A 288,358-nucleotide genomic window follows, 5' to 3' on the forward strand; every position below is an offset into this window, starting at 1 on the left:
GAAATTTGTCCTTCCCGATAGCGAGGTGACAGCCGCCCGTAAAATTGAGGAGGCATGCAGAACGAGTCTGCATGCGCGAACCTGTTTCGATAAAAGCGTCGTCGATGCAATCAGTTGGTGTCATAAGAAACGGTTTAATGATGAGAATCGAGCAGATCGACTGGTTCACGTCGCTAATCTGGGATATCCAGACATCACTCGTACTCGGCGATGAATCCATTACTGATAAGCATATGTATCAAGATCAAGCTTGTACATAGTTCAGATGTAATAAGCTAAATGTAATAAGCTGTGCTAAAAGCTTGGGAAAAAGATGTTATTGATAAAAATGTTACTAACTGATTTTGCATTTTTCGCAGATAGCTTTTCTTCAGTAAACCCTTCGATTAAGACCCTTCTGATAACATCGATGACTGAACTATCTTTTATTGAAATTTACTTCTATCGAAATCTATATGCATGCATAAGGAGTACCAGACACCCGCGGATGTCGTGCAATTATCGTCGAATGCTTATGTAAAACGTTGTGAGGGCGCGTTTGTTTCCTATGGAAGCACGCACGTGCTGCACCACGCAGGTGGACAGAGCAGCAGTTCGCTCGTAACATTTCGCAGTGCGTTGTGCAACCGGCATAAAGATTCGATTCTCCACGTGTCCAAGTTACATACCGTGCCACGTGACCGTACATCACTTTAACCACTTCCTGGCTCGGTACAATTCCGCTGGCTCACGCAGCCGCGAAGGACGGTGGCCATCTTCCGAGAAATCGGCGCGAACGTGCTCTACACGATACTGCGACGTGTTGGTGATAGTTTAAGAGGAAAGGATATACTCATGAGTCTCAAACTATTTTAAGAACGATATCTTAAAGATGTTATTACGACTTTACAACGATGAGCAATGCTAAAAAAGGTTTAGCTATACTAAGAAATATTATGCAGTTTTCCTTTTTGTTGTAATAACAAGAAAATTTTTAAAGGAAGATATTTGGGATTATTAGGGGCAATAAAAGACCATTTGGATTTGTTTCGGATTTAATTTACGCAATTATAAATTTACAGTTTATAATTATAATTATAAATGACAGTTTATAATTATAAATTGTTGAGTGATAAATTCTTCTTTTCTCTTTGGTGCTTCTTCAGTTAATTAGAAGAGTCGTCGGTGGGAAAAATCCTAAGAACGTAGTTACTCGCATGATTCGATGTCGGGAAGTTCGCGGTGTGAGCCTCCAATAGATGAGCACGAAGTTCCTTGGAAAAATTCGTGCAGAACGGATCCGCGGATTTCTTGTCGCAGAAATCACATTCGTAAATTGTCTTGCCCGAATGCAAACTCGTGGACAATATGTGCTTCCGTAGGTTCTCCTGCAAACATAGAAACATAGAAACTACTCGTGATCCAAGTCTAAATGGAATTACTGATTTTATTGGACACCAATCAAAATTAACAATTAACGGTATTATTAGAATCTCTAATAGAGCGGTGCTGACATCGACGCGATGTTTTCGACGGTCACGCAATTAACGAGCAATCAGTAATCGATATTCCCATATCCTGACGGGTTCTATTAGACTATTAGAATCAAGCGCGTTTTACGAGCGTACATTCGACCGCTTTACGTGGCTGTTCAATTCCCATTGAGTACCCCGAACGAGTCTACCTGCCGTTCGGGCGTCGCTATTAAAATTTCATTTGAGCTAAAAGCATGTACAAAGGAACCTTTCACCCGCGATCAGGCAGAAAGAACGGAGTCGCCCCGTTGCGTCTCGAGTCGAGTCGAGTTGAGTCGAATCGAATCTCGGAATCGAGTCGCGGCACTTCATGTACATTCGTTCGGCAGCGGATGCCGGTGGATGGTGACCAAGGAATCGGTTCGCCGCAGAACCGGACGCTCGCGTTCATTGGCTACGCCGTTGGCGCATTTAAAGGCGCTTTACCCTCTTGGGCTAAGTAGTCAGCCGTAGTCGTAAACATCTTCCTACCAGGCGGGTTTATACGAGCCGTTGATGGCAACGGCAACATCAAATTTAATTTCCCATAAGTAAATCTTTTCGCGAGCAGCGCTCCGTGACGCACAGATTAAGCCTCGTTCACACCGCCATGGGCGGTCTCCGCGACACGGGAGGAATGAGCGCTGTCACGCGAGAGATCTGGTGCGAGCAGATTTTATTAGGCCGATCGATTTGTATTTCCATGCGAGCATAACTTCTTTGGACAAAAAGTATAGTACTATAAAACAGTACCGTAAGTTAGCCAAAGCGGAGAAGCGCATGGCTTTATGGGTGTCAGGGAGCAATGGTGATTTTACGAACCTAATATATACTGAAGATTTGCAGTATCGTAATGTAGCAAAGATGTGTTTGAAGAAATGCGCCTTCTTGAGATTACTTGGCGAATTAAAAATTTCAACAACGGATCCAAATAAAATCACTCTTTGAAGCCCATTGATCATCTGATTATCTGAAGCCACATTTTTGCCATATATGCTATACATGTATATGTTGAAATTTCAATAAAAAATTTATTTCATCGTTTCTCAAAGACAAATGGCATACGCAACAAATAATTCCCCACGTTTATGCGAGAGTAAATTGTATAATATAATTTTGTGCGTCTGTAAAAGGAGTTATCTGAAATGTTTCTTACAGATCCGCTCTTGAAGATCATTGCTTCTAAGAAGCCACGCCGTACAAATACTTTACCTCTCTCGCATCTCTTAAGCAACCGCTGATATTAATTTTGCGCAGCGAAGAAGAGAGATGCGGCCGATTGCAATTACATACGAACGTCCTAACAGATGTGTAAAAATCGTCGAGTACGGCGGTCAAGTCCATTGCACCCTTGGCTCCGAATGGATCGTAAAATTATGGAGAGAGATGGGAGAGAAGACCTTAACCCAGATCAACGCTTTATCGGTGGTCCACTCACTCTGTCCTCGCCCCCCATCCCCCTGCCCTCTGGGAAGTTTTATAAATAAGCAAAATTTTACCGAGTAAAATATCTCGTATAATTTTTACGTGGATCAATAAAACGGTAATGTCGAGCTGTGATTCCCCATCGAAACCAGCTACAAGATTTGTCGATCGCGGAATGCGTAGCTCTCGCGAAAAAAATGAAAGAGCAAAACCTGCGGCGATAAGCGAGGAATGCACGAGGAGTGATGCGAGGCATTAGCAATAAAAGCCCTAATTATTTTACATGCGTCGCGGATAATTATAATTAAGCGACTTTGAAGCGAAGGAATTAATTAGCGAAATAATCACGGGAAATGTTGCGCCGTTTAAACGATTAGAATACGTTGTGGACAGCCCGGTCCACGAAGCAGGAATTGAACTAAACGTGTCACGAGTAGTTAATAACCATTTCCGTTTGTATCTCGCCACAGGTTTAAAAATAATTAATTAATTAATTAATACTTTATCTCGTGACTTTTATATGATCGCCATGTTGTCATCTCGAAATTGTGCATTTATCGCGATTCGCGGTCTATTGGAACGCAGCGAGCGACCGCATTCCGATGACTTTCGGCGATCGGTGCCGGAAACAGGACACAAGTTCCGGATTCAGCGTTAATCGGTGTCAGCTTGAGGAGTTACTACCCTCGACGAAAGTTTTCCAAGTGTCGGTGTTGGCGAGGTTGCCGGGAGTCGGAGGGTGCAGAAGGTAGAAAGTGAGAGAAAGAGAGAGAAAGAGAGAGAAAGGACGGTTCGAAGTGTGGGCGGAAGTGTTGGTTGGCAAAAAGTGTCGGTCGAGTAACCATCCGAGGTAAATCATAACGTGGAGGGAAGAAGGAAGGAAGGAAGGAAAGTGGCGCGCGTAATCTCGTCGACGCAAGGCGAGCCGTCTGCTCTACGTGGAAGAGAATCCCCTCGTTAAATCGTCCCGTGCCGCTCGCTGCTCTCGCACGTTCCTTCCTTATTAAAGTACCGTGCAAACAGCCATCGTCGGGGCCCCCGATATTCCTCGCAGTCACGATGCACCCCCCACGGATAAATTATTTTTTTCCCTCCATCTCCAGTCGCACGAATGCCACGAACGATTTATCGACGTTTCGAGATCAGACGATGCCGATCCCGCGGATTTGAGGGCGGCAATCGGTGCGATGTGTCATCTAGGATGTACCTGTGATTATATTCTATATAATAAAACCTTCATTTTTTTATTATGCACATCGTATCGCTCGCCTTTATAATGGTTCGTTTTGCGACTCAAGTCGATGCATGTCCTCAAGATTGAGAAAGATTGAACTTTTGGTGAAGACTGTCCTGCCGTAAAAAGCAATTGTGCCTATTCCTCAATTTCAATTTGGAGTGTACAGAGTAATGAGATTTAAAAATGAAAAAAAAATAATTTCAAGCAGACATCTCGTGTCCGGACAGTGAGAAACACCTGATCGACACAGCGGCGATTGAGAACCACTGGAATGAGTTTATGTCGCTATCAAAGAGACACGGAGACCTTGTATGCGAGTCGCATCCCAACTCAAGCTTCAAAGGGCATTAGCATACCGGCCGCTCGGTACGACTGGACTGTGCGTGTGTGGGCATCCAGTGAGCACAATTAACTCGTTATCTTATCGCGCCTCGGCGGCGGCAGAGTCGGCGGCGCGGTCCAAACGTTAAGGTGTACTTTGCTTAATTTACGCCGCGGAGTCACCGCCGGGACAAAAATTGGACTACGTCGGTGGATTGCAGGCGCGAGTCAACCTGCGAGAGCCGCCACTGCGACGTTAAGGGGAGCGAACTTTGAGTACCGATCGCGCTCGTGAGTGCGCGCACTCGCAGGAACGCGTGTACGTGCGGTAGGTCTCGGGGGGGATGCACGTACGAGCGTACGTGTGTTGCGTGCATACGTGTACGCAAAACGCATAACGCTACTGGTTTTAACCGTCGAGAATAACGTGAAGATTACGCGGTCTTCAATGTCGCCGGTACCGCCAGATGAAGTTTCTTCTCGAATTACGTAGGGAAATTTACGGTACACGTTTCAATCCCCCCTTTTTCTATGCTATTCTTGATGTTAGCAGAATCAACAAGGAATTCGGATGCGATAAATGACGCGGAAAAATGTTCTATAGGGCGACAATTGGTAATTGAGTTTCGAAAAATTTTTTGTTCGCTGTGCCGACAATGTATATGGACATGTATATAGAAAAGTGTAGAGAAATCCGTGAAATTTGACTTACCAAATTGCTGCTCGCGTAGGAACAATGCCGGCACTTGTACGGTTTCGATCCCGTGTGCGAGCGCAAGTGTCTCCGCAAGTGGGAACTGATGCTCGTCTTGAAGTCGCAGCCCGCGTAGCTGCAACGGTGGGTCCGAATCTTCTCAGCGTTTATGGGATCCTCGTGCCTCAACCTGTGCCTGTGGAATTAACACAATCAGTTTAAATTAGAATAATACCGACGATAATCGGTAACCATAAAAACCTTCTTGCAAATTCGCGCGATTTTATGGGAGCGATCGTTACGCGTTCCTTCCGTTAATTAGACTCTCGGTGTTGGACCACTGACGCAGGCAATTAAAGCATAATGATAAGGATTTACGTATTCGATATGCACGATTATTGCCATTAAATGAAAATTCCCATTGGGATCGAAGCGGACGCGAAATTTATCGGAGCCAATCGAAGCATTTTATGAAAGTCTGATTAACGTCCAAGCGGTAATACCGGTCAACGCGGCTATTAACGCCAGATAAACTTTCTACGCCGAGGTGAAGTCGATACTCGGCTATCTAATCTCGGAAATATATCTGTTGGGGCATCACATACCGGTGTTGCACATAAAGTAACGATCGCCGCGATAGTCGCGTAGAGAGAGAAGCGGGCATGAATTTGTCATCAACCGGGGAAGCCAAGCCGAGCAACAAGGACATGAAGCGATGTCTTCTGGAATATTTCCAGTAGCCGGAGCATTATCGACATCGCGCACGGTTAACCGACTTGGCGAAGCTACTTGCTGCCTGCCTGAAAGTCTACGATTACGATTGAGTCCGAGCTTGCAATAACGGTGCGATCGATTTTTCAATCCCGGTAGAATTTTCCGTTCGCAACGTGAAAAAAGAAGACCGGTGCAATGTTACGTAAAGTTTAGATATGAATTCTCGTACATCGACTATTAAAGTTGCGCAATATCGGGCAACAGATCTTGATTATGGAAATACCTGATTCCCTATTTAATCGAATTAATCTAAAACATTAGGTTCTACTACGATCAAGATCATTAAATGCGCGTAGCAACGTATTCATTACTGCTGGTTCGATCGCTGAATCTCCAACGATGCTTATTGGGGCGAATCGCGGTGGCGTGCGCAGTCAGCATCCGCGGATCGAGGATATCTCTATACGAGCAGGACGCGACAGCGGGGTCCGACGTACACATATATACTTTTTCACCGCAAGAGACACGAGATCGCATCAGCGAGGTGTGTCCTCCTCACTGGCATCCTTCTCTTCTCTTCCACCACCTGCTCTCCTCTTTCTTCTTCGTACTGTGCGAAGTTCATCGTCGCGGGCCGGTGATTATGAACGATGCGATATGCGTGCGCGATATTATGAGGGAGCCGTTGGCCGCGGCTACGTGTATATCAGGTTCGAGATGCGTGACACGTTTAATTAAAATCCCGCGTGATTTACTTCGCCGGGGGCTCGCGGTAGGCGGAGGGAGATCGCCGCGCGGTGGCGGCGGCGGGGGGGAGGGGGAGAAGGGCAGGGGGAGAACGGAGGGAGCGAGAGCACACGGGGCGAGAAAGGGAAAGAAAGAAATAACGAGGGGGAGGCTGGACAAATGTGGACACACGCGGAAGAGGAACGCGTCGGTGGTGTGTGACAGAGAGAGAACGCGCGCACACGCGCGACACACTCTGCAGCCGCGTTGAGTTCGGCTCACGTAGTAAGTACTCAATTCGCGATGAAATATCGCGGCGACCATCGCCATGCGCGAGCGATCATAACGGGTTGCCCGCACTTAGCCGGCTGCTGCACGCAACTTCCGCTTTCGCGGTCCTCCACCTCGATCTCTCTCTTTCTTTCATTCCCTCTGTCTCTTTGTCTTTCTTTGTCTTTCTCGCTCTTTCTCCCCGTTTACTTTCGTAGACGAGCCGTTTTCTCTCGTTCGTTCTCACCTTCCTCCCTCTCTTCCACCTTCCCTTACGCGTCATTCGTATTTGTTTTCTCTTCCTCGAGATCCATCGTGGAGCGAGAAAAAAGTGCGACATCAAACGAGACGAAATTTAGTGGAGGCGCCTCTCACCACAATGACCTTAATAAGATTTAATTTAAATCGGATCTCTCGCTTTCGCACGGGCGACATGATCGGGTAGGATCGTTACAACGTCGAGTATCCATCGAGAACGATTTAAAAATAATTGATCCGCTCTGAAAGATGTAATCATATTTTCCTCTGTATCTCGAATAAATGAATAAAAAGATGCAATGTATGCGAATATAAACTCAGTTGTGCATTTTAGTTCTCGACAATCGAACGCTGTCGATTACGTCGTGTTAATTCTGAAGCTCAAGATGAGTGATGGAAAATGAACGTGAAGACGCTTTCCTCTCGTGTTTCGCGCTTTGAAAAAATTGCAAATTAAAAATTTCGTTCTCAGATGTGGCAATCGAGACTGCCTCACCGTCTGAATGAATCATCGAGCCGTGAATGAATTTAGATACGGACAGCCTCGTCGCGCGAGCGCATCTTGCAATAAGCGGAGAACAAACGTGGAGGATGCATTATAAAAGGCGGATGCGAAAATTGCCGAGTGCCGAGGCCGCGCGGCGATCGGAGATGCAATCGGATTTTCGATAAATTACACTCGAAATTATATCCTCCCCATTGTCTCTATCAATAATCCGGCAAGATTGATTCTTTCGCTGTCCTCGCCGATTACGTATGCGTGGCGGCGCGTGACGCGACGCGAGTACTTGTGCGTCCTCGCAATTAATTCTCCGCTTCCTCGAAGGCATCGATCATACATACGCGAGCCGTGAGCCGCGCGCGATTAATGGCGCAGGAATGCGTCGCTCCCCGGCGGGGATCTCGATTAAAATTAATGTCAATAATATCGGCAGTCCGAGAAGTCGTGCCGCGGCCCCTGCGAGATGGAGCTGTGGATCGCACGCGGACTGAATTGTTAAAAGGATCCTCGCAGCGAGGCGAGGCTTCACTTTACTCCGCTCCACGATCACTAATCGAGTCCGAGTATCGAGCGTCCGTACCATCCGGATGCGATGATCATCCCGTATTCGCACTCGACTTCCGCCGGTTTGACGAGTTGCGACGACATTGTTTACGGACGTGCACGCGCTAAGAATTTCTGATTAAGATTGATTATGTATGATTTGCAACGTTGAAGATTTTATCGTTTCTGAGACTGACAATTCATCCTTCGAGATGTATCTTTAGTTTTTATTGTTTTGTTTTTGTTCTTCAGATTGAGATGTTCCTTGAAAGTTGTTTTATATCTCTGTTTATTTCAGAAATGCTTAAGAGGTCATAATTTAACTAGATTGTAATGTCTCGCTTACCTGTCTAACTGCAACTTTGTTTTACCAGCATACGAGCAATCGGGACACGAATATTTCTTTTCGATGTTGTCGTGAACCAACATTCGATGCCTCTTGAGCTCGGACTCGGTGCGCAGAACCGTTGGACATCCCGGAAATCCGCACTTGTGTGCCTTGCCGGAGTGCCGCAACATGTGCTGTCGAAGGGCATGCCTGCAAAAAATATCACCATAAGATAAAGTCTATTTTACTTTCCAAGTTACCTAACTTTGCCCAAAATTTTCATCAAGGTTCCATTTTGATATCTTTAACCCTAATATATTTTTATCTCTCTCCTCCTATCACAAGAGGTGCGCTTCAAATAATTGTAATAACTTTATCAACAGCTCTTTAAGATGCGGATATCGCAAGATTCGCGGGATTTTCGAAAAATCATGGCCAGCTGGTCGCAATTAACGGTCTCGCGGTGGAAGAGCGCGATGTTCACGGTTTCGTTAAAAATCCAGCTTGTAATAGGACAGCACAATGGCAGCGCGTATGCTCGGTACGCGTGTGACCATCGGCCCGTTCGCACGCCGCAGGATTCGATCGCAGCTGTTGCATCTTACATCAAGCCGCTAAGGAAACGCACCACAGGCACCACACTTTAAATAGTTGCCGTCACGAGGTGACGATCTATACGGTTAGTGAACTTGCTACGGTGTTGGCCACGCTAAGTGAGTCAACAAGACGTATTGAGGCCCGGGATCTAGTTCCGCGCGCGCGCGTTGCCGCGTGCTTCGCCCGCCGCGCGGAATTCCCATCCTTTAAGCACAAGTAAAATACGAGTGCAATACGAGTGCCGCTTTATAATTAGATGGAAACGAACATTCCGCGCTTCGCATCCTTCGAGAACAGCCTGAATTAGCGGAAGCCGGCCCGGCGAACTCGTAAATGCGATAAACACGTGGCGGTACTTTTAATTAACAACCAACTCGCGCCGGGTGCGTTTGCGAGGATAAACGCGCGTCAATCCGGCAGGTTGACCGCTCGGCACTGCCTTAAATCTAACGCGCGCCGTTAATGCAAATTACCGCTATCGTATCTCACACTGCGCGGAAAACACAAAGAAGAGGAATTCACTCTGTTCTCTTATATAAAAAAAGAAAAAAATATCAAAAACGCTTTACAATCAAATAATATTATTATTTCAATCGGTAGAAGCATCGTTCAATTTGATTATTAATTTACAGTAATTCAGATGCATATCTTAACGAGGCTCACCGTGACACTACGCGCATTTCACGAAAGACCGAGTAAAGAGAGAGAGAGAAAAAGAGAAGAGAGGCAAGAAAGCCAACTCGAGCGCGTCCGTCGATGTTATCGAAATCGGCAGCGAATTTCCAAACGTGGCGGCGGCCGCGATCTCGCCGGTACGTATCTACGGTAAACCTCCAGCATGATATTCCCGGCGAATCTCGGGAACCGGACGGCGGCCGGAAGAAAACGCTCGCGGTAGCAGGACGAAGGACGCGGATTTTTCGCGATGGCAGTTCGACGATATCGCCGAGAGAAGAACTCAGGGACAGGAAGGGCTCCGTGGTGCGGGAGGAGGTATAAGGGGGATACTGGACGAGAGGACGACGAGCCAGCGGTTGCAGAGGAGAGGAGGAAGAAGAAGAAGAAGAAGAAGAACCCGCGAAGATCTGGGCCGTCCTAGAGGCGGCCGGCCTACCCAATTGGCTACGCAAGTGTAACATCGAGTTTTACAATGTCAGAGTTATACACGCCCTCGCACGAGCCCTCGCGAGCGAGGTCGAAGGCGAGGTCCGCAGGCGCTTGCACCTGCGAGTGACCAGGTAGTCGCGCGAGCTGCGCGTCCGCCGGCTCGCGGACCCGGATACCTGTCCGGAGACCGACCTGCCGGATACCTGCGGTGCCCCCGCGTGGTAACAGGTACCCCGCACCGCGCGTGCGTGCACTCGCATGCTCGCATGAGCGAGCGTTTCACTTTGCGTGCATGCGAACAGTAGGGACGACAGGCGGATAAAGATAAGGGTCAGAGACGTGTGATCTTACTTCGTCATATCGGATTTCGGGCCTCCTTAGGCTCGGAGATATCTCGCGATTGGCTAATCCGGGAATGTATCGCGGCTCCTGTATCGTCGTGTTGCGGCGGTTCATCGTTTCTCTCCGCAACGTCTGCGCCGTCGTCCGTTCTTGTCGCGGTTTTTCACGGCGGGGAGTAGCCGAAGTGGGCCAACTCGTCACAACGATGACGCAGAACCTTGTATGAAAGAAATGATGAAGTCGCGCGGCTGACGTGCTCGACACCCGGCTGGGACAACATTCTTTGTCGACTCGGAAATTCGAGAAAAAAATTGCATAGAAATGATCGGCAGAGATCTGAAAGATTGAGAACGTTCTTTCTTGAACGTTCGCGACGCATGAACTGCGCTGATTCAGTATGTAAATCACTTTAACTATGTTCCAGCTATGACAGTAATGCTTCCTTAATGTTGCGCAAGAATGTAGTCGCTCTCTCGATGAGCTATTTCTCACGATATGTGAATAGTCCAGCAACGTTTTTCTGTTTCATCATTATACTTTCTAATATGCTTTTTGCAACAAAGGAATACCGAGCGCAATAACGTTGAATATTTATGGGATCAGCAGTGACCCAATGATACCCGGCGCGACGACAAAAATCCGATAATGGGAGGGTTAACGAATGGCCGTTAACGAAGTGTACACGCACTTGTAATGCATACGTGTGCAATGCAGAGATCAACAAATTTGCGGTAAAGATGTGGGTGGATAAAATCTCACGTTTCGTTGCCCGGTGAAGGTTCTTCGAAATAATTCCTTGAAATCTCTGTGGAGATGTTAAACCCTTCCCAACGCTAAGCTGTTTGGTACCGTAAGGTCTGCGGGTTTATGTGCGATGGATTAAGCGTTTTCGACTTCTTTCACTGCACGGGTATCTTGATTCCCCACTTTTTGTCATACGTGATCTTCGTGTATCTCGATGCTTTCGCTGAGTGCATTTTGTATCAAAACCCTTTGATCGGCAGTTCACAAAGAACACTTGTAGGAACAATTTGATGAACAAATATGAAGCTTGTATTCATGTACAAGATAATTTCTCGTCAAAAATATGAGAACGCAATATCAAACTTTTCTCGCGCGCATCAAACACGTTTCTCATTAGATGTAAATTCGAACTCGCGCTTAATCGCCAATTAGCACGTTTGTGTGGCGCCGAGACGTTCAAGCGGGAGGGTAAATGTTGATGCGCGTGTTCATTTCAGGTGGTATGCGCTTGTGTGAAGCTCGCGAGGAAGATGCATAATCTAGTTAGCTATGAAAGCGGCCGTTTCTTGTTCACGACGCATCATACGTACCACGGAAATAATAAAATCCTCGTTACAATCAAATCACGAGAGATTACACGGGACTCGCGGGCCGTTTTCTTGATGGAAATTAATGGACAGGCATGACTGTATCGGGGTTCCTCTATGCGGATGGCCGCAGTGAATCGGTTCAAGGCTCGCTTCATGAATGCCGTAATTGCGCTGAATTATGACAGCCGAGGTATCTGAAGACAAGACCTTTCCGGCGGATTGAAATCGCCGATAAAAGTGACAGCGGCGTGTTATGCGTGCATAGTCGTGCTTTCTCACATCAAGCCGTAACACGCCTTGGGGGATACTCCTCTCGCAATAATTCGCATTCTCGCGAGGGGAAACGCCAAGTACACGTGGAATCGCACTTGGCATGCGAGCACGGTACACGGGAAAACTCGCCGTAAATCGAACTTTCAACGACCCTTCTCTTCCCTCAAATCGTAAACTCGTAGCTTCCGTAAAAATATATTTCAATATTTGAGAAGACGCACGTCTCTGTAATTTGTAATCGCACTTTACTGTAAAATGTTCGATTTGAGTATCTTGCAAAATCAGAAATTCGTGCAACGACACAACTGTTCGAGAAGGATGCGACTTTCGCAAGCATTTACAGGAACAGCCGCGATAATTGCTTTAATTGGCCGCGAGCGCAAGATACTTATTCCGGGCGAAAATACAGATCTACCTAAAAGTGTCCCGCGTCCGCTATCCATATCGATCGATATCGTACACTGGGTACACCCGGCGTTTGAATTATGACGTTGAGAAATCCCGCGCGTGACGCCGGACGGGGATGCGACCCCGTTGGAATTCCGATGGAACAATATTAATATCGGCGTCGGGCAAGAGCGCGCGCTGCGAGACGCATTGACGCCGCGGGGGGGTGAGGGACACTGAAGGGAGGATGGGGAATGCCAACGAGGAGGTGAAAGAGATCCTCCCAGGTCCTCCGTCCGTCCGTTCGTCCATCCGATGGAGTTTTTTGGCGGAACGTCGCAGGCGTGACAAGGGGTCGTTAAGGGAAGTCTCGGTCGCTCGATTGGGCAAGCGGATGCGGTCACCGGCGGATGATTTAGCGCGACGGCCGCCGTCATTTCGTGAAATACCAGCGCCGGCTCAGACCGCCATTTAAAAGTCTAATTCGTGTCGCCGCGTGATCGTCGTTGAATCCACGCCGATAAATGAACACGCAGGAGCGTTCCGCCCGCGCGCAAAGGAAGAAACGAGAGAAACTCGTCTTGCGGGAGACGACCGCGATTTCCGGACGGCCTCGCGATCCGCCGCCGCCTCTTCAGGGTCACGCGATCCCTCCGGAGGATCGAGCGCATGGCGCTGCGGCCGTTAACGGCCTGACGACTTTATAGCGCTCCGCGCGAGTTTTTAACGCTTTTTATTCCGCCGGGCCGTCCCGTGGCAGTAAAAGCGATGACGGGCGAAGCTAAGGTTTCACTTTACTTCACGCGCTCGTTGATCGGCATTTGTGACCGCGCGTAGCGAGGCGATACAACGTACGGATACGGATCGTCTTCGTCCTCGCGTCCTCCTCTTCAAGTGCGGGCTTAACAGCTCTGACGGATTTATGGACTAGACTTCTCATCTCGAATGGTTGAACAATATCTCGGAGCTAGTTGAACCTTCCTCGCCAAGTAAAATTTTTTGGTCGTTCTCCGGTTCGCGTATTTGTCTTGTAGTATATCGAGGTAAAGTTGCAGATGCTTCGCACGCATGCGAAGAATTAAAATTACATGGTTGCTAATTGATGAAACCGCTTCGGACTTCACCGTCCATTAAACACATCGCGTTACGAATTGCGAAATTGATATTGGTCATTAATTAACGACGTACCGGTACGCAGCTTTTTCTCATCGAGCTGACATACCCGCCTTATTTGTCAAAATCCGATTTCCCGCGTAAGGCTCGCGCATCATCGGCGAAGAATTCAACGAGCGGATGAGTTCGCTCTTCCTAATTACGCCGAGTCGTGTAACCGGTTTATCATCTCATATCAGAAATTAGCTCGAACAAATCTAATATATATGTTCGTTGCAACCGCGCGCCGAAGGCACGTAAGTAACTATGATTCTCCGTAAAAAAGAAAAAAAAGCAGCAGAGAACGAGTAACATTTACGGTTTCGAATAAACGGCAATAATTTTACAATCTTCGCTCCGTCTACGTCGGTAATTCAGCTTTATGACCGCGGAACCTCATAAGACGATTAAGATCTTTGCTCGTCGGCATCCGCACGGTACCAATACAAGGTCTACGCACAGGGCCGAGTGGTGACTTTTCGGAACCTAGAGCCATTAATTTTTAAAGACGTTGTTTACATTGTTGACAAAAATTAAATATAGTTAACAATTCGAAGCAACCAATCAAAAGATAATCGTTAAAAAAATTTCTTTTTACTTTACTTAAATTATTTCGCAATAATCTTTGACAAAGACTCGAATCTTATACCAGCCTCAATATTTGCGCTGCAATTATTGTAACCATTTTGCCATATTTTTGTTCAATATAATCCTGAAGCTATGCGAGGGAAGAATATACTTTTTCGCGAAAATTTCTTCAGTAACGCGAAAACTTCTTCAGTAAGCTTTCATATAAATTCACTCCAATCCTTCTGCAATTTCCACATGTGAAACCGCATCGTACAATGGACCAAGCTGGGACACCTTACTCAAAGTAACGACAGTATTTTCGTATCACACTCAGTCCCTGCAGAAAGTTGCGAGATACGCCGACCGCGCGTTGCGGCCGGTAACGTCGCCGATCTGGAAACATGTAATTAAACAGGAAAGCGTTAATCACCGCGCGCGAAAGCGTTTAACGGTCTCATCCTCGTGAGTCGGCGTTGCCGGCGCGGATCCCGTGCAGGGAAAAGAATCGCAACATTCCTTTATCCGGCTCGATAGCGAGATTGCGTGTTGCGCGCTGCCCGTCTCTCTAACATCCGCGACTAATAAATATAAATCTCATCGATAGAGGCTGAAAGCTGCTGATAGGCTGATAGGTGCTGAAAGCAGCAGCGAGTGCGGATGAAAGGAAGAAGCGGGTGAGAGGAAGGACGTAAAGCGCAGGGGAGGCAGGAGGGAAAGAAATGCCGCGCAGCTCGTAACGTTCAAGCGAAAATTCGTGTAATTAAAATCAAGTAGCTAAGTATAGTATAGGCTCGCTAGATTGGCTCGCCTTCGGCCGGGACCGTTCGCTCGCCGGGTTATAGCGATCGCGAAGCATATACACCGCGCGAGGAACAAGAGGGAGAGAGAAAGAGAGAGATCAGGCGGGATATAGTGACGTATAGGTTAATATAGCTCTCTCCGATCGTTCTCTCCGGGATGGGAATGGCAGAGAGCCGCGGCGATCCGAAGCGATCGTGTACTACGCGAGGAGGAGGGAAGCGGATGGGAGCGAGCGAGCGAGCGCGCGGGCATTAATTAAAAAGGTTGCGCATTAAAATGATTTGTTTTAATTGGCTGAACGCGCTGAGGTATTTATGGCCTCGCGGTCCTTCGCTCGGTCTGTCGGTCTGCGGCCTCTACAACAACCGTCGACTTCTTCTTCTTCCCTCCTCCGTCGACTTCTCTTCCCCGGCTCCCCCGGCCCCCTTTTTCCTCACCCGCCCCTTTTGCGGCCCTCCACACTCCCCCGCCCTCGTCCCTCTTCATCTCAGGCCGCTAAGTCCGCGCCCTAGTCCCCTCCGCCCCTGACCTCTTCGATTATCTCGAAATCGGACAATCGTTCATCCAGACCGACGCGCGAGCTAAAAGGTGATTCTCTTCTGGGCGCGCGAAGGACCGAGGGCGATTCATAAATATCCAGCCACGACAAGTGGATCTTTATTACCGCGGATGATTTATGCATGACTGTGCCGTATTCTTCGACTGCGACTCGTGTGTCACTGACGTATCTTCGCGCTTAGAACGACTCGCTTTTTCGTGCTTATGCTTATGCTTCTCGCTTTCGTCTGCAATTTCGGCCGGTCGGACGACCGGCGAAACTCGAATGACGGGATATAAAAATCGCAGATGCCTCTCGCGAGGCCGACGATGCTGATTAGTGCCCCGGAATCCTTGGGACGCGCGTTTTTGACAGAGCACATATTCGTGAAATATAACTTGTGCGCCATTGTACGTCTAATCCCTTAACTTTCTGTGAAACACCTGTGACCGTATAACTTAGAGGGATGACAATTTTGCATCTCTTCACTGTGCCACATTTTGACTTTAATGGACGTTAGTACTGACGTCTATCTCTCTCTCTGTCTCTCTGCAAATAAAAAAGAAATATGCCCATTCCCGTTCCGGGAGATCGAGAGATGATCCAAAAGTATACGTAGTAATAAGGAAAACAGGAGGACGCTACAAAGTATAAACGACTGTCGGCTATAATCAAACAACAAAGCATTTAATTCAACGATCAGAGAGAGAGAGAGGAGAGAGAGAGAGAGAGGAGAGAGAGAGAGAGAGAGTCCATCTCGGGGACCGTAGACAAAAAACGAGAGGATGACAAAAACGCGATGGAAGTCCACACGCGGTTGCGTCCGCTCGCGCACAGCGTATTATAATCATTCCACCCACCCTCCTTTCCTGCCTCCCTCTCGCCCGTCCGTAACGAGAAATTGGAAAAAAAGGAGCACCGATGGAATCTAATGAGCGAGAAGGCAGATCCCGATGGCTCCACGTCGAGCTCGTACTTCGCCATGATCAAGATCAAGCCCTCGACGAGAAGCGAGATACAAGGGCGATCGGTGGCGAGGGGAGGGGGAGGGAGGGGGCGGCGGAGATGAAGAGAGACAAATGCAGGTGCAACCTGCACCGGTGCGGGACGGACGTACGGACGTACGAGCGGACGAAGGTGGGATTGAGTTATGACAGCGTTTGCTCCAGGGGGCCGGCTCTGGACCCGGCGAAGCGGATATTCTTCTTATTCTTTATTTCTTCGTCTGCGGCCCCGCTGTAGGAACCGTCGGCCATGCATCACCTTCGGTTCACTCCGGTCCGGCCTCCTCTTCGGCATCGTTGCGCGGCCACACCGCCATCACGGCCCATCACGATCCCACCTCAGCCATCGTCCTGGCTGGAATCGTCGATTCCACCCACCTTACCAGGTCGAGAGTGCCCGGCCAAGTATTTACGTTTCGTGCACCGTCCATCTCGCCTCCACCTTCTCCTCCTCCTCTTCCTCTTCCATCTTCTTTTTCTTGCGTCGTCGTCGTCGTCGTTGTCGTCGTCGTCTTCTTCTTTTCTCTTCGCTTCGCTGTTGTCGTTCTTTATTGCCGAGTGAAACGATCCGGACGACTCTCTTCGTTAATTGCATCTCGAGTGACGGTCCGCGAGGCCTTGACCTTCGGCATTTCTCTCTTTCGTGGCTCAGCGACAGTACCGTGACAATGTTCCCGTACAATGTTTTAAGACTTGACGTAAAACGGGCTGTAAGTGGCAAATATAAAGTCCCAGGAAAAATTACTTTCCTCCGTGATTTCCGTGTGCTCAACAAACCAGAAAGGAAAGATGAGTACAGAAAAAGTATTCTGCAGCGTAAACGTTCTCGTAAATGTCACTGCGTGATCCTAACGCGTGTAATGTAAACGATTTTAAGCACTTACAGCTTTCCCTCTACTCCCTTGCCATTTACGTTCGGTCTTTATTTCTTCCCTGATTTAGATTTATCCGCAAACTCGTTCGTGAAACGCGAGAGATATTCCTGTTTATCTCAATACTTTTCTTATACGTCGTTTGTACGGTCAGATCGCTATCAGTTTGCTCAGACTCTCAAACTGATTGCCAACATCGAAGTATTTCGATTTAAACTTATTTTTTGTCAGGAGTTATCCAGCGCACTGACTTTCGTCACCTGCGCTGGCATCGCGCCGCGAAACCGGTTTAATCAATGATTTACGGGCATTGCTGAAACTGTGTATATGCTCGTTTCACGGTGGAATAAAAGTGGAAAAAATAGATCACGCAATCGATTATTGATTTCTGAAATCCGCATAAATAAAGCGATAAATCAACGATTATATCGGCCTATTTCTCAAAAGTTGATTAAACCTTCGCATTCGATAATCGATAAATCTCGAATTGAGTGCGGTCTCGATTAAAATTAGTGTTTATGCGGAGCGAACGTAAAAGAAGATATCGAAAATATATTTATTCGAGTCAGCAGAGATGAGTGCTCGTGCTCGCCGGTAAACGAAACGTGTTTTCATCCCGCCAGAAATGTGCCGGCCACGTAATCATAATCGCGAAAGTGTTTATAAAAATCCCCGTGTCTCAGAATATACGGTAACGATCCCATAATCGGGCGTGATCACAAATCACGGTAAAGTCGTGTGCCATCCCTCCGCGCGCGCGCGCGCGCGCCCTAGCTGCTCACCCCCGCGGAAAGTGGGGTTTCATTAGCGCACACGTGACCGCGCGTTGGAATAACTCGGAATTAACGCGAGTCTCCCAATCAAAGACGGCCCCGCCGGAACAAACAAAACGGAACTTCGTTCTCCCGGCGATCCCCCGGGGGAGCGGTTGGTTAGCGACCCCGGCATTGGCGCGCTGATGCTGAAAGTCGAGGCGAGAGCGTCTCTCCGGCGTTCTCGCCGCGTCAGGAAGATTAGGGGGTTGGCGCGGGGGATCGTAGCGTGGCGGACGTGGAGATCGTAGGCGGGAGGGTTGCGGAGAGAGCTGTGGGGGGGAGGACAGGAGGACGGTGGAGGAGAGGCAACGAAACGGAGGGGTGGTTAACGCTTCGCAGTCGGGGCTCAGAATAAACAACAATATTATAACGCGAGCTTAATTGCGCCAGAGGGCTCGGTAACGGGCGCATAAATCGGGGCAGTGAGCGCGCTCGCGCGCGCAAGAGCGCCCTCGAAACTACCCTCGTGTCGTCTCCCTCCGTCTCTCTTCCTCGTACTACCCCGGCTCAGCTTCTTCTCCCTCGGCCGCGCCACCGCCTGCACCCCGCCGCCGTGTCTCCGGGACACGTAGCAGTTCTCCACGAGCCGCCTCCGGAGTAGGATTCATTTACAATAAACATGTCCCCCGCTAATTTCGTCGGCGGAAAAGGAGGAATCTCCGGAACAGAGGAGCGTCTTAAGTACGATATACGTTGACGTTTCCCTCCCCGCCGTCCTGCACTGAAAGGACGATCGCCTTCGCGAGAGCTGGTCCCCGATTCAGCTCGCGATCCTCGTCCTTGGAACCATCGATGACGGCTCTGCCGATTTAATATATGCTCACGGTTAATCCTTTGTCGTTTTTTATTGCCGATTCGGACATCGGGCAAGGTCCTGCGCTTCTATTTGTCCGTTACGTCTGTTTCGATATTCCGCCTTTCCCCAAATGACCCCATGACGATGAGAGGAACGAATAGACTAGCTCGGCGATCAGCGAAACATAGTTTCAGATTCTTTCATACAGATTTCGTTTTTTCGGAAACTACTTCCAATATTTATATATATTTAAATAACTATAATTATATGTACAACTGCACAGTTATATGGACGCTACTGTGCATTTGTAAAGCGCGTAAAATAATTTTTCTCTCTATACATAGATTATTTTTATTTATATAAATATAAATATAAAATATATATTTTTATATTTATATAAATTAATAAATATATAAATATATAAATATATATATTTTTTAAATGTAATCTATATATAGCATTCCTAATAAAGAATGTTTCAACAGTAAGCTATAGTTTTAAGCACCCTCGTGCGTCTCGCAAGTGCGGATTCCACGACGAAATGTCGCAGCGGTGGCCAAAAAATTCGGACGCGCGAGGAAAGCCGGCGTTACGATGTTTGTGGCTTGGCGGCGTTTCAACCGACCGCGGATAAATGTACGAACACGTACGAGGAGAGGAGGTTGAAGTGGGAAAGATGAAAAAAAGGAGAAGCAGGGAACGTTCGGAGGGCTGAAATGATATGGAGTGCACACAAGCAGGCTCGAATTACTGTTTCCCGGAGTCACGGCTATACGTGTAATTGCACATTCGTAACACTAGTTCTCTAATCAAGCGCGTAAAAGCACACGTACACAATGTCTGCCTGACAATCAAACATGCGAGATGCGAAATTTGAAATAGAACAAAAATTTGTTTACAGAAGAATTTGTAAACTCTCGAAAAATAATTTTAAAGATCCTGGTACCAATAACATATTTACACGTAGACTCATGTCAACGCGGCCACCAATCATTTTCTCTGTTACGCGAAAGAGCGAGTTCCTCAATTAACGTTAGTCAGCTAGAGAGAACGTCGACCGGCGCGGACGTGGCGGTGGTCCGAATTTACGCGCCGCCGCTATTTTATCCCGCCGTACCCGAAATATTTTCGATTACGCGCTCTTTTTACGATTCCCCAGGAACCTCCGTACCCATTGTGCCCAATGGATAATCCAGCGACGGAAAGAAAGATAAAGAGCCGGGCGCAGCCATGCAGTCGGAGCGCCCTGGGTAAAGGAAGGGCGAGCGAACGGGGAAAACGAGAAGGAGAAAGAGAGGGCGAAAGGGCGAGGGGGGATATGTACGCGGGATACGTCGAGCAGGGAGAAGGGCCGCGCTAGAAGGAACAGAACGAGATGGCGAAAGGGTAGAGAGGGCGAAAAGAGCATAGGAACACGCAGGACGAGGGGGGGGGGGCGGAGGATAGGGAGGAGGGTAGAGGACGAGGGAAGGATAGGGGGTGAGGGTTAGGACGGTTAGCGGCCGGCGGCTATATGTGCGCATCCTCGACCGCAGGCCTGTTTTATTTTATGAATCGCAATATTTTACGCGACAACTGGACTCGCGGGGCGGCCACCACTAAACTGTCTGCATATGGGGGCCCGGTGTGCTTACCGCGTGCCACACCATACCGTACTACGACGCACCACCGTACCGCACCACACACCATCGAGTCGCGTTGCGTGGTGTCGCATCGCGCCACGGCCACCACCGCCGCTAGTAGACCGCGTTGCTAGCGTGTAGGGTGGCACAATATTGCGCAGCAATATTGTCTTTCTGAGCACAACATAAAAAGAGACATCTGAGCAAAAATTCGGAAAAATTTGAACGTCGTTTTGGAGTGCAGTTGGAGCTTAAATAGCGTATGCGTATTGATGATAATTTTTCACAAAAATGTTTCTATATAGCAAGTTCTATGATATTTCAGTAGCTGTAGATTGGTATTCGGTGCTGGTACTTTTTAATGTTCCAAGTAGCTACTCTCTTCTCAAGCTGCTACTCTCGATCACTAGAATTAGTACCGGAGAATGCTTGCGTAAGTAGTATGCGTCGCGATGTGCAAACGCGCGGACGGGAGATGCCCCGCCGATGCATCCGAATGCGACGAATGCGGCGCAACAACGTCTCATTGTTTCGGCGCGGGAAAAGAACGCGCGGAGATCTCTTCCCGCGCCTTTCTCTCCCTTTCTACTCGAGTAAGCTTCCCCTCGTCAGAACGGTCGCGCACGAGCGGCCCTGTGGGATGCATTCAATGTATCTACGGGGTGACCGTAAAGACCACGCGGTGCCTCAGTAACTCGCGAAAAGAAAAATTAACAAGCTCGATATTGAGTATTATTTTAGCTATTCAGTAGGTTAATCAAAATTAAAGAAAATATAATTATTTATCATCAATTTAGCGAATGCAATGGCATCACTTGCAGCAGTGACAATGCAATCAATAAAGATATTAAACTTGAAGATATTGAACTTGAGAAAATTCTACAAAATTCTAATTACTCATAAGATTGCACAAGTGCGAGAACTCATAGAAAAGAAAACGCGACGAACGTATAGCAGGAACACCATGTATGTACTCGTGAACCTGCGCTCGTAATGTTCGAAATCTGCTACCGTCGAACAGTAAGAGCGGCAGGCAGGAAGGGCGGAAGGGAGGGAGAGAGAACGTCGCACCCTAACGTCATGTTTCTCCTCGATATCGGGGTACCGTCGCCCGACAGGATGTCAACGGACGCCGAAGTTACGCCAATCTCGCCCAGTATGCCTATCTACGCGGCATTTACCTGGCCAGGTACGGAGTCCAAAGAGAGAGAAAGAGAGAAGGAGGGAGAGAGAAAGAGAGTGGACGCGCGCCATTACTGCTACGAGAGATAAAAGATACGCGCGCACCTCGCCGCGGTCCATATATGTAAATACCTCTGGGGATCTCTCGCGTACACGTCGTGAGTCCGTTGGAAGAGAGGGTTGCCGGAGGAGGTTGGACGGGGCCGCGCGCGCGGCGATGGAGGAATCATGGGGGAGGAGGGGGGAAGGGAGCTGAAGGGGGCGAGGGAAGAGAGGGTGGCAGAGAGGTCCGGCGGGGCCCACACCGGGGAGCGCGGGCGCGGGGCAAGGGTGGGCGAAACGAGGAAGGAGCGAAACGTACGGTCAGTAGCTTCGCGTATGTAACATACTATCTTGAATATGCGCATACATCGCGGGCTCGCCACGTATTCTGAGAATCGGTTAGGGCGATCGAGTGCGCGGGAGCTGCCCGTCTCCACCACCGCGTAATTACCTGCTTTCTTTCTTTCTTTCTGGATACCCCTGGTCTCGCCCGCCACCCGGAGCGGCGCCGTCGTGCTCCTTTTCTGCCCCCGCGAATGGACGATGGAACGAGGGGCAGAAGGGGAGAGGGGTAGAAGGGCTCTTGCGCGGAAGCGGCAGGGGGAGGGGGCGGAGGGTACCACCATCGTCACGTTCGCCCTCGGCTCTTCTCTCCCTTTTATTCCCGCGCTGTTCCTGTCGCCCTCGCCGTGCGGCAGCTACGCGAGCACGCGTCTTGTTCTACAGGTAACGAACGAACGAACGGACGAACGAACGAACCGACCGACCGACCGACCTGACCGACGAAGAAGGGAATATCGCGCTATCGTCGCCGCGGGAACGCCGAACGATCGATCGTGGGGCACCGGACGTTTCGTTGCGAGTTAATTAGATTAATCGGTGTTGTCGGATCGCACAAGGCGCCGCGGAGACACGTATGGACAATGGTACTGCGATCGAAGCGTTTGCGTGCATTGAGCCGATCGTGCTGTTGAAATATAAAGACCGAGCAAAACGACGAGGCTGCTTAGCTGATCGAAATTCGTTGGCGTTGGACGAGAATGAAGGCGATATTAGCGAATCAAGAATCTCACACATTTTCTTGTCGCTAATGTAGCTGAAATGCCTCAGGAAACATGTATTTATATTATACGCAGCTCTTAATTGGATTCTTGTTATCGTTGTTCAACATTATTCTTTTGCCATATTTTCTGATAAATGAAATGTTCTCCCTCAGTCACAGTCAGTGTTCTTTTGCCGTAGTTTTAGTCGGATTATTATTTCAGCAAGGGCTCAGGAACGATATGGAATTATCTTGGAAGTGTACGTGCATTCCTTCTGGATTTCCTTGTTGCTCCTTTGCAATTTGTTGCTCCGTGAGGGAATAAATCGTGCAGTTAGTTGCTCGCACGTATGACATACTATCTTGAATATGCGCATACATCGCAAGACGCACGCGCGTATTCTGGGAATCGCTTTTAATGCGCGATCCGTCGCTGCGCAAACTCGTCTTCTCATAATTGGTTTCTTCCTTTATTTTCCTGCCTCTCTAAACCGCCACTCGATTCATTACGATCTCCTCTTCTTCGTCCCTCGCATACCGCTGACCTGACCGATATGACTCTCGAACTAATGCACACGCTCTCGCTTAACGCCCCTAAAAATCCCTCTGCGAGCAATAAATCTGACGGCGCGCTTTCAATCATTCAAGCTCTCGAGGATTCTTTAATAGAAAAAGCATAAAAATAGAAATAACAAGGTACTATAACTTTCATGCAGTAAATACAATTTCCAGTCGCAAAATCATCGATACATGTATCGAAGAGGTTCGATCAAAATACTTTTGTGTGTCTTCTTGTTTCTTTCTTCTCTTTTTTTAATAACACAAAATGCCAAGACACATTTTAAAATGCGCAAAATTGCCACAGCCAGCTGCGCAGAGGTGAAAACGAGAATGCAGAAGAGACGTTACTAAAGTTCTTCACGAGAGACTCGCACGCGTAGACGAGAATTAAGGAACGCCTTGGCGGTAAGGGTCGAGGCGCGAGACTTCCTAGTTGTCCCTGTACAAGGTTTTTTTCTCGCCATCATCGCGTTTCTCGTGGTCCCCCCTGTGTTTTGCGCGTTACTCTTCCACGAACATACCTCGTCTTGGAGCTAACGAACGAGCTTGCCAACTGGGCTCTCGTAGGAGATGACGCATACACTCCCTCCTCGCCTTCCCTTTTCTCTTACAAGTGAAGGCGACAAGAAGAGGTGGTGAGGGTTCTAATCAAGGTGACTCTCCGGCTGGGAACTTCTAACTCCTTTCGCTCGGAACAGGATGTCGGGTTCCAGGTACGTCGATCTGCAGCGTTCCGAGCTGCGGGAAACTAAGCCCTAAGGAAGATTATAGGGTGTCTGCATAGAGATGGTCCGAGTTTGCAGGGAGCGTCGTTGGGACCGCGGGCCAAGAGTGATTTTTCGGGATAAGCCAAGCGGCATCGTAAAATTTGTCGATTAAATAATTTCGAGACTCCTGGAAAACTTTACAAAACTAGTTTCAGCTCTCCGAGGTGAAACTAGTATTCATGCCGCCGTGTAATCGCATGGTCCTCACCGTAAAATACTCACTGACATAAGCGCCTCTCGGTTTACGAAAACCGATACGAAAATGCCTTGACGAAATACGTTTCTCGTATCTCTCGCGTAGCGACCATTTTCCAACGATTGATCTCCTTTACTTCACATCCTTTTTCAGAATTTTAAGATAATATCACGTGAATTCACGCGATTGTCCTTGACATAAGAATTTCGCCAATTCTTTCCTCTCCGCTTCGTATTCCCAAAAAGAGACAAACGATGAGTCGAACCATAATCAACAGTAATTATCAAATTAATTAAAAAATATCAAAATTAATCAAAGTTACATTCGATGAACAATCCACAATGTTACTCCAAGATACAACAGAACGGGGGAAGATTCGGTAATTTTCGTAAGCGAGATCAAAAAGGGGCGAAGCGAGAAGACCTTATCGGAAGACGAATCAGTTTCCGCGTTTCGGGCAAGAGGAAAAAGAGGTATCAGCACGTCGGGGCGCATACTAAAGGATACTCGGACGACGCCGGTCAAACGTAATCCCTAGAAACGGCCGGGATCGTGGCATTAAGCGAAACCCTCGTGGTTCCGGCTGCAGGTCGGGACTCCTGGCCGGTCGTTCGGCTTCGAAGTCGCCGGGTGTGAGAATAGGTCGGCGGCCGGGTGTTGAATAGCTGCTGTTACAGAAGGTAATGCGTGTACGGGTGGAGACCCTGAGGAGCCGGCGACGTTGGCGAAGATGAGAGGGGGACACGGAGGAGACCGTGGCGGTGCAGCCAAGGTGTTAACGTTTGCTTTATAGCGAGAGCGCTCCACACGGCCGGGCAATGGTTTAATACTTATGTTGGCGCGCACGCTGAGCGGCATACAAACACCATGGGAGCGAGCCCGTGACGGCGCCCACCTGCACCACATTGATATTAACGGGACACGGGGTGTATATTCGCCGTAATGCGAACGCGTTAAATGCTCGAATGATCCATGCTGGCAGTCATGTACGTGCGTTCTTGGCGGCGACATTCCCTGATGCTGCCGAAACGACTCTCTCTCTCTCTCTCTCTCTCTCTGTCTCTGTCTCTTTCTTTCTCTCATTTTGCGCGTTATCAAATTATCGAGGTGTCCTGTTCTCTGTCGAGTCTGTCGATTTGCAAAAATCAATATATATTCTTTTATCCTGCTCTTCTATTTTTTTAACTTATATAGTTTATGTAACAACACATCATGAGGCATGAGGTCGCAAGGTGAATGAAAAAAGGATGAGAATATCATTAATATGCACCTTGAGGTCTACAAACATGCAAGAAATCTCTCTTTCCTATGAGATCAAATGAGCGAGAGAAACGAGAGCGGAGGAGAATTATCGATCCGGTGTCTGTGGATGTATTTTAATTTTACGATACCTCGCGTGTTAATGCGCGCACGGACGTCGCGCTCCCATATGTCGGCGTCGCGGAAATATACGCGTGCTGGCGCGGGCTATGCATATAATGGGCGCCCGTTAAATGGCGAAATGACCGGCAGGTTTATATACATTGCTATGAGATGTTAATACGACACCCGTTGTCGGTTCAACGCGTGCGTCTCTTCCTTCTCACCCTCGTTCGAGCCCGTTTCTCTCTTCCTCCTCCTCGCTTCTTTCTCGCGTTTTCGAGATCCGCTCTGCCCGGTCTTCTCTCCATCGTGCCACGCTCCTTTATTTTATAGTTATGCAGCGAGGACGCTTTTACTACGGCCACGCGAGCGTTTCGCGGTTCCAACTCGCGGCCTGCGAGCGGTTTTACTGCCACGAAGCTTTCCTTTATTTATTGACGCGAAGCAGTCACGCAGAAGGAACAGCGCATCGAATAGCGCGACAAATCGGGACGAACAATGCTCCAGCAAATGAATGCTCTTTCGGCGAATGATTGAAGCTAGTCTGCATTGAAAACGGTGGAAAATCTTGACCGCCATAAAGTGATCGTTATTTCACATTAAATGCGACTCTCGCACGCGTTCGCCGTTTCCGATCTAATGTAAGATTGGCAAGACATGATTGCGCCCGATTACAAATGCAGATATAAATGTGCTCTCTCCGTGCGCGGTGCGTGATATTTCTTACGCTAGGATCATTATTGTCGCAGCGCAATCTGCGCGATTTTCCGCGGTAGATAGTGAAAGGTTCTTTACACGAAACGCGTGTCTCGCCTGTTACCCCCTATGTAGCGTGTTCCGCAATTATTACGGATCCTTAAGCACCGCGATATTTCTCGAAATATTGCTGCTACTTTGGCATACTTCGCCATCGGCAACAACGTTAATAAATAAACGTTAAAGAACAGTCGGCTTCCGTCGAAAAAAAAAAGTGTAATTGCACGAATTTATCGAATTAAATTAGCGATTTTATGTTCCGTGTATTTGCAACTACAGAATTGCACAAGACTTCTCTCTTTCGAATTTTGTGAGGATTTGTAATCGTTGTATCTAGTATCACAAGATAAATGTAAGATTCGGGCTTTTAAACTAAAGCGATGCATTAACGATAACGTAAGAATTGATCAGTGAAAATAATTCCAAACGCGTGCAAGAGAATTGATGATGTCATCAATTAACATTAGATTGATATGTAATAAATTGTTACTTACTTCGTATAGAAGCTTTTCTTACACTCCAAACAGACGAAGCATCGGTGACGACCAGTTTCGTCTGACGGCAGGGAAGCGCTGCATATTCTCTCATGAGCGTTGAGTTGCGATCTTCTCGAGAACGAGATTGAGCACTTTGCGCAAGGGAAAGGTTTCTCTCCGGTGTGCTGTCTGATGTGATTCCGTAATGAAGTTTTCGTGAAGACCTTCGTGCAAATCGGGCAATGATACTTCGGCAGCAACTTGCTCGAAGCGGACTCCTCCTCGTTAGCTTCGATCATGCCGGCGTGGAGAGCCTCGTGGAAGATGAGTTCAGATTGTGAGTCCGTCGAGAAGACGCATTCCTTGCATTTCCATTCTTTCTTCACGCCTACCACTTGCGCCGCGTCCGATGTGTCACTCTTTCTACAGCTACCGTGTCGCGTGTGTTTGGTAACGTCTTGAGATAAGGCGAATAGCGTCCCGCATCGAGGGCACCTGTCACGAAAAAAAATATCATTAGCTGCGGCGTCACACGTATGTGTAACGCTCGATATTTGATAATGCAGTAGATTTACAAATCGGTATCCTTGAAAATATAATACAAGAAATTAAAGTTAAAGGAATTTAGCGATAAGGAGAAATTTCATCTCAGGAATAGATCAATTTTATAAGAATGAGTAAGAAAAAATAAAATGTTTTAGAATGTATGTAAGATAAATATGTAAATAAATTGTATCTAAAAATGGCACCGTGCATTTATCAAGTATAGCGAAATAGCTAAGAAAAGCTACCTGTGGCAGAGCTCCGGATGATGCTGAAGAAGATGACTCTTGTGAGTCGCGAGATTAAGCTGTTTCTCCTTGCAGTGCGGACACTCCCGCTCCACGACAGTCGACGTGGACGATTCTTCCCGATTCTTGTGGGCTTTTACGATCTCCTTGTGACTGGAGGTTCTCCGATGCACAACTGCTTCTTGGGCGGTGGCGAAATTCATCGAGCAGAACGAGCAATAATATGGCGCCGCGGGTCGCGCGGCCACCACCGGCGCATCTTCGCTTTTCTCTCCTGAATTGTTCGCGACGTGGTAGTTGAGTTGGTGGCGTTGAAGCGAGACCAGGGACCGGACGATTTGGGGGCACTGATCGCATCTGATAAATTGCTGATACTCGTCAGACGCGGTGTAGCTCGCGTCGTGACCGGTCTCCTTGGCGTGCAAACGCAGCTGGAAGTTGTATCGAAATTGCCGATCGCAACTGCCGCAGGCTAACGCCCGTTGACGACTAATTACCACCGGCACGGAGCCGTTCATCATCGATACCACGTCACGATGACTCGTACTCAGGAGGTGAGACTCCATTGTCCCGCTGTCCGCGCACCAGTATTCACACGGGTTGCATCTGCAACTGCCTCCGATCTGAGAAGAAAGGAAGAAAGAAAACTCGCTTGGAAAATCTCTCTATGGATCTACAGACATGTATAGGACATGTATAGTGCAGGTTGTCCAGTTGATTCAGCAATTTAGTCTCTCAGCTATCATTCATATAATGTTCACTCGAGCAATGACTCATCGACAGGTGCAGGAACCATGTGCATGATCGCGCGATGCCTCCAGCGGAAAGGCAAATACGGATGTATCGGATCTGATCTTGACAAGTCTTTCATGTCCAAGAAATCCGGCCGCGATTAACGATCGACAACTCACCCGTTCCAGGGTCTTGGCGTGGAGATCGGAACGCCAATGAAGCAGGAACGTCTCTTCGGTGTTGCAGTAGAAATGACACGAGGCGCATTGGAAAGGACACTGCCGCACGACATTCGCCATGTTCTCCAACAGGAAGCGGCGCGCGTTTGGACTCCAAGGACCTGCTCCTGCCACGCGACAATGGTAATGGGAAAGCAAATGTTTGCCCATCTGAGGCCTCCTTACGCGCGCGTGGCACATCTCGCACGAGAGTATCTCCTTCTCCCTCCGACGCAGAACTTTCTTCGTTTCCTTTTGCTCGGGTTCTCTTTTTGTTTTCTGAAAATACTTCACCATTTAATCGGCCAGTTTGCACAAGCCAAGTGACACTCGCGATGGTGTGACAGAGACATGACCGTTTGCAACGATCCCTCTTTCTGGGGATCCGTGCAAAATACAGATTTCTTAGTTGTCTAGACAGACGTTATGTCTCATGCAAGTAGGAAAAAAAAGAAAGATATAGCATATTCTATCATACTGTCGCGTAAGGTAGAGTAGGAAAATTGTTCAACGAGAAAAAAGCTTCTCTTGAACATTACAAGAGAGAAAGAGAGAAAAAATTGTTCTTTTATGGAGTAGAAGAAAATGAAAAAGAAATATAATTGCGATGAGCATAATTACAACAAAGATTGAAAAAAATGAAAGGTGCCTAATGAAAATCATTACCATCGCGAGCGAAGTCTGCCTGCGAGCAGACACTCTACGGTTAGCGTGCGGGTTCACGCCGCGCGATAGATGCAGGCTGCCGTCGAGCTCTCTAATGCTCCTTCTGGCGTGCAAATCAGAGAGCAGATGCCTGTTGTAGACCAATCGTGAGGCGAGCTTCCTGCCGCAAGGATTGCACCAATATCCCGATTCGATATCCGCTCGTGCACCCGGTACCCATTTCCCCCGTGTGTATCCTGGCGGCGGCTGTCCGGATGTGTCCTTGCTCTCGTATTCCTCGACCTTCTGTAATAGTCGGCGTCTCTTTGTCCAATAAATCATCATCGGGCGCGTGAAGTCTCGCGCGCGCGCTCATAGAATCATATTACGTGTCGAATTCATGCTGACGCGGAATCGGACGTGCAGCATGATTTCCCATTAACCGACAAACAGAAAATTGATGACTCGAATTGATATTATTTTCAAAACTCACGCTTCTTTTATTCGAATCTAGTTTGTTGGTAGCACTCTACTGACTCTACTTGACCTACCTTTGATTCGCTCTTCAGATTCCGAAACCATAATACTTGTGATTTACGACAGTGAGCTATTTCTTCTAATCTTAAAGTAAATCTTGTCCTTCTTACTTGCGTGGGTCTCCATTTGCCACCGGTGTACGTTGGCGGGGGATGTTCCTGATGATCGTCCTCCGGATCCACATCCTCCTCATGCATATGTGGCATGTCCTGCGGCGAATCGCCGAGTCCGGGCTTCCACTTGCCGCCGATGTGACCCCGCGGGGGACGCGCCCGGTTCTCGGTGTCGTCAGAATCCGAATAGGAGTCATCCTCCCCGAGATCGTCGTCCAGCATGTCGTCCTCGGTGTCGTCGTCCTGCTGGTACTCGAACTCGTATCTCGCCAGCTCCTTGTTCTCGTTATTCTCGAGCGCGAGGTCGGCGAGAATGGTGTCCTCCAGCCAGCTCTGCTGATCGGACTCCATCCGCTGGGGATTCTCCTGCCGCTTACGGTCGATCTGCTTCGAATCGGTCATCAGACTCTCCAGCGACGTCTCCGACTCGTGCTTCGTCGGGAAAACCGAGCCTTCCATGCTCGGACCTGCCTGCGTCATTGACTGCGTCAATTTGCTCTGCGTGACGGTCGACGAAGTTTTACCAGTCGGGGAGCCGACGATATCGGGGAACACGAGAGACTGGATGCACAAGTGATCCGTAGGATCGTCTAGGTCGCTCACGGTGGGTAACATGCTGTGAAGTTTATCCTTCGCGCCGGTCTCGTCAGCATCCACCTGACTCTTCTGGCCCTTTTTCCGCCTGTCCTCCTTCTTGAACTTTCTACTATTCTCCAGCAAGGTCGGCGCGCGTCGCAGATTCGACTTTGCGCTGCTCTGCAATTCCAACGAGCTGAAGAACGCGTCCGCATTTAGGATCTCGGGGTAGGACACCGTCGTCGGCGTCGAGGGTGACTCGTGGACGTTCTTGTCGTCGGGAGGTCGACAACCTGACCGACGATGACGCACATAATTGTCAAGACCGTGTACTGTCAAATTGCACTTGATGCAGAAGTGGGTGTCATCGTCGTCTTCGTAGCTTTCCATTGATTGAGTTTAGATTCCAGTAAAACTGCAGCGAAATAAACGGAAAATAATTATGTTATTTTATTTTCAAGTATGATTTTCCAAAGTTCCAAATCTGTTGCAACATTATTAAAAGCACGAACGTTTACTACCTATGTCAATTTAATGCAGTGAAAAATATACTTTTTTGAATAACTAAATAGAATAATCTTTAAAATTTTAGCACCCACAATTAAAACATTGACGGTTTGGAAAAACATATGTATAATTTTTAAAAATTAATTAAAATATATTGTAGAGTGATTTAAAATAATAATATGTATATATAATTATTACAAGTATAAGATATATATTTCGGGTATTTTTTGATATAATGGTTCTACAATCACGCGTTTTTCTTGCCGCGGACTCGCGCTCGTCTTGCTCTCATCACTTTGTGCTTTTCAACTGATGTCTCTCTTATTCGTTATTTTCGATTCTCGTCTCTTTCGAAAACAATATATCCTTGTCAGAGTCCTTGTATTTACTATGTGTATTGTGACAAAGAAATACATATATCTAGCATCAATTAAATTCGAAATCGTCATTTTCTACAATATTTTAAAAATTGTTATTTAATAAAGAATCAAATTTGTGTGTGTGTTTTATACTGTTCACTTCTTGTCTCAACGAAATTGTAAGAAAGCAACGTGTATAAAAAGACCGCTTCTCAGCCGCTGCTTCATTTCGACGTCGGGAATTCATTTGTCCGCGGTTGCGAGTATCCCCGCGAAGTGAATTTCGAGGACCGTTTAGCCGTCATACCCCGATCACGCGTCACGCAACAACCGCGTCATGGACAGCTCGCTGAGGACAATCGCGTTAGCGAACCGCAGTGGGCAAATTGAAGGTCCGATATTCGCGCAGCAGAGAAGGGAAACAAGTTGACGCTTCGTGCGGGCCGGGGGCAGGAAGATCGGTCGATGCCGCTTGGCCGTTATTCGGACGACGACACTTCGCCTCCCAGTCCTGGCCGCCCCCTTCCCCCCGCTCCACCAACCCTCTGCAGCCCCCGCCGCCCTCCACTTACCACCACGTCCCCCCTTACTACCGGAGGCAGCCCGTGCGGCGTCCTCCACGTCACCCTCCTCCCCCATCGTTGTTGCGCCCTTTCTGTGTTTCCCCTTTCCGAAGTCTACGAACCGGCAGCGACCTCGTGGCTCCGTCTCTCGTCTTATTAAGCGGAGAAAACTAGCGAATGAAATTTCCATCCACCTCCAAAACACACTCATCGGTGTCATCCCCCAACCCCCTTTCCTCACCGGGCCGCTCTATCTGTCCGCCAGCGTCCTGTCGAATGGCTAATATCCCCGGGTCTCCCGGTTTCGTCGTCGTTCGTAGTTTACCTTTGACGTGACTGAAATTCGATTTGCGCCGGGAACTTGCAAAAATGTTTCCGCTTACCGGGCGTAACCGACTTAGCGCCCTTGATCGGATGTCGCGTATCACGCGCGGCTGCATAACGGAAGGGACCGCGAGCGAGCCACCCCACCGGTGGATTACTCCCCCGTTGCCGATCTACCAGCGATGAGTAAACTTCGTATAAAATTTTCCGGGGAGTTTTTTGTAATTTGTTCTCTTGCGGTAACAGGGGATGTAACGGTGATCGTGTGCGTGTGGGGAGACACATGTACACGTACGCACATGCACAACACCGTGATCTTGCTATGCGCAACCGTGGTATTCAATAATGCATCCTGCTGCAGATCCAAGATATCTTCACATTCTACGCGATGCTGATGCGATGTACAATGTACATGGTGTTCTGCATTATCGTTGAGCGAACCAATCAATAAAACTCATCGACAAATTTAACTTAAGCAGATTTTGTTTGAGCAAGATTGTAATAAAAGATAATAATAAAAGATAAAAGATAATCTTTAGCAAAATTTAGACAAGGAATATCTGAACTTTGGATATCTGGCTTTTTGTCAAACTTTGTAGAACTTTATTATATAGAACTAAATCTAAATTCATCCCTCATTCATATCCTTATTAGGAATGTGGACTATACACATCCTGTACATTCGCGTTAATCGTGCAGCCAATCATGGATTGAGCGATTCTAATAACGACTGCAAACAGAACGTTGACAAATCGAAATAAACGGATTCACGAAAAACGTGATCAGCTCGACGTATTGGATCCTAAACTCGAACGATTCTGTATAAATCTGCCGTATCACGTATGTAACACGTGTACGACATTAATAAGGAGATGTCTGCGAGTATCGCGGAGGGTGAACGGAGGTTCGCCAAGATTTACGAGTATTTGCCGAAAAAACAAGAATGATCGTTAATTGGGCGACGTCGTTGAGACATCGATACGTCAATATTAATATCCATGGTTGACGCATCGCGCGGCACTTCTGGCTAACTGCTCATCGTTGCCGGTGATCGAGGATTGCCGATGACTAATCCCTAATTACAGATCGCAGTGCGGAAAAAGGATGCGCACCTGCTGCCAATGGGATTCGCGTGAACACGAGATTACTCCTCGCAATGTCCTCACGATTCAATCGACGACGGAAAAGACGAGAAAAGGCGAGAGGTAAGTACTCGTTGAATGCCACGAATAGATTTCCTGTAATTTGTCACTGTACGCACGTACTGTGTACACCGCGACTGTAACGCAGAGACTCCCTTGTCGTAAAAAATTATTTTCTTATTAACAGACATATTAAATGTAAAATCAAGATATAAAATTGCACTATATTACAACAAATTAATTATTACAGAGTAAGGTCTATACGTTTTATAGAGCCTGTACATAGTTTCTTAAATTATCGGAGAGGTCAATGCGATCTTCATGGGGAGCGCAACGCAGCCTCCACCATGGCTTCGATCACCATTACTAATCTGACCGGAATGATCGAGGGTTCTGCACTCTCCCTCGCTTGATGCCCGCTATAATTAACAATAATCAGCGCGATCCCTTGGACAAGAATGCGCCGGCCTCTCGCACGACCCCGTCACCGAAATCGAAGCCCGAGCGAGTCGAAGTCAAGGAGGAAGAAGAAGAGAAGCGAGACGACGGAGAGAAGGATCCTTACGGGACTCGTCGAACGAAATTAGACGATCTCGATCCGAAGCCGTAAGCGACCACGACTCTATTCCCGCAGACTCTCTTAACCTCCTTTTCATCGCTCCTCTCTTCGGTGCAGGAACGATGAGATCTACCGAGTGATCGTATGAAATCGACCGAATCTCCCTAACGTAATTCCGTGCTCGACTTATTTGTATTTGCAAGAAGAACGGCGGCGTTCGTTCTCTCTATCTCCCCAATTACTACTTCCAGTGAGCCGTTTATTGTCCCGCGTTGGCCTTTTGTCGTTAAGAACGGAATTTGATTAAAGTAACACGTGGAGGAACGGATCTCTTTAAGTTCCCTTTGGTTTGTCTCGTGCATCGTTCTGCAATTTTTCTTTATTTATCTTGTAAACGTGTGTTCACCCGAAAATATTAATTCTAGGATTTTGCGTAGCAAATGTTCGAAATTTATTGTAGTTTATTTCTGTGATATGTATAGATGCAATGTTATCTAAATATTTCATATAGATTTAGCAAACACATAGAGACTCAAGGAAAGATGCACTTTGTGCCGGAGTCTCTACAAAATGTGTGAGCAATTTAAGTAAATGCCAGACGTATCAGTGGATCTGAGTTCTCTGCTTCGTTTTCAGTTTTCCATGCTGAAAAATAAGCGATCTCAGGACAAAAGCCCGCATTATCGGGTGCACGGGCAACGTTCGAAAGCTGGTTACGTCGCTACCATTCAACGTGTCGCGCGTTCGCTAAGAAGCGGCGAGTACACCCTTTCGACTTCAGCCATTCGAGGCATACCAACTAGGTAACCCTTCGTAGGGTCAACGAAGGACCCGGAAACCATAGCAAGGTGAGCTCGCCGCATGCGAGCGTCCGGCAGGGCGAGAGGGAAGGCGGGAGGCGGTTTGCCCGAGAAGGGAGATGGACCGGAGGTAGACGCAGGGGATGCAAGGTCCGGGGAATATTGAGCCGCTCCGTTAATGTTTATAACGACGTTAGACGTTGGTGTCCCCGAAGGCGCGTGTGTAGGTGCTACGAGATAGGTAGAGAGGTGGCTTCGGCCACCCTTCGCCGTAGTCCTCCACTGTCTCTTTTTCTCTCCGGGCCCACCGCTCTCACCCATCGTCTCTCCTTCGTCTCTTTCTCACTCGCTCTCTCACTCTTTCTCATTTACTCTCTCTCTCCCTCTTCCTCTTTCTCTCTATCTCTCTCCTCCTCGCAACGGTGGCGGCAGTGGCAGCGCCGGCAGCAGGACAGAAACTGACATAAGCGCGCGAGTGTGTATGTAGAGCACGTACTCGGGGGCTCTCCAGTTCGACGGAGTAGGTGGAGGTGGGTGGTCGTGGGGACCCCTGTGTGTAGGGGGGAAGGAGGCAGAGGGAGTCGGATGGCGGGTGGATGGGTGGCTGAAGGTGGCGGAAGAGGAGGAGGCGGTGGGTTGCATTCTAGCAATGGGATGAGGGAGCCTCTGTCTAATCGATGCCGCGGCGGTGCGCGCTCGCCCCGCTGGCTATTACGCACCTTAATGTCCTTTTCCCTCGGCCCCCGCCCGCCCTCCCTCCGCCACCCCCGTCCGGCCAGCCACCCACTCGACGGCTCCCGCGTCGTCCTCCTCCACCTTCGACGCCGCGCCGTGCGCCACCCGACGCTGTGCCGCCGCCGCCGCCACTACCGCCGTCGTTGCTCCTTCTCGCTCCCTCACCCTTATTCCGCGGCTTCTCACGACGGCCGGCGTCCTTTTCCTTCGCCCGCGTTCCTTTCCTTCTCTCCGGCACCGAGAGAGGCGGCCATGACACGTGTCAATCTACCGCAGACGCCCGATCGATACCGACGGACCTCGGCTTCTCTCTCGGCGCTCCTCCGCTTCTTCCTTCGCCCTACTGCCGACAACTGCCACCCTCCTCATCCCATACTCACCCTCCCCCGCCTCTTCGCCCCTACGTCCGCGGTAGCCGTCGCCGCACACCCTACAACGAACCTTCTACGAATGTTGGCGCTCTGTGCTAGGCTAGCACTCAACGTCTGACCTGCTGTCTTCATCGGGAGTGCGGATCCCGTACAAGATGCTCGGATTCGGTCTGAATATTTTCGGGAGTTTGACCAATCGAGACGAGATCATCGCACGTCCAGATCCATAGCGCACGAGAAGACTGTACGGGGCACACTGCGTTTTGTAGCTAGGTAAGAAAGAGCCTCTCCTTATGCGGGGAAACATTTGCCCCTTTAAGGATATCACTTAATCCGGATTTCGGGAACGCGCACTCGACAGACTGGACACCGGACCAGGACTGTGACTCTACTTCGAAGACGAACTCAATATGCTTGTCTGGATAGCGAATTTTAAGTTAAAAGGAGATGTCAGGCGATCGGTAACTTTGCGGAGGAAACTTTTTGCGTGACCGAAAGTTTCTCGTAAAGTGCGCAACTACTCATAAGAGGAAAGCAAAGCATAGAGTCGTATGAATCAGGTATCCTGAAATGCGTGTATTTCTATAAAATATGTATATATATTTATAATGTACCAATTTTGTACATCATAAATAATTAATATCAAAAAATTTCGATATAAATATACCGCATTACAAAATGCTCATCTAAAATGTAAAAATTATTATAAATTAAATGTTTTATTAATAATAGTAAGACACAATTTTGTTTGCAAACTATAAAGTAAAATAAATATTCATGCAGTTTCTTATACATGAAACTTATTCTTTTTACGCATAATGATTTGTCAATGTTTAATGAAGAACCTACTGACTGCAATCAATATGTCATAAGATACTGTGGCTAGAATTCTTTGTCCAGAAACCTCATGGAAAAGAATAAAGCAACGCAATCCCACGGTTCAGGAACAACCCTTCGATCAAGTCGTAAAACTCTTATTCCGCTCGACGAGTGTATAATGCTTATTTGTAATGACATGGAGACAAAGAGAAAGTGTACTAGCAAGTAGCTTAACTATTTGAAGAATCTTTGCTTTGTGTCTTGTCGTAATGACTTGCAATTATCAAGATGGACTCGATACTAAGTAACTGCGAGATCATATTAATTACAATGATTATTTATCATTTGAGTAATTAAAACCCAACGTTTGCAAACAAGCAGATGGGCTTGCAAATCAGAAATATATAGAAATATCAGAAATGTAAAGATAATTGTAAATATACAAAAATATAAAGTTTAACATAAAATATTAAATTGTTAAAAAAATAGTTTAAGAGTTTTAAATTTTAAAAAAGATTATGTAACAAAACAGAAGAATCAAGAAATAAATTTTAAAAGCTTGTCCATAAGTATATAAATTAACACTTGTGCGTCTTGTTTAAGTCAGCTTCAATATTATAATTAAACGGAGTAAAATAATTTTGCTCCAATATTGAAGAGTGTTCTTTATTTAAGTAGCAGAATTAATAACGTTAAGAGAATGTCGACGTACGTGAACGAATTGCAGCGCGATAACGTTCCTTACAAAAGTGTAGAGATAAATTAATGTCTTCCATCCACACCAGAGCAGTCCGCTTGCATTTCTGGTACTTTACACTTGCAAGTTCACAATATTATCGCACGTATCACTATGAAAAATTGCGCTACGTCGTACGCCAACCCAACTAAAATTCGTTGCAACTGGCTTTTAACGCGGCCGAAAATATGCTGGTGTCTAAATCGAAACGTAAAAAGGAAGCACACGAATTAGATGACGCAATAATAAAGTGCATTGACACTTCCGAGTTCTCACATGTTCTCATTCGCGTAATCACAAGTGTTTTATTAATGTTTAATTATAGTTTATGCCCATCTCGACTAATGTATCGACCTTCAGATGCCTCGTAGACGTCGTTAAGAGTCACGCGATAGACGTTAGTTCTATCGAAGATCTAAAAAAAGACGATTCGTAACAAACGTACCGTGGGGGGTTCGTCTGCGACTTCTCCACGTCGAAACATCGCGGCAATTATTTTCAAACAGGCCGCCTCCGGTCGGTCAATCTTCTCATCCAGTACCCGAAGGTATTCTAATCGTCGGCTCGATCGGGCCGCACGAGCTATTTTCGAGACTACGCGAAGGTTACTTTGTTGGAAATGCGACCTCCTTGTCCCATCCCGCGCCGAACCCCTCTCCATCGAACCCGACGAACCTTTCTATTCTCTTCGCCCTTCTCGCTTACCGACTTTCTTTTCGTCTCTCGAAAAACGAGTGCGGGATAATTCATGGAGGTCTCGGGGAAAAGGAGGAATTCGGAAGGGGCAGCGGGGGGAGAAAGGGAATAAGGGAAGACGAGGGACCGTTGCGACGTTTTCTTCGCGCGGTACACCGCGCGTACGGAAAAAAAACCCCTCATCACCCCCTCGGTCCAATTGGCGCGCGTTATCGCGCATCCGAAAATTGCTTCACGGTGAGTGGTGAGATTCTAACGAATTCCGTTATCATTCGCATCGTAGGAATGTTTTCTCGGCGCACTTCGAGACAAGCCATGGGTAGTCACACTCTTCAGCTAGTGAAGTTCTTTTCACAAGTTTGAGGAAAATAGAAGAAGATAGGAAAGAGGAGCAGGAACGAAGGCACATGATGAAAAAATAAATGCAAACGTCTTAATAATTCGCGCCCTAGCAGAAAGACAGCGAGGGGTGCAATTGAATTCGGCGCGAACGCAGAATATTTAACCGGCAACAATCGGCGTCTGTAAACTATTTCGTATACGCAATTTTTTCGGCCGAATTTATGATTGCGAGAAACGAAATGTGTCGATAGTAGATCTATTTTCAAGCGTGCCCACGTGTGTGCGTCCAGCGTATATACGCACTCGCGTACAAGCGTGATCGCCCACGCAAAACGTCAATTCGCTATTCCCTGGACGATTCTTATTGCGCCGCTGCGTTAGGATTTTTCCAACAAATCAGCGCGAGATTCGTCAGAGTCGAATACAAAACTTTCATGGCAGAATTCTCTGGCGTTGATATAAATACCGCAATGCGGGACGCAGAATTTAATCCGCGCGTGAATATGCGATTTTATTCTGCGGTTGCTAATGCCATGGTTGGTAGAACACTTGGCAAGATTACGTAACAATAAACAAGCTAATAAACTTAAACCGATTGTCGTTTGAAACATGGCACTACGACTAGAAAACATTCCTACATTTCTACTTCCACAATAAATTTTTATCGTACATTATATCAAATATTTCTGTCGCTCGTCGCTTCTCCGCCCGTATCTCTGAAGATGCACCTAGAACACATAGGCGACAAGAAAACTACCATTGCACGCGAATCTTTCCAGCGAAGAATTACAAAAGTGCAAAGGTTGAAGCGGTTGGCAGACTAAGTCTCGTCAACACGTAATAAAACCGAATGTTACTTCATCCAGGTATCAGCAGCGTTACATCGGGATTATCGATATCCCTGGTCGCTATCTGACAGACTGACAGTTCGGACTGACAGGTACACACGCTCGCACGCCCACGCGGATTTCAACGCGGTCAAGCGCGCGCGTGTACGGGCAAGCGAGCGAACTTTGAGATCTAGGAGGATTGTCGTGGCACTGCAAGATCAGGACTGCCGCCGCGATAGCAGATAACTCTGCAAAGGGACGTACAGTGCTTTATTTTACGAGGTACACTTATTTCGACTCCCGCAGGGGGCTGGCTGCACGTGGCACGCGCGCGCACATCCACACACAGACGCGCGAGCACATAAACCCATACACGGAGGACTTATGCGTTGACCTACATTGTCGTTGCATAATGGGATGTCTTTTTCGAAATTTTGGGAAGTTTAGTGGACGCCAAAAAAAGGTCGTAAAAGGAACCCTCACCGAGCGGAGACAACACGTCTAAACCATGCTGCACATGTTCGCACAACTACTCCATTTTTCAATCATTAGTCATCATGACATAAGTACATAAAGAGACATAACTTTCTGTCGACCATAAGGTAAAACTGTTGTATTACTGGAAGTCGAAATACCTGAGAAAAGTGCGTGAAATTGTATTTCTTGGAGAGAGAAAAGGTAGCTTCAGGTTTTTAACAGGTAGCTTTATTTATTCACTATTATTCGTTCAGTTAATTTTAATACTCTTAAAAACTGGTATTTTTATCCTTTAATTTATCTATTCTTAGAAACTCTAATGAGGTGATATTTGACGACAAGCGGAATGCATAATCGGGGCGTTACTCGCTTTCTTTGAGGAGAACGCGATTGCACAATTTTTTGACCTATACTGACTGTGTACAATGCTCTAAGTTACACTGGTTGGATAAAGTTTGCCGTTCGCAAGACGTCGAGAAGAAATATTAGCCTGGACGGAACCTTCCGCACAGAGGAAAGTTATCGCAAAGTTATGAGAACCGTCAAACATACAAGTTAATGATTTATTGAGGAATTTATTTCATGAATCTAAGGTGACTGCGAGATACGTGCTTTCTTCGCCAAGCGGACGTTGTTGTCGACACACTCGGCTGGCCTTTCACCTATTTGAGCCAAATGCGAATACCGTATCGTGAATGAATTTCACATCGCAACAGTCACGTAACAATGAAAAATTACGTGTTTTCTCAATAATTGATGTCGGAGAAGCTGAGTGCTCCTGTATTAAAACTTAAATCGAAATTACGTGAAAAATATTAAATATCGGTAGAATAATAAAAAAATAAAATAAAATCATTAATAATAACAAGTAAAAATCATTTATATAAATTAAGCACGTGAAAAACTAATTTAAGATTTTGACATTATGATTGACGATTTATAAACAAAGCTAGAGAAAGATATCCTTTACATAAATATGCTCAATCTCGATGAGATACAAATCACGCAAGAATACACTCTGCGATATTCCACTCACGCTTTTGCAGCGATTTGCTGGAATCATTTATCAATCTGCCGATTGCGTTGATCCGACGCTAGAAAATTCTCGCGAATGGACAAGCAAAAGTTTTTACATTCGGCCGATTTATGGCTCCCTATTTATTGTCTCTGGCTACTGCTTTGTTTGTCTCGCAAACTTTGCCGATATTTGGTCAAGTTTCGCGATCAAATACGGCATGGATCTCAGTCGGGATACGGTCGGTCTTCAGGAAGAGCCAACGGATTCAGTCTGCAGCCAAGTCGCTCGATGAGAACGTCACCTAATAAACGATCTCGTAAACGTCGCGCCGCGAACGTTGCCGGCGTCGAATTGGCTTGATGCGCGCGGGAGCGGCACGACCTCTTCGACCCCACTGCGGAAACGACGCGACTGTCGCCGAAATAAAGTGCTCTTTGTAATATCCCATTTGTTGAGGGTTTCAGGTGATTGTGAAATGCAAATCATGATGCAAATCTTTGCGGACATACACACGAACGAATATAAAGCTCAAAAAGGCTGAAGAGCCGAGAAATAAGATTAACATAAATCGCAAAATTTTGTAAAAGTGTAATCTATAATTCTGTAAAGGCACTGAAGTAGGAGTTTTGTTTAGGAAACACCTCTGTGGTCAAATAATTTTTAATCCCGTCCACCACAATACGAACATTTTTAAAAATATTTTAACGTATGATAATTCTTCATTTATATAAATTAACTAATTCCGATTTAAGCCAACGAGATTATGAGGATTGTAATTCATATATAATACTTACTCGGCAGTTTTGATAACGAGCTATATATATAATCATAATCATCACAATAAAATTAAAATCATAAATGTACAGTGGATAATTTATAGAGCATCGTATAAATGTCCGTGCAAGCAGTACATTCGCATCACGCTTCCATTGACGTATTCACCAATTCACGCTCCGAAAGAACAATGTTACGAGAGGAAGTTGCCTTCCATCGGGTTGTGGTCCTCGCGAAAATGAGAAAGTCAGCGGCATAATCGTAAACCAAGGTACATTTGCATGCGCGCTAACGAAAACCCCATAAGTATGACTATGCCCTTCTACGCAAGAATTCAGCAGGATGTGCGCCAGAGAACAAGAGGGAATGAAAAAAGTAAAACAAAAAAAGAACGAAAACCCCGTGGTTAGCCTCGTTAATATCCGATCCGCGAGGCGAGCTTGCTGGAACGACAGACGACCCCGCTGGTAAATTGGGCGTCGGTGCACTTTTAATTGACAGGAATGTTTAGCGGTAATGAACGCTTGCCGAGTGGAAGGAGCGGAGGATAAGCCGGGAGCGTATGCCGACGGTAGCAGTAGCGGCGTCGACGACGACAACAACGACAACAGGAAAGAAACAACGCAGCGCCAGGGCCACGACTAGATAGAGACGCGGCAGCAGGAGCATAAACATCCTCGGCCCCCGGTGTTGGCCGCGACGGCGGTGGCGGTGGCGGGGGTGCAGCGCGCACGTTCCGCACTGTGGGCGTCGCCGTTCTGTTCCTACCACGGCGGTAGGGGTGCTCTATGACGCTATAGATCATGCAGGCTCCGCCCATTGGGCGGAGACTGCTCGCCAGTTGGTACGGCTCAACCCGCAGCGCCAGTGTTGCCAGCACTTCCACCGGTGCCCGCCAAAACGAGCTTTGCTGAGCCGGGAGAGCACGGACTACCGTGCTTCCTGGAAATTTCCGAAGAAATTTTTCGAAGCCGAAGTTTAGAGAAAGTTCGAAAGAGAAACAAATCGCTAAAAAAGGAAACACTAACGGAAAGAAGAATGTTACTTCTAAAATTTAGGAATCAGAAATATATATAAATCAGGAATAGTTTCCCAAAAAATCATCTGGCAAAAAGTATTGTTCACAAAAAGAATGATAGCGTTCTAATATCGTTTATACTATTTAGTTGTATGAGTTCTGTTATGTGATGTGTTTTGTAATAATATTAATAATGTAGCACATGTTATGCGTAATGTAATATCTAAATTGTTTGTTATATACTATTCGTAAATGTATCAAAGTTACGTAGCAAAGTTAGATATAAACTGTATAAATTACATAATATTATTTCTGGATATTTCAAAATTTGTTAAAATAAATAGTACTAAAATTTAAGTAAGGCAGTGCAATTATTATACGTGCCCAAAAATAACATCCTAGTATCAAATATTATTTTTACTGAATAACTTGTTAAATAAATTTTTTCAGGAAAAACAGTTGTATAATTATTGAATATTTAATTAATCTCAACAATCTACTAACTTCCATACAGATCAATATGTTCTTTTATATTAGAAAAATATTTAAGAGACGCAATATATTATAAAATATAAACGGATGTAATTTAATAAAAGAGAATTGATTAATAAAATTTTGAAGCTGTTATATGTAACAGCTTTTGTATACAATACTAATTTTGTTTTTGTTCAGGAACTAATTTTACACTTTGTACAACTTTCTACTGTACGTGAGTGCCTCTTAGCACTCTATTGACTGTCAACATTTTACCTTTCCAAGAATACTGAAAATATGTTTAACAAGTACGATATATTGTGAAATATACGTTAGGATAATCTAGCACAGGAAAAACATTCAGCGAATCCTTTAATATAAACAATGTAATGATTTTCTACAGTTACTGTGCATGTTTGAGGTTAGGTTACAAAATACTCAGAAAACGCTCGATAGCATCATCTTTCAGATTATTCACAAATCACAGCTCTACTTCTCTAACAAACAATGCTAATCAACTACTTACCTTGACTTGAAGTCGCCTCGAACACTGTTTTTTATGCAAAATTCTTGAGAAACTCCTAGGTGTGGCTTCGCGTCGCCGTAGTACCGTAGGTCGTTGTGCAACAGCGCCTCTCGCGGCGGCAATCAGAATCATTACACCAGGCAACGTTTCCCTGTGCGCCTCCCTCGCGGGCCGACATAGTTGAGGACCCCGCCTCCTTTTCCGACCTCCCCCAGTGCGCGCGAGCGCGCTTACTGTTCTATAGGTCTGCGATGGGCCCTCTCGCTACGATTTCTTTTTCGTTCAGTATGTCGCATAGTTCTATTCGAAAATTTCGTTGCTCGCGAGTGACCTCGCGCAAAAAAAGCGGGAACGAGAAAAATCGTGAAATTTGCCGCGAGTGGAGGACGCGTGGGTGCCACGTCGCGGCCACGTTGCAGCGAGCAGCGCATCCGCCAGCATCTGGTGCATCCGCAGACGAGAGTGGCTGGCTTTTGCGCCGTCGCCGGCGCGGCGAACCCCTCGCATCGCGTCGCATCAGTCGCGTCGCGACGTCGTGCGCGTGTATGGGTAAACCGAGAACGACGGCGGACAAGGCGCACAGTTTCTCCTCCTCCTCCTCTCCCACGACCTCGCTCATTCACTCGGTACACTTCGCCCGGTGGATGTCCCTCCGTCGATCCTTTGCCGCGTCCCCTTCTCCACTTCCTCGCGGCCCCCGCGACCTCATCGGTCGCCTCGTTCGCGGGCCGCGGACGCGATCGCGACCGCGGAGGAGAGAAAGAACGAGGGCGACGGGAAGGAGAGGTTGAGTGAGTGCGAGTGAGGCCAGCAAGGAAGAGCGGGCGAGCGAGGAAACGAGAACGGTTGGAGGAGGTGACGGAGGAGGAGGGAAAGAGGACTACTACTACTCCTGGGATCCCCCCCACCACACGGCCTGCCGCCGCGACGCCAGTCCGTAGTCAGTCAGCGCTGGACCGCCGCCCGCTCGATTTCGCGATCCACGAACGACGGTAGCCTTCACCTCCACCTCCTCCCCGCTTCTTTTCCGTCTGCCGCGCTCAGGATCTTTCTCTCTTTCTCTTTCCTTCTTCCTCTGTCTTTCTCTATACCGCTAGTCTCTTTCTTTCTCTTTTGTTCTTTTGTCTGTTCTTTGCCACCGAGTTTTCTCGCTTTCTATCTATCACGTGTGTTCTCTTGTGTTTGTTTCATCATTATCCATCTGGTTACCTCTTTTCTCTCTCTTTTATTTTCTACATTTTTTCTGTCTTTTATCTTTCAGTACTTCTGCGTATGAATCGCCGCAGATCACACGTCGTGGAAAAGTTATCGCGCGTCTATCCGAAATCCCTGAATCCATCCATGAGATAACTCTTGACGCGATCCCGATCACGGTCGTCCGAGAGCGAGCATCGCGTACCGGTGTAAATGACGACCGTCCGGGAAAGTGACGAGTGAGACTGATTGATGATTACTTGCAGAGAGAAAAGTGGTGAATCAGGGGTTGGTGCACGATTCGGATGGTTCACGTTTCAGAGTAGATCGGTCTAGCACCGCGAGGCCGAGAATTACTCACAGTCCAGTGTGATAATCCTAGCTGGAGTAGTGACAGTAGTCCAGAAGTATCAATATTTTTCCCGCCATGTATACGTCAACGTAACTCTACGGGGTCTTCGACATCGGTTGCTTGGCAATGGCGACGCGTGTACGGATGAGTTCGCATGAGTGACAGAAAGATCCTGAAACTCCGCGTCTCCGCTCAGAGATTCGACAAGTGTGTTGTCGCTTCGCCTCGCGACCTTCTGGTTCCGCGTGAACGTATCGCAGGGTGCACAAGTGTGCGAGATCCGGAATAGGATGACGACAATCGCGATGACCGTGTCACTGACGACGGGCAGGTCGTCGGTGATCACAATGAGGTAGTGGTCATCGGGACGCGTGCCGTTTGGGTGACCGCAAGTGTGTAACGTAAAAGAAGAAAGGCAGGAAGACTATCCCAGGTGGTCGCATTCCGGGGGAAGACATATTTGAAAAGTATTCTCGGTGTTCTCGACAGCCTGATTTTTGGGGACCAACCGATCGCAGCCAAGGCGAAGAGAACTGGAGGCCGCACGGATAATCGAGTACCCCCGAAGGACGCAGATGCCCCGAAGGAAACAGCACGCACCGCAACGCATGAAATGTGAGTCGACAGATTCGATGCAGAATTTACCAGTGACGGTGGAACGCGAGGGGAACATGCGCGTGCCGATATCAGAGAAACAGAGGACTCAATAGGCAAAAACCTTTTCCAAATTTATCCTCGAAGAAGGGACGAAGTAATTTATTTATAATTGTGATACGAGTAAATCTCTACAAAACTATCATGGAAATGAGAAATTTACTAGTCATGCGAATTTTTCTCTAGACTCGGCTCTCGCATTTTCCATGTCAAGATAAACGGAGCAGTCCACGAGTGACGAAGTTCAGAGAAGAACGAAAAGTTCCACCGTCGCTGATTCGTCGACGAGCTCGCGGAGCCACGTGGAATACCACGTGGAATGCGGCGTGATTTCGGAAGTAATCGCGGGAAATTCCGCGCGCGGAATTGCCTCGTTACTTTCCGCCGACGTGATCAGCGCGGTGCCCCACGAGCACGGCGCCAATAGTTGACGCGTGCAAAAATCCGGTCGCCATGATCGATGCGACGAGCTCAATTGGACTGTTACTTGATGATCGTCGTGAGCAACGGCAGGCCGTCACGCCGGGACGAAATTCTCGAGGTGCAGCGCTGCGATTTACTGCATTTCTGCAGCGCGTGTTTATGGATTAATTAAAACGGAGAAAAATGTCCGGGTGATCGTAAGGGAGCTTCCATAAAGTCGTAGAATGTCTTTTACTACCAGTTTAGCATTCACGCGTTCCTCGCTGCCGGAGTTCCTAAGTTACACCACTGTCATGCACGGTGGATATTATCGCGCGAGAAACTTTTAATGCGGGGATTAAAGAAATAGGAAATGCCTTTTTCGCGATGAACCGGAGCGAACTTGCGTCTTGCACCGATGCGCGTTCAATGCGCGGAAAGTTCGAACAATTCGGCGGCGCGAATCTGGTTTACTCTCTTCAAGTATTTACCCGATAAAATATCCCCTGAAGTTCTCGACAAAAAAATACGTTGACTGTTGTCAGCGGTAAATTAAGAGTTGAATGGAGTGTTATTTCGTTCAGGCGCCGCTTGTGCGGCATCGATAGCGTGAGTAATTTTAGGATACATGTGAGTTGAGAGAGAGAGAAATGTGTCGCATAAAACGTGTGAGTTAAGTGAGGTCAGATTTTTTAGAATACTTTATAATAGAAATTATCGACAAATCAGGAATCAATTTTCCCTTTTCTCGCCAACTTTTATAATGCGAGTTTCATGCACGATGTGTATAATGTATGAGATGTGTATAATTTCTGTGAAATAAATGACCTAATGCAAATTGTTTTCCGTCAAGCCTCGCTCATAAATACCTAAAGACTGTATTTAAAAACAAAATTCTGAAACAACTTCTAATTCCTATTCACTCTTTAAGAAATAATACATTTCATAACGTTTTAAGTTAAATTGTTTGCTAGTTTATTCAGAGATTAGATAAACACATTTCTCTCGGATTTTATTTTTATATACTTAAAAATTAATACTGAGTTTTCGACTAATGCTTATTTAAGCAATAAAGTTTAAATTACATGAAAAATGCAAATGAAAAGTAAAAACCATATAAATATAAAATATATACTACCAATATTTACAAATATATATTTTTCTTTCTGCAGATTAGTATATTAAGCAATTTATAACACAATTTACATTTTTAATCTTTCTCTCTAGTTATTTTAAGGAATCTAATAACGAAAATTATTGAAATAATGAATGAAATATAGAAAATTAGAATATATATGTGCTAAAATAGCTTCCAATATCCTTTATCTTTACATTATCTTTCCACATACAATCTTTGCTATCTTTTCTTTTATTGAAACATTTTATTAACTTTCCTCAAAAATTACATCAACTCTTTACGATCAATACACGTAAGTTACATTCTTGTACTTAACACACACACACACACACACACACACGCGCGCGCGCGCGCGCACACACACACACACACACACAAAATTCTATTTCAAAATTTATCTAAAGTGAGACGAAGAATCATGTAAGGCTTCTCGCACGAGGGTCAAAACCTTCCTGCTCACAAAACTCACAGCAAGCACGCTCTGTTGGCTAAAAGACCAAAAGATCTACGTGTCCTCACCTTTTCTCGTTGAGTAAGGTTGAGGACGGGGCGAAGGTGAGCACGCCATTACGCTGCCGATCTCTCGGCAGATGGGTAGAGCGGAACGGTGCAGTCGCGTCAGGCCAAGGCGATACGTGCGTTCGGGGCCGTGACGCGCGCCATGCTGTCTTTCCCACGTGGGGAGTCATGAGGCGTAAACAAACTCGCCCCCGGTGGCGGTAGATGGGACGCCATCTTGGTGAAGTTCTGCCGGAAACATTTACAATTCACTCAACTTGCCTTACCGAAACTCGGCCAAGCGCCGATAAATCTCATGCCCGCTCGCGCACGCGGGCGCGCCGTCGCGACGCGCCGCGTTGCGGCGCACGCACGTACCGCACCACGCGATGCCGGCCGCAAATATAAATTCGCGGCTAGTCCGCGGAACTTCACTGCCAAGTCTCATGCTTTTTTGTCGGTACCCTGGACGACACCCTTAGTTGCACCCTCGACGGTCAAGGCGATTTCCGATCCCAGCTGATTTTCCTCGCCGAGATTCGAGCGTTCCGAGTGGTCACGTAGACGTTGCACAAATTGGTTCCCGCGAGAAAACCTGCTCATCGCGCGCGCGCATTCAGCGTGCATCGCGGCTCTTGCGTATAAATATAGTTCTCGGAAATTGAACAAATTAGCTGATGATTATCTGATAACTGCAGCCTGGTTATCTGGGTTATCTGAGTTATCTAGTTGGTACATTGTAATAATCCACGTGACAGCAGCGAAGGGGATGCATTTCGGTGAGTATTTTTCGAAAATGCGAGTTGCTAATCAGCGGCTTATCTGAACCGGAAACGAGTGCGAAAGTCTCCAGCCATGCGAGACGATGAAGCCATCAGCGAAAGTAGACGTGTGCGAGTTTAAACGAAATGATAAAATATATAGTCAGCAGGGCCGCGGCGAGCTATGGCGCGGCTAATTTCTCCGTTTAATTTACGATATTCCGGTGAAAGGATCCGTAAGGCACGCTGATTCCTGCGAATCGATCTGCCGGCTATCGATCGCGCGATCGAGCTGCGCTCCCGATAGACCCGGAGATCTAATTAGCAGTATATTATGGAGGAACGATCACGTCCGCTCGGCCATATTCTCGTCATCGGAGATCGGATACGTTCTATCTGGTACGAGCATTCGCCTTGCATCGAGGGTCAGTGAGATAAAAAGCTGAGGCTTCCAACTACTCCAATTGAAGATAGGAAATAGTATATCATGGTCGCCATCGCGGTTAGTGCACTCCACGATATCGAAAACGTGCAGTTTGGATGAAGATATTTTTCAATCGATAATTTTCTGATGAGTAACAGCTATTTCAAGCGAATTGTTGTGAATAAAGATATACTCTGCACATACCTCTCTCTCTCTCCCTCTTTACATTAAAATTTTTTAAATTAATTAAAATTAACTCTATAAAAATGTGCACACACAAGTACACATCATTACTTTATCTCTTACAATCGCGCATTTGTGCGTACCGTGATATTATTTTCAGTACGTGCAAACGTTAATTTACGTTTGTTTGTTTGCATTTGCATTTGTATAATCGCAACTTTTTCGCGAGAGAATTAATGCGGTTGACGCGGTGTTGTATCGTGCTTCAGCACTCGTATCGATTTTTAAATACAATTTTCCGAACTACTTGCCGGTTCCTCGCGCGGAGGAGATATACAACATTTACTAACATTCGCACGCTCGATGCAACAGGTGCAGCCTCGATGCATCCTTCGGGCCTCCATGCCCGAAATTTGCATCGTGGTACTTTGTTGAGTTTTCATTGCGTCGCACTCTCGTCGCGTGGGAAAGATCACACTACCACCGCCGAAAATAACTGCCGCCAGCGGAAAGAAAGCGGCGTTCGTTAAGACTTTATTCTGGACGCGGTGTCGCAACGCGCGATGTTCACTTCCTCGATTTCGGCAACGCCTGAAATCGCCGGAAATAAAATCGCAGCGCTTCATTCATAAGGAAGACAACGCGCTATGGTTGCATGAGTTGCCATCGAGTATTTTTGGCGGTCACGGAATTACGAAGTCAAGGAGGGAGAGAGAGAGAGAGAGAAGAACAACTATAGGTTTTTAGGCGACAAGAACTATCACGACGAAACCGGGATAACCAAATGGGGATGATTGATTCGCCGACAAACGCGCTTCATTTATTCAATATTGAAGTCTTCGGACTCCAATTATATTTAGAGCGTCTCGTCGCTGTTATGATTCTCCTTCTTTCTCTCTTTCCTGCGCGCACGGTTGAGAAATCGATTTTCGACCGTTCCTGAAAAAGCAACGCTGCATCGGATTTAAAAGACCTACGAGACATATCGATCTGTGCCACGTATGTGGCCGCGGACAAGCCAAGTCTGTAATCTTGTCGGTGGTGCAGACTTAAAGTTCACGTCTCTTCCTTTGCAATTTTAATGAGACACATTCCTACTCCTGACTCACACCATGCGAATAAACTAGGCATTTCCGGATTAATGCTTCACTCATCGCGTCCTTGATTGGACACCGGTTGACATCCTTTCGTCACCAGCGTGTTAACGTCTAGAAATATGTGCTATGTAAGCCACAAGAGACGCGATGAGATGTCTCAGCTTAAACGTATGTTACACATGAAATGCTCGAAAATATTTAATCTATCTTCATCCATTTGACATTAAAAATTATCTATTTTAATTCTAAGATGCAGCAAATACATTTGTGTTTTTTATATTTGCATATTTTAATTTTAACGTAATTTAATTTAATTTTAATTTAGTTTAATTTTAATTTAATTTTATAACGTAAATATCAGTTTCATAAAATACTTATGAAAAATTTGTACACGTGCTGCAAAGTGACTTAGATTTCTGGCTGGATACATAACAAAACATTTTCGCGAATCTAAATATGACATTCTCATTTTTCTGAAGTTGATGAAGTGAAAAAAGAGTCTAAAACAGAATTGTCATTCCACGACCAAATGATCTACATATGTTAACCAAATGATCGCGCTCGGCGCGTGTTTACGCACAAAGAACGATAAAAATAAACGTCTCCGATACGACGCAATGTTCTCGAAAATTGCCGCCAGGAAATTATGGATGCGGAGAGCTCTTTGATGGAAAAGTTCTTGACGGAGTCAAGTTTTTCCAGTTGATTCGCAGGAGCTGCGTTGCTTCCCATTTACGTTTACCTGAAGCAAAACCTGTGAAACGTGCTGTTAGAAGTTTCACGATGAAGCCCGGCCATGGAAACACGCATATATATGCGCATATACCTGTGGGCATCTGACGTGATCTAAAAATCTCCAGTGACCTGAGACGAGACTGAGTGGCATCTATTGCGGAAAACTTTCACCTCAAACAATGACGAGATTTTTGGGATCTGCAGGTCACCCTTACCTGTCGTCATAAATTCTTCTCTTTGATAAAAAAAAGCGATACGTCTCTGGCTTGGTTATGAGGATTTTGTGTCACCAGAAAAATTGATTATTCAGCGAAATGGAAGGAAGTCTCCGTTGAAAATTTATGGTTTCGTCTACGATGTTGAAACGTTTGCATAGATCGAGCGATCTGATAGGAATGGTTATTATTAGCATCTCGATAAAGTTGAAAACGATCATGACATATTATTGAAAGACGCAGAATCTCTCTCTTGCGATTTGCATTAATTCTACCGGTTGCTATCCTTAATTATATTGCATTTTATAAATAATGCGACGACAAGCAGAAAAGGCTTATAAATATTCATCTTCTCTAGCTCTTGTATTTTATTTCTATAACTTTCAGAATTCCACGATAATTATTCGGTAATGTAATTTTCGGAATCCTGAAAACGCGGTTCTGTTTTCTTCATGATATCTTACTTTATATCATATAGCCACATTCTCGTGTATTATAATTCTGACGGCTGATTTTATAACTTTGAATTCGAACGAGAATTCAATATGTAGGAAATCTCACAACTGCACACGGGAACGTAATCTTTAGCAAAATGACATTTCTGCAATTTATGGTAATTAAATATTCATTGAATAGATCTATAATAATCCGCGCGATAGTCTCATGCGCTCGCATGATTTCTTCTTACATCGTGCATTTGGTGCTCGTTCGAGTGGGCGTTTTGCGATGTCAGATACGAACATTTACAAAAATGCTCTATGCGTAGAAAGCTGTTTGTCGTTGAAGTAAGTTAATATACGTTTTAGCAAGGGAGTTAGGTGTAATTAAGGTTAACGTGTATTTATTCACTACGTAGCGGATGAAAGTTAAGCAGACAGCTCTATGTTCGAGATATGATCAATTTTATCGTACTTTCCGTAATTGAACATTGGCATTAATTGTTTGAAAGTCGACGGACATGTCCAGAAACGCTCTTCATAAAGCGACACGTGTGATTTAATTATGGCTACGGTGTTTTACGCGCTCGTTAACCTTTTCCACAGGATTTTAATCAAACAGGTAGATTAATCAAAAATTAATAATTCCTTTGAGAATTGTACGCATTTTGAAAATTTGATTAGGTTTTTCAAGCACTAGTGTTTGGACAGTTCCCGGAAGAGAAATCAGACATACTCATGAATTAAATAGAATCAAACTTAATTACATACGTTGAACTGCATGGAATACAAAATATGAATATTACTATGCGAATGCGGATTAAACGGTTGCCAAAAAATCATTGTCAATCTCTGCTCCGAGTTTTCTTCTTCAGTGGTCAAACTGAAATCTGATGAATTGACGAATCTGTGTGTGAGACAGACTTCATGAGAAAAAGCAGCTCAGGTCAGATCGATGAGAATGAATCGACGTAACTTTTTCGTCCCGTAACGAGTCTAGATGTCTAATAGCGCGAGTAGATGCGGCAATATGGATCGAGAAGCGAAATAATTTTTTGCGGGCAGAGAGACGAGTGCCGTTAGACGCGCTCGATTACCGGCGCAATCATGCACTTTTGTGCGCGCCGGCAGAAGCTGGTTCTCGGGATTTTTGCGCGGACGGCCACGGCGAGAAACGATGACGAATGGAAGAGCTATCTTCGGCAGATATTAAAGACGTATCCGCGTGTGAAACGGTTCGACGCTTAGATTTCCGCGTTATGCCCATAGATCAAGCGCGGAGTCAGCTTTCTAATCGGCTCCCATTATTTCCGGTGATCATGATTTACACGCAATGCCGCATCGACGGGCAAATACACCGAATGCAGTATATCTCGAGATAAATGAGACTTCGCTCACGGGAGCCCGATGCTTCTTTCGTTCTCTCTCTCTGCCTCTCTCTCTTCCCGCCACCCCTCCTCTCTCTCTTTCTCTCTCTCTCTCTCTCTCTCTCTCTCTCTCTCTTTCTTTCTTTCACTTCGCCGTCTTCAGTCGCGACGATATCTCGCAACATTTGAATTCGCTCGTATGCAAATGGTAAGCATGATCGATGACGACCACTCAAGAATTCATATGGCAGAAACAGACATTTTACAATTTTCATTGCGCAGTCGGGTCATCTGGTACACGTGTACTTAAACCGGCATGTGTCGCTTACCGTGTTTTATTGATAGAATCTCCAAGGAGCAATTGACAGCCTGATACGTCCCAAATCGTATTTGCGCCATATGCAGATTTCTAGCGCACCAGACGGACCGCACTGCACCGGCGGGGGGTAGACGAAAGGGCGGACATTCTCATTTCGAAAGAACATGGGAATTACGCGGTTTCAACATCGCGGCATTTAACACGCTGCACGACAGTTTCTTATAACGAGCGTTTGAGATTGGCGCCGTATAACGCGTCGGGACTCGTTCCGCTTAATTGTGTTCATCCTAATTTCGCGTTACGATCCGGCCGGTGAATCGTAAGGGCGTTTGCTTATGACTAATCGATTTGCCCGCGGAAACAATACGTTCGCCTTTGAAATTGTCGAGAAGATTGTCAGTCGTGTCAAACACGCGTTCTCCATCAAAGATGATCAACATGTTATCAAGACTTGCTAATCACGCGATCATCGCAGACGATTCATTGAAAAACAAGAAATATCCTTGTTTATTAAAGCGGACTTGTTGTCGAACAAGTCAAGGTTGCGCAATGAGAAAAGACATCACACATCCTCATCAGTCAGTCTTCGTCGATTTCGGATAATGTGAATTATAATTAAGAATCATGAACAAAATATCGTGTGGTATGTACTTTTGGTACGTGGTATGAACATCCGCATATACTTTTCATCAGTGCTGATGAGTGAGAAACAAAGAAGATAGGTCGATTAGACTCGTGAGAGAAGTGAGAGACACTTTGTGCCGTTTTATTGTATAAGAAATGAATTGTTACAATTGAGAAATAATAGTAGATAAGTACATCACATGCTAAGTTTTTATTTTCATCATTTTGCATAGACAAAAAAATAGAATTATGTTATAACAAGAATGTAGAACGAAGTTCCGCTTGATACAGTTTGTACATCTGACAAAGCATTCGCAAACAAATTTGTTCTGTCAGTCTAATGTAACTTCCGAGGAAAATTATTTGCATAATTATCAGAAATAAGGAAACAGTAAGAATATTTAAAAGTATAAACTTCCTAACATCATTCAAAAATCCGAAAATGCAAAAATACAACATTTTAATGATAAATTTTAAATCCATAGAATAAAACTTTACATGTTACATTCATCCTAAGCCGTCAAATCGATTAAAAATGCCGCAGTTTCGCGCAATCCATGTAAGATTAGAATTTCCGGTTCCAAGCTCTTCTTTCTCGCTCGCAGGCTAAAAGTATCGGTCCTTTACAAACGACACGACACAACGTCACATAACATTATAATCATCAGCATTGAGCGGCATGCCGACGTCTTCGGGGACGCTCTTTTCGCCGTCAATATCCTCGTTCGAGACGAGTCATTTAACGGCGCGACGCCGCTCATCGTCTTGCGAACGCTCGCGGACGCCTCTCGCACCCTATTTTCGAGACTCGTAAAATCCGCCGTTTCTCGTATCCGACCGATCCGTCTCCCGATTTACACCCGACGACGCCGCCGTTGACGCCGACGCCGATTCCTCCATGTCGCTCGCTCTCTCCCTCACCGGATCCCTCCCCGCCGAGTTCGTCCCGCTCTCTAAGCGGTACTAATAAATTAGCCGTAGAAAAAGACGGCCGCATGACAGATGCCCGATGGCTGCCATAAAGGAGCTGCCATGTGACGCTCGCGGGTGGTGGGCGAGAGCACATCAAAGCGCATCCTCCGCGCGGCCTCACGCCGATCCGTACCGGACTCTGTAGTTTTATGTTTACCGAGTGATTTGTTGCTCCTCGCCGTTCGAGTCACCGACGACGAGTGCATTGCGAGAAACCGGCTAGTCGTCGACAGAACACGCTGAAATAAATGCGCTATTCTTACGGCGGGAGAAATCCGTCCGGATGGCAAACGTCGCGCGCCTTCGGATTTCCCGCGATGACAAGATCAGGCGGGATACGTAATACGCAAGGCAATTGCGAGTTCAATCCACGGTTCTGCTATATTCAGCAAAAAATTAACAATGAAAAAAGTTATTGACACTTGGAATTTATCGATAAGTTCACGCTGCTTAATTAGTTGCACTTTCAAAAGGATGAACGTTGATTTCAATTGATCGAAAGATGCAGAGAAAAGAGAGTATCGCACAAATTCTGATCTGGGTGTTGTCAGTATCGCGGGCTTTTCCGACCTTTTTAATCGAAATAAGGAACCGAAATGGGAGATCGCGAGAGCACGTTGGAATCCGTGCCAGCTCGACGCTGGTGGTGTCGAAGCGGTGGTGACGGGTGTTGGGGATACGTTGAAACGTCAGGTTGCTATTATCACGCATTACGCATTGTTAGGATGTATTAATAATGTATCAGGATCACCAATCGTGCTGCACGTCGCAGCGAACGCGTTTCTCAATGCAGACGGGAGCTTCAACGCGATTAGCGAGCGTGACGTGTCAAATTGCTGCATTAAATGTAGGCAGTAATAATACGTCGAAATTACAACGCGAAATTAAATATTCTCAGTAACTCGAAACGTGCGACACTTAACATTCATTATGTGGAGTGATTTATTCCTGCGGGATGCATCGATACGCGAAAATGCTCCTCTTTGATGCCAATCCCTCGCAGAGAAATTCTTTTGGAAATCGATATCTGATACAGAGAAGCGAATCATCTTTTTTTTAATATCAAGTCACGCGCGTCGGAAGCGTTACCTCCGCAGACGCTCGAGAGGTCCAGCATGCCAGAACGTTATCAGTGGGCCATTCCTCCGAGCTGCGGGTCGCGACTGCGTTGATCACCGGACGAGAATGCACCGGTGCTCTCTCTCGCGTAAGAGTTGACAGGCCGTGCCACTCCAAAACGAACCACCGTTCGAGGCGCGCCGGCAGGCACGCTTAAGTGACTTTCGGTGTTTGGCCTTTGCACGCGGCGAGAGCCTTTTGCCTTCGCGACAAGTCCCGCGGCGCAGCCGGCCGCGGAAGAAGTAGATGGAAGGCGATGGTGGTGCGTTGACTCGGTCTTTCCCTCTTTCTCTCTTTCTTCTTTCTTTTTCGCTCTACCTCCTCTCTCTTTCTCCCTTGCACGAGCGCTCCCTTCCTTGCGTGCCACCCTCCGCGCGCGGTGCGTGCACCGTAATTCAACGCTACCAGCAGATAGCTAAATCACAACGACAAACCGCCGGTAAATGCGCGAAACGAGAGACCCGCTGCCCACAAGATACGCCATGGACTAGAAAGCGACCGGTCATGGTGTGCGCTCCATGGCATGCTCATGTCTCGCGTTTGTCATTCTCTCCTTGGGTCTGGCCCGGGAGACTGAGGGAAGTTGGATTTAAAATCGTACCGCGCAGACGGACGGAACAGATACATATGCGCGAAAATATGTAGAGTCATTTACATGAGCGAATAGTCCGATTGGGGATAAAACATTCTATCCAACCGAAGAGTTTTATGATACTATTTGTATTTTAAAAAATTAATTATTTACCAAATGAAGCAGTTTGTCATCCTTATACGATTACAATCTGCAGGAGTGTATTTCAAACAATTCAAAACAATTATTTAATACAACGGTTTTTGGGTTTTTGGGTAACCCGGATCAGTTATACGATTGCAATCTGCAGAAATGTATTTCAAACAATTCCAAACAATTATTTAATACAATGACAATAGAATAAAAAGGACACAATAGTTTAATAGTTGCAAAGAGATTACAATTAAAAACGCGCAAAACGAGGCTCGTGGCTCGCAACGCTCGAACGGGGTGGCTCAGGGGTGGCGACCGAGAGTACGACGAGAAACATGACGGTAGAGGGAAAAGGAGCGGAGGAGCTGGTCACGCTTGTCGGTTGCGGAGGGCAGCCGAGGGTGGGAGCGAAGGGTGCAAGCCACCGTACCTTGGTGGCTTCCACGACATGAACTTCACAGACGAGCAGACGCACGGTCAGTACACGCACGCACGCACGCACGCACAAACGCCGTTAACGATAAGTCACCGACAAAGCGGATCCTAGGATCCTCCATCTCGGTGAGCAGCTTCTGAGGGTGATCGCATTTGACATTCGCCCCGGGACCTCGCGCGTCCAGGGATTCGCGTTGTATCGGATGCGCGTGATACCGGCTCGACGAAACACCGGTTCCTCCAGCGAATTCTTCTTTGACGCAGCGTGTTAAGGCAGACGCGAGTAATCGAAGCGTGTGCAGCAATTGGTGTACGATTTGTATTGCTCTCTGACTAGTGAGGAAAGCTTGTCTTCGAATTGCATTAGAAACTAAGGAGGCGATATGATTATTCAATTTTCTTGCAAATTCTATTGAGCATAATGAATTGCAATGTAAACTGAAAGGTTAAGTAAAAGGAAAAAAGATTGTGAACGTGATGTGTCACGAGAGAATCCGCAACAAGTTTCTGGCCTGAAAATAACGAGTTTATTTTAAACTTGTTAAATCTAGATCTTAGAAATCGAAGATTATTTAGATACTATTTTTTTTCTACAGATTCTACAGATTCTTTAGTTATTTTGAGCCCTGTCTTAGAAATATAATATAACATATCTCGCGAGAATCTAGTAACAATATTCATTAATACACACCGATTCTTTCTAAAATTATTAAACGATTAAGAGTCGATAAGAGAGCGTCTTAGAAATGTTCGAAAACCTTCACCGTTGCCTTCTCACCGAAGAAAGATCCATCCACCCCTACACTGGTAGAGCGACATTCACTGAGAGAAAGAGAGAGAGAAAGAGAGCGAGAGAACACGCAGCCAAAACCCGTAAACGCAAACCCCTACAGGGAGTCCGAAGGGTGAAACGCCTCGCGCGTAAAGTACTACTCACACACGCACACACATAGACACGCTGCCACATACAAGGTGCACTTGAGAATTTTCAGAATTAAATTGAAGAAAAAATCTAATCCGAATTTTTTGTTTGTCCAAATTATATTGAGTGAAATTATAATAATAAAATTTAAGATTGGATATATATTGATGTTAATTACGAAATGTAAGTCGAGGAATGTCGCGCGAGATTTTACATAATTTTGAGAAAACACATCATCGTGATACAAAATTGTAAACGATAAATAAAATTTAAATAAAATTTAAACCTATTTATTGGATAAATCTTGGATTTACATGAAGAAATTCAAAGCACATTTTCAAGTATTCCGAACAGTCTTTAGTATCGAAGGAATTCGTGACCTAACTTTCCAGTTTGCCTTATCATTTATCCAGTTGATTCCGCACTGCAAAAACGCGCGTAGCAAAAATATAAATCGGTGATGTTCTTATTTATTAATACCATGAAATTCGCAAAATTTCGTATGATCGAGTGACCGATCGGCGGATCCATCAGGCTCATCCATATCCTGTCGCATCCGAGTAGCTCGGCGCAACTTTTCCGACACCTTGTACACGCGCGCGTGCACGACACGCGTGTCGCGGCACATCGACGGCCACGAACGCTGTATTCGTACACGTACAATCTAGATACTGTTTCGTGGCGAGGAGGCCCCGAAGGGGAAGTAAGCAGTATCTCTCGCACGCCCCTGCAACCCACCCCCTCCGGCTCGCTCCTCCAGAAGCCGCTAGGCGAAAGAGGGGCACCGCGGGGCGGACAGGGTGGCGGGAGGGGGCTTTCTCCGTCCGTCCGTCTCGTCTCGACTCGTCTCGCGTGACGGCCTCGTCAGCCGTCAGCCAAGCTCCGTCCGGATCGATACGCCTGCCACCCTTACGACCCCAACTTCCTCCACCTTCTACTGCGAAAAGCAATGCACCTACCGCCTCCGCTCCCGCGCGTCCACCCCCCGCGTCCGTCCGTCCGTCCGTCCGTCCGTCCGTCCGTCGTTCAACCCTCCTTGCCGCGCAACCCCCTCATCTCGGCGCTCTCACCTCCTCCGTGGCGAGCCTTCTCTCCCTCGCCGCTTCCTCCTCTCGCTCCGGCTGCTGCCTCCTGCCAGCGCGCGCTGAGTCTAGTTGAGTCGAGTTGAGCCACCGGCCGGGTCAGAAGACGTCTGCTGCCCGGGCGAGCGACAGCTGCCCCCCCTGTCCCCCCCGGGGACCCCTCCTTGCCGTCCTAACCTGCTCCTCCTCCTCCCCTTGCTTTTCCCTCTTGCTCGACCCCCCTTCCCCCGGGTTTGGCCACCCAAACACCCCCATTTTACCACCCACTCCTCGTCCACCTTCGACCAACCAAGCACCCCCCGTCTTCGCCCCGCAACTTCTCCCGGCCGCCCTCCACGACTCCATTCTACCGCGACGTGCCGCGAGATGGACAGCTTCGCCTCCACGTCGAATCCGCACTACACACATACCCTCATAGACACACACACACATATACATACGTATATATCCACACGCACACACATATACGTACGTGTATCGCGGGCTCCGTCTCGTATTCCGGCTCGGTGTTGGTGAACCGCCACCGACCTTCTCTACGACCACCCTCCCCTGCCCGTTCACCCCCTTCTCGTTTCCCTTCCTACGAACGCGCGTATCTCGAGTCCGCACTTTTCGCGGGTACTCTCTCGGTATCGAACGGGCTCTTTCTCTCTCTCTCTGTGTCGCCCTCTCCGTCTCGCCGGCATACAACGCTGCCGGAAACCATCGCCGCGTCATCGGTGCCGCGGCCCGGATGGACAATGGGTTCAACGGACGGTCGTCTACTTTTCGTGGACCGAGACGTCGTTGACGCTCCCCATTTCTCCGCGGCGTTGCCTTTTTAGGGCTCGCGTAAATGCACGCCCGAGGAATTGCCATGCTCTCCGCGAGCGCATGGAAGCGAACGATTCGAGCATTCGGTTTACTTGTTTCCCGCATCGTCTCATCTCGCTTCTGTATCTGCACGAAGCAAGTGGATATTGGGTATATCCGCGTGTCGCCGCATAATGAAAAGCATGCACACTGATATATGATTATGTTAAACATGTAATTATTTAAATCTAGATTTCACTGAATTTATAAAGCTCACGGTTAATTTCAGTACGCGATTAACTTAATTTTAATTAAGTTAATTTTAATTAAAAGAATGTTGATGCGCTATGTAAAATTTTATTTATCATAGTTGAATTCTGGATTAAAGGTTGCTCTAATTTTTAAATATAGTGTATATGTATATATTTTTTTAATTTTGTCGAAAGATAAAGAAGAAAAAGAGAAAAAGGAGAAGAGAAAAGAGATCCAATACAACTAATATAATATGACAAGTACAATTCTCAATCTGTACATCTCAGAATAGGATTCTGAGGGAGCCCTTTTACAAGCTGAATCAAACAATATTATATTATCTCGTCCATTATATAACTACGTAAATTATACTACACTGGTCACGCATTGAAACCGTATCTCAATTAAAATCTTTGCTTTCGATCAGTATCTAATAAGGTAAGACTCAACGATCGCGCGAGCTTTCTGCGCTTCCCTTCTCTCCTTTAATATCTCCTTTAATATCGGCCGCATGAAGATTTCATAAAGTGTAGTTAGTAACGGCAGGATTAAATTCACATTTGCAACTGACTCTTTACTTTTGATGCGTCGGGATATTATAATTCCTCATTAAGCGTATGCTTCCGTGTTTTTATCGCGCGGCACCGTTTATGCTCGATAAACCGATTATTATTTCCAGATACGATCTATTTCCATACCTCTACTTACGCTAATGTTAAGTAACTCGTAGCGTGCTCGGCAAGACTCAACGATGATTGAGACACAAGTGAAAAACGGGCGTAGCAGTGCCGCGAGTCAATTCTTCTTCCTCATTTCAAGCGATCGCTGAGCCAAGTGTGAAAAAGCGACCAATGGATCAGAGGAGCATGGAACGTAACTAAAATCGAGAACACTCTATTTCATACGAAAGATATAACCGTTATTCCGATCAGTAAGTTGTACTTAAAGTGTAATATCCCTTCAGCGACACACAAACCTGATTTAGAATAAAATTGTGGATGTAATGAATGTGGCAGGTCAACGTCATCGCATAGCATTGTTAAATTTCGATACACAAATTAATAAATTAAATTCAGTTGAATAAAATTTAAAATTTATGTATAACGCGCGAATATGAAAAGTCTTATGCTCAATTTATACACATTAACCGAACGCATGACGCATATTCTGTTTAAATATATATAATAATTTAGATACACAGAAAACAAAAAGGCTGTGTGTGACAGAGAAATTATCCGACGTGGCGAGTGCGTAAAGAAAAGGCCAGATAAAATGTTAACAAAGTTTGTCTCAATACCCGATGCCAGAGCGAGACTCGGAAGATTGCAGGATAGAAAATATTTATGGAACTATGTAAAAAAGTGAGCGAGTAGACTCTCTTTCGTGCATCGTGCAAACGCGATTACGCGCAGAGGTGAGTTTTATAATCGGCCGCATTTCTCGAGACAATGTATGCGACGCGACACGAGCCTCCCTCCCTATCTCCGCCCTCTCGTTCGATCCCTCGCTCTCCCTTCCGCCAGAAGTAATTAAAATTATTCCAAGTTTTTTCTTGCTCTCGTAATATTGAAACCGCATCGTTAAGAGGCACGATTTCCTATCTTCGATTTCTTTCCTGTCGAGCACCTCCTCTGTGCAAAGACAAAGATCCCCGATAATGAATCATTAGTAGTCGAGAGTCAATCGAAGATTAATTAATCGTTCGGATTCGAGAGCCAATTAAAGTTTCCTCGACAACAAACCCAGCCGGTCGCAGCTACCGGACGGTATAATGCGCTCTCCCCCGTATAGATTCCCCCGCTTGTGTTTCTCACTTCATTCCTTCGTTTCCGGTTCGCGTTCGCGCGAATTCATAATGACGCCGGGCTTAATACCGGCAATTAAGATCCTCCGATCTCGAACTCCAAACATCTTTCGCGAGGATTTGCGTTTATGTTCGGTGCATCAACGCAAAGTGCCTTTTATTATTCATTTAATCCTAGAGTACCGAGATTCATTAGAACCAGTCAATTACCAGTCGGGGCTAGCGCAAATGAACTAGCATCAATCATTGCGCAACGACACATATGAAGCGCGCCTTCATTAACATTTTTTCTTCTTGTTTCTCTTTCCTTTGCTTTATCGCCCGTCGACGGCGGTTAACGCTGATTATCGCTGATAATCGTTCATTATGAAACGCGATCAAGTCGGCTGGAACACACGGAGTGTGTGACGCGCACTTACCGCACTCGCGCTTCGTTCTCACGGAAGCGAGTAACTGCGGCTTGCAGGCTACTCTCGCGAGATACCGAACTCATAGCGAGATACGCCGCTGGTGATGAAAAAATAAAAACGACGAATTGGTGAGTTTTAGCCGCGAAACTCGGAGGCGCGCGAAGCCGGACGGACGCGCGAAAAGAGAGAGGCGGCGTGAAGAGTGGACCATATTTGGCACGCTGACAGTTCGGCGCACTTGTCTCTCTTCCTGCCGGCAGAGAGGAAACGGGCGCGCGCGGATGGGGTGGCTCGCGAGGACACAGAAGAGAGGGTGAGGAGGGCCACGGGGCGCGTTCGTGGGGTGGCGGCCACGAGCGGCGATTGACAGTGACGCGGGGCGACGTTGCGCGCTTAGCCAGCGCACGTGTAAGCGTGTCTGAGGCGTGTAACGATGACGGTCGCACAGACACCGCCAATCAATCAGCTCATTACACCGATTCAATCGACGTCGCCTGACGACCCTGACGTCGTCCGGCCGCTCGATAATCGTCGCGACGTGCGCGTCGCGCTCTCGTCTCTCTCCTCGGAGTTCTCCTCGCGCGCCGCTTTCCGTCGCGAATTTATCGGCGATCGTTACGCTCGACGTCCGCTCTTGATGATCATCTTGCGAATTAGCTGTCCCGCAGTGACTCGTGGTCGTGCGGAATTTTTATGTTGACATCAAAATGCGTCATCGATTTTATTATACTTAAATTTCTTCGATGTTTAGAGAGTGCAGTTCTCGCGTATTAACCAAGCAGTTTTGTTTCATGTCTTGATGTAAACGCTTTCACCAGAGGTGGCGCGGAGACGTCAGCACCATCGAGACGCGAAAGAGAGAAAGAGACACGCGCGACACGTGGCGCGTGCATGTGATTTTGCCGGTAAATTGTGGTACGATCGGTGGTACCTTTCATTCTCTAGCTGATATTCGAAAAGTTGAGGGACGAAGTATACGTAATCAGAGATTAATAGTGTGCCCGGTCGTGAGGTATGACCAATCGATCTACGTTCTATGTGCGCGAGCGCGCGCACACGTCTTAAGTCTAATATTGTTTAAAAGTACCGGCTACGACCCGCGACGTGACGATAAATATCTATCGCCCGCGTTCAGTAATTAATAACCCCGCGCGCGCATTCAAAAGCCGCTACCGAGTACCGTGCCGGTCGAAATACAGGGATCGGAGCGAGGGAGAGGGAGGTCAAGCGGAACGCCCGTGCGAGATGCTCCGTAGCTGGTATCCACTTCCTTTTTCCCCCTTTTTTTTCCCCCGCCGTGACATACGCTGAAAATTATTGCCGTCGTCCGCGCTGTCCCTTCTACCCCTGGCCTCGCCAATCGACCCCCTCGCTCCCCCCCCCGACCTTCTTGCGCCCCGCGTGAACGAGTCGGAGGCGATCCCGACCTCCCGCGATACGGCACTGACGCCATCGTAGAGATGGGTGCCAGAGCTATCTAAGGGGTGATTTCTAATTTATGAGACTGGGGCGATGTGATGAACAGACGTCATAAAGCATGTCGCGCTCCGCGTCTGCAGCCTGCCATGCGGCACTCTCCTCCCTTCGCCCCTACCGGCCTGCCGGTAACGGTGCTCGTCCTCGCCCTCGGTCACCCCTGTTATCGCTGCGCCTCCTCCAAGCTCGCATCCTCTCCTCCGCTGGCACTACATCCCCTTCGCCCGAGCCCTTTCGCGAACCTCTTCCACCTTCGAGCGAACTCTCCTTCCGACACCCCCGGCCCGTGATTTGTGGCCTCTCGAATTCTCCTCGCAAGCTCCTCTCCTTCGAAACTTGGATTCTATCCTTCTCTACGTTTCTCGCCTCCTCGTCAACGTTTATGGTCGGACGTCCATCGGGAACTCGCGCGAACTTCCTTCCCAGTGACCGGGTGAATTCTTTTGTTTCTTCTCGCAATCTTCTCTCTTTCTTTCTCTCTCTCAGTTCGTAGCGATGATGACGATTTCACTCAATCATCGTGTAATGTGGCAATGAGATTTCGAGAATATTAAAGTAAAATTACGCATGTACGTAACTGTAAGTACAAATTGCACTTAACCCTTGAACAGAACATAACGTAACACGAGAGTTCTGTAATACCTTAATTGAGATTTGATTGCTCATGAAACTTGTGTTTAAATCTCATGAAAAGCAATCCGAACAACACGATCGGGTATTTGATCCAGATCGCCGACATCCGTGACAGCGGCTAAAAAGAGCATCCTGTGCCAGATATTTTTTCACGTCTGCTTGATATGAAGCGTCTATTTTTTAAAAACGCTACCTTTTCGGTAAGCGTCAGACGTCGCGCCAATTTTTACCTTAATTTCCTACTGATCTGCGAAGCGAGATATATTTGCTGGATGACCTTAATACGCTCGTCTGGATATACCGATGTATCATTGCGACTGTCTATCATAATTGACCCGCAATATCAAGAGCTGCTGTATTTTATACATTAATAATCAGAGACAGATCGCGCACGAGCGTTTCTCTCCGTTTGTCGCCAGCGCGCGGTGTAACTATTTTTCTCCGTTTACAAGTTTCAACCGGATACAAGTATATTAAATCGTCTGCACATGAGATTACGGATTAAAGAAGCACCAGCGCCGGGCGAACTTTTCCAAACTAAAAATACTACGGTCTGATACACTTGACAGAAAATACTTCATGACGCTTCCATGGTAACACGAATCAGAATCTGTACATAAAATATAAAAATGTTAAAAAAATTACGTACCCTTGCACAGCACAATATACGTATATGATATATATATGTTACATGATATTATGTATTATGCAATGTTTCCTAATTAAAACATACACGGTGTTTCTTTCGGTGATCTATAGCATCCTTTTCGCAGATTTCAAAATTGCATTACAAGTGACACGATATATTTATAGTTAGTATAGCTAAATCCACCGCGCGCAGACCGGATCACACAGTGTCCTATTATCGTGAAAGGTTGTATGAATTATTTCATGAACGATCATTGCTGACTGCCATCTAGACGGACCGCCAATAATACTCGTTCTCAATTAACAACTAATGCGATGCCAATTTAGGAAAAATCGAAGCCAGACGCGGCAACAAGATATAATACCTAAGCGATAAATCGCCATAGTTTCAGATCGAGCTGAAGACAAAGTCTCATACGACATTATCCCATCGCCTGCAGCGCAGACACACACACACACACACACACACACATAAAATGTAATTAACAAATGCAATAATAAATAAGTAATTACATTATGTATATGTAATTACTTTGCAAAATTGTCTCACCAGAAATAAAATAATCTATTCAACCACAATTTTTACATCATTGATTCACTTCAATTCGAGCGTCCTGCTCGCAATTTTGAAGAATATATAAATCGTGATGATGGCATAACTGACGAGGAGGCAATTTCTTACGAAGAAATAAAATTAGATCCACGCTCAACATGCGTATTCGTGTCGTTTGCACTTTATCGTAACGTAACGCACATATACTAAAGTAAAGCGTCAGAACAGCTTATTTATATTTGCTATTAATTGAACGCGGCGATGTAAGCGTCGAGTTTGATGTTGAATGTTCGCGTTGTTCGCGTCATCGACGCCAAACACACACATACACACTCTCACACACCCACACATACACACGTGCATTCCGTGCACGTACTCGAGACTCATTTCGCGTTCAATCTTCGCGCGCGTGGGGAACGCGAATCGATGGATCGGCGGCGCCGACAAGTCGAAGAAACGGAAACGACGTGAAGCGCGCGCGCGGCGCGCGTGCCCCCGCATGCCCCCACGTGCCCTTGTCGGGGGGGCGCCGCACCTGGAGCGACTTTATGCCCGCGAAAATCTGTCGAGTAATCGACTCTAACATGGCCGGAACATCGTGCAAATTGTCGTGCCGTAGTACCCTCCGTGCCCCTCTATGCTGCCTGAGACTGGTTGATGAAACGATCACGATCGGATCGGGGCCAGGTATCATCGGCAAAGGAGAAGGGGAGGAGGGGGCAGGTAGCCGTCGGCGTGGCGATAGGGAAACGATCAGCGACCGCGGAGCGGGTTCCGGGGAAGACGCTTCCAGGATGACGGGGACGGGGACGGGTGAGATGAGGAAAGTAGGAAGAGGGGAACGGTTTGAAACGTGCGGCGCGGCCCACGGAACCTTTGTGAAAAATCGTGTTATAACCCTAATTTAATTTTATGGCCGGCATTACGGCGGATTGTGTTGTATATCGGGGCCCGGGCATAATGGCCGTATATGGCCGTGTATAATAATGGTGAAAGAGAGCGAGCGAGACTGCACTGCAGGGTAGGGGAACGGGGGATCCGCGCGAACGAACGTAGAGAGAGAAAGAGAAAAACAAAGAAAGAGAGAGAAAGAACGAGAGAGAGTCGACAAGAGATGCGGGAGATGCGGAAGAGCGGGCGGGGGCAGGAAAGGGGGCTAATAATCAGTTGTAACGCGAACCGTCGTAAACCGCAAAACAACGAGAATCGAAGGAGGGTGTAGAAAGAGATAGAGATGAGAGAGAAAAAAAGAGAGTAGAAAAAGGGAACGTAACTGTGAGGATCGACAGCGAAGGGCGAGGGGGTTCTATGTTTATATTTAGGGGGTTGGTAAGGTGGAGTAGGCTGAATAGAGGGCGAGGAGAGGAGAGTATCATTATCTCGAAGATGAAGGAAGGACGCGCGATTCCCTTTCGTCGGCTTCTTGTCCTGGACCGTCTCCCCCCGCGGTCCTCCCTTGGTCAACTCGTTTTGAGTCGCGGTCCCCTCGATAATCGTCAAACGCTTGACCACTTGGCGCCAGCAATCGTAAAGCTCTCCCGCCAATCAGGCGGCGCGATTCGTGTTCTCTGAGACGTCGGCGAAAAGTGCAGATCTCTCACAAGCTACGTATAAATTATAATTACGCAGCTTGGGTGCGTGGTTTAAACAACGTAAGTGAATGCGCTCAACGAGCGCCCTTTTCTGTCAGTCTCTCTTTTTCTTTCTACCTTTCTCTCTCTCTCCTGTTCTGGCGCGCGTAATAAACTACTCCCTCTTTTGTCTCCCTCTATTTTTTGCCATTTCCATGCTCTTCGCATAATAATAATTTTATCGTCACTTTAATTTGTGTAAAATATCTTTTCGCACAAGTATCTGTATTTTATATCGCGAGCTGTTATTGAAAGTCCTTGCAAACTCCTGATTTCCAGCGTATCGATCGCGGTGACCATGAAAACGACCAGCGAAAACTTTCACGTATCGCGATTTTTATTTTATGAATTTTAGTTACTCCTTAGTACCTCAGTTGTAAGATATAGACTTTTCTAAACACCTCTATTTTTGTATTTGTGCCTTGATCGTTTTCACAATTGTGCTCGAGATGCGACAACGATTAATTGTATCCTTATCTTTCAAATTTATGCTACACTACCAAAATTCAAGTTGCGCTCCGATCGATACAAAGTAATTGCAAATTTACACATTTATTTATAATACAAGGTATAATACAATCGCGCGCGTTCGATTTCCTACCCCCGCGATTATCCGGCATCTCGCGGTAAATGGGTTCAGCGCGAACGACAGAAAAAGATGTCGACGGTTGGCAACGTCTTCCCCGGTGACCTTCCAGCAGCGGTCCAAGAGCATTATCGCGCGCCGAGGGAAGGAAGCCGTGCCACGAAATTACTATAATACGTCGCTCGTATCGGCGTCGAGACAAGAGAGAAGAGCCGCGTACATTCCGTTATTATTATTGATCGGCTCGGACCGATATTAAAGTGGCCAGGGGGGCCAGTCTCTATGTTTACGCCGGTTCGTCCGAAAAACCATGAAATTACTGATAATCGGCGTAAGCGGCCGCCACGCGGCCGCGCGACGCGCCCTTAACAATAACCCCTAGCGCTATAATCGCTTCCTCTCCTCCCTCACCCTCGGCGTATTCCCATGCTTGCGCGAATTCATTTCCTGTCTTTGCTCATTCTTTCAATCTCGGGCTAATGAATTTTTCTTCAAACAATTTTCGACCGATGCTCTCGACTTTTAGACTGCTTGAAAAACACAAGTTTAAAAAATTCTAGTCTCTTTTTAAGGTAAAAAGATACCATCCAAACCTTGCCGCGCTACAAACTCGTAATTTACAACTGCCGGCGTTGTGTGTGCATGTATATGTGCGTGTGTGGATGGCAGACGCACCTCTCGGCGAGACCCTTACGAGAGACGGAGAGAGAAGGGTGCACAGAGGGACCGGTCGCTTTTTCGTCGATCACGAGGGAGCGACACCGGGAAAATGAAGGGAAGAGGCGCGAACGACACGGCAGGGGAACGGACGAAATAAAACGTCGTGCGTGTACACGCGCGTTCCTCCGCGCGTATTCCCGCGAGCGAGCAAGGCGGCGGCAGGGTCAGGCCGGGTGTAGGCAGGAGTTCGACTTCGGCTGCCGGCCGCCGTAAAAATGTCAATTAAAGTGTTTTATTTGATCCTTCGTTAGAACGTTGAAATGGAATTTTGATTTATGGCTGCACCGCTCCCGCTCTATCCATCTCTCTCTCTCTCTTTCTCTCTTTCTCTCTCCCCCTCGCTCGCTCTCGTCCCCTCTGCATGGTGCGGGTATACACCGGGAACGGCGTGAGTGTGCGCTCGCGCGTGCAACACGCGTAAATAAAATAAATAGGAGGCTATAATTAGTCGGCGGGTACCGGCCGGCCACTCCGGCCGCGATATCGGTATACACGACCGGTTTTCTGGGCTCTTGGTTAAGTTCGACAAACAAATTCCACACAACTCGTTTTACGCCGATCCTCAGAAAATTCGGACCGAGAAGCACGAGAACAGTACCTGGACCCGGTGTCCGATTCACGAAGTTGAGTCGAATCCGGAGCTCTCGTCGAGAGTATCCCCTGATTTATCGGGCCGCCATCACGCTCGTATAGCTGCGGAGGAGTTGCAGAAATAACGGAATCTCTATAAATTTTCTCGTCAAGTAGTAGCTGCACGTCATTCGGATTATTGCGAATTCATTTCAAGATGTTAATTATGGAAAGCGGCGTGTTAATTGGAAATATTATATTTTACTTATCGATGAAAAGTAGCACGTGAGACTTGGATTCTAAGATATCCCGCGGCACCAGTGACTATTTCTACATGTAGACTCTCTCGCAGACATAATAGATGAAGATTTCAATATCTCTTCGAACACGTAGAAACTTTATCTAATTTTCTAGCGAATATTACACGAGATTAAGCGAAAAGTAAAATTTAACCATCGATTTCAGCCCCAGACAGCGTTTTATTTTCAAACCCCATTTGCCAATACTCTTCGATCTTTGATATTAGATGTCAATCGCAACATCGACAGCAGCAAATCCGAGTTCACGCGGAATTCCCGATTAAATCTGCGATGTTTAACGTACGTAAATACGTTAAATACACGAAAGTTCGCACTACACACACATACCGACTTTACCGACTGCCGCATGATGAACTTTAACGCTCGAAAAAGTTCTCGGCGCGGCGGTGAGAGTATCGGCAGGAATCAATCATGGCGAATAGGAACACGCGCGGTGAATTCCGCGGCGCGGTCCCGCGCGGAATTCTCGCGCGCGCGTCGCTCGTTGTCGCTCGCCGATCGATTTATTATCGCACGAAGCGCATCCAATCCAGAAGGTCCGAGGGGCGAAATAACACGCGCGGCCGGTACGAGCGAGTGACCGAGTTAAGTGAAGGAGAGTCGCAGCAGCCGTCCCGCCAGCCGGCCGTCCAAATGTTATTGTTTATTGTGGCCGAACGACAGCTTGATTTATCATGTGAGCCGGCCATATCCACGTGTGAAGTAGTGGCATAATCCCGTTGATTTGTGGCGACCATTGTCCGGTGCACCCCGCCGAAGGTACTCTCTCTTTCTCTCTTTTTTCCTGTCCTTTTTTATCTTTTTCCCCTTTATTTCGGATTATTGTCTCTTCCGCGTCGTTCCGGCGATTTCCGGTTTTCGCTGCATGTCTCCGCGAGACGCGCGTTTAAAGGTTAGTTTCAATCGAAGCAAAATTTCAATAAATAAGAGATAAGAAATATCTCTTTCGCAAGAGATATTTATTATCTTTATGTAAATAATGAATTATTGGAATCACTTTGCGTATCGATGATTACAGCATTTATATTAAATCATCGTTAAATAATATCCTCATCTTAGACTTCACTGGGGCTCGAAATGTCAGTGCCGCCATAAAGAACTCGATGATTTTTTGATGTTTGGCATGTCCGATCGAAACTTTCCTAGAAATTATGAAAAAGACGGCCCGAGCAGAATTGTTTTCATAATTCCACAATTCGCATACAATTTTTGCGGGTTGTGTCAGGTTCGTTTTACCATTTTACAGTGAAATATCGTCGGTTCTATAAATAAAAAAGATTCAACGTGTTGCATAACAAGATACATTTGAAAGTTTTATTTCTCAAAACAACAGTATTAAAGAACTCGCAATTAGGATTTAGGTAATTCGACAGAAAATAGCCGGCATTTTTAAATAACGTTTCATTCTGCCGGTGCGGCAAGATCGCAGGATCCGCGGTTATTCCGTTTAAATCGCGTTTAGACGCCGAATAGGATGGTCCAATCGATCTGAGCGCGTCAGACTGACGGCGGCGCTGAGAATTTCAGCAGCGCGAGCTACGAAATAAGAGGATCGTGCGTGGGGCCTGATTCCGTCGTTTTACGAGGTGCTAAACGTGAGAATGTTTCCCCGCCGACAGCCGCTTCCGCTGTTTTCGCCTCGGAAATTTTCCTTCGATATTTCTTTTTCAACGGGCGTCTCGCGTCAGCCGCGGCCACGGTGGCGCTGTTTAATTCCCCAATTAGCATTCACGCGCCGATAAATTGCCGAGATAACGCGATAATGACAGTGCGACGTCGAATGAAAAGGAAGTACGCCGTAATTTCTCGATGATAGATGCTGGACGTTATCGTCGCGGGATCTCAGCCGCTGGGGCGGCTTGATAACGCGCGAACGCGCACGCGAAAAATGCGTTCGCCAAGTGTTTATGATGCGTATCGAAATTGACGCGCTCGATTAAAAAAGCTCGCGCGCGATTTTACCGCGACGATTTTCTCCGCGCGACTTCTCTCTCTCTCGTCTTGCACACGCGGGGAATGCGACTGGCACGCGGAAAATAACATGCGAGAGAGATCCGTCCCGCGATTAACGCTTTCACGGCCGAGGAAGTTGGGGGAGTTTTATAAAGATAACGTGTCCGGTTTCACGATGACGCGAGGGGGAGTCAATAAACGCAGCGAATGTAGGCGTAGCATCAAACAATTTATTGCACGAAAGATATATAATCATTGCATATTTATCACTGCGTGCTCGAATGCCCGGCGCGCTCGGTTCTTTTTACGAGACCGAAAACTGTGAAATCTCGAGCGGATAAACACGCGTGAGGATTTCGTGTTCAATAATATTTTTCAACCACGCGCGCGCCTCCAAAAGTCGTCCGAGTGAATGCCGTGAATTCGAAAATATGCACGGCGAGCTAAGTCAAGTTCCACATCTCAAATCGCTCTTGAAGCGTAATTAAAAAAAAAGAGAAGGACACCCCCCCCCATATATACCCCGAACGCATAAATTGGAGAAGCGAGACGATTATCACCTCCAAGTACAACAAAAAAAAACCGATATTCTCATTTATAATGGACGTCGCTCCCCAAAACTCGTCGAGCGGACCAAAGAGGGTAGCCCGACGTTGGCGGGCGCCCTCCCGAGTCTCTCCCCCGGTAAATATCTTGTTCTCCCGTAGGTAAGTAGCCGCATGGTCATCAATAAGCCGACCTACTATGCCTCTTACGCGGACGAGTATTATGGCGCGAAACGGCGGGCGGTCCCTTCCGTTTGACGAGAGCCATTCATCCTCATCCACCTACGTTGATACCCACACATCCGGACGCGGCGGTAACACGCGCGCGCGCGCGCGTGTGTTCTTCCATTGTGCATCCATCCATCACGTGTCAAAAGTAACGCGGCTTAGGTGGGTCGATCGGGGCCGAAGGTAGAGGCCCTGTATATGTAAGTACACCCCCGTGGCTCTCGAAGTCGCGCCGGCAAACTCGTCGATCAGACCTGTCGCTAAATGCGCGGGGAAACACTGACGAGTAAGCAAATGCGGGTAAACAACCGGCTGAATTTATGACAGCTGCCGAAGCGATCTCGCGATTAGATTGGTTCTTTGACGGCTCTTATGAAATCGCAAGTGCTATTATTTTTATTGATTAGAATGCTCGAGTTTCAGGATTAAAAAAATCTAATTTCGCGATCGCACAATTATCTCAGTAATAAATTTAATCAGTTGTGCAAGTATTATTATTAGAGAGAATGGCGTTATTTATAAGTTATTTCTAATTTATAAGTTATAATTATTATTTATAAGTTAAAGTATAATTGACGGATTGCTGACCGAATACAAGCTCATAACAAAATACTGTTTTCACTAAAATTTCCCAAAATGCGATTGAAGAGAGACATCATAAAATAAAGCGACCTTAAAAGCGACGTAAATCTGATAATATTTCATCAAGATTTCGCGGGATATTAGTTATAATTTTCATCCGCGTTCACGTCTAGTGGCTGTCTATGCGAGCTTAGCAAAACGTGGCGTAGCATTTCGCTGCGTTAACGGGATCGCATATTCGACCTTAGCTCTCGGCGTTGTCCCTGACGCGGAAGGGCCTCTCTGGTGGCAGGAAACTCCGGGCCCTTTGGCGATGACCTGCCAACGGCTCGCGCATTAGCTCGACAGATAGCGGTGCCTAATCGGGTCTCATAAATTACCAAATTAATATCCCGCGTTGCCGACGCCAGGCTATCCGTCAGGTGTCAGCCACGGTGCAGATAGCAGCCGCCTCCACCTACTGCTCTCCGTCTCGCCCTGTACCATACCCTAACGTCATCTTCCGCGCTTGTTACTGACGGACGGACATTCTCTTAACGAACGCTCGCGTGGAGAGCGACATGACATTGCCATGCAAAGTCGCGACTGCATTCTTCGCCGACAGTCGAGCTAACCGATAGTCGAGATCAGAATTAAATATAGAGTGTATGTCTTGATTGTGCTCACACAGCCTTATTACGCTCGAGTAATCAGGAGACGAGACGTTTGAAATATCAATCAGTATCGGTATCGCTGCGATCTCGCATTAGAGATTGTTCAATTTCGATTTTATTCCATCTGAATTACATGTATCGAAAAGATTGCAATTTTTAATGACATTTCTTATTGGTTAATGTTATCGTCTTTATGTATCCATCGCTTTGACAATTCTTGCAAGTCGATAGTTTTTCTCTGAATTCTTCTCCCAGAATAAGCATAGCTGATTCAAGATCGCTTAGCAAAGTCCCACGAATTTTGCGAAACATTATTCGACGAAAATGGGCGATCGGCGCAGGCGGTAAGCTCTACGCACGTCGCCTCGAAATTAACGGCGGCAGCGGCTCCAAGCTGGACCGCGAGGGCTTAAAGGTTTCTATCAATCTTAAGTTGCCGACGACAGGCCATCCGTCCGGAGCCAGCAACATGCTGAAGTAGCCATCTCCACCTATCCCGCCTCCTGTACCGCGCGCTAACGTCATCTTCCGCCTCTGCCGGTGACGTTGGAGATTCCCTCGAGCTCTAGAGCGCTCCGCTACACGCATATCGTGGCACCGAGCGCCTCCGTCGAAGTTTCCAGGTGAAAAATTACCGGGCGCTCGTCGCTCTCGACGCACCACGTCCTGACACGCGAAAGATGACGGACAAATTGCTCTCCCATTAATGACTCGCCTAATACTCGATACGAATGGCGAGCGGCATTAACAAAAGGTGCTTAAAGGCGCCCGTCAATCTCGAGCCGCGAATACTCGGGCATCCATCAGCCTTCAGACGCAGAAGCGGTTTCAACGCCAGCGTCTACCTCCGCTGTAAACGTGCTTTCACATTTTCCACCGCCGAGTCGGTATACCCATACACTGCGCAACGACAACGTAGTCGGTCGGACCCTTTAAACATTTTCGAATTACTTAATTTTTTTATCTGATTATGAATCGATTCATTGACAGTTCACTCAACATTGCGTTTATTGGCTTCATGTTCTGAGAATGTAAATTATTTTCGGGCAGACTGGGTGTAGCATGTGAGTATTTATACAAATTTAATAGATAAGGATGTCAAATTGTTTATGAATGATATTTTTTGGTATCATCAAACTTAAAGTTCCTATTCTGTGAAAGTAAGTAATTTCTCAACTTTCGCGGCTCGACTCGACTTCTCACTGAAATGATGCTTTTCAGCCCCATGCGTACGCAGTTAACAATATCCAAATATCTAGATCTCATCTTGTATCTGGAAAGCTTACAAAATGATACGAGTTTATCGCTCAGTGTCCCGGTGAAGTCTTCCCGAGTCGCGTTTTCTCGCGCATCCACCCCCATGCAGCGAACAAAAGGTGCTCAAAGGCACCCCGCGTCAGCCTTGAGTCACGACTGATAGAAAAAGCATCTCGGTCGACCAGGAAAGACACTCGCGCATATATATACTTATACGTATACGTGAACGGACACGAGGGGACCACCCAGTGTGTCCGGTGTCCCACACAGACTAACGGCGCTCGTAGGTATGCGAGGGAGAATACATCCCGTCCCTCATACATCTCTCCCTTTGGTCGTCATCCGTTGGCGTCGCCCACGCACGAACGCATAGAAAGAAGCGCGATGGAAAGGTGTCCCGGTAGTGTGCGTGTAGTAGATTATTACGTCGCTACGATTGTTTCAGGATATTTAGGACGATACGTGTAGGTGTACGTAAATCGTGGACAATGAGACGGCTCGAGATGCGCGGCAATAATGTATCCGATCCGACGATGCACTTTGCATAATTTTCTATAGAGTTCTTACTTAAACCATTTTTTTTACCGTGCGAATTTTTCCGAGTCCATCGCAAACAACGACAAGGCTCGGTTATTGTTCTTCTTTTTTTTTCTTTCTTTTCAGTGGTCATTTTTATGCTACAAATGGAATTTTAAATATGACGCATGTTTGAGTATCAGCGTCAGTAGGGGTGTTTCGCATTGTGTGTGCTGCAACAACACCTGCCCCTGCGTATTATGAACGCATTAATCATTGAAAGCCGGTACTTACGATAATGGCGGCGTAAATTGGTGATGATACATTCTGTATATCCCAATAATAAGAAGGACACACGCTCACCTCGAATCGAATCGTTTTCGCAACGTTTTCCGATTATTCAAATTCCTATATGAGGCTCGTTATGGATCGTTAATTGCAGGTGATTTAACAAGCCGATCGCCGTCTAATTTCGGCTGGCCTATTTTGTAATAGCGACTACATGAGTCACTTATATTATGATCGAGTCATGTATTCGATAGCGCGACTGATTTCATGGCGCGACTGCGTGTGTCATACTTCGACGGTGTGACTATCTTTTTGATGATTTACGGGACTACGTGTATCTGTGAGTCAGCGTCGCGATCAGAAGACGCTGCACATTCCGCGACTTCTGCTGCGCGAATTTGAATTACACACATTCTTAATTAATTAATTTTAATGGCCGTTCCATGATACCGTGCATCTGGCATCGATACTCTTCAACGGTATTTGTCGCCGCGTCGACGCTAACGATATTTAAATGAAGCGCGCGCTCGCACGTCGGTGTAATTTTTGCTCTTTTTCCGAAAGATCCACACTTAATTTCGATTTCTCACATGAGATGCAATCGAGAGGACGATGGAAGTGGCCGGGACGGCGCGGGACGAGGAGGCAGCGGGAGAGGGTGAAGAGGCAAACTTGTGCCGGTAGTCGAACGGAGAGGAAGAAAGAGGAGGAGAGCGAGAGTCACGGAGGACGGGGGCGAAGGAGACGCATCGCGAAAGAAGGGGCAAGAACCGCTTACGAATTACGCGACGAGCAGCCCGGCTACACAAACCGGCTCCGGGCTACCTCTATGCGACACGGCTGCCAATTAGCGGGCTGACATCGACCTGACTGACCACCGTGCACTGCCGACCACTCGTTTCTTCGGCTCCTTTTTCGAGTTTCGTGTCCTACCATCGCCACTATCACTACCACCATCTCCCCTCCTCCTCTTTCCTCCTTCTCGCGTTCCGTCATCGGCGCCTGATGCATTCTTCCTTTTTATTGCTCCGCTTTCGAGATTCTCTCGATTTTTCTGTCTTTATGCATCTCTCGCCCTCGTCACCATACGCTGACACGTGTACATGTATGTGTGTGATGTGGTCGAGGTGTCGCGGCACCTCTCGGTCGAGGCTTTTTGTACGCATGCCACAGACGCGAGCTGCTTCGAAACGCGGGGCCCTACGCAGGGCCCGACGCGCAGGCCCGCAAGTGTCGTCACAGTCGGCGTGACCGTACAATGGACGCGCGCGCGTCCTGAATAGATCTAAACGATCGGTTGATACCACCTTCGACAGCTCGTTATGAGTCAACGATAGTGCCGATTGAGAGTTCGAACGTTTCAGGGCAACCGAACGACCGTTTTAATTCGCTTCTTGTTATAACATCGCGGAATTTGCGACGCCCTACTCCGATTTACCCTCGACTTCCACGCGCATGTTCGTTCGCCGCATTCTCGAAAAATATATGCGCGTTAAACTCGCCAATTAATGCAACCTAAGTTGCAGCCGCAACGTAAATGCCGCCTGTATCTTAGAACTTTAGGGGACGAAGTTAACCCTGTTAAATATATATTCTGCCGAATGTACACAAAATGCAAATCCCGGGTCGCTCGCTTGAATAAATTACAGACGCGCGAGCCTCCGAGGTGAATGCCTGTGTACGAGAAGAATTCAATTAAAAGTCACCCTTCAGTCCACACCCGAATCAACACCCGCAAGAAAGAAAGAACGAGAGAGAGGGAGAGGGAGAGAGGTCCGATCGGCGCGGATCGAATAATGAGTGCTGCGCGTAATTATCCGCCGCGCGTTCGGCGCGCCGTTGCGACGCACGAAGGCGCAGTAAAAAGTGATCGCGCGTCTAATAAATTGTTTCCGCAATGCGCGACGCTAAATTCCCAACTAAAATCCGCGATATCGGCAGGAGACGATCGAACGATAGGGGGAGGACGGCAGGGAGAACGGGGGGAGGAGGAAGCCCGGATCGACGAGTTTCTTGGCGAAAGCGCAACCTCCCGACCGATAAAAATGGTAATGAAGAAGATACAATCGACGGGTGCCGATTGTGCGCTCGTCCAATCGATACCGGGGAGGAGGGAGGGGGCGAGGGAATGCCCCTTCTGAGTCCAGAAGTCACTTTATGAATATTAACGACCCCCGGTTTTGCAAAGGTCTGCGATGCTACACCCGGCGATAATTGTTTCCTCGCTCATTACGCTCGCGCGTGAGGTATTTACGCGATTTCGTGCCCCGCGCCTGGCCGCGACGGGGTGTCGCGGGGAGAAAAGGAGAGGAAGGACTGGGGCGCACAATGGGCATAAATAATCTTGATTCGCGCGGGAGTCGCGTTCGCACCTATCGCGACTCCCGCGCCTCTGAGGCAAAGGGCAGCCCTTCTTTCCGGGGGTACCTACATCGCATGGTGCGGTTAAAGTAATTGACCGTTACGCGTGTAATTTACAATGCGCGTACTGAGGCGCGGGATATATACGACTTTCGGCGCTTCGAGGAGTCGCGAAGGGATGCGGTGTCGACACCGGAATACACACACGCGCGCGCTTAAAACCGGCGGATCGATGGCGCTCTCGACGATCGAGCGGGGTACACGAGCGAGCGAGCGTGTCGCGCGATACAACGACACTCGCGACAATAATTATTACGTATGTCAGTCGGCATTATTCGCGGGCTTCCTAAAAAGGCCGATAAAAAATTTCGTACGCAGCGCAGTTGTATCTCTCGCAGTTATCCAGCTCTCTCTCCCCCGCAATCCCCTGCTCCCGTCTCTCTCTAGCGGCCCTCGTCGTCGACTGACTCTCCGCGCCGCGACTTTTTCTTCTTCTCTCCGTTTTTCTTTCCTTTTCTGCCTTTTTCCTCTCTTTTTTTTCGTTTTTTTGTCGATGCCGATGCAGCTGCACACTTTTCAGAGGACGACCCGCGTCACGTTGCATTACGGAATGATATTTGCTAATTGAGCACGAAGATAAAACGACAACAAGCGGCCGGCTAATAACCGACCCCGCTCCTTCCCCGCCCTCTACACCGCCCGCATCCTCTTTCCGGCTCTCGCAGACCGACTCCCGGGGGAGCGGATAATCATACGTTGGACCTAGCACTAACACGTCGCACGTAGCTGGCCGCGACACTTTGGGATGCGGCTTCCTGTCTACCGCTATCGCCGCGTTTTATCGTTCCGCTTCCTCTTGGCGTGTTGCTCGCGCGCGAGAGCACGCGGTTCGCGATCATCAGCTCGGAACGCGAGCCTTCCGCTCGAGAACGTATTCGGAGAGACGCAAGAATCACATTCGAGGAAAGCAAGAGTTTTACACTTTCGATGTCATAATTATGTTTCTCCTCAACGTCGATCTTTGCGGTGTCTCTGCGAAAAGGTACATTCGAGCCGGATGATCGTCTCCGGACTGATTAGTCGGCAAGACGCACGTATCGGAAAAGCAACGTTACTACGTCGAAGCCCGCGATAGATATCAGGATCGTAGGAATCTATAAATTTATTGACTGAAATGGGTCATGGATCGAACAAGACGCCAAGTGTCTACGCTACGAGCGAGCAAGATCGCTTACAATGTGAATGAAGCGGAAGTCAGCACGCGCATAGCTATCGCCACATCGTTCTCCGCCCCGCGAGCTCATCTACGCCGATTAATTATAATTCCTCGCGAGTGTCCGCGAAAACGTGGGCGTCGCGTGCGCGTCGAAAGACATTGCAACGCGAACGTCCGAAGCCGCAACAGAACAGACAATTATCTGTGCGTTGCACATAAAGATATCACATTATACGCAGACATGTACAGAATCTCTCGTCTTTGTACGAAAACCGCATCTTATTCGTGACAGCTAATTATGATAACGTTTTCTGAGATCGTATAATTGACGTGAATAACGTCCAATTCGGAAACGTTATTAATGAGAAGCCAGTTGCACTAAATTGAACTTTCGAACGCATCAGTCACGCGTGATGGTGACTCGATACCATTCTGCTCAAGTACGCGCAGCTACCATCCACGCTGAAAGCAGCAGACGCCGGGAGTCGGTACGGCCCTGGGGTGGTAATAAAAATGAGAGAAGCACGTTGCTCTCCCGATCTGACGGCTGATGGAGACGTCTTCGTTCCAGACAGACGCCTCGGACGCTCGCGACGTTTGATCGACAGTTTCTTTCCTCCTTTCGCATGCGTCGCGCCCGATCGGGTTCTCCGCTTCCACCTCTGCTTTCTCCTTCCCTCTTTCTCTCGTCCTACTTTCGTCCTCCTCATCTCGCCCCGGCCTCCTCCTTTCCTCCCGGCCGCTCCTCGCCCAGCATCTCTTGGTCTTCTCTGATCCCCAGTCTCTTCCGAAGTCCGAAGGAGCCACTTCGCGCCCCGCCATCGTTGTTCGCGTTTTTGTCGAGGCGTCTATAAATAGGTTCACCGCGCAGCCTCCTCAGACCAGCCGGGACCAGCTTCCTCGCGTCACACGGTCGTCACGCGATTCAAGGTCACGTCACGAATGGACGGACGGACCCGAGATCGCCCTTTGTCTCGTGGACCGCGCGAGGAGTTGGGATGGCCGCGAGATCTTATGAGGCAGTCCTCCGGCACTTTATGATCAATTGATGCATTAATCCGTGATGCCGTATGCGATGCGTGTGATACGCGGCGCGATCACTCGGCGATGCGAACTTTGACCTTTTTTTCAAGTTGCTACTCTTCGGATGTTTCCGATCTCAGCGATCTCAGCTGCGTGCGCACAGGAATGGCTCGCGGAATGAACTTTGCACAGTTCCGATTGGTATTTGGAAACTAGGGAAAATATACTCGAACTTTGCAGTTGGAAGAAATTGGCGAACACTGAGTGTGCGTTGCGGCGGCGGCGGCTACATTTCGAATTCGCAAGAAGCACACATACACGCGCGCGCGCGTGTGTATATGCGGGAATGCACGCTCGAAGATTTCCTTTTATTCGTAAAATAAGACGACGACGCGGGCATTTATAAAGCTTGACATTTCGCTGAAGCGACGTCCGCGAATCGGTTCTGCACGACCGCGCATCATATTATAATTTGCCGTCGTTAGCGCGAAGAATGTATATCCGTTTATTAAATGTAAGTTATTAATAATAATTATTTTTTCTTATTAATAATAATTATAATTGATTTGCGCTTTATTACAGTATTTCAGAGCGAGTCTCCCACGAATCCAGCCCGGGCTGATACATTACGACGCACTATCGGGAATGACTTCTCCTTACGCTCGCTTATTTGTTCTACTTAGTTGCTTACCCCACTGTTGTGGGCATTCGTTGCAAATCTTGCATAACGATAGGTTGCAACAGGCCTTAACACATTCCGTGCTCTTAACGCTGCAGCCGTACGCACGATCAGCCTTCCACTTTATTATCGTGTCGAAATACGCGCGGGCAAGATTTATTATTATTTTAATACACATCTAACCGATGTAATTTCTTATCACGCGTAACATAATTATGTCGTTAAACGTGGCGAAATACGTTTGAGAACTCGGAGGATAAGTGGGACGAATACGTGCGAGCGATTCGCGCGCGAGAACGTACCTTCCTGATGGGCATCATCGAGCGGGAGCAGGCGGGAAGAAATACGAAAAATATACTTGACGGGGACGAACGGTGGGTTTGCGCGGATCTCCGGCTTAAAGTCGGTTATTAAGAATTCACTTCCCTAAATTCTCGACGAAACGACGAAACGCTCCTATCCTGCGGCGCTATCTGCCTCAATGCTACGATGTCGTCTTTCAAGCTGTCGTGAAACGGGAACGTGATGCTGCCTCCTGTTTCATTCAAAATCCTTCTACGATGGAGAGGTGTCTTCCTTTCCTCCCTCGCTGTCCCTGAAAATCAGGAATGCTCGATGATCATCGGTAAATCACTCGGCTGGTGTGTGCGTGCGTCCACGCACACACGCACAAGATGCGGTCTTACCTGCGCGCGTATCCACCAACCGTGGGTCAATCTTTATGGCGGACATAACTCGCCTGATTTCACTGGAGATTATCTCGTTATTTATTGGAAAGGTGGACACGATGTCTGCGGCTGCCCGAAAAACCTCCTCTTCATCGTCGTCTTCTTTCACCTCCTCTTCATCGTCCCTCGCGGCTCGGCTCTCTTATTTATATCGAACGCGCACGTCCGGCGACAGGTAGAAGCCGATCACGGATGATTCAAGACGATACGAGATAAGTAAGTAAGTAAAGCCACCACGAGCGGCTTTCACGCTCGGCCGGCGGAGAAATTTTCCTACCGCGAGCACTCCGCTCCAGTTTGTTATAATTATCTCCACCACCTGCGCGGAGTCCGGTTATTACGCCTGAGGTGTGAAACTCGTAAGCGCATTAAGACACCCGGGGCACACTCGATGTTTGCACAAACGCGACACCGATCACCGACTGGATCTCTGGGACGTTCATTGATTTAACGTTAATCCCACTTAACATTATTATTAACATCTACCGGATCACGCCACGTGATTTTTTATGACGAGTGACAGTTTCGCTGAACAGCTGCAGCAAAGTGTTGCTCGCGGCGATTATATAATACGATGCTCGCGTGAAACGGCAATTTTACGAGGAATGATCGCGCGAGAAATCAGTCGATATCCGTCGTGCCGGGTGTACCTCGAGGAGCGGGTGTACCCGCGCGACGACAGCCTCTCGTCCTTACTTGGGTAAACACCGGGCATTAATTCTCATAACGGAAACTTCCTAAACACGAAGTTACGAATACAGCTCTACGGTCTCCGCGCAGGGGAAACGGCATGGGGATGAAGGAATCGAGCGCTGCATCGTGGGCATGAAGAAGGAGAAGGAGGAGGAGAAGAGGGTAGTTTCAGCGCGTTATGCACGCCTAAGGCTACGCCGGTGGTGGTACCACCACCAGGGTGGCAGTGGTCGGTGCCGAGAAGGTGGACGTGGGGAACGAGGAACGGGCCGTGGAACGGAGAACGCACAGGCTGCACAACTTGATAATAATAAACTGAAAAAGGAGCAAAGGGCGTTATTTTAAAAGGGAAATGCAGCGCCGCATTTTTATGTCTTCGCCAGAACTTTTCATCTCCCGTACTCGCGCTAAAAGGCATCGCGCAGCGGAGGGGAGGGGGAGGGGGACTGCGCCGGCGACTGCGAGGTTGGGTGCTGCGAGGGGTGAAGCAGGGGTGGCAGACAGAGAACGACGCGAGGCAACGGCCAGGCCGCCGACTCGCGAAAGACGAGATGAAGGGGAGGATGTAGGAGAGACAAGACGTGGGCGAGGGGACGGGAGGCCGTCAGGGGGAGGCTAAAACGCGGAATGAAACGGCAGACTGCCGCTGATGAAATTCATAATTTAGATCCAATGCGCTCTCTGTACCTCGTTTAGAATACACTGCTATTTATAGTCGAAATTTTCCTTCGGTACGATCCGCCCGGTCCGTATCTACCACCCTGCCCCGCACCCCGCGTCTTACCCCGCGAACAACTCAGCGGAGGAGCCGCAAAGCGGAGTCCCTCGTTTACCACCCTTCTACCCTTCGTCTCACCCGCGGATCCCGCCAGACAGATGACGATGTGCGCCACGTGGATCCAAAACCGCGCCACGAAGAAGACGGATGACGAAGAAGGACGCGATAGTGAAGGTGTGAATATCACGCGGGAAATATGTCCGAGGCAGAGTCTTTACTCGCGAGAAATCTGAGGGATGATAAATGGAGAATAATTGCATTTGGGATTGAGTCACGCGAAAATAACAAATTCTTTCACATTGTCAATCGGCGATACAAGTGATCTGTGATGCATATCATCCACGAAACTTTGCTCGATGTGGTTATCACCGCGCAAGAAAATAATAGAATGAAATTTACAACCGTTTTTTATACCTCTTTCTTACTCTCGCGATATTCTTTGAAAATTATATTCTTATTTTTCCAAAGACTCTTTCATTATCGCAGAATTAAATTCTACGCCATTAAATTTGATCAAAAACTTAAAGACAATATCTTCGATTTTCGAGTTTTATTGTTAGAAATCCTGATATTTTTGACTCAAATAACTCCCGACATTTCCAGCTTTACGTATCCATTAACAATCGAGCGGACGTAGGACGTAGGACGCACCTCCTGCGGCGTTCCTCGAAGGATGCCGGGTGGCGCCGAGAGGGCAGTAGAGAGGAAAGGGGTGCTTAATCGGTACGATCGCGAGGGCGATGGGGCGACTCGAGAGCAAAAGTAATTGGCTGAGGCGATGGGGCGCAAGTGAGGGGTAGCTGAGGCCGAGATGAGTACAATGCAGGTATCCGAACCGTAATGCACGCTAAATAGGCGGATGGCGGGGCCGTACGTTAGCCGTACGTGGAGCGGCGTCATATTATTCCACGTGTGACGGCTGGGTGGCACGCATCTTGAGGCACTGCCCCTTCCGTTTATCGTCCGCTGTCGCGTTTCGCCCGGCAGTTACTCCGCTCTCTAATAGGATGTAATATTATACGGAGAGTCACGTCCACTCGAATCCGCGGGCTTTAACGGTGACTGAGCACGAAACAGCCTATACGACGCCGACGACGCTGTGTATTCGCACTCGTACTCTTGCACTCGTTCCTGGGAGTCGCAACAGAGAGAAGGAGAGAGAAAAAGGAAAAAAAAGAGGTCTCTCATGCCACGTTCCCAGTCCTGCGAAAGGCTCTTCTTGAACCCCTCGATACCGTGACTGAAAGGAGTCAAGATGAAAATTACGAATCACCGCGACGTGTCGGCGCGACCGATGGAATTTTGCGGCTCGCGATGGCTGTGCGTGAATGATTGCGGGACCGCGTCGGAGATGAGATGGCAGGTGTCGCGTCCAGTTCTCCGATGGCTTTTGTCCGAACTGATCGCTCGAACGGACGACGCGCGCGTTTGCATCATCGCGAAGGAATTAATCTCGCGGAGAACGCCGAGATCACCGAACACGTCCTTCAACTCCGTCAAAAAGCTCTCAATTTTAAAGAAAAAAAGAGAGAAATTAAAATTATTTTTCCATTGGCATCTTAGAAAAAGAATAAAAAAGAGACATTTGATCTCGCAAACGGAACAAAGGATTGCGCAACTGCGCGATTGCACGCGTTTACGTGAAACAACGCGTTCTCTTTTGCGCGCCTAAAATCGTATATTCTCGTCGGTGCATTCAACTACAATCGAAGAGCTTTGGTTGCCACCAGTTAAAACGTTGATTCACGTCAGACGATTTCGGTAGCGAGCGCGTCGCCTAACGGGGCTGTGCATTGCGCTCCCCATGAAAAATCATAACGGCCGTGCGGTCGCATTGCGGGCGCAACGTGCACGCCCACGCCGCACTCGCGTGCCGGCGCGTTAATTGGTTGCGTTTGGAGTATCGGATGGAATCCCGAAGCAATCGATACGCGGCCCTATCCACCTACGGGCGATTACCGGGCCGGCCGGCGGACGGCACGGCCCCCCGAGGGGGGCATTGTAAATTGACCGTAATTGCGTTCAATGTTACGCGCGCGCACGAACGGATCAAAGTCAATTGCTGCGAGTGACGGTGTGCCGCAAGAAACGCAGCCAATTGGCAGCGCGCACTTGCGCGATCGTCGCGAGAGACCCGCGGATTCCTGCATGCAGCGAAACATATTTATAGAATTCTGATGCGCCAATTGCCAATTGTTAATTTAAGTTTTGCATGACCGTACTTCACTATATTTCGATATACATTTGGAAACTTTGTGTCACAGGTGCATATCATTTCCTGAATTTTTGAAGAAAGGGTATTAAAGTCTTTCGTAATTTTTATGTGGCTTAGGTAAACGCAGTTATTAATATTTACGGTAGTACGATGATAACGGTGCAAGAGTACGGTGCAGTTTCTTCAGCAACTTGTCGCTTCCACCATCATTGCAGTTATATAACGGCCGGCAACGCGAACTTTATTGAAAGTCAATATTCTCGCGTGATTAGCACGTTCAGTGTCAGTGAGGAAAGACTTGAACTTTCGCCTCTTATGAATCTGAAAGAGTACGAGGGAGCTTAATTGATTGATTGTGTCGACGAGGTATATTGACCGGCTGCAACTTCGTACGTTGATTAACCGATTCCATGCATCGGCTCACACCGTATTAATGTACGGCCGCAACTAGTTGCCGCAATATATTACTCATCGATTCTCGTCCCTCGTTCATCACTCAAACTCCAAATAAAAGTTTCTTCAAGGAACACGCGAGTCCTCGCGACTCGCTGGAAGAGCATAAAAAAATTCCATAATTGAATTGTTCCTGGAATCATTCCCCGACAATAATCCCGCAGCCATCGTTTCCAGACGATAGCCATCTCCTGTCGCGGAAGTGGTATGGCGCTCCTTAACACGAGTCGCTCGTGGACGTCGCGAGAGATAATCCGCGGAACGAGTCGAGCCGGCCAAGCACTACAGCCGAGAGACAAGTGCATACAATAAGCGCGGGATGTCGATTGGCGGATTGTTCCGCGTGGCCGCTGCGGAGCAGGGATGCTGCCGAGATGGACCGTCGTCTCGAGCGGTCGGAGCGACGACGCGTCGATCAGATGGGCAATCGGCATCGCGAGAGCCGGCTTTTTCACCGGTAGGCCGCTTATTCCGATCATTAGGAAGCCGGGTGTCAAAGTGTCCGGTCTGTCTTGCACGTCTAACTGATAGCGTCGCGCTTACGCTCAATGCTTGCGTCTGCAAAGTGAACGTGAGAACGCGGCGCGATGAGGAAGATGAGTCTGGTCGATGACACGCGTGTCGCAGTCCTCGCGGACTGAGCGAGGACTCGGAAACTGGTTTGTTTGAGTGAGGACACGGGAGAGGCCACGAAAGACACCGGGGACCGGTTAATTACCGGTGATACTGATGGTCAGAGACGTACACTCGCGCTAATGACGGCGCCGCGCGAGCGTGGAGGCTTCGATGGCTTTCGTAGATGGTACTCGGACGATACGGTGCGCGCCTCGTTGACGGGAATCAAAGCCGATTGTTACTAAATCGCGCCACTGTGCCGACCGTATCACATTTTATTTGGGAGCGTGGGGACGGCGGGCACGGTACTTTTGACAGTTCAAAATTGGTATCTGTCTGTGCGTGAAGCCTATTGGCCGCGGTTACTGACGACGAAACGCAACGCGCGTTTACGAATATCCGCAGAAATTAAAAACTGACAGTAGTGCACGGGTAGGAGGCGATTTTAATTGTCATCAGCAGCGCGCAAATTATTTCGGTATCCAAAGGTTAAAAGTGATTGCAATTTTTGATCACGTATTGGATGATCATTTGAAAAATAAAAGGCAATCACCGAGGTGACGTCGCTGTTTAACGCGTAAATCTGCGTTGCGGCGCGATTGCTTTTTAAGCGAAAAAGAGTCTAATACGGGAATAAACAAATTGCTTCTGTCAAAAGTATGTTATCCAGCGTTTTTACTTTTGATACCGTACGCGGGCCGTGTGTGCGTGTGGGTGCGCGCGCCGTTTGCGGGATCGTCCACGTAGATCATTCCCTTCGGAACGTCTTGGTTTACGGTGGAGCTAAATTGCGCCGAGGCGACCGCAGGTACCCAATACGTCGCACTTCAGAAATCAACGCGCCACCCACGCCCGGCTAAACCGTTTCCGGATAACGAGGCCACAACCGATACTTCCGCACGCCAGTCGATCGGTTTCCGCTCTCACGAGAACACCGTGCCGCGCGTAACGGTGCGGTCAGTGCGGGTAAATCCTTACGAGAAGGAGGAGAATAAGAGATGGAGAAATACGGAGAGAGAGAGAGAAGTAGAGGAAAAGAAAAATGCAGGAACGTAAAAGAAACTTAAACGAAGCAGTGAACACAGATATACACAGATACATGACACGCATATACACGCAGGCTGCGGATCGCGCGGAATAAATTAACATGCAAATTCGCCCGCAACACGCCTACCGCGAGCGCGTTCGCATAGGCGTGTGGTCAGACGCGATTGACCTTCTTCGTCGACGCGTTCGCGCTCGCGCTCGCGCTCGCGCGCACCGAGAATTACCCTTTCGTCGGACGAACTATCAATCTTGCGGCCGAGACACCGATAGGTCGCCATTACGATTAAAAGCCACTCGCCACGCCGCACCTTGCCTCGCCTCGCCTCGCCTCACCCCGCTAATCTCGGCGATTGACACAAAAAAATCATCTGGCACCTTGTACGAGTCGAGTCGAGTCGAGCGTGCTGCGATCACGCAGCGAGAGTGCCAGAACATTACTAACGAACCGGTAATCGGCGATCAACGGAGGCAGTGTGAGAGATCGTTGTAATCCGGGTTGGACATATTATAACTCAATTATTCATTCAACGATAATGAGCGGCTGACAGTGGCGGTAGTCGCGCGGCGCGCGCGTTCAATCTGTTAATCCGCGTGAGGCGGTTTTTATCTCACGGCTGCTTTCGCCGAGTGGGGGCGAAAACCGGGGGTAGCCCGGGGGAGGATGATTAAAGTGGCACCGATGCACGCCGCACCGCTGCGAACAATGCGGCCGGAACATTTTCGTACGAACCGGTGGACGGGAATATCGAACGTGATGTACGAGCGGATCCGCCGTAACGTACAACCGACGACGCGCCGCACAATCCGATGATATCAATTTTTGGCCGTTCCCGGAACGCGCGAAATTACGACGTGGATATTGAAATGTAAGGTGGCGCATCCGATGAAGCGTTCTTCGAAGCGTTTCCGAATGAAGACCTCGAAGCGTTCTCGCGATCGCGTGAGATTGCTGCGCCCGAGTTGCTGCTACGGATTGCGAATTTTTTGCGTAGATTTAGTCTCGTGTGTGTGTGTGTGTGTGTATGACGTGATGTAAGAAATTCCTGGCATCTTCTTACATAAAACTGGCGGTGCAAATGATAAAATGTAAGGTATTTCATAAACCTTTCCCAGCTTCGCGCCGGGAGGATAAAGACTTTAAGCGGTGTTGTGATCGCGCGGGATAATTGCAATCGCATGACTTCTACATAAATCTACTTGCACAATAAATCGCATAACGTGCATGCCACGTGTTAACACGCATTATGATTCCACTCTTTCTCCTTGATCGGATAGGCCTGATCAACCAATCAGTGGTTGATGTTAAAATCGTAGAACTCGATTCCGAATTCGATTAGAAATCTTCGATTTCTGATTTGGATTCAATGATGCGAGATATTCCTTCGTTACACTTTAATCTCACCCGAGATGTTCAAAGTTCGTATATTTCATGCTCTCATCGTGCGAAGATATATTCCTTCTGAAATCATTTTTAATCATTTTTAATTTTTATTTAACTTGAGATTAAACTATGATAATCACCCTTATAAAAAGATGCGTTAATATCGATATATTTCGAGATCTCAGCGAATATCGATATTGCGATATTCAAGCAAGCTGCAATCGTTCCGTCTTTCTTTTGCACGTCACGACAGTCAATCATCGCGACAAGTTGTTTTCCCAATACGGCCTGCTAATTACTGTTTTTCTCATCTTCGTCGGGGCTAGTCGGTCCGTTGCTTAGGCGACAGAAAAAACTCACTGGGTTTACCCACGATAAATCTCGCGGTCAGGTAGAGAGCAGGAGCGAGAGGACCCCGCCGTTGTGTTGAACGATAATATCCACCGCGGGCCTTCCGCCACTCTCGTTCCACCCTTTCGGCTTTGCTTTCGCGTACAGGGATCGCTTTCTTCGCTTTATCGCAACGCACTCGCCTCTCCCCGCTCCCTCATGCCTCCTTTCTCTCTTTCGCTCTCTTTCTTTCTCGCGGAGGAGAGAATCTTCGGACGAAAATGAGGAGGTAAAGACGCGCTCGCTCGTTCGCTTGCTTGCTCGCGCGCAGTAAAGTGCCTACGGAGAATCGGAGAAAAGAGAGCAGCTCGAAGGAGGCAGAAAGGGTTGCGGAGATTGGGCAGGCGATAACGCTCATAATGAAAGGCATTCATTCCACTGCGAGCCCGACGGTGAGCTTGAGTGACGTGGTTGCAGACAGCTGCCTAAACCTGATCGGTCCGTACGCACGTCCATCCGTTCGTCCGTCCGTCCGTGCGCCTCCTCTTCCTCTCTCACGCGATTCCTTTTATGATATCGTATAACCGTCCGGGCCAGACGCGCTCCCTCGCATCCGATTTTGGGTCCAGAGACAATCCTCGCGGCGCGCAGAATGCACCTTGCTCGCGCGTTTGCGAGCGTTCGCTGCCGCGCGAAGAGAACAATTAGCCCCGTAATATTACTCCGGGATCCGCGACCCGACAATTAATCCGCCAAATGAGCGTCGCATCGGCGACAGATCGCCGGATTCCTGTTTGTTTCCGCGCGGCCGGAAATCGACGTCGCGACTACGCGCGGTAATTTTTCGCGCGCGCACGCTGCGAGGCTCCCATTCCGACAGCTCCCATTCAGAACGGTATATACAGTGGCTCGAAATTAATTAATGGCCCGAATACTCGCGCGGTGATACACGCGGGAAATATTAAAAATAATATTTCACCAGCCGGGGGCGCGACTGGATACGCGAGATTTTCGACTGGCGATGACGTGCATACGTGCGCGGGATATATTTGCGCGGGGAGGAGTCGTCAACGTGTAATGTTCATTAATGTCCTTTAAAATCGCTAATGCGATTTTGCCGCGCTGGTGTTTCGCCGTGTTCCACTTGCGCTTGCAGTATCCGCTGGAACCTCTTTTTCCATATCGGAGCAGCAAGCAATTGAATCTCCGCGTAAAATTTTAAATTTACTCATCATAGTGTTCATTAAAAAATTCCGCTTGCCAAATACATGTAACGGTAAGCTCGGGGAGTTTGCTGAATTAGTCAGAGTGTACAAGAGCCGGCAGTACAACCATCACTCGATACCTGCCTCGAGTTCCTAGGTGCATCTATGTGCAGTTGTGAGCGGCACCAACACATGACGGCGACGGTCGCTCTCACTCTCGTTCGCTGTTTATGTCGGTTATAAAGCGTTTTACGATATTTTCATCGGGATATCCTTTTCCTCTCTCGACTTTACTTTCTCCGGCGTACATGTGGCGGCCTTTCCGCGCGACACCCGCTTAATAATGCACATGGATCTCGGAAACTCGAGAAACGTGGATTAGCGTAGATCATCGTGTGCGATGACACGATTCGTTGTTGTCCGACAAATTGCAAAAAGTTGTTACGGTCTGCTTGGCCGAGTTTTTATGGATAATAATGACGTGAACGAAAATTTACCACGACACATCGTTTGCTTTTAATTTAATTAGAAATATGGATATGATGTATTAACGGTATACTGTGCTGTTTAACATTTCGGAGTACTTTATCAGCGATAAATGTGAAGCAATCAAAACACTATCGTGTTTAATTAAATATCATATAATAAATAGCATATAATTGACGTGTTAATTTATAATAATACCGCCATAAAGTAATTATGCATGGACAATCGCTCTTTAGCTCAGCAGCTCAGCGCGCGATATCCTCCGCTCGCACGATTCCGCGACAAGACGAATGTCTAGTTCGCAGCAACTACAGTTATTTAACGCCGGTGCGCATTATTCCACCGAAGCGGCGCGGTTTTGAGGGACGGGTTTCTCCCACGATGACGATTCCGTCATCGCGACATTTAGTTAACCCACCCACGATGTGCAACTCGTTTCTCATACCTATAATAAGAGGCGGGCGATAAATCTCTTGGCTCTCCTCGGACCTCCTCGAAGTGCAGCTCGAAGCCACCGTATAGGATTTTTGTGGAAAGCGACGAGCGCGAGAGAGCCTCGCTACGGGGCCTCACCATGGAGGGAAAGAGTTTCTTATACTTCGATCCTCGGCGAATGTCGAGCGATCTAAACTGGACGATCGCGTGTCTCGAAGCGTGCAACGCGACTGTCGGAGCAGGAAGCTTCAGCATTTCGAAGGCCAGTGAGCTTGGGATAGTGCGTAACGTGCCTCGCCGGCCTCGTTCCACCTGTCCAACAGGCTTTTCCTGCCCCGCGAGTTAAAAGGGCCACGTGAACCCCATTCCGTGCCGCAAAAGGTGATACGTAGGTACCTATGTACCTTACCAGCGCGCGAGTACTCGTTTTCATCTGGTCGCCGCGTCGTTGATGCCTCGAGTCTGCAAGTAGACGGATGCGGGCAGGAGATCGGGGTGGTTTCGTTTAATAAATCGTAAATCCCTTGCGCCCGGTACGACAACAGCGTAAAAATGGGTTTGCATTAACTGCGGAAAAAAATACAGGATTTATTTACTCTTTAATTAAAGCGGTCACGTACTATATTATCTGCTCCGCGTTCAGTAATGATGCATGATGCAATCGCGAGTCGCGTTTCTTAACGAGATGTTCTTTTTTCTGGGGTAAATATTGTCTTGTAATACATATATTCGTTCCGTTTGTCTATTGGTTTTGGTAACGAATGTATATTACAACCCACATTATTAAAAACACTAAAGAAACGAGACAAATGTATATTACAATCTAATAAAGTAATGAAAATTTGTTACGATGAGCCTTGGACGTTTCTGCCCCGTAACATCTGCGAAATTCAAATTCAAAATCCGGCGGATGTACTCCCGCAACAAACGTGACACATTTCTACAGCATCTCTCGCAGTCTTAACGATCGCCAGATGGATCGGCAGCGCCGGTCCATTGACAATGCCGTCCGCATTGACAGCGGCTGCCATTCACACGTTAACTAATGCCAGCTCGCGCGCCATGTAATCCCGGCCGGCCATAAAGAAGATACTAAAGGACCGCCGGATCAAGAGAAAGAAAGAGAGAGAGAGAGAGTGTGTGTAAATTTGCGAGGTTAACACTACCGTGTTACCGCAATGGACAATAATCTTGACTGGTGATATCGGGGGTCGCCATTATGTCTTACCGCGAAGCGCCTTCTCATTCGCTAACGTCGGAGCGTTGCTGGAAATGTTCCAGTGAATTTTCTCTTTCTTTCTCTCTCACACACACACTCTCTCTCCCTCCTTCCCTCTCGTATTTTCACTCTTCTCCCGTCTTTTTCTCATTCAAACAACCTACCCCCTCAACGGGCCCCCTCCTCCCCCCTCCCGCATCCTCCTCGCCGAGTCTCTCGGAGCTAAGCGTGACGCTGACAGAATTACGCTCGGGCCCTGCTTCTGCTCTCCGCCGCGTAGCGAGTCGAACCCCTCGGCCGTCTATGGCTCGCCATAAATATCGACGGTGACGTTTAGGGAGAAAAAAGAAACTGGCGGCTGGGAACTGTAGATGACCTCCCGTCTATGAGACGGCAGTCGGCCATCGCGCTCCAACTACCGTTCGTTCCTTCCGAAGCCGAAACAGGTCTCGTCCATTACACGCGTCACGGCGCCGTGGCCGCCAGATGAATTTATTTATCCGCAACCGATATTGCTACTACCACCCTTTCGCGTTCTTTCTACTCTGCTTCCCTCCAGCCTCCCGTTCAGCAATCTTTCGGTGTACCGAAATTGCGCGTCCTTTTATGTCGCTATAACACATTCTAATTTCTTTCATTACGGAGTTGCCCTTTCCGGTGAGATCGCTTCCGGAGATCTTCCCCGGAGACCTTTACCAAATATTATCACATTTCTGTGTGTATCTCGTGGCGAAGCGATATCCGACAAGGTTCACTGAAAATCGTCGTGTTTTCTTCGCTATTTCGAATCGGCGAGAATTATACAACTAAAGACAAGAAGAAGCAAAAAGCAGTACAGACATCAGACAGATACGTTTGACGAAAAGTTTGATTTTCTCACGAGTAACACCACCTCGCGCTGGGAAGCGGACCATCGTCACGTCTCGCGACAATGCAAGAAGCATGCGTTCCCGAGCTCCGCGCTTTGTCCCGATTGAAGCGTAGCTTTGACAGGGCGCCAGAAGAACTCCGTCGCGCTCGTGACACTTTCGGTGAGAGAGGGTTGAAGCACTCGTAAGGTTAAACGTCGAGCCCGAGACGTTCCTTGCATTTGTCGGGCGCATCCACGGTGACGGGATGAACGATAAGCACCGCTGTCGCGAACTTTTGAGCGAGACGATGCTGTGATCGATAGCAGAAAGAGTTATACGCGTCGAGAACGACGACGATGTCGATGGCGAAGAGGGTTACACGGCCGAGGTCGTGTCTTAATGATTCGGAGAATCAGCATGACGAGGCTCAGTATTGCCGTCCGATGCATCGAGAGCGATGCCGATTCGATTTGGCGCTTCGCGAGTCTTTGCAGAAAAGCAGAGAAAACCCGCCTTTGCCAACCGGTTCGCTATCAGTCCGACTATCTGCCAAGGTTGCGACTACAATCGACACTCTCATGTACCAGCGATTCTGGTTCGAGCAGAGCCCCGCGAGGGCAGGAAAGGAGTAAAGGATATTTTTTTACTTGTCCCGTGAGACATTATTGCATAGATTTTTCTGTGTTGCTCGGAAAGCATGTCGCGCATGTGTAAGTTCTATGTGAGCAAGGTGTATGGGGATGTTCACGGAAGTCTCCTCGTGTACTACATTTTTATTACATCCTTACAGCTGCACCGCCAACAAATCCGCGGCACGGATGACAGACACTCGGCCAGTGTTCCCATGGATCGAGATTTTACATAACATTACCGTGATCGCGACAATGGAACGTTGTCGGCGCTTGATCTTGATACAGCTGTTCGTTGAACAATTACCAACGCGCGGCGTGTGTTTATGCCGTTAAACGCAGCAACGAATCCGTCATGTGAAGCGCGATGAATAAGTGCCGTCCTTGGATCACTTTCAATACGACGTAAATTCCATGCCGCATAAATCCTGCTGACTGCGACCGCTTGTTTTTATCGTCGCGTTTAAGATCGTAATTCACGTTGCCCTAATTAAGACTTTCCCTATGTCTGCGCGGAGAGACGGATTCCCTCCGCGTCGTGACTCGCATGATAAGGTCACATCATAAATTATTATGCAACGTGCCGATTATCACACGCATTGACGTTTCGACTATGTCGACGACCGCGCGCCGAGTAATCTCGCGCGGGCAGACGCGATTCTTTACGCCTTAACATTTATTCAACACATTTTTAAGTAGCTGACTCGGATATTACCATCGAGCCATTAGTATAAATAACGGCAAAATATTATTCGAATAATGCAAAAATCATGAACATTGTAGATAACGAATGATCGTTACGCGAATGAACGAACGTTCCTCACGTGAGGATAGCTGTTCCAGCAATTACGTCAATGGATAAACGATGGCATTAAATCATCCAACACATTTTACGCTTTTTATCTCTCTCTCCTCTCCGGGTTTCGCGTCCTCAGGGTGCAGCAATGCCTGGCGGCCTGCCGGTGACTCCTGCATCGGGTCGGTAGGCCTGTGCAGCGCACGACACATTGTCGCTTCAGGACCGTCGCTGAATAAGCGACAATTTGTATGACAATTCCTCGATGGTCTAGTGCATTGTGCCAGCATGTGAAAGTATGGACGTAGGCACGCTGTATCCCACCGCGGCGGTTTCTGCTCTCCTCCGATTGTGTGCTTCTCTCTCCATTATGGGGGACCGCGGGTGGCTAAGGAGAATCAGACGGGGTTTCAGAGAAAGACAGAGCGTGAGAGGGGGAGGCACCGGGCAGAGACTGGAGTAGAAACGAAGAGGTTCCTCGAGAGATCACGATCCGATGGAGCAAAAGCAAAGGTCGTGCCGTGCTGCACGCTGGTGCAGCACAACGACGACGAGGACGACGAAGACGACGATGATGGTAGAATAAACGTTTATTAGGAACGGAGGAAGCGCCTTTGTGACAAATGGTACGGTCTCATTGTTGCATCGGAACCGACTCAGGCCTGTTCGAGCGCCCGAGGGGGGGGAGGGCCTCTCGTGCAACGTCGTAAATCTGACCAACGTTGACGGACAGAAATCAGAACGGACGGCCGCGTGCATGCGCAAGTTTCACGACAGAAACGGGCGAAAGGAACAGCATCAGCTCGGCAGAGGTTGTGGCTGACATCGAGCGAACGGCAGCTAGAGTTACGCCGACACCGGGCAAATATTTACGAGCTGGGTGCTGCAATTGGGAAAGATCGGTATCCCCCGGCATCTGGATCCGGTGATGTAGCGTTGTAAAAATTTCATGACTCTTCGCATGTAAGGCGAGAGATCGGTGAGATGCACGAAAGAGTTCCGATAGCGTGAAATTAGCCGGCTGGGTCCCTAACAAACGCTTCGAGGAATGTGATTATTTCGAAGATAAATTTATGACAAACATCATAAAAATATCCTTAGTTTTGTATTCCTCTTGTCCTTAACGGAATTTCTCTAGACCATGGACCATACAAGCTTCTCGGACATGAAGTATTCAAAAACTTTTTCTTACCCTTGATGCGAGATTATATTGTCCAGGCTGCTATTGACAGCTCAAGTAATTTTGGAAACTTATCTCAAAGCTATTACACACAAAACTGAAGAGAAAGAAGCAGAAAGAGAAAAGTGAACTTGCAGAAAATTATTGTCGCATAACATTTTTCTATATACGTGATGAAAATGGAGAAAATAAAAAGAAGATAGCTTTTAAAGAATAAAAGAAATATCTTTTATAGTACTCTTACTCTCCTGTGCAAATTGTACCTGATCTGAAAAAATTTGGTGCAAGCGCTAGGAACATTCACAGAATTGTTGGTCCGGTATACCTGCTTTTCAAATCCGGATGTTCCAGTAACCCAGAAGGTACAAGAAACGCATACAGTCGAGCGGAGGCCAAAGTGGGGGTACATACGCCGAGCAAGGAATTAACTTCTACAAATCATTCCCCGATCCGTGCTTCCACCAAGCCGAAAGGTTAACATCAATTGCCAGCGGCCGCGCAAAAAAAGTCGAATATCAATTTCCTCCCGCTGCGAGGAGGACGATGACTGAACAGAAACCCGGCAGTAATCGAGAAGAGATAGAGGCACCGACGATAGAGGCGCAAGACGAGGAGAATGGAAGGTGTCTTATTGTTAGGGGAGAGGGAGGGAGAGGAAATAAGAAAATAAGAGGGGCAGAGGGGAAAGAAAAGGGACACCGGTAGTGTCGAGAGCGAGAAAGCGTGGCGGAAGAAAGGGGGAGTTCGTTAAGCGGCCGATCGACCACGGGTCTGTCAATCTGTTCGAGGGCCCGGAGAAACGAGGGGAGCCCAAGATGGCCGACCGGCAGCATGTACACGGGGCCCCTGCTTCGCCAGCATCAGCGACTTAGCATAAATCACTCCCGCTCCGCTTCGCTTCGCTCGCTCGCTCGCACGCTCGTCCGTTCGTTTGCTTTCCCGCTTGCTCGCGCGCGCTGCTGCACGCTCGTTCTCTCGCTAACAGCCTACAGAAATGCGACCGCACCGCAAATACGGGTTTGTCTTTGCGTCTACGTGGCTCGTTCCGCGCGACTATGATCGCATTTTGCGGCTTGCCGCGGTCGACGAGCGACGAGCCCGCCGACCGAACCGTCAGTGATCTCTTGCACTTCTTGCAATTGACTCCAGCGTTAATTGAATTTCATCGCTAAGTTGCTGCGGGATGGTCCGTTTCGATCGAACGCTCGGATTGATGATCGTTGTTACTACCATGCACAGATTGTTACACGAGGAGTCGTGGTGCGCGTCTTCTGGATTATTGTTGCACTCTGTTGGTCGGTATGATATCGATTTGTCGAAGAATTAGCTGAACATGCGCGTCACGATTTAATCACGCTGATGTCACCGTTGACAAGAAATTCTTTATGCAAAACTGACGGCTTCCTGCTCACGAGAAAATATTGATGCAGTAAAAACATTTGTATCAGCGAATGATTAAAAACAATGTAGGGTATTTTATTGCACTTTTTATTACCGATTGCAGTCCGCACGAGCGATTCGCGCATCAATAACGCGATAGCAGTAAACGCATATTATTTGCGCAATAGCCGGCAATCGTGATTGCGCAAGTATCGACGCCAGACTGAAAAGACAGAGACGGAGGAAGGGGGACATAAGAGAGCGAAGAGAAAAGGCAAGAAAGAGAGAGAAAAAGCGAGCGAACCAGTCGGTCAATCAATCACGGGAATTGATCTCGGTGGCAAGTGCAGTCACGATCAGCCAACCTGAAATATGTCGGACGTAAGAATTGATTTCGTAGAACGTGCACAGTCCGCCGTGACTCTCTATCCTCTCCCTGCTCCTCTATCGCCGTCCTTCTCGATGGCCCGTGCCCTCCTCCCGTGCATTCTACAATGCCGTTGACACGCACGATCACTCGAAGGAGTTGGACGAGATGGCAGAGGAAGAGAAGGAAGAGGAGGAGGGGAGGAGGAGAAGGGTCCATGATTTTTCCTCCTTCCGCGCTGGTGAAATACTTCCTTCGACGACTGGCTCGCTTCGCATGGCTCTGATGTTACGACTGCAGGAAATTCAGGGACGAGAGGAAAAAAGATAGAAAGAGAGAAGGAGAGGCGACTCGTCTCGCGTGAAGGAAAGAAGCACGAGGAAGAAGGCGCGAGGAGGGAAAGAGCGAGCGTGATCCGCGGTGAGAGGAGGGTCCGGGCGAACAGAGCAAACGGACAGGTCGCTTATTTATGGCAACCATACTTCAGATATATGAACTGGTTCCCGTCGAAAGTTCGGGACGCCGCGTCTTCCCAGTTCAAAATGTATAGAGAGGTGTCCCGCCGCTCGCCTTCAACCGGGAGATTTGCGAGGGGTCACCCCTCGCGCGCCATCACGCCAGCTTAATTCCGTCTTCGTGCGCGTCGCGCGAGGTGAACGCCGCCACCTCGCCGTAGTCGCCAGGCCACTACCGGTTTTATGGCGGAACCATGGGATGGCGAGAATATTTGATTACCGTAACCCCGTGCCACCCCGTCCCAGTCCGTTCAGCGGACGGAAGTGATCGCGGGGATTTACACGAGGCGCCTATTGTCGCATCGCGATTTCCCATTGCCGCGTAAGGGTTGCGTGACTTTGAATGCTCTTTGAGTGTGATATATGGCGAGTCATGTTTTTTAAACACCTTCGAGGGGATGCGTCTTGGCGGATTCGAAACTGGTCCGTCCTCGGCCGTGGCTTGACGAGAAGTTTCATCGCAAGCGTGTGTCGTTAATCAAAAATTCCCCGAACGAAAATAGGGATAAGAGTTAGGAAAATAGTCCCGTTGTATTGCTTTTGGCAGTATTTTTGGGTAAAGCTGTCAGTAGCATGTCACGTAATCGTTATATGTCGTCAATTTCCGAAAACAATGCTGTTATTAAACTTCATTTGTGAAAATGTGCCCCGTAATCGAGATTAATGGGGATACAATACTTGAGTCATCACTCTTATACAATACATACGTGTCAACAATCATGCGTATCCGCACGTACGACAAATCTCGCGCCACGTCGATCGCCTCGTCCCGTTAAGGATCAGCGAAGCCCCGCAGGATCAGTATACGGTCAGGAATCGACCCCTTTGTCCCTTTATCCCTCGTGTGTGCAGCACGACGTCGGTTAATTTATATTTATCCTCTTCTTTTCGGTATACGCAGGATCCTGCAGGTCGTTTCCGATATCCGAGCAGCTTGGAAGAGGAGCGTTTACGCGCCGGGGGAGGGAAGCGGCCGCGAAAAGGGGCGAGACGACGAAGCAGGGCGGCGAAGAGGAAGAGAAAGAAAGAGAGAGAGAGAAAGAGATAGATAGAAAGGAGCGATGGAGTAGATAAATAGATGGATGGGCAATATTATAACTCACCGGCTGTCATCCTGTACGGCCGAGTCAGGCTGCTAATCAGACCCCGGCGCGCTCTCGCCCCTCGACCGACCCTTCACGAAAAATGGATTTATTGCCGTTCGCCTCGACTTCGGCACGCTATCGAGCTCTCTGATCCATAGAATGTAACCATCGTCGTACTATTCGCGTCGGATCCTCCCTCCGACCGCTCCCTCTGCGAGATCGGGCCGAGTCTCTCTTCCCGGGCCCTCCTGCCATCTCGATCTTCCCTGCCGAAAGCCAAAAACCGCCTCTCGTGGTCCTTTCGGCTCCAATGTCGCGGAAAACGTAACGTCCGAAAAATCCGAGCTCCACATTTTTGCACGCAATTGCTGGAAGTGAACGCGAAGAATGCGGTGATACTGTCGATCATCCATTTGCTTCCATGATAATATAAAAGAAACTGCGATGCTTTCAATCAGATGTGCCTCTCGAAAAGGTGCAATGACGTTTCGAAATCAACAACTAAATAATAATTTTTTAAAAAACTTTTTCTCACACGATTATATACCTACAAGGCTAATACAACAGACAGTTTTCTCATCTTATAAACTTATAAACTTGATTGATGTCTTTTTAGAGACAGATTCTCATTGACTGCATCATTTGTTGTGTGCAGTCGCGTCATTTCGAATTAAAATTATCTCGCGAAATAATATTTTCTGGAAAATCTTTATTGTCCATTCGCCCGTGTGCATCGTGACACCCACAGGTGCAATCCCTTACGAACGCGTGTCTGTTCTCTCCTTTTCCGGCACCCTTCGAGGACCCTCTCATCTCGCATCCGACTTATGCGCACGTGGACGTACTCGGTCTCCGCGAGAACACGCTGCTTTCACCGCGGTCGATGACGACGAGAGGGTTGGATCCGCGGGGTAGTGCGGGAAGCGGGGCAGCCGCGGAACGACAGCAGGAAGAATGGCGTGGAACGGTGGTCGGCGGGACGAGGGGACGGGAGTAAGGGGTCAAGTGAGGACCAATGCATCAAGCAAACCGTGACACACGCCTCCGCATGGCGTGCATAGATCATGCCGACCTCGTCGGTGCGCGACGGGGATGGTGCGAGGCGGGGCGGCGATCTAAGCCGCGCGGAGGGAAAAAGAGAGAAAGAGAAAAAGAGAGAGCGAGAGAGAAAGGTCTCTTCCCCCGCCGCCTGTCTCTTCCCATCCCTTCGATCACTCTTTCGTCTTTCTCTTTCCCTTCTTCATCGCGACTGTGGCGGGAGAGCACAGATGTACCAGCCGAACGAGATAGACGCGAAGAAGAGAGCAGAAGTGCCTGAAAGACCGCCAGTACGCAAGCATACACACGTATACACATATACACGTCTCTGTGTGAGCGACTGTGTGCGGTTGCATACAAGTGTACGTGTGAGTGCGCGCGAGGGTTTTTTCAACGAGATTTATTACCGAACTCCTAATGCTCCGGGACAAGGGGGAAGGGTGCCGGAGAGAGAGTCCCTTCCCCTCTTCCATCTACTTCTACCGCCACCGCCACCGACGACGACGACGACACAACGACGACGACTACGACGACGACGACGTCGTCGTCGCCGTGTCGACAGCGCTCCGTACCTTCTCGCCGTCTGCCTCTGCTCGTCTCCGCGCGTCGCTTAATCCCCGACTGCCCTGCTATTACGAGTTGATTTACATTCTCGCGCTAACAAGGGTTGGGATCGAGCCCGGAGGATTTGGCGGCCTCCTCGATGGCTCGTCGATACGCCGACTGAACTGCCTTGAACAAGATGGCGATGGCACGTCGATCCGTTGGACTTTGGATTGTTTTCGGAAATTTCATGACTGAGATTGATCGCGATCGTCATCGATCCGTTAGGATTGGAAGGATTGTAATTGGATGCGAAGAGTGACACACACACATATGCACACGTACACGCTCCCGCGTGAAATCGCCGAGTGTCCGATTAGCAAAAATGGAGTGACGCGTAATTTAGAACCGTTAGATCTCGGAAATGGCAAGGAGCTCGTATATAGGCTCGGATTGCGCCGTAGTAATAAATGTCCCCGCTAGGAAATTTACGGCTACAAACGGCGTCATGAGCGCGAGATAAATCATTATTAAGTAAATCGTATTACTGTTTGTAAATTGTACACTTAACCGGCCTAACTTTAATGAGATCATTATAAAGGGATTATATAATCGCAACGCGGCGTATGTATAATACATACAGCAAGAATGTAAGTGCGCTTATTGCGCGAGGAGTTGCGCTCGCGCAGAGATCGAGATATTCGATCAATGTTCGATCGGAGATAAAATTTCGAGCGGAGAAACACGAGGCTGCACTTTGTGCGGTTAAATGTTATGGGAAGCGGGAAGTCGGTTAAGTAGAAGCCGCTGCATCACTGTCAGACAGGAGAACGTTCCTACTGAATCATTTTACATATCGGCGATCCAAGAGCATCGTACAATGAGCACAAAATATGTTTCTCGCGTATTAAATGATACAGCATGTTTCCTCTTCGGTGAATCTTATAGTTTTAATGATGAGATTTTTGTAATTTAAAATAATTACAAAAATACAGAATTTTAGTTCTTATCAAATTTTTATTGCTCTTTATTTTGCGTTTCAATTGAAGAATTATTTATAAATAGTATTGAAAAAATTCACAATAATAATCTGATATTTGGTTTTTGACAAACTTAAAATGTGCCTTGTTGTATACATGGGCATTGCAAGAAACTTTAATTAAAAAATTACCATTAAAAATATTAATGTTATCCCAAGTCAAATGTTGATTAAAATAAATCTTACTTCTCATATTTTTATCGCATCTCTACGTCATGTGAGTCATCTGTTGTCGTCAAGCACTTTTTCCAAGTCACACAAACTTTCTCAACTGATGACTAACATCATCCACAAATTTCACTGTACTTTGCGATCGGGATCCATGAGTACTCTCCTCCCCCCAGGTACCATCCCCCGTGAATATACAGGAAAGATCGGCGATATTAATCGGGCGGTACGTCACGCATTTCGTCTCGAGGAAATCGCGGACGGCCGGACGCGCAGCGCGATGAGAGGAGCGAAACGGAGAGAATGCGCGAAGAATCGAGGGGGAGGCAGGTACTCGGTTGGAGGAGGAAAAAAAATGGAATCGGCCGCGAGACACATCGCCACGGAAGACGAGAAGGGTGACTCGCGCGAGGAAGAAAGACTCTCGGGAACTTGGAAGAGTGGGATGGGGGCGTGGGTGGAATGGGCGCTGGTGGGGGCGAGAGAAGCACGGGCGCCCCGCTAGACTCGCCGATGGTGGGGACGGTTCAGGGCCGCGGAAAGGGGGGCTGCGAGTGCTGCTTGGCTCGGCGCGGCGGGGTCGGACGGGTAGGGGCAGACGACGTCGCGTTGGAGGGGGCAGAGGTGGGGAAGATGACCGCGGAGCCGTCAGTGCGCCACGTGCTGCCGTTGCGGGTGGGTCTTTGCTCTCGTTCCGTTCTGCCGGCGGGCACGTTACCGCGAAATCAACCTTTGTGCACGGCGACCTCGTTCTCGCGGATGTCGATGTCGGTCGCGGGGAGCGCGTTGACAGCCGGACGTCGCGATAACCCGTCAGCACACGGTGATGAATGAACGCCGGAGCGAACGTTCCGAGCGCAGAAGGTGATTCGGAGGACGTAGGGAGTTTAGTGAGTGGTGAGCGCCGTTGGTACCTTCCGCCGTTGTACCGCGCGGGGGTTTCCTCGTGGAGATGATGTGGTGATGTGGTGCCGAGGAAGGGAATCACGCGCGTCCCGACGCACACGTCGCACCGGCGCCGCGTTTATTCCTGGTGCGATCGCCGGGTGAAGATCAGTGTCTCGAGTGCTGCGCTGTCTGGCGTCTGGCGGTGACGGCGCACACGAGGTCGCGGTATCCTGCACGGTGGAACCACTACTTCGTGGTGAGTGTGCCGCGTGATTCATGCGCTTCCGGTTTCCTCGCGTGATCGGGCCATGAGCTCTGAAAAACTTGTAATACGCCAAGTGTCATGTTTGACCATTGAGTGCCTGTTGAGTCATGCATACCGACTCGTGTTAATTCCGGCGATAAAGTCATTCGTTCTGATCCATTCGATCGTTGGAGAAACAGTGAAAGGAATGACATCTGCTCCGTACTCCGAAACGTAGATAAAAAGGATCCTCAGAGTCTCGCACCGTTCTATGTAGTGTCCGCGTAACTGAATGTCACGCCTCGCGATATCACAAAAGCCAAAAAGAGAGAAAGTTTTGTGCGAGGAGTGAACAGTTTACTCCAAAGTGTCATCAAATAATTAATCCGAAAAATTGGTATCCAACAGTTACCCGAGTTGTTGCACTTACATCACGAATTACATCACAACTACACTCGCGTTCCACGGACAGACGGGCGATCCCCTTCCGGGCGTGATGAACCTCAGGGGCGACTTCCGCGTTCGCGAGAAAACAAACGCGCGCGAAAAGTCGCGCGGGAAACCGTGCCGGTGCAGCGAGTAGCGCGATCCTTCAAAAAAATCACCGCACGGATCCGCGCGAGCGCGTGGCCTGCATAAACAAAAGTGCAGTGCGCGCAGCAGGTGGCGGAATCGCGTGTAGCAATCCTCGGGGCGCACTCGCGGCGGGATCTCGCGTCGCTTTCTACCCCCGGAAAATTAACGTCGCGCCGCATTAACCTCGATCACACAGCCGTGCCGGGCCGCATGAAAATGGAGTCGCGGATTAAATCCGCGCCGCGTGATTCTATTTTCGCCCCGTGTCCTCGTGCCGCGGCTCGAATTTTCTCTGTCGCGCGCCCTACCCCTCTCGTCTTTGGCGTTCTCCCCTTCCCCTCTCGTCCGCGCCCCCTCCCCCTTGGTCGGTCGTGACTTCTCGTTGCTGTGTCGCTTGATCTTTGAATCTGGAATATCTTACGGGGAACGAAAACTCGCGCCGATTTTCCGAAGCGAAAATGTGACATGCGTTTAAGCTGATTATACCAATAAAACGTGATATTACATCGATATGATGTGCAATGCGCGAAATTATCGACATGTGCTCGACGAGGTAATGTGATTTGGGTCGAATTTTGATTGACAAAATGTCAGTATGCGAGCAGACGTCATATATAAATATAGTAATATTGCGCGGCGATTAGAATAAGAATAGCGAGAGCCACATTCGCAGTCGAAACTCGATACGTTACTAGGATGAACGGGATGGAAAGGCTAGGGAACACAGTTATGTGTGGTTTGATTACATTGAGAACACCGGTTCGTAGGTATTCGGTGTTTTATTGAAGTTTGTGTGCACATCACGATCGATAATTTTCTTGGAGATATTAGTTATTTAATACTATTTAATAATTTAGTATTTAATAATTTAATAAAAATAGATAGATTGGCGAAAATCATATACGTAATATCTGTGTGTGACAAGTTCGCAAAGCTTGTCAAAAATTCAGTCTCCGCAAATTTCTCAGTCTTATTAAGAGTCCAATTTGTCAATCAGAATTTTTGCTACAATTTTCGATGTTCCTCGTAATGACGTATTATCCATAATCGCACCGATTGCACGCGGGTGATGGAAGGATGCTCCGAATTGATTTGAAATTCGACATCAAGTGCGCTAAAATCTTCAGTAGTTCGCCCTAGCTTCCTTGCTTGCGTCATCCATGACGTGATGCACGCTGAGCGATGGGCATGCCCATGTACCCCCCGCATGTGGTTTACCCCGCATCCTCGCTAATTGTCAGTTTATCGATATCGCGCCTGAAAAATGCATTTTTGAGCGCATCCGCACGCGCGCGTGTATCCCGGACTGGCCTCCACCCTTTCGCTACTCGATGGAGATGCGGGGTGCGGGCAGCCGCTTCTTGACACGCTTTCCATCTTCGGCCTGATGGATGCGGTAAACGCTGGCGTTGACAGTGCGTTTTAATTGCGAAGTCCGCGTTACTGAAGCCAGCCGAAGTGGGTCCCGGCTCACACGGTGACAGGATTGAAAGCGCGTCATCGATGAGAGATTTTTTTCCCCCGGTGCCCGGTGCACTGCACATCGATCGCTTCGATCGTGATCCAGACATCCAGACCGCGATGTCAGACCACGGCCTTCGATTCCGAGCGAGCGAAGCGGCCTGATTTTTCCTCCGGTCCGCGTCTCGTTCTTTTTCTTGCGTCTTTTTCTCTCCTGGCGCTCGCGCGGAAGTACGAAAGAGACGTCGACGTGGCGTCTTTATCGTTAACCTTATTTCTTCGCAACCGAGAAGAGAGTCGGCGACGCAATTAACGGGATGCAACCAGTCGAATGAGGTGCGGGCAGCGCGCGATCCGAGAGAGAGAGAGAGGAAGAGAGAGAGAGAGAGCCGGCCTGTCAATCTTCTCGCTCCATCCTTGCAGAAGCGGTGCATTAACGCGCCGAGACATTCGTGCGTGCGCTACCACACGATGATTCGCAATTATTCCTGCCGATATCCGATGTTGATGCTTTTTCTTTCTGCCGATGATAATCTCAGCAGCGATTCGGATCGGACAGCCGAACGCATTAATTCTCTTCTCTTTTCCTTTTTTTCTTTAATGACGTGTCCACGACGATTGAACGGCGAGTGTACAAGGGAACGCGTCTCTCTCTCTTGTGATTAATGCAGCCTTGTATAACTGGCAAAAATTTGTCACGGTTTTCGTGTGATATCGCCTCACTTTTTGCTTGCGCCCTTCCCGCGATTTTATGGCGCTTCTCGACGTCCGGCTTGCACCGAGAGCTGAGGAAAGCACAAAAGGGAGACAACTTCCGCTTGCGCACGTGTTATTTTAACAACCGTGCTTACACTTGTACTTGACGTCCGAGTGTAAACGCTGACGCGAATTAGTTTATTATTTTAGTCCCGGACACCTCTCCGGCCGAGAGAAAGAACTCTTTAGGGCACCGCGTGGCCCGAGAGCGAAGTGTGTTCGCATATTGCGTCCGTATTAATACAGACGTTTATTGCATGCATAATGCGCATCCACGTGAAACGTGGCAGCCTGCGCTTACACAGATATTACATTTATCGATTCATAGAAATTGTTTCAGAAACCTGTCGTGACGAGACCCGTTGACAGGTGTTTACTAAACCTTCCACTCTTGACTTCGATTTATGATTAATCAAGATTTAAATGGACTGTTGCGGAATAGATATTTTTAAGTAATATTCGTCACGTATTTTTCATGATAATATTGCTAGCACACAAACAAATTGAATATACGAATGTAATGATTTTTTTACAACTCTATACAATTGAACGATTAGTCGATCCTATGGCAAATATAATAAATAAATTCAATAAGTAAATTCAATATCGTGATTTCTCTCTTTCAGCGATCAGAAAAGGAACAGTTGTGCACAATATACATATATGCATTAATAAAGATTGTCTTTTTCTATCGAATATGCAACTCAAAATTCATCGAATGAGAAAAAAAATAGATATGGCGTCAGCGCCAGCTAATTAAATCTGTCGTGTCATCGCAAAACGCTTCTATCATACATATGACGAATCATTATAAATTCACGCGAACCGAAGAACTCTTTCCATAAATTTTATTTATCGTACTCCGCGCTGGCTTTCCAATTAATTCATGAAACCAATAATTTATTATCATCCACATCATCTCTGAACATCGTGACTCTTTCGACGATCGCGACTTACTGCCTGAAAAGATAGACGTCTGCTTGAAAGTAGTATACATAATACAGATAGCAACTAGAAATCGAAAAATAAATAAGTACACAATGTAACGAGGACGAGCAATAAAGTAAATCTGCTAACGCAGAACCATGTGCACAATTACCGTAAAATTTATGAAAAGATACACTGTGGTTTAAAAGACACTTTAATTTGTATTATTTATATATATTAATTTGTGTATTAATTATTATTAACACATTCACCGATCACCAGTGGCCGTCACGACATAAACGGAGAGCCGGTTACCGATGATCGACACGTAACGAACACGTTAAGACACACGAATAATATTACAACACTCAATTACTTACATTTGCAAGATAATTACTATTGAATAATAATAGAACGACGTAACGAACAAAGCACATTCGTAAATAACTTGATACTTTTATGTATTAAAGTTAAATGGAAACGATTATATAGACGTGTCACGGTGAATTTCAATAATCCGGTCGACGTGAGCGGGAAGTCGGCTAAATTACGCATCGCTGGTGCACGTGTTAATATCATTTTTCGCGCTCTCATCTATTACTCCGATCGCACATGTCGATCGATTAGCCGCGCGGGCACCGTGAAGAATTTCGACAAATCGCCGTCTAATCGCGACACGGCGATCGGCGATCCGCGCGAGAATGTACAATGAAAATTTGTCGTCGCCGTAAATCCACGTCCCGCACTCGGTTCTTCCACGAAGTGCCGTGCGTTGCATCACGTTCGATCGTACGCGATGGAGAGTGCTGCGACTCCGTTGATTTATGAGTCAGTTTCGTAAGCGTAATGATGGGAGGATTAAGATTCCACTTTTATGTGTTGGCGGATGTAACGGCGGATCGAAGGTAATTATCGTGCATTTCTTTTTTCTCTTCCCCCTCTCCTCCCGCCACCTTTCCTTTTTTCCGTGAGACGGACTCCATCAAGATGCCATCATTGTAATTTAACACAAGAGCAACCGGTAATGATATCGCGGCTAGAGAAATATCTGTTCCTGTCATCGCTCCTATTTTGCTGCTCGCACGCTCGCACGCTCGTTCGCTCGCACTCGCATCGCGAGTAAAGGGGATAATTGAGATACTCGCGCTTCCGTGGATGAATAAGTTCCCTTTTCACGCTCACACTCGCAGATGTAGTTGGTTTTATCAATCCGCGGTTGTCGCAGGTTTTATTAACGATGTTTATATGTAATTTATCTGTTTTTCTATTATCTAAATTTTACAATACAAAAATTATTTTCTTATCTCGTCCTTTTTCACGGAGCTGATATATTGTGCAATATATCGAATTCCACTTGTGGAGATTTAACGTGAACTAATTATTCGGACTAAAATTACGTTTCCCTTTATTTGCGCGAGATGAAATAGTGATTGGTTAGATAAAAATGAGACATCGATCTTTTTCTCAGGCAAGGAATTTTGATCTACCTATGCAGAAATAAAATCTTATAAATTCTTGAACTCTTGACCTCATTAATGAAACATTGTAATTGCGAATGGTGATTCACAAGCGCGCGAATATTTTATACAACAATAATTGCATGATAATTAGTAATTTACGCTGACGCTGCCTCCATCAGATGTGACTTTTCAAGCAGGCAGCGAAACACGATCCAACTTGGACACACACGTACGTACACGTGGATCGATAATCGTGGCACGGTTGATTCGATCAATCTGGATTGACAGATCTGCCCAGGCAGGTCTGACGTAACGGATCTGATCTGTCACGAGACGAAAAAAGTACTCTTTGATTTTTAAGGACACGGCTTGCGTCAGTGGAAAGGAGTGAAATATAGATAGAATGAAGAATGTATGTATATAGGCGGATCAGAGCGCGCCTTTCCTCGTCCCCTTCTCTTGTAGCTATTTGCTTGTCAACTCGTCTATCCATCCATGGTGAAGACCTGTCAGGTTCCTTGTCGAGTTGTACCGAGCCTGCTCCCCTTATTCCCCGTGAACGGATTAATAATAAAATCGCTGTAAGCTCACCTGCCAATGTCGTTGGGATAAAAGGGTCTCTTTGAAGTCCGTCCGCAGGATTTCGAACGCAAATAAGAGAAACGCACCGCGTGCGCGTGGTCGGCAACAGCTTTATGAAACGTTAATGAGACATGCGTGTATGCAAATGAGCGGCTAATAGATATCATTAAAATTGTTTCACGCAACAGCGTGAAAAAAGTCTGCTTGTTTATGCTTAATGTACGAGTCGATTATCAGGTGCACTCGCTTGTAGTCATTAAAGTCGCGTCATAACGTCGTGAATAAAGTTATACGATGACTTGGCGAAACTTTGCTTTGAAAAATTTTGCACGAAGGAGACTAGTTTTTTTGTAAAATATATTGAGATACATTAGATCTGAAACACGTGAAATTGACAGTGTATTTAATTATTCGTATCTGTAAAAATTATAAAAAATAGAAATTTTTGGATATTTGTGCACAATACAGAAAGTTACATTGAAGCATGCAATATAAATATTTTATAAGTAATTGATTCCTTCTCTCTCTCTCTTTCTCATGTTGTGTCAACGAAAACCTCCGTTTCATAGTTAAAATAGTAACATAAAATAGTAACGAAGCCTCGGAATTCGAGCACTTTCGATGAAATACTCAGTACTCGCGCGCCAGCATCACAGGTAATGTAATTCTTTCCACGGGTGATATAGCGCTTCGCATGCTGCTGCTATTTAATTTCTGCGAGTCTTCGTGTCGTCGCGTCGTTAGCTCGGAACAGTTTCCAATCGCTCGTTTTTCCCTACCTCTCCTTACCGTATCGATGAACTCCGCATGCGGCATTCGTTGGTACAGGCGTGCAGTTCCTAGACAGCTAATGAGAGATGCAAAAGGGAGTAGTTTTGTCGCGTACGTGTAGTGTGCACCCCGGACACGTGTAGACACGCGTCTAACGAGGACGCGCGCGCGGGCGTGCATGCTCCGTAAACAGGCTTCATTCGCGTATCCCGTGTGTAGGTGTGTATGTGTGTGTGCGTGTGTGCGTGTGAAACACAGACTTCTGGATCCCGCGCGCGCGGGAAAAACACACACACCCTCACACGTACGCACGTACATGTCAATAGCACACCCCCGCGATCCAGCACCGCCTATTGAAGTCCGCGATGACGGGGCCCGTCTGTCAGCAGATCAAAGCTGAAGTAAGCTCTCTTTGTGATGCTTTGCCGGGTTGGTATTTAATTATGTATGAGATCGATATTCGGGCCTTCGGGGGCTCGCTGTCTCTCTCAGGCGTTCTCTTCAGTTCTCTCAGCTCGGCTCTCTCTTTCTCTCTCTCGTTCTCGCTCTTCGTCTCGATCTCTCCTTTCCGCTTTTCGTTCGTCCGTTTTTCTCATCTTCCTTCCTCAGCTACTCGTTGCTCGCGGCAGTGGCAAAGCTCGACCGAGCAAATCTATGCGTCACAATGTGAGTCTGTTACGGGATATTATCGCGGAGGGTGGCACTCGCCCTTTTTACGCGAGTGCGTAAGTAAGAACTTGTCAGCGCGACTGCGATCACCGTCGACGTATTGAGAGCTTGAGGGTGAGTTTGTGGAAGCTCGGGCAAGTGGAACGCGAACATTATTATTTATTCTGCACACTTGTACGCTCTTAGATTCTCTTATTGATATAAAAGCCCCGTTTGCCGTTGCGCCGATAAAGGGGAGTCTCGCAAGAAACTCGGATATCTAATTATGCCGCGAAAAATCTAGTTTCCCATGTCGTAATAACGTTCGAGTTCGTTTGTCATTGTACTTAAGCAGACTTTGCAAAGTTTATCGGGGATTGTGCGATTCCCTGAAATATGATAACGACGACAGATTTGCCTGGCGTCCTGCATCTCCCCATGTTTCATCTTTCTCTTTTAACAAAATGATGAAACAACGGCCAACAATAAGTAACTTTCGGGAAGTTATCCTTCAATTATCGCTATTTCAAAGGAAGCTGCTCCAAGTAGAGAGATACGAAAGGAAAATGGAAAGAGAAAGCTAGAAAGAAAGAAAGAGAGAAAAAGAAAGGGAGATCAGGTTTATCGATAAAGTTAATTAGTATTCGCATTCGTCGTGCAGTTTGCGTGTGCAGTTCAAAGAGCCGACACGGCGCGGGCATACTTTACGCGTACATTTGCGTCTCGTCCGATCGTAAAGATCTCGTAAGTGGCGGACGAATATCTGTCGAAAGGAGGCACGGAGGAGTCCTGGGAAGAAAGACGAGATTATTGCCGGGGTAAACGAACGAGACTGCTAGCTGTAAACCGGCGAGAAACTGCCGCGCTGCCGGCCTTGCGCGTAACGTTTCAATGAACACGAACGCGCTCACGCCCATGTGTACGTACCTTTAAGACGCGTCTTCGCCGGTATACGCTAATAAGCATAATGAAAGGTCAGGTCTCGGAGATGATATGGGTCTTCTTTGATGATCTCGTGCTCACCAGCGTTCGCCAACCGGCGTTTAATTAGAGAAGTGCAACAGGGCTGTTGTTCTCCAGCTGAACTTTCTCTAAGGCTGGATTTTTTTCAGCTGATGAAATAATACCCCCGAGAGAATTGACGCGCCTTGTTGCGGATCAACGTGTCTTTTTTTTTCTTTTTTCTCTTTTTTCCATTTTTCGGTTGCAGATTTTTCCCAATGGAACTTGTTAAAATGTTAAAACGCTCGTATCGCGCCTAATTAAAGCTCCCTCCGGCAAACGAGCGATCTGTTTCATGGCGATGCATACGTCATGGAGGAAATGAATTCGAAATGTACGCGCCGTCCTTCACGAACGCGAAAAAAATATTAGCCGACCGTGATGGCGCTAATTTGGCGCAACCGACGGCGCTTCGATAATCGTGCGTCTCTGTCGTGCACGCGCGCGCGCAAACGCCACCCCATTTCACCCCTTTTCACCCTCACTCTACTGCCTCCTTCCTCCCGCGCGCTTTTTCTGTACGAACGAATCCATTTCGCTCGATTTCCATTTTCACGCACCGATTGCGCGTGTGTGCAATTGCGCCGCACGACGAATGGCCGCGAAAGGTTATCGCTGCACTTCGAATTACGATCAATGTGTACCTTTCGATCTGACGACTCTGTTTTTCTCGTACACACTCCAACGCCGAATGAAAAGTGCAGTCGGCCCGAGCTGCGCGCCGCTTGTGATAATCCGAATAAAATGGGGAGTAGCTAATAAAACGCTCTTGATTTACACGCGGTTCTCACCCCCGCGTTCTCACTGCCGTACGATTTTTCACGATGTTACTGCCGCGCACGTCACTCTCGCATCTTCCATCCATCCCCGAGATATAATCGAGCGTATATTACCTGGAAATTTCTTGATTTGCTTTCTAGGCATTAATTCTTTTTTGCTTGAAAAAGGATTTATCCCGCGATTGATCTGAATTGTTTACAGAGACTTGTAATATTTGTTTACTTGTTCCATTTGCCGATTTAGCAGAAGCTGTTTGTTTCGGATTTCTCACACGATTGACAAGTTGATCAAAACGCCGCGATCACGAAACGTTTAACTATCCATTTCCAAATGCGCATTATTATCGCTCCGCTGCGAAGGCGCTCTTTTTCCGTAAATCACGATAAATATCGTTGCGACGTGTTGCCGTGGTTCCTCGCGTATAACGTCCTGTCTTCACCTGGCGAGGTATTGCCGGCTTATTTTCCATTTCACACGGTCCGTTAGAGCACCCTCGTCGGCAGCGCGCGCGGTTCAGAGAGAGGATCGCGCGCGCGAGTGCCCGATCTAAACGGAAAAGCAAACGCTAGAGGCATGCTGATGATGTAGGCACATGAACGGCGAGCGAGGCATAACGCGGTCAGGACAGGGTCAGAGTAGAGCAGCGGCAGTGGCGGCGGCGTTTTGATCATTCGCACAGAAAATTGTATTTTCGAAATCAATTAATATCCGTGCGAGTAATAATACACCGACTAATGATTGCGCAACAGTATACGCACGCCAGGCCGACCTCATCCCTCCCGACCCCCGTCGCCCTCCGGTGAGCACCGGGACCCCCGCGGTGACCCCCGGGCTACTTCCGGCAACTGGGCATCGCGCCGGCCGATGATACGCCGCGCATCGGCCAAAGTGCATTTGACAATTTTTAATTATCGATAACGAATCCGACCATACGACGATACACCCGCTGAAAAACAATGCGTCGACAACTAACTGAAAAGCACCCTCCTCCTCCTCTTCCCGCGTGCTTCCGGCCACGGGTGCCTGGCCGCCCCGCGTCCTCGATAATTCAATATTAATTCTATTACTTGCCGATGGGGCGCGCCGATTTTCCATGTAACTTGACTGAAATTTTTACCCGACCCTCCCCCTATCCACGATCAGGCGATCCGCCGCGCGTTTAATCCGCGACGCGTCACGGCGCTTTCGTCTCTCACGCGTGCGACGGGAACTCCGCGCGACACATGGCATTATTTTTCAGCGAATAATGACGCGGCGACCGAGTGCGGGGAAACGCACTCTCGGATTTTTTTAATAACGACGTAACCGTAACACGCGCGAGGATAGCTCCTCATAGAAGGGATTTTTTTTCATGTGCTAGCTAACAATTCGTGGTAACGCGTGTGCGTGTGCGTTAAGCAACTCCATAAATTCGGACCCGCGGAACATCTCTCGCTACGCTACGCACGTTCGCACGCATGAACGTGGCTCAAAATTGATGCACATTATGGAAAAAGGGGACATAAATTAATTCTCTGGAAAAAGCGGTCGTGCGCGCGGATTAATTATGATTATCCCGGTAATTGATATCGATAATGATAAATATCGGTGATAGGTATATACTTTTTTTGCGCCTCTTTGTGTGCTGTTGTGCTTTTAATTAACATAATTATGCCTGCTTTAATTATCTCTCTTTTATCGTGCAACTAAACGCAGAACTACGCGGTCGTGCAAATGAATTGAAGGGAATACGGGAGATATGCAAGTGTAGGCGTGACATAATGCGGGATAATATCAAAATCTCATTTGTTTCGCGTGTACACGTGCGTACGTACGCGCGGACTCAACTATTGTGTTATACATACACACATTTCAACTTCTCTCTTCGAGACAAGTCGATAAGCCGTGACTCATCTTTCTCAACGCACTAAAGCATTCGTCGTAGGCTCTCCGCGCTTGATAAGCTCCAGGTGCGGCGATATCCGAGAAATGATTCAACGGTATCGCTCTATTAAGTTATAATATCCGTCCGATAAATAATTTCCTGAGAAATTCCATGCTTCTGATTTCATCTGACCGGGTAATTCAATGGCAGGTCGTAGTTAATCTAGATACCTACCCTCGTATCTAGATCATAAATCGATATCTGTTACCTCAAATATTAGCGACTCGATAATGCCGAGTCCCGGCTCGTGGCTAGGTACATGAAAGAAACAAAAGACTGACGTATCCACCATTGTAATCTGATGGAGCTTTACCTGATATCATATTTTCTTCCACGCTCCGTCTCTGCACAGTGCTTCTGCGCGTACATACCATGGTTGCTCTAAATGCATCTGGATACTGGAACGATATTAAACATGACAGAAAATAAATGGGAAGTAATGAATGGAGATACGTGTTGTAAGCTCCGATCCGCAACATCGAGCTTTTATCAAAGACATTTTCTCCAAGCTTTAATCTTGCGATTAAACCATTAACTCTCCCAATGACCCATAATTGTTATCGATGAATTCTCCTGATACAACGTTCACAATTATCGCAAATGAATACCGACGTGGATCGTGCTTGCGTCGCCTAATATTCACGTAGTAAATGTTTCGTGAGATCTTGCGCAGAAAAAAGGTTTAGGGTAGACTACGTCTTGACAGTATGTCAAGTAAAAGAACTGTCAAGGTAAAGGGACGTCGTCATAATTTACGAACTTATACTTTCTCCATTATAGTTATTCAGAAAATAGTGTTATGACAAATCCTTCTATTATTCGCACAGTTTTTAATGATTTAACAATGTGTTTTCGATGAGCCATGACATTAAAGGTATGTCTATCTCTTCTTTGTCTTTTCGAAATTGCGAATTTTTTTTGACAAATTGCTTTTTGAGAAATTGTCTTTTTGACAAATTGCCTTAGTGACCTTCCTTTTATTTCTCATGCTTGTTTCATTCAATCTATCAGTTTAATCTAAATTATTGACCTGAAACTAATAATTCTTAGGTCTGAGTCATTCATGCATTCTTAGCAACTTTTTACGCAATTTTCCCGCCATTCGTTATAGCCGTCCAGATACATATTTAGGAGCGTGTCGACAAAGACTTTAGTTAATTATCAGTCGTATTGCAAACATAACGATAACTCGTGTACGTAACAGCTGCAAGAATGAAAATCCACTATGAAGTTCGCATAGATAAATGTAAGAAAACAAGCATTGTGCTGAAATGCAATAGTCTCATATTATACATAAATATATTTCCTGAAGAAATTATTTTATCTTTTTACATCAGCAATTACGAACATTATGATTTTTCTTCGATCGGCTCGCAAATGGAAGCTCGTCATCGACGATCGATCGTAATGACGACCCGTTGTATCGTCGCTCTTCTCGCTTATGCACGCTTGGCGCGCAGCATTTTCTCGCGCGCTCGACAGAACCGCTTTTCTCGTCAGCTTTCCTGAGCGAGTTGCGCGAAAGTTGCGCAAAAGAGTTAAACGCACGAAAACGGGATTAACGGTTTCGCATTACGTACTTTATTAATTATTTAATTAATTAACAGTGAGTGCCGCCAGCTGAGTGTGTGTCCACTTGTGCTGAATTTCAAAGCACGTACGCTCCTTTCTCGAATCGCACGGGGTGTGTGCACGGTGTCAATTTGCAGCGCACTGCGCGCGCTTTGCGCTCGACGCTCCACTCCGAAAATTAATTTCCACGTGCAATGAGAGAGAAAGAGCGTTGCGCTCGCAATTCGGAGACAATTTCGCGGATCAGAATCCCCTCCTCTCTCCCTCCCAACCCTGCCGCCACACTTCTGACACACTTCGCGAGCGTTCACAATGAACGATAAATCTCCGCGGTCGTCTCCGCGACGCAGGAAAAATTCCTACGTGAATCACTCACTAGATTACTCACATCACTGCCTTCCAGATTTCGCGTGACAGAAGTGTTTCGCTATGCGAGAAAGAGAAAGAATCGCGCGGTGCTCCTTCTCTTTCTCTTTCTCTCTCTCTCTTCACTCCGGTGACGCGTCCGTCATAAATCATTCGTGATCCGCGGAGCTCGTGTACTTTCCGCGGGAACCCGTAGTTTTCCTTAATTTCGCACGATGGCCGCCAGCATTCCGACAGCTCGCTCGCTAGAACCGCGTTCTGTTTCCCTCGGTCTCATCGAAACGAGCCAGCGAGGAGCGGTAACGAGCGAGCGGCAATGCGCGAGTTATCGTGCTCGCTCATAAGACGGCATGTCTGCGCGGATTAGAGAGCGGTAATAGCCGAGATGAATCACATGGCATCGGACGCGTGCACCGTTAAATTCCACAGTTGCGCGTTGCTGCGCCTTTGTGTCGTTGCCGACGAAGCGTGAGGGATTCCGCGATCGCTGCGAAAGAAGAAGAATCGTAACGTCCGGATGTGAGATAGACACTGCATTAGACACTGAGATTTCCATCTAGAGACCGAGATCTGCATCGATCAACGCGCAGTCCGTTAGATGATCGATCAAAGACCGATCTTCAAATCGCGATCTCAATGTTCACCGCGCGTTACATGTCGATTCGTGCGTTCGTGAAGTCGTCACCGCGTTCAGCGAGAGAGGAGCGCGCCGATCCGCGATCGGCCGAGGAAAGAGGTAGTATTCAGTAATTTACACGCGCACGTGAATGGGAAGCGGGAACGCGCGCTGACGGCGCGCTTTCGAGAGTCTCGAATGAATTACGGATCCGATCCGGTGATTCGACTCGGTATGCGTTCCTCTCGTTACACTGTTAAACTGCACTTAAAACGTCGCGATGCGCAGGTGAGACGCGAAGCGTCTCGCGCAGAACTCGCGTGCTCGACGCAACTGTGTTCGCATTCTGTGATGACTCAATCCTCGCGTTTATAGACAGATTATATCCACCTGTTTCTTTTGCGAAATGAGTGGATATGACACGGTCTATGAGCTCAGTGCGCGCAATGCGCGCTGCTTGCTTCCGCCAGTCATCGAGTGGAATGCTGGATTACGATAGCTCGTTCTCGGTTTGATCAGGAAATCGCTGTGCGTTTTTCGCGCGTTGTTACGTATCCCGCGTGATCTTTCGGGCGTACAGAAATACGTGCGGCACTCTCGAGAATTCCGGCGATCGTTCCGAGTTTCTTACAAGGATCCCGAGATTCCCAAGAATCGATATTAGATCCTCGAGGAAGGAACGGTTCGCAATCCTGCGGAACACGATCGCTGTTTACGAGTTTAATAATCATTCAATCGAGTTCCGTTTTAAAGCGTGAAATGGCGTTTCACACTCGTCGATCAGCGGGTTTATCGATCGGTTAACAATCGCTGAAAGATTAACCGGCTCTCGGCACGGTGCGTCGCACGCGTGATTATCCCGTGTAACGCCGATATGGTAATTCCGCTCGTAAAACGTCGCCGAGACGCCGCGGCGCGTATCCATGCAGACTTTTCCCCGCGGTGATCGTACGCGACAGCGCGTGCACGAGGACGAGCACTGATAACACCGGATAACAATTGCGCGCGTTATGTCATGTACGCGGTGCACACGGTGTCGGCAGTGCGGCCTATGGCGATCATAGATCATTCTCTTTCTCTCTCCCTTCCAGTCTCTGTCCTGTTCGTTCTGTGTTTCTGTTCCCTTTCATCTTACGTGACGGTCGGTATTCTGAGGAGAATCTAGGATCTCTTATAGCGATGTGGAAATTTCTCGAGCCGCTGTACAGTCCAACCAAAAGTGTCAAATAACTCGTGAGAAGAGGGAAATAAATATCAAATGATATCGCGAAGCGCACCAAGTCGACACGACAAGCGTATTCGCGAAAAGGGATTTGGAATTCATTCTTGTTTTCTTCTCTCAAATTGCTCCAAATTGATAAACGCTTGCACGGGGCGAGGGAAGAAGGGAAAGAAGAAATAAAATAGGAAATTATGACCCCCCGATAGGGATGTCGAGGGTAGGTTAGTGGTAAGAAGTTCTTACTAAGAACAGTCGCCCAGTAAGCGGAAAATCCGACTTCGGTTCCCGATCTAAATATCATCACTCCTTGATATTTTTCTTGCTCTAATTAAATACTGTTTACAAAGTCTAGTGTAACTTTGCGCAAGTTTCCTATGTATTATAGAAACGAAGCTACAGAAGTAAGATCGCCGATCCGAATAAGGAAATTAGAAATTGGAATTCTGTTCAATCTGCTGCAAGGTCTTCTGAATGAAAGAGAAACAAAAAGAGAGAGAAAGAGAAAGAGACTTCCCTCGAGATTCGGTCTTTCCCTATTTGTTGCTCGCACTTGTTCCTGGATCTCGTCGACTTTCGGTCGACACTGTAGCCAAGCGCATGCAAGTTGCAGCAGCAGCAGCAGCAACGTCTGCGATACTTGACGCTGATCCTGCCGGCACGGCTTCCAGCAGTGGAAAGCGCACACGTGTAGCCTGGCATGCCCACACACGTGTAACGGTACCGAAGTCGCGTGTAAACCGGTGAATCACTACACGACGACGCGACGTGCACGCGTGGGAAGTTTCCGAGCGGGAGGAGGCGGCGTAGCGGAGCATTGCCTTCCGAGGACGCGGGTCTCACCTGAGAGAAACAGAGAGAGAGAAAGAGGGAGAGAGAAAGAGAGAGTGAGGAACGTCGATGGCGACAACGAGGACGACGGCGACGACAACGTCGTCTGGGTGGAGTTGACGACCCCACGAAGCGGTTGCCCTTTCCGCAAGACAGGTTGTAATGGGCCCGTGGGTTTTAGGGAGACGCGCCAAGTACGCGCGAGCGTAGGTGCTCCGCTTCACCTCCACTCCTCCTCCTCCTCCTTCTCCTGTACCTCCTTATTCTCCTTCTCCTCCTCCGCGCGCGCGGCGTTGAGTTATGTCTTTCTTTGCGCTCGTCAATCGCGAGCTGATCGCGCGTGGTTCGTGGATCGAATGAGGCGGTGTGGTATTTGTATTGTGCGCCACGTCGAAAAGCACGCACACGCGCAAAATTGATGATGTAATTTCCGTTTCGGGATAGTGGAGGGTGTTGTGCAGGTGGGGGTGGATGGGAGAGAGGGAGGGAAGGAAGGGAACGCGCGCGCTGTGTGTGTCCGTACTCGAGAGCGCGAAGGTTTTTTTCGGAGTGTTGACGCCCCAGAGACACGGTCCGCGCTTTTAGACGGGCTTGCATTTTTTATAACTTGTTTTTATCAAATTGAGCGTTTTCAAGAATGCATGGGATGCAGGAGTATGAGATTCAATGCAGGTTTTTCATTGAATAGTTTGGCGTTCCAGGATTTATTGAGAGGCAATTTCGAGCAGTGAGCTTGAAGTGAAATTGAAATTATATCGGACTGCTTTCTCATAAACGAGACCTTTTTTATGTTTTTTACTTAGTAGTGAATACAGTTAATTATGCAGCGAAGGTTTATACGATCAATGTCCACAAGAGTCTTCCGCTATTCAAAACGTAATACGAAAATCTGTATTTTTAAAGACTCATTACGACGAAGAACGCAATGCCAGGTGGTGGCCTATAATTTTAATGATATCATGTATTGGCAGAAATAATATTTGTCGTCGTTGAAATGGAATAGATTAATATTCCAATCTAATAAAGAGATATCGCACCGCATTTCAGTAAATCAAATAGGAATAAATCGCGTGCGCGTAATATCGCGAGTAACCATATCACATCTGTGTCAGCGGCACGACGTGAACGCGACTGCAACAGGAAAGAAAAAAGGGAAACGATCCTGAAACGATTGATCGCGCGCACCTGATCTTATAGTCTCGAATCTCGTATGCACTGTATACCATCGCCAAGTGTATTAAATACGAAAGCGCCACCCTGTATATTTGTGACTCGTTCCATTACGTAGTCGGACGAAAACGCGTGACCGGTCTGGCTTGATTGATTGGTTACTTTGGTGTTTGCTCTGGTTCGCCGGCATCAGGCGAGCCGGCTTCGAATTGTCACGTCGATCGATTATTTTTGACACGGTTGATTGATAGACGGGCAGCATCGATCGATTGACGAACAGCGTGTAGCGCTCGGACCTCGTCTCCACGGCTATTGCGGCTATTGCGCCGGGCCGATAATAATTCCAGGTGATATTATTGTCGGCTCCGGCTCCAGCTTTTCTCGCATAAAACGACAAGCGCGGCCCCGCCGCGGGAATGTATCGTACAATAAAATTGCCAGAGTCCGATCGTTATCAAAGCGCACCAGCGGATAATCCGTCGCGCGTTTTAATTGAACGGGTTTACCCGCGCTTCCTTTGGAGCGTTAACGCACTTTCGACATCCGGAGCGAATATTTTTTTATATGTTTTCGCCGACACGAGTGGAGTCGTTTACCTTCGCATTTACCGCGGCAACTGTCGACAGTGACCGTAACGCGCTGGTATTCAGTCCGCAGAATGCACGTAAAGTATCTTCAGAGCCTGACACGTATCATAATTCGATACTCGATTTCTTTTGTGGCGACAGTGGAAACGAGTACCCCAATTAATGCGAGACCATTTGAGATCGTTTAAGGAGTGCAGCAACATTTTCTTGGCGCAACGTCACGACACATCACGTGCGAACGATGTGAAAAATATCACAACGTTTTCCCCAGTTAGAGTCTAATTTATCAAGAATTGACAGAGGGACAGAAAAACAAGCGTGAGCGACGTATTTCAACACGTAGCGAGACGTTGGGTCCCGTATAAATTAATCACCTACAATTAAGATCATCACCGCACTTGGCTCAAGCATTAAAAGAACTGACACGTGCAACGTCTATAAATCTTCATCGCGTTGCGGCACAACGACGCTTTTGTCTTCAATTTTTTCCAAATGACGAGTTTGCGGCAGACGACGAGGAGAAGGAGGAGGAGGAGGAGGATCAGTCGGCGTCTACGTCGGCGGCGACGGTCGATCGACTCATCGACCGTGTAACCCAATTCCTCGACGACCACGAGAGAGAAAGAAAGAGCGAGAAAGAGAGAAAGAGAGAGAGACCCCGCCGACGTCTTAAGGCCTCGTCACGAGGTGCCATTCGTCATAATTTTATCGATTACCAGCGGATAGCCGAGGCGACCGAGCGACCGGCTCTATGCGTCGGACCGGTATGATCGATTCCGCGTCGACTTGGCGAGAGTACGCGATTCCAATTAACCCGCTTCCACGCATCGGCGATCAGATACGATCCGGCGCGGATTTCATAATTTCGCGTGTATCCGACGCGCGACTATCAATAATTGTAATCGATCTCCCGCGCGCTCGCGCACATTCGGTTGTTTTGACGCATTCGGAGGCGGCGAGAAATTTCCACAACAATTTTCCTACGGGATCGTTATGTGCGGTGCGTAGGAGCAATCGGCGCGTCTCCGCCGCGTGCGCGATGCGACTCGACGAGCGCTTACAATCGCCGGAGCCATTACCTTGCAGTGGGCCTTACTTGCCATGCAGATTTGCAGTTGTCATCGGGTGTGAATGATTTATTATTTCATTATACACTCCGGCCCAGTGTAAATTACACGTATCGCGCAATTCATCATACGGTAAACCGTTAACGGCGTTTTCGCCGGTGGCTGCGTCGCAACCAGCGAGCGGAGGCATCCGGAATATTTTCCCTTTCCCAAGGGTAGCGACGCGCCCACACATCCACCCTCCCGCATCTGCATTAAACAATCGAATCCGCAAGAAAGCGCGAGCGGCGCGGCAATTCTCCGCGTTTTGTCGTAATTTAGACGGTCGTCGAGCGCACCTAAATCATTCCCGCTCGTCGACCCCGCCGGCAAGACCGTTAACTACACCGGTCGCCTCTAACGATCGACGATTGCTCGACATTGATATAACGGGTCGCAGTTTCGCCGAGTCGCTCCGCGACGCGCTGATAATAACGACAATAAAAGGCGGCTCGCGGTCGATCGGTCGGCAATCGACGATTGGTGGCCACGTAAGGGAAAGGGGGAGGGGGCAACGTATCTCCTCCCGGAGGCACATTTCTCATTAATATAAACGTCGTCGTATATTATGTGCCACCTATTCTTCAATCCTGTTCGAAAACTCGTTCGGTGCAACCGATTGCATCGTGGCGGTCGGGGTCGGTCGACTCCTCGTTCTTCGACTCGTCGTGATCGTCGCTCTCGCTCCCGCTCCCGTTTGCCCTCTCCCTGCCCCTCTGACTCCCCTCTGCAGTCAATCCGAGCCGCAGAATTCATTAATAACGCGATCACCGGACTGGACCGCCGCGTATATCGCGCACGGCCGGGGAAGCGCGTATTGCGTCGCTGCGCCGATGGCAGCTGATGAAGTGTGGCCGCGCAATAACCGTGCATCTGCGTGTAAGAGCCAGCGGATTGATCACGCCTGCGCGCGCGCGCGAGCACGATCGAAGGACGACGATTAGCGCGATCGTCGCGTCCAAGAGAGGACGGCCGTTCGCCGATCTCGCGGTAATTATTTTTGATTTAATGTCATGCACATGGGTAACGGGAGCCCGGATGCGTAACATGAGCGATGTTCGCCCGTTTCGTTCTCTTGAGCTTGAAAGAAATGAGACGGAGCATCGGTAATCAAGAAATTTTTATGATTCTGGAATTGAAGCGCGCAGCGGCGCCATTAGGATTGTCTCGAAGATTTAATTGCGACTGAAATTTCGTGTCTTCGAATCTGAGGAATTCTTGTATTGCTTGTGTGTTCTTGCGACAGTCGCGTCCGGATTGATAGGTCGCGTTAATATTCGCGCTCCATTAAAATTCATGCGACGTTTCGAGGTCGCGCTCGTGCGGCTCCCGAATTGCGCGATCAGACGCGCAACGTGATAATTCCGTAACGGGATAAATCCGCGGGACGCGCGTGTGCGCGTACGTACGTGCGTGCATGCACGGCGAGCAGTAAGATGCAGCATGCACGTCCGATGAGCGCGAACAACGGAATAAGGAGCGATCGCGCATCGAGTGGCTGTCGATACGCATTATGAAAGTTTCAAGAGCTAAGAGAGCAGCGAGCGCGCTCTTTCGCGGCGTTTAGCCGCGCGGAGGATATAAAAAGACCTCGCGCGCCGACGATGCATTACATAATGTGCGCACTCGTTCATAAGCATCACCGTTTAAGTATGAATGGAGAAGCCTATGCCCGTACACCCACTTTTGTGTGTGTGTGTGTGTACATATATATGTATTAATGTACATGTGTATCGATTGGACGCTATCGTCTGTACTCGAGCGCCGATCTTGACCTACCTCAATCACGTGAATCCTAATCCGTCGTATGTAGGTACGTGTATATCCGCACACATACATGCACGCATACACGTACGTATGCTGCTTGCGCGCGCGCGTTTTCAATAATTAAAATATTAATGAGTAACACCGACGCACCTGCCGCGCCTGGCCGCTATGCTAGTTAATTATTGATGGCCGATCCGCGTATTACTTCGCGTTAACAATTAACGGTGTACAACCGGGAAAACAATTTATTTGCGCGCGGACCTCATGAAAAATTCATCCGGCGCCAATAATCCCGCGTCCGTGATCAATCCCCCCGCGCGAGCTCAATTTTTGTCTGAAATCCAGGTCTGAATTTATTATCGCGCGTACTTACGCCGCATAAATGTTGCGCCGCGTCCGGCGCATTATTTATGTCGTCATTTTCGGTTTGATCACTTGAACGCGCGGCAACGGATCCGAAAATATTAAGTTTATGTCCTCCTTTGCATTGCGCTCTGTTACACATTGCTTATGCATGACAAATCAACTTTCGGACTGAAACTTTGTTCTCGAGTTTCATATTTCGCGCACACACTCACACACACGCACACATAAAAGATAATTTTCCGTCACCTGTAGAAACATTAAAATTCCTGTCAGAAATGGTGAACGAGCGTCGAATGCGAGATAAGTTGTCTGCTCGTACTTAAACGCTCGTCTCCGGTTAAAAAAAATTGCAACGTGAAATTCTGTCACGTTGATGCACTTCGTTCTTTCGTCGTGGCGGAGGTGGGTGACCTGTTTAACTTACGAAAAAATGCCTAAGAAGCTCAGGTGCGAGTATCCCGCAGTATGGCGTCCGGCTTGGGAGATCAAGTTGCCCGATGTCTTCTCAAATACCTAGAGTAACTTAAAACGGTTAAGCTGCCGACTTTTGCGGCCCTATACCCCGATGCTACTCTCCTTCCGACTCTCTTTCTCTCTCTCTTACTCTACCACTATTTCATTTTTTTCTCTATTTGCAGTTAATGACTTGTTTTTTCGCGGTGTCTTCGAGATCTCCTTTCCAATTGTGATTATCGATGATGTTTCCGTTTCCATGTGACACATCGCGCGAGAGTGATTTGATGCGATGTGCAAAAACGGCGAGCTCTCGGTTTTTCTCACGTTCCGTTCCTCCGTAAGGAGGACAGAGGTAAAAGAGAGAGAAAGAGAGAGAGAGATACATACGAAGGTTATTAGGTAATTAGCGCCTAACGAACTTTACGTTCACGGTCAAGTAATTCCATTGGCGATTGACGTATGTTACTGGTGTTTTATTTTTGCACCGCGGGAAGATCCTCGAAAGCAACTCACCGAAGAAGCGGAATTGAAGATACGATCGATCTTGCTGCGTGGATGAATCACTGGTGTGTGACTTAGCAATAAGATGACGAGAGATCTCATCTGCGGAAGGTCAAGAGCAATTTGGATTTTTCCTTCTTTGTTTTTCGCGCTAAATCCGCGAATTGCTCGATCGTTGCAATCGCAGAGTCCTCCAAACGCTTTCGATATATGCATATAAATACGAGGAATGATAAAATTATATTTTGACAATAAAATATCGTAACGAGAATTGAAGATCGCGAGATCAAAGCTACTCCGGTGATTAAAAGCGAATCGAAATCCACGATCTTGGTCTTGGACACGTGACGAATGCTATTCTACATGTATCTACATGTACAAAGTGAGGAAATGCGCTTAATGCAAATATGGGACCGCGCTATCTGCACGTTATAATAATGCCAGTCACGCAGTCGTTTCGGGAAAAGATAAGGCTTCCGGCATTGGCTATAAACCTGCCTATTCCGTAACAAGTTTTGTTTCTACAAACGATTTCTTCATAAGCGCATACCCTTCGCATTAGCGTACGCGCGCATTTAATAACGAGTGACTGGCGTATACGAGCTGCCGCAACCTTTCACCGTTAAATGTCCGGCAGAAAATTCATTACTCGTTAAACATGCGGCGCATCGTGAATTACTGTCGCGGCGTCGATTTCAGGACATAGCTTCTGCTTTTTGTCGCTGGTAAACGCCGCCGAACGCGAAAACCATCCATGAGTCAGGTATGCTCGAGCACGTCGAAGCGCTCGTAAGCGTTCCGAGCTCACTCAATGCGGCCTATCGACGGAAGCTGTCGAGCGAGCGGCCGGCTAAGTGTCGAAACGTAAAATGTCGCCTGAAAAAACCGCCCGAGGGCCTTTTGAACTGCCCACTCGTAAGAATCCGCTATTATACTTGAATAGGCGGTTGCACAACCGGCCGTGTGTACGCAAGGCAGACAGCTGTAAATGCGATTTAACGGTTAACGAGGGTTCCGCGAAGGCACTTGCGCATATAATTATAGGTGCATATACTCCTCTCGCGTTTATCGTGCTATATTTTATTCCCGATAGTAATGCGGACTATTATTGATACGAGTAAACTGAGATAACATCGGCGTCCAGCGGACGTGTACTGGATAAACAGCGAGAAGATGAACGTTTCAGCGAGGAATACCGGAGAACAGGTGACGAAATCAATTGTGCCGATTGTGCCGCTGCGGAAAATGAATCATCATGAGCGTTTCCGAAGAGAATTGTATCGCTCGGCAGATTACAAGGATGTCAAGTATTTATTTAATTCTCCGATTCGTTGCACGGATGTTGCTGCACTTCTTCGCGAATCGTCATCGCAAGGTTGCTGTTGTTGCATCCGCAAGGGCGCACCTGCAAATTACCAGCTGCGATCCCGAGCGCAGATAAATGAAGATTCGATCCGCCTCGAAGAAGATCGTCATCGCGACGTAACTCCGTTGTCTTTGACGGAGTAAAGTTTCTTGATTTATGAGCGTGATTTCCATCCGAGGAGTCTCGCCCTGACGGCTCAGTGACCAGCCAAGGTCTTGACGTCCCCGCGGTTCTACGGGATTGACAGCTGCAGAGAGTCATCCTCCACGTCGTCATCGTCATCGTGGATACGACGATGATTGGCCGAACGTGCATTTGTTCCGTGACGCAGCAGGGGCGATCGCAAGAGGTTCGCGCAGTCATATAGACGCCTGCGTGTGCGTGCCTGTGCTTGTGAAGGACCGATAGGGGCGGCACTCGCCATCAACCACCGTCTCCCTTTGTCGTAACTCGGAGTAAGGAACTATAAATAACTTTTTCTACGAAGTTGCTCCGAAAAATCAGGGATGCGTTCGAACGCGGCCCCTCAGCTTTTCATTTCTTTGCGAGCAAGGAATTTTTATTAAAGAACGTGGACGAGTTCGGACGAGTGTTTTTAACTCTGCATCAACGTGCGGGAGACATGAAAAAGTGTGGGTAACGATAAATGACAGCGCGATGTCTATCGCTAGCAACTTGCAAGAACTTCTTTGTACGTTAATTCGCAATAAAGCATACGGATTTAAGCTCTGCAGTCTTTCGTACAAATTGTCGAAACGAAAATAACTACCTTTTCGATCACTGTTATATGATTCATCGCGTTAAGCGATGTTCGATTCACGGAGATTCGCGTGCGTATGCAAACATCGAAAACTCCATTTTTCGGAATCATCCGTTCCATCGTGAGCAGCTCGCAAGGAATCTCCCCTGCGTCCGTCATTTCATGGGACGAAGTTTGCGCATGGAGCGCCGCATGTGTACCTTATACCTGAAACGTTGCTTCGTCACTGCCGGCCTTTGGGTCGTGCCGATGCGCACGGGGGAAAGAAAGAGAGCGCTCGAGGAGGAGTATCCGCAACGGCAAGAATAATAAATAATAAAGGTATAGGTATGGGAGATTGATGGCTGCACCATGACTGACGTTCCATCCATCACCCCTTCGCTCTCTTCACGAAGGATTGACCAGGCACCAACGTCGTTCTTCCTTCCTCTCATCTCCCCGCGCTTCTTTCTTCGCTGCTTGCCCTCCCTCCCCCGGTCCCCCCTGTCTTCTCGTCGAGACTTATCGTCGTCGTCCTGCCACGCTATTATCGCGCTCGTTCTTATTACCCGGAGCTGTCCCTGCCGGCTTGCTCCGAGAAAGACTACCTACAGCGATCTCGACTTTCCTCGGGTTTGAGCTACGATGACTGCGCCATTTCCGAATCCTCTTATTTGGCGTCCACCTATTAAGGATACGGAGGGGCGCCGTTATGGTTCCTAATTCTCGGGCGTTCCAGGAGGACTCGTTTTTATTATATCCCCCTTCTGCGCAGCCTCCTCCGTTCCCGCGATCCGACCGACATTTACCTGCCGGTAACACGAGTAGGGGGACTCGCGCACGGTATCTCGCACGATCGAGCGTCGCGAAAGGGATCGCCTCTGAATGAAGGACGTATGGATTTTAATAATTGTCGTTTCCGTTCGTTCCGTGCGCTCCACCTCAATCGGACTCAACCGATTCATCTGTATGGCGCCTGCAGCTTCTCTCGCGGCAGGGTATTTTCGATTCTCGATATTCGCGGCGCTCCACCCTTTTCCCTTCCCTCCTCCACGTGATCCCTCATTAAGTGGCCGTCTGTCCACTTTAGAGCACCCCGGACGTCATCGGCATGTTCCATCCCAGGAGGCTCGCGCAAGGTATCCCGGGGAAGATTCTGGCGCGATTCTCGGCGGGGCGGACCGGCCATCGCCGACCGGCCGGCCGACTAATCCATCCCCTTCGGCGTATGGTGAGTGGCCTGGACGGATCAATCGGAAGGCCGGTATAAGTTTCCGCCGTTGTGGTTCGGCGGTACCGAGGTTAGCTGTCGCGGTCAGTTTCGAATTGCGGCGATGTCAGTGACAGCTGTGCTCGAGGGCCACGTATTGAACTCACGTCCAGTCAACGCTCCTTTATACCTACTTACCTTGCTCTCTCTGTCCTCCACTGGTTCCCTCTCCCTCTCTCTCTCTCTCTCTTGCTCTTGCTCTTTCTCTCACCCCAATTGCCCCTCCTCACGGACTGCCCCTCTCCGGGCCTCCTCTCCCAGTTCCCCGTTCTCCGGTTCCTTCCAATCTCGATTTCTTCGCCTTGTCTGATCTCTCCGGTCCGGCGAGGCTCCGCCGCGACCGGCCGCAACCGGCCAGTCAAATAATCGTCCGCGTAATGGGACACGCGCACAGAATGGAGCCAACCGGTAATAATAAGGTCGAGGGCGGCCTATCCGGACCCATCCACGGCGATTAGGACGTACCACAAGACTCTGCAATCACCGGAACGCGCCGGGCGTCCCATCCTGCCATCTCGTCGATTGATCCTACGCGCGCGACGATTAGGTATCGTTCTGATCAGTGACCACGAGCCAGGAACCCACTCGCACGTGTTATTAGCAGCACTTTCGACCGATTCAACACTGGAATAATGACCGCGGGTTCGGAGATTATACTCGATGCCGCATACGTGATTTCGGGACTAATTGTTACGCAGGAAGCGCCGCCGAAATTTTACGCGAGGCATCCTGGCGCCTTCTGCGTAACGCAGCGTTCCCACTGATTCCTCTGAAGAACGCTGAAAATATAATACGATGAGAAGATACGAGGATCCACCGCACACAGGGCACGTGCACATCCTGTAGAATCGCCGTAGATGTGTAAAATCATGAGATAGAAATGTTGTTCGGGTTGCAGATGACTGTTCCTGAGATAAGAGCAGCGCCGAGACCAATCTGACATTTCCAATGAATAGCGTACATAGATGTTCACGTCTACAATATCGTGAAAGGTTCGACAAGACGCGTCTCTCTTACGCCCCCTTTCAGAAGTAATAATAAAACGACGGAGGAAAAGACGAAGGTTGCGCGATCGTTTCCGTTGCTTCTTCACTCGTGGTAAATAGAAATTCTGGCCCGGATTCATTCTATTCCGCGTCAGACGCGGAGGCGGCCACTCGCTCGTTACTCGCGACCCTCGCCGCTCTTGAGGAGCACTTGACTTTTGAGAGGAGGAGAAGGACGATAATGGTCTTAACCCTCGGAGCACTTACCCCCGCCGAGCTGGAAGCTCCTTGACCCAAGGAGATACGTACCTTACTCTCGAAATCGTGAAAGGATCTTCCAGGCACTCGATCCGCGCCACGGCGGGATCCTCGAAAAGGTGGGCTCGGCTTCTTTAATTAGCGCTCTTGTCCTCCCGGGATGATACCAAGAGAGAGAGAGAGGAATTCGCTCCCTCCCCCGAGGGCAAGTCGGAGCCGGGGAAACCCAGAAAGCCTCCTCGCTTCTAGGCTGCTACGTTCTTGGCCATTGCGAGAGATACGGAGAAAAGCATCGCGTCACGAAGGTGGGCGTAGGGGCGAAATGGGGGCGAGGGGGCCACCGCGAAGAAGGGGATTCGGTGCATGTCGGAGGGCTGTTTTACTTCCCAATTACTCGAAACACTCGGCTATCGGCGCGAATATTAAAGGAGCCTTCCCTCGCCGGCTTCTCCATCTCGTTCACGTGTTCTCCGCACGTTCTCCCTCTCCCTTCCACACTCCCACCTCTCCCATCTTATCTGCGTTTGCAAAGATCCACAGCGGTGTCTCGAAGATTCCTCGTCCAAGCTTCTCACGCGCGAGCGTAGTTTCGCTCGTAGCAGACGCCGAGAAGTCCGGGGGAGTAGAGGGAGGACGGGGGTGTAACGACGGCAGGAAGCGCGAGCGCGATATTACACGAGGGGGGTTGACTATGCTCCAGGGTTGGGACCGTACCGACGGTACGGTCGTTACGCGGGGGTGGAAGCGGTGGGACGCGGACGCACTAGAGAGCGTCGGGACGTTTCAGGACGGCCGCCCAGGGACGCTTCGGTGCAACGAGCGCCTTATCTTCGCTACACCTTCGTCGGCGAGACGCGGCGGACCCTATCCGACCCGGTTACTACGACTTTATCCTCTCTCTCTCCTCTCCATCACGATTTACCCTTCCGCAGTGGCTCCGAATATCCGCCAACCAAATAAACTACTCACGCGAATATAATTATCAGCTGGTGGACGCGCTCTCGTTTTCTTTCCTCTCCGAACGACAGTTTCGCTTCTTTCCTCACTTATAACGGGAGGAGGGAATAAGGCGGAATAAAATGGAATTTGGAATTTCGTTATGATTCATAAGATACCCGGATAATCGAACTAAAGTATTTAATTATAATTTTCTCTATATTTCGAAAAACAGTTTGAATTACTGCGAACATATGTTGCTGGTTTCCTTTTTTTATCTTTTTGCATCAATCATGAATATTTCTCTTTTATTAAAAATTGAGTTCCTTCCACGTAGAAAAGAATTGAAGTGCAGGTCATTAATCGCATGAAACTACCGTAACCTGCGTCGTGCGTGTCCCACCTGCCGAACATGCGACTTCCTCATTTCAATATTCGAATTTTATCCGATGCATTTTTTTACAAATTAAGATGTGTGATTACATCGGTTTCTCTTCCTCATCGTATCTCGTTCCAGAAAATATCTCTAAATATATCAGGACGAGAATGTGTGCATATGCAAAATGAGATTTACGATTCTCGTGCATCGTATCAAATTGCCATCAAATCGACATATCGGCTAATAATACGCAGATGTGTTCATTATTAACGTCAAATTAAAAAACAGACTAATTAAGATCGCTGGATTAGATAGGCAATCCGATGCCTCCGATTACTTGTGTAACTTGATTGATAATATACATTAAAACCAGATCGACACGGGTCGTCTCGCGTTATTAACTCACGTTATTAACTCGCGTTATTAACTTGTATTTTATAATTACACTAATATAACGGGAGCAATCAACTCCGCTTCGATCATTCTATTAACATTTTAACACAGCCGTTCTCTGTCCGGCGTAACGGAAATCGCGTCATAAACGTACTTCCGTACTCGCATCTGACTAGCAATTTCATTCTTAAGCACAAAGCTTTTATAAATCGTGCTAAAAACGTTGGAAAATCAGAGAAGAATGCGTACAAGTTATTTTACTTCATCACTTTCCCAAGTTTCCCTAGAAGTCTGTAAATCCGTTCCACGCGTTGACAAACCCGGCGAAAGATCTATAGATTACGGTCGATGCATCATCAAGCCAGTTCGTCACGTTACAATCATCTTGTTGTCACCAGCTCGCTCAACTCGTGACGGAAGCTGCGTTCATCACTATGGGTTCGTTTGGCTGTTAACATAGCTTGTCAGTGTATCGTCCGCGATGAATATTCGTCCCTTTGTCGACTCGGTCCAAGGCCATTCTCCATCATGCACTTGAGCGTCAACCCGACGTCAGTCTGAAACACGATCTGAGATGGTAGCGTTTGATACTTCGTTTTGCGCATCCGAGAGCTGCATCGTTGCGATGAACGACGACGAAGATGGCGAAGTGTCGTTCTTTGCGATGAAGTGAAGGAGGACAGCTGCAACGACGTCCGACGAGACGAGAGAAAAAGATGGAGGGAGAAAGAGAGAGAGAAAACTTGACGATTTATAATCGGTGACGAATGAGCGCGATCGCGGAGAGCCCTCGTCTCCTCTTCCCTGGCGTTTTATAAATGTCGCGCAGCAATAAAGACGCTCGATGGATTAGTCGCGGGTCTGGCGTGCCGAGGCAAGCGCGTTCTATTCTGGTGAATTGAAACCAGGCACGCGCGTCCAATGAATCAATCGGATGCCATCCGCCGCACCGGGTCCTCACCCTTTTCCCTGCATCTCGCGTCTTTGATCTGTCGGACGCCCTTAACGTCGACGACGGCAGCAGTGGCGGCTCTTCGAGTTCGCGACACTATTCTGGATCCGCGAGCTGTGCCGTCTTTTCTTTTTCATTATTTTCGAGAGCTCGCCCGCTCGTGAACGCGCCCGATAGCTTGAAGAGACGTCGCGCGTGTCAAACGTCCTGCTATTTCGGACACTTGCCCCGTTCTCTCTCTCTCGGGCTTTCATATTCGATCTTCCCGCGTCGGGGACGATTCGCGTCGCCGCGTGTTTTGTATTTCGTCGTGCGCAAGGCGCTCTCAAGCTTCGATAAAAATAACGGAGCCACGAGATCTCCAGCACGAGACCGACACGCGGATCTATATGGAAAACGATTCAGCATCTTTGCGCGTTGAGATTATCAATTATCCAAGATTCTTGGATCAACCCTTTGTCAATCTTGTTAATCGTCACGCCGAGCAAACGGCTGTTCGCCGTTTCTAGCGTATTTTGGTCTTGCACGCTTGCTTCAATAAATCCCAGACATTATCAGCTTGGGGCACCGAAAAAGCATCACCCGCTCCCGCGTTTGCGCGCCAAACGGGCGCAATAGAATTTTACGATTCGGACGATCGTGGAGGAGCTCGGAGGGAGGTTTCGATTAGCGACGACTGATTATCACTTTCCATTAGGGCACGCTCCCACTTTATTATCGTCGTTAGCCGCGAAACTTGGTACGTGCACGTTCAGTGCTCTCGCTGAGAATCCTCAGCGCCAGCCGGCCCTACGTAAGACCAGTTGTTCACGTCCCTCGTGGAGCGTCCATTGTTCTTTTTCTTCGGCGATAGTGTGACACGAGAACGGCGTATCCCCAATGTTCTCAGAATTCACGTACGCGTCATAAATAGTGCCCTACTCGCGCGCTCCGGCGTTTTCCGGTCTTTCTCCCGTACGGCTCTCCTTCGGCGCGGACCGACGTTTTCCAATATTCCGAACTGCACTGATTCCATCTGGGGTCCTTCCGAAGCTCCTCCGACGTCGCTGTTTTCCTTCCTCCGTTCCTCCACCCCTGTGCTTCTTCGTCGGAGTCGTCTCATGTATCGATCGACGCGTGTGAGTATGAGTTCTTTTTACGCCCCCGAGTCGCCCCACACCGCCGACGCGGCCGGCGAATATTACGCAGATGCAGCGATAGCGTGCGTAACGTGACGGTATTCCTCCCCGTAACGTCGCGAGACGCCGAGACTCCGATGCACCCCGATGTTCCCGATAGATCCCGGCCTCTTATTAAGGTATTCATGAGTCAGGCTTCGATTCGTCGTCAGCGGATTCGCGCCGTGGTGCGCTCTCGGTGGCACTGATGGCATTGATGCAGCCGTGACGTAATCGTGGATTACGCTCCCCAGCGACGGGGGTTATTATTATTCGGGTCTTTGCCAATTTCTGCCGCACCTCTCCGCAAACAGTTGCAACCTGATGTATCCGTACTGTTCGCGCGATTTGTCCGCTTGCGACGAACCGCGTCAGCTCGCCACTCGCAAACGTTTTGCAGAGCGTGCTCGCTGCGGCGCATTTGTCCGCGTGACATTTATTCCGTCGCGTCGCACGTAACACGGTGGTGCCGTCTGCTCAGCAGTTTCCGTGGAAAATCCACTCGAGACGGCCTTCCACCCTCCGTCATACGAATCCATCCCGTTGAATGGAATTGGCGCCAAGCATTTTACGAGCGTGCGCGCGCACGTCACCGTAGCCAGGCGGAGGAGCATGAGACCGTTGTGCGTCGACCTTTACCTAACAACCCTCCCGCATTGTAGCCACCTCGCTTCCTCTCGCTGCAACCACCGCGGCAGCCGCCCCCGTCGCCAACCCTGACCTGATTTATGAGATTCTGGAAGCGTCTACTCTACCGGCGCGAGTTTTCGGTCTCTCTCTCTCTGTGTTTCTCTTTCCCTCGCCTCCCTCGCCTCCCTCGCCGCCTTCTCACCCTCATCCCCCTCTTTGCCGCCGCGTAGACAGCTGGCTAGTGTTTCCACGTACACGAAGACGCCGCCGCACGTGGAGCACCGCGAGCAAGCGGAATTCTCGCTGCGTTTCGTTCATTTCCGCGCTTTTGTTCTGCGCGGCCGCGAAAGGCGAGAACTTATTTCGGTATCTCGCGTTGATGTATCGAGAGCGCCGTTCTAATTAGCCGAGTGACGGGCCCTCGATTGCGTGAGCCAGATACGGTTGGCCTGGCACGTTATCAATTCGCGTTAGTCAAAACGTCGTCTCTCAACCGAAACGACGGAGCGTTTTCCTTCTTTCTCGAGCTGTCCGAGATGCGCGTCGCGCCCTCGACTGTACGTATTTCGCATCGACGCGACGTCCCGATATGTCGAAACGTTGACGCTCGCAAAACGTTTTCGGAACGCCGCTGCAGTATTAATGCAACGCAATTTGCAAACTTTGGGGCGGCAAGCGCGCTGTCGCTCACGCTCGACGTTTAATCGTGCATCGGGTCTGTTTTGGCGGATGTTTCACTCGGTCTTCGGCGGCGCGAACTTCCGGCGAGCATTGCTTTCCTCGCACAATTAAAGCGACGCTCCGAATGAACTTTTCCGCAGCGAAACGCTTAAACTCGCCTCTTCGGCGCTGTCAGTCATCAGACGGCGGGACGGAAAAATTCCTCGCGGCCACGAAAAATCCAATTTTTCGAACAATTCATCGCGCGCGCACATTTAGCAGGAATCTCTTCGTCAACAAGTAAATTTTCTTTATCCCCGGAGAGGGAAAAAAAATTCAAGCGAGGGCTGGGTGTCACACAAAAGCCGAGTGATTTGTGACGTTCGCCATTCTTTTGACCGTGTGCGGCAAGGTTCGCCCTCTCCGCACCCCCTTCCCCCTACCCTCCCGCCCGCACCCTTCCCTTCTTTGCCGTCTTGCTCCTAGATATGGCCGAGTAATATACGAGCCCTGCATCTGGTTCCCCGAGTGACGCAACGTCCCGCCATAGATCACACCCAGGCTTTTAGAGAGTGAAGGCTGTTAAGGAGAGCGCGCGTGCGAGAGAGAAAGAGAGAGAGACAGAGAGGGAGAGAGAAGGAGAAAAGACGGCTCGGGGAAGGGAGATGGAGCGAGACGCTACGCGAGAAGAGAGCATGAGAGAGAAAGAGAAAGAGAGAGAGTGAGAGACTGAGGGAGGAAGAGGGAGAGAAAGAGTGACAGGGTGACGTACTGTTACTGTTAAACTCGCCTGCACGTAAAGAAGAGCATGAGCAGGAGTGCGGCTGCCTCTCCAGCGTGTCGTGGCGCGCGGGGCTGCGGGGAGGGTGGATGTGGTAGAAGTGGTTGCTGGTGGAAGACCATGGAAGGTGGACGGAGACGTCGGCGTCGTTGTAAAGAGAGACGTACAGACTTGGATCGTGGATCAGGCAGACGAGCGTGTACCTAAAAACATGCACTTAGTCGAGACTCATTAACGCGATCGTACTAGCGATTGTATTCGAATTGATCGCCCTGGAAAAAATGTTGGAACGTTTGACCGACTTTTCAGGGTTGCTTTAGGCTGCTGTAATATATGTATGACGTCTAAAATATGTGTATGAGAGACAGCTGAGATAGAACGTTCGGATTTTCGTTAGAACTGCTGCTGTTTTTAGTAAGTACTGGCAAGATTCGATAATGAAAGAAATGATTGTTTAAAACCGAAATTAATAAGTGTGTTTAATATTAATGTATTAATACTAAATATGTTAATATTAAATTCAAAAATACTTAAAAACGTCGAAAAGTTATTTCTATGCTGAGGTGCCAAAATTCAACATTTTTCAGATTGGAATCGCATTTTTTAGACATTTTTAGTTTTTTAGGAATTACAAAAAACGTGGCTCTAAACTGAAATATTATAATAATATCGGAAATTCTCAAATTTTGGAGTCTGAAAAGTATCTCACGGTAAATTGGTACATCGAATATGGGTTACGGAATTTCCTTGGCCCACGTGAAGGGTCAAACGTAGATGTGGAGGGTTTTCGGAGACGCGGAGGTAACGGTGCGATGGGCGTAGGAGAAGGAGAAAGGGATGACGGCGGTACGATACAGTACGCCCCTGGCGCACCGACGTAGAAACCATTGAGGCGAGATATACGAGCGAGAGTTTGTTTGCGCTTATGGCCTACGTCTGGAAAAGGGGTGGCAGCAAAGAAGGAGAGGGAGGGGTTGGCGTTTTATCGAGGCACCCTTATGCCTATTATGCCCTCGCACCCCGCGCCGTCACACTGCGCGGAACCCCCCGCGTCCACCCTCACCGCGCTTCTCGCTTCTCCACCCGGCTAGTCGGTTTGGCAATCCCCCGCCCGCCTCCCTGCCGGTCGGGTGACGCGGCGTGCGAATTAAAACGCCTCATAAATATCTGAAACAAAGGCGGCCGCTTTCGAGGGCGTACGCCGGAAAGATATACGACTGGTTACGATGGTCGCTACCGGGGCGGTTAAGGGATCAGAACACGGTGAACGGCGTGAGGGGAGGAGGAGGGGATGCTGCGAGTTGTGCGACGCGGGACGCGCGAGCCTAGGTTTGGCACCCTTCGTAAAAACCCCGACGTCGAGGAGGGTGGCTCTCCTCCGGGTAGAGGACCCACGAGAGCGCCGCTTCGAAATTCGAGAAATTCCCCGTGAAAAGAGAAAAGCGTGGATTTTCTTAGTAACGATCAGGCATTGTTCGCCGGACGGCAGTATATCAGCCGCGCATCTAATATGTGAAATCGTCTTAAAATTCGCTCTGCTTTAATCACGCTCCTCCTTTGTTCTCTTTCTCCTTCTTTTCTTCTCTTCTCTTTTTCTCTGCTTTTCCTCTATCCACTAGAATTCTAGAGAATCTAGAATTGACAGAAATGAGGCTCGCAGTATCCCACTGCGATATCAGATTTGATGAAAACTTTGCCCCAACATTTCACGTAACATATTTGATTCTCATACGTCTCGCCAATCGAGTTAATATAAGTAATAGAGCGTAGCTGGGCGATCGCGCACATGCGCTAAATCTGATATGTAACTCTTACTATGTTACTCCGGTATGTAATTAGAAAATTTTTGCCTCTCAACCGTGCGAGATTTAATCGTTTTTTCTTCTTCTGTTTTAGGTAAGTAGTGGTCTCCGAACGTTTGAAAAGCGAGCGGCTCGGAGCCGCCGCAACGGACGGGAGATATGCGCAGCAAGCAGCAACCGAGGCCTTCTTTCCGATGGCCGCAGCAGCGCGGTGATAACCTTACCGGTAAATATTCATATGTAACATCTCACGCACGCACGCACGCACGTACGTACGTATGCAACTTGTTCTTTATTTTGCATCGTGCGCTTCTCACGTCCCGACGAGAAACCGCTTCCTTGCGCGGCGCGTAGCGGTATCGCCGCTCGCGGGAAAGAAGCGAGATCGATCGGCGATTAACTGGCGATGATGCATCCGTAACCACGTGGAAATATTAATTTTCCGGCTGTTGTCAACGTGGCTTTCACCTATCGCTTGTGCTAGAATCTCGAAGTTATCTTAGACGCTTTTGTATAATTTTGTTTTCTTTTTTTGAATCCTTCAAGTAATTAGATAAAGCGTGTAAAAGAAACATGTGTGTGTATGTGTGTGTGTGGGTGCAATTTTCATTAAGTTCATTAGCGCATTTGCTTTTTATTATTTCGACACTTGCTGAATGTACATCGTTGTGATTGTGAACATTAGACTTTTACGCATTTGCGAGACGCAATAACGCGAGCAATAATGATTCCGATATTCTCTGATGATCTCGTGAATCCGTGTAATACCAGGGAACATGTACGTGTTGCGACTCATTAAGCGATTATCGCTTAACGGGGTCTGGTCTAACCGTAAATCGGATATTTACGACGGTTATGAACGAGTAACGTGGAGCAAAAGCGATCGGTAACGTGCTGTGGCGATCGATAGGCGCGTCCGAGTATTACAAACGACATTCTGGGCGAGCTGGTATCGCGACTGAGGTTTGCTCATGCGTCCTTCGGTTGGACTATCCTTCACGATTATGATGTTCCTAAGTAACGTTCGATCTCCGTCGCCTTGAAGGAACTCGGTAAATCATGATTTCTGTCTCTCATTTTCCTGCCAACACGCGGATCTACCTGACGCGGTGGTACCCGCTGTCGTTTCTCAGAAAGAAACGCGCAATATTTATTTTCGACGTGGCCGGCCGGCCGGTCGACAGGTGTATGATTAATTAAAGTCGATTAGATTAAATAAAAAATACCAAAAGATAGTGCAGTGCAGGTACCTGACGTTATGATACTTTGACATTTTTTACGTGACGTTTACATTGCATCTTGAGCAGCGATCGTCATAATAATGTTGTCCTTTTTATTTAATCATCGAGCGTCATCGAGTAAATTTTACTGCGCAGAATTCATGAATTTATTGAACAATACATCCGTGATTTATTCTCCAAAGCTCGATTCGTGGTAATTAGGAGATTACGATGGTTACCTCTGCGCTGTTGCCGGACGACGCGGGCACGCAATAATAAGTTTATAATCACGATTATCTTGTCATCTTGCATCACTTGCTAGTCTATATTATGCGATCTTGTAGCATCAGTGTCTCTGTATGCAGCTGCTCCACCCGATCGTATGATAGATATCTGCCAACGTATCCTGCCTCCTGCCTTCGTCTCAGACTGCTGTAAGTCTGCAGCAAGACGTTCTACTTACAATATTTTTCCTTTCCCGCGATACTTGGAAATATGTAACCGCAATTAAAAAGATAAGGCAGCTTGATAAAACTGCATGCTACAAAGAGCACGTTTTATCACAGACAGACAGACATAAAGCAAACGGGAATTATGCCGTGAATGCGCTTTATGCAGTATCAACGCGTATCTTCGACGAAAATATATCTTATGAGCAAAATATGGAGTTCTTTACAAATTATAACGAATCAATATATCAGCAAACATTTTATTTACAAGAGATTGGACTCGCATCGACTATTCAGACACGAACCCAAATATGAAAGTCTCCGGTTCGGAGACGCCGGAATCTCACGATGGGAAAGTGCAATTAGCGGCGCGGAATAAACTAATAAATCGAACGGTAAATCGAAAGCGGTATTGTGCAATTCGGCCGCTTAGAGACAAGGAAAATCCAAGCCGAACCGAGCAGCTCCGGTCGACTCGTCTCTCGCTTGCAAATCCAACGTGACGTCGTAGTTCATTACGCCAGGCCAAACGTCGCCTCGGAATGGAGCCGCAAAGCGATAACTTTTCCCGATCTATCCGCGCCGTGTGAAACGTGTGTAATCAGCTCTGATTTCTCAGATCGCGAGCCATGCCGGAAGTCCGCGAGTTGGCTTAAGACGATCGCTTGTGCAGCTAACGGGTCTGCGCGTTGGAATCGCCTGTATCGCGCGATTTTTCTCCGTCTTGGAGAACACGCCTCGACGCGCTGAAACGCTTTGAGAAGCCGCGCGATATAAAATAGTCGCGAAATACACGCGAAACTCACGCTTATTAAGATATTCGATCTCGTGTATCTCCCATACGGCGCGCGCCGTATTTTCGCGGTATTATCATCTGTAATGCCGGTAATAATGTTGTCCCGGGCGCATTACGTTCATGTGGTCGTTATCGTTTTCCAGCAATTTCAAGCAACCGTCGCGTCACACTCGCGAAACGCACGTACGTGTAGGTATGTACGTAACGAAGCATAATAGCGCGGAGGCCCCAGTTCACTCTAAATCAAATTACCGAGGCGGTCTCTGTCCTGTGTCAGTCTCCGGCATCGTCCGACTAATTACTTGTAACACGATATTACGCGGTAAATAAATGTCGTGCTCGTAATAAATTTGCTTTGGAAATTTCGGCGCGTTCCCCGGTAAGCGCGCGGCGTCGCTCAACGTCCCTCGCAGCGAGAAGATCGACGTTGAAAGTCCTAGTTGAAAGAACGCGTCTTTGGCGCCAGGCAGAAAAATATGATTCCGTCTTCGTTCGCGCATACGTCCGATGCAAATATCCACGAGAGAGAAAGAGAAAGAGAGGGAGAAAGAAAACGCGTATCCGCAATAAAGCACGCGACGGTGCATATTTTCCGCTTTACGATCCTACGTTATGTTGCTTCTGGTGTATTTTTGTCGCTGACTCTGCGCGAGTTCGACAAGACCTGCAAGGAGATCGCGTCGTCAGATCCGAAGGGATTTCGTTGCAGCAGTGCCCTCGAAAGTTGCCCGACTTCCTTTACCGGATATAATCTCGACTAATGTAGACCCCGTGGTCGAACTCTTTGTGAATGCGACCCACGAGGAAATTCCCTGCTGCGAGGGTGAACTTCGCAAAGGGATTCCGTTCGCAGTCCGCTTTTGAGGGAGACGCTCGTCGCGAACGAGCTTTACAAGAATATCGTTCGGCCCCTTCGCACGCGGAACGCGCGATCGCCATGGCGTGGACACGCGATCGGACGAGATATCTTCACGTCACCGGAAATTCGGGAGCAATTAAGGGTAAATCATGGTCTTGATGGGATCTTTGCCGATGGATCGCGTTAATTGAAATGCAAAAATTCGAGAAACGATCATAATCACGCGGCTTTGCGGCATCTGTATATCATTACGCAATGTGGCGTCTCGATCAGGTTCCCCCTTCCCCCTATGCTCCCCCTTGCGCATTATGGTCCCCAATAATTGATAAGAGGTACGCACTTTATCCGGTTCGCCGATAAAAAAGCAAATACCATCTGCGAAATTATTTTTGCGGGTATGTATCTCGTTTTAAGAGCGACGGCTTTTAACTTTCTCCGATCGAATTGCAAACCCGCGAAATTATTTCCGCAGCGGCGTGTTGTCCCTCTCCCGCCGTCCTCGTTACTCGTTCCCCTGCACTTGATATTAATTGCCTTCGTGGCGACGCTTTTAAGGAACGCGCCGAACGCACGCACGCGCGACGTATTTAGAATAATAATAACTATCGCGAAAAACGGCAATAAAACGAAATGCCGGGCGCCGGAGAATTTACGAGGCGTATCGGGTCCTCCTCGCCGGATCTCGCGGCGCCCCGGAGCGTACGCGTTTAATGGTTAATAATTTCGTGGAGGCCTCGTCGCCGTCGTAAAAACGGCGTCTTGCGCCAGAAAATTAACGTGCCTTAATCAGCGGAATACATCAAGTGGTGGTACTTGTGAAAAGGCCACTCGTGCCCGACCATGCGTTCCGCAATCGAGACAACCATCGTCGTCGTCCTTTTCGTCGGCGGCGGCAATAAATTTCGCACGAAGCGTGTCATCGTGGTCGCCCCGATAAAAGTTACAAGGACACGATCAGCCGGTTCGGAAACAGTGCCAGGTCTCTCGTTCCAGGTTTACGCCACGATTCGCGTATCCCTCGTCCGCGCGCGTTCTAGCGGTAACGATGCAGAGATGCACCTGCCTGCCGACGCCGAGTAGATGAGTGTGCGTATGTGCATCTGTGTGTTTGTGCGGGTACGCTCTGCGTACATGCATGCGACGACTCCGTGAAAATTAGCGACGCCGGCCGGGATTTATTGCCACGTGCTCACCCGCCTGCTCCGGTCGCCTGAAAAAAAGGGGAGAAAAAATATGGCAACCGCGTGTTCATCGCTCGATTATGGTACATTTACCGGAGCGCGGAAATTCCTCTTTGCTATCGCGCCGCGACCGATTGGGGATTATCATCCATCAGCTGGTACTGCAACACGAGCCTTTTCCCGTGGTTAACGCGGTTTTCGGCAGGGAAAACCTGCTGACTGTTACCCCGCGTCACCTCGAAAAGATCGTTTTACCTGTAATTTAATATTTTCCAGCGTGCGCACGCCGCGAATGCTCTCACCTGCAATCACGTGCGTTTTACGCGAGCAAAAGTCGTGCGAGACGTGATTATAATATATTTTGACGATTTTTCAGAAAATTCTTCCGACATGAAATTTTTTCGACGATTTATTTATGCCGATCGTTCTCAATATTACCGATAATTCGTGCAAAGCGAATAAATAAAACGTGCGTCTCGCCACAAGCCTACGACACACGTGTCATCATTTAATGTCACGTCCTCGTGATTGGCAGCGAGGAAAATTTTGCGAATTTACCTGCTTGTGTCGCGCCGGAATGAAGATAAATTAATGAAAGCACGGCGAAGGTTTCCTCGGGAAACCGCTGTCAATCTGGCGCGATAATTTATATTTCCGTTGATGTAAATCTTCGCGCTTGACAGCTGCGGGCCCAACATAAGCGCGCTCAAGTGGTGCAGTCGCGCTTTCACTTTACAGGAGGCCCATTAATTCTAATTTCGCGTCATTGATGGTGATTTTACTTCTCGCCATTTCGTATCTTTCTCGAGTGTCAGTCTCAGCCTGCCCACATTTTACTGCCGACTTAGGCGCGCTAACGGTTTATATCGAGATCGATAAATTTATTAAACGCCGATACGCGGCTTTTTCCATAAAAAGTCACAGTTCTCCCAATACCACGGGTATTCTAATATTCGAATTCGTATCTGCACGATACGGAACACCCAAATAAAACTCGTTCGAACACATTCCTCGTAATCTACCACACAAACATCGTTCGACAACACACATTCATTAATCATAAAGACCGCAGAAATAAATTATCTCTCCCATTTCACTTTTATATACCTGCGAAGGACATATCAGCCGCGACTGTTTGAAGGCATACGAATCAACGGTTACGGGAAAAATGGAGAATGTTGTCCGCGGGCTCGCGAAGAACGCGCGAGCGGAAGCGGAAGCGGGACTTCTCCTACCTTCGTACGGGTCGGCACGCGTGCGTGCGACGAACACGGCGGCATCGAAAGACAAGCAAGCTACCCTCCACCCTCGGGCTGGTGATCGTCTCGCTGGGCGATAACCCGTGGACGACGTGACAAGTGAAACTCTGTATCCAGCGGTCCGGTCGGCGGGGGATATCGGCGCACGTCTAAATGAACCGTTGTTACCTTCTGCTTTGATTTCAAAGAGGACCCCTAACAGCCGAGGAATATTCATTTAAATATCTGTCAATACTCTCGAGCCCGACGCAGCCCGCCGCCGCCTACCCTCGGGACGGACTTATGTGCTCCGATGCGGCTCTTCGTGTCCTCTTCGTGCGTATGTGTACCCCGTACATGTGTGGGCGTGCACTCTGTCTGATCTCTGTCGCGAGTATAGTCTCGATCCACTTTTACAAACCTGACCACTCGGGCACCCCTCGCGACTCGGCGTCTACGTCACTCGACTTTCCCGCCAAGTTTTTACATGTTCCGCTATAGGCGGCAGGCTTCCGATTAATCCGCAGGTCGAATACGCTGTCGATTAGTGATATCTCTAGATAAATAAGACACATATATACATAACATTTAATAAATGTAGAAAAGACATTTTGCACAGAAAAGAGTTTCTTGTTATTATTTCCAGAGGTACAACGTGAAGTGCCTCAATACCAATAATAAATTCATTAATGTTGGAGGATAGAAGGAGGGAAAGTTTAATATTAAAATAAATACCAGCGTAAATCAGATAAATTTAATTAGTTGTTGCGCAACCGTGTTATTATCATGGCGCTGTAATTAGTGATTGTATGGAGTCGTAAGTAGTTGATTGCCACGGTTGAATGGACACTGTCGCTTTTTTGCCGAGCGATCTTTTTATTCGCGGCGACATGTGATCATAATCATTACCAGATAGGTACAGGTATCATTTCATATGTGAACTACTATTATCTACCAACGAGTCGCCACTTTAGCAACGACATTCGATCAATGTCGCGCACATAGATTTCACACTCGCGCGTTTCACTCGACATTTTACAAAGCTGTTCACCCTGAAAACTAATCACGATCCAGGAATTAGAGAAATTCACTTTATTAGCTACGTGCATCAAGTAATTCACGGAGTAACAATTACATTAACCGAGGAGGAGCGCCGATGTGGTGATAAAATTCGCACACCGAGCTCGCCGTAAACGATACTCCAAGGGGGAAAGAAAGAGTCGGTTTAATCTGTACATGCAGACAGATGGATATTAAAGCCAGGAGAAGGAACAGGATGGCGCAGAACAGAAGGTAGCGAGAGAAGAGAGAAGAGAATAGCGAGCGAGACGGCTGCGAAGTGACTGGGTGAAAAGGTGATTTTGCACGACAGGAAGCAGCTTCTCGGCGGGTAGGTGGGTGGACCAGGATGGTTAGCATCCTGGCCAGAGGTAGATGGAGCAGCAGCACTTTGCGTGCGTCATTTAAGAGAAGCTTAATGCCGCCGTAAAACGCGCTAACGGCCGACTCTCGTCGCCCCGCCGTCGTTCTTCCGCTTCTGGTACCCCGAGCGATCGCCTCTTTATCGCGCTTTCGAACTGGTCGTCCTTACTCGCGGCCGAATGATGCACCGAGGGGTCTTTAAGGCGATACCGGTCGCGGTAACGTTACCTCACCGTCATTCTCGTTCATCCACGCGGATTTCCGCTATGCGATACCTTCGCCGAGCCAGGAGCGAACGTGTAATTTCGTGTAACGCACGAGTTGCGCAACGAACGACTAAAGACCGAGTGCGGAGAGCTGTTTTGCATCGTGCCATCGAGTTATTTTGCACGCCGCGTAGGGTCTTTTCAAGCGCGGCGACGAGTTTGAGCGTGCAGTTTCCGCAGCGGAGCATCATGATGGATCTATCATTGCCGGTATCTGCAATTGATCAAGAGCTCATTCATATCGGCAATCCCGGCGTAATAATATTTGCTAACCCTTTGTGGGATGCCTCGCTTTGAAAGCCTCACGAAACAAGCTTGTAAAGCGATTCGTGTGTCATGCAATTTGCGCATTTGTCCCATATACGCGTAACTGCTGATTCCGCTGCAATATCCGATGTACGGCCGGCTAGATTTCTCTGTCTCGCGATACTTAAAGTGTTATTTTACATAATCGCCGTAACGCGATTAACGACTGCGACCAGGTGAGATCGCTCGTCTTTCGCCGTAACGCCGCGATACCCGTTTTCCTTCGGTGTCGTTGTCATTCGCATCGGTTTCCCGTGTTTTACGGTGATCGTAAAGTGTCGCATGTGAGTTTTTATTATTATTACTGGACAAGAAATGGAGTCCTTTCGCACGGTAACGTCCACCGCCGTGACATCTTCGATTATGACATGAAAATTCGAATCTCATTAGCTGTTGCTCGTAATTTAGAATGACCATACGTCAAACGGATACACTGTCGTAATCTCATTTCGCGCTCAATTTAATCAGTTCGAGTCCGCGTTTCGATGTTACCGTGAAGTTACTTAATTTCAACCAAACAATCCAAGAAACACTTAGAATACTAAGAATATCATTTTTTTACGATCAACGAACGTAAACATAAAAATTATTCAAACGCATTCAAGGCGACTAAAAAAATACGTGAATTCAGGTTAAATTGGACGCTAGAAAAGTCTTTCGTGCTCCGCTTCCAGAACTGGAGCGCAAGTGCACGACGCAGGAGATGAAGCGGCACGATTTCGGGAGGAAAGCGGCAAGAAAGCAGCGGAACAGGCCCCTCGAGGGTGACATCCGCCGCATCTCCGCCCTCGTTACACAACCCCGGTAGCCCCGGTAGCGGCATTTTAATCCAACCGACCGACCGACCGACGTCACTTCGCCGCCCCGAATAATCAGCCCGAAATTCGTTGCAGCGCAGGCGGGCGGGCGAATTGCTGCGAAACGCAACAAAAGAACGAGATATTAGTCGGCCGCGGCTGTGGTTTGTTGGCCGGCGAAGTGGTTGCCAGCGGTGGTGTTCGGGGGTTGCTCGATGGGGTTGCAAGTAGTGACTCGGCCGCGCCACGCTCGATCCGATTCTCCTCTCGACTCATCTCGTGCAGCTCGGTTAGCTGCTCGAGCGGGTAAATTAGGCCGCGCGTCCGTCCGAGGAACTGGCTGTCCTCGTCCTTTAATACTGACGATCGCTTAGATCGGATCGCGATCTCTCGGCGACGGCTGCAGCGGCGACGGCAACCGTTGATTGATTAACAACGTCATCTCCCAGCGAGCGTGGCGGACGCACGGCTCGCCGCGACAGTGATATATCGTTCATTTATTCGAGCATAATGATCCCGCGCGTTTAATGCGCGATCGCACAATGTCCGTGAGCGACACGGAGCGCGCCGCTCTCGATACACGCGGAATTGGTCTTTGGCGGAAATTAATGTGCGAACGATTTGTAAGTAATTCCCGGGGCACGCCGGCGATCCATCGCCCCGTCGCGCTCGTCCGCTCGCGTGCGCTTATTTACACGCGCGCTCTCCGCTCCGAGATTGAAACTTTGAGAGCTATCGCAATTACGCGCGCGCGCGCGCCCGCGGTGGGTTGCCTTGTCGGTCTTAATGGAGACCGGGCACTCGCGCGAAGAGCCCACCATCGTAGAATTACGTAAGGCGGAATTACTCGGTTAGCAACGGAAAAACTGAATATCGGGACGATTAACCGCGGGGCGCGGCACCGCCACGCTCGGGCGAGCGCGCGATGGGAAAATCGCGATTTACCGAGCCGAGCGGAAAAATCGATCGCAACGCGCGCGGGCTCTTCACGCACGATCGATTTTCTCATCCCGCGGATTATGACGAAACGTCAAACGGCGCGCCGTGTCGCGCGTGAGTCCTTCCATCGAAAGTTCAGGATAATTATCGTGCGGCTTTATGGGTGAGCATTATTACCAGGAAGCGTTTGGTATCACGAGTCGCGGGGAATTCGCGCGATGACTCGGCCTGACGTTAATGAATTACTACGTTTTCCTTTCTAAATACGCGTATTTGCACGGAACACACGGCGACTAAGTTTGCAACTTCGTCGATTACACACGGGTAAGCCGAAAGTGACTGTCGGGAAAGTTTTATGACGCTCTGCCTTTCGTTATAAAAAAATCCCGAAAGACTGTTAAACCGAGAGATTATAGAGAAATTAAACTGAGATTTCGCGGACGCGCGATATACACACAATGCAAACGCGCAACGCGATCTCGTCACGTCGATTATCGAAAATGAAACTGTAAGAAGCACGAAAAAATTCGCGGCTAGACGAATTCGATGAGAACGGAGGACTCGATACGTAGCGCGATGCCGGACGCGATATCGAAGCGTACGTCATGATTTCACGATATCACGATCGATAGTATCCGGTGCACTTTTTACTCGCCGGTGGAGTAAGTATGCAGAGAGTCGTAAGTGCCGACAACTCATATGCATACGCATCGACAGAACATTCACTTATCATCGCTTCATCTGACACGATGCAGGCGCTCGAGCGAGCAGAATCGGTCGCTGCCACTCGAAAAGCCGATGCTGCCGTTCTGACGGACTGACAAGGCCACATTCGTGCGTCGCTCGCGCGCGCTGCAGATTGGGAAATTTATCGAGGACACTTTCATCACGTCGTTTTCTTCAACGCGAGAGAAAGCCAAGATTCTCTCGATGGAGGACTCGCGCGGCGGACGAGATGACGGTCCGCGCCACGTCATTCTTCCTTGCCTTTCCCGCGCGCGAATTCCACCGACAATAAATGGCCCGCCTTTAAAAATGCGAACCCCTTGAACGCTCGTTATTTGGCGGTTTCATGCTTGCATCTCGATTACGCGCCTCGCTCTCGCGCGTAACAAGAATTTCACGTGCCGTCATACGCGATCATCTCGCCGCCGCCGGGGGTAAGTCGGCGGCAGAAAAACGACGACTTCCGGGATAACTCCTGGACACGGTGATTCGCGAACTTCAATTTTAGCGTCCGCGGGAAACCGCGAATGCCAATCGCGCACGCTTGTTTCCATGGCTCGAACAGTTCCTAGAGATGCTTTCCGTATATCGCGATGTATCGTAAGCTCGGCAAGCTCCGAAGGTGAAGGCGCGATCAAAGCAACCCCGCTCGGAACGCGTGGAGCGTACGTGTAATATCTCTGGTCTTGTTGCGCCAGGCCAGGCCAGGAAGTGCGTGTACCCGTCTGCGTTCTGTATAGATAAAAACGAAGAACCAGAGAGAGAAAGAGAAAGAGAGAAAGATAGACAGAGGGAAAGAGAAAGAGAAGGCTCGTTCGCGGTGGACTCGGGAACGGCGGGATGCTTGTCGAGCACGACTGGCTGCGCGCATCTCGGTAGTGGACGCGTATATCAGCATCGCGTCTTCAACGTCACGACGTTCCAACTCGGCCTTGTCAGTCCATCCGCAGCATCCGACGGCTGCGCCTTGAGTGGCAGCGATTCATTCCGCTCTCTTATACCCTCGCTCGCTCCGCTCTTCGCGCGGCCTGACAGGCGATGTGAACGCACCGGGAGAGGATGCTGGTGCCGCTGCTGTTGATGCCTGCCGCTGTTGCTGCGCGTGCAATATGTGACTGGTATATCTGGTGTGCGCGTCACACGCGCGGGCCTCGACGTCGTCGATGAATTTCGGCGCATTTTACTGCGCGTTACCTTCCCGTGACAAAACGCGCCATCGTTCGGCTCTAAATTAGCGCGCGGGGGAAATGGTAAATACGCGGACCGATTTAAATTCCTCGGCGTGCGTCCAGGCCCCGGCGTTTTCGGCGGTGCGCGCTTTACGATGAATCAATGCCTCCTTCAGTGGCGTTGATGCATTCTGCTGCGCCGTCTCCCCGCGGTAGACTAAACAAATCAAGGAATAGTCTCGGCTGTCTCTCCGCGCCTTCCGCCGTCCTGTCAGTTAGTAATTTCGTGACGAAGCGTCGCTTAATTGGTCGCCGTTAAATTAGCGCGTCATACGCGCGACGTGACTTATATCCGCATTTCTACATACATACATATATTATAAATATACATTACACACGTGCACGTATTTTATCACGGAATTTATCGTTCTACATTCTGGACGAGGTAAAATTGAAGCACAACTAGATTTCTTTTTGGACACGTGGACTTTCTAAACTTCATGCGATCGATAAACCTAATTTCGCAGCCATTCGTTATCCAGTCGTAAGTGATCAACGTTTCGTTATCAATAGACGGGCGATTTGTTAACCACGGGACAGATAGGCAAGTAATATTTATTATTGCAACTCGGCTATCCCCGCGAATAAGCTGACGGTATTTCTGCCGGGGAGAAACAGATGATAGATCCTCAATATTATCAGCACACCCGCGGATTTTCCGTGTTTCGTGTCTCGGCGACCACGGATCAGAGATCACCGAACGAAAAAGCCACCTATTTGCTTTCCGGCTCGCGCGCTCTCTGTTTCGCGTGTCCCGCACACGTTGCTCGTATACCATACCTTCTCGCCGCTAGCTTAATTATAATACCGTGATATTTATTGCCAGGCGTATCGTTTATTTCTGTCGACGGTCGTAGGAGGACCGGGTGTACGTGGCGATGGCGTGAAAGCGACGGTGCGAGCTTCGCGGATCAGCCAATGAGCCACGTATCCTTGCGTTCGCGTTCGCGCGTTTTGCCTCCTTGCTAAAAGGTCGTCACTTGCATCGAAGCGTTATAAGTGCAGTCGAGTTTCATGTAAAGATCCAACAGACATCAGTTTTAGAATTTCAGAGAATTGTCCTGTTTTGTAAAAATGATTTTTACTTTGATAGTCTATGGTGTGGTGAAAAAAACGAATGAATGTGAAGGCAATCAAGTTTGATTACATTAATGTCAAGGATTTTGAAAAACTGCAAGTTTGAAAGCAACTACGTGCATTCTTAGCTCACAGTCGATAAAAGCAAACTCGAATAACCTGGGATGTTTATAAAAAAAGAAATAATGGTTTTCTTATATCGCTTGTATATCATGTTGATGTGCACTGCATTCGGCTGTAATTGTTTTTTCTCTGACACTTGCATTGTCTACGAGTTTAATTCCCGCTCGTCGTGTATATGCAATCGTCGACGACACTTGGCTTGTCAATCCGGTGAAAATAAAACTCGTTTTTCAGGCGCAGTCGCGGAATGAATATTATTTAAGATGATTCTCTCCTCGTGAGAGGATCGAAGCAGCTGAAGCGAGAGTCTCTTTTCGAGATCGTAGCAGGCAGCTAAGCGCAACGCTAATTAGGAGGATTAGAAAAACAGAATTATGTTCTTTGATGATAGGTTTATACGATATACATGTGGTAACGCTCCAGGCCGGGGATCTTAAATCGTACATGGTTGGCTCATTACATTAGCAATGTGATTTCCGCGTGTACTATGTGTTTATTACACGTGCTTTATTACACGTGTCGTGTATTTATTATACGCGCGCTACATCTATGCCATGCTCCGCGGAACACGTTTCCCCTAAAGTTTAAACAATTCTTTTTACCTGTCTCGCCGCGTCCAATTGGAATTCCTCACCTCGCCGCTGACGCTCCACCACTTGTTCTCATCATTTCTTCTTCACTCTCTTCCAACTTGCATATTTATTTATTCCCATTATAATTGCTGGGGGAGATAGCCTGTCGCGCAATAACGGGGCCAAGAGTTATTATCTGACAAACTTCTCTCACTGATATCATCGTCTCCGGTACTCTCTTTATCTAGATGAATCAAAGATGTTTCTCAGGAAATGTTATCCCCACTCGCGTACTCGTCGTTGACACCCTGTTGCCCATTACCTGGCAAACGTGGCCGCGAATGGTAGCGGCCACCACTCTCGTTCTCAAAGAAACCCGACGACCGCTCTTATAAACTCGTTACCGGGGATCGCTATATTATCTCGATAGGAGGAGGGAGTATTTAGAGAGCAGGCGATCGGCGACGAGTCGTCGGGGAAGACGCGGGGGCGGCTCGAGCGGTTGAGCGATGCCGGGTCGTTCCGGCGGGCGCCCGGGTTAATAACGGGCCACTCTCTCCTCCCGGACGGGGGAAAAATTCATCGGTGTTCAGCAGGGCTGTGCATAGCGTGGAGCCTTTCGAGAAAATGGGTGGCGTGGGTCAGGGACGGCTAGCAGTCCTTCAAAGTGTCGCGCCATTGTCGCGGTTATCGCCATCGAAGAATTGATTAACGAGTCTCTCTTTAACTGAGAAATGGCAACTATTTTTAAACGATATTGTCGTTGCACCTCTGCGCTTGTATCTCATTATTTCTCGTACGAATTGTCCGCTCCTGGAGATACCAGCCCGGCGAGATTGAGGAAGACGCAACCCTCGTGGCGCGCACCACTCGTTGGGCACTCCACGGCACTCGCGTGTCTTCCGGCTGGATTTATGCGCGACCGCATGATAAGGACGAGCCGGATAATACGGTCCTCCTCCACCTGCCAGCGGGCGTTCCACCCTCATTTTTAATTCCCCGCGGGACAGCCGATTTCGTTAGATCTTATCGCCACCGCCGGTGATTCCAGGTGAGCTCACTGAAAAGAAGGCACAATGGGGCCCCCGCATTTGCCACCGCCGAAAGTGGTTCCTTCGTGCAGGTGGTTCCTTCACGCTCGAGACTCGCTGCGTTTGTCCGTGTAATCGAATCCACGCTAATGTCGCAGGATGACGCGAGTCGCTCATTTCTCTCCCCCTTCTTTTGCAGCGTCGCTGTTGTACGTTGGCGTACGTCGATACGTTGCGCGGCACGCGGGTCATCGTACTCCCCATGTGATTTCGATTCTATAAATAATATAAGCTTGATCAAATCGCAGAGCTGCGCGTTAATATTACAAACGAGAGACTTACACGGTGTACGTCAGATCCGACGTGTCTGTCCGCGAAAGCAGAAGGGAGATCCTTCACGTCGATCATTATTACACGGAGTATTAAGCTCGCGACGGTTTACTGAGCGATACTGCGGGGGATCGAATAATTCGTACGTACATACGTACATACGTGCGGATACAGATATTTCCCCGACGTTACCTCTCGACGCGATCCCCGAAGAATTACCGTCGGCGATGAATCATCCCGCGCATATAATAACGCGAATTAATTGCGCCCTCGCCACGCGATGCGTCGCGGTTACGTTTCTTTGGGCCGCGCGGTAATTAGGAAAATTGCAACGGTTTTCTCGCGCGCGCGCGCGATATGTGTAAATTATCGCGATTGCACTCAGCCCGGTTACATCCGATGGAATCAATCGGCGAATCGAATCCCCTTCCCGGGGGGAGGAACAACGGAGGGAGCGAGAAGAAGCCGTTGAAGAGGCGGTCCCACTTTCGCTATACGTGTCGCGATGCAATTAACATCCTCCTGGCGACGACCTCAATCCGTCCCGATGCACCTGGCTTTCGTCTCGCAATGAAGCAGCAGACGATGACTCGAGGTGACGAGGCTGGAATTAATATTCGGAAATGGGACCACCGGTCCTGTACCCCCCGGGCCCCCCATTACCGCGCGGTTGCGCGCATATAATGATTGCTGGGCGAGTAATCTCGTTTCTTCCTCGCCGCCGGTCTCGCTCGCTCTTTCCCTCGGCGTGAAATTCCCTTTGCTTTGCACGAAACTGTCTCGCAAGCTGGAAACGAATCGCGATGAGATGGTCGAAGTAATCGTCAACTGTGTTACTGTCTAGCGGCGAAACGTGTCATCCCTTGTTGTCCATCGATGATTGTTGTGTGGTCAGTGCAATATCGAATCAATAAAGGCGCGATCTACTTCGTAGAATCTACTTCGCGCGTCTAGGCCTCTCTCTCTCTCGCTTCGCGTTCGCTTGCGTTCGAAATTATCCGTCGTACAGCGAGCTATGCACGCAAGAGAGCTTTCCTCTGCGGATAAATCCTGATCTCTCTCGCGACAGTCGCGTCAGATCGGAGCGACGTCGGGAAGCGAAAGGTTTCTCTCAGGATTGCGATGGTCTCCGATTTCGTTTCTCTGCCGCCGCTGCCACCGCCGCCGCTTCCCCAGCCGCGTATTCTTTTTCAATTTCTGGAAAGGAGGAAAAAAGGCGATACGTACGTATACGCTCGTGGAAGAACAATAAATGTTACGGGTCGTGCGTTGCGGAACCGGCGCCGGCGATAAATCACGTTAGCCGCGTGCTTAAATCAACGTCTAAATTCTCTTTTAAGTCACACGCTGTACGTTTTATAAAAGAGCATTATTGATCGCCCCCTCTTTGTAACTCATGTACACGTCGCCCTGAGATACGTGCGTACGTACTTTCCCCGTTTCTTATCTTCTCTTTATCACTGTATCTGCCTCATTACTATTCTACGAGCATTCATTATTATCCTGTCGCTCCTATTTACATTTCGCGTATACATACTCTCTATCTCGCTCGCGGATTGCACTATAAAGTCGGTACTTAATCCGCGTTTCCCGTTTTAGAGCGGCGCGGCACAAAGGCCTTTAAAATTGGCGTCTTCCTCCCCTCCCTCCTCCCTAACGAAGGCGGGGTTCCCGTGAAATTTTTATTTCTCGTCCGGTGCGATTCCATTATACCGTCGGTTGCTGGTGAATTATGGTGATACCGCAACAAGATTTATTTTTATATTTCTATAATTCTGGCGGTATATTTTACACAACATCTCGCCGAGCAACATACGATACGCATACGTGTCGAAACGCTCTAAAACAAGCGCGCGTTCACGAGAGCGGACGGGGGGGGGGGGGCGTTTACGTACCCGGTGTGTCTTGCATTAGCGGAGGTGAGGAGATGAGAGGAGAAGACGAAGAAAGAAAAGGATGACGGGGAAGACGTGAGACTCGAGGGCGAAGTGGACCGTTCGTCCTGTCCATCACGTTGCCAGCGTCAGATTATCGTTCTGACACTTTCCGAGTTACTCCAGCTCCGCTCCGCGCCGCACCGTGCCCGTCTCCCGTCGCCGTTCCCTGGTAGACGAGATCGCTCTGCCGCTTCTTCCACCTCGTCATCTTCTCTCTGTCCACCACCTCGTGAGACGGACTTCCATGATTCCATCCAACCAACCGACCGACCGACCAACCAACCAACCAACCAACCAACCAACCAACCAACCAACCAACCAACCAACCTTCCGACCACTCGAACAAAACTCGGAAGCGGTGGCAAGAGGGACCAGAGGGAGGAAGGAGAATGAGGTGGAGGAAGAGGAGGAGGAAGGCGCGGCGGTAGAAGCTCACGGCGTTTGAAGTCCGGTCCGCCCGTTTGACCGGTGTCGATCAAATTTCCGAGGGCGAGATCGTTCAAGGTCGTCGACGAGATTCGAGACAAAGCCCCTTCACGGCCTACCATCTCCCAATTTTTTCTTTTCGATCTGTCCGTCTCTCTTTCTCTTTCGTCTTGTTCTCTCGTCTGCTCCGATTAGCGTCCGCGCCGATTGCGGAGCCGAGCTGTAAGAGGAATCCGCCCGGCGCAAATCGAAAGCTCGCGGATTACGCGAGTGAATTTCGCGTTTACGGTCGGCGAGGGTGACGGTGGGGATGGAAGGGGGGCACTTTATTCGGCTTATACCCGAAACGCGATACCGGATCTCGTCCCGACGCGAAAACGCGCGGGATGTCATAATTATATAACAACGCGAAAGAAATATTGGATACGTTCATTGGACGTGCTGATAAATTTTTAATTGAAAATCGCGCGCACGCGGCACCAGGAATTTAAAACGAAATCTATTTTCGTGTACGCGTCGGTCAGCCTTTTGGCCTTTACTACTGTTGGTGCCGCTGCCGCTGCCGCTGCCGCCGTTGCTGTTGCTACTGCTACTATTACTGCTACTGCTGCTGCTGTTGCTGCTGTCCCTGCTGCGCCGCCGCTGCAGTAAAAGCTGCACGAGAAAGAGGAGAAATTTAATTCTGCCGGTTTATCGGTTGTCGATACATTTTTCGAGACGCATTAAAAGGCACTAGCTGCACAAGCCCGACGAATTATTCGCGATGAGCAACCGTCTCATCGTAGAGAGAGAGAGAGAGAGAGAGAGAGAGAGAGAGAAAGAGATAGATAGATAGATAGAGAGAAAGAGAAAGAGAATACGCGGCAGCACGCGTGTGACCCCAGCCACGCGCGTCATTCAATTAATAATTCAATCATCGTTCTCGATTGGATTACCTTTTGGGCGAAAAAAATAAAAGGGAGAAGGGGTGAAGCATGGTGCCCGGGGCAGAACGCAGCGAGCGGCTGTCATTACGCGCAATGGCCTATGCATTTATCAAATTATTTCGGTTTTGTATCGACCTATCGATCGGCCAATGGAGGGGGACCAAAAAAAGGAAGAAAAATTTATCGCCGATAAAACTCCGGGTTTGCAGGACGCATCGGTAATATTCGAGTCTGCGGTCCTCCGGTCAGAGCCTTTGCATCATTCATCAGGAGGATCGCGTAATAATGCCGGCCGAATGCAGATGATCGTTCGCCGAATGCACGGTGCGATCGTAATCAGCAGCGCGTCTCGCGTCACGGGATGTTCCGATCTGCGATTCCCATTTCCTTCACGTATACGGGGCGCTTTCTCGTTACGAGGAAAGTAACTTTACAGAAGTAACCGCGCTCCCATTTACGAGCGTGGTCTCGTTGTCTATCTGACCGGCTTGATCCCTCCCTGTTTCGGCTAAGGAAACTTCGGAATGCGCTCCGCGCGATCAGAAGTAGTAAGACGTCGCTCGATACTGATTCGTGAGTAGCACGCAAAAAATTCAGTCGCTGCAGGACGCTGCTAATTATCGGTCGTTAACTGACGCGCTCGTTACGCGCGTATTATTAGGTAACGCGAAAGTGTTGCGCGAACCGAGAACATCGGTCCCGCGTATTAAAATGCAAACACTACGTTCGGTACGGACGGTTTAATGCCTCATTCGGTTTGAGCGCGTCGGCCAGGTAATTAAATCGAATGAAATTACGAACGATTAATGGTCCGGACACGCTCCCGCGGCTCATGCGCGAAATTACGAAGTTCCTGACAAAAAGTGCTCCGCGCGGGTTGCCGCTCGCGATTGTCTACGGGAGTCATTTGTAATGAAATTTAAAAGTCGCAGGATATTTCAGCGTGTGTGCGTTTGTATAATATGATTGTCCATATGAAGTGTATGCATTTTTGTAACACGTTGTGCGAGGTCGTGTCTTGAATTTCTTATTAATCAATTCTTCATCTGTTTTATGTATTAATGTTTTGCATCTGTTATTTCTGGTATATGAAATGTGAAATAATTATAATTTTTCATATAATTTTACGTTGGGAATGTATAAGGAACTCCGGATTAGTAATAAGACGAAAATAACTCCGTCTTCGCCAATCAATTTCTTTAATTTGTGATCGACGGGAGTAATAATAATATTTGCACATGTTATGCGTATACAATATACAATATAAATAATTCACGTGAGCTAAGAGTTTGCCGAAGCATGTAATTCGCGAACGTACATCCGGTGTACGGCTACAAGACACGCAAGAAGAGTGTATTATATTTTTGCAATATACGTATACGTGTATATATATCGCAAAATTATAATTACATCGCGCGAGGCACAACGCGTTTCGTCCCTCCTCGAGGTGCACCATTATCGCGAAATACTGCAGATGCATCTACATACACGCCGGCATTCCTGGACATTAACATTGCCGCGCGGCGTGCACGTACACGTGCCGGGGCCGCCGTGTGTGGGTTAATGCTCGTACTCGTGAGAGTGGTGCGACATCCCCCTGATGAAGTTGAGCCGCGACGTGTAATAAGGGTCGCGAAAGGCGGGGTGGGGAAACGGGCCGACGGACGGACGCTGGTAAAAGGTGGGGCTGGATGAAGTCAGGGACGGATCGGTCCTCGCGGTCGCTTCCGGAAAAATGCGTACTTCCGAAATATTCCCTCGACGTAATATACTGCTCTATATTTTTTAACTTGATTAATTAAATTATAAATATCTCCGATGCACGGACTGTCTCCTCCTTAGCGCATACTTATATATCGAGAATTATCCTTGTGTTCTTTGATAAGTAACGTACGTTATATTAATGTAACAAAAGGACGATAAATAATTGTCAGTGATAGAGCCGAAAGATAAGTGTCGAATGCTCTTCTTTTAATTCACGGATGTACGAGGTGCACCTGAGGCCGAAACTACCCCCCTACGTCCCTGGATGAGGTTGACACGCGGGGTGGACCTGTCGAGGAGAAGGAGGAGGAGGGTTGAGGCTGGAAGCGGACGTGACACGGCCGTCTTGTGACCCATACCCTACCACCGACACCGCTCCTTCCCCGTCACCTCCTGCCCCCTTCTCACTAACGTCCACCCCCGGTCCACATGCCACGACGGCGACCGACCGCCGCTAGTCCAGCTCCATTGTTGTTATTATTAAAGGGGGTCGCCAAGGGTGGCTGCCGGTCGGGCGAGAGGGACGATGACGGAAAGGAAGGCGGCGTCTGCAGGTGACAGATGAAACAGCCGGCCTCTCTCTCGCTCTCGTGTACCAGATCTCGCTCGTTCTCTCTTCACTTCCGTCGAATATACTCGCGCGCGCGCGCGTTCACATGTACAAGTCGCGTGCACGCATACCGAGAGGCGGCCAGGGCTTTCTCTCTTTCGTTACTGCAAACTCACGTTCACCCTCCTCGCGTTCACCACACCCCTTGCCATGCCGGACCTTTGGATCCTCGTTCGCGTCGTCGTTCGACGGTTCCAGCTTCCTTCAAACTGTCCGACTGAAGCGTTTCGACACTGTCTTCGACGGATGCTTTAATCGATCCTTTAAGCAATCGCTTTGGACACGTACACTCCTTCCCTCCCTCCCTCCCTCTATCTCTCTCTCTCTTTCTCTCTCTCATTCTTTGTCTCCTTTCTCGTTTTTTCTTCGTCTTTGTCCATTCATCTTTTTTTCTTTTTTTCCCTACCGGGACAATGCACCATTTTCGCTGTGCTTTTACACTGGTTTCAGGAAATCCTTTTCTCGCTTCCGCAGTAAAGAGCTATCAGAAATTATACGTGAAACGTGTTTTTAATCAAGATTATCAAGCTGGAATGTACACGACTTTGGCTACTAATTTAAACGAAGAAACTCACTGTACAAAAGTGTGCATTTCATTTTATACATCCTCATCGAGAAACATGTAGAATTCGTAAAAAAATATTCACGAGTCTCATCGCGAGTAAACGCGAGATCTCATTAGAGAATAAACAGGATCTCATTATACATTAGTGTTGGTAATTCGCGATCTGCCGGCATGTCTTACACGCGACAAGTCTTACATTGACAAACGCGATCTCGGGATAAACCATGCCAAGCTCGTGTTCAAAGCCGGCCCCGTTCATCCATTCGTGGTTTACGTCCGCATTACGTACCACGATTGTGCGTTACAGAGATTAGCGCGAACTCTGTTGCATTACATATAGGATATTCAGTATCTGCTCCCGTCTGCGAATGCACGTCCTTCGTTACGGATGACTGGCAGAGAAGTGATTCTGACGTCCATTGAGACGCCAGTCGGGAATCACGTGCGCGTATTGGCTCGACGTTCTCGCCACAAGCGCGAGAGCTGAAGTTAGTTCGCGTTTTGTGTCCGCATTTATGTGATCGGGACAGTCAGTCGCGCGTCAATTTGCCGGCAACGAGTTCTCCGCACTCTCCTGTCGATCCCATTGGTATCTATTCGCGCCGCTGTCGTCGTCGTCGTCGTCGTCGTCGTTGTCGTCGGTGTCGCCGTTGTTCGCTCGAATCTGGAGAAACACGAAGAACCGGAGGGAAGATGGGACAAGATAGGAAGACTTCGCACTCCGCCGAGATTAGTTTTATCGCGGTACGTACTTTTCCTCCCGTACGGACTTCCTCCCTGAAGTGGACACTCCGGAAAACGCGCGGAATGCACGTCTCGTCCGTCCGGTGAAGGACGGGAAGGAGGTTGGGGCGGAGGGAGTGCAGGGCGAGGGGAGGGTGTAGTTACATACGTACGTTCTCCGGGCCGAATTCCCTCTCCCGGCTTTCCTGCTTTACTCTCGAATAACTCGACGTCACCGCATCACCACCCTTGTAATCACACTCGCCGCGCTTCAACGTCTCGCCACCTCTCTCGCCACCCCCGCGCGCTCTGCCACCCTCCTCGCCACGCGGCCGTGCGAGCGGGTGAGCGCGCCCGGCCGGAGATCCGCCGGAAACAAAACCAATAAACCCCCACAAAACGATATTCCGAAATCCCGCATGGAAGGACTGACTCCTTCCTTCCAAAGTCCCGTGTGTTCCAATGGCTCGTGTCACTTTCCTCCCCCTCGCCGCGTTGACACCTTGCCGCCTTACCCGGCATCGGATCTCGCTCCAGAGTCGAGTTCAAGACAAAATCCTCCCGCCCGGAAAGGTTCCACTCGCTGAATATGCAATGAAGCTCACGGATGTGGTTTCGTTCGTTCTGTCCATCTGTCCATCAACTCGCTCGCTCGAAGAGAGAACTTTTCAAGAGCAACAGATATCGCCATTTATCGACGGCAAGTTCGAGACCTGCGTTCCAATTGACTATGCGAGCTCCGTCGTGATCCTCTTCACTCGCATATTTTTACATAATTCTGCTAACATTAAACGCGAAATCGTATCTCTGCTAACTTTACATCATAATTAAAGGAATCTCTAGAAAGCTGTTGATGTTGAGAATAATTCGTAAATGTCGATTTTAATTTTTATGAAACATTAGTTACTTATTGAATGCTTCTTCTGCGAAATTTTTACTTGATTTATAAAGCGATTTTTTAATATCGGTCAATGTAATCCCACCAGATGAAAGCATAAATCCCATAATCACGGATCATTGATGTGACTAACACAGTAAAGGACGATTACCCTGATTACGTTTTGTTTTATTACAACCAACGATTTCGGTGGGCTCGCCGCGGACGTTAATCAGTCCCTACAATGCAGCCTGATGCGACGGTACCCGAGTGACCGAGCGCGCACAATGGTTCTGTGGAAAGCAATCTAGGTCCCGCAAAGCCGTCAGCCGATTTTCGAGGGTCCGTCCGTGTCCATCCGTCCGTCCGAGGAGACGACGGTGGACGCCCAGGCGTCGTCGCCGCTCACGGCATTGATCTGTCGGACGGCAGTCTTGATATCGACGGTGGGGAGGGTCCGGAAAGGCGGCTAGGAGGGTGCCTACTCCTACACTACTCCACCCTCCTTCTCTCTTTCCCTCCTATCCTCCTGCCACGGTCTCGACGTAAGTATAGGTGTATATTGTACGGACTGGCTCTCGCTTCCATACCTATCGAGCTCGATCGTCGAGCGGGCAGAGAGGAAAGGGGAACGAAGAGAGACGTCTCGAGTTGTTGAAGTGGGGGTGGGCAAAGGTGAGCCTCGGAAAGGATGGGTCGGCAGGAGAGGATGGAGGACGCCCGTGTCCGGTCGTCATTCCGCGAGACGGCTCGTCACCCCGTCCGTCCGAGACTGATTACGGTCTCCTCCCGTACTCCTCGCTCGTCTCCGCCCTCCTCGTCTGTTCCCAGCCCTTCTTTCCAAGCTATCGTGACGCTCTCGTCTCTCCCCTACTCGTCACGACGCTGTTTTGAGCCGCGCTTGCTCCCGCAGCGCCAGAGAAGAGACGTTAATCGAAGCAAATTGAACACACCGCGGTTTTGAACGCTCAATTAAGTTCCCCCTTGACGTTTCTACCCCCCTCCGCAATGTGAACTACCGTACGCGCCCCGATCTGGTTCACTTGCGGCGTGCTGACGGTGAATTGACCTTGCGTGGAATTTTCAAGTTTTACGAGCGGGTCGAGGGGATTTACGCGCGATGCGCCGTTTTTTTTAAAATTTTTTCGATGAACCGCCAAGCTGGCGGAATCGAGATACGTATCTCGAAAGAAAAAACGACGATGCAAGAGTCGATGAACTGGCTCTTAATGACAGGCTTGAGTTTATAGTCTCGGGCTCGCTGGATTTCTCAGACGAGATTCTACGAACCCAACGACGGGATCGTTATCACGGTAAGCCCAACAAATTGTAAATGGGGACCACTCATTTTCGCGCCAGGTTGCGTACGCGAGTAAACTCTCGAATTGAGCCCCGAATTTCGTTTCATTATCCGTAATTATGAGTGAGCCCATCGCCGGAACGAGTGAACGAGTTTACTGTAAACTCTGTCGATGAACAAAACTCTCAAACTTGGCGATTTTACTGAAAGTGAAAAGAGGATACCGTTGCTGTCAACTAATCCACATTCATGCCTCTTCGTGATTATATGCGCCGTTCTTCGCGGTGATTATCCACATCAAAACGTTCGCTGGGATGAACAAGACAAAAGGAATGAAAGGGGGGAGAGCGAGCAAGACGTAACTGGTTGCGTACACGAACGTAGGGACCGCTGGAAGAAGGGGGATTCTCAAGTTCAGGTTGGGTTGGTCGGCTGACCCGGTTGACAATCGATTGACGTCTGTCGCCAAGACCGCCACCCTTGCCTCTTTCTGTTCCGATCCCTTCAGCGTGTTGAACCCGTCACCCTCCTTCGCGCTGTACCTGTCCGTTCCGACAGGTCGAATAAGTTCCCCTAATTATCCTCCTCCATGGGAACAGGAAATCGAGCCTTCCGACAATTAACCACGTTTCATATTTAATGTCGCTAATTTCTAATTCATCATCATTTTTACCCGTTCCACCCTATTGATCGTACGCCACGCCGACTGGAATGATGCTGACGTGACATATGGTAAGCAGATGATGTCCAACTGATGCGGACGATTATTAGCATGTCCGTCAGTTAAATATTATGACAGTGACAGCATTATGAGAGAGGATGTTCCGCGAGGCAACACGCGTTTGGTTGTCACAAAGCAAGCGAAGACTAGTGACGCGCGAATGCATGGGGAGTAATCCTGGTTCAGTCATCGTTCCGGCAAAGACACGTCGCGCGAAAGATTGTTCCACCCCAGCAGTGTCGCGACGAATGTAGCACAGTACAATTCATTTCCCCCGTTCCGTCTGCGATCCTGAATTTAATTAAGGAGTTGCCAATAGCCGCCGATAAATTGTAGCTTCAGCCGTGTAGCAGGACGACGCGAGGGGCGCGAGTCTCGATGACGAGGGTGGCGAAGATGGGAAGGTAGTCGCGAAGTAGTGCCGGGGTGTAAAGCAAGGCCGCGAAGAGCGCGGGGTGAGTGCGTTGAACGGGAAAATGCACAGCGGACGACCGTCCCTCAGGACAGCGGCGTGAAGAGGGATGCGTATCTATACACGGATGCATAATACGTAACCGGCACGAACACTACCACTCGCAACAGCGTATGCACTCGCGGGTACACACACGCGACTTCCACTGTGGGCCTCTCTCATCCTGAGGAAGGTTTGCGGAGGCGGTGGAGTGGGTGTAGCGGGCGGTGCTGGATATTATTTGCCGAGGACAGTGACAAACGCCCGTCAACGTCACTTCCACTCGCACCCTCAGCCTCCACCACCAGCATCACCGCCGCCGTCGCTGCCGCTACCGCTCCGTCGCCCGCGTGCCCTCCGCTGCTTCCTCTTCCCACCTCCGTCGTTCCTCTCAGGAGCCAGGAACGTGACGAGCATATCTAGCTCTGGACCAACTCGTCATCTCTGCCAGCCATCAGAAGGCGCCTCTGGTGACTGCGATGGCACTAACACCACGACGGGGCCACCTCCACCACCATCGCCGGCTACATCACCGACTCGCGCGCTCGCGTTGCGTGTATGTGAAATCGAAGAAGGTGAGAGCTGTGGTGGCGCGGGTGGAGGTTGGAAGGGGAGAAGGAGAAGGAGGAGAAGGAGGAGGAGGAGGAGAAGGCTTGACGTATCGCGGCCTCACGTCATCCCGTCTTACTCGACGCTGTCCGTCAGACGAACGAACTTCTGCTGCACGGAGAATATACGAGCGCTTCTCCACGATTTTGCTCCCGTGAAAAATCGTTATTGCCCGAGTTCTCCAAGATGACGTCCCTTCCGCCACTCTTCCGCACGAATTTTCGGACAATTTTTTCAGGCTTACCGCTTTATCAGGCGATCCCCGCCGCGCCCCATCTACTCGATCGTCCGAATCGTCGGACGCATACAGGCAGATAGATGCTGCTCGCAGAAAGTTAATATCGCAAAATTAACTAGGATAAAAATTATTTTGGCCACGAGTCCGCCGTTCGTGTCTCTCAAATATAAATTTTACCTGTTGCAACTTACATGTAATTAAATAAATAAAGCGTCGCAAATTATCGGCGCGAACCGGAAGCGAGATATACATAGGTCGCGAAAAGTAAAGAAGGCCACCCGCCGCGCGTGGTCGCGATCGTTGCAGATAAAAATAAAACTCAGAATTTACTACGTTCTCTTGCAAATTTCTCACGGAAGGTGATGTAATTAACGGCACCACGCGCTAATCGCGCACCAGAGATCGTAGGTGCAGGTGTTCGTGCACCTTTAACCACGTTGGACCTCTGCACCCGCATCAGTCATTATCTTACCTTCGACACGTTCATAAGCAAGCGATATCGTGTTCCAGCGATTCGTGTTACTGAAAGTACTGGAGACGAATGCTCTAGTTGCCGGCGCGCGCGGAGAGTGGGGTGAAGTTACGCAGAAGGGTGCACGCTTCAGTACCGAGACGCAAGGGCGAGGAGGGGTGGGAGAGGTGGGATCGCACCGAGGGGAAAGGAGTCAGGGGCGTAGGTAGTCATTATGTGGAGGGAGGTGACGTCACTGACGGTGACGGATGGCTACACGTCAGGCAAGTATAAACCCCATGGTACCCAATAAATTATTGCAACTATAAATTACTTCTGTGCTCACGATATAATGCTACGGCTACTGCGGCGGACGTGGTGTGCGTAGGACGTCGTACCTACGAGTGCGTGTGTGCGTGCGTGCGCGTTCACGTGGATTTGCGTGCCGGTCCTCCTTCGTGTGTGTGTGTATGTGTGCACGCTCGTGACGACACCCCGCGCAGTGGGGCGAGCAAACAAAGGTGGCACGACGCCGGGCTAACTAGGCTTGGTATGGGCATAGGTAACCCCCTCCTCCGCCTCCCCCATGTGTGCACGGGACTTTCTTTCTTTCCCCCTGATGCTCTTTCTCGTTGTCTCCCCTCCCTCCCTCCCGCGTCCCTCGCTGCCACTAGCTCTTTTTCTCTCTCGCCCTCTCCCTTCCGCGCGGTACGCGCGCAAGCGGGCTCCTCGATTTACGAACGTTTCTGACCACCATATCCTGTTGCACCGACGTTTTTATTCGCGTTATGGGAATATACGCTAAGCCGACGAAAGCGAGAAGTCTACGGGATTTACGAGAGCGTTCTCCCGCGCAAAAAGCTTTTTTCTGCGATATTGATGATTCCGGACGAAGCGATTCGTTGCTGGGGAAACAGCAGCACCATTATTCAAATCTTTGCAATGTTTGAAATTTTCGAAATGTTTCCCGGGAATGTGTGCATGTGTGTGTGTATGTGTGTATGCGTGTTCACCGGTTGCTTTCTAAGTGAAGGGATTGATCCATCCGACCCGATTGTCATTCAATTATCAGCGCTATCTTTGTCTTCAATCGAATCCGAAAAACACTCGATCTCTTTACTCGGAATTAAATTATCGTCACGTTAATGTTTCGGTATCACCTGCTTTCCGTATTTAGATGACCCAATTGAGATCCTCTCTCTTTCCCTCTTTTTCTCTCTCTCTATACTACACTCAAAAATGCGACAGATCAATCCCGAGTCTGTCACGGTGCACAACGAGAGACACTTTGAGAGTTGAACGTGCCTCTCCTAGATCTTCCTAGCCGGAAGCGTGTTCGCGCGTATATCCCGAGCTCTCTCGACCTCGTCGCGATGGAAACCACCGGAATAACATAATCCCAATACGTAATAAATATCGCCACGTCGGTCTCGTTCGACAGTATTGGTGCGTCTGTCTCTCATCTGGATGCCTTTGGGGGCCAGAAAAGGGGGCAGCGCCGGAGTTCGGCGGGGCTTCGGGGGGTGGATATTATGGGCGAGCGAGTGAGTTATACGCCTTGCCGCATGTGTGTCGCATAAATCTGTTCCAACCTCGGTCCCGGCCCCCTTACGACTACGCTGGAACTGCTCCGGCTTCGAGCGACGGAGGACTGAGTGACTGACTGACTGCCACCTCTCCACCCTCCTGGCCATCGCCTCCTTCCGCCCTGCCGCGTATATTTCCCTCAGCGAACTCGACTCCTCTAACTTTCCCCGACATTTCCAACTGCACATACTACCGAATGCCTGGCGTGCTGAGGGAGAAAAAGAGAGAGAGAGAGAGAGCAAGGGCTCACGTAGTTCGCGTTCGTTTAGTTTAAAATACGTGTTACGTAGCGCACACCGACGGATATTTGGGTACCAGGAAAAACACGATCCGTTTTACGTGTTTGCTGTATTTTTCGCTGTATTTAACACTGTGCTCCGAGGGCGATTTTTAAACAATTATCGCGTAAGGGCACCCTATTAGCGGCAGCACGGCGGATTAAACTCGGCGCTGCGACTCGTAAACGGAAAACAGATTGTCGCAGGTGCATCATCTTGATGTCTGAGGAATTTTGTTGAAGGAATCTGACGTTTTATTCTAGTTTCAACTCAACTGAGCGGCGCTCATTGATGACTGGCGGTCGTAAATTTTAATCACTTTCTTCATCAGGATTGCATCGTGATTCAGCAGATGCGCCGTCGACATGATAGTCGGTGACGTTCCGTAAATCGTAGCCCACGGCGTATTAGCGGGACTATATTTAGGCGGCTGTCCACCGATCAAGTGCCACTATTACCCCTCGCGCGCGTCCTCCGCAAGAGGTGAATTATAAACTGCGGAGCGGGTGTGGCTGCAAGGAATACGGTGTAAATAACTTGGGGGAAGCAAATCGAGCGGGAGGGCGGAGAGTAACGCGTATATAGTACACGCGGTGATACCGAAAATTTAAGCGGACGCGTAACTTCAAAGTGTCCGGTTCGCGCACTCGCTTGAGAAGCGCTCTCGACGTTCTCGAGAGGATGACAAAGGCAAAGTGCGGCTTCCAATGCGCAACGATGATTATTCCGCTCATCGTTCGCGCAAGTGCAAGTGCCGGCAGATACGAGATACGCGCGTGTAAAGACGCGAGTTATTTGCGTTGGGGAATCGAAGCTTGTCGGCGAGCGTGAATTAACCGAGGCCTGAGCGAGATAGAGATAGAGACGAAGATTGAGAGATACACCTGCCATTCGCACATCACCCATCCGTTACACCAACGACAAGAACGCTCCTCTAATTCCCATTCACACTAATCCGCGTAACCGTGCCGTACGAAAGGAATCTCGGGGATTTGATGCATATAAATTAGACAACGAGCGCGCGGTTAATTAACGGTTCCGGCTCCGGTTAACGATAGATTAGGCAGCGACGTTTACGATAATCCGATGGAGATGGCCGCTTCCTAAGGTTCCTAAGGTCTGTAAGGTTGGTGAACGCGAGACTCCGAGCCGCTCCTCGGCGTTCCTCGCCCCACACTCGATTCGATGCAGTCGCGGGAGAAAACATCGCGGGCAATGTACGAAACGCACGAAGTCGCTTAGCGCGCTCATCACACGAGACCGCCATCACGCGAAACGAACGGACGCGAGAGCGATTCGGGGCGCAAGAACAGATTCGGTCCTGGCGGGAAGACCGAGCTAAAGGCGAACGGGACGGGAAGACGAACGGCGAGCAGACGTTCGGGGACGGGCGAGAGGGTGAGAGGGAGGGTGGCAGGGGAGGCAGGGAGAAAAGATCGAGAGGCGCACCTGTCCTTCTGTACATCAGCCGTCCGTCATCCGGGCGACAGATCGACTCTGTCGGTGCGTCCGGCCGTTCTCCACCGTTCTCCTCCGTGCACTTGCTGCGTATACCACGTGGCATCGCACTTATTTACGTTGACACAATATTTATTAGGACGGATCGGTGAGTCGGCCGTTCGCATCATTCGCGCGCGGCCCGCCAAGCCTACTATTTCGGGAGCGTCCTCCCTCTTTCTCGTCTTCGCGGTCGTCTTCTCGAAGAAGACGACGACGACGAAGACGAAGACGACGACGGCGATAGCGATGACGATGACGATGACGACGGCAGACTAGCCCAGGCGTTTCACGAGAGACATCCACTCCTCTTTGGGATTAAGACGCGAACTGGTCACGCGCCTTATTTTCTTCTTGCCTGTTCGAGGCGCGCCGGATGCGCCGCCGCTTCTCACTCCGCCAATTGCATCCCACGTTCAACGCCCGTCACGGAAGTTTTTATTTCGGGCTGTGACGGCGATCAGACGGGCACATCGTTTATCTACGTACGTCTTGCATCACGTTCCCCAACTGCGGATAATCGCGTTTCGATAGAGCGAGCCAGACCGAGACGCGCGCATCTACCTCGCGAATCTTCTCGGCTGCTCCTCACGGCGCGAGCTATCATTTGAAGATGATTATCATTCATATGCATAAGGTGTCATTTTCTTTTTGATGTGCTCAACGAGCACGTCAACATCCTCGTGTCATTCTCGAATGAGGAAACGACCTCGATGAAACGGATATTTAAAACAAGACTTAATTGTGTTATATTATTATAATTATACTAACCAAAACAAAAATTATCTACATTTATGTAATACGTCTCTTATGTCACGTGCTTGATTATCGACGTTAGCTCGTTTCAACAGTTTTGTGATTATTGTCAGCGTACGTCAACTTTCCCAGCGAAAGATGAAGAAATCGCGCGATGTGGTTCGCTCTTTGTGCTGCCACCGGTACCCGGAAAGAAGTGGATATTCGAGGTTCGCGACGCCACTTCGCGCGAGAGGAGGATATGACAGAGGCTGTGTAAACGCGGCGATAACCGGACGGATCGACACCAGCTGCTCTATGTTTGTTGCCGGTTCTATAAATAGGCCAGTCAACTCCCCTTTCTCCCCATCGCGCTCGTGCTCGCGAGCGCGCGTTCCGCCGCCGCCCGTCCCGCCACCACCGTCACCTTCGTGCTCTTTCTCTTCCTCGCGCGATGCTTGAGAGATGTTACTTTGCTGACAATTATTGTTGTCACGGCCTCCGCTCCGGCAGTCGGTAACAGGACTGACACTTCGAAAGGCAGCGTGACGGAAAGCGCAAGAAAGAGCGGCGGAGCGCGAGAAGGGACCGGCTCGCATAGTCAGCTCGAACGAAGAGAGAGAGACAGACAGAAAGCGAGAGAGAGAAGAAGGTGGCAGGGTGACGAACGAGGGGGGGAGGAGAAGAGTGATGGATATCGTGATGAAGGCGTCCTCCTGTCACCTCCCGCCACACCCCCGCTCTTCCGCGGCGGCCGCGCCGCACCGCGCTCTTGCACGGCTTCTCTCTTCGGGCCACGTCCGGTTCGAGACGCTGCCAGAATTGCGTGCGAGGGGCCACCGGGCTAAGAGAAAGAATCGAATGCGAAAGCCCAGACAGCCAGCTCGGGAATCACAAAAGCGACCGTTGCGTAAACGATTTAATCGAGTCGCTTATCACTCAGCGAGATCTGCAAAACCCAACGTTGACCAATGACATTTTGTTTAGCAATATATTGGGTCAATCAAAAAGTTTGATTCGAGTTTTGCGTCAGTTTTACTTTATTGTATTCAGTGGAAACAGATTCATTGACCAAGTGATCGCCATTGTTGTCTACGACGTAAATTACCAACATTGTTGTATGCGTTACATATAAATTGATCCGAAAAATTGAGAGTCGAGCCGGACTTTGTGACTGATCCGATATAAACTTAATTCGAAGGGCACGTTAATCCTCCGTTTCTGTCTTTTTATTCCTGTTCTCGTGTAAACCTTGCTCTTGTCTGGCTGTCTAGCTCGTCGATTACCGCTCGCAAGAATTTTATTTCTTCTGAGAAGACCATTTCAGTGTGACGTGTGTTATGCATGTACGTTGAAGGCCCATGTATCGTTTGATCTGCTTGGCTGGTAGCATCATCGCTCGAATACTCGACGTAATGACAACTCTCACGTATCGGCGCTCGTCCGCTCGCTCGCTCGCTCGCGCGCGAGATGACAAGAATTAATCCTCGGCGATCCGAATCGTCTTGCCGTGGCACCGTCGACCGAACCCGGCGATATTTCGAGCCTGGAAAAGTCCGTTAATTTCCGTTCCCGGTGGTAATATATCACGATAAGCCGCGCGACGTCCGTGCGCGACGTCGTGCGCGCCGTTAAGGGCTAAAGAGAGAAATAAACGCGACGCAATCCACCGCGTCGGAATATTAATCGCGCTCCTCACCGATCCCGACTTTCGCCTAATGTAAAACGCCGTGGGGACGGATGCTACTAACGAAGAGCGAAACGAGTTCGCGGATTTCGCCTTCCTGAGCAGCGGGAGCAGCGACGCATCGATCATCACTGTCGCCTGTTGCGCGATTGGACGGACGGACCGACAGACGGACGGTCGTTCGGTCGTTCGTTCGTTCATTCGTTCGGTCTTACCGGACGTGCACACCGTCCATCCATCATTCAGTCGTCGTACCTGCATCTACGGACTCATCTTCGGCGCCTCCGTGTGCGCGCGCGCGCGCGCGAGCGAGCATTAATACCGTTCCACGAAGAACGCGCGAGACGATTAGCTCGATCGGCCTGCTATATTTCGGGCCGCGTCGTAAATTATTTCGCGCGGCCGCATTAAATTTATCGCGACGAGATGCTCGGGGACCAGTTCCGAGAGGCAGGCGTATATACATGCGACGAGTGCCACTTAGCCGGCGAACTTTTATTTGCCATCGAGACCGCGATTGACGCGGCGCGGCCGGATTTTTCGTCCCTTGCACTGCCGGACACGCCGGAGGCGAACGCGCTCGGAAATTCTCGAAAATTGATACATATCCGATTGCGGGGTGCATATATTTCTCCCGCGTTAAGGGCGATACGATATTAATAACGTTTCACCCGGCCCCGCTGTGGAATTGTGGCGCAAGAAAGGCAAAACCGCGCGAGGCGCGAGGTGGTTAACGCACACACCGTGTGCAGTATTTCACAAATCAATATTTTTTAGATACAATATAAGCACGAAATCGCGAGAAGATATTTAGACGACAGCTCTTTCATGGAATATTTCATCAGCCTCAACTTTTCCGCGCGAGCTGTTTTATTTTCCGCAGTAAATGCGTGACTTGCGTCATGTCACCGCGTATCTAACGCAGGATTAACAAGCGTATTTTCAAGTTGTTCGCGCGAGATAAACAATGTTCATATGTAATATCGTTTCGCAGTTGTCTCCATATATATTACGCCACCGTTTCAGTTACGCGCCGGTTGACTGACGTGAATCTGCATTGTGCACGTACTTCGGGCACTTTTAATCGCTACATTTGAGAGACGTTACGAAGATTAACGCCTCTGAAGAGTCGACGGACATTGCGGCGGGGCGGGAGGGAAGGAGGAAGGAGACGTCGCGACTGACAACGTCGAAAAATATCTTCTACCCCGGGCAGGTTATTCGTCGAGGGAGTCCTCACGGCGTGATATACACTTGTGCAAGGACTGTCACTAAAATATGAACGTTAATAACCCGTACACGCGTACGAGCGAGCGAGCGGCTTGCCAAAACGTCAGCCTTTTTTCGCGAGGCGCAGAGCTTTCGCGTCGCCGGACCTCCTGTCCATCACTCACCGTCTTCTGCCCGGGGTGTTATCCCGCCCGCCACCCCGCTACCGCGGATCACTCGCCATCCGAGATCTCGGTGGATCTTTACGCTTCTGTGCCTCGCTGCTGCGACGTTGGCCCGACGTCCAATCGCGCGCGGGGACAATTCGCACTCGCGCCAGAACGAATTAATACTGGCGAGCCCACTCACCCTTGTCGGATCAAAGCGTGCGTCGAAAGATCAAAAACTGAGAGAGAGAGAGCAGATTTTCTTTTTTATTTTGCAAATTGCGTGAGACGCTCGCGATTCGTGACGACGAAACGCATTGAACTTCATTGATCCCCCCGGATTGATGCCCGGAAGAGATCAGTCTGAACGAGTGAACGAACCGACGCGAAATTATCGCGGCTTGCGTGGGACAGGTATCTATTTATGTTGAGGATTAAATGCGTAACGGCTGATTGAAATTCGCGTTTATTCATCTATTAAAATCAACCGTTGTGAGATACGCGCGTTATTCCCATCATTAACAGCGCGGGCTATAAAATATCGCGGTACCGGGGAGATTTATGCCGCTGCCGTTAATTAACCGGTCGCGGTAGTCTTAGACGGCACAGTACAGATTCAACTTTGATTTTTCCCTCAATACACCGCGGATACTTAAACCGCAATCTTTTTTCTCCGCGCGTCTATCCTGTAGCACGTGACGAGCGTTATCAGTCATCACGTCGAAGTGTGTATCAGGATCATGAATAAAACTGCACGCAGGAGCGTTAATCGGGCGAGTGTTAATTAGTCGTTACGTCGTGATCGTTAATAGTAAATTATGAGTAATTAATGGCGGACTTATCGGCGGCGTGGATCAGCGAAAGAGGTGGACTTTGATTTAGCAATTTATGTGCGCGATGCGCGCGTTGCGAGTAACGTGCCGTCATCCGGACACGGTAAGAGCGCGCGCGTGTAGCGCGCGAATGATTGCCAGCGGGGTGATAAAGTCCTCACGATCGGTCTCCACGATAAATAATCACTCGGTTGTGCGATACCTTCACCCCCGCCGCAGTAATTTATCGCCACGCGCGCGAACGCGCGCGGTTAGACGCGTTGCATCGCCATCGCGAGTATCTCTCCGGTGTTGCTCCTTATCTGCTGTATCGGTGATATTGTATCGCACGGCGCACATAAATATATTTGTTCCTTTTTTTCTTTGGCCTCGGATAGACAACGAATAATAGATCCGACAATGTTAGTTGGGCCTTCGTTATTAAAAATAGAAGAAGGATTTCTCTTGGAGACTATTCTGTAACACGAGACGAGTAAATTTAAGGGCATCGACAGTCTCGTGATTTATAAAAGCTGGGGGGATTGCCGATCGTCGGAAGATAGTCGGAGCTATCAAGGTTTTCGTCGAGATTGTTGCTAGAGACTGGCTTTGGTTCATGACGCGTACCAGTCGAATCAACGGATGTTAGTCGCGTGGCAGCCAGAACGTCCTATAGACGTCAGATTTCGTAGTGCTCCGGCGGACGAAATGAAAAGCTTCGCGAACGAAGCTCCATGGATTGCGGCGCGTAATATTCGCGGCAGCACGCCGCGCGATTTTGTTACCGTGACAATTTCGCCGCGGAAACACCGGCCCCGAAAATCCAAGATCTCCGAGCTCGGTATTTCAAGGCGAGCAGGGCACAGAGGAGGTAGAGACGGGGTAACTTGAAAGAGTAGCTGGAAGGCGGACGCACGAAGGTGGTAGAGAGAGAGAGAGAAAGAGAGGAGACGCGCAAAGATTTCGAGTACACGTAGAGAAGGCGACGGCAGCAGGGAAAAGCAATCGGGCGACGCGGATTCGGGGTTTTCACAGCCCTTGTCGATCGCGCGAGATTGAACGAGGCGTGTCCAAGTGCCGCGACTGCGGAATATCCGTGGAAAATTGAAGGAGAGCGTGCTCCATGCGGATTCCGCCTCTAACGACGCTTTCGCTTCCGCGCAGATCACTTTTTAAACGGTTCACCGTGTGCCGTTCACGGAGGCGTTGTCGACCGTTTCTAATTTACAGGCGATAAGTTGGCCAGGGAAAACGATCTATTAATGTTTCCGTGAATATGCGTCATATGTTCGGCTGAATAGCCCGAATTAAAATTTGTAAACGTCCGTGTCGGACAAGCATAATTAATCAGGAATACCAGCGCCTTTGATAACTGTCGAATGTCCAAAGAGGAAGGGTATCCTTTTCGTTTACCCTTATCCTAGTCACACCTCTCCAGTTGCATGGTTAATGGCCACGAACCATCAATGTCGTCAGCAAGTTCTTTTGATGAAGGCCACCTCGAGAATTGTACATATAGAAGACGTGGGTTCTGATCGGGAACGCGTTTACGATGACGCGAGTAGCAGCGGAGAAACGCAGCGACGCTTCCACGCCGTGGTAGGGGAAATTCGACAGACTGATGGAGTGAGTGTTGACTTAGGATAACAGTCGCCTCATCAGTCAATCAGTCAGGTAGACAACGGTAGGAAGGTACTCCGTCTTCGGTTGGAGCCTGTCGTCTTGTTCTGTTCCTAAAGAACACCTAAGTGAGTCACGAATCTGACCACCTGACATTCAAGGGACTCGAGATCGAGGGCCAGAATGGAAAGGGAGAGGGAGAGAAAGAAAAAAAAAAGATGATGAGACGAGTCGAAGGGATCGAATGCTAAAGAAGTCTGTTTGTGGTCCAGATACCGAGCGCGTTGATCTCATTTTCTGGACGTCTTTTTTTTCACGCATCATTAACTCGAGACATTTATTTACAGGAGGCGAACAATTAGCGTGCTTAAGTTTTCTCCTAAGAACACCGTGGATTCTTCTGCAGCTTGAAATCGTGGATTCCGTCACTCGGACAGACACACCGAACCGCCTTATTTCGTTACGTCACGATAATTTATCGTCAGTTATCCCGTGCGTGACGATAGTTTAAACATATTTCAGACGTCCCAGATAATAATCGCCTTTGCTCAAACTCTTCGAACAAGAGCGACATTCTTCTCCGGTCGCTGCGCAGCGCGACCCTTCCAATCGATCTGAAAAATCTGGATCATCACTTGAGGAAGTCGTAAATCAACGTCTTGTATCTCTCGAATGCGGATTGAGTATGAGGCTTTCAAAGCCGGTTGCTCCGAGAGAAGGAATCGCAGAGGGGGCAAAGGGAGGGAGAGAGGGGTGCGCCGGAGGAGCGAGAGGGAGCGAAAGAGACACGGAAAGAAGGACAGAAGGCACGCGCGAGGGAGCGAGGTGGAGAATGAAGAGGAGGTGGAGGAGCAAGAGGAGGAGGAGGAGGTGCGGAGGAGGAAGGAGAAAACGGATTCACCCGTCAGTCACTCTCTGGCAGACCGCGAGAGAATCACAATGCGAGGCCTCCCTCTTCTCGCCGTCCCTTCTGTCCGCCCGTCCGTTCGTCCGTCTGTCTGCCTGTCCATCCGTTCGTCTCTTCGTCTGCCTCCTGTCACTCTCCCCGCCAGCCTTCCGACGGTTCTCGCATCAGAAATTCATCTCCTCTCCTGTCCTCCTCCGGGTTCTCCTTTTGTTCCTTCCCTGCCGCCGCCGCCGCCGTCGCTGCCGCAGCCGCCGGCTTGTTATTATGTACTGTTTTATTGCCGGGACGCTCGCTAAAGTTCGACCCGATTACTCGCCCCGGTGAGGCATCCGCGCGGCGAGTAGCTACTCGCCGAGCGAGATCCGCGCCTCCTCTCGGAATACTCGCTCCGGAGATAACCAGAGAGAGCACCACGCGCGCGCGGAATGGTGCTACTTATCAAAGATCCGTCTCGGAAGGCGTCCCCGAGCCCGACGTGAAGAAGAGACGAGAAATTAACTTCGTGCCCGGCGCGCGCAAACTCGAGCGGATTTTTTCGCGGGGGGATCTTTTCTGATGTGCGCGCGCGGGCCCTACATTCTGTAACATGGCGGTTATGTAATTACCTGATATCCACCCCGACGGCCTGTCTGACAATGAGGAACGAAGAGCAAAAGCGGCGGGACGCCTTACACGTGGTAGCTCGCGCGCGGTTAATTGCAAACGCCTAATACATCGCGCCCGGGCAGCGAAGAAGATTTCTCCGAGAAATCTTGCCCGATACGTGACGCTTCCTTCATCCAGCTTCCGTAGCGATCGGTGTCCGCTATCCGCGCTTTAACGTGACACTGACGTATTTATTTTTTATGTCACGAGTAATTATTAAGCACGCTTTTAGTCGCCTTTCCTTTTAGGATGCGGTACACGCTGTTGTAACGTTGACATGTATTTTTAATCGCGCCCCCGAACCCGCCCTGTAATTGTAAATCATATTTGCGCAAAGAGCGCAGCACCACTCGGCTATCTTACGTCGCTTTCAGTGCGCTGCCGCTATGCAGATCAGGTTTCTGGCAAACAATTAAACAGACACCTCGCGTTATAAATTTTCTTACTGGGTGAACGTTCGGCGTAGATGCTAATTACGAGCAAACGTAACTGATTTACCGCGCTGATTGCGCGTAAATCACTAGAGTACACAAGCTGACACTAGTGCGGATGCTTATGCACGCGAAAATTTACGTCTCACTCACGACTGCAATTTATGAACATGCATCCAAAGAATCCCAGTCTTAACACTTTATTTTTCGTTCTGTCATTTGTAAGGCTTACCGCGTCTCATCCCGGCGTCTCGTTCCGCCTTCACACGTCTAACAATGACAAATCGCTTTCTGGAAAAATGGCTTTAAAAGAATACATTTTTGTAAATTGATGAAAACTAATTCTCTCTCTCTCTCTCTCTCTCTCTCTCTCTCTCTTTGAAGTTAAACAAATTACTTGAACTGTTACTTCATACAACGTGACGAAACGCTAATAGTTGTTGATCGCAAGTGCAATTCTACTGATCTGAGGACTTTCTTGTACATCTCTCACTATAATTCGCGCGCGATACTGAAATTTATTTCCACACACTTCTGAGGATAATTAATCTCTCTCGACCAACATCCGCGACGTAAATTCAATTAATTAAAATCGACGCAGCCCCCTTTCACAAGACGTTCTCGAAGCCGCGCGACTGCGCTGGGATTTACCAGCAATTAGCAATCGCCGATCGTCCGCGCGAGCGTGACTGGCCAGCTTGTTGTTCGGCCTTACGACTAGCTCTCTCGCGAGATGCGGTTAATACGTTGCTACACTGGTACTAGTTGGCTATTGGTACATTACCAACATGTGTACGCCAATATATGCAGGTGTCTGCTATCTATATCCCGAGCTCATCCCGCGCAGGTTCAACCGAAGAAAGGCACGACACAAAGGAGCAATGGGAGAATCAGCAACGGAGAACGCAGAGCAACACATCCGTGAAAGGGAAGGGTGAGGGCGGATGGTGGAGATGAGGGAAAAATCGGGGCAGATCGGTAACGGGCTAGAAAGGCGGATGCTTCGCCGATAAGACTAATTATTGTTGCGGACCGAGCGGTAGGCGCGTATTGGCGCAGAACCGAGCCGAATAGCACAGCAGATAGCGCAGGATCCGCTCTCCGGCCGGAGATCGCGCTTCTTTCTAACGTGCAACGGAGTCCCGAGTGAGTCAAGGACAGAAGGAACGGATATCGGCCGGTAGCATCTCGCCGAGTGTCAAGACTCGGCCGCTTTTAAGCTCGGTACGCCACGCTCCCCCTCGCCGTGCTCGCTGGCGTATCTTTACCGGCGGCCCACGTCCTGGATATGCGATCCGGTGCGGTCCTTGTTAGCGGTCTGCCAATAGGGCCTCGCACGAACTCCGCTCGTGCGAGCATTTGCATCCCGGCGTGCCCGATGTCGGCATCCGATCGATTCCGATCGCCGCGACGGGGTACCCTCGATGCCGCCGTGGGCCCCCCGATGACCTCCGTCATTACGGCTGCACCGTCCGCTGCATCGTCGGAAGAGTCGTAACAGTTATTAAAGCAGTGACAACTGCTAATATCGCATGACTTTAGAGCGTAGTGAACTAATCGCGGCAGGCAGGCACAATCACGTGAAGTCGTAACAGATTTCATTAATTAACGCGGATAACGGTTCTCCTGACGAACGCGTTACGTGACCGGCGACTCTTCCGGTGTGCTGTCGCACGTATATTGCGCGTTGAGATCGAGTCAGGACGCCACGCGCTATTTCACGCGAGCGGAACGACGCTCGTTGAAATCTCTGAGCAGAGATTTCGGCGCGGTGCAGCGGATTGATATCCCAGAGCTTCGGTCCGGTGTTATACTTTGGGCATCCGGCGCGTAAAGAACGGGGGACCAGGTGAGGAGGACGCGGACACACGGCCACGCAAGACGCAAGGGGTCTGCACGGGGTTTGCCGCGCGAGGTGAACCGAAAGGGTGAAGAGACGGAGACTGTGCTGGTAGCGGGCGGGGCTGTGCGCTGGTGGTCCGCCCGCTCGGTTCCTCGACTTCTTGCATTCCCCTCTTCGATACGCGGACCCCGGATCCGAGCCGATCCTCGAGGGTCTCCTCCTTTTATCTCCTCTCGTCTCTCGTCGTCGACATCGTCGTCGTCCTCGCCGTGCACGTCCTACACCGTCCTACCGGCCGGTCCTGACCGGATCGGCCAGCCAGTCGCCTCCGTCGAATGGTCCACGCCAGGATCCCGGAGAGTCGCCCCGCCGGAGAGACAATGGACAATGGGGACATAAATCTGCGTAATTAGTTGCTGATGCTCCCGCGGATCAATGTGCGATCTCTTTTCTCTCCCTCTTCCGTGGCCTGTCCGCGAACAAACGATCGTTTGGTTGGTCACTCGGCAAAGTAGGACGGTGCTCCTGGTTGTGTCCCCACCCTCTATGAGGGGAGGTGTGCTGCTTCCACCTTCCGCCTCTCTCTCCCTCTGTTCCTCTTTCTCTCTCGTTCGCTCACCCTGCTCACGCTTCACTTGGCGATTGCTCCTCGCAACCGAGGACACGGCACTCCCTTCTTCAAAGAGGACATGCAAGGGAGCAAGATGGCGACCAGGAGGATTCCACGCTGGTGTCGAGCATTTATGTCCGGGTACTGTCTCGAGCTTATTTTTGTTACTTGTCAGAGAGCTGACCGATCGTGATTTAATGAGGATCTTGTTGTGCGCACGATCTTGGCGCTTAGATCGTGAGCAAACCGTCTTTTGAGAGACTTCGTCAAACGAGATCTCTGAAAAAATGTGCAGCCCGCGACTTCTCGTTAAGTATCTGTTGACTGTCTGAGATCAGGTCGCGTTCTCAGACGCACAATCGCGACGTTCATTACCAGGGGCTCAAATGGAAACGATTTGATTAAAACTCATAATGCAGATGATGGAACTCCTTGTCCCACTACACAATACCTCGACGTCGGCAACGACGACGTATCCGGCGTAGCTCGCATTTTCTCTTTCTTCTTCTTCCTCTTGGCTGGCGTATTCGTCGTTGTCGTCGTCGCCGTCGTTCGCCGTCGCCGTCGTTGTCGTCGTCGCCGTCGCTGTCGTCGGGAAAGGCTGATAAATGAACCGATAGTGCCATTGTGTTACTCGCCATCTAAACCTTTATATCACTCCTAGGTACTTAGCTTCGTCATTTCTCAGTATCTCCACTCCTAGGTCGTACGTTCTTCTCTGCTCTCCCACCAAGATACGGCGGGTGACAGAAGGATTTGATTCGCATCCTACATCAAGGATATTCGTGCAGAAGAGACGCCGCGTGAGTCCTCGTTCTCGTCGACTGACACACTGATAGCGCGTTTTATTTATTTAATTCCGAGATTTCTCAATGATACGTAATCGACGCGATTAAAAAAAATATCAAGCTTTCGTCATATGACGCAATTGCATGGGAAAATGATAGAATTTTGTCATTCTTTCATGGTATTATTCTGTTTTCAAGCGTAATAGAAAATTCGTTGATCAGACATGGTGATATCTAAATTGCTAATTTGTCACCGTGAGATAGGCTGTTATATAAATCTGTTATATAAATAACGAGATATCGACGTTCTGCCCTATAAATATGTAACGGGAATGTGATGGCATGCCCTTATTTTGCGACATGTAGCATGTTGATTTTGGTAGAATGATCTTTTCTGTCAAAGTGTTTCCGCAATTGATAGTGATGAGTAACCCGATTGTATCATCTGTTTCAGGGGAGGACGGCGTCGAAGGCTCTGCGCCCGGTACAGACCTCCAAGGCGAGGAGGGAGAAGCCGTGGAAGAGGATGGTCCCATTAGCCCTAGCGAGAGAGGTAGCGCCTCCGCTGCAAAGGAGGACGAGGATGCCGAGGGAACAGACGACGAAGATGAAGAGGAGGCATCGCCACCTACGCCACCACCTTCTGCCACCTCAAGGTTAAATCCGACCATCCTGAGAGACGCGGGGCCTCCGGACAGGTAAATTTTGTAATACTTGCATCATCTATTTTTCGCACATCCAATCATTTTGTGTTTCATCTGTATTATTATAAACATACATGCGTAAAAATATGGACATTACGTCCACACGAGGAATGTAAGAAGACGGCGATGCTAAACGTTTCCGTGACTCGTGCTCAACGGCGATTTACCGGCGCGCTCGCGCAAATCAGCCGCGAACAGTCGCGCGAGTAATCTCTCGGCGCAAATGCAAATCACACGGTGGTCGTAGAAGCGACGGATATGATGGCGGCTATGTCAGAAACGCGCATCTAAATTTCGATCAATGTTGCTCGTCGGAAAATTACTGGCCGGTACTCCGTCCGAAGCGAGCGGGCGGGCGAGTCAGCACGCTCGCAATAAAGCGCCTCAAATCATCGCGCGTGCCGCGCCGACGCGACGTCGCGAGCTTTGATGTTCGCCGTCGTCGGGCGCCCCTTGTGTGTACACGGTTCGTCGTTGTTTAAGAGCAACAAATCGTCACGGAGGCCTCTCTCGTAAACGTAAACGCGTGTATGCGCGAGGTAAGCGTCGGCGGCGGGGTTAAGCAGCAACAGCCGAGCAGAGCAGAGCGGAGCGGTGCGAGCGAGGCCCGGATAGGGATAAATAAGCCGGTGTCAGAGTTGATATCGGTTGCTGCCGCGCGCGACGTCACACGGCTAATAGAGATAGGCACGTGTTACACATCGTCCCACACCACGACGACCCCACTAGCAACGCGCTACCGCCTAACCAGGGGTGGCGGTGGCGCTCCCGCCTCTCTACACCCGCGCCGCGCCGCGCCGACCCCCAAAAACTTCCCCTGCATGCGTGGCAGCGGTCCCCTTTCATCTCGCGGCACGCATTCGGCATTCAGTCAGGAACAGTCAGTTACGAGCGAGCCGTCGACAGGAACGCCGCTGTGCCGCGCCGCGCCGCGCCGGGCCGCGCATCGCATCGCACCGCACCGCACCGAGCCGAGCAGAGCCGAGCCGAGCGGAGCTGTGCCATGCCGCGACGCGACAGCCAACCCTGCCATTGTGACAGCCGCGTTGGCTCTGAGCGTTCCGGGCCACGTGCTCCCTTCCGACAGCAGCCGATCTTCAGCGTTGATGACGTCTCGATAGGTATCGATCGTTCTCCTGCACGCGGCGATTTAGACCGAACCGCGCGCGGTTCCTCTCGCGAGCGGAATGTCTAACGCATCGGAGCGTGTTAATTAATGATAATTTGTCACGAGATCCGTTACCTTTACTCAAAGGTAGGAAAGAGAAGGAGCACTCGCGACTCACGTAAACGCGTGTTAAATCAACAAATAATTTATCTTAAAGTGTTTTCATTTCTGATGTCGATAACGCGCGGTAATAGTCAGTCGTGTCCGGCTGCACGTCTGTCGCGTATATTCACACCGGTTCATGTTGTTCATGTGCAGTGCGTGTCTCGCGTGTACACGCCAGTAACGACAGACGTTTCCAAGCGTGAATTATCCATCGCCGTTAGCAGCGCGCAACGTTCCTAGGTTCTATCTATCACGCGAGACTCCTTTCCGCGTACTTTTGCCGATAATTCCGGGTATCCATCGTTTCCATCATGAAGCGAAAGCTGTTTGCGTAGTGATTCCTATGGCAGACGGTTATGAAGTATTAGCGCCGCGACGTCACTTGCATCTTGCCGGTACTCACGGATCGGTTACGAGAAAATTATCGCATGATTATCATGATCAGTGGTTATTGATCGGCTCAAGAATATGCACGTTTCGCGTTTTTTGCGCGGCTTTGATAAGAGTCGTCTTATCTATCATGTGGCTGCTTCGAATTCTCGGGCGGAGATTTCGGTGAAGAGACGCACGTCCGTACTTAAAAATTACAACATCCGGTATCGTTTTGCAATTTCAGGGAGCCAATGAGTCCGCGCTGTCCCTCGAGAGATTCTCGGGAATCGTCCGGTCCGGCGACCGGAAGTCCCCCACCACCTGCTACCAGGAGCAGCGCGAGTCCAGTCAGTCCAAGTAGTATCGTGCCTCTACCCATTGGAACTCATCCCCTGTTACCGCCCCACTCTGCAGCGGTCATGGCGGCGTATTTGCAAACCCATCAGCGTCTCCTTCTCGGCCACTCGCCTTTGTCACGCGGTTCGGTATCGCCTCTGGTTTCTTCCTCGTGTTCGCCACCAGCTGCAACCCCTGGCCTTCTGGTATCGCCCACCAGCATCGGCGAGATCTCGCCATCAGCTACGCCGCTACCAGCTGTGCTAGACTTTAGCACGAGGAAAGCGTCCTTGACCGAGGAAGACGAGGAGGAGCAGATACTAAATCTCAGCAAACCACCTACGCCATCTTCCTCGACGGAAACGAACAATGGGCCACTTGATCTTTCAGTCCCCAGCAAAAAACGACCTGCATCAGGAGATTCACCACCCCGAAAAATATCAAGATTGACTTCTTCGACGGGTTCCCCGAGCCACCAAGAGACAGCACCGGGAGTCACTCCATCCAGCTTCAGTAGGCCATCCGTGGTGTCACCATGGTCGTCGCCAGTGGCCTCGCACTTCCCGTATTTCGCTGCGGCGGTAGCGGCAGCGGCTACTAGTCAGCAGCAGCTTTCACCGAAGAGTACCAGCGGTGTGATAGATCATCATCAGCTTTGGAACGGCAAGATAAAGCTGTCGAGTAATTTGGAAAAGCCGTACCAACCTAGCGAGGCGACGAATGCGCTGGAGAAGATGAGCGAATTGAGTAAACTAGGTGGCGAGGATCTCTTCAGGTCGTCTTCTGCTAGCGGTTCTGCCGGATCAATTACCAGCGCGCCTGCGACGACTTCCAGTAGCCGTCACAGTGCCTGGCAGTCCCACTGGCTGAACAAGGGGGCCGATCAAGCGAAGGATGTTTTGAAATGCGTGTGGTGCAAGCAGAGTTTCCCATCTCTGGCCGCGATGACGACGCACATGAAGGAGGCGAAACACTGTGGCGTCAATATGCCGGTGCCACCTCCGGTACCGGGTATGCACACACAGCAAACAACCATGCCGACCATACCGCCGCCTCAGCAGTCGCATCAACCGCAGACCACTAACAACACTGGCAGCAACAATTCGGGCACACCTAGCAACAAGCAGAATCCATCCGATCTGAATCTTTTGATCAAGGAAACGATGCCGTTACCGCGGAAACTCGTGCGGGGCCAGGATGTCTGGTTAGGTAAAGGAGCTGAGCAGACTCGGCAAATACTAAAATGCATGTGGTGCGGACAGAGCTTCCGTTCGCTCGCCGAGATGACTTCCCACATGCAGCAAACGCAGCACTACACGAACATCATCTCTCAGGAGCAGATAATATCCTGGAAGTCATCTGATGACAGCAAGGGCGGCAACGCTACTGGCGCCAGCGGAGGCGGAAGTGTCGCCACTGGTGGAAGCAGCGCTGGAGTACAACCGGGTGGAGGATCTGGACCACACGGAAACAACGGTCCTGGTGCTGGTGCCACGAGTAGTCACGTTTCTGCTGTGCTTACCTGCAAGGTCTGTGACCAGGCGTTTAGTTCTTTGAAAGAATTGAGCAATCACATGGTAAAGAATTCTCACTACAAAGAACACATAATGCGTTCGATCACCGAGAGCGGAGGACGTCGGCGACAAACGCGCGAGAAACGGAAGAAATCACTGCCCGTCAGGAAGTTACTAGAAATGGAACGCGCGCAGAACGAATTCAAGAATGGTGAGACAACTGGTTTGACTCATAGTCTTGGTAAGCACGCCGGCAGAATCACGTGCGAAAAATGCGGGGAGAAGATTGAGACCCCGCTGTTTGTCGAGCACATACGTCAATGCATCGGTGGTGGTACTGTAGGCGTCAATCAACGAAATTTCCTGAAGAATGCGCTCATGTCCAATCATCTGCCCGCGACGCTGCCGCCAACCGAGAGCGGACGTAAAAGCGTCAACGAGGAAACGTCTTCGATATCGTCCAGGCATCATCGATCTCCATCCTCGGCAAGCGACGCGACTACACCAGGAAAGGACACTCCCACACCGAATAACGAGACCACCGCTCCGATTGGCACCTCGCCGTCGGTACTCAACGCAATAGAAAAACTCATCGAGAAGAGTTTCGACTCCCGAGTGAGGCACGGCACACCTGGTTTGCATCATGCTCAGCCCGGTGCCCCCATAGGTACGAGTATCCTGAAGCGTTTGGGCATCGACGAGAGCGTGGATTACACAAAGCCTCTGGTAGATCCGCAAACAATGAATTTATACCGAACGTATCAGCAGCAACAGCAACAGCAGCAGCAACACTTCAACGCGAACGCCGCGGCGAGGAGGGAGCGCAGCGGCAGTGAGTCCAGTTCAATATCAGAGCGAGGAAGTGGCAGGACGGATACCATGACACCGGAAAGGCGCATGGATCTGTCCACCACGAGCCACGAGAGACACTCGAGTTCGCGGTCTCATCATCATCGCGTTACTCCCGAAAAGCAGACTGCCCCATTACCTAGTCGCCATCGTCAAACTGCGGAGGAGTCCGGGGACGAGGAGTCATCCACCGTGGTGGTAAAGAAGGAGCCCAGAGATGAGGAGCCAGAGGAACGAGCTGCGAACGAGGAGGAGCAACAACAGACGACGCCGCAGTCGACGAGGGAGGTGTTCGTGAAGAAGGAGGTAGTGGACGATGTCAGAGACGAGGAGGATCAGAGTTCCTACAATCACCGACGAAGCAGCCTCCATGAGACACCGGAGGACGGGCGAGAGGTCCTGTCACCTCGCATCAATCCACCTACGCCACGACCAAGCAACCAGGTCGAATCAGTCGCGCGTAGCCCCTGCAGGAACAGCACCGGCAGCCCCACCAGCAGTGACCGATCTGTCACACCGCGAGGCACGCCCGACACTAAAGCATCCAGCAGTCTTGGAGCGCTTTCTTCCATGTTTGACAGTTTATCAGGAGGTGGTAGTGGTAGTGGCGGTAACGTCGACTCGCAGGGACGCAAGACGAGCAGCCATCCACTCGCGGCCCTGCAGAAGCTCTGCGACAAGACGGAGACGCGCGGTCCTAGTGCTAGCAGCACCCAGAGATCTGGTGGTAGTTCCGCAGCTACGATTGGTTCGGGCAGGGATAGCACAGTGGGAGCAACTGGTCCCGCTCCCGGACCAACGCCAGGTGCCATCTTGGCCTTCAGCTGGGCCTGCAACGACGCCGTGGTCACTGCTGATTCGATAATGAAGTGTGCATTCTGCGATACACCTTTCATCTCGAAAGGCGCATACAGGCATCACTTGTCCAAAATGCACTTCGTCAAGGATGGCGCCATCCCAGATCCATTGACTATTGGCAGATCGGCCGCAGCGGTGGCGGCAGCCGCCGCCGCGGCAGTCAGCCAAGGTACTTCCAGTGGCCCGAGCCGCAACTCTTCGTCGCCGCCGACTTCGCAGCGCAACAAGTCGCCGCCAATGCCGCCGCAAGCGAACGGCAGCCCGTCGCAGTCAGCGGCTTCTCTCGAGGAGAGCCCGCACTCCAAATTTCTCAAGTATACGGAGCTGGCAAAGCAGTTGTCCAGCAAGTACGTATAGTCCGAGCCCCGTAAGTAGCGGTGCCACTTGTACATAAGTGTATCTATACTGTAACGACTGTAACTAGCGATGTGGTTGAACATTTTTGACCCCCTTTCCCCGCCGCGCCGAACGACGTCGTCGCGCATTCGACGTCTTCGGGTTTATGCTTAAAGAGGCTGTGTCGTGGCTACACCGGAACCGGAAAAGCAATTTGTTACGAGAGTCCGTGCGCAATCGTTCGTCCGATTGTCACTTGCAGACTCGGATGTAAATTGTATCTTGCAGGCGTGTTGGACGAAAATCGCGATCAGTCGTATCGTGACGTTCGTAGTTTTGATTGTCAATTTTCTTGTGATCGTACGATAATATACATATTGCAGACCAGAGATCGAAATCGGTATAATGCAGCGAGATTAGATTCCGACGATGAAGACGCACGCAGAAACGCTGTCCACATTTGCTTCGCGTTCGGAGCCGCGACGTGAGAAAATTCGTGCTTCTCCTTGGATGCGCCCTCGAAAACCGAGCTTGCAATTATACCGATCTCGATAACTGTTACGCTATTCATTTTGGTAACTCTGTACTTACGTACTCGATAAAGGAAAAACAAAAAAAAATACGGGATATAAGTATTATCATACATTAACAGTCGCGACTCATCGTTACAACAAGCGTTAAAAGCCTCGCCACTGCGCTCTTTCAGCCTAAATGTGGATATCTCCGTCGAAAAGACTTCGCCATTATTGATGATTATTATTAAGATGATGATTATCAAGAGATTTTCGTTCTCACGAAACTCACGAAATAAGTGCAAAGTCAAAAACGTACGACGCGATCACTCGTTTTTCTTTTTTCTTTTCTCATTTCTTTTTTTTTGGCGTTTGTTTAATCTATCATCGTCTCGTCTTATCATTCCTAGGTTGTCGACACGATTAGCGTGCGTACGACCGCGTCGAAAATTAAAAATCTCTACATCGAGAGGGTACGATAGAGAGAGAGAGAGAGAGAGAGAGAGAGAGGTCCGAAATTTCGTTTCACGCACACCTCCTCTCCCATCAGTTGTTTTATATTACCGAGTCGCTCTCTTCTTCCGACATTTACTTCATTTTTAGTCATTACAAGAAGATTATGCTCTAGAATAGACCCGCGCGCGCGCGAGCGTAATCGTTGGAACGTTTCCTGCCGTGCAGATCGTGCGCAACACGGGAAACTCTTGCGACGGAGCACTCCTCGCTTCTTCTCGCGGTACTTTTCCTCGATCGCAATCGCTATGGGAATAAAGAGTCTCTGAAGCAGGACGCGCGCAACTTCGTGTACAATCGACGTTTCGTATCGTTAAGACTTTCCCGTAGCGCGTTTCGCCTTCCGTACCACACAATTTTCCGTATCACTTTCGTTTGATCGATATAAGAATCAGATAAGAACGGATTGTACCAGTGACCATCGACTTTCTTTTTATGCCCAAGGGACGTGAGAGGGTGCGACGATAACGTGGGTGTTGAACGAGCGTTAATTAAATTGTGATGACACCATATCTCGCGGCACTGCTGAGTCACGGGGCTCGGCACGCGGCCAAGTTTGTGATTTTATAAATACTTAAGGACGTTTACGACGTGAGATTGAGGAGGATCGCACGGAACGAGGATCGATCGCAGAGATCGCTTGGACTAGAGATCACGGGGCGGATCGTGAGGATGGAAGGGAGGGAGAGTGGCAGAAGGAGAGAATGCTTATCCCTATCACACCTGTCGTAAGATCGTCAGCATGTATACTCTAGATTGTAAGGGCGTAGAATTTATTAGCGTATAGGATAGGCTAGGGTTCGACCCTGTATAGAAATCTCTTTGTTGATACCTATTACTACGAGAACAAAAATCTACCGGTGGATTCGCTCGCGAAAGGACGAGCCACCGCCGGTGAGCGTTACGACTGCTGCTAATCGAAGATGTGAGTCGATGATATGGAGATACATGAGCCAGCATAAAAACGAATGCAAAAGAATCGATGGGTGCGATGATGCGGTGCAATAGCAAGACTTACAATTAATTGAATAAGTATGCGTATGAACGTGTGAATGAACAAAAGTGGAAGAGGAAGGAAGAATGAGTGAGAGAGAGAGAGAACAAGAGCGTGTGTGAGAGAGAATGGTGCGTCGTCGAAGAACGTAGATTTTCTCGACGTAATATACATGTAGACCATTGTAAATTTTCTTTGTTCAGAATAATATTTATTGCGCCGACCGCGAGCCAACGCGTCATTTTAATTGTAAAATATTGTCATTATTATCACTCGAATTATCGCGAATATCGTGTATATTGATTATAATTACAATTATTGTGTGCGATGATGTGTGACGGAAAGTGTAGTGATAAATGCTAAGTACAGGGCGCGATTGAATCGGACGAGTACGAATGTCGTGTCGCTGAATATAAGAAGGGGATGCATGGAAGCGCGTTAAGAGAGAAAGAGAGAGAGAGAGAGTATGAGCGAGACGAGGAGGCAGAGAGCGATTGTGTGTGAAAGATTGAGAGACTAGAAACAAATGGAAAAGATAGAGCAGCTAAGTGTGGCCCTCAACAACGAGACGGTCGGAAAGGAACGGAACGGAACGGAACATACTTGTATACGTATTTCTTGTAAACTCTAATTCTTCCATCGCGGACTTTAAAAGTATTTATCGACATAATAATAATATTAATATTATTATTGTAATTATATACGACTGCTGAGAGTGTGATGAACGTAACACGAGACGATTACGTGGCTGCGACCAACACGAGACACATACACGTACACTTACACACAAGTATACGCGTGCACGTATGCATACAAGAAACATGCACACGCTCGTCGCAGTAACACTCGAGGAAAGGAACAGCCAGCCGTGCGGATGATACGCTCGACAAACGTACCTACCCACTTACAAACACGCAACCACAAAGATAAGCATCATGTATACGCGACTCTTGAAACCATTTTACCAGATTTGTCATTATTTAATTATTTCGGTTGTATTTTAAAATGCAATTAAAGCTCAAAATAAATATATATGTTATAAACTAAGAACGCGCATGTGTGTCCGTTTTATTCTCCACATCCGCCTCCTTCCGCATCTGCATCCGAGAACCGAAGTCCCCCCCCCCATGATAATCTCCTGAGGAATCCCAGCGCCATCGACCATATAGTACTGACGTTCGTCATAAACGACGTCAGACTTTCATGGAGACATATTCTCAAATAAACGATTCAATCTTCACCGAATCTCGCGCAAGATCTTTCTGCAGTTTCTACCTACTGTTTGACAATTACCTTCAATTAATTCAACACCCGCGTGAAGCCCGAGCGGACGAGCTGCAGGTGCAACAGGCTCGCTGATCGGAAAGCTGAGGCGACTATCGCGATCTGAGCGAGCAGCTGATCATGCGAGGGGATATTACGGGTATCTTAGCAAACGCCATCCTAGTTGGTTCTTATTAATTTCAGCATGATACGTAGGCGGACGGGCGAGCGCCACGCGCACTCGCGGTAAGTATAATATCAATTCGACACAATTTGTCACCGCGACGTGTCTCTAAATAGCCGAACGGTCGTTCGATCGTTAAGTGTCCAACTAATAGCGCGGATCCGCGGCGGATCGACTAGCACGGTCGTTAAACGCGGGGCCACTTTTCGCTTTCTTTCGACGGATGCCTGCATTAATTAGAAATACCGGTATCCGTCTGCGTTTGCTCCGCGGCGCGGCTTATCTGGCCGCCTCCTCGAGGAGATGGCACTCGAAATTTACACCCGTGAGTGTCGAAGAGAGAGAGAGAGAGAGAAAGAGAAAGCTGCGGGATTCTTAATATAGCGGGGAGATTCCGCGTGCAACGCTCGCTAATTCGGTGCCATACAATACCACATCGAATGTACCGCATCAGTATCAAACTCACCCCCGCGTATCTTAGCCGCAAAGAATAGACACGGCCGGCGGATAAACTAGATAAACCGGCGACTCTGTATACCACATTACGAGCGCACGATTTCGCTTATCAGACGCGGGAGACGTTCCGCGAGATATCATCTCCCTCAAGGCCGGCCGCGCGCGGCTTCGGTACCCGCCGTTGAATCCAACGAATTCCCTCGATCGTCCCAACCGTCCCTCGCCAACACCCGCCGCCCCACCCCCCTCACTCCCGCCCTCGCCGGGTTAGGAGATTCGCGCGTTGTCTTTTTCTCCGTTTCTCCTTTTTTTTTCGCCATTTGCGGTGCATAATGACGACTTCGAGTCGCCGGATGGTGGTCGCCAGCCAGCAAATCACGGTGAAGGTCGGTCCGGCTGGAAGAGCCGAAGGGAGGAACGGCAACAGAGCAGGACATCGCGGAGAGGAACATGGGGAGGAGGAGAAAGAGAGAGAGAGAGAGAGAGAGAGAGAGAGAGAGAGCGGGCGGGCAGGAGAAAAGAGGGAGTTGCAGAAACCGGTCAGCCACTACCCGTCCTCTTCATAAGAGATACGCCGCATGCCGTAGATACGCGGATACTTTTATTTTAACCGTAATGCGCTAATGAATTGATACAGCGCCGAGCCGCTCTCTCTTTCTTTTGTGCGCCTCTGTTCCTTAGTTTATCCCGCGTGCTTATTCCGCAAAGGGCGGAGCGGCGGCTGCGATCTCTCTGAGCGACCTATTCTGGAACATCGACTCGCAAGCGGCCAATTTTCAAATAAAGTCACCTTTCATCGAGCGTTTTCGAAGGGTTCATGTGACAGAAGCGTTTCTGTTTCTCTGGTTTCATTTCTCTGATGAATTTAGATTATATAATTCATCACGCCGAAACACGATATGCGATATTCAAACAGAAATGCGAGATAGAGCGGAAGTTTGAAATTTCGAAATGCAATTCCTCTTTCAGGCAAGTATAAAAGTTTTAAACGCACGGTGGTCTAATTTTTGTGTTTTTATCGCGCGGAATGCGCGTTAAATCTAAACGCGCCTGTACACGGATGTGCAGGCAAAATCGCATAAAATTGAACGTATAATTTTATGAGTCAGAAATACACATGTAATAGCTATCTCGCATATCCACCTCTTTCTCCTTCTCTCGAATATAGTAAATAATATCGCGCGTAAAGGTAAATTGCACCCGGTGAATCATCAACGTACGTAAAGTCAGCTGAATTTACGATCGACGGGATCAACTTTGACACGCGTTTGCCCAAATTTGAGAGTAAGCTCGGCGAATGGAGTCGCCCTAAGGCGGGCGGAGGGACGATTTAAAGGAGGATTTGCGAGGGGGTGAGAAAGGAAGTCGATGAGGCCAGTGGAATCCGCGAGTGAGAACGGTGGCAAGACGGATGGATAACGGTAACGATAAAGTATTTAAATCTTGCTCTATCTTAGCGTGCGCGCAATAAATCTACGATAAGAACTCGATTCCACGAGCCCAGGCTATTAAAGCCGTACGTCGCTCGCAGAGTCGCCGGAAGTCGCCCGTTACGAAGCGGTCAGTGGCGCATAATTACTCAAGCATAATGATTGAGCGGTCCTCTCTCGCCGATCCGAAAAGAAATCGATCGAACGAAATGGACGCTGAAACGCGCATCCGCGCCCGATAATGCGCTCGCGCGGCCGATTTTTCCGCGGTTTATCGCAATTGCGCGGGCGCGCGACGATAGCCGCGATATACACCGTAACAAAAACCGTCGATCGGGCGTACACGCTCCCGGTAATCGCCCAGTGCATTCAATTCGAATCGGTGCATCGCCTCTGATTTCCCTATCTAAATCGCCGGGTGCATCAGCCGGCGCATCAATTGGGCGACGTTATCGTAAACATAGAACGTACATATACGGCTGATCGCCCCACTCGGGTTCGATCGGCGATTCGAATAATAATTACGTGCCGTCTCCTCGCTCCGTCCCGATCGGAGTCCGGCTTCATGACGGTGTGAGAGGTCCGGGCGGTGTGAGGGAGGGACAAGTCGCCGATTCGAGGCGAAAACGATGAAGAAGTGCCGCGCGTGCATAAGGCGAACGCCGCGAGGAAAAAGGGAGAAAAGGGACCTCGGACCGAGTAAAAGCGGTGTAAAACAGGAGGCGGGAGGAGAGTAACACACACATACACACACACACAGAGGAGGGAGGAAGACGGGAGGGATAACTGATGAAGAGAGAGAAAAGGAAAAAGATGGAGGAAAGAGGGCTTACGGACCTCACCTACCTATTGCCCGGGGCCGGTAATGAATTCGTCTAATGGGTCGTAAAGAATGCGATCTTATGGAGCGAGGAGGATAAAATAAAACATCGCGCCGGCGAGGCTACCGATTCTCGAACGGCTCTTAAACTAACCCTCGCCGCGGAGAAACGAGCCCTCGTCCGACTACCAACGGTATTTAAGCGCTACCGTCGATACACACCGCGTTGATGAGGACTACCGTAAGTAGCGGGCGAGTCAGCTCATCGCGCTGACAAGCTGCATCGGCGAGGACGAGCGTGTCTACGGCGCCGGTAATGCCGAGGTCTGTCGGCGATGTTTCCCGCGTGCTGAATTGCAGCAAGGACTTTCCATCGGCCATGATAAATATTTTAGTGCAAGTAAACGGCCGTTTGCAGATACCGAAGACGTTTTTTCTTGCATGAGAAGATCTCGACGAGCCGCATCGTGTTATGCGAAATTATATGAACGACCATTGGGGATCGGAGAACCATCGTGGATATCGAAATCAGTATTTCTTCGGCGATTAACTCGCTCCCGATGAATTCGCGCCGGTCGTTGGTCCCCATCGCCGGAGTCTGGAGTCACTCCTTCTTTTATCGGTATCTCTTGTCTCTTTCTTTTTCTCCGTCTCTCTTTCTCTGTCTTCGTCCCCATCTCATCCTCGCAGTGCAATCCGCATTCGCGTAAGCGCAGTTCGTCTTGAACGCGTCTCGACGTTTCTGTTCTTTATGTGCACCACGCCAAGAGCTATGGGGATCCCTAGTTACTATCTATACCGCCGGCGACTCCTCTTTCCCTCGCTCTTTCCCCGTGTTCACAAGTACCACCGTCGTTGCCGATTCCCGTGTCCCTTTCCGCCACCGATGGGTATATATGGGTACCGGATATCCATCGGAGTCCAACGATTCCCCCCGTCGACCCCCTCGGCTCGGTCCTCTGCCTCGCATACGTACACACACGTACTTTCTCTCTCTCCCCTGACCGAATCAGCCGACAGTCCCTCCCTGAGCATTCGCAATGTTCGAAAGCGAGAGCAGAGGCATTAGAGAGCCACCAAAAACCAGGAGAGATCCGACGATAGCCCAAGATTTGTAGCGGTCGTGGCCGGCCGATAACCAGCACGCTGGTTGTCCGTGTGCGAAGGACCGTTCATTCCGTACCCACTTCATGCCCGGCCACGTCGATGACATCGAGGCTTAATCCTCGCCTAGTGGTCATCCTATAATACGTAGTTATGTTGGAGGGGAATCGACGACTATCTGCACTCGCTCGTGCGCTCCCAGCTCGGATCAGACCTGACCCTTGCGAACGGTCGCGAACGGTACGTTTCGTTTGAACCTCTCCTCCTCCTCATCGCTCCAGAGGATTTCATATTTCAAAGAAAGAATTGAGGAGCAGGAGGGAGAAGGATGGAGACACGCGAAGAGAGAAAAGTAATCACTCAATTTGAATTTCCTGATTAGCGAGAAAGCGTTATGACATTGTACAAGCACTGCATGTATTTAATATGTAACAAATTGCACTTTTCTATTTATATACTGGTTCTAGAAAATAATAACTTTTGATGGGAAACATTAAATATGAAAATCAGAAAATCTGATTCGTAGATCTCATTATTTCTCGCCTGAACCTGAAAGAATAAGGGATAAACACTCGCCTCTAAACACTCTACGTACAAAAATATCACAGTTTCGAACGAACAACATCCCAATTGCCGATCTATGCACATCGATATCGGGCACCTCCGAGGCGTTCGCCACGCCAATGCAACGAAATTCAACGGGAGGCGCCGGCTGCCGATCCGATTTCAAGGATGCCGGTGAGAAGAAGACCCAGGTGTTTTTTCGACGGGTACGTCCTTCGGAGGTGGCTGCGCGCAAGGATTTTAATCCTGTTACTACGTGACTCCGGCGGCGGATGATGAAGATGTCAGTTGGCCGAGAACGCGTGGGAGAGCCAGCTGGATATGCCGCGCCTGGCCGGTGGGTGTTCGTACTCTCGTCGTGCGTTCCGTGCACCAAGTTTCTGCCCGTCCTCTCCTTCCCATCCCTGCCCTTCGCCGCGCTCTGTCCCTTTCCCTGCCCGTCCCTCCGCCTCGCCATTTCTATCTCTCGGCTCTCTCCGGTGGTTTTTTTTCTGCTTCTCGTTCCCTCCTCGTCTCGTTCCAATTTAGTTTCGTAAGATACGCGCGATCTGTACATCTACTTTACGACGGTCGCACGTGCATACTAAGAGGGCCCCCGCAAAAAGAAGTTGCGCTTAAGGGTAAGGCGCGCCTGATCAGGTAAGCTACTATCTGAGTAAGACGCGACTGCCTCGTTACATTTGTTCTTCACTTTACACGGGCCCTGCGTACCGTGAACAACAGGCTTAAGTTCACGTCGCAATAATAAAAATTCCCCAACGACGCATACGCCGCGGAATCGTGCGTGGCATTTGCATTTCAGATTAGCGAATTTTACGTGTCGGCGTAACCGGCGCGCCGCTTCGTCATACGCAGAACCTGAGTCGCGATCGATCGATCAATCGATCGAAGTTTCAGCGGGGAAGTCCCACGCCCTGACAAGAAACCAAATCGCGTCACTCGGCGTCGATTCCAATTTGTTAAAATTTATCGTGACACATTTAGGTAAAAAAGAACATTAATAATAATAATAAGACCGAATAAAAATGCAGAACGTAGAAAGAGGAAATATACGATGGGAGCAGGGAAGGGGGTCTTTTGTTCGGGACGAGCAATAAAATCGTCTTCGAATGATCACGTCGGTCAAGCAACAGGAAAAAAAGATCTCGTGGGCAGTGATTAACGATGCTTTACACTTTACGGCTGTCGGTGCGTCGCCTCGTCAGATATTCGGGTTAGCATAACATCGTAAAATACCACGACGTAAGCACGGCTACACCGCAAGACGAGCACTTTGCGCGATATTCACGTGAGCTACGCGCTTTCTACATCAACCGTGAGATCGAAAATCGCGGCGGGATCGCTGTAAATAAATAGCCGGCTGACGACCTCGCAACTTCTCTTCGTTAAACATTTGCGTTGGCACTGGCGCAGAATTCATCGCGAATGCCTCGTCGAACTTGTAGGAAACGTGATAAAATAAACGTAAAGCGTGTGTAAGGAGCAACGGCTACAGTTTCCAGTTGCCTTGTGCCACAGAACTTACCTCGCACGACCGTTCAATTGTGTTCCATTGTGTCAATTACATTTGCTGCACCTTCAATCATCGGCAGTTTGATTTTGCTCGCACGATTGCAGCGCAATGATACTACAAAAAAATATATAAAATTAGACTGCAGCTAAAATTATCCATTTTGTCTTTTCCCAACAATAACTTTTAAATAATTTATGTACAAAACATTGCGCATAGTTGCTAATAGATAAATGGACTGTCACGGCAAAAGGAAAAATCGACACGTGTGCGTAGCTCATTATCATGCAACTGGAACTCGAAAGGATGTCGAAAGGATATCGGCTTCACGTCTCTGTCGCGATATGCGCAAGAGTAATCGCGGCACAAAATTCTGTCGTGCATTAATTGCCGAGATACAATCTACGCTCTCAGACGCTCGGCTATTTGCGCGTAAACACGGTTCACGCGCAGCGCGACTGAAAGCCCCTTAAACCCGATCTGAATTTATTAAAGTAGTACGCTCTATTATAAATCTCGGCTAAGAACAAAACTGGATCCGGACGTTTCTGCGGAGCTCTCTGCAGAGCTGGCCCGATAAATACATCCCGATTCTTTCGAGCCCTTCTCGCTGCATGCGAACGCGCTTAATATAGTGACTTTGCGCGATCGATGAGTCGTACTAACGATCCTCGGACGGAGAAAGAGAGGAATGAGGTAACGTCGTAGAGATCCAATCTGAGGAAGAGATTCGAATGGAAATGCACTTGGTTGAACAAAGACACGTCGTCAAAGACGTAATGGGCGAAGCGGAGACGTAAATCGCCGAGCGTTTCTGGCGATTGGAGCTCGCCTTGCCTGTGGGCGTGTGTGTATATATGTATGTGTGTGTGTGTGTGTGTGGGGTGTGTGTGTGTGTGTGTGTGTGTGTGTGTGTGTGTGTGTGTGTGTGTGTGTGTGTGTGTGGCAAGCGTACATCATCTGACTCATCGTTCCAGCTTCATGATAGATTGGATCCGAAAACCGCGGAATCGAGCTGCGTCTCGTCTTCCGGCGCGACGCGGCGATACGCGATAAATCTGCGCGGCGCGCATTTGAGGTCGCGGCACCACGAAACTGGTGCAATCTTACCGCGAAGGTCGCCGCGTTCGCGACGACCTCATTATGGGAGAGGGAGAGACTGTTCGTCGGCGGGACCAGCGGGTATCTCGCGCGCGGGGGCGGAAAGGCCGAAGGGGCGGCAGAAGAGGGGGCGGGGAGGAGCGAGAATCTGTCAGAGCTGCCGCACTCGGGCACAGATTTACAAGGCTGCCGCTGTTTTACGACCCCACAAAGTGCCGCTCGCTCGCTGAGCACCCGCGCGATATAATACGTGTAAAACGAATACACATACGAGTCGCACAGTTCGCGCGCGCGAGAGCACATACGCTTATAAACACGTCGTTCTATCGCCTCGGCACAATCCCATTATTCAGAACTTTACAATGCTGCCGTTCCGCATCTAATAGGTCCGGCCGCGAATTATGGATTTTGTCGGGCAATTTGCATCCTGCTCTCGCCGCCTCCCCCTCTTCCTTCCACCGTGAGAGGGCAATCGCGCGCGGACCCGCGGAATCCGTCTATCAACGGGACGTGCGTCTTCCTCTCTCTCTCTCTCTCTCTCTTTTCTTTTTTCTTTTCCTTTTTTTCTTTTTATTCGTTGCGTCACCGTGACGGATCGCGGTGGCGGGAGAAGAAGACCGGGGAACACGTCAGATCCGGCCTGCCCGTAATTGAAATTACAGATAGGTGTCATACTCCCGGGCGCGCGTTTGAATTATTCACGAGACGGTATTATACGCGCGGGTTTGTTGTAAACAGTAATTTATATTTTGCGAAAATAGATTTCATGACGCCGTTTGTGTGTCTGCCTGCCTGCCTATACTCGCTTGTCTGCCGCGCGCGCGCGTCGTGCGTAATACGCAACTTGCGATCCGGCATAATAAATCGCGAGCGTTTAAACGCGACATATTTTGCGATTATTCGCAAATTCGTACATCGCAACTCGCATATTGGCAAATTTATTTCATTAAACGTAGACGGCGGGCAGCAGGGCGAAGGGTCGGTCGGACAGGAGGGGCGCAACTAAAGTGATAAGCCGAACATCCATTATAATGAGCCCGTTACCAGGCTTATACCTTTGATGTCAAATTTTTCAGGTATTATCGTGTGCCCGTAGTCATCGTGACAAATAACACGCTTGATCGCGAAAGAGCCGCGTGATTTACGGCCTGGGAGCGCAGCGGCAATCTTTGTAGTCATCTGAAATAACATCTCGGATGCGGCCCCGTGATTACCTGAGTACGTTTTATCCCGAGCACTGCCGGTGTTCACCGGTCTGACCGATAAGGCCTAACGTCGGGTTTAACGACTGCTTACCGCGCGTGTCGAATAATTCCTTGCAATTGAAATCGAAAAATTCGATCGACTGAATGCGAGTCCGAGTCCGATTCCGTTCCTCGCGGATTCCGATCCGCGCGGAATTAATCTCCGCGATGCATCGCTGAATAACGTTCGTCCATTAATGATACTCGTCGTATGCGTGTTCGCATTACGGGTATCCGCCGCGACGTGAGCGTCGCTCAAGCGTCGAACGAGATGCGGACTCGTTTGTACGCGCGTCGCGACGTATTCGCGCGCGTCTCTTCCGCGTATTCACGCTTAACGAACGCGTCCGATGACGACGACGACGACGACGACGACGACGATAATAAGTGGAAGCCGCGATAGCGCGAAACGCAAATTGCGGATACAAATTACTTACTACACAGACAAGTGTTTTCCGTTGCTCGCGAGCCGAGCACGATTCTTGCGGCGCGGCGGCGCGTTCACACGCTCGAGAGTTATCAATTCCGCGCGGAGGAGCGCCGCGATTTTCGCGCGCCGCTCGCAGCAAGAGCGGGAATATAGAGCCGCCTTTGTGGGATTCGTTATCAAGAGAAGGAGACGGCGGGTCCCTGCTTCGTGCCCGCAGGTGTCAGGACGGTGTTTTATTGCGGTGTAATCGAGCCGACGGACGGGGAGACGCCGGAAATGCTCGCAGATAGTCGGACGGCGCAGGAAGCAGTCGTGGGACCTCACACGACGGGGGACTGTCGAACGTCTCGACATGGTTTTCTATCAAGTTGACAAGCACGCGCCATAAAATCCTACGTATCGCGTTTCACGAGTCTTCCAAATCGGCTTGAACGCTTGACGGACGTAATTCGCCGTTATTCCATGATCGCAGATAAAAAAAGTACGGACCGTCCTGTACGCCGCATGTCGCGACGATTAAACGGATAAGTAGAGAGGAGATCGTACTGATAGTCTTACGCGAGGGAGACGATCGTAGGAATAATTCCGATCGGCGTGACGAATAGTCGATCGTCGAGCGTGTATGTACCAGGAATGAGTAAAATGACGCTCGATTCTGACGATCGTAAGTTATCCCGGTGGAAATCTATGAAGGCGGCGTTTACACGGGTTTATATCTCATGCACGACCGGTAACCGACGATCCTCGCAGGCAAGAAAATCAAGTCAAGGGAAACGGACATCCATCCGACGTGCCTAAGTTATTACTCGATAACTTGTTTATGCGTATACTAGACGCGAGGCGAGGTGAGGTGGCCGCGGGTGTACCACCGCACTTACTTTAATCGGTACACACACGCTCGATATTAATCCACTCGATTAAATCAATTACGGGAAACGCTACTGGATTCAGTGCTGAACCGAGCGCCCTGGCACTGGACGAGTTGCTCGAATAAATTAACTGGATATAATCGTCGGACCGTTAGCCGTAGGCGTATAAATAATATCGACGATATCCTCTCTTCTGCGAGTTCCGGATGATAAAGTGCACGTCCTCCGTGGCGTTAGGACTTTGTGCGCCGCATAAATAATTTCGTACGTTCGGCCGAACTTCGTAGTGCCTGCGAGCGTTTGGCGCGAGGTAATTAACATTGGTACAGACCAATGAACACCTGCTGTCCTTCATGTTCCGCTACTCGATACCAGATTGATGAGAGAATGCTAATATCGAAATATTATCTGGTATCCAGAATCCTCACGCCTAAAATTTTCAAAAATTTTTAAATCTCAGTTTATTTTAATTGAATGTTACTTCTATTAAATAAGCCACGAGACAGTTTTGCAGTTTTGAGAAATCTAAGTCTTCTGTGATCTGAATCAGATAACGAGAGTAAACGATTTTCGGAAGACCTTAGTCGTTGGAATATTAATTTAAAAACATTAATCATTAGATCATCTCCTGTGCAGAGACAATTGTTCAAAGTAACTCGCAAGGCCTAGTTCTTGAAATAAAAAAATTAAGACAACGCTGATACTGATACTGACGCGGAAAAATAAAGAATCACGAATCTTATATCGCGACGGACTTCCGCGTGCCAGCGATAAATCCGACGATCGTAGCTCGTGAATTTGCGCCTAGCGGTTCCCGACAGTCGGCACAAATCTTTAATGTCCAGAAAATGATCCCGCCGTATCGAGGGATCAATCCAGAGAACCAAGACAGACAACGAAAGAGCCAAGGCGGGTGTTCAGGTGGCGAGTTGGTAACGGTTAGACGGGGAGACACGCGCGAGCGAGTAGACGGGGGCGGCTACAAGGCGCGGGCAAGAACGAGAAAGAAAGAACGAGGGAGGCTACTATTTCGCAGTTTCTTATAAATATTCATTCCTCCTTGCCGATGAATCAGGAGGGCTCGAGCCTCGCGCTCCAGGCGGTAAGTCGCGTTAAGAGCGCTAACGAGCGACCCCTCCAGCCGCGCGGGAGAGAGTTTCGCTCTTCTCGCTCTCCTCAGTCCTCATCGTCGCCACGAAGGGAGGAGGCGAGAAGTCAGTGAATGAGGGAGAGAGAGAAAGTGAGACGGTCCTCCCTTGCTCCCTCCCTCCCTTCATCCTCACCGAGCAATTCCACGCAGCAACCACGCGGCGCGCTGAGTTGTGCGAATTTGTTTAATTAGAAGTTAGGCCGACGATATACATTAGCAATGTAAATACCCCTTCGCCTCCTCCTACAGCACCTCCTCTTCCATTTCCTCCCCTTCCCACCCATCTTGCCCTCTCAACCCATCCACCGGTCTCCTTCTTTGTCGACCGCGACGGGGCTGGCAATCTCGCTACCCTCCGCGAGGGCGAGTCGGCGTTTCGTCTACTGCCGAGGACACGTTGTGATTTAACGTTTCTGTTTTGACTCCGCTCTCGTACCGGTGATATGGCTGCTGATGTCGATGTGTATGTGTATGTAGGTGTGTATGTGCATGTGGAAGGCAACGGGCACAGTCGCGGTGAACGGTGCAACTACGGAGAACCGTTATTATAATAATGATTTATGACGTTTATATCGTCTTAGTGATATAAATTCAAAGTTTGTTGCGACCGACGTCTCCCCGACTAGCTGGCCCGGTGTGTACGTGTAGGTGTATACGTCCGGTTCTCCACGCCCGGCTACACGCGTTACATGTATGTGTGTGTCTGTGTGCTGGTCTCTCGTATGTAACACCGTACGTGCCAAAGCGCGGTCGGCAATCGAAGGCTGGAGGATCCAAGCGCACGAATGCGCTGGAAACTTGGATGCTGAGCGTACGATAGCCCTCCCCCCATCCCCATCCCTATCCACCCTCTGGTGCAATAAACCATACTCGACGCGATATATCGCCGTGGCGAACAATGGATAAGGACGCTCGCTTAATTTCACGGGGGCTGTCGGAACTTGGGAAGAATCGCGGATAACTGAATGTCAATCTTTATCAAGCGCAGCCGGAATTACGTGGTGTGATTGCACCTCGACCCTTGCATCCTTACACAACAGTTTTAATAATTTCAGACTTCGCTGAACTGTGATTTATAATTTTATCGCGATGTTTATTCGCGATTTGAATAAAATGGTGTTCCGACGACAAACATATCGCGCATTCAGATATCTGAATACTATTGTTTATCTTAATAATAAAATTCTTCTGCTTAATAATAAAATCATATGCTGGGAAGCGTATTATAAAACGTCATCGATTTCCTGTCTCCGATCTCTGTGGTCGCTCTGCGGAAGGGCAAATAATTGATTAATTAGTCAGATAATTGGGCTCATTATGCCACCGGCTCCGGCCAGGTTGAGAGCCACGGGGTCATATGAGGAAGGAGCAGGCGGCATCACTCCGACCGAGCGTCATCTAATTATGTTTTACGCAGGACAGCGTAATAACTTCCAAGGCTGCCTTCGCTTGCATTTCTTGCTGGTCAGCGCGCAGTGGGCTCATGCACGCGATGAGATTTTCCCCGGCGATTCGCGGAGCCAAGCCGAGCCAAGCCAAGGGCCGCGAGGGCACGGGCCACGTTCTCGAAGGCGAGCCACTTTTTGCAAAAGCGTCTATCTTCCCGAAGAACAACGGTAACATCCACCGACGGCGACCAATTCCCTTTTTTCGCGACGTCTCTCCAAGTACCAAAGGAAATCATCCCCGCATGCAGTAACCGGCGATCGTGGCCGTGAAAATTCAGCCATTAAATCTAATCGGCGTTTTTGCGTCACGTAGCATCGCGAAAGTCAATTCTCTATATCGGCGACATATTTCACTCTTGCCTCGACGCCGCGGCGAATTGCTCGGCCCTTTTTGCACGACGGTACTCGCACCGTGTACGCGACGCTATATACCCGGCGGATACACGCGGTGGAAACGAATCTGCTAGGGGCATAGTACATCTATTAAGAGCATATTATTACGAGCCATTCAATAACATGTCGCGCGGGATTATTACGGATTAAGAACGCGCGAAAGAAGATGACAAAAGTTCCCCCGTGCGTGCGAACGCCTCCGCGAGATTAAGCGTACATTATAGCCACGGAGGCAAGTTTGTATTTAGGTAAACGAGCGCGATTAAACATGCGCAAGGGTAATTCGGAAAAAGCTGGGAGCGCGAAGCGTGAACATATTAGCTGTTGTGACGGGACACGTCGCGCTGCAGCAGCCACCAATTATGCTAAACACTCTTCCCGTCCTAAAGCGGGGAATATCCCGGGCCCCTTATGTCGAAAGTCGTTTCCTGTGTCTCGGGAACTGGTTCTCCCGGTTGCAACTCGATATTCGAGCTCTTTCGAATGCGCCCCGATATCTCTCTTATCTTCATAAAATCGAGATACGTAACACTGTGGTTAGTTGCCTCACTACTGTGCAGCGGGCTCATCATCGGGCGCCGGATAATGCAATGCGGAATGTAAGCAACGATACACGATTACGCGGGATACAGTTTTTGTCGTGGTAATCCGCTTGCTCGCTTGAGAAATGTACTTTTGTATCACAGCGGAGATCATAGTTGTGCGAGTACCAGCAATATCGATAAAATAAGTAAATAATTACTTTACGGAGAGCTCTATAGAGAAGAGTGTGTTTTTACATCACGATATATCAATCAAAAGCCAAAAATAAAATAAAATCAAAATAAAAAATATATCACGATAGATCAGTAACAAATATTGATTATAATAATGACTTACAACTACTACAAGATTTCGATTTCTATTTCAACACATCACAAATTTTATAGTGCTTTGACATACGTAACTAATTTTTCGCCCGAATTTTCGCCGACTCAGACGTTTCGCAATGAGTAAGTTGCGCTGCAAAATAACGGCTGTCGAAATATCGCAGACTCGAATACCGGAGGCTGCGATATCTCGTGAAATGGGATATCCGCACGCGCGTCGCCGCGAGACAGGACATTAAGGAACATTAATATTTTGGCCGGTGAAGCGCGTTGGCGACTGCCCAAATGTCCTGATGGCGCCCCGGCTGATCAGGTGCCGGCGGATTACCGAGAGACGACGCAATCATCCGTGCGTCGACTGTCGATGTCGCGAATCTCTCGCCGAAGGACGAGCGAGGGTGCAAAAGACGACGAAGAGAACGACGACGACGAGGGACGAGTGGCACGCTGGAAAAGCCGAAAAAGGACGATGAGCCTCTCGACGGCGAGGCTCTCCTTCATTGGCTCGCCCGAGATTAACACTCATAACTCATTCGGGACACGGAGTCGTGCGTCACTCCTAGCTATGCTATAATTGCCGACATAAATCAATCGCCCGATGAGATCATAAACCCGGGGCGATACAGTGCGCCAACAGATCCATATAACGCCAAGTGCAGGGCTGCATGTTAAATGTCAATTGATGTCGGCCTGACGTATCGGATTACTGCAAATGCCGCTGCGGGATGACGCTATCAACAGTCGCGCAATTCGGCGCGAGCTTCGACGGCCCTTAAAAACCGCGATTTCTCCGAACGTCCCTGAGCGATCGTAATTTTTTGAACGGCGCCACTTTTGAAACGTTCTCGAAAATATCGCTCTTCCTTTGGGACGGGTTACTCTCAGGCACTGCAGACGGCAAAACGCGGCGTGAAACACGCTTCCGTTATACTCGCGATGAGATTTTATTTATTTAACGATCTTACTCCCGCTCCCCTTCCCCTCCCCTTCGCGCGTCCGATGAAATAACGGCTTCGCATGTCGTTTGCTGGGAGTATCTTTAACGCCGATGCTAACCGCTCATCATGCGTCCTCATATTTCACCTAATGCACCGTCATCTTCCATTCGCCGGGCTTGCACCTCACCATCAACAAACTCGGTCGGCCGTTATTATCGTAAAAAGCCAATGCGCACCTACGCTACGTACACATACACATACACACCCCGCCGAGCGGGGTGAAAGATAGGATAAGAGAGAAAGAGAGAGAGAAGGGTAGAGATCTTACTCGATGCGATTTAGCGAAGCGATGCAGGTAAATAACTCCTGTACATTACGCCGCTCGCTCAATGGGAGATGATTGGCCCAATTACAGGCAGCGTAGCAGAAAATGAGGGCTTCCCTACGTGGTCCCACACCCGAGGATACTACTGCTATCAGCCGCCATTGGCGGAGGTGGCTCTCCAGTCGGCTTCCTCGACTGCGAGTCCCTCGCGATCGAGGAATCCTGATGGGGTCGTCCGGGTTCGCCTTCGATGACCAAACGATGATTGCTCACGTCACTTCCCCGTTTACCGATAAGATCGTGCCTTATAGGTCAAAACCCACACCCGATGATCCTCTCGCGCACTTTTTCCTCTCCGCGTCTTCATCCCCTTTTCCTTCCTTTCTCTCTCTCTCTCTCTCTCTCTCTCTCTCTCTGTTTCTCGCGTCATCTTTCGCCAGGTTCGAGACTCGTATCCGCGCGGGAACATGTGGCGATCGCGCGCAGCCTCCAGGGAATTCAATAACTGTAGATCATCTCGATCACGAGTTAACGCCGCGCCGCGCGCGCAGTCGTTTTACGAGCACCTCGATATCTCTTTCTCTCTCGCGCGCGCATACACGTGACGTGTGTGTACATGTATACGTACATACATACGAGGCGGACGAGGGCCCCTCCGTCTTTCAGGTGAACGAAACGAATGATCGCTCATTCCCCGCTGATTGGGATTCCGAAAATTACGATGCCGTGCCACGATCATCTCTTAAGATCTCCTCGCAGAATCCCATCGTAAAGGTCGGAGAAAAGTGCCGGGATTAAGCGTGACAAATGTACGCGGCGGGCGATTACGTTGTTTAACGAACACACCGGCGTGATGGAGGAGTCTCGTTCGGGAAAGAAAAAAACAAAACGAGTGAGGGGGAAAAGAAAGCTTGTCGATGTATCAATAATGTTGCACGCCGAATCACATGGATGCTGATATTTAATGGTACCGACGAAATGGCGATTCGCGACTATAATGTACGCCTACTTACCATATTAATTAACCTTTCCGCTTGCCTTTATACACCGATCGAATTGCGACACGCGAATAATCGCCGATAATAAACGAAACGAAACTGTGAATTAATAAGGCGGTCGGACACCTCTATTGGGTGTGTGTCACCTTTTTTTTCATACACTAGCATTTAACAACGAGCCTTTGTTTGCCGTGGAAATAAATTCCGCCAGCTAACGAAATGAGCGAGAAAGAGAGAGAGAGAGAGAGCTTTATCGCCCGTTGACTGAATAAATTTCATTGATCGCGGCTAATCGAAGAGGCATTCGTCAGGGAATAAAACCAGTCTGATTTTTACGAGGCTCGATTATCGATGCCGCGCGCGGCCACGACGACGAAACACACAATGACTGCTGGCGTCACGGCGACATTATATCTGTTCCCGGCGAGTAATCACGTGAATCAAGCAGGTAACACTTTCGAAAAGGCTTGTACGAAGGCCAGGGGGCTTTCAGGGGTGACTTAGCCCGTCGTTGTTCCACCGCTCTCACCGTTTGTTCGCCCGGTGTGTGTACCCTCGACCCTGGAATCCCGCCAGTGTTGGACGGTACGCGCAGCGTACGCGGCCCGCAGCTTCGCGAGGTCTAAATATCGGGACTGGACGGTGTTTATTTAGCGGCGAGATATATGATATGACGCGGACAATATAATGCATTGTATTCAAATACGGGAGCTCGCGAGTCGTGACCGGGAGCGCAACCGCGACCGAGCAGCAGCAGCCTCCACCGTCACCATCACCTGCGGCACCACCACCGGCATCGCCGATGTCGTCAAACCTCCTATCCGTTCTCTCTCGCCGCTCCCCCGCGCTGGTCCGCCATATATAAATAATATCCCGCGGTCGGATTCGCGCGGGATTAGACCTCTGTACGTATGAACAAACGCGATTGCCCTCCTCGTTGTCGTCGCCGGCCTCGTCGAATCGCAGAACCGCGTATGTATCTCTCGGGGGTGAGCGGACCCCGTGGCGAACAGTGGCGGCAGTGAGGGAGCAAAGGGAGCATCTCCGCGTAGCTGCGTGACGGAGAGGCCGCGCGTACGTTACCGGTTATCTGCGGTTCATATCAAATGCGACCGAAGTCCTTCCACCTCGCCCCACGTCGCGTGTGCAATACTCCGCTTCTTCTGCGCCTCCCTTCGTCCGTATCCCCTGTCCGGCGACAGGAATCCTCTCTCGTTTGGGTTCCCTGCTACGGGCGTCTGCTGCACGTGATGCACCCACCGGCCGATCCCTTTTTCAATCGCCACTTTAGCCTGGTCGTTGGAAAACCCTCGTGCGAATATGTCACCGTCGTTTCTCAGGAGTAACGCGAACGAGAAGATTGAGACATAAATAATCTAAACTGTACCGATTGGATTGGAAATTAATATAATTGTTTTATTATTCCATCCTGTTATTTTCATGCTTGGAAACTCTAAAATTCGCCATTCTACAATTTAAACATAATTGTCATTCCAACTTGTCAATGAGCACGTTTTCAGTTCTTCGGCAACATTGCTGGTTATTCACGAAAGACGTTAGACTGAAATGCATTGACGCAAGCGTCTGCTCTTTCTCCCTTTACTTTCTCTCCCTTTTCGGCGATGGCACAAAGGGAACTGCGACATGAAAATCGAAATGCCGCGATGATCCAAAGTCGACGGAGCGGATGTCGGTGGTCTTTCCGAGCGGAGTGGGTGGGCCGTGGTACGACTGGCACGCACATGCACGCGTGCATTGCGATCAGTATGCGAGGAGCGAGCAGGCACATGACGACGACAAGAAGCATGACGAGGTCTTCCGCGACGACGCGACGTGCGTCGCGTGGCCCGCCCGCCTCCTCTGATTTTCGAGTTCCCGATGATAAATATGTAATGCCCGTTTCTCCTGATTCATCGACGTGCGCGTCGTTACCAGACGCTTCTCGGAAGTCGGCGTGACAAATAGTTGCGCCGGATGTCATAAAGCTGAATGATCATTAATGCCAGCTTGCGCTTCTCTGCGTCCGACAAAGAACAAGCACATCTTTGACATCTGGTACCGGCTGTTTATTCCCCTAATCAGCAGAAAGCCATGGGATTGTAGAACTTTTTGCTTTTCTGCTGTATTATATTGTCGAAAGTCCGAGTGAACGTTGCATAGCAGCGCTGCCATCGAGTATAGTAAAAGGTTCGAGGACGAAAATTGACTTGGACGTCGCAGCTGCGATGCTCCTGGCGACGATAGTCTAACGATTGTCCGCAGATTCGAGAACCCTGGACTCGACTCATTAAATCCAGATGCTTAGCTGACAGGATGAGAACAATCGCGAGTGGACCAATCGATCGGCGACATCCCGCCCGTGTCCCGCGTCTCCTCGAAAAATCCTGAAATCCGCCGTGTGCTCGCTCGCAGTGGCAACTTCTCGGCCACTCATCCTCGTAAGTTTCTGGAGGTGACGGGTGGCCGTAAGAGGAAGATGGCGTCCGACAAGACGTAATATCGCTCCCATCGTCGACTCACTCAGTGTCGTCCATCCTGCGCGTCGTTCTACGCCATCGGGTCCCCCTCTCGCCACCTCATATATCTTTTGTTTCTCAATACTTTTGTCGAGCAGTTTGTTATTGCCCGATGTAGACTAGGTACGTGCGCGAAAGCAGACGCGCGCGCACTCACGGGGGTGAGTGGGTCCTCCGAGCGAACAAGAGCGAACAGCGGAGCGGATGACGAGAAACGCGGAAGATTAGGCGACGGAAAGGGAGAGGAACGCCGGAAGAGAGAAGAACAGGAAAAAGGAATGGGCGAGCATAGTGGCGCAAGCTACCGGTACCTACACCGAGCTGCTCAAACTAACAAACTCGAGCTATACCTCGAACTCGGGGGAGCGTACGAGCGGGAGATGACGAGGCCGGGGGGAGGCGGTTGGCGTGGCGCGCACGAGAAACTGAGAGAAACAGAGAGAATTCGGGACAAAGTTTCGTCATTGCGAAATGACACGAGTGGTCTTTATAGCGGCAACGCCGGCTGAGAGAGACGTCGCCGCTCTGTCGGCGTCCTCCTCTTTCTTTCCCCGTGTATTGACAAAAGTGTCGGTCGGCCTCTCCGCCTCTCGTAGTTTCGTCGCGCCATTCTCCGATATTACCGCCCCGCCGAGGCCCCTCGGCGCGCTGTAGGATGAGGGTGATTGCGACGAAATCATTGCGAGGAATAGAAGAGGTGCCGCAGTTGGGAACTCATAAGACGTAAAACCGCCTTACCGGCGAAGGAGGCGACAACGACGGCGGCTGCGAAGGAACGTCAGCAGCTCCTCTAATCGAGGAGGGAGGAAAAAAGACGGAGGAGAAGAACGGAGCATCGTCGCCAACGTCGCCGTCGTCGTCGTCGTTGTCGTCGTTTCGCAACGACAACCGCTGCCGCATCTCGAGGAAATATAAGGTACGCGAATTGCGGGAATGATCGCCTTGCCGTCGTCGCGGATCTATTATACATCGACTGGCTGTCTATTTGCAGCGCGTCCCTTACTAACGAGACAAACAAGTCTTCCCATCGTGATTAATTTATCCGCACTCATTACTCGATAATCAGCAGCAATTGGGGCTGCGCCCCAAGTGAACCACGAGACTCTTCAAATTTATATATTTACGCACGTGTCGTGAAAAATGTTCGCGTCCGTCATCTTTCTCTCTGATGTATTGACCGACTGTGTTGCACCGTGTACGCGTACAGTGGAAGGCAACGTTTAATGGAATTTCCATACGAATTCTTCGACCCGCATTCGGGGCGCAGCCTGTGTGCATCCGGCGTTATTAATGCGCTTTCATTTGGCTCCCGATGCACGATAACGTCGAACGCCGATGCTCGTATTAGGAGAATAAAATTCGGTAACAAACGGCCGCGCGTTTAGCGCCAAGTGAGACGATACAAACGGAGACGGCCGCCGAGAGGTCTTTATCGCTGAAATTTTATGAAAAACAAATTGCGCGGTAATATCCGTGAGCACTCGGGGGTGGAATTGGGCCAATTAATACCGCTCGTCTCTCTGGCGCGAGGCGACCGCTCATCTCGCGGCGATAACGATAAGAAGGGATGAAATGCGGAAGAGACGGCGGCGGCGGTGATGGTGGCAGCTCCGCCAAAAAGAGCACAAGCGTCCAATCGCAATCTATCAGAAGGGGCTAGTGACACTTTCGATCGGGTGTCAGCCAACTTCTCTCCCGTCACTTTGACGCTCATCTGCCCGCCCTTGCCCCGTCTCGTCTCGCCACGGGCCTCGTCCCCCGGGTCCACGCCGGGAGTCTGCGCTAGTCAACTCTACGATGATAAAGCAAATAGATAATGTCCGAACTTTAATTAAAACCGGACGGCTGAGTGACATATTTGATTACCCGAGAATTTAATTAATCGTCTCGCGGACCTACCCCCAACGCGACAAGGAACGGTGCGCAGAGCGGCGGGGGAGAATATCCGCGATAAGTCGCGGGGATTTGTATTGCAAAATTATCATCTCGTTCCGTTTTTTTTCCCTCTTTTTCCCTCTCCTTCCCTCTCTTTCTCACTCTCTCTGTCTTTTTCTTTTCCATCGAGTCGCTCCTGGAACAGGCCGGCTCGGCTAACGAGAGGCTAATTAGTCGTGTGAAATTGCTCGTATTCATGGTCGCGATAAGCACCAACACTCGCGCGGCATGTACGGTTATGCGCGACCCTGTTGAAAACGGCATATCGTTTCCCTTACTCTCCACCCCTCCTTCCCTTCCCCTCCACCCTCCTTCCGATTTCCTCCTTTCGATCGGGCACGAGAAGCTACTTCAGGCGCAATTATCATTTTTATTGTTATTCCTCGCTGTCGGCGCGGAAGAGCCGAATTGCCGGGAACGATGTTGACAATGCAGTTACTTTATATTTAATTAATGGCTGATGCTCTCCGACTGGCACTAAGACTGAGCCTTTATCTGAGAAACGAACTCGGCTCATAAAACGATAAGGTACAGCGGGAGAGTAAAAAGTAAGAAGGAAACGGCGATTAAGATAATTGCCGTCCCGTATGATTCGATGATACGTATGTGATAAAGCGAATTTTTAACAACGCTATCAGATGCGCCCATTTATACGCTCCAGCTGGCGGTAATGAGAAACGCATAACGCAGCCCGAGCGAATTTTCGCTCGTAAAGCAACAATCTTTACGAGAACGAATTAACGAGACTACCATTTTCTACTGAAACTTCTCAAACCTCACAGTATAGCAACGGCACCTTGTGCACATCGTGACAATCGAAAAATTAATGCAGATTAACATTATCAAATACATCCACCGGCAGATGAGGAAAGATCCAGCCGTGCGAATTCCGCGCGCTGAAATCTCAAGGTCACGAGGACGTCCTCCTCGAGGAGACGAGGTCACGCGTGCTGCACTTGCAGGCCCTGAATGACCATCCGCACGCGTAAGTGATTCACGGGGGTGCACAGGGACTGACATAAAACGCCTCCGGCCATCTCGGAACCCTCGGGCGGTCGTTAAAGGAGAAAGAAGCAGCGCTCACGTGTCTAATAGATTTCGCGGCGTTATTATTTCATTGCGCATGCAGCACGCGAGCCGGCCAATAACGTCTAGCGTTCAGCTCGGCTGGGATCGACCGGTCGTCGAACGGTCGTCGAGCGAATTGGATTGCGCAGATTCCGGCGGCCCGTTTTCCACATTCCGCCCGTGTGCGTCTGCTTCCGGTCTTCTTCTTTCTCCGTGCGGATTACCGATCAGGAGATTACGCGCACCGTGGCGCATCAATGCACCTGTGTCGTGCGTTTAATTGTGATATATCGCCGTTGCGGTACTTTAATTATCAGAGTCTTTCCGCTATTCCGTGACGTGTAACGAGTGGGAGTTAGAGGTGAATCTAGAATATCAATTGCACGAAGATTGTTACGTGCTCGCGACGATATCGCAATCAGAGCGTTGATCGCCTTGAACAAATATCATTTCCGTCTTTCTCGAGAATCGATTTTCTTTTTCTGTCGTTTACGCAATTTGGTATATCGTAGTTTCGGTAATCCTCCCACAATTGCATACGATAATCCTAGACAAAGACGAATCGACGCATTACTCGCGCGGGACGATCGCCAGAGCATCACGCCGATGGGATCGGCCGGGTTCCTAAATTAGCGGATCCGCGCTTATTCGTCGGGCACCGTCAAAGCGAATCGCGGCGCAGGATCGTTAGCCGCGGCACGACATGACACGACGGTGATTTACATTAATGATTCATCCGACAGGTAGCGGGAGAAGAAGGCGAGGGATGGGTTGTGCAGGAGGCGTCGTTCCACGCGCGGTGCATTACACTCGGCGCGGCTCTTGCACAAGTCGCTCGGTCAACTAATCACGCGAAATAATTACGTTTTGTTTTGGCGGCGGCAGTGGCGGCGGTTGCAGTGGCGGTTGCAGTGGCTGATGGACATCAGGTCGTCACGCGAGGGATACCTGCGCTCGCGCGCACGTTAAGAACGAGATGGAAGTGGGAGAGGGGGAGAGCGCGGGCGGGCGGACGATCGGGCGACTGAGAAAGCTAAGGCAGGATAGAGTGTGCAAAAAGGGCAGCGGGTGGGAGGGCACTGAGGTGCATGTGCGCGGGACGGCGGAGGAGGCTGAAAAAGGTACTCGCTCCTCGAGTTCTTGCGGCGAGCCACACAAGGAGAGGCCGAGGTGAATCCCCATCAACGCTCGTCACGCCAGCTCAAAATACCGGCGCCCGCAATATTCACGACCGTGTCGTCCGCCAAGGGCGAGGCGGAGGATCGCGCGCGAATCCGTCTCGTGATACGCGCGACGAAACGACGCGCCCCTTCGCGAGAGACGCATATGTCAGGATTCTCTTTTTTTCTTTTTTTCAGCGGGATGATGTACACCCCGGACGAATCCGCCTGATTGTCGTCCTAATCGGCGTTGACGGTGTCGGGGAAAATTACTCGTTACGTGGATCTACGTAAATCAAATCGGATCTTCGGTCTCCCACGCGGATCCGGCCAAGAGGCACCATGACGCGCGCGTTGTATCGTTGTATCCGAAAGTGGTACCCTTAAGTGGTAATTGCGGCGGTCTCTCCCGCGCGCTTTGACCCCGTTTACTGCCCCGATCGGCCGGAGGGGGGGTGAGAGGGAAAGGAATAAGGCGATAGACGCGCGAGCGAGAATCAGATGCGGGACAGAAGAAGACGAAGAAGGAGAAGGATCGCCGTCAGGCTTTCAGCGCCGAGCTTTGCCAGGGCGTGCTGATCGTAAATATCGCGTGGCGCATCAGATATTTCGGAGGGAGCGACCGAGAGTTATGGCGGCCAGTCGACCAGACGAAGCGCACGGAGTCATAGGTAGGGGGAAAGAGAAAGATACGGCGGGAATGAGCAGGGGGCGAGCGAGCGAAGAGAAGACGAGAGTGTGAGAGGAAGAGAGAGATCTACTCTATCGTAGTACGGCGTAAGAGCGATGGCAGGAAGGAGAGGAAGAGACGAGCGGGACGAAGAAGGACGATGGCAGCTTCGGTATAGCATAACTTCAGGTATATCCAGTGCCAGTAAATTATACGCAAAGTGTACGCGGGGGCCCTCTCCACCCCGCGCGGCATCGAGCCCTCCTCCCAACCCCCTTCGTTCCCGGCAGTCCTCCATCCTTTTCGTCCTTCTCCACCTTCCTCCTCGCCGCTTCCCACCCTCGACACCCCAGAGGCCGCGCCTGCCTCACGTACATCATTATGATTGATCGCTTCACCTTACTTTGTAATTAAAACTAGTTGCCATTGTGCCCAGCTCTCCGTGTGCTCGTTCGCCCGCTCCGTCTCTCACTCTCGCCTTCCTCTCTCTCTCTCTCTCTCTCTTTCTTTTTCTCTTTCTCTTTCTCTTTCTATCTCTCTCCCTCACGTCCACATTTACATACACAGCGGTGTACCGGGAGCAACGGTGGCAGTATGCGCCCACCACCAGCAGCTATCGTGCAACCAACCAGCCAGCCAACCAGCCAGACCAGCGACAGCAGCGAACCAGCAACGTCGTTCCTTGATCGTCACGAGGAACAGAAGCGGGAACGGGGAACGTCGCATCGCTGCCACGACGGCACCGCGAGACTAACAGTTATCCGTGGAAGCGGATCCCCACCGACGAGATCCTCGACGATCCTGTCGCTGCCGTACCCCCTGCCTCTCTCGCTGTCCCGCTGGTAGTTCACCCCGCATTCCCCGGGTCCTCTCTCGGCTAACCCCCGTCCAACTCATCCACCCTACTCACCTCCTCCCCCCGTCCGCCCGGACCAAGTCACTACCGCCACAATCCGGTGAGCGCACCCCTGTCTCTTCCCGGGAGCCATGCGTCATAGTTATCTATGCTTTTTGCAACGGAGACTGATTTAGAGCCGTCTAAGGACCCCGGGCCCTACGAAAATTAAATAATTGCTAATTTATGGCGCGGATCGAGCTGCTCGCACCCCCCGGCACCGACACCCCGTCCCGCAAGCGTTTCATCGACGACGCGACGAATCGCCGTTGCGCCTCCGTCGACGGTTTCCGGAAAACAACGTGGAACGATAAGTTCCGTAAATAAGGGGAGACGTAAGAACAGAGCGAATTCGATCTTCGGGCTTAATTGTTTCGAGCAATTAGTCGGCAAGCTGCAAAAGCAGAGCGCTCTCTTCATCATCGGACTTGGAGATACTGGAAAAAGCAACGTCTAGTGACGTCAAAGACGTCGCAGCTAAGACTTCTCCAGAGAACAGCCGAAGAGAATCGTGGCTTCATCGGAACACGTGAAGACTCCTTTTGTTCGCCAAAGTTGTATAGTAACTTATAATATTCTATTTTGAAATTCGCTTGATCAAAATAAATCCTTTGCACACACACATACAGAGTTGTAATTCTTTCCTTTCCCACGCAAAGATCCTTCAAAATGCATTCAATCAACTATCTGATTGATCCGTAACGACCGATCCGCGATACATGATAATGACGGACCGGTTGCTCGATCGTTGTCTCGTTCAGAGCGACGAGTTTCGCGCGTCTCGTCTCGCCGCGCCATACGAAATTAGATCCGGTGCCGTTTAATAAAAGATGACTGGGATAGCTCGGAAGTAACGAAACGTGCACCGGGGCGACGTGCAGCCGCGACGAATTAACGGACGCGTAATTATGAAGCGCGACGCCGAGATCGCGGGATTCGTCAAACGACGCGGAATGCCAGACGCATGTTGACGCTCCTCCGCGCTCGCGCGTCCACGGTATGCAAATTAATGGTGACGCGCTTTAATTCGGCAATAAATAGGGGTCACCCTTGCAGCGGCCATCAGACCGTCGCTCACCCTGTTCCTTTTTGTCTCGCAACATGGGAAAGCTTCAGATTTATTTGACGCGTTTCGACAATATTTATAGGTCCGGTTCGCCCTGACCGTGCACATGCGACGTCGGCGCGACTTAACGAAACCTCTCTTTTCTGCTCTGTCCCTTTCCTTCTCAATTTCTCCTCGCTTTCCTCTTGCGCTCTTCCCGTTGCACTCCATCATAGTCTTTTCACTTCCTCTCTCTCTTACCCTCTTTCTCTCTCTCTTTCTTTTCTTCTTCTTCTCTCTGTAGGATGGAGTCTGCCACGAGGACACGCTTTAAGCGTCCTCTGCGGTAACCCAGTTATGTTTCTGCATCGAGTCTTGTTTCGCAATAACGCGCCATAATCCCTTTTTAATTTTCGCAACTACTGCTCGAGGATTATAACGACGTAAAATACGAGCAGAGATCAAACATCCCGTTTTATACGCTCGCGCGTGTGGAGAAATGAATATTTTTTCCAGATACGAAAAGTTTAACGGTGCATATTTATTTAATTAACATCAGTCCGCGTCGAGTAACACGAGTAACACGGTTCTTCATCGTCGGGAATAATGCAACAATTGTGTATCCCTTTTTCCCATTCGCGATGCCTTTATTAGAAGCGATCATATCCGAGTCAGTTAATCTGTAGCGAAAGAAAGATAAAAAGGGCTATGAAATTTATCGCTCAAAAGAAAAGGGGGCCACGGATATAAATCTCAGGTATTATAATGGGATCTGTCTATTATTAAAGAATGAGTGATTTAAGGCAGGGGTGGAGCTCGACTAAGCTGCACTGCCGAAGTGGGTGGGTAGCGAAAGAATCGTGAATTTGATCGGCAATTCAACCATCTATCCCCTCCTCCTCCACCGTTGCTTCGTTACAATACGTTTCAACCCTTACCACGATTGCCATATATCTCCTTCTAAACAAAAAATCATTTGATAAGAGAAATGACTTTAAAAGTAACTACACAATTATGAAAAATTTCATGGTGGTAATATTACTGAAAACACATGTATAAAATTCATCTCATTTATTTTTATACGTATTGTTAACAAATATTGTACATGTAGACATATCATTTCAACGGTAATAATTTTTATTCGCTCACCGAGGCGAAAATAATTTGATGTAAAATCCAATATGTGGTATTATTTCTATCATCTTCCTGCCGGGGTTGTGAGAATTATGTTACACGCGCATCCGCGAGCGCGCATGCACGCGGATATTCTATTACCAATATATTAAATCGCGCATCCTTTCCGCGAGCGCCGGTGATGTCGCTGTTAATAGGGGTTGATTATTTTGTATTTATCGCTATCCAATTATTCTTCGTTAAGTACCACTCAGGTTTCCCCTCCTTCGAGCAGCTTTGCGGAAGTTGGATCGTGCCTGCTGGAACGACGACCGTTCGAAACCGCCCTAGCCTATAATTCCCAGTTACCAAGGAAGTATCTTATCTGTCTTCGGTAAGATAGTACCGGAAACTACGTATCCTTGCCCGACAGTAATTCCAGAACGTCGTAGGCACGTAGAACACCAAGCTGCAAGGGCCCTATCGATCTCAATATCGATCCATGGACACATTTTTCGCGACGGCGCGGCGTTCTTGTTAGCCACCCGTATAACTCGTTGGCCGATCACTGTAAAACGATAAAATACACCGAGCGCCTCTAATATTTTTTTATGTAAAAGCGGAATATTAAGACTCGCATGTGTCATTTGATTATATTTCCTTATTTTTCTCATATTTTATACCGCTCCTCGTCTCTGCTCCTCTTAATATAATACGATAGTTGTAGAACCGTTTCCATAAATTTCTCGATACTCTGCTCGCAAGTTACGTAAAAGTATTTCTGATAAAAACCAAGCTAGGAGTAAGGATGAAGGCTCCGGCGGATCTTGACGTACGGTTGAAGCAGTGAGAAGCTGAAGCGATCGCACGAGAGGCATCTTCTCCACGTTGTCGGTGCGTCTATCCATCGGTCCGTGGGTCCCGGCAGGATATTTACGACTGACCGACTCATTGCCGCTGCGAGTTGAGTTGAGCGAGCGGTCGCCACAAATCACGCCGAGAAAGCCGGCCTTTCTCTGCTCTGGGAAACGCCTGGCATTTTTCTCTGCCGGGGATAACTTTGACTTATTGGTGACAACGGGGAAGAGAGACGAAACGAGAAAGTTAGGGCGCGAGCGAGAGGTGAAAGGACGGGGGACATAGTATACTGCCAGTTCCATGGAAAAAGGACGCTCGCAAGAGTGAAGAGAGGAAGACAGACAGCGTCGGCGAGGCGAGAGGGAGAGCGACGATGTGGAGAAGTGTCGGGAGAAACGATCCCCCGGGGGTGGAAGCCGGTGACTGTGTGGCGAGGGGCGGCGAGGGGAGGGCGCCGGCATCGCGGAGGGTAGCGCGCGTCTGAATGTCAGCTGCTGCCAATAAATAATGCCGTACATTGACGTACGGCCGGCAACTAATCATCCATCGTGCGGCCAAATCAGCTAGTGATTTTTCACGCGTCAGAGCGCTCCGAGCGCGCGCGCGCGCGTGTGAATCGTGCCACGGGATTACGCGCCGCGTGCAATCGCTTTCCTTCGAGATCGACAGAGGCTACAATGCGTTTGAAAAAGCACAATGCCGCTACCGTCGACCGACACGCGCACCAAATGTTACTTTTACATCGGGATTTCGTGTGCATGTACCGTGTGTCCGTATACGTACGTGTGTGCGTACGATCGACGTTGACAATTATTTACATTCCGCTCCCTTGCAAAATCCATCTTCAAAGAACTCGGGTTCTAAATGAAACGTTACATTGAAACACGTGTTCGTCTCTCACTTCAATGAAAAATAGGCCTATCTATTATACGTGCGACGCGTATTAATATAAAGAAAACACAATCGAAAATCAAACCGTAAAATAAGACCATTAAATGTCTTTAAGCACCTGCCCCAAACAATGCGCCCAACTTGCGCTACGCGAAAACAGCACGGTAGGAGGTGGGTGACTTTCCCCCGTCGCTCGTCGGAGAAAATTCCCCGATACGTTACGCGGAACGTAAATTCCCAGCGCTCGCGATTTCAACGCCGCAATGACGTTGGGAGATCGGGCCCTGCGATATCGGTCGACGGGGGCGACTGGTCACGGGACGATACGCCGAGAATCGTTCCTGAGGGGGGTGTGCGTTCGGCGACGCTCGCTAGGTTGGCTGGCTGGGTGGATGTCGCTGTCGCATAAATCACGGGCGGTATCTTCTGGCGCGGCGGTTCGCTCATCACGCCGAAGTTCTTGTCGCGCCTTAATAACGCCCGGGCGTCTCACCCGCGCCTCCGCACCGATTCTCCCTCCACCCTCCCGCTCTCCCCCAACCATCGGCGGCTTGGCCTTTCCCACCCGCTGCCGTCGTCGTACTCAGAACGTACCTTTCGTCCTTCTCTCGAGACCGACCGCCTCTCGCTTCTCCCGGCTGCGAGACGGCACCGACCGCGCGGCACGACTCTACGCTTCGCTACAAATCCTGATTATATTCTGCAAGTGACGTTATACCGTAAGGGTGCGATGGCGTGTTGAAGTCTGGTTTTTGTTTCCCTCCGTGTCGTTCCCGCACCCACACACACTCGTCCCGCACTCCTCCCCGGCCGCCCCCGCGGCCGCCTCCGGTAGCCTCTTCGCCCTTCCACGTCAGCCGCAACCGACCTCCTCTTCATCCCCCGCGAAGGTAGCGTTGCTCTTCCAGTGGCGTCTCGCCTCCTGCGCGCCGCCACCTCCTCATCCTTCTCTTCCTCCTCCTCCTCACCCTTTCTCTCGGTTTTACCTCTAGCTTCGACATTCTCATCCTCGTTCCTCGTGCCTCCCTTCTCTATCCGGCGCAACGGCGGCAACTACCCTCACGAAACCGGATGGAGGCTCCTCTCATCTTTACCCGGGCGACTGACAGCCTGGACCGCGTAAATCAATTTTCAATTACGGCTCTGGTATACGTATAGGAGGCAGGCAGGCAGGCAGCAGGCAGGCAAGCAAGCAAGGCAAGGCAGGTTGGTGGTCGGTTGGGTAGGTGCCCGTGCACTCGACCGAGGAAGAGGAAAGTCGACGGACGAAGAGGGAGTCTGCCGACTCTCTGTATAAAGCACGTACCACGGGGAGAGAGAGAGAGAGAAAGAGAGAAAGCGGGAGATGGTGGAAGAAGAAGCGGGAGCTGAAAAGGGAGGAATGAGCGGTTGGAAGAGACGGCAGAAAGAAGACAGCGGGAGAAAACGAGGTAAAGAGTGAGCGAGAGAGAGAGGAGCGCGAGGGGGAACGAGAGAGGGAGAGGAAACGTCGGTGCGAAAGAGAAAGGGAGTGAGAGAACGCCGACGCGGCTCGGTGGGTACGTACGTATTATTATACTTCGCTACAGTCATATTTATAAATCAGCGATATAGCACGACGAGCGGAGACGTGGAGGGATGGAATTTATAGCTTCGTTCTCTTTCCTCCACTGCCAGCTTCTGCCCCTCTTGACTAGCGAGCTACCCCCTTCGCCTCCTTCAACCTCCGCTCATTCCACGAGCTACCCCTTCCGATAGCCCCCTTCTTCTTCCCGCCCGCCGCCCCTGTACACTCTCGTCGTCCCGTTGTCCCTCTTTCTTTCTCTCTCTCTCTTTCGTTCCCTGGTACCCTCCTTATTCCGCGACTCCCTCGCACACCCGGTAGCCTCTCTCAGCGGAGAGTGCGCGGGCATACAAACTGCCAAGCCGGTACGTATGAGCTTAGGTCGACATTTTCCCTCCTCTCTTTGGCAATAAATCTGCGAGTCTTTTGAGCCGACGGCACGGTCCGGAGAGAGAGAAAGATGGAGTGAGCAAAAGAGAGCGAGAGAAAGACAGAGAGGGAGAGAGAGAGACAGCTGGAGCAGAGGAGAATGGGGAGGGTTTCCAGAGCGCGGCTCGCCGCTCCTGGGGTACCAGAGGTCGCCCTCTTGTTCTCTCTCTATCCCGTTCTCACCGACGGCCGCTCTCCCTCTCGCGCGTCACGGGAATGTATATAATTAGCAGCATTGTGCTTCCTCGGACAGATTTACGGGTCGTATCGCTACCGCGGCTGCATGCATAAGCGCGTTAAATAAGTATTTATCCGCCCCGTGGGGTACGGCGATGCCCGAGGTATCCGCCTGATGGATTTGCCGCTCGAACGCCCGAAACTGCATTAAACGCGTCCCTACTAACCGCGGGCTCGTCCCCGACCGCCCACTTCCCTCCTTCTCAGCCGGGGCGAAAGAGAGCAGAGATAGATGCAAAAGTCGGGAGACACAAGTTTACATTAATGTCCCTCTCGCCCGTGCGGAACGGGATCACGGCCGCATACACCGTCGCGGAAATTCGATTTTAAAAACTCAGTTACTCTCGACGTGGATTGCCAAGGACCATTCGTTGCGCTTCTCGGTTAGTCGCTCGCGTAGGGAATACCCGGTTTGCGTATCGGGACAAATACCACCGTAACCGTGGGCGAACCGTCGACGAATCGCGAACTACGGCGGAACACTCCGCGGCGGCGTTACGACGAGGACGTTTACATATTTATAATGCCGAACCGAGTAGCGTTCCGCAACATGCATAAATTATGCAAATGCACCAAATGAACATCCGCGAATAAAGCGCGACCGAAGGAAAAAAGGGGAAAACTCGAGAAGGAGAGGATCACCGTCGTAAAGCGATGAAATTTGGACGAGGGGGTGACTAGTGGAGGGTGCGAGCGGTATAGGGAACGCGGAAGCGTTCAGTGCGAAAGCGGGTGCACAGCGGAGGACGAAATTAGGGTCGCCGTGCAGCGGCGGCTCGCGTAACGTACCACAAGCGAGGCGTCAGCACACGGGACAGTAGAAATAAAAAAAAGAAAAAAGATTCCATAACGTCGAAAGTGCGGGGACGAAGATGGACACCCGCCACTCAGCGCGGGGTGCTGCCGCGCGTGACACCCCCGGCCCGGTGACGGCTCGCAGTTCGCAGCTCGGTTCGCAATCCCGGCTGCGCTTCCATCGACGCTCGATCGGACCATTTATCACCCCTGAGAGCGAGCGCGCGCGTGCAGTCAGCGCGTATAACGCGCGGCCGGGCCGCACACCACGGGGCGAGGGTGCACTTTCAGCCACTCGACGGTCGGGCCGCTCGTGTATTTGCTCGCGGGGGTTGTGCATCCGTTGCTTTGGTACGTATGTACGAGAAGCCTCGTATAGAGCACACACATACACACACGCGCGCGCGCGCGTGCGCACCCATCTGTGTCTCCCGTGTGTCCCTCTTCTCTGCACACTCACGCACCCACGGACGAGCGCGTCGTTGCCCCTGCACGGCCAGGACTTCCGTCAAGTTTCAAAGAGTTGACGGATGATCGCCACGGGACGGAAAGACGACGAGTCCGGATCCATCATATTTTCCACGTCCCACCGTTGGTATACCCTTCTACCCTTCCGCGTGCATCGGTGGTGATCAAGCGCGAGCCTGGCGTCCGCGTTACTACCGCTTGCAACAGATCCGCTTTTCCAGGAATTATTTTTAAGCGTGTGGATGATGCCAGTCTTCCTCTGCGCACGAGAAAATTTCTTTTAGAGGATTAAATAGTAATATCCAGTCGAGGGGAATGTTTTTAGAATAATTGAAGCTAACAATAAGACAAGTCCTTATCATCCTTTTTATTTTTGCTCGCTAATATAACAACGAGAAATTCCTCAGACGTGTTGTTATTATACATTAATTAAGGTTTGGTAACAGAGGATAAGTGTATTTATATAATTATTTAGAAATGTTGCTATTCAATTTTGCACTGGTTTAGTTATGCGAATTAACAGATATGTTATAAACAATAAGAATTATATTAGACATATATAAATTTATATTTAGGAGCTACCGGATCTCTGAATTAAACAGCGGCGCATGAGTTGAATGCATTTGTGTAACTTGCACAAAATGTTGAATTTGCTAATTAATCTAATTAATTAGGAGAAACGATTGTTCATCGTTATTTAATTAATTAATCAATTCCAGTAGTGCCCTGACTGAATCGGGCAACCATAATGACGCTATAACCAGCCTCGCCAAAGGTACAATTATTGTGTACTCAATAATAATAGTTACTGTATTATTTTGGTATCTGCAATCAACTGGCAAAGAATAATTATCGGCCGAACGAATCGTCTTTAAATAATAAAAAAGTAGTTCGATTGCAGTCTCGATTTATCCGTGTATAACAACACCTGTTACACCCTTGCGTATTTTTGTCTTTTTTAAAGTATATATTCAAGAGGAGACTCTCTCTCTTTCTCTCTCTCGCTTGCTGTACTTTCGAATTACAATCGTGCGAGCAGTTGCGCTTGTATGCGCCCGTAAGATGTAAATGCTCTTTCCCGGCCAGGGCACGACGCGTCCTGGAAATGATTTTCCAAATTGGAAGAGTTCCAGAATCGGTAAGCCGGCAATAGGCATCCTCTCTGGATCCACCGGCGAATTCGCAGCTCCGCGTCGGCAATATATTACGCCTTTGCCGGCGTAGATTGCAATGATCGATTTTCTATTTTCCAAGAGCTATTAAAACGCGTATCGTCGACGCGGACACGGTCGGCCGATATATTAATTCGCCGAGCGAGCCAGGGGTGACGATAAATTAGAGGGAAGAGAAGTCGCGCAGACCGCCGAGGAAACGTTGCACGGGGGTGCATTGTGCGGTCGCGCGCGCAGATCGGGGCTGGGCGCCGGTATTTTACGAGGCACCGGAAATGGAACCAACAGTCGATCGTGCCCGTCCGCGACGTTCCGCCCGGACAGCGCGTCGACTCCGGATCAATCTCATAATTTCGGCGACGACGGCGACGGCGGCGTCGCCAACGGAGAGATACAAGGAAGAAGCGCACGGCGGCGACCGCGCAATGTGGAACGAGAGAGAGAGAGAGAGAGAGAGAAAGAGCTGATAGGGTAGATACATCGCGGGATAACGGCGACTATCGAGGAGAGCATAGCGTATTTCCACCGCTCCCTCGTCCGGTGGGTTTAGCGGGAAGAGGGACAGGGTGGAGGGCGGACGAAGGTTCGGGGGTTCCATCGGTTTGTCTCATTTCCGGGATCCAATCTCTCGGCTCGATGCCGGGCCAACCTGCAGCCTCGCTATCCATGAACCGCTCGCTCGTACAATCCTACACCATCCTCTCCTCCCTCCCCTCCTTCATCCCTCGTCCGCCACCGTCACTGCCGCCCGACGTCGTTGCCGTCGTCGACCCCTTTCTCTCCGGTAGCGAGACCGGGGGCTGCCGGCACGCCGCCACCCAACGGCACTTTAGAACTGCTCCCAAACCCTCTCTCTTTCTCTGCGCGTGTATAGGTATTCTCTCTGTGCTCGAGATACGTTCTATCCTTTAGCCCAAGCCTAATGTGCGCGCTGGAATCGGGCTGGAAGAGAGAGGAGATGGAGGAAGAAGAGATGGTGGCGGTGGAGGAACGCCGTCGGTACAGTGAATAAGGGTGCGCGCGGCGTAGCGAGAGAGGAAGAGAGAGAGAGAGAGAGAGAGAGAGAGAGAGAGAGAGAGAGAGAGAGAGAGAGAGAGAGAGAGAGGTGACTTTATCTCGTGGCGCCCAACAAGGCGACTCTCGCGTTTCAGGACGAGCGCCAAGTGTATCGCCGCGAGTTTATGCGAGCCGAACTGCAGCGGGTCGAGTTGGGTCTGCTCAGAGAGAAGAGTCGGAGGGGAGCGGGAGTGGCAAAGAGGTTGTGCAAGCGGCGAGAAGCAAGGAACAGCGAGAGAAAGAGAGAGAGAGAGAGAGAGGGAGACGGAATGAGTTGAGTCGATCCAAGTCGACCGGAGTCGAGTCGAGTCGGGTCGAGTCAGCCTCTATCCCGGTTGTCGTGCTAGGGAAACTTTGTCCATTTTCATCCCATGGGGATCCGTCCACCGGCGCTATCTTCGCCGGCACCGGAGAATTTTGCGCGCGATCGTGACGAAGACAACGACGTCGAAGGATAATTCCGCGTCGTAAAGAACCGCGGTACCGACCTTCGGCGCCGTCGTCGCGAGGAAGCCCTTGAAATAATGAACGCGCCGGCCAAATAGACGGAATGGCCGGGCGTAAGAGAGATCCCGGGGGAGGAAGTATTAGATATAATAGATTTTTCGAGACCGAATCCGAGATTATGAAAAGAGAGTGGAGGACCCGGAGACTGGCTCACGATTATTTGCTGACGACTGACGTGTGCGATATTCGTCCGATTTAAAACGTACAATTGTATATTGATTAAATGTGTCTATACGTGATTATTTTAAGATTACAGAAATATTAACTTCGACAAGTTGCATCAAAAGCGCGATATAAAAACGCGGAATCCGGTAACGATAATAATTAAATGATTTTATTCATTTTCCCACACGGTATGTTAAAAAGCTCTCACCATTATTTCAGCATTTTCTGCTATCTACACACGGCGTGAAGAGTGACACGGTAATAATTTACAACAATAAGTCTGCAATAATGCCCGGCAGCGGAGTATCCGTTTTTTGCATAAGTTTTTGTGAGCTCGTCACGCTGCGCAAATGTCAGCAGGCAAGCAGCGGATTCAATGGACCGGCAGCTCCGTTAAAATCGATGAATTACGAGACAACGCATTAGTGCAGTCCGCACGATACTAATCAGCGAAATTTCCGTGCGATAAATAAACGAATGAAAGCGCGTAACCAGATACGCGCGCGGTAATGTCGATGCGATGGAAACGCCGGCCCTCGTAAATCGACAGATTTTTCAGTAAAACGGGAAAAACAAATAAATGAACAAAGAACGAAAATCAAAACCTGGGACACACGGGTAACGATTGCACTGGGATATGTATATGAGGCCGGCGGCTTATTGGTGGTTTCGAGGTGAATTCGCTCGTAAATATGTATGCGTAATATTGATTCGACATAGACGCATAAAGATAGACTAAAGTGGATTTGGAACATGGAATCGTAATTTCTGCAAATATTATGTTTGTGTTCGGCCGCCGCCCGCGAATCGGATCCGGCTGGAAAACATTTTTTCATTCCCCCTCGGGATTTTATAATAATTTCGAGCGCGTAGATCTGATTACCTTCCGCGAAATTTATTAAGCACTCTATTATGCTGTTCAATGAAACTGTAAGTTTTCGCACATAACTTGTAAATGTTTACCGTATTTCACTCACGTGACGACACACTGCTATCAAGGATAGGAAAGCGGAACGAAAAATCGAGATGAAGCGAGAATTAACGTTGCAATCGATCACGATTGGCTTTGGCGATTACGTAAACAGCGTTACGATGATCGCAACCAACTCGTTCCCAGGAGTCGCCCCTTTGTCGTTTCCTCAAAAGCCGTAATTCGTAATTGATGATCAGGCGGAGATTACTCCGACATGCAACTACGATCCAAACATCCCGGCGGCCAGAGGGACAAAGATTTATCGCCAGAAATGAGAAGAAGGGATAAGATCCAGCGGAGGAGGAGGAGGACAGGAGTAAATGAAGAGTCACGAGAGGCGTCAGTTCGCGTTCACCCTCGCGCGTTGTTATTTCTCCGAGGCATCATGAATATCCGCGGCTGATAGTCCGGGATGGGATGCTGCGAATAATGAAGACGCAAATGCGATCACGGTGGGAGATTTTCGTGGACCAAGGAGACAGGAGAAGTTAGACGCCGGAGAGGATAGCCGAGCGGATCGAATGACAGAGGATGGAAGGAGCGAGCAAGGAAGAGCATAAGGGGAGGCCAAGGGGAGGGTGCGAGAGTGAGGAGGTCGCACAGCTGGCACGCCGAATGTAATGTAACGAGGCGCCTTATCTCTTTGCTATTATCTCCGCTCGTTTTCATCGTGCTCCGGCCACGGCCCGGCCGGGATACACAAAAGTATTATGTCGGCACTTACGGTATCGCACGGCGGCGGGACGGGTGCACGCGGGGCAACAATACCGGGGCCGGAATACCGTCCCGTCATCGTCCGCGTGAGGGTTGCTCGTGCGTGACCGCCGAGCGGATTCACGGTTCTTCAGCGGGACTCTTCGCGGTCGCACGACTTTCCGTCTCGGCTCCATCTTTCTCTTCCTCTTCTCCATGTTGCCCCTCGCGACTTTCGTGCTCCGCGACGCAAAGTGCCCGGGATCGTCGAGCGGATATATGACGAGTGTGAGGGAGACGAATCGTTGCTGCGACCTGACGTTCAGTTCGACCCGACGTCCGTCCGTCGTTCACCGTCATCGTGCGCCACGCGAGCACGTCACGCGGAAAGATGCACGCCGCTTCCGGGAGCGACACGAACCACCGCGCGACATGCCGTGGCAGCTCCGGTGTCCTCGTCGACTTGCGGAACCTTTTACATGACGGGCGGGCGTGCGCGAGTTTGTAATAGAAGATTCCAAGTATTTCGTTGCGGTCGAGCCTAATCGATGGAAGCAAACGCGAGGAGGGAATAATGACTTTCCCGGAATCAATTACGGTTCCACTTTGTAAGCTATTACGTGTTTATTATCTCTCGCTCTGTCCCGCGTCCACGGCATTGTAATATCCATTTTTCCATCCGTCTGTTTCGAATAATTGTACAGGAGTTTTACGTTCCGGGACTTTCCTCTTGCTGCACATTAATATTCCTACAGATCGATATCGACATTCATTAATATCCGCAATATTTCTTAAGCATGTACAAAAATAACACTGTTGCATCTGAAATTTCCATAGTATTTTGAAATCAGGAAGCCCATAATAATAAATGTTCAAACTACATGACGAAAGCGAGAAAAAGAAACACAGATTACACACGTGTAAGCGTGACATTTCGTGCGACTTTTTCGCGATCGATCGTTCCGATGAGGATACCGAAATAGATTCGCCGTCGGTCGAAATAAGCTCTCGGACGCGTTGTGTGGCTGCAACGCGTGCATCGGCACACGCCGGATATTAAATAATTTCGGGATAAATAAAGTCGCGCCGGATATCGCTGATCTCTCGGTCATCGTTTACGGGAACGAGCTCATTTGCCAGCCCCTCATCTTATTGCCGGTGAACGGCGGATTATCTATGGTGCTTTGATTGTTCTCCGAAATGAAACGTATTGATTACTCGCGTTCAATGAGCAGCAGGCTCTCTCCTATCGGCCGACGCATCTGCCTCACTTGGTTCCTTTCTTCGCTCGATGACGACGATGACTCGTCGTCTTTTGACAGGAAAAAAAGGGGGTGGACGGAGGGGGGGAGGAGGGGGGAGAATGATATCCTCGTCTCGAATGGCCCGTCCGCCCTTGATGTCGCCGCGATGAACGGAACGATCGACGGGGAATAATCATGCACCGATGATCCTGAATGCCTTCGATGACAATGAGGCGTCGACCCGACTCGATCACAACTCGTTTATGTCCGCATTATCGATTTCAGAAAGGTCGACAAAAGATTCTTAATTATGATACCGTGGATACACGTCATAAACATCACCGGTCTATCGCCGGGCCGCCATCTAGCCGCGGTAATTGCGAGAGGTGGACGAGTTATGGGAAATGTAATTTTTGTTTCGAGTTTTTTTTGCAATTGGAGAGACAGCTATGCTTTCTGCTTTGATCTGAAAATTCTTAATCCTGCATTAGAGATCAGATCAAAGAGAAGATAACTTTTTTCAAACGTCCGTGACGTAAATGCTCTTCGACCGGCAAACGATCGGCGGTTGTAATGAAATAAGAGTGAGTCCAGCTTGCGCAAGCAATTGCACCGTAAATTGCACCGGAACCTAAACGCGCGATGTTAAATCACCGTACGGGCAAACGAGAGCGAACGAACGAGAAAGAGTTAATTCGTCAGTCACTTGGTATTTCGTGGCGAAATGCGGCGACTGGATCGAATAGACGAATCGCGGGGCCATTAGAGCGTCTGCCGTGAGGACGGGCTGAGGGATTGCTTCGACAGAGCGATTACAGTGGTCGACGTGTTCGAATGGAAAAAAGGGGGAGAGAGAGGAAGAAAAAAATCGGCGATACCAAACAACGGGTCGAGTCCACATAGAGGGGGAGAGAGAGGGAGACAGAGAGGCTGCCGGTGGGGTCGCGTTTTTCCGGGGTGAACTAATAGACTCCCGCCCGCCCGCTCGCTCGCTCGCTCGCTCAACTCCGCGTGCACCCTCTTTCGCCCACTCTTCCTCTTGCTCTCCCTCTCTCTTTCCTTCGGCCGTTTCCTGCCTCCCTCGCTCTCACGCTCAAATAAAAGTTTGCCGTGACCCACCACCACGACACCTGTTGAACCGCTGGCCAGAGCTGGTTTTCCGGCCAAAAAAATCGGCAATTAGCGTATGAAGTCTGTCCATCAAGGTCGGCTGAAAAAGAGTTACGATGACGAGGAGGGGAAGGAGGATGGACGGAACCGTGCAGCAGAGCGAGAAAGGAAAAGAACCGTGTCGGTGAAGGAGAGAAGCGCGGGAGTGAAAGCCGTTCATCGAGATCCGATCGCTCGTTCACGTCGACGCGTGTGTCCCCATAAGTCAAAAAACGTTCGTCCGTCGTTATACGCGCGAAGTAGAGCGCGCGCATAAATTCGCTTTGCGCGACACGCTCGCGCGCTATCCGTTTATGCGTGAATGAAGAATGACATTATGCTTGATAATTCATCGTGACCCGGTGTAATCCTTAACGGTACGCCGCGCGAACACTCCGACATCGAGGACACGCGGAGAAACGGACGGCGGGCGGACAGTAACCGGAATGTAAATAAAATCAAATCACTCGCGGCGGATAAATCGCCAACGAGGAGGCGAGCGAGAGAGGAGAGAGGGAGAGAGAAATGATCGATAAACTATCGGCAGTAATACGCGAGCATAATAAATGACATACGGGGGAGGGGTGCCCGGGACCCCCAACTATCGCGGGGACTATAGGCAAAATAAAATATCCCCTTGGTCGAGGGGATAAGGGTTTATAAATCGCGATTAAACAGGAAGTGCGTCGCAGAGAAATAATAGCCGGCAGTTTGCGAGACTGCGGGCGACGCGACGCGACGCGGTATATTCGACGGGCAGTAAATTCGCGAACGTCCGCAATTTGGCACGATCTATAGACACCGCTATCTGCATAAGGGACACTGCAGTCTGATTATGCATTCGGCCGGCGCGTAAGAGCGAGTGGAAGGGAAGAGCACGACGGTGATTGACGGTTGACAGGATTGACTGACGGGCAGACGCGACCCAAAGGGTTGACGAATGGCCCTCGGTGGCCAAGCGAGCTTTCTAGCCGCAGCTCGGTCCAGCGGTCCGCAGGAAATGCATCACGATCCGCGTCAGGTGCACGTCGATCTCGCATTGTACACACCGGCCGTGTCGTTATCTGTTTATCGCAAGTGTCCACGCTGGATCACGCAGTCCCCAACCATTTCGCGTTTACCCGCAACGCGCAGATACAGGAGCAATACTTGTTCCGTGTTTATTTTATTGACCGATTGTATAGTAACCGAAACAACGGCCGCGCCGTACAGTGAAACGTTGCATCGAATGAGCCGAATGCTCACCGTTCGGAGAACAGTAAAAAATATTTCAACGTCGCACGTAGAAATTTTTTAACAATTTTTATTCCATCTCTGAGAGAGGACAAGTGCTCGATTGATTAGATGCAAGTATCATTCGCTTTCTCTTACCAGGAATGAAATATGAGAATGATTAATTATTTGGAGTTTTATAAAATATTGTTGGCTTGACTAGAAGAGATTAGGGAGTTTGTGTGGTAGGAAATTCTATTTCTCAAATCGCGTTACATAGCAAGGATCTTTATATGTCGACGCACTTTTCGCGTGATACTTGAGACGATTATACGTTTCGGGATTACGTAGCATCGATCTTACGATCGAATGGTCTTCGACGTACGAATATCTATTCGCCAGACAACGTGAGAGAACCAATCGTCGTACGTTCGCAGCCTCGACGGCGATTCGCCAAGAACGGAGGTCGAAATGGAAATTTACGAGGCAGATTCCAGGATAAATGCTGCAGCGTAGCGAACAGCTTTTAGGGCAATGGGTCGTGCGTTCTTTCGGATAGGGAGTTAGTCGTGCCCGCATTTTACGATTAACGTGATGTTCTTTCGACTCCGCCGATGCGTTCCTTTCACGGACTCGGTAGTAGCCGGACCTCCGGTAGATATCACGGCAAAATAAGCGTACATATGTATCCAGCGTTTTTCCATCGCCGCAATTTCAGGACACCGCTGCACAAAGGTCAAATGTCGACCGTGAGCGATGGAACAAGCCGTTTAGCGGATTTTACGTCGTATTATTTCATCACGCGCGAGGCGTTCGAGGATAGGAGTTTCCGTATTTCATTCCCCGATCGCGCAAGTCGTAACTCTGCTCGTTTTCCAGTTAAAGCTGTGCGCCGTTACATATCATAAGATAAATGTCCGATCTGGAATCAGTAACCGAGATGCGGGATTCGCCGCGACGCAATTTAATTCGTCTCGCGAGCAAGTGGTAAATACTCCATTGCACAAACGGTATATTTTGCTGCACTGCGACCGTAGAGTACGTGAAACTTGTCCTTCGTTTATCGAATCAAAGTAAGAATATATATACGATGCTGCAAATTACGACAAAAATACCCTCCACATTTCGTCGATTCCACATTGCGTCGATTAGCGCTTCAGGATCCAAGCACGAAGCGCAGAAGGTACTTTTATCGCGAGCCCGAATGCGATTTTCCGTCGACGTTCGACTTCTTCGACCTCGTGATCCGGCAGCTTCCTCCCACGCGCTTATATCTTCGCGTTTGCGAAGAATCATAAGAAGCCGCAATACCTCGGCCGGGCTCGTCCTAAGAAACGGCGCGTTCACGTACCGCGTACGTGTTTACCCGTGCGTGTGCACAACGAGCGACAGCGAAGGATCCATCCACCCCTTCCGCACGACCCTTCCGCATTTCCCGACTACCCCGGGACCTGCGGCGCGCCGGAAGGCGAGGAGCGCTGCGGGGCCGCACGGGGCGGTATGTTTATTGCTCGAAGCTATCTCTTCTGGCGAGGGTGGCTGCCGCGTCACACGAGGTCATTTTCATAATTCGGCCGTTCGTATTCTCCGCGGCCGCGCGGCCCGAATCGAACAACAGCGCGCGGCGGAGGCCGCGAGAACGCTTCTCGTTCTCGAAGTCTCTCTCTCTCTCTCTCTTTCTCTCTCTCTCCCTCGAACTCTCTTTCTCTCCCTTTCTCTCTTGCTCGCTCGTTCTCCCTCATCGCCAGTCTTCCTCCTGCTCCTCTCTTGCTTCTCTCTTCTTCTACGCCCACCGCCACCCTTCGCCTCCTCCACCTTTTCAGACTTTCGCCTCTCTTTGGTTGACTACCTATCTCCTTCCCCTTCGACGTCCATGAGCTTCCTTGTCGTTATCTAGTGCCGTCTTGATGCAACACACCTTTCCTCTTCTTCTTTTTCTTCCTTCGTAGCTGTTTATCCTTTTTTCCGCGCGTTTCCATCGCCCGCTCTGCACCTCCCCTATCTTTCTCTGAATTCTTTCGCTCTCTGGTATCACTGCAATTGTCCTCGGTCTCCCTGCGTAGCGACTATAACACCGCTCCCCGGTATATACGGCCTCATATTGATGCGAGATACCTTTCTCCCGTGCTCCCTTCCTTTCCAAGATCACGAAAAACCTTCTCTCGCTCCTCTCCTATTCTCTCTCTTTGGTCTTCCTTTCCGTTTCCCAACTTATTCATAGTATTCGACAGTTTTCGATACGCCAGTTGTGTCGACGGCGCGGACATCTCTCTTCTTCTTCTTCTTCGTCTTCTTCCGTTCGTTCCCGAGGAGGGAACGAAGGGAACGAAGTAGGGGAGGACTGGCTCTCAGCATGGCGTCAGTGTCTCCGTTGATCTATTGCTCCCTGTACACCGGATCGATGCGGACCAATCAACCGCCAGCAGCCGGCCACCACGTCGTCCCCGATGACCGGAAAGAGAGAAACGCCTCTTCAGTTCTCCGGCAGGTTTGCCTTCTGGGCCCTTCTGCGTCCTTCGCTGCGTCCATTTTCGGACGCGACCTGTTTCGTTATCATCTGAGGCTGAGGTCGCCTCAGTCAGATGATTCACGTCGGTGTCGTTCATCCCGCAACCCGAATCTTCCTCCTCCTCTCTCGATACTACTCCTCATCGATGCGCGAGATAAGAGAGAGGGATTAAGCACGGTGTGTGCGATACGCCGAAAGTTTTCGGGACGTCGAGAGATACCTCTCGCCATACTTACGGGAAGTTTCTTTGTTTTCGTCGGCGGAAAACCTGTTTGAAATTCGATGCAGCGGTGGAATACTTTATGTCTTTCGAGCAATGGCTTTAACCCGCGGTGTATCATGTCATGAATTCCCTCTCGTGAAAGGACTTCATAAAATTCTGAGGAATTCGTTTAGCCGGCCGTTTGTTATCCGGTCGGGCGACCGGAATATTTATAATACGCTGCCGCGATATAAAAGAATGCCGTTCTGTAGTTTGGCATATTAAACGATTCCCGATTTCCATTATTCCAATAAAGTGAACGCGAGCAACGTACACGTGTAACATGCTCCTTCAGGCATCGTCCGTTTTAGCGTTTTAATCTCGGCTATCGTAAGATCGACTAGATAATTCGGGATTACGGAGTGCGTTTCGCTACAGATAATAACGTAAGTAATGGAGATTGTTCCAAAACTAATTGAGATATGCACTCCGCCGTACGTTGCCGGTAATCAAAGTCCCCGCCGCATTTTAGGATCGGAAGACCGAGAGAAATACGAGCCTCGTTTAAATGACTGCCGGTTGCAGTTTTATTTTCGCGCGCGAGCGTAATTAATGCGATAAATAAGATCTCCGTTTTTTTTTCTCACATCTCGTCCGGAAAGTATATGTATTTTAATACGCGGCGATCGATAATATTGCGGGGACAATCTTAAAGCGAATAGCCCGCGAAAAGAGTGATGCGTGGTCGGCATCGCTTATCGTGGGGTCGATAAACAATCCTGTCGCGGTAATTCCGAGCTTTTTTCTCACCGTTTGCAGGGAAAAGCCTGCATGCCCTGAGTCATACGCGCGACGAGATTATCCGTTCGCACCCTCTCCGTGCTATGACGTACCGACGGTGCTTAGCAGGTGCGACGTGAGATACGACGTTGTCGTAAGTAACGACTATAGTCGCGCTGAGGAGAAGTTAACGGTCGCCCGAGTCGCACGGACTGGCCGGCCTTCGTCGACGATTCCCCTGAAAAAGCAAGTTTGTAAGCGTAGTCAGTCCTGCTAGAGAGAAACCTGCGGATAGGCCCCGTGTGACGGAGAAGTGCAGATCAATTTGTTACGCGCGCCGAGCTGCGCGAGGTGTCCCGTAAATTGTACGGCGTGCAACATTTTGTCCAAGTTCAATCGGCAATCAGGGTTCTTAATATCGCGTTCGAGATGTATTTATATGCATTCGCGCGCGCACATGCAACCTCCCCGGGAGGAACGACTCTCACGTTTTCTGAAGGATAACTGCATCTGGTATTTTTTAATCATGCATGTGCCAATTAAGAGAAACATATCAGCATGTTTCCTCGATGGTTTGTAGCGACAGAAAGTGTCGAGATTTTTCTCTGTTGATCTTGGTATTATTTGAAGCGTGGATAACGTGACACTTGATATCGAGAATGAGGAATTTATGGAGAAAGATAACGTCCAGATCAGATTTTCGTCGAGGGAGGATCGACTTGCTGAAGTCATCCATTTAATCCAGAGACATCCCGCAGTTCTTGAGGCAGTCTAATACATGTTACGAATAACGTTTGTACAAATGACATTACACGAGTCGAGAGTTTGTGACTTAAAAGAGACGAGGAGAGACGAGAAGGAAAGAGACGAGAAAGCGCAAAAGACCCCAGCGCTATATTAACCCTAATGGCTCGCGAGGATATAAAGCACATCCCACGCATATACTAACTCGTTATTATTGCCGCATAAATAACGCGATAATCCTGCCGTGGCGATGGAAGTGCGAGGGTTCGGCCGAAGCTGCCATGGAAGCTGCTTTCGTAGCAACCCCCTGTCGACGACAGCGAACGGCAGCCAGTAGAACCCGAAGGATTTCACAGAATGACACTCGGCTCTTCCGGAGAGGCCGACTGGCTTAACGAACTTCGGTGTTACGCGTTATGATCTCCACCTGTAACACCATCGCATATATACGATATAACAGGCGCGAATACGGTATAAACGCGCTACAAACGCATCTTCCACGCGCTGTTACCTCTGCGCATAAGTAAAGCGTAATAGTGACCGTCATTAACTTCTCTGTTAATTTGGAACTTGGAGCACCTTGAAGATTTGAAATTGTGTGAGATTGGAGACGGAGTAAACAGAGAGAAGATACACGATAATCGATAGCTAATGTATATCGCTAACAAAGTCGCGGTTGTCAGGCGAGAAGCTTAAAGCGTCCAAAGTGTTTTCATCCGCCGGAATAATTACGGTGACGAAATTCATGATTGGACGCCAGGGAGAGAGAAAGAGCTTTAAGCTTTCGCGGCGCTTTCTTGATATCGTCACAATAAAAGGCAAGTCGGACGTCGGGGCAAAGACAGCGAGCAAATGGGAAGGAAACAGGTGAGGAGGAGGAACGAGGGGCGAAACGGAGGGACAGAGAGAAACGCTCCGTCGAGGGATGCTGGAGGGCTTGCTAGAGGCTCTGCCTTAGCTGGCAGGGCGTGCGTCAATAAGCGTCCATCAGCCGTAATGGCAGTGAGCGCCACCTCGGATGCATTTAGATGGCTGTTTAGCCCCGGTTGTCTCGGTGTGGCCTGAAATCTCCTCCCCCGCAACCCCTCCGCCGGTCGAGACCCGACTGTTGTGCAGCCCCGTAAGATCCAGCGCCGTCGCCACCTCAGCGTCCCCGTCTTTTGTAGCCGCCAAAGCTGCTGGGCGCGCCCGAATAATTAGACAGTCCGGTACCATTTTACCGGGCCTTTTAATTAATTTGTATAAATCCTCGAGTAGGCACCATTCCGCGCGCCATGACCTACCCCCTGTGTCTCATGCCGAACTGCCGTTTGACGCCGATCGATGAAAAGTCTCGTTTCAGCTTCGTAGAATATGCGAGATACAAAGGATATCGTGAAAATTTTTTTTCATGTAAATTATCCGAACGTGATAGCGCTCGTTAATGTAACACTGGAACGTACAGGTAATAAATTTTGTTTGTCAATATTGATAACGAGATTTTATTAACCTTTCAGTTTATTGTACTTAAATCTTAATCAAAACTCAGTTTTGACGGGAAGAAATGGGACAACTCTCAATTTGTTTGACATAAATATACACTTGCATAGATAATTCCCTAATGTCACAGGCAAAGATACGTTTCGCAATATTTTCATGAAAGACAGAAATAGCTGGTTGTGTCTTCCACGTAAAAATCCAAGTTTAGAGCGCCGAATGCCGTTCGCGCGCGCTTATTCGGCACTTCCCCGGGCTTTTTTCCAGCCGCCTCTATTTACAACCGAGCAGTTTTACGCCAGTCGAACGGCGATCATTCCATCCGCATCCGTAATCTAGCATCCATTCCAAGTACGACAAATACGACAATCCACGCCTGCCTGCCTGGCCGCCACGGCGAACGAACTCGGTCCGCTATCTGGTCCCCCGTATACACCAGCGTGTTTTGAATGGTTCTCTTTTTCGTTCATATGTCAACGTGCTGTATATCGTCGAACCCGATGGAACGTCCGGGCCGCCGCAATCGTCTTCCCTGCCTACACTCGCAATCAGAATGCTCGTAAAGTAGATATCGCGAACCGCCGAAAAACCGCCGTTCTCTCCCCCTCTCACCCCCTCGCCGCCCCTGATGACCGCCCCGAAAGCGAGAATTCGGCCCCGCACGGTGTATACGCCTTTGCGCATGCGGTGTATGCAAAAAAAGGCCGGTCGAGGAGGGCTGCAGGATCGCCGCTGAGCTCCAGGCTCGAGGATTAAGGACATTATTAACGGGCGTACCGTGGACCGACATACTTACGTCCGCTCGGAATGCCCCGCGATAAATACAGCGGTGGCTGCCGAGCGTCCGGGCACCGGAGGGGGAGGATGGCTGCGTGGCGTTTAAATAAAATCAGCATTTTATGTTACGAGGGCCGCTCTTCGATCGAGGCGGAGCACGCCCGCGTACACGCTTCTACGCTAGCCGCAACAACGATCGCCGTCCGTCCGTCCGTCTGTCCGGTCGGACGATGCGCTTAATGGTAATGATCCCTGGCCTGAACCTAATGGTATTTACATTTACTAGAAATCAATGGCCGATTTGGGGGGCCGCCGAGTAGACGGGTACACAATTATAAATCACGTCGGACGGAAGAACCAGTCAGGGAGAGAGGAGAGAGGGAGAGGAATGAGGGTGTGAGACGCGGCTGTCGCTCCTTCGTTTATCTCACTCGCCTTTCTCTTTCTCTTCCTACGGCTCTGCCTGATGAGAGGAAGAGGAGGAGGAGAAAGAGGATGCACCGCGATAAGGCCCGGGCTAATGAATGCTGACGCGTTGCACCGATCCCGCGTCGTACCGCACCAAAAAGAACTTCGCCGGGTCTTCGATGTTGCGCGCGCGAGCGCACACGCTCACACTCTTCCAGTAAGCGCGCGCGCGCGTGTACCGTGCTGGAGTTTGGTCGGTGTAACTCGAAGTAAATGTAGGTCGTAATGTATGCCGTTGACGGGGCCGCCCTGTCGGACCGCCGCGCCGACACTAAACAACCTGATGGACCGCGATATCCTGCCACTGACGCGTCATCAGGACGAATCCACCCCGGGACGGACCAGCGCACGAAAATCGTCCTCGCGCGCCTCCGCGCGTGAGGATCTCGTGTCCGTAGATTAGGTATTCCTGGATCCGGCGCGTCTGACGGTTCGCGATTAAATAGCAACTTAACGTACGGCATAAACAGGTCCCCGCTTTGACAGCCGTTGAATGGGCCGTCCGAGACGGCGGCGAGAGGCGGGATAATACTGAAGAAATTGAATTTCTCCCACGAGGTAATCCAGAATTATTGTAACCACCGGCAGAACATTCATGAGACGGCGATAAGGGCGAGCCGGGGGAAGGTTCTTCTAGTTTCCTCTGCATCGGGTTTCTCCGCCGGCTGTGTCGCGCGTCGTGACGTAACTTCCGTCGTCTTAAACAACCGGATGTTGAACAATCTGAGACGAACAGCGATGATGCACCAACCGACGAATAATCGGAACAAATACGTTTCGAAATAAAGAACCCTGAGGAATCACTCTTCCAAGGTTTTAATGAGCGTTCGTCTCATCGGAATGTGCGAACTGGTCGGACAACCCTCAAATTCGGAGATACGAGATTGCGCCGGAAGACGCGAATGTCGCGGAAGGACTTGCTCCACGGGATAATTCAAAATTATCGCCGGCTGGGGGAATGTTCGTGAAGCGGTCGCGGAGAAGAGACGAAATCGGTTGCATCATCGAGAGACAGTGGTTTTCTGGTTTCGTTCCAGGCGCGCCTCGGACCTCTCCATCGTCGGAAGGAGACGCGGTAAAATTTTCATCCTCCAACCTCGATATCGATACTTGAAATATACAGGCATGTGTAGCGTAGACCACGCCGTAGCTACGAAATATTAGACAAGAGGTCCCGGGAAAGGTATCGGATGGGCAGTGCCCGAGCCTGGATACAACAAAGTTGTGGCTGCGGCGATGATTTAGCCCCGGCCTTAATGGAGCTATAAATACTAGCTTTTCGATAGCGGAGGATGAGAGGATATCGGGTCTCGTCCTGTACGATGCTCGGCAGGATCGTAGGTCTGGATTTTACGTCGCGGTTACTTCGCAGATTAGGAAGTCGCCCCCCTTCCATCGGGGGCGGGCCCCGAAATTCGTGAACGACTGTTCGTTCCGCAGACGAGAATGCGAGGGAACTTCGTTTATTATATTGTCGATGACAAAAATTATTAATGGATCCGTTGTTTTCGTCACGTGCAATCACGGGTTTTCATTATTAAACTGAATATATGAAAAAAGAAAGAAATGATGAGTGTAATTTTTTTATCGAGCTCAAAGTTTTTCTCTCCGTGAAGTGAACGATTCGATCGCATTGTTTACTGTGATATATTCACGATGCAAAGATTCTAAATTTTTTAAAATATATTATCGATTGTAAATTAAGATTGATTAATAACGCGCGACGAGAATTTGGTAAAATAGATCGGTCCTAACTCGATAGAGCATTTTTATCGTAAATGACGTTCACGCCCATTCGAAGAGATCCTGCAAGCGAAGCTCGGCTGCCTCGTCAAGCGCAAACATTTTGCACTTATCTCAGCGGCCGTAAATATTGCTCATAGAATATTACGGGGCCATAGATCTCACCCTGTGTCATCCTCACCCTCACGCGGTGGCGGTATTCGAGCCTTTATCGAATAAACGACCTGCATAATCACCACCCCTTCTTTCTCGCAATCGCTCTTCTTCCCATCGATCTCCTCTTGCCGCGTTCTTCTCTTCATTTATTCGCAATATCGCGCGCATGCAGACTCTCGACACAAATCAAGAGAGTATAATCGTCGCGAAGTCAAAGTTTTGAAATCTCAAAGCAACATTTCACACGCCTAACGTCCCGTGTAGAAAAATTAATAGGGTCTTAAAAAGTCCCGATTAATTTCCTCAATATTAATATGGCCCTAAAATGGCATGTAACAAATATTTTTTTGGGACCTTATAAGGAAATAATAAAAATTATTGTTTTAATCATCTGTCCTATCGGGCCACGATGTGGCAATGATAGGGCATCCCTTTTTAGGACATCCCTATTTATTCCTTATAGGGGCCTTTACTTTCTTATTAGGCCCTAACAATTTTCTGCACGGGGTATCGCTTCTTACGCCAAACATCTGCACCTACCATTCCATCCCATTTTTCACCCCTGATGTTAAAACATTACCACTCGAAATATGAAATAAGATCACGCGTATGTCGCGTAGGTCTCGCAGTCTTCCATTATCACGACATTGCAAAACTTCCGACCTACCTGCTGTCCGAACTCTTCAAATATGGAATAAATCTCTCGCAGCGAAGGGGGTCCGGAGGAAACAAGCGAAAGAGGGTGGCGGGCGACAGAGGAGCAATTAATGGAGAGATTAAAAAGTCGAGGAGAAGCCGAGTACCGAGTCGTCGAGTACACGAGACGCCCGGATAGCCGTCGTATCACGCGCGCGTACGTGTCTATGTGTGTGTAAATGTATATGTGCACGTGAGTGTGCGTCTACAGGAGAGTAAAGGCGAGGAAAGATGCTGCACGGTAATTAATGGCGCAGCGAGTTTGTCACAAATCACGTAGCCCGTCCTATAACTCACTCAGCTGACGTATATTTAAATAGAGCCCGATAGACCGAGAGTGCCTTCGTGGTACCATGAGCAAGCGCCTATTCCTACGACATCAAAAACGATACGGTTGACGAACATCGTGGCTTCCAATCTTATGCCGAGTGAGCATACGCCTTTGCATAAATATTTTCAGTAAACTCACGCTGTGATATCGCGGAGCCGCGCTACCGCGCGTATTATATTTTCAGTTTCGCGAAACTGAAATAATTTTTCTGTATATTTATCATGTTTTATATATAAATATCTCTTTGTAATTGCAATTAAATTATTATGATTTATTGCTGCTTTTGCATGTAGCTATATTATAAATAATTATATAAAGATCAACATACAATAATATTCCTATTCTCAATTAATTTAATTTCCGAATGTCTCATGGAGAGAGAGAGAGGGAGGGGGGAGAGAATGCTAGAAATAATATTTGAATTAATAAAATGTACTTCTGCTTTGACACTTTTATACCGAACAAAGCCTTTGGTTTTTAGTTTAATTTTATAATTCGGTTGTGTGGCCGTTGTGGCCGGATTATAGAGCAGTGAATCCAGTCAGACAGTAAACGCAGCAGAAATGCACAGTTTCACCTTTATTTTTACATTTAAAAACATACACCCACCGTTTTAACGTATCGCCTTGTAAAACCACATTGCGGCGGAATAAAAGTGTTAATATACGATAAAACGCGAGCTCTGCCCACAGACGGTTAACGACAAAATTTCTCATCGGTAGTTTACCAATTCCAAAGTCGCCGGTAAATAATCACCGTCTATACGCGCGCGTAACATGCCGATATCCGCCTGGAGGCTCGGCGTCCGGTGAATTTACAATAATGGAAATTACACGGTCGAGTACTTTGCATAAATTTCTCGCGGGACTGCGGGGTTACTTTTGACAATGTAAGATATTGGCCGCGATAAGTACGACTTATCCGTGATTGCGGCGTACTGTGAGGCAGCGCGACATGAAAACGTCCTTGATTACGGACTAAGGACCACCGAGACACTTCATATTTTAGAGCCGCGGGATGTTCGCGCGCTGTTTAGATACGAGATTCGCCCATCGCGCCGCTCAGATAGCGTGCATTGATATTGAATATATTTTGTGGGTTAGATACCACTATGGTATTAGTGTTTATTGCTACCGGTGTCCCCCTGGAAACCTGTTCCAGCCCCTTTACCGCTCACGCGGCTCGTGAATTAGCCGTTCCCGAAGCAGAAAGAGACGACGACAACTACGAGGACGAGGACGAGGAGGATCCTAGACGACGGCAATGGATTTCGAAGCGATCGATTAAAGCGATGTGTTTACGGCGCGGAATGCTTGTACGCGTACCAACGATGACGATTACTCTCCATCGGCGAATGGTATCCGACGCGGGTACCCGCTTGATTGTCTCTCCGGAGAGAGCAATGGAAAAATTGTCGCTGATCGTCCGAAACGGCGTAACAGTAAACGCATTAAACAAGTGCAGCTACGAATGGAACTATCGAGTATTTATGGGGATTTGATTCAACCTGCGCGAGCGGGCAGTACGTTATCACCCGAGCGGAACTGTGACGAATCGCGGTGTATCGCCACGATATCGCCAAGGCAAAAGCGCAAATGCAAAAATGAGAAACAGTAGGCAACGGTTCTCGCGAATACTCGCAGCGTTATACTACTTGTCGCTATGCGTTGTAGCATGCATAATGCAGCTGTAGCATTGCGATAAATCGAGCGGGCACGAAAGTGATTGTAATGGAAGTTACAGGAAACAGCTGTTACAATACGTGTCGTTAAGTGGTACCGTCGCTTTACGATCGCTGCAAGTTAAGTAGTTTGTTACTCCTAGGCTCGCGAGCCGGGCAATAAACAACCGCGATAATTGTGATAAAATCTACTTTATCGCTCGCATTAAGGGTACACGGTAATGCCACGATTACAACTTACACGCGCGGTTATCTTTAATCTACGGTTGAATCATTTAAGACAGCCGTCGTGACGCGGTGGACCGGCAGATCCACGATGCAACTCGCGTTTCACGAAAGCGGCAATGCGGATTTTCGCAGGGCAGTCAGTGACACGCCCTTCAGCTTCGCCACCAAGCCCTCCGAGCAGCGATTGGAATCTTAATAAATCTCGTTGGGTTTACTCCTTTCGTCGCGAGCACGATCGTTCGCGCATCTTACTCGTTTTTGCGCAACAGGACTTGCCTAAAATATCACACCCAGATATTAATTACATTAATTGTTTGACTGAAATTATAAACTCTGTTCAACTTGCGCGTTTGGATGACGAGCATAATAATTATCGGACGCGATCGCTGCTTCGAGATGACCGCGATAAGCCTGGGTTACTCGGTTTCCGCGTGTGTTGAGCGCTTGATGAGGCGTTCGCGCACACATATTTTCGGCGCCAGACGTGATAAGCCTATAGACAATAGCGGAATAAGTCCAGCGAGGAGGAGAGAAGAAGAGAGTGAAAGAGAAAGATAGACAGAGAGAAAGAGAGAGAGGTGCTCCGTAGGCGGGCGGACGCGAGATAACGCGGTACCGCCCGACACACATCCATCTCACGCGCGCTCTGTAATTATCCACGTCCAGGAGAAATAATATACGAGTGTGAGAAAGCGGGAGAGACCGAGAGAGAGAGAGAGAGAGAAAGATGGGTGCTACACGTACGAGAATTGCACCTATAGCCACAAAGTCTTATATCGTACCTCAGGTGAAGGCGCTCTTGCTGTGATCTCCTCCCTATATAGATATACGCGCGCTGGAAGATCATATAAATCCAGAGGCGGTAGCTCTTCCCCCCATACGTCGATCTCTTCGTATTACACTTGCTTGGGAAAGACTTTACTGCAAGCACCGGCTCGTGCTTTTCCCCTCTTATTAGGGTTCTATCTTATTTTCTTAGTAATTCTGGTAGACTTGGTGTATCTGCGTTTTCTCCTGTATACGAGGAGATAAAAGAAATTTTGGAAAATTTTATGATTATAAGTTCACAGGAACAAAATGATTTCGTTTTCATTAGGTCAAGTATATACAGGGTGAGGCACCTAAAACAGGCCACCTGAATATCTCGGCTGTTATTGGTGATAGAAAAAAATGTGTCAGACCAAACTTGCATGGTTTCGAGGGACACATAATTTGTTCTAAATAGTTTTTTATTAGGTGGACGCGTAGAGGTCATATGAAGGTCAACTTCGTTTTTTTAAATGGTATGATATGTTTTTTTACGTACCATCTAGTAGAGCGTTTGAAGATGCGCACATTGATCTACGAGTCAAAATCATTCAAGGTCACTGAAGGCCAACTGCAAGAGAATATAATTTACTTTATATTGCCTAGAGTTCTCTGCTATTGAAAATACCGTAAATTCAGAAATGAAAAAGTTCTAGCCCTTAGAAATTTTTTCTTTTCCGAGAAGTTTTGAGTTGATGATATCATTATTTTTTATATTGTCTAGAGTTCTCTGCTATTGAAAATACCGTAAACTCAGAAATGAAAAAGTTCTAGCACTTAGAAATTTTAGCCTTCAGTGACCTTAACTGATTTTGACCCGTAGATCAATGTGCGCATCTTCAAACGCTCTACTAGATGGTACGTAAAAAAACATATCATATCATTTAAAAAAACGAAGTTGATCTTCATATGACCTCCACCTAATAAAAAACTATTTAGAACAAATTATGTGTCCCTCGAAACCATGCAAGTTTGGTCTGACACATTGTTTTCTATCACCAATAACAGCCGAGATATTCAGGTGGCCTGTTTTAGGTGCCTCATCCTGTATATAAATTTGAAGTGGATCCTCGAGATAGCGATTTCGGTCAAACTTACCAACGCGTATAAGTCACATCAATCAAGTTTGACGTTTCTAGATCAGAACAAAGATCTAGAATAGATCGAAGAGTGACGTTGAGATGTATAAATAATGTATAGTACAAATTTATATTTAAACATAAATCCGTGAAACTTAACAAGTTAAAAGTATTTCGATATCGTGTCAGATGAACATGCATAATTAAGCTGAACGTATTATTATCTAATGAACGAAAAAAGATATATATATAAATAAACATTTGTACTTGTCGCCAGAGAATTCAGCTTGCGAGTGTCACGCAAAAACAATATCAGCATCCTAGCAATCTTTTGACGTCACAGCAATTTACATTCGTTCGATCACTCGAGTCTTTTCATCGAGAACGCGCTCGCGCTGGTATCGCGACACGCGAAGCCGCAGTAATTCCAGCAATCACGGATTTCCCTGATTGTCAGCGTTAATTTCCCAACGACACAGAGCGACGTGTCGTTATCGTTTTATCGGGTACACGCGACGAGCGTGAGACCGTTTTCAGGACTAACGATGGCGTCCGCACGCGGCCTGGCGTCCTTAAAAATCGCGGAGGAGGCAGGATCCCGCGTTGTCCGGGCCGGACGATGGAAGGCGCGCACTCGGACGACCTCGATCAACAATCAATCGTGAAACGGCCGCGATTATTTTACGTCAGTTTAATTAGCACGCGGCGCCGGTGCGCCTGATAAAACTCAACGGAGAGAAGCAGCTAGCCGGCTATCTCACGGGAATCTGATTTATGGCGAGTGACCATCGCGCACACGCGAGCGCGTATACGCGCGTACATCTACATGGACATGGCAACGACGACGACGACGACGACGACGACGAGGACGAAGACGGCGACAAAACGACGAGCAAGGCTGTACTATCGTATCTTACAGCGGGGGGAAGGAACCATGGAGTATTATAAGTATTTTAAATATTACAAGGAAGAAACCAAATTCGGCGACGTCAATGGCGAAAAGCGAGGAGACAGAAAGCGAGAAAGAAAGAGAGGAAGAGAGAAAATGAGACAGAGAGCGCCGGATATCGCCGAGGATCAACGGGTGGGGCCCCGAGAATCAGGGGGGAACAGGTGAGACTCCGGTCACTGACCTGTCACCTCGGCCGCGTCACCTTTGCCTTGGCAAGGCTCATTCTCGGACGCCCCGACGTATTCCGCGTTCGCTCGCTCGGCCGACAAAGCATCCGCTACAGTTCGAACGTCATGAGTTCGCGGGATGGATAATAAGAGGACGATCGACAAAGAAAGGCAAACACTCGCGCGAGGCGATCGAGGCCATTCTGAGCGCGCATTGACGGCGGAGCTCTCGTTGAAAGAATGATTACGGCGACGTCCGCGCGGATAAAGAGCCTTTCAGGAATAAGTAATCTTGATCGCCAGTCTATCATTTATCAATGCGACGTCTGCGCGGCCGTATCGCAACAATGGCCGTAACTTGCCTAGCGATTATATTCCTGAACTAAATCGTCACGGCGTCACGGGGGGATCGATACGAGAGCTCTTGCAACAGCGTGCCTCGTTATTGCTCGTAACTAACGCTGAAAAGGTGATCGCGTTATTTGAAATCGTCAGATAACGTAAATGAATCGCGGCCTGTTCGTGCCGCGCTCGCGCAAATCAAATACCGCGCTATCGGGGATCGTGCAAATGTCTTGCGGATCAAGTTTCGCTTGATGAGCCTTCCATCGCATTGCATCGCTTAATTATCGGAACAGCGAGATTCATGATCTCGTGCTGCCCATCGGGTAATCAGAATTCTGGAAACCTGAAAGATCATCGCGATACGATAAACATAATAATTCCCAATGATGATCAACTCTTGCATCGTTCACTAGGATCGATGGCGCAAACAAGATACAAATTCTTGAAGTCCTGATACTCTTTTTGCGCCCTCGATCTTTCTCATCCTCCTGCTCGCGCCATCTCTTAGCCCTCCAGCCAACTAAAGGGGGGATCCCTTGGTGATCTGAAGAAGACACGATATAAAGAAAACCTCGCATCCTCGCGATCCTCTCGATCATTGAGATTCGAAGGACAGACGGCGTCCGTCACGTCGCCGACGACGTGGCGCTCCCGGCGCACTCATCAGGAAGCAATAAAGGAGCGCGGCGCATTATCGCGCGACGCCCGCTCGTTTCCCAAGATCCGCGGATGATTTATGATCCGCGCGCGTCTCGTCATTAACTTCTGTCACATCTATGGAAACGTCGGCTAGATTCTCATGGCCGATCCCTCGATAACGCGACTCGTACGCGCGCGCGCGCGCCTACAAGCCATATACCTCGTTACAATGACATTTAATGCATACAAACAGCGAGCGATAAAATTAGCATTCGACAAGGCGGCAGTTGCTTAACGAATGATTAATTCGCCTACGTAATATTGCACTCCCCCTCCCCCCCGGCGACTGCGTGCCGCTACGTATTCCTAGATCTCGCGCTCTTTCTCTCTCTCTTTCTCTTGCTAGATCGTGTCGATACCACGATCGAGTCCGTTCCGATGTATACGCGAGCAAACTGGTCTCGCCGGTCTCGCGCTGAATCGAAGTACTCCTACGCTCCGCAGGGTCGTTTAGTCGCCGATTGTTTGTACTCATTTTCTACGTAGCATAATGGCCGCGACTCGCGCGAGTTCATGACCTATCCACTTATGTCCCCTATTGTAATGCACACATGCACAGGCGGCGGTCCCGGGGTCCTCCTCCTCTTCTTGTTCCTCGTCCTCGTGCAGCTTCCACAAAGGATTAGGGTCAGCGATCACCCACTTGTTGCCCTTAATTTTTTTCTTTTACAGTCGCGACTACGGCGGCTAACTCGCGCTGCTTCCTTCAAGCTTATGCCGATGAGGCACAGCCTCCGGAAGGAGTAAACAGGAGCAGGCATGACACATTCTTATATAAATTTCAAATCAACAGTTTCATAATTTCATTATTATCTTCCACCGTACAGTGGATCGACTAGGTGCTCGAATGTCATTACTCGACACCCTCATCCTCCTCGTTTTTTCATTAGCAACCCGGTTACATTCCACACTTGATGCCTCCTCCTGCAGCTGCTTTCCTCCGAGATTCGACGGTCCGCGCAACTCTGTTACGCTTGCGAGGAATTTTTTCTGTTAGTCTAATGCAACGTCAGCCCGGCTGACGTAATAAAGTGATCTATCCACCTCGATCCCCCCGAGGGATGAAACGACCACCGTGGAAGAGGATCGAGGAGGATCGTGTCAGGCCATGTCTCTCGCCCTCTCGCTCGCTCGCTCGCTCTCGTCTTACATCAGCCCCTCTCCTTCGCCCTCTCGATCTCTCCCTTTCTTTCTCGCTGAGACTGAGACGTCAACCCCCATCCTCCGACCTCTCGGCACGTAACCTTCCTACCTCCGCTGCACACCTACCAAACTACCGATCCTCCAGAAAGAAGAGGGAAGGCAATTTGTCGGTCCGGAAGATGCGTATCTTACGCAGCGCCTCCGTCTATGGTCCACGTAATGTGCCCCCATCTTTCATTCTCATGCGGCATTCTCTCGGCTCTTCCGGCCGAATCGTCAATGAAAGTAATCGTGTGTCGCGCCGCTGAGCCTTCACACGCTGAAAGTCCGCGAAATCCCGCAGCATCCGCTGGCGCTCTCGCGCTTTATCATCTCGTGATGTTTCAATGGCGCGACTTCGCGTTGTTTAAAGTGCTACAATCTTGAGCCACGGCGAATGGAAAGTCACTGGGAAACCGTAATCGAGGCTCGATGTAAATTAAACGAACGAACGTCTTGGAGCAGAAAATGCTTGCAAATTGGATTTGTATTGCCGATTCGATACGTTAATTGGAAAGAAACGAATGAAATAATAATAAAATAAAAGAAAACATTTAACGTACCGTTAAACGAAGGCGTGGGCGAAGAGGGATTACGTGATCCCATGTAACAAATCTTCCCTACAATTCATCAAATCTGGACTTGAAGTCGTTCAAGGCGCATTGAGTAATGCTGGACGATTCGGCTACGATTAATCTCATAATTGCGGGAGGAAAGCTTCAGCCCGGGGAAGATTGTAAGCAGATTACGCGGTACCGACGAGAGCAGAGATTGCAACGCGTGGTGCTGTTACCAATAGCCGTAACTATGAAAGCGCAGGTTAAACATAGCGAGGCGTCGTGTTCTCCACAGCGGCGTGTTAATCCTCGAGCATTCTCGTCACGACAGAACGAACGAACGAACGAAGGGACACGGTGGGATCTTCGCCGGAGTGAGTTCTCCATTGAGCGATCCCGGCGCGCGGCAGGCGACGTCCCGAGGAGAGTCGCGAGGGGCCTTGAATTCAACCGGCAGTGATTTGCCAAAAAAGAAGAGGCACTCGCAGCGCGCGAAGAGAGGACCGCAGAAAAAGAGAAGAAGACGAGTAGGAAGAAACGACGCTTGTCAAACGCGACCGCGGACACCGGCGCGCCGCGGATATAATAAAGATGGCGATATAGGAGTCATAATGTAGTGGTGTGCTTGCGATGCACCGGTGCACCGGCGCGCATTCCGACGCTCCCACAAGAGAGGGAGAAAGAGAGACAGGAGGCGGAGGAGAGGCGCGGATAGGTGAGAAGAGGAGAGGAGAGGAACGGACGAGGAGCGGGCGAGAGACAAGACGGGGAGCAGCGGGGGCAGTGTCGGAGAAGGCAGCGTCGTCCTCGTCAGCCTCTCACTCACGCTCCGGGCCCCGAGACAAGCCCTTACTAATGGAGGAAATAAATTTCGGATTAAATCGTAGCCCGGCTACTTTATAAGGCTGCTTGCCTCTCGCCCGGATGGCGCGGTGAGGTGCATGTGTGACGCCATGGGCCCCTCCTGACATCCATGGACGGTCCACCATGTTCGTCGACCGGCCATCCGCCCCCTTACCCCCCCGTCCATCGTTCCCTCCCGCGCCCGCGTTCCCCCTCCCCTCCTCCCGTCCTCCCCCCGTCGTTTCTTCTTACTCTCCTTTCCACCCTGCCACGGGTACCTACGCGAGCGACTCCAACCCGTATATGTGTCTTTCCTTTCTCCCGTTCGTTTCGTCCACCACTGTTCTCGCGTCCTCCGATCCTCGCGTTCTCCTTCTCCCCTTCACCCCCCTCCTCCTTCTCCTGCCGATACGCACGTAGATGGACGATCAGCGTACATGTGAAATGGAATACCGGCGCGCGCGCGTGCTCCTGCAGCACGTGTACGTGTGCGATAATATGAAAGAGAGCCTGACGGGAAAAGAAGGAGGAAGAGGAGAAGGAGATGCAGGACGAAAGAGGTGGAGTATCCAGGGGGGAGAAGAAGGAGGAGTGGTTAGTGGGGGAGGATGACGGGGGGTTGCGGAGGGGGCAGGAGGGACCATGCTGCGCTGTCCTCCATAAATCTATCAGCCGCGGTTGTATAAATACGACTCAATGAGGCGGCCGTGAATCACCCTGACGTGCTTCATAAGTCCCGGGAGTTTATTAAACCGGCGGGCATTTCTCATGTCGGGGGATAAGATCAATACGGCCGCGCGGCGGCCACGGTTGCCCCTAACCTTCGCGGGGTCCCTCCCTCGTACCTCGCGGCGCACCCCTTCTGCCCCCCCTCCCGCCCCGCGTTTCTGAACCCCTCGCTCTCCTCCTCCCTTCTGGTTACTCGTCCCTGGTCTCACGGACCTAAATAATAAGGTAAATAATAGGAAATAATCGCCGGCTATCGCGTGAGCACGCCGCGGGACTCTGCCGCTCCGAGCGCGGTAACGCTCACTTTATTCCGAGACGCCGACCGGGGACCGGGGGCACGTTTCTTATCCAGAAGGGGGAAGCTGTCGGTCGGTGTGCGCCCCCCGCATTCTTTCACATTGCTATACTGCGATTGCATTAAACGCGAAGTAATGCGCGCCGTGCGTCAGGATTGTTTCTGTAACGTGGTAACGCCGGACGCGCTCCGTTTCCTTCCCTCTCGCTCTCATCTCATCAGGTTTTATAAAGTCTCGTTTCGGCGCGTCGGAGGAATTCACTCGTCCGTATTTCTTTTTTTTTTAACTGTGCGAAGCGAACGAGTATGTGAGTGTCCGAGCGAGAGAGCTCGTAGAGCGTTGCGAGCGAGCGGGCCGCGCAATTCCAAACGCATAAATCCCAATTGACGCGTGCCTCGGATAACGAGGATATAACGCATGGCGTCCCCTGAAAGACATTCAGTCTAGCGCACGATGTACAAGTTCAGCCTCGTCGTGCTGTTAACTTTCTTCATCCGGCACGCAAAAGGGTGTTTATTGCGGAGGTGCAAGCGAAATCGCTTCCTTCGTGAGGCAAGAATTAGAATTTTATGTATTTTTGGGGGTTTGTATAGCTCCCGTATTTTTCTTTTATATAATTCATTGTCGTTTGCACTACTTTGTGCTCTCGAGTGAAGTCATGCCTTGAGGAGGGAATTCCGTTTCGTGCGCAACGAGTGACTATTTTTGCGCGGATTCGTGATGCACAGATATTCCTAATTGCTACGTGGCGCTGTACCGAGGGGTCGAACGGCTTAAGGCGGGTTGCGTAGAGAGACAAATGGCTGGATGAAGACTCGGGAAAACAAGAGACGGCTATGTAGGTGATGGCACGGCTCGCAGACTATATTCCTTACCTGGAATTGAGGGTTTAATTCGAATCGCTGCACGGAATCGCGCCCTCCTTCCGATGGTAACGCGGTCTTTAATTAGAGACCGATAAATTCCGACTCAGTAACCTCCCCTTTCTTCGGGGGTGTTAGCCTCTCTCCCTCTCTTTCTCTCTCTCTCTCTCTCTCTCTGTCCTATTTCTTTTCGTCCCTCAAGGCGCAAGAGTGTCCAGTCCAGTTAACCGTGGACTGCCTGTCGATTTCCCGAACTCATTTTTCTGTTGCTCGTGCCGATAATTTTGATTACGAAACGGCGTAACAAACGTGTCCCGCGAACACTCGCACGCGCATTCGCATAATATAGACGCGCTCTCGTAGTGGGCGTCGCACGCTGCACGCCTGTATACAGTTGTTTCGGCGTCCGATTATCTACTCGGCAGCATCGGCAAAGTTGTGATTTAGTATTTTCCACGCCGTTAATTTATTGCCAAGCCTACCACGTTACGGTTAAACATAGTTCATTACCGCGAGCTGTAATTAAAGCATATAATAACGAGTCGTAACCCTCGAGGCCTCCGCTCTTGTAAATCTTGTGGCCGACAACCCCGCTCGCTCGCTCGCTCGCCAGCCCTCACCTCGAGCGCCCTACTTCGAGATCCGCGAAGAAGGTAGAAAGACGAAGTTGGAGTCTGCTGAAATGAAAAAGAAGAGTGGATAAGAGACAGACAGAGAGAGGGAAGAGTTGAGAAAGAGCCCGAGCAAAAACGCGCAAAGGAGGAAGTCAGCGAGCTCGTTGTGAGCGAGGAAATAAATTAATGAACCCCTAATCAAAATGGTCGTCTCATTTCCTCTGTCTCTCTAAACGCGACATATTCAAGTTTCGGAACATCGAATAATCGCACACGTTGCTCGCGTTACTTACCTCACGCCGAGTTTTGACGGCGCGACAAGAATAAATTAATTCTGCATCGGCTAAATTCTGCGCCGAATTAGACAAACTATGTAGTATTATGTTATCCGTCTTATATGTATTCAAGTTTCCAAATTATAATATCAATTCGATTTACAAGAACTTTCTGTACCTGAAAACGACGTGAAGGAGCCTGTACATTTGTGAAGACTTTTTAATCACCCATCGCACGAGATTATTAAAAAATTTTCACATTTTGCAAAAAAAGAGTTGGCATGGAGGAATTGAATTTCGCCTGGACGCACGTAACAATTCAGCGTAACTTCTTGTTGCGGCAACTAATTCAACGGTGGCCGTAGCAAAAAACCGAACTGATAAACTCATAAATGGCGGTGCCGCAGACGCGCGCGATCGTTTCGAATGCGCATCCCGTAACGGCATGCAGAGAGATACAGGAAATCGCTAGTTGGCGATTTACCTCGTCCTCTGGGGCTTTAACGCGATTCGTGCTATCCATGGATGAACACGCTGCGACGTGTTGGCACGAAAGGCGGGGATGTCTGCGATGGTGGCTGGGGCTTCGGAAGGAGGATGAGGAGTAGATGGAGGTTGAATGTTTCTTCTAGGAGCCCGCCGCGCGATTTATGGAGCGAAGTGACGGGAGGTGTTTATTGTGCAGCATCTGTTACGTTACTCCGGCTCCGCTCCGACCCTCCCCTCGCCCTTCACCCGCCCGCTCCTCTCTCGCGCGCGGGCTGCCACTCTTTCTCGCTCTTCCCGCCCTTCCGTCCCAGTCGGTTTTCTTTCTCTTTCCGCCGCTCGTTCGTTTGTTCGTCCGTCCGTTCGTTCGTTCGTTCTCCAAGCTCTCGCAGGTTCACGCCAGCCCGCCGTCATACATACAACAGACGCCCTCGATTTATAGTTTTGAATTAGATGGAAGTAAAGGAAAGGTCGCTGGTTGCCGTTGCGTAAATTTCAGCAACGCCAAGCTTTCGACCTCTCATCTCCACCCCTCCACCCCCGTGCGGCGTCTCCTCCCTAATTCCCCGACGTCCTGCTGGCCTTGTGCTACTAGCCGGCTGCTGGCTTCCGGCGCTCGCCGCGATCCGCCGCACGAATTCGCGCGACAATTGAAAAAGCTAATTGTCCTCGCTTAATTAAAATCCGGTCGTTATCTCGTGAGTGCGTTTAATCACGTGTATCGCGCGGGCGCGCGCGATGTCCGCCGCGTTAAAATTCTGTCCGCGCCGAGCGCAATTCCACCGTGTACAGATGCAGCTTAGATAAAAACATAATTATGAAACGTAGGAAGAGAGTGGAACACGCAGGAGGAATTCGCGCGGGACCGCGCGCGCGGCGACGGACGGCTCGGAAGCACAGAAGTAAATCTGCGCTGCGGAGACGTAGGAAAACAAGTTGTCACCGCCAGCTCCCGCCTCCTTTATCTCGACGAATATTTACAGTGGACGGATGCATCGTCGCGGCATCGAGATCAGCCGACGACGAAACGCCGCGAGTGTGAAGACCGCAGATTTCTCGGCTACTTGGACTCCCGATGCATCAAAGCTCCCACGAGCGGCCGCGACGCGTGATGTTTCATCTCCTTCCCGTGTCGTCCGTAATTCCACAAGCGAAAGAATCGCCATAGCGAGACGCTCGAGGATTTACGATAAGGACAATCGCCGATCGGGAATTGATCATGCGATCATGGGGGAGAACGATCGGAAAATCGCCGGAAATTCGTGTCGCGGACACGATATGATATTTGAAATCGGTTTTTAATTAAAAAAGGGAAAAATGGGAAAATCGGAGAACAGCGTTTATATACGTCCGCCTTTATAAAAAATTCGTTTGAACTGACAAAAAAGCCGCGCGGGAAGGTCATAGAAATATTTTCGCGAATAAATGTGCAGCGAGCACGTTTCAGCGGCGCGCGATACGCGCCACTTGACACAAGTACTACATTGTTCCATTACAGTTTTATTATATCGCGATACCATACATTTACATTAACACTTAGCGCGATAAAAATTAATTACATCAATACCACAGTCCATCGGCGATCGCCCGCGCGCGCGCGCGCGTGAGGGTTGCATGGCGCCGCGCTATAAATACACCTGGCCGATCCTCCATTTCTATCGATGCCGATCGGTGGTTGTCGCGCGTTCGTACTACATCAAACAAAAAACAAAGAGAAAAGAATTCGCGATAATAGCAAGAGAAAGAGAAAAAGGGAGGAAAACTGAGTCGTAGATCGAGCTCGACCGGATACTATAATTAGCAGTTTCGCGCCGATAATTGGCCGTCCGAGCGCGGGTATTCGAGGAAGATCTTAATGCCGGCGCGCAAGGGTGAACCACCTGGCGAAGAGTGTTCGCGTCCCTCACCGACTATGCTGGCACTTTTGCGAAACGCTAATTGGTCGTCAAACGACGAGAGCGAGGGGGACACTCCGGGAGAAGACGTGCCCCGACGACGTCCGCGCGACGTCCTCGCGCGAGGCGTTTTCGTCGGCCGTTTATTAACGTGAGAAAGGGTAATGCGGATTGACATCCGGGACGCATGCCGCGGAAAGTTACGTCGCGATCCCGCGCGCGCAGCCCTCGTAAACGCGTCGTCGTGACGCACTTAAAGGCGTATCGCGGAGCGAACGGCCAGCCGCTCCCGATGGATCTCGACGGGGATAATATCCCGTCATCGTGTAACGTATCACGACATCCGCGGACGCGAGTCATGCGTGTCGCCGCCGCGCCGGTTTTAATCGCGACGCCCCGCTCTGACGGGCGCCCATAAATGCAACGCTACATCGATAATCTTCCTTTACGACGGTGCAAACGGGGCCTGATCTGTTTGAATATCGGATGAAATTTATAACTTTCGTGCAGAGACATCCGTGAGGGAGTGTGAGATAGTTGGTCGAGAAACTCGACTCCTTGATGCTCGATGTAGGCGAAAATGGTATCAACTGAATGTTGGCCGCGATATTTTGGTAGGATATAATAAGCGTATAAGGTCCATTGCACGTTCCGTTTACAGAGATTTTATTTTCTTAAATTATTTATTAAATTATTTCCGAAATAATCCAGTCCCAACGACCTGTCCTCGGCACTCGCCGATTACCATCTTGCATACCGAATTAAGCAGTGGCACGCGTTATCAAAGGGCGTGCGCGAGTGTCGGGGGTGGACGCGCGCGGATGTCACGACCGTGGTGGCGACGGTGTCCGGATCGGTGGCCGACAATTTCGATTTCGGAATCGGAAGCGGAGCGAGATCGCTCTCGCTCTGCCGGTCCTCTTTGCAAGCTCTCGGTGGCAGCGTCAAGTGCAGGCGGCGGCGTGACGTCAGCGCGCGACAGTCAACAAAGACCCGACGCGAGAACTACTGATGCTGCCGAAGAGAGAGAGAGAGAGAGAGAGGGGGGAGGGCAAGAGAGAACGGCTCGTCAAAGTCCGCGCTCATACGAGCACGTTACGAGCCCGAAGGGGGTGGACGAGAGGGGAAGGAAGGAAGGAAGGAAGGATGGAAGGATGGAAGGAGGGTGAAGAGAAGAAGAGGAGCGAGGAACTCTCGCTCGCTCGCGCGCGCGGGCGAGATGGGGCGACTTGCCGGGGAGAGACGTGTCACTCACTCACTCCGTGTCACTTACACAAACAGACGTACATCACGGGCAGGCAGGCAGCTAGCTACGTGTTCCCTTTTATGTTCCCACACGCGCGCTCGCATAAACCTGTCAGTCTCGTGTCACGTGCAGTGCAGTCATTCACTGTCGCCGGCAGCGTACCGGCACTCACGACCGTCCTGCCGCCGGCGGTTGAGAGCGGCTCTCCCTTTGCCCCCCCTTGTCCCCCTCCCCCTCCCCCTTACATTCTGGGCCACCCCGGATTCAGACCCTTACCTGATAAATAAGAGTGCGGCAAGGATGTACTGGGTCCGGCAGTTCCGAGGGTCAGCTGATGGCGACTCGATGAGGGATGAGGAGGGTGCGCGAGATTGCTGCTGCAACCATTACCTCATGTGTTCAACTGTGCACATGTGCGGCTTGTGCCTGGAACGTTACTTTAAAACTGCTTCGACAAATGCGTGCGACGAGATAAGATGGTCAAACGGGACTCCGTTAACTGATGATATGCTGATGGTTGACCGTCACTTTGCTGCTGATGCCGCGGGGATAGTCGGATGCCGGACAATGAGAGAGTGCAATGTACGTGACAGGCGTCAGAACAATATGTTCTCACATATGGATACGGATGTGATGTATTATCAGGGAAAGGTAGAGGAAAGGACACGGTTACGTGAGCAGCAAGAGCAGATCAAGTGAAAGTGCATGTTGGAACGTACGCAGGATGACAGTCGCGGCATTAAAAGTCTGATATTGAAAGGGGAGGAGATGGAAGCAGGAGGGGACAGGTTCTCGCGTGTCGAAAAATAATCTGGCTTATCTTAACTAATCGATTTTAAAGTTTCTGCTGTTAGGCGCGGGGCTAGTTTTAACACGATGATTACAGTGAGCCGAGCGCGGCCGGCAATAAATTCATATTGAATCCAGTTTAACTGGTTGACAGACGTGCGTAATCGTGTCGTTTAATCTAGCCGCGTATTTATTAGTGATATTACAATTCCCATGGAAACATCATTTAAGTCAGAATCGGTATCGGCGTAATTCACTATATCTGCAAATGACAATTTAACATTTCCTTCAAATCACCATAATGGCCCGAATATGCGTTATTATCGGGTGCTACCAGCTACATCCACTCTGTGCAGACGCGCCACTCCACCATACGCGGCTAATAGTTTTACGATATGCGCTGCCGCGGATTATACCGCGAGAACCATTAAATTAAGCAACGTCGGATCCCACGACACACGATGGTAATTGAAATTTAGAGACGGAGCGTGTGAAGGAACGTTCCTCGGAGACGTTCGGACGGTCGAGCGGCCAGGCCGCAGACGTGGCGCGTAAAAACTCGAGGCAGCGTCAGAAAGAACAGCAATAGAGAAGCCGGGCGGATGACGAGGGCCGAGGGGGGAATGAGGGGGGGAGAAACCCTGATAATTTCGCCACGTAAGTCAGATCGCGGATTATACGTATATCAAGCTCGTCCACGAGCGAACGGCGCGCCGAGCCCTCGAGGTTTTATGAGATATGAAAATGAGGACGGCCGTAATAAAAGTGATGTAGGAGGCTCCTCAGAGTCGTTCCTGAAGGCGCCACGAGTCACTCGTCAGGTTTATGCGGAGACGTCCATCATCCCCGTGACGTACTTCATTGCCTCCTGGGCAAACTCGGGCTCTCCGAGTTCGTCCCCCTTTCCTTCTCAGACCTCCGGCTAACCCCTCCTTTGCCCCTTACCGGAATGGTCTCGCACGATCCCGCCCTCTCGGATCCCCGACTCTTCTCTTTTTGATAGATTCCAGTTCCGTTTTATTCCGAGCTCCTCTCTCGCCCTCGCGACTTCTCCCTTTCGCGGAATCTATGACCGCGCGGGGTAAAAGTAACCACCCACCGCCGCGTTGTGTTCGCGTCTTTCGACACTTCTCCATGCGATGATACCAGCCGCATGGGAATTAGGGAAAATTTGATGCTTCGAATTATAGGAGTCTTGCGGAGAGAAGGAGTGGGAACGACTTGCCAAAGTATTTGCGAGATACTTTCTGTTTTGATACTCTTGAGTGGTTTTAAACCAATCTATTCTCTCTTTGTTCAATATGTAAACCAGACCAATATCAGACCAGTGTAAGCGAGATAAATTAAGAACTCGTGCTTGTGAATCGAACGAATAACGTGGATACGCATTTGCACAACGCAGGATTCGTGGATCGGACCTTTCTTTCTTTCTCTCTCTCTCTTTCTCTCTCGGGGCCCCGTTACGTCCACCCTCGATGAAGCCCGGAGCCGAATCCCCGGTGATCTACGATTTTATTCGCCGATATACCATCCGGTCTTATCTTAAGGTGGAGGCCTTTTTTACGCCAGCGGTCCAGGCCACCTTGAACGACAGGATCTCGACGGTATCCGTTGGCCGAGTCGACCAACGGTCGTAAATACACGTTATCGACGACAGCTTATGAACGTATCTTCGCCGAGAAAAAGGGGGCCCCGCGACGTCGACGGTTACGTACGATCGCGATGTATCGATAAACCAAAGTGAAACGAGTCCGGGGCAACAAATTAACGGGCCGTCGCTGCCGCAACAGTTGATTCGCGGTTCCCGAATGACTCATGGCTGACTATAATTACGCGGGCCTAGCGGGCTCTCCGCTCGCGCACTCGCGCTGCCGTATTAATCGTAAATTCGCGCGACTTACGAGCGTTTAACTGCGCGCGATCGGACCGTTTCTCTCCGGGGCGTAGGTGGTGGGAATGTATTTTTACGAGTTTCTCGCAGCCTCGTCCGAGGCGAAATGTCGCCTCGAAACTAACCGAGGCGATTCGAGACGATCGTAATTCAGTATCGAACTGTGACATTTTGCAAATCTGCATCGATAGGCTGGCGGCTGTTTGTCGTGTCCGCGCACTAAGTTACGACTTTATTCGCGACGGCGACGACGACGAGTCGAAGAATCCGTATCCGCGCCAGAGTGAGGTCGTCGTTCTTTATGGATCGCGCGTTCACGTATACCACCACGGATCGACACAGTGATCTCGTCGACTGACGACTATAACTCTGACTGATCTACGTCCCTGCCAAGCGGCGTGACACGTATCAAGGAGACGCCAACGAGAGTCTCGTCTTTTTTTTTATGACGCGGATAGTCTGAATACAGTGGCGAGAAATCGGCGCGAGGCAATCTCGAAATCCGGCTAGCGCGAAATTAGCATTTACGACCTGCGAATAAATATGAAAGCTGTTAAACGAATTGTCGCAGCTCGTGGACATTGATGTCCGGACGCCCGAGACAAGATCGTAAAAATAGGCGGCGGGAGAAAGCAGAAGTCACCCGCGATCCATATTTTATCCCGGTTGATTGCAGATTTATCACTTATAATCTTCCTTGTTGCTCACGAGTGAACGTATAAATTTTCATTCTTCTTGGAAAAACAAACAGTACTTTGTCTTCCCTTCTTGCTTCTAACTTGATAATCGTTATCGGATATTAGAATATAACATTAAAGAAAAGAATGGTTCCACCCTCGTTTTTAATAATTACATGATTTCACCGATCAATCATACTTATTATTCTCAATCGCTTTTTGGGAACATGAGTTTGTCTCTTGAAGCGAGTGCTCAATCAGATTCACGCGTTAGCAGACTTTTATTACTCATGATCACAAGTTCGATCTCGTTAAATCGAAGCGACAGGTCGCGCCGCTTCTGCAAACAACGACGGATTCGATTCTCGCGGGGGTAAGAATCGAATTTTTTCACGTCTCGTTGACATCCCTTCTACCCTCGACACGACCCTTCGTTTTTCTCGCCGCGGCAACACGGAAAAGTGAAATATTCCCGTGTAAGACACGATCCTCGATGTACGCGAACAAGAGGGTCCACGCGGGGTTGTAGAAGGAGAGGCCGAGGTAGCGACGAAGAAAGAAAGAGGGACAGAGCGAGACAAAGAGAAAGAAAAAAAGGAAGGGCAAAGAAGCGAGAGAGTCGGGAACAAACTCGGTTACGAGGAAGATCCTCGGCTGCGGGAGGGAGACAGAGAGCAAGCTGGAGAGTGACGAGAGAGGTGGAGGGTCCGGGGAAGAAACGTGGGCGCAGATAAATCGGTTTTGCCGCCGTGAGAGGCAGCTCGCACGAACGTGTCTCCATTAAGGCAGGCAGAACTCGCGCCGATCTCGACGAGAGCTCGCTCTCGTAGCCTCCGTCCCGCGGTTCTGGTGTGAACGAGACCTTAAGCGAGGCCTTGCTCCGAGATGATGGCAAAGAGAGAAAGAGGGAGAGAGAGCTCCTCTCTCTTTCCCTCTTGCTCCCTATATTCGCAGGAGTGGACGCGCGCGAGGTGACCGCTTGACGGACAGCCGAGGCACTGACCTGAGGAAGTTCTTGTTTCTCTCATCTTGTTCTTTTTTCCCCATCGCTTTCTTCAGCTTCGTCCTTCCTTTTTCTACGTTTTCACTGCATATTCCGGCGGACGTGACTGCCACAACGTCGGGGCGTACCGAGAGGTGATTCAGGTGGAAATTGTTTTAATAATTTAGACACGTGGCAGCTCTCGGCAGATTACGGAATTTCTCGCCGTTAAACGTACGTTGATGTGTATTATCTGTAACGTCCGATTGTAACTCGCGCACGCTTTATTGTCAAAGTAAATCTTGAAAGGAGATAATACATGTAATCCCTCATACATGTAATTCTTTACATTTTCGTATGAATTATTCATCATCCTGTGAAATATTGATTGTACGCCGTAACGCAAGTTGGAATCGATACCATAAGACGTCCGGTTACCCGAAAATATCGAATTTCATTAGCAACTTGCGGAAGAGCAGCTTGTACATAACTCATATGCAACGCGTTGCGTTTTCGTTTTCGGAGAATGCTATTTGTCACTTTATCAACATACCGCGAAATCGTTTCCGCAGATCCCCAATTGCTTCGCGAGGTCGCAAAGTCCGCGTCGCCGGTCGTTGCAGCTCGGCGTTAGCCGTTAGGCTCATACGGCGGTAAGTGTCGTGCGAGCGGTAGCAATTAGGCTCGACAAAGTTTTCATCGTGTGCGCCGAAGAATGATAACGACGACGAGCGGCCCGTCGTCGTCGTCACGAGGACGCGTCGTGACACACTTAGTGGGCTGCTCAACCGCGTCTTCCGACACGGCGGCCCCGGGGAGGTCTTCGTCTCGGGGAGACATTCACCGACAGCGGAGGACACGAGGAAGGAGAGAAAGAGGAGGAGGAGACGGAGGGAAAGGAGGGGAAGGTGGAGAACTCCGAGAGCGAAGAGAGACGGCCACGCTATTTTTGCACGGGCGCTAAGAAGCCTCTCACCCTCCCCTCTCGACCTCTCCTCCTCCTCCTGTTCCGTCACCCCCTTCGTCGCTGTCGCGTTACTTCTCGCGAGGAGCGTAACCCGTTGCCGCTCGACAGGTGACAGCCCGAAATACGACAGTTCGATGTGGTCACTTGTCTCTCAGTCGTGTCGCCCCGCGAAATAAAACGTTTCTCCCCGCAGGAGCAGGAGACGCTGGAGCCGGAGGAGCGAGGAGGCTGTAGAAAAGGATGAAAAGATGCGAGGGGACAGGCGAGGGGGAAAACACCGCGAATGCATCGACTCCTTGCCGCTTCGTCGTATCGGAGTCTCCACTCCGCGGTCGTCTTCCCTCCTTGTTTGACGCTCGCCTCCCCCGGCCACCCTTCCTCACCTCTCCTCTTCTCTTCCACCCCGTGTTCTTTATCTCGCTTTACGGACTTATTCCGTCTTTCCCTCGCCGCGCCCGATATATTTACCGCCTCGTGTCGCCGAGTGGATCTTGTTTGTATCACACCGCTACTTCGCCAGGGCCCGGGCTCTTGTGCCGTTCGCCCTCCAAAACTGTCTCGCCGCCACGATTTATGTTTCCTCCGACCCAGCGGCGGATTGATCCCTTTTTGTTGTCGGATGTATACGTGTGCGGCGGCGCCCTACCTACCCTCCCCCGCGTGTTCGTACGCGCGCGCGCGCGTGAGCACAAGAATCACCCGCACACGACTATCCCTCCGCTCGTCACGCAGCTCGACGGCCCCCTCGTCCCTCCCTCTAAGTTCCCTCGCAGCTCCTTCTCGGCTTCTTTCGAGACTTCTTTTCAGCGGTTCTGTCATCCTCTCCTCCGCTCCTCCTGCCACCGCCTGCCCCACGTTTCTTCCTTTGGCGGCGCTTTATAGACTCGTGACTTCCGTATCGCGTGCGGGAGATTTACGCGCGAGCGCACCTCGGACGGGCGATTGAACATCACGACTTCTCGGTGCCCCGGAAGCTTTCAGATCGACGACGGCGATGGACAAATAATTTACAAGTTGATTTTTCGTAGCGAACATTCGTTTTGCACCGCTTTGAGGGACAGATAATTCCGGGGTTGATCCGCGTGCTGCGTCTCCCCTCCGACCCACTATATCCCTCAAACGCTGAAATTATCTGGAAAATACAATAATATCCGCAGCAAATTTTTCCAAGGGAATCTACTACACGCGTGTAGTACGCGTACGCGTGTCGTGATTGCCATCAGATGCAATCGCGGTTTCGTCAAGCACGCGCTCCGCAAAATGTACGTTCAACGTGACAGTCGTTCAAGCCTTCCTCTCATTTCCGATTTTTTTCGGCACAATTTTCACGGTCGCGAGGGTGTACACGGACCCGTGGGTCTCTTCCAATTCATGTATGACGGGAGGAAGACGAAAGTTACACGTGGTTCCCGATAACGACGGAGCGTTCCGGCGTACCGCGATGGCAAACTGAGAGCGGTCGGAGGCGGGAGAAAGGAAGAGGGACAGAAGGGTCGGAGGCAGAGGCACGAGGGAGACGTCGGGAGAGCGCATTTGTAAATGCGGCACGTTCGGCTTTTAAACCTATCTGCATGACACGCGGGCAGGCCTGCACTTTCGAGTTACGATCTCGCGCACGGGGTTTCGATAAATGCTAAACGCGAACACGTGAGCTTTCTCGTCGGGGTACACTTTATTGCCCAGCGCCGAGGCGACCGAGGCGACTCCCCTTGCCCCGTTCCCTCCCCCTCCTTCCCCCCCTCTCACCCCATCGCTTCTCCTCGCAAACAACCACCAGCAACCGCAACCACCACATCGCCGTCGTCTCGTCGTCGTCGCCGTTGTCCGCTGTTCGCACGCGCGTGAAACACGTACGATGTGCACGTGCGTGTGCGTTACCGGCACATACACACACAGATACAACACACATGCATACAAATGCATGTATAGCCCGGCAATATCCCTCTCTCGCACGTGCGAATGTGCAGGGGCAAACGGACCGAGGAATTTTTCAGGCTGACTGACGAGGCGAGATCCTCGTTACTCGAGTGCCATTGTAAGGTTCAGGGCATATACGTGCCCTTCCGCGCACCCACGTTCACCTCGATACACATGCACCGTGCGCCTTGTCGGCTGCACCTGCATCTGCAGCCACCGACACGTACTCGCTTTGTTTTGATCTACGGCGACAAGCGAGGGCCGCGTATACGCCGATATCTGTCCTCTGGTCATCGATCTTCGCGGGGGAACGCTCGCGATTTAATGAAACGTTATAAGCACTTGCGCGCGGCGACGCGACGTTCTGGAATTGAATATTTTATTACGCTCGAGTTTGTACATCTGATTCGTCCTGCAAAACTGTGAAATATTCGCGCGGGGGATGACATCGTGTAACGACATCGTAAAACTTGAGATACGCGAAGTACGACACTTTGCGATAACGTCAAAACCCTTCGCGGACACGTGAAACGCGCGCGCGCGCGATTTATAATAATGCAGCGGAAATCAGAGGGTTATTCTCGGCCGCTGCAACGTTGCGGCATAAAAACCGCGCGTAAATACGCGTCCGGGTGAAAGGCGCGCTTTCGCAACACGTCGTCATTCTAATTTCAGCGTCGTAATAAATAAAGACTTCTCGATTACCACTCGTACCTCTGTCATCGCGGATACCGGGCGCTCTCGCGGATACCGTCTCCGCTCGCGCTTCTGTCCCTTTGCCGTATACCTTGACAACGACAGAATTACTGTTGTGTAACGTCATAAACGTCGCCGAGCTCGGAACAAGACGCGTTCGCGGGTATGCAAGAAAGATGAAAAAGACATGGGGGGATATGAGAGAGAGAGAGAGAGAGAGAAAGAGGGAGCGGGAAATGCAGGCCAAGTGGCAATAACTGTCCGGGGCTGCATCTGCTCAGGAGTCATTTGCAAATGTCGCGAACGACGTAAATCAATCGCGAGCGCAGTTGTCAGGAGTTTTCGCGCGCCGCGGGCAGATTAATCCCCGCTTTGATACGCAACCTTTCGGGGAAAGATGAATGCCGCCTCTCTGAAATGCTCTTGATTCCGTCCGCCTTTGACCGAACCGTTGCTCGTAAATTAATTCACGGTCCCTCTGTCGGAGATAGAGTCTCCGGTTGTCCGGCGGTTATTTTCATCCATCGCGCGAGATAAATATGTATAGACCTTTCACTCTCTTTCTCTCTTTATCTTCATTCATTGTAATGTTGAGAACTGATGCTCCAGCTGTTAATTATACACACATCTGTCAGTAATTCGAAGTAATTGCGTTTCATGTATCGTAAACTGGATTTTTCGACGAATAATTTCCACTATCAATTTGCCTGGAATATAATAAACAGCTCGTACATCTCTATATGTACGAAATTCATAAGCACGCTCCTTTACGGGGCAAGAGTATCGTCGTTTACAAGCATTTGAAACATTTAAGACGGACATAAATCTCCGAGGAAAAATAAATGTTCCTTCGCCGTGAGACTGTCCCTGTTACGAAACACTATTAAAAGTTCTGCATACTCGGCGCGGGCTAACAACGTCGACTGAATGTTCCGGATTAAACGGGCAGTTTGACGAGTCGACTGACACGAGTCTGAGAAGCGAACTAATCCGATCGGGAAGCAATTCGCGCGCAAGACAGGCGACGAAGCTGTCTGACGGAAGCGCATGAAGCGAGGTGAAGGGGCGACCGAACTTTCTTCTTCAGAGCTTCTATTGATTCGGTTCGGCGTCCATCGATGATCTTAGAGATCGATATCCGCGAGCAAAAGGAGAACGAGAACTATTGTAAAGAGTCCGGTGCTTTATTATAGTACGCGTTACTCCGTTTGCAAGGCGTTTCACTGACGCGCGCGATCCGATGGCGATCCAATTTATGATAATGAATCTCGGAATTTACGGGCGTCTTATAATAGAGATACGCGATGGCGCGCGATGGTGCCCGGTGTAAATTTAGAGTTCGCCTCCGCGTGCCTGCGGTCCATCCGTCCATCCGCGCGTCCATTAAGTCCGCGCGCCTTTCCTTCGATGGATGGGTGCAACGCCACCGGCTGACGTCAGCCTGCATTCGCCTCGACAAATTTGCGTCTCGCATTCCGCCGTTCAAGGCCTCTCTCTCGAACCGCGTCCACGTGAGACGACGGCCCTCGTAAAACCGTCTGATACCGTGATATATTTTATCGTGAAAGATTATTATTAAATACCGCGGCCGCGCGAGCTAATAAAAGCGCGATTTATTCCACGCACGAATTAAGTATCCTTATTAACCCCCTTGTCCCGCGGCCTCGCATGCATGTTGTAGTATCGTTTGTCCGTTGATTGAACCGCGCAATTGCCATGTGATTTACGACGCATATGGCAATGCCTGAAAGACGAGAGATTTCCCGTTCAGATTAAGTCGGCGCTGTGCGCAATGACAATTGTACATGGTCCGCGTTGAGCGCATCGCAGCATCTCGTTCACCTCGTAAGGTTTACCGTGGAATTGTCAAATTTTTATTCCCTCGGCCATCCATAAGGCTTATATATATGTATTAAATACGAAAGATAATTTGTTCCAACACAATATTATCAGATTAAATTGACGGCTTTTGATTACATGTTCAGCACAATGTTGGAAGGAAATAATTCTTTATATCTCCGCCATGTATCTGAGCGTCTCTTCACGCTCTGCAAACCTGCAAGAGCGTAAGCTCCGACAACGCGTGAACAAGGCATTAATTTTGGACGACAGCACGTCCGTCGCCGGTTGAAAAAAAATTCGCGAGCGGTACACGTCCAAGTGTTGCCCAGGTATTTCCCGCACGTGATCGACGCCGACGACGCCACCGCTATAAAAGGCGATTCTGGCAGTCTCTGGCGCGCGTTCTTCGTCTCTCCTTCTTTTTGCTCCCGGATCGTTCGCGCCGGGCCATCGATATTTAGAGGACGCTCCGGCGGCCTCTTTATCCGGTAGCAGTAAAATCGTATTCCAAACCGACCGTAAAGCTGGAGGACATCGTCGAGTTGGAGAATGCGGGGGTGGTGTACGCGCGCTGCGCGGGGTGGCAGGGTAGACGTACGCTCGGTTTGCAAGACACGTCGCAGGGTTGACCCAACCCCTCTGCACCAGTCAGCTCTCTCTCTCTCTCTCTCTCTCTCTCTCTCTTTCTCTCTGTTTCTCGTGCAATGGCTCTCTTTCTAATCTCTCCTTCCTCTCCCTCTGCCTCTTCCTCCACCTCTCGCACTCTCTCTCGCGCACACGCGATTTCCCATCCGATTTCTCTCCATGTATCTATCTATCTTTCTCTCCCTCTCTCTCTCCCTTTCTCCGTCGCCCACCCTCGCAACGGCGACCCCTCAGGGCTGCCCGTTACTTTAGCATCAACAACAATCTCCACCGGCGAGCGCCGTTATTCCGTTAGTGTCTTAGTGGCAGCGGAACCGGCGGCACCAATACACCAGTACACAGGGTTGTCAGTGGTGTGCGCGCGGAGAGTTCGAGTGGACCCTCTCTCCCGCTTCTTCGCCGTCCGTTCTCCGTCCCTCTTTTCCCGTGTGGCGCGACCGCCCGCTACTCGTCTTCCTCCTCTTTGTCGCTCGGCCCACCACCACCCTTCCGCGTCCCTCCCGGCCGACGAGCGGCCTTTCTGTCTTGCTCGGCCACGGTCCACTCTCCGGCCAGTAATTAAACAGCCACGAGGCGGGCAAATTGAATCAGTCGAAGAGACAAGGGAGCGTCGACGCAGAGGTGACGGCCAACTAGCCGCAACTATGGTGTCTATAGTGAAGGGGCCATCGTGGTGCTCTCGCGTGGATATAGGTGCGAGGCCGAAGCTGGACCGAGGAGGGCAAAACGCGAGGGTGGCGGGGGACCGGAGTGGTCCGGCTGGCTTACAGGGGCTAGGTGGACGGATACATCCCCGGTCTGGAGAGCCACCCCATCCGGCCACCCCGTCCACCCGAGAGCCCGGGGAGAGTTCGGGGCTATGGACCGCCGCCCATCGCGTCGTCCTTCCACCGTTCTGTCGTTGTCTGACGATGTTGCATTAACTCCCCGTTCCCCCTAAGTGCTAAGTTTACCCCAAGATTGCATAATGCCTCGCCGCCGAGACGAGCGTGTCGGTGTCCACGAAACGAGAAAACGTTCGATTACGAGCCCGCGTACACGCTCCAGTCTCGACGCAGTCGCGCGCGGTCGTAGCGCACGTTGCGACGCGTTAAAATGATACGCTGCAAAATGATGGATCGTTATTGATAGCGGCCAGCTGCCCCGGGGGAGGCAAGTTTCTTACTCCTCCGTCGTGGCGGACGCGAAAGGCATTCCGTGACCGTGTTGATGAAACGGAGACAAAATTTCAGTTAAAAGCCATCTCCATCTCGCAGTTTCCTTTCTCCCTCGAGGGATGTAACGTGGTTACTCGTCCATGATATAATTTTATGCACGGTGCATTATGGCCTCTGGTAAACATTGTTGGTACTTATAGTGTTTAATATCAATATTTGCACATTGATATATAAATTGAGATAACATGTAATTATTGATATTTGTTGTGTCAGTACAAATATTGTACGTGTATACCTACTTCTTTTTCGCTGAAAGATCGGGCAGGTTCAACTCGCACAAGATAATAACGCATGATATCGAATAAGAAGTTAATCGGGATTTTAAGCGGAAGTTAAGTCATCCTAAAGTTTTACTTGCAGAAAAATGGCGAGTACGAAGAAGAATCTAAATACCGAGCGAGCTCCATAACCGCGGCGAGGCGCCATTCCCGAGGATTCATCGAAGGCACCCTTCGTTACGACCACGGTGGTGTAATGAAAATATAACAGTTCCTATGCCGCGGAGTTCGTCTGGCAGCCTTCTGGCGCATCAACCTGACACATAAACTCTTATTATGCTATACGTTACCGGGCGGGGGCGCTAATGGAGCCACAAGTCAGCCGGGTATCGTGGCGAGCACCTTGCCGCTGCACCCGTCTACTTATTTTATATTTAAGCGTCGTAAAGAAGGAGCTACTTACCGGACGAAAGGGATATTTAATAATAAATTTCCACGCGCCGGCTTCGGCCATCACGAGCGCCCGCGTCGAGCGTTTACCGGCGACGAACGACGACCTTGATCCTAATTTTCCCCATGCCGCAGCATAGCTGCATCAAACTGTGCGTGAATGGAGATAATCGAGGTGGTCGTGTAACATGCGTGCGTATACTTGCGCGCGAGCGAATAAAAGTCGCTTCGCCCGACGCAATTCAAGTTTTTCCGAGGCGAGCGGTTGCGCGCGACGCCGCGATGGCGACAATAACAGTATAAATATTTCAACGCTCGCGCGACCACCCTTTCCCGGCAAATGAGGGCCGCCGCACATTCATGCTCGGGCCGAGTCTGCCGCGGGGGTAAATTCGACGACACGGCGGGACCTCGCCGAGGTCGCTCGAGGATCAGCGACCGAGTCAGCAATCTACCCTCTCGACGATCTACCCGAGTCGTCGAGCTCGGACGCGCGGCCGAGCGGGTTCGTTCGCTCACGCGCGCGCGTGCGAGCGCGTGAAATCGATAATCGCAAGCGAAAACGTATCCATAAATTCCGCGACGCGGCCCGTGTACGGCTGTATGAAAATTACAAAGCTATTAATTATGACCGCGATAAATTAAGCAGCCGTGGGGCCATTATAGAGCGCGAGCCCCGGTGAATTGTTGGTAAACTTGGTCCAAGTACGCAACACGGGCGTTGGTGGTGCTCTCACGGCCCAACGCGGCTCACCAGGCATATAATAATGGTTGGTTAGAATGCTAATATATGTCCGGACGGCGGTGGCACCGGGGGACCTTGCATCATCGGAGGACCCAACTGGGCACTCGCCCGTTCCTGGCCGGACACCGTATAATCTACACCCCGAGACGTTATTACTCCCCGAGACACTAAAACCCCGTCGATGGCGAGGGTAGCTCCAGCTCGCCTCTCAGCGTCGAAGGACCGAAGCTGTTGCCTCCTTCCGGCCACCTTGGTCCCGACCACCTTCGAGCCACTCCCGAAGTCCCGTGAGGCTAATTGCTGAGGACCCGAATCTCCGACTACCACCCCATAGATTCAACCGGGCGGGCTAGTCGGAGAAATTGCACCGGCAAATTTATGGCGGATTGCCGCGCGGCAGCGCGATATAAGTAAGCAACGACTACTGTGTGTGTGGCCGATGCTTTTTCCGTGATTGTTGGCGCTCGATGCCGCGCGCCTCTGCAACCGATACACCCAGTCACATTTCAAAGAGCGGCCCTTAAATCTCGGCCCCTTGATCCGTGGATCCGTCGTGGATACGTGTTCCTGAGCTTGATCGCCTCGAGGTCGAAACTTACTTGGCCAGTAGTGGCGGCGGACACTGGGCGGACATTTGGAACTGGCGTGAGACTTGGCCGGCAGATACGGCAAGCGGAAGGTTGTAGAGGGTAGAGACGGGGCGGAATGACGGGTCTCGGGCAAGAAGGAGATTTCCTTGCTGTCCCGTCCACATGCTCGATTCAGTTCACCGTCGAGTGGTGAAGTAAGGAAGTGTAGGTTGCGGTGGTGGTCGAGAGGGCCGAGACACAATGCCCACCCTGCCGGGGGCCACGTCAGCTCGAGAGCACCGACCAGGACCTGGCTTTGTACCCGAAGATGTTCTAAGAAGGACTCGCAAACAACCGTCATCTCGCCGTGCTTCTTCCTCGTGTACGCGCGCGGATGCGCGTTCCTCCCTACAACGCGCGCCATCACGAATCATGGGAGTTAATTAATCCGCGTATTAATCGCTACGTGAAAAATTACGGTACTCGACTCTTCACGATTACCAATCCGTAGCCCATAGTCATCTCAGCCGCGGAGAACGCGGGGAATCCGGCGCGTTTGTACTTTTATCCTCCTACCCCGTCCATCTGTATGCGGTTTAAAACCGGCCATCATTTAAAGCTGGGCTTCGTGCGGTATTGGGCGAGACGCTCGCCTCGAAATACATGTTGCGTGCAGAGTCGAGACGGTACCAGGCATACCGGCTTTACACGGGGGACGACAGGACGCATAATATAACGGACGTGCATAAATCCACGTGCCAGTCAACAATGTGCATAAATACTGCCCCTTGTAACGTGGTCTCTGCGGGTGGATAGTCGGAGCGCCCGGGGGAAGGAGGAGGAGGAGGAGGAAGAGGTGGTGGAGGGTTGGTGCCAGGGGTGGTTGCCGGCTCGCCGGAGGGACGGTTTAGGGGAGAGTTGAGGTCGCGGCGGAGACTCGTGCAACAACTATGTGGTGTCGCAGTTCCTCACTCCGAGGGGACAGCCCTGTGGTTATGCTCGTCAGTGCGCGCGCGTTGCCAGGAGATGCCTCGGAGCCGGCCGGATGGTGTATCGAATGAAATTTCGAGTAGGTCGATCGAGAGGCGAATCGTAACGTCGGCTTCTCATGGGACGTATAAAGTTCGATAATTCTCAGCGCGCCGTTATCCCGGACTCGTTGCAAAGTAATAACGAAGGTACTGTGGTACTTTCGAAAGAAGCAATAAGGGAACGGCCGTTTAAGGAACAGAGTAACCAAGAGAGACGAAGGGCGAGTCGAGGAGCAATGTAAAGAGAGAAAGAAAAAGAAAAGGATCCTTGTCGCGCTATCCGAAGGTGCGCGCCGCGTTCGTAAATACATATATACGTTTCAATCTCCGGCGTAATCCCGGACGGGCGACGGTATTAGAAAAGTTTTTCCTGCCACTACATCACAACGCTTGCTTAGCCGGCTTACGCGTGTTCACCATGATCCGCCACCCCTTCCGCACTTCCTTCCGCGGCGGTGGCGCAGCAGCTCGGGGTGAAACGAGGCGGACCACCGCCGTACGCCGATCGCCGACGAGAAATCAGGAACTACGGCCGATGTCGATACGTAACTCCGGTTTTTCGGTATACGGAAGCTTCCGCAGTTGTGTGTCCGGCGCTATCTGGCCCTCCCCGCCAGGAGGGCAGAAGGTAAAGGGCACCAGGGACCAGGACACCGGTTTCGCAATCTTATCCAGCCAACACCGTCCACGTTATCCTCCCGTGTGTACGCCAGCCAGAAGCAGATACGGAGTGACCTTTCCCGCACCACCCTTTCCATCTCTGCGTTCCCTTCTCTATCTTCTCCGTCGCTTTCTCTTTCTCTCTCTTTTCTCCTCGCCGGCGACCAACCCCCATCGGATTCGCTCGCTCACCGACTCTTTCCATGGGATTCGTCTCACCTATGCTTTCCCGAGCGTCCCGCCGAGCTATCCTCGAGAACATCCCGTCCTCGTAAATAGCCGTGCCTCGATACCCGAGGATATCGGCTAATATTCTAAGAGACGTCGTATCTGCCGTGCACCCCCGCCGCGAGGCCAGCTCGCCATTCCCGTACGTCTCACCCTTGCGGCGTCGGCGCGCGGATCGACCGCCACCGCCGACACAACGACTGTACAATATTTATATTATCCCAACAGGACACTCTCGGGTAACACGGACATGATTGCAATCCCGTTCATATATCTTCAGCTATACGGCCGCGCGCGACTCTACACCACGCTGGGGACATATCAAAACCGGCGGCCACCTTGCAACGGGAGCACGGACGACGCCATCATAATATTTTCAGATAAACCTACGATTCCGTCTCTTTCCTATCCTTCTCGTTTCGTGGCCGTCCAACGGCCGCCTCCAATACGCCAGTACGTTTCGCTCCTGGACGACGCGTAATGCCTCCCGAGCAAATTGATTGAGCACTGCTTGAAGCTTCTGCCCGGGAATTTCCAGTTCCGTCTCATATCACGGCTGCCTTGCAATATAAACGGGAAGAAACGACCGAGAGTAATATTTATACCTGACGTAATATCGCAAACGGAAGCAGAAGTTACGCAAAAGGAACGTAGATGTGGGGGAGAACTCGTTGAACGCGTCGCGTAATCAGTTTTGCTTATGTAAATTTATAATTTTCACTAACAATGATGTGGTAGAATTTACATTTCAACAACTCGCAGATTAAAGCTCTAAACAGAAGGGCTTCGGAAATTCCGTGCTGGAGGGTGAAAGATAAAATCAAGTAAGAATCTCAATCGCCGAGCCGAGTGTAAAGCGGGGGCAGTGTAAAGCGAGAGATTAAAAAAAAGTATTACAAGTGCGCTATTTATTTATGCTGTAAACAAAATAATTGAAACCTTTAACATCGTCGAAGGTAAACCGACGTGAGATTGTTTGAAGGGTCGGCGGTACTGTCATGAAGGCGGAGACGACTGTTTTCAATTGATGAGAGTCGACAACGAAGAATACCTTCGCGTTAGCGAGATCACTCGGGGAAAGGAGTGAGGAGAGCCGGAAAGGCGAGGTGGAAAGGGGTGGTAAATGAGGCGGAGCCAATCGTTTCATTGCATCAATAGTCGTAGCGAAGTTATACCAACTTTCTTGATAAATCCCGCTTACTTTGCGCCATAACATAACTTTACAGAATCGGAACCACGGCCATGGAAGAATTGCGATTTGTAACTTTAGATGAGGTCCCCCGCCACCGTTCGCCTTCCTTCCTCCCCCCGTCCTTGACTGTATTACCGCGTTCCGTTCGTATCGGCGTGCTATCCTGGTACAGGAATTTTCCTACGAGCGTTCCTTCCGCCGGATTTCGGCGGAAAGTCCTCCGGGATCTCTCCCGGTTACGATCGTCTTAACTCCTCGATCTCTCCGCCGTCTAACGGGTTCATAGTCCGTGGACAAATGCCGGTAGAGTGTCTCTCTCTCTCTTTTTATGTGTGTGTGTGCGCGCGCAGATAGGGGAAAAAAGAGTGACATGAACTTGCGGAGTACGGGAGCGTGGCCTCCTGACGATTGTACAGACGATTTGCATACAATGCATCTGGAATCGATACTGAATTGTACAGGTATTTCGCGAGCGTCTTTAAGTCCGAGCGTCTGCAGGCCATTAAATATTGAATCCGCGTGCTTTACACGCACGGATCAGCGAAAGCGTAAATTCCTTGGAACTTTACTTCGCGACATACGAAATTTTTCCCCACCGAGACAATCAACGACAGATCCAGTCCCGCAATCGCTTTTTTTTATGTCCCTCTGACGTCTCAATAGAAATTCATTTAACGATTTCTAGGTATTAATCTTCTGTACACTGTATGTTTTATTTTATGTATAATTCTATTATACATAAAATAATTCTAAATAATACATACGCTACACATGCACATTGCTGGCGCGACACGTGCGCTTGTAAACAGTCTTCACCGTTTAATACAAAACGATGCGCGTCTGTATTTGTATAATATTATAGTTCAGGTAGCGTTAAAGTCGGTAAGATTAAAACCAGTTTGGCAGAACGAGACGTCCCCCCAATATCTTGACAGGCGTGCACACGCTGGCTGGTCGGACCGTGCGGCGCTGATCTTTCAGGAATTCCGGCTCTCCGTTTCACGGATTTCCGTTCCGTGACGTTCGCCACCGCGAAGAGGGCTTTCGGCAAATTGGCATTCTTCTTTCGACCAGGACGCGATGGTGGATGCGAGCGGGCGGGTTTGACGTTCGCCAGTTCCTTTGAGCGCGAGATCGGGGGTATCCGAGTGAAGTGATCTCCGGCTGCCACGGGTCGGCTCTTTTCTGTCTGTCTGTCTGTCTCTCTCTCTCTCTCTCACCTTTCCTCTCTTGCACCCCGTTTTTCCCTGTTCCTCTCTGCCACCTATCTCTCTCCTCCTTTCTCACTGACTCTCTCGCTGTCTCTCTCTCTCGTCTCTCTCAGACGGGCTCTTCTAACGGCGCTCACGGTGGCATTGTACGCGACTAATTAGTCGAAGCGCGAGATCGAGGAGTGAACGGCTTTAATTAACATTCCTGGCTCGCTCACCGCCGCCACCTTCTCGGAAGGGCAAATTGAAGGCTGTAAATGTCGGGAGAATCGCTCGAACCGAGGCGATGGCCCTCCGCACCCTACGCTCACCCCGAAATTAGACTTTCCGTCCCCGGATTTGGCGGGCTCTAATTTTTCGTTTGGTAGTTAAAGCAGCCGCGCGAGAAAGGGAGGAACTTTTTTCGCCGAGCTTCCGAAATGTTGCGTCACCCTTGCAATCGTTTCGACTAGCCATCATTATTCTGTTATCTACTACTCGAGCACTGTACCTCGAGCAGGGTGATTTTACAGACTGTAGCTACAGTTTTAATTGAACTTTAATCGTTTCCCCGTAGTTTTGAATTCATAACTTGATTAATTCGCGTGAGCTAATAATATAAATAAACTTTCTGTCTTTCTAATATTACATAAATTCGTCTACTAATACAATTTTCTAATGCCTTAAGAGACTATTTCCTGCTATCGTTACTGCCATCATTTGTCGTTGTCAAGAATGATTAATTTTTGGATATCTTATCATCATTGTTTCACATCCGACAAAGCAGAGATCTCGCTGAGCAAACTACCCAAAAGTTTCGCGCCAAGAAAATCATACGATTTTGCTGGGACTCGATTTCAGAGTAAATGTTGGCTATGTGTGCCTAGATCATATTGAATGTCGAGTGGAGTTACGTTATCGGGGCGGGTCTTGCGCGCACGTTGCGCAAGTCGATCATTAATCGCCGTCGACGGATCGCGTCGAACGCGGAAGGTTAATTTTCCGCGAATAATTGGGATCTGGTTGATCGATCTAACCCCCGCGCCGGGAAGGTGGCGAAACGGCGTCTAAGTCATCCCATTCGTCTTCGGTAAGATACTCGGCGGAGGAGATCATCGATTCCGGTAGCGGGGCTAAGGAAAATTAAATGATGCAGACCCCCGTTGAAGGAGAGTTATTTGTCACGGTCGTTGAGGGAGTCCTCCCGCCATCCCCGCGTCAGCCAGCGAGCGGTGGTGGTTCTCGCTTCTCTGGTTCTACCTTCGGTGCTTACTCGCCCCTTTTCCTACGTTGCCGAGAATCCCGCTGTTTAACCTAACCGAACCGCTATTTGTAACGAGTCTATTACATTGAATGCGAAACGAGAGCGCCAACTCTGAACCGGAACTCGTCGCCGAGTTATCGAACAAGTTATCGGGATGAATCTTTCATTTGCCCGCGTCGGGAAAACAGCTGCGAATTAAATCTCGATTTTATCGTGTATTAATAGCAGTTGATTCTCTCCTGTTACGATGATTTCTCTTCTTGGCAAGTTAACAAGTCGGCTGTCACGCAGCAGACAATTTCACGGAAAATATAATAAAACTTTTAACTATTTCGGCGATTTTGGAGAACCGTGTGTGTTTAGAAACTTTATTTGATGGCTTTTATGGTTTTAAATTATACTCTGCTTACTTGTCTCGAGAGAGACAAGGAAATTTACTCTCATTTTGTTAATTAGACAAACAGAATAATAATGCACGCAAAAAATCGCGATGGGGTGTTGAGAATCTCGCAGTCTGTTTCTAAGCGCGACAATTTCATGGTCCCGTATGGCGTACAGTAAATAGTCGGAAAATTCGGCGATAAAAATCCCGCGGAAACGGACGCGGAATCAAGCGTGGCTTTACGATAATATCGGTGTCGTGGGTGACGATCGAGGGGGGTGAGGCAGCTGCGGGCGTGCAAAAGTGGAGAGTCCGACGTGGCAGCGCACCGCCGCGCCGCTCCGATAAACAACGTTGCATCGAGTGAGGGTACCTACCCTCTCCTCCCTCTTGCTCCCATCCTCCACCCTATCCGTCCCGAATATAAATCCACACCACTTGCAAATAACTGCCGCGCGTTGTTGGATCGACGCGACGATCCCTCCGAGCGGGCGCTATCTTCTCCTCTTTCCGTTTTATGTTCGTGTGACCAGACATCGAGTGGTCTCTTATTGACAGTGCTCAATCTGAAAGGTGTCCTAGTTTCGTTAAAAATAACTTGCGTTACGCTTGTTTACTACACACTTTTTTTGGTCTCCGTGCAGAAAAGTATTTTTAAATATTTCTCTCTTCAAATCACAATATCCCATTTCGTAAATGTTATATGTGTGAACAGAAAGAATTGTTCAAGTCATTTAGTTTTCTGTATTTTTAACCGCGATAAACACCGCTTGCTTCATCTTTAGTGCGTCATAATGTTAATTGAAGTGAATCATAGAAGGTTAAAAAAGTAGAAAAATGTAGATAAATGTCTGATTTTCATACGAATTTATTTTATTGCATTCCATAGATACGTTACACAAGTATTATTATTCTAGATTATACTACAACGAGTTGAATAATGTAATCATGTTCGATTGCGAAATGAGATAACAAGTCGACGACACGCAATAATTAGAGTACATAATTTTAGCTTCCGGAAAGTATATTCATTTGTTTCCTACGCGGCGCCGATGAAACTCGCAAGTATCATCGGGCGCCGGAAGAATTATGAACCCTAGGCCGCTCTTCATTCCGCGACGTTACGACATTAACAGTTTTCGCTCTCCGGCTTTTCCACCCTCGCTCGCGCAACATCACGCTCCACGCCAGGCATTCCACCCCTATATTTCCTTTCTCTTTCTCCGCAGGGGGCACACAGAGCGGCGAGTCGAATCCGTGGCGCGCAGGAGGAGTAAGAGGGTGAGTTGCCCGTCCCGACCCCCGCGATAACTTTTTCCTTCTCCGCTTGTACCGTGCTCGAATTTATGCCGGACGGAGAATTAATGCGTGACAGATTTGTAGTTATTACGAGGAGGAGGCGGAGGCGGGATGGAAAGAGTAGGAAGACGAGTGGCCTGGCCTCACTCAGCCCGAGGGAACGAGCGGCGACGGTGGGGGGTGGTGGTGGTGGTGAGCGAGCGAGAGCGAGGAAACAAGAAACCGAAGATGGAGAGGGACGACGATAAGGGATGGTAGCGAGGGAAGGAGCGCGGGGAAGCCGGCTAAGGGGATGGCGGGAGGAGATGCAGAGAGAGAGACGGACAAAGAGAGGGCGGCGGAGGCGCACGAAGGTTTCACAGGGCATCGGAGGCATGGCCGGGCAAGGCAGTGAGGCATTCGGGCAGCGATGGCGGCGGAAGTGAGCCCATTACTTATTATAACTGCCTGGCGAGCGAGCGAAGCGAGCGAGGAGCGCCTGTCAAGCATCCATCATCGCGACGAATGGCCCCGCTGCCAATAACATCCGCCGTCATCGCCAACTTTTCGCGGCCTTGCCTGCCTGCTGCCTCCGTTGCCGCCACCCCCTCCTCCTCCTTCCTTCACCTCCACTGCCGCGACTCTACCCTCTTCACGGTTGCCGTCGCCTCCGTTGCTTGTTTATATTAATTTCCTCGCGGAAGCGACTTCGGCATTACTCGCTCTTCGGCATCGGCACGGAGGGATGAAAATCGAGCCGATCCCCGTCCATTTCCGCGTGGCTCCTTAATGGAAAAGCTGATGTGATCGATGTTAATCACGCGACACGAATGTAGCGTGTCCCCCGGCGCGCGTATGTCACGCATGCTGATTTATTATGTTTACGAACGATAATTCTTAATCAGAATTACACACGAAACATGTATTATTTAATCAAATCGCTGGATAGCTGAATATTATTATACCAGAAATAAAAGAATTTAGCAACGAAAAACTTTCCAAATCCGTTTCCGGAGTCGAACGGATTGCGACATTTAATTTCCTTAAAAAGAGAAGAGCATTTTGCAAAAACGACCAATCTTTTTCCGAGGAAAGATAATACACCGGTCGTGACGCATCCGTATCATTCGACTACAGTCTTGGCAGGAACGGACGGTGAAACGAACAGGGCGATACGTACACTGGAAACAATATACGCTGGCTGCACGCCTCGCTCCGAGGAAATAATTCAAAGGGCGATCACGATTAAGAGGATAGGAGCGCTCGCGCGACGCGGCACGATCTTGCCCCGTAATCGATGGTTTAAACGAGCAATGGCTATCGCGCGACTCGTCTTTGATACGTAGCGGCCGTAACGAGTACTGGCCCTCGGCGCTTCGCGAAGTAATGTAGGTATCGAGTGTTATGAGCGGCTGGCGGGAGAGAACAAGGGGCAAGGAGGGTTGTACGTAACACGTAAAGTAATACCTTTATCCCGATCGCACGGGCGCGCTGTGTGCGCCGTTGCGTACGTGTGTATTATACGCCACGTAGTATAGGAAGTCGCTTTATGTCAGAGATCGATACTCATAAAATGTTTCGGCACGGTTAGGTGCTCCTTCTGCTGCTCACCCTGCTCCTCCGCTGTGCGATCTCCCGCGATCCGCCGATTTCTCTTCGCTCTCCTTCTCGCTCCTCACTGTCTCTATCTATTCATCTGCCTTCTCCCCTTTTCCTATCCTTTCGGTATCTTCAACGAGAGAGGGCCGTATCGCCGACGTATTTACGATCGTCGTAAGCCTCGATCGTAAGGTTCGCCGTGGATGTCGATATCGAGCCTGCTCTCTTTCTCTCTCTCTCTCTCTCTCTCTCTCACTCTCTTTCTGTCTTTCTCTTTCTCTTCCCATCTCCTTTCTTACTCGCCCGTTTTCTTCCATTTATCCCATCGTAGTCTTTTCTGATCGTTGCGCGCAGAGAGAATCCAAAGCCGCGAAGCAGTAATTCCTCGATTTTCGATATTTGTCACGATCGCTCCTTCCTTCCAAGGCACGCCTGTGTTTCCATCGTGCGTTTACGAGTGATCGCAATTCCGACACAAATTCCCGCATAATTTTTCTAGCAAAAGCGTCGCGTTGAATTTTCCGTTGAAACTCGCTCGGAGAAATTCAGCAACAGCGTCCAAGACTGTTGAGTGTTAACGCAGCGCGACTAATTTTTTTTCTTTTAAAAAGCACACGCATACGTAGAGTTTCTCTCTGATAATCCTCTCGAAACAAACCTTGATTATCTTTTTATGATAACGCTTTCATGGTGCTGATTATAATAACGCTAATAAAAACAACCTGAGAATTTTCAGATTCGAAGCACTCCTCGCGGCATGGCGCTAAAAGGTTTTCGACACGTCCGGATTGCAGGCCCGTAATCTCGAAACGCGTTTTGTCGAATGAAAGATCACAAAAAAAAGAAAGCAGGGAGTAGAAAAAGGTTTCATCTCGAGCGTTTCATCTCGTTTTTCCAGATCTGAGGGGATTAATCCAAGCGGAATGTCGGGCGTAAATCACATTGAATTCGATTAAATAACATATTACGCTAATGTGCCCTATTGTGTGTAACACGTTTTGGAGGAACCGTAGGAACACGGATGATCCAGCAACGCATATTCACCGACGGTCAGTTAGGCTGGGCATATGGCAGGTCGTATCTATGTAGCCAGGCGGACAGCTGGAGTGACTCATGGCGGATTACAGTGATTGCTTGTTTATGGTCATTAACATCCTCGTGGTCCCATAACTACCCCGCATGGCGTCCCGTCCCATCAGCAGGCCCCACCGTACGTGCTCGAGTATATGCTTACGTGTATGTGTTCGTAGGTACGTCGGATGCAGCCTGTACATCGGCACGTGCATACATACGTCAAAACGAGAGAGAGAGAGAGAGAGAGAAGGACAGAACGGTGGAGAGCGAGAACGTAGATCGACGTCTGAAGTAATTGGCATAATAAGTAAGCTTTCGCATCCGGAGCTGTGAATCTTGCCCGCGGCCGCTGCGCGAAAAGTTAATAACGACGTTTCAAAACTGCAGAAAACACTTTAAGTTTTCTATTGACGCGAGAATGCGAGAGGGAAGAAAGAAAAAAAGAAGAGAGGCAGCGAGCTGGGTTTACGAAGACTTTATCAACGCGCATATAAACAGTGTCATTAATTGCGCTCGCAAAATTCAACGATTCTTAGTTTTGGTTTTCTCGCTAATGAGATGTCGTACATGTTTTGCAAACACGTCGGATGCATTATACGGAATTGCCGTGGTAGATGCGATCAATTTAATGCTGGATGAATTTTGCAGTAGCTTCCCGCGGCGCGCAGATACCCTTTCACCGATTTCACGATTTGCCAGAAAGGGTGATAAAAAGGGTGAAAAAACGCGATCCGATCGACGACGCTTGCCGGAAAATGATGTCCCACGAACGCGGGAGCGAAGCGAGGCGTTCTCGCCGGCGATTCCGCTGCGCGAGGGAGAACGTAGGTCGCATGTGTCTTACAAAAACGACGGACAAACACGACGACGCGGACGATTCGATCAACGACCGACTGAAAAACGATATTTTCACGCCCTCCAACGTGCATACGTCCCCTCGGCAATTCGCCGCGAGACATAGATCGTGCACGCGCGAACCGCATTCGGGGACAATTGCGATCGGCTGGCTGGCCGGCGGTCGTGCAGCACGCGCGCGCGCGCGCGCGTGCGAGGGTGTTTAGCACAGGCTGATTGATGGAAACGGGTCCTCCTAGAGCAACTGCTGCCCACCAACGGCAATTATACCCGCTACACGCACTGTATCGTCCCCGACACATAGATCGCCCGTGCTCGTTCGGCTCGGCTCGGTGGCCAGCAACACTAATACGACCCTGGGACGCGTAACTCGCGCCACCCCGCAACACCGACATCGACCATCGATACCGTCAACCGACGCCCGACGCCCGCCGCCGCCGCCGCCACCCTGCCGCCACCCCTTGATTGCCTCATTGGATCGCATTATGTCGGCGCCATTATCATAATTCAAGGATTTTTCACGGTCGTCCCGCAGAGCACGGGCTTTGGCTCGAAGCCCGATTGCCCGCAGAGAGACACGCGTCGATCGATCGAACTCGCCGTGTCGATGCTACCTTTGAACTCTTGCGCTGACTTCTTGAGGCGACTTGATTAAACGAGCACGAGTTAATCGTAGTATAATAACGCGAGGACGAGAATACGCGAAATAAGATGGAGAGCACGAAGTTTGAAGGTTCTTCCGTCCAACGACGGGAGGGAAGGGCTACGATGCCGTTACGATAAGTTCTGTAAATCAAGAATGAAATTTGATAAGAAGGTTTGCTCTCCGGGAATATCAGATCAGAGGAACGGAGACCGGAACTAAAACGCAGGGAACGTATCGTAAAACGGAAACACCGTTGCGCAGCGCGCGCCAGAGAGAGAGAGAGAGAGAAAGCAGAAGACAGAGAGAGGAGAGAGAATAAGATCATTTCTAATAAAACATAACTACCGGGAGGGAGGGACAGCCTCCCCCATGCGACAACCCCCGTACAACGTTATGGATCGGCACGTCGACCTCGGTATTCTGCGACGTCAACCGGAGTTAGGCCCACACACACACACAAACACACATACGCAGGCGAACACACAAATGCACACGTGCACACACAAATGCGGGAGGGGTAACGCGGTATAATATGATAATAACGCCCACCACGTGGGTAGATAGGTATAATTGTCGAGCATAACTCAGGGCGGAGCGACCTGGACGTCGGTGATGTACGCCTCGGTAAAGCGGCTCCGGGACTACGGCACACCGGACTCCCACGCGGGGCTGCGACGGGGATGTCGGGGGGATGTTTGCGTCGGGGGAGGTTGCAGCTTTCCTTAATTTATTGATATAATCAGCTCAGCTTTGTTAAACACGCATAATAAGGCTGCCAAGGGGTGGCGTGAATAATCCGGCGACGCCGATGAAAGTAATCTTAATTGGTCTACGAAGGCGCGCGTGACGCGCGCGCGCGGCCGTTCAGTCTAAGCGAGCGGAATCCGCGGAGCGGAGACAGGGCGCGACGCGACGGCTTTTCGTTTAACTTGAATTAAACACCGCGCCAATTACGCTCGGTTTGCGCTAACGATACCGGGCGCCGCGCGCCGTTTGCATCGGATGGATTTGGAGAACGCGATTTTCCGCGTCGCGGAGTCTGCCATTCGATTTCGTAATGTAAGCGGTAAACTCGCGCCACCAAGGCGAGGGCAGGCTGCGGCGGCACCCGGGGGATAATCTATTACCGTCGTGGCGTTACACATTGTTTGCGTTGCGATGTGTTTCCAGGATCAGTGTGCGCTGATACGCGGAAATATATTTTTAACGTTTTCAGGAACGATGGTTGGTAAGATTATTGAGCGTATAGACACGCGCGCGTAAATATGCATACGGATCTACACGGTAACGTTATAAATACCGTTATTCGGAGGCTGTTGTCTTGTTATAATAGAAAAAGTCACGTGATCTCGTTATCGTAAAAGAGTACTCGCGTTAGTTGCGTTCGCCTTAACGCGTAATCGCTCATTCCTTATTTCACATTACGTAAGAGTAGCCGAATACGTGTTGAAATCGCGTTACGCTTTCACTTCACACCACGAAACTTGATGAATGACATTACTGATATTCATGGATTTTTTTCATCGCGAATCTCGCAAACTCGAGATTATTTAATAACACCGATAAACGAGGCAAAATCGAAACTCGCCGGATGTCGCTGGACGTCGTCGAGCGAGCGGAAGTAACGTGGAGTTAACGATGTCCCGACGAATTCGGGATAACGGATAACAGGATTCCCGAAGCGCAGCGTATTTTCGAGCATTTCGGAACATCAATCTCGCGGACTCTTTTTTCGTGAATTTTTCGAGAATTGCGCGTCGCGGTGACGCGCTCGGTAGGAGACGATCGCGGAGGACGGCGAGCGCAGGGGGTGGCGATGCCGAGTGGCGGCACCAGCGAGGGGTACGCAGGACGAGGTGGACGTAATCACTTGGTGATGTAGTTCCTGCGAAGGGTGGCGGACGCAGGGCCGTCGGGGGAGAGGATGGCGCGCCGAGGGGGTGAACGGTATACGGCCTGCACCGCAGTGCACACGACCACCACCAACGATATACACGGTGTGCCACGCCGAGTGCGAGTATTAGAGCGATTGACTGCCGGACGTAACCCGTACGTGCCGGCCGGTAACACGTGTAACATACTGCCGCCATGTATCTCCCTCTACTGTTCACGTGTTTATGTGGAATCGGGGTCGGTCGCGCCATCGCGGCGCGTTCACACATCCGAAGGACGAGCCGCATTTTTGCCCTCCACAAATCGTCACCGGGGTGCCGCGTTGCAGGTAGGGCGAAAGTGAAATTGTAATTCTTCCGGAGGCTCGTTACGCGCGCGCCTACCCCCTTGTGCTCGCCTCGATCATTATCGCGGGCCCTCGCGGAATTGCGAATTGTCGCGGAAATAACGTCAGCCGTTGTCCACTTGATGTAATTTATCTTAATTTCTGCAGTATCTAGATTTTCGTGAACGTTTGCAGCATTCTAATGGGACAATTTCGAGAATTTTGTTTGTTACTTTCCATATTAGCTGGTGCAGAGTCACGTTTAATTGTGCAGTTAATACACTAGTTTGGCGATCTAGCGTGTTACAAATAGAACAAAACAGAGAAATCTATCTATACAGTAATGCGCTTTGAACGGCACGTTGCAATTTTACGCCGCAATATTGTATATATTATATTTATGCATTTTCCAAGAGATAATGGCGCAGCGTGATGATGAGCACCAATGACGAGTCGCGTGACGCGTTAATAATTTAGAACCCGGGTAATAAACCCGCCGGGACATTAAAATGCGAAGTAACCGCGCCGAGAAGCATGGTGTTACGCGGTCACATTTTTCGCGATGGAAATCGCTCGGCGAACAACCGAAGCGAGCGAAACAGCGAATCAACCCGCGCGACCTCCGCGAAATCGCGCGCGTTACGAAACAAAGCTCGCTCGATCATGAAATACTGCTCGTGCCCCGGTCGCGTCCGGAGCGCACACGCTAGCGGCGAGTGGGAAGGGAGGGAGGAAGGGTGGCACGGAGGCGGGGTAGTTTAACGTAGGTAGGTAGGTGGTTTATAGTGATGCGACAAAAATGTAAATGCGATATCGTCCAGGATTCTGCGGTATAAATCTCGCGTTAATGTGTGGGGCGAACGACGTGGCGCTGACTACAGAAACGAGTCCGAGGGAGAGAAAGAGAAAGAGAGGGAGAGAGAGCGCGCGAGGCACGGAGGTAGCGTGGTGAAAAAGCGAAAGAGAGAAGGCCAGATAACGAGAGACGAGAGGGAGAAAGAGGAAAGGATATTCCGTCGTAGCGTTCATTAGGAATCTCTCCGTCTCCCTCAGCGCCACCCTCGTGTACCGAATCAGAGCAGGGGAGGGAATGAGAGGAGAACAGAAAGGGAGAGAAAGAAGTAGAGATAGGCACGAAAAAGACAGAACGAGAGAGAGAGATAGATAGACGGAGGAAGACAACGACGGACCGCGAGAGAAGCAGAGAAGCTTGGTGACAGAGCGAGAGGGGTGGAAGAGCGAGGGTGCCGCGATAGATCACGCGGGCGGCAGCGCTCCTTCGAAAAACATCCATAAAACGCAGTAGGGCGGACTCAGCGACAATAAACTCTACATATAAATCTTGTCCTCTGACGCCGTGATACGCTGATGGCGAGCACGATAATCTCCGAGAATGCGGGTCCCTCTTCTTCTCCCTCCTTCTTCTTCGTCTTCCGCTCCTTCTTCTTTCACCTCCCCTGTCCCGTCCACTCGTTCACTCCCTCTTCGCAACGCCACCGACTGCTCCGCGCACAGTCTTTCACCTCGGACGTGCCTTCGTCGCGTACGCACCACCGTACCAGCGATTGCATTTGCATTGCCAAAAGGATAGCCGTCGCGCGACAACGAGAAGCCCGGGCTCGCAGGTACGTGCAAGTGCTGCTGCTTGCAAACGATATTCCACCGAGAAGATGGAATGTTTGAAAATTATCACATGGTAATTGCTCGACTGCCACCAATTCGCCAACTTGACACGTGATACTCTTGAGATGCCAAACTCGATGATACGTGATGCTGCGTTCCTGATTCTGATATTTCATCATCCGATGCGACGCGGCGGCGTGAGAAGGACAAAGGGGATACGATTAATCTCGTTTCGCCGCGCGCAGTCGAAATCGAAGTCGTTTAGGCCGTGGAAGCGCGAGCTCCTTTACTCCCGTGGATGTAGCCTGGAATTAAAGTCTCAGTCCCCGCGACACCCCGTGCCGCCATCCAATGGCGGCGCCGACGCCGATCCACGGCATCCCTTCGCCTCTACGCCACGTCTCACCGTATCTTCGACCGTAATTCACAGCCCCGTGCCTGCTTGCCGCTCCCTAAATGCTTCTAACTCCTATTCCTTCGGCGGGATCGAACAATGGCGCGTGAAATTTCAACTTTGAGCCTGCTCCCCTCGTCCGCCACTCCGCCTGACCCCCATCCGCCCCGGGGCTGCCGCCACCCCCTCTGTTGCAGGCAGTCGCGCGGTCTCTCGCTCGCGTAATTTAATTATTCACTCGAGAGCCGAACTCGGCGGATCTTGGCCGACTACTATCATTCGTTCGCTGGCCTTTCTTGCGTTCAGCAGCACTAACTCGTCTGCGGGGGAGAGACTCCGATCCCGCGTTCACCATCACGCGAACGCGACCCGGTCAGAGGGAAACGAGGCGAGAGGGACGGTAAGGAAGCCGAGGTAAGGGATACCGAAAAAGTGTACGGAGAAACGAGCCAGACACTTCCCGCCCTGCGTCTGATATCTTCTCTGCCGGCACCGCGTCACGTAAATCTTCCTTGTCGCATGGCGCGCCGTTTGCTGTTTAGTTGCAAGAACGATTTCTCCGCCAACGCCAGAAACAGATAAACCGACGAGCGTTGCGCGAAATGAATCATTACTTTTTATCGGTGCGCCGTGCGCGCGAACGAGTGAGCGAGCGAGCGAGTGGACGGGCGTTGTTACGCTCGACGGTAATTAGCGAACTCACCGGCGAGCGCGTCGCAACGCCGAAATTCGCGTCGAATCGCGAACGAACGGTGAAACGCCGTAACTCTCGCACGCTTTTATGGGAAAAGAATGTGACGAGGGATAGCCCACGAGATATCGCCCGGAGAGATCCATGAGGAAGCGCGCGAAAGGTCGAAAAGGGAAGTTCCGCAAATATCTTTTACATTGGCTACTTTCCATAGGAACGCTGTAAATTCGCGAACTTTGGCAACTCCCTTTAGCGGAATTTTAGATTGTGTTAACGATCGAACTTGCGCGCCTTTATTACTGAGACATTCAACATACGACTTCGGAGAGAATCGCGTGAGAAGTTCGCAGTGGATTGAGCTGTTCCTAGCCAGACGCCCAAATTTCGCCGTCTCGACTTGATCGGCGTGCTTGATATTCAAATATCGGGAGTTTCATACTTTGACGCACAGCCAGTTCTCCCGAAACCCACTATTAGAAATTATTTACACTGTCTCCCCGATTATCGGCTCAAACCCGCGCCGTCGCGAGGAAGAATTAATTCGCCGGTTCTCGAAAATCTAAACACATTTTGTATCTAAACGCTGTACATAAATATTGCTACTAGCGCCGTTTTAAATCGCCTTCGGTGCTTTCCCTTTCGATGCACCCGACATTCTTCTAATCCGCAAAATTACCCCTTGACGCGCACCGACATTGCCATTTCCGCATCCGACGTGCTCATCCCGCGCCGCTTCGAGATTCCATCGATAATCGACTCGGCGTAGGCGGTTAAGACAAGATGGATTTGTCACGCATCGCTGTCGTTTAGTCGATAAAGTGACGAGAGTCAGCCGGCGGTACTAGGTGCTAACTAGACAGAGCGGCACTCAATTATTACCGTCAGACCTCGTGTAGTTTAACTCATCCACCCCATTCCGGCGAGCCCTCCTCCCCACTCGCCCTCAACTAAACACTTTACGAGCAGCTTGCCTACACGTCGCGCGCGATCAGTGTTGTCCTCGCAACGCCTCTTATCGAAAATGGCAGCCCGTTAACGGCGTACACGTAGTCGGGTACCTTGCGAGCTCTCTCGCGCACTCGCGTGTGCATAGGTGCCGACTAAGGCATCGCCGCCGCGACGCGTCGTCGCGAGGACACGGTATCGACCATAGAAGTCGGGACGGCGATTAACGCGCGGGGGTGCGCCGACGACTAACCCTGAAGAACATCGGCGGCTGTCAATTTCGCTTGACCGATGGTAGAGGAAGATACGGATAAAGACGATTATCGACACGTTGCTATACTCGATTATTATAATTATGCGCAAGTGCATAGCACAAGCAACCGGAGCCATCGATTGAAAGATAAACGTCGAAGCTCGCACTCGTTGGCTCGTATATTTACGTGATCTATAAATTTTATATTGTATCGTGATCTGTAAATATTTTATATTACATCGCCTCGAACGAAATTTTATGTCCAGGGCAACATGAACAGTCCTTTAAATCATCTGTCATCGACGTGGCTAAACAGCTGATCCAAAAATGTTTGCTGTAATAATAGCTTTCGCAATGTATTAATAATGTAAATAAATACTCCTATCAATACTGTTTTATATCCCTATTTTTCCGATGCACTCGACATTCTTTTAATTCGAAAGATTATTTAAAAATAAAGATTCGTATGAAACGAAGCAGCATTAAAAGGAAAGGAAAAAGCGTTTGTTTTTAATCTAACATATCTTTTGATTTTATTCATACGCACGCGCGCTAGGACTACAAGTAACCTTAAGATTTTCCGCGGCGATCCCGCATCCGGGGGAAATACCCGAGCGAGAAAACTGCAAGAATCTGTCGAACCACTTGATAGTCATTCTCTTCGGCTGTATATCCTGTTCTTGCCTTGGCAAGCACGCGCGAGGACACGAATGTATCTCGAGCATTTTTCGCGCGGTGGGTGGCACAATGCGAAACAAATTTGTTGCCAGCACGCCGGATGATGTAACGCCGCGAAGATTTCTCTAAGGAATTCGCCGCGATGCTTGCATTCGTCGATTCGTATGGGGAGAAAGAGAGAGAGAGAGAGAGAGAGAAAGAGGGAGAGAGAGGAAGTCTCTCTCTCCGGGCGCCGGAACGGAAGTCTCCCGATACGCGCCGTTCATCGCGGGATCATGCAAGGAAAATTGGATGTGGAACTCCCGTCGAGAACGGTTCGAACCTTCCACCGGAATTTCATCGGCTATACAGGAAGATCCCCGTAGCTCACGCTTTTTATCGCGAGTTTAACTCGATAAGCTAATGGAAACTCTGTCGGTGCTGTAGTAGAAAATACGGCGAATAACAGATCGAGAATGCAGACGCGTGATCGAATCCCGGGTGATACTCACCCCTGCGGCCTGGAAGACCATTAAACGTATTTTTCTAACTGATAGATTAAACGCGATGTAATGGAGTGCGTGATAACGTCGCAACGCCGACAGATTACATCGATATTTTCCGATTAGATGTAACGATGTAATCCGAAAAAAAGTTTTTACGCGGGGAAAGAACATGGTCCACGTTACGTAAGGCGGCATTACGTTTAATAATATGACAACTCGCAACGATATTCTTGGGGATTGTATACGCGCGCGCGTAAATACGAGTTATTTCGGTTTCGAAATGTTTACGACGGCGAGAGATCCTTTTATCCTGCCCCCGCGCTTACCGTACATTTAAATTTAATCCCTTCTGAAATTTAATTCTTCGGAAACACGCGCGCAGCGTACATTCTGTTACGCCTCTTCTCTCGCTCGGTGGCAATTACCGCCAGCCGTGCTTTTGGTCCTACGACGTACGTTGCCGGTTGCCTCGAGACAACGAGACAATCAATAAACAACACGTGTAGATAACAATCGTGGGATAGAAACCCTCTATTTTCCGGGATGGCCACTGTAATTGCCGTACGTGTTTCGGCGAGCTTCACTTCGTCCACGCTTTCTACTCCGCGCGAGGCCGGACATACGAAAAGCGTATGCGAATATCTCGAGTTAGCAATTTCTTCGAATTGGCATTTACAATAATGTCGGCGACGAAAAATTGTCTTCCCTTTATCAATGTCTATAACAATTTTTATATTCAGTTGCGATACATTTTTTTATTATGCACATAATTATAAAATGTCATAAATGTATTGTGCAAGTGGTGAAAAATTATATTTGTTGAATTAAACGAAAATTCACGTTACCGAGTTGTTTGAGAAATCAATTCGTCCTGTAACTCATTACTCATGTAATAAAATTAAAATTACTTTTTCCATTAAAACTGCCTTATTATTCTAAATATTCTTGCTTCACAAAGCGATGCGATAGTGATCTGGCACGCTGACGCTGACGTAAAGTTACGCGCGAGTCTCGCCTAATCATACATCCCCAAACCACCATCAACAACATCTCGTTACCCACCCTTCGTCTGATGTCTATCTCGTCTGGCTTTTGCGTCCCATAATGTAGCTATATAACAAATAATACGAGATGAATTATGCGAATGGCCTCGAAGAGGCGTTCCTTGGACCGATCGGATAAGCACGAATGGAGATAAACCGAAAAGCGGGATTCCTTTCTTTTTTCTTCTTGCCCTCGATAAACCGACTTCTGGAATCCTAATAAGAGGTACAGCAGGCCGTCGTAAAATAACGGGCCTTCTTCGACAAAGAAACAGTGTGTATTGCCGGTGGCGGTGTTCCGGTTGCTCGTGGAATACCGTGGAACGTGCGCGCGCGGTCTCCGCGACGAGGGTAAGAGATTTCTACCCCCGACAGGGACCGGGGGCAGGTCGGGGACGAGGGCGGGAGCGAGAGCGAAGCCCGGGAATAAAGAGTGCGCGGATTAAGAATGCTTCCTCGGAGACGAGTTATAGTCGCTTCCTTCCCGTAGTTGGAATTAATCGGCCATTCCGGAGGCGATGCATTAACAGAGACAGAGGGCGCGCCACCCTCCTCCCCGCGACCCTCGCCGGCCCGGCCGACCCCTCCAGGAGTCGAATGACTCCTTTTATTCCGGGACCATTCACTTCGATACCCCGCGATCGTTGACAATAAAACTTCTATCCTGGCGTACGGGTGCTTCGATTGTCGAGGAGGTTTGCTGAGTCGTTATTTATTCATCGGCACGCTTGGCCTGTTACACCGCTCGCCGCGCATCCGATACTCAGGGATTAAATCGAAATTCACGGAGATGCAATTGACGTCTTGAGTAGCGAGATTGAAGTCTCGAAAGACTGCGCTGATTTCGTATCGGGCGTATCGTGATCGACAGGCGCGAGGAGCTGTATACTTTCATTTTCGCGCGCTTGATGCTTTCCCGGGTAACATTACTACGAGTCTCTGAGCGACATGTGTAGTTATCCTGAAAAGTTTTTGTAATAATTACATATAGACAAATTGTTTCGCGTCATTGAATTACAAATTAATGAAACTAAAACGCTCACGTATTCACGAAATTAACGTTAACGTTACCTTGGCGTGTCACGTGCATCATTCGCGCTAATACGCACGATGTCGTTGCACTCCGATACGTGCAACGACATTTAGGTTCGCTCGGAAACGCGCGTCTTGAATACGGTGATCTCGCACTATGTATGTAATCGCCACGAGAACTTAGAAAACATCTTCACTCGGGCGTGGCTTAAGTTTCCTTCGGTTTAATATAGAAAAATATAAAAGTGCAAGGCGTGTGCGCACGCTCGTTAAGACTCGTTGAGAAAGAGAACAAGAGAAAGACAGAAAAACTCAGGGGAAGAGGGAAGAGTGCAAGTTGTTTGGGGATGCTGGGGCCACGCGATACGAAATTTTGATACGTGCTGTGCATTCTCCACCCCTATCTCACGCGCCCTCGCCGCGCCGACGAAATCGCGTAAACGCGTGCTGTCTGTAGGCGGTTGGCGTAGACGCAGTTGGTAGCTGCAGGCGAAGGGCCCGGGAGGGCACCAGGGGTGCGGAGGATCGCATGCAAATATACCGGGGAAACCTCGAAACTTAGCGCCGGCTAATTACAATCTTGACTTCACCCCTGAGCTTCATAACGGGTAACGGCACCCGCCATGCGCCCGCCTTACCAACTTTTTGGCTTATTGTCCTTACGTACTGGCCACGAGGGATACCTAATCTACGCGCAACCACCTCTCCTCGTCTACCCCTTGCCTGCCTGAAGGGAAGAACGCAAGCCTGCATAACGCGAGCGCGAGCGACTTGCGTTCGGTAGCTGTGATACTTGCTCGACCTCGTGCATAATTCGTGGTTTGAACTCGGAGAATTTTTTCCAAGCTTGTTAACTCCGGCAACAAGGCGAAATTCATTGTAGACTCGTAAGTAATCTGAGATTCACTGCTGTGTATTACATTTTGGAAAAACGTAACGCCGCCATGCGACAGATTCGCGTTTACTTATATAAATCGATTGTGCAAGTTATGTTTCTTCATGCAGTTTGACGAGAGATTGTATTAATGATCATTCAATTACGAATTTTATTCTATTATCAGCAAAGTCAAAATTTCATTTTTGAAGGGTTGATTATATGTGTGAGCGATTTGATTCAAGCAAGTTATACATTTATTTCTGTGAATTTCAGATAAGTACATTTTATTATCAGTCAATCGCGCTTGGTTATTATTCAGCTTTTCTCTCTTTTTTAAAAAGGAATTGGTGCTGTTCCGCGAAAAACACGAGCGACATTCTCGGTCGAGTCAGATTCGCAGCTTTCGTGAAATCCATGGAAGAAGTTTCCGGTGGCGCTTGCGCGACTTCGAGTAGCTTCTGTCCAAGAGAAGACGAGACAGGAGACTGACGGGACAGGCGGTCCACTTAAAATCGATACCGGAGTGCAGCCGTCTCCGTGGGGTGCAATTCCCATGCAAATGAATTGCACCGACACTGGCTCTGCGCAGCGAGAGGGATTGATTTTTCCAAAGTTTCGTGGCACTGCGTCGCAAGCCCTGTTCGGTAAATAAGATTTTGCTAGACTAGACACTCGCGCGTTATTCACAGAGATTTTGCCGAAGGAATTATAGTTCCTCGAATAATCGCTTTTTAATCTTTAATTTATATATACAAAAACTTTTCTTTGCATTTGATAAAATTTGGGAAAGTGGAAACAAATTTTACTGGTATTTATGCATTTCTCTCATAAAATAATATTGTTCATTATTTTAATGATAATGGACGATTAGAATATAAGGAACACATTTTTATACTTTCAACAATGTTTTTAATAACTAACTTGTTTTTTGTTTAATGTTCGAAAAGAGCTAAACATTAAACAAT

At 49.5% G+C, this 288,358-nt stretch overlaps 2 protein-coding genes across 5 annotated transcripts; one reads left to right on the top strand and one right to left on the bottom strand.

Moving 5' to 3' along the window:
* Positions 1–1,020: 1,020 nt before the first annotated feature.
* Positions 1,021–43,899, bottom strand: LOC105280340 (zinc finger protein 845). Its single transcript, XM_011340818.2, has 9 exons — positions 43,788–43,899; positions 30,139–31,132; positions 29,513–29,797; positions 28,808–29,125; positions 27,897–28,519; positions 27,124–27,600; positions 8,530–8,721; positions 5,189–5,366; positions 1,021–1,367 (listed from the first exon to the last, which is right to left on the bottom strand). The coding sequence occupies exons 2-9, from the start codon at positions 31,105–31,107 to the stop codon at positions 1,146–1,148; spliced, it is 3,264 nt and encodes a 1,087-aa protein (XP_011339120.1). The 5' UTR covers positions 31,108–31,132; positions 43,788–43,899; the 3' UTR covers positions 1,021–1,145.
* An 803-nt stretch (positions 43,900–44,702) lies between these two features.
* LOC105280344 (protein tiptop) lies at positions 44,703–187,478 on the top strand. Of its 4 annotated transcripts, none has more exons than XM_011340831.2 (5): positions 44,703–44,779; positions 45,248–45,948; positions 137,293–137,424; positions 178,628–178,871; positions 180,767–187,478. In XM_011340831.2, exons 3-5 carry the CDS (start codon positions 137,358–137,360, stop codon positions 184,434–184,436), a joined length of 3,981 nt encoding a protein of 1,326 aa, XP_011339133.1. In that variant the 5' UTR covers positions 44,703–44,779; positions 45,248–45,948; positions 137,293–137,357; the 3' UTR covers positions 184,437–187,478. The 4 variants fall into 4 exon arrangements, with proteins under 4 accessions (XP_011339133.1, XP_011339134.1, XP_011339137.1 ...); XM_011340832.3 differs by lacking the exon at positions 44,703–44,779 and adding an exon at positions 44,788–45,220 and having other exon boundaries at positions 45,303–45,948; XM_011340834.2 differs by lacking the exons at positions 44,703–44,779; positions 45,248–45,948 and adding an exon at positions 102,970–103,457.
* The last annotated feature ends 100,880 nt before the right edge of the window (positions 187,479–288,358 follow it).

The sequence above is a fragment of the Ooceraea biroi genome, chromosome 1 (assembly GCF_003672135.1).
Source record: "Ooceraea biroi isolate clonal line C1 chromosome 1, Obir_v5.4, whole genome shotgun sequence".
Taxonomy (NCBI): domain Eukaryota; kingdom Metazoa; phylum Arthropoda; class Insecta; order Hymenoptera; family Formicidae; genus Ooceraea; species Ooceraea biroi.

Bases quoted from the DNA above. Each gene is read 5' to 3' on its own strand.
- LOC105280340 (XM_011340818.2), bottom strand. From the start codon at position 31,107: ATGGAAAGCTACGAAGACGACGATGACACCCACTTCTGCATCAAGTGC. The intron at 27,601-27,896 runs GTAGCTTTTCTT...TTTTCGTGACAG, and splicing joins CATCCGGAGCTCTGCCACAG to GTGCCCTCGATGCGGGACGC. The intron at 1,368-5,188 runs GTAAGTCAAATT...CTATGTTTGCAG, and splicing joins CCTACGCGAGCAGCAATTTG to GAGAACCTACGGAAGCACAT.
- LOC105280344 (XM_011340831.2), top strand. From the start codon at position 137,358: ATGCGCAGCAAGCAGCAACCGAGGCCTTCTTTCCGATGGCCGCAGCAG. The intron at 137,425-178,627 runs GTAAATATTCAT...CATCTGTTTCAG, and splicing joins GCGCGGTGATAACCTTACCG to GGGAGGACGGCGTCGAAGGC. The intron at 178,872-180,766 runs GTAAATTTTGTA...TTGCAATTTCAG, and splicing joins GACGCGGGGCCTCCGGACAG to GGAGCCAATGAGTCCGCGCT.